We start from the raw sequence: 264409 nt of genomic DNA on the forward strand, positions 1-264409 counted from the left end.
CCTTCCTTCATGCTTCATGCCACAATGCGGACATCCCTTGACAAAGCGAGTCAAACAATGCCTTTCGATGCAAGACTCTGAGATCTAGTAACGTCAGTGAAGGTAACTCCGAGTCATCAAGTCAGTGAATCAATCAATAGATACTAGTTGTATCCCAACCTGAATACCATATGCAGAAAAGCACAGATAATAATACGTTGCAGCCTATACGGATTTTTTTTTCTTCCTGAAGTCGACCAATATCAGAAAGATTTTCTCTTTTGAATTGTATATCATAAAAGTGAGTATTTAAAAATGTCATGTTCCAATGATATAAACTAAAATATGTTTCGTGCTCTGTAACTGCCTATTTCATCAAAAATGAGCAATAAAGGTTCGTAACATTAAATTATGTAGTTGTATTTGGTTATGATCAAGATCACGCGGGGCTGAACTGGACGATTGTGTTGTTGTTGTTGTTTAGAACTGTGGATAATACTCAGCGTTGGAAAATAAACTCCTTTCTTCGCTGGCTTGTGGATGAGGGTTTCAGAAAAAAAAACATTTTATTGATTAGATATAGCATAAAAAATATAATTCAGTTTGGAAGTGAATGACTTGTGTTAAAAGGAAACTGTTAAGGTGAAGGTGAGCAGGTTCATGTGGCTTGATCCCACACAGATAAGCTGGTTTTGGCACTGAGGTGGGCGTTTCTCCTCAATGAACCTATATTCCCTTTTGCATGTAAAAAGGTTACTAGAAGGTATGCACAGTAGTTGCTAGAACTCCATAAAAATCCCATAATTTCTGCATCCAGTTAGATTGTAACATAGTTTGTACAGTGATGTTACTGCCCTGAAACAATTCCAGTGATGGGCTGACAACTTAATGCAATTTTAGTTCACATTACTGTACGCTTTCACAACAAAACCAATCAGGAATGAAGGGACTGAGGGGTGTCAAATGTCAAAAAAGTCAAAAATATAAAAGCACCTGTAGACTGTGGAACTATTGTCCAAATTCATTGGTTTCACCCATGAAGCTTTTCAACTGTGCCACACCACATCAGATGTCATAATGCTTAGCATCTAACCCAGTCCTCAAGAAAGTGCAAATCAATAGATTAGATGATTTTGAACATGGATACAACTACAGGAAGTGACATCACACGAGGCTAATGGATAGATTATAGAGTCCCTCCCTACTTCCTCCTTTCTAACGCCCTCCTTCCACCTCATTTCCCCTTCCGGCCTGCCTGAAATCCTTGTCTTCCTTCTCTCCGCCCCCTCCCTCTCCTGCTGCCACTGTCCAGTCCTGATCCCTGATTACAATCTCTCTGTCCCTCCGTCGCTTCCTCATTCTCTCTAATGCTAATCACTTCACAGCAGGCTGAACCAAATTGCCTGGATCTGCTGCAGAAGGACTGAGGACAGAGGATAGCCACGTTATCAATGGCGTATTAACTTTGCCCCCATCCCCGCTGCCCCTGCCCACGCCCGCGCACGCCCACACGCAGATCCATCCTGAATCAGGCCCTCCGGGTGTCCTGGCGTGGGAGATTGGGGGGGGGGGGGCGGGGGGTGCCAGGCCTCTGAGCAGTGTGGGCTATTTTTACCCAGCTCAGTCTGATCTGATCTGCACTAATTGACAGGATAACACACGGTGGAGCGTCCCGACGGAAGGACAGGGACACGGTCAGGGCAGCAGGGTTCGCTTACAAACCCAGGGTGACAGTGGGGCTTTAACCCCTAACCCCCCAACCCCCAACCAATCCCTGTCCCAGTCCCCAAAAACTCCCGCTCCCAGTCCAGCAGAAGCCCATTGTGATTTCTTCTGGTTGGTCACATCTCATCCATCAGATATCGGTATCTGTATATACCATGAAGTTAACACAGAAGGCAAGAGTAGCGTGTTCTAATACAGTACATAAAATAAATTTATTCCAAATTAATATCTCTGCTGAATACAGGTGTTCTTAAGAGGTCATACATACATTCCAGCCAACACACAAATTAACACACATAAAAGCCACCACCATTAATTTCTCAGTATAAACAGAAGATGGAGTAAGACAGAGAAAACACGGCACTTAGGAAAAACAGGACTGTGTGGCAGAGTGAGAGAGAGAGAAAGAGAGAGAGAGGGAGAGAGAAAGGCTAGCAGATATGTGTTCCCTGTCTCTTTAAAACCAGGGAGGGGGAGGGGACGCTGGCTGTGTTGGAACAGTCCTCCTCTAATGAGCAGGTCTGGGAGACACCACAGGGAGAGAGAGAGAGAGAGAGAGAGAGAGAGAGAGAGACCCTAGTGCAAAGAGGGCTGGGGAAATATTATGAGGACCAAAAAAAGGACAGAGCGTGACAAATTAAAATAAAGATAGCGAAGCCTCGAAGAGGACAAAAACGGGAAATTAAAACCCATTTTTTTTTCCCGACAGCAAGCTACGGGGCTTCAGCATTACGCTGCGCGGCGGAGAAGGAGCGAGAGCGAGAGAGACAGAGATAATCTAAATCAGATCAGTTGTTTGTTGTTTCGGGTATGTGCGTGTGAACGCGTTTTCCGCGCGGAGACGAACGGCGTCGCTGTCACCGGGGGAAGCGGATAGAGGCTCTTCGGCCGCGCTCAGCCTCCTTCCTGCGCGGCGGCATGCCCGGCGACCGAGGCGGAGGGAACGAGAAGCGGAGCCCTGACGCGGACGGGTCTGTGACGGCGCCTCTCTAGAGCGGATCCCGCTCCTATTCCCCGCTCGGAGAATCACCGGAGGAGAGCAGCAGCGGAGGCGCCGACCGGGCCTAGCAAAAAGGGGGAGGGGGGGGGGGCGCACTGCGTTCCTGCGTGTGCGCGCGCTTTGGGGGGGGAGGGCGGGAGGGGGGGGGCTAGGGGTTGGGACGCCGTGTTTTTGCGTGTCGGCGGGAGTACGCATGGCCGCTAAAGGCCTCCCGTTCCCCAGCCAAGGCCGCGAGAGGTCCGGGCAGGAGTGATCTCTCCGGGAGGATGGTCTGAGGAGGTCTGACGGGGGCGCCCTCCAGACTATTTTGTTTCGGGTGTCCCCCTCCACCACCACCGCCACCACCACCACCGCCGCCACCGCCACTGCCACCGCCGGCCCCGAATCGGTTCGGGTCTATTTCTGTTTCCTGTTCTCTTTGCTTGTTCATTTTGTTTGTTTGGCTTCTATTTATTTTTTTTTTTTCTATTTTTTTTTTTTTTTTGAGGTTTCAGGCGGGATTTGCCAAAACCTGTTTCATGCATGTCCACTGGGGGCAGGTTCGACTTTGATGATGGGGGGTCATACTGTGGAGAGTGGGAGGATGGGAAGGCCCACGGACGGGGCATCTGCACGGGCCCCAAGGGCCAGGGCGAGTACTCGGGCTCCTGGAGCCACGGCTTCGAACTGCTGGGCGTGTACACCTGGCCCAGCGGGAACAACTTCCAGGGCACGTGGGCCCAGGGCAAGCGGCACGGCATCGGCGTGGAGAACAAGGGCAAGTGGGTCTACAAGGGCGAGTGGACGCACGGCTCCCGGGGGCGCTACGGCCTGCGGGAGAGCATGGGCAGCGGCGCCAGGTACGAGGGCACCTGGGGCAACGGCCTGCAGGACGGCTACGGCACTGAGACCTACTCCGATGGCGGTAAGACCCACCTACCGCCGCCCTCCCTAAATCCCGCACCTGTGCTGCCTAGCAAGAAATAGACAGAGAGAGGGAATGAAAGAAAGAGAGAGAGAGAGTTTGAGAAAGAGAGAGATATTGAGAGATTGAGAGAGAGAGAGAGAGAGAGAGAGAGACAGAACAGGTGGGTTCCCCTGAGGTCATTCTCCTCCATTTCACCACCTTCAGGGTCTCTTTGTCCTCTCTCCATTACCTCGTCCAGCACCACCCCCCTGTTTTTCTCTCTCTCTCTTCCTGCCTACATCTTGCAATGTCCTCCTCCTTCTGCAAAGGGAGATAAATCTGGAGGCCCAAATTAAGGCCACCCAGACTCCATATTCCCAGAGAGAAATTCCAGGTCACTTGAAACTCCTTACCAAGCACTGACCTGAACCAGATTCAACCTGAGCCAAAATCAGGTCTGTACTAGATTCAAGCTGAACAAAAATCCAGACTTGAATCAAAACAGGACAAACATTCAACCTGAGCTCAAACCAGGCTCAAACCTGGCCTTTGCTATTTTCTCCGTACAAGACCTGAACCAGATGCTCATCCCAAACCAGAAAGGTACCAAACTCAACCTGAGTATGAACCAGACCTGAATCAGACGCAAATAGAGATGATACCAAGACCTTAAACTCACTTGGCTAGTATACAGACTCGTACTTGAATGCACAGACATACGTATCAGTGATTTAGTCCTTCACAAACTCACACTTCATAACATGTAATAGAGTGATGCTGTGTTGCAGTACTTGTAATGCTGGTTTAGAATGAGACCACATTTTGGATTGTGTGAGTGTCTGTGTGCATTTTTTAATTTGTTTATTCCTGTTGAAATGATATCCGCCACCAGCTTGAAAGAAACAAATGAAAATATCAAAGTTTCCAGGTATGTCTCTTTCTGAGTCACGGCAGAACTTTTCGCTGTACGGCACGTTGTCCTAGGAAGGCGCATGCATTAGTCACGAGTGACAGATTTGTGTGTGACATTGTGTTGCGCTCTGATTGGCCGCCTATCACAGCTAATGCCGTTTAGATGCTTGGGTGTTAATCCAGGCTGCTAAACCACCGGCTGGGAAAGTGAATGCCGTAAAAGAGGACGAGAGCAGAGGGAAGCAATAAGAGGAAGAGGAAGAGTCCACAGCAGACAGGTCACGGCAGTGGTGTAGCTTCCCCTAACTGGACTGTTCAATCAAGGGTTCAATGAGCTGTTATTGGTCTCCAAAATCATATGACTTCACATAGCCACCAGGCCTCTTGTAAGAGACCGGAGGACAATACATTTATTCCCCTAGCAAATATATATGCTACTGCTGTGTCCACGCTCAGTAAGGAGCTTCACATTAATGAAAAGCTATAATGGCACATCACCTCACTGGACAGCACAACAGCTTCATCCTGTTCATTTGACTCACACGCTAGCATAGAAAGTCTTACATATAACCCAAATGCAAATAATGAAATCAAGTGCTGACTTAGTGAAAACTGAATTATTCATATTTAATGAAGAAACTTGTCCGGACACACGTCCTAGCTGCTGAACTCGCAGTCTTATCCTTACACGAATTTAACCCTGCCTTTGGCAATCGGTTAGCGAGACGGAACACACAAGAGGCAGCCTTTTCGAATTAGAGGCAGAAAGGAGCACATGCTTAGAGATTCGATGATTCATTCGGCCCAGAGGACAGCGCTTGATGAAATCTGAGCGTCGTGACACACCTGCGTCTTGGCACATGCCTCTCCGAGCGCATATTTTACAATATTCTCCAGCCCCCCTCCCCCCAATATTCATCTGTGCTACGATATTATCATTCGCTGTGACACGCGGCATCAGTGGCAACTTTTACTTCATCGATGAAACATAGACGGTAGACGAAAGCAGCTTCGTGGCAGGAAAATCGAGTCTAACGAACAGTGACTGAGCAAAGGCTGCAGAAATATCGTCAAACGTTTACGCAGAACTGACGCGTGGGAAATACGCCGTGGTCCCCAGTCAGTTTCGGGCCGGTGGCGGGACGCTGAGGTTTCACGGACACCGTAATGGGCGGGGCTACACTGAGCTGCCAATCACGTGCGTGAATCAATCAAGATCAGATTGCTCCAGTGAAAAACACACTGACTGAAGCACTGATGGCCCGTGGTCGCTCTGTCCGTTTTTTGATTTAATGGAGTCTCATTAATACTTTCGCTAGTTTCATCTCCCTATGAAGAGATGCTGAACAGAGGAAGGAGAAGAGGCACACAAACAGGGTTAGAACAGACAGGTGAACAGGAGTAACGTCCGTTTCGACCGCTCAGGATTCAGAGGAGGAAGGACGTATACGTTAATATATGAGAGTGCATGTGAGATTGAAAAGGATTAACGAGGAAGGCTACACGCACACACATGCACACACTGACAAACAGAAAATAGACATGTACCCTAATACTGTACATATTCAGGGGATTTAATATCCTTACTGTTAGATGTACTGTATATCTTATGACCCGGCAAGTCATTTTTGTCCCTAGTTTGCTGAATGGGCTTAATCTCAAGAACCATATATTTATTCTACTACGTACACTACAAGGGACATTCGATAAATATAAAATATATCATATTTCTGAAAATAATTTTACTGCAACATGTTTTTGTCATCCAAGACACTTGCATTATGTCAAGAAATTTAAATGCTTAAAACTTTTTTTTCAGTAGAATTTAGACATCAAGCTTTTGAATTTTAATGACCTCTGTCAGATGTGTTTTATTGTAAGGTTTTGTATAGTAATTGATAATAACAATGTTAGCTAGAACCCTACAATGCTATACTGAGTAGATAATGTCAAGGGAAATTTACATCTTGGAGTAGATTTTACTATCAGTTGAAGTTTATAACAGGGAAAGATGCTTAACTATTTATACATGAAAAGAAACAAAAAAAAATGTCAGTGAATTCCAGGAAGGATTTTTAAAGATTGTCCTTTGTAAATTCTGAGAAGCAGATATTATTCTGACTGGTGACACAAATTTTTAATTTTTTCAACAAAATTAGCATTCCTGTGTGTCGCCCACTCTCTGAAACCTCCCCTCTGTCCCCCTGTAGGGACTTACCAGGGTCAGTGGGTGGGTGGAATGCGGCACGGGTACGGCGTGCGCCAGAGCGTGCCGTACGGCATGGCGGCCGTCATCCGCTCGCCGCTGCGGACGTCCATAAACTCCCTGCGCTCGGAGCACACCAACGGCGCCGCGCTGCACCCGGACGGGGCCGCGGCGGCCGGGGGCGGGGCCGGGGGCGGGGCCGGAGCCGGGGGCGCGGCGGCGGGCAGCCCGGCGGTGTCGCGGGGCGGCTTCGTCCTCATGGCGCACAGCGAGGCGGAGCTCCTGCGCAGGAAGAGGCGGGGCCTGTTCCGCCGCTCCATCCTGAGCGGCCTGAAGCTGCGCAAGTCCGAGTCGCGGAGCTCCATCACCAGCCAGCACAGCAAGCAGAGCTCCTTCCGCAGCGAGGCCGGCGCCTCCACCTCCGACGCCAACTCCACCGTCAGCCTGGGCGAGGCCGAGGCCGACCTGTCGGTCGCCGAGGACGACCTGGACGCCACCACCACCGAGGTCTACGCCGGCGAGTGGCGCAACGACAAGCGGGCCGGCTGCGGCGTGAGCCGGCGCTCCGACGGGCTCTGCTACGAGGGCGAGTGGGCTTCCAACAAGCGCCACGGCTACGGCTGCACCACCTTCCCTGACGGCACCAAGGAGGAGGGCAAGTACAAGCTCAACGTGCTGGTGAGCGGCAAGCGCAAGAACCTCATCCCGCTGCGCGCCAGCAAGATCCGCGAGAAGGTGGACGCCGCCGTGGACGCCGCCGAGAAGGCGGCCAACGTCGCCAAACAGAAGGCCGAAATCGCCCTGTCCAGGTGAGGTCTAACCTGCTGCGAGCCCCTCGCCGTTTAGCCTCAGTCGTCAGGCTCAAAACCTTATTGCGCTCGGAGCCTGACCAAGTTGCCTCTCTGTGACATTAGACTGCCCAGCTGTTAGGTTCGGTCGGCGGACCGGCGAAAACACAGAACATAACTCCACACTACTGAAATGTCAATCATAAAAAGTAGAAGGGAGTCATTTTAAAAAAGAAAATAATGGCTAAAATGTCCACCTGCTACCCAGCCGCTATCGTATTGCACCTCCAGGGTCATCAGTGTTGATAAGGCAGTTGCCATTTAACGAGGATTAACAATGAAGTTCACACACCGTCACACTCTGCTTCATAATTTGTAATTGATACTTGATCATTTGTAATTTGAAATAATAGCTGATGTCAAATCCTAGAATTGGGTCCATAAAGGTAGCTTGGTCAGGTCAACTGGCAGACTTGATTGATCCTGATCGTTTCAAAGAATTTGAGCACTGGTTGAAAGACAAATTCTTTCTTGTGAGTGTATCTCCACAAATTTCTAGAATGTTTAGGATCAATGGCTGTTTATTTTGACTGGGCTGTGCATCTACTGATCCAGCGTTAAGTGTTCATTTTTGAGATGTTTGATCTGATTTCTCTACTCTGAAACCAGTGGGCCATTTAAATTCTGCTTTTTTTCATTTCCTGTGATTAATATGAGCCGTGTCCCAAAACCCTTATTGCACAACAACCCACTATACATGGCATTGGCTGCATATTTAATCCACTAGCAATGTAGGTACTGCAGCTTTACCTAAGACTCAGACACTGAGATACTTAGTATGCAGTAAGAAGCTAGAATACAGCATATCTAATATAATATTGAATGTAATGGGGAAACTAATTTGTGAATGAAAAAGGCAGTGAACTAGTTATTGTTCTCTCTGTAGAGAGTGCAGACTGTTTATGTAAACACTATGACTTATATTCAATCAACATAGCACACATAATCCTCACAAACTATACATAGGCTGATTCAATCATTTGTCCATTACTTGTTTATAAAAGCAAGCATTACACTATTTCTTCACAAACTCAGTTTGACAAGTTAGTTTAAGTGATCACCAAGCTATGTTTTTAAAGAAAAAATAATAATAATTCTTGCTTTTAATTGTAAGTCAAATTTAAGGATAAATGATGACTGAATCTCAGCCTATGTGCATTCTGTGTGGATTGTGTGTGCATATTGTGCATAAAATATGGTACTGAGCAGCACTCTGTGTGGATTGTGTCTAGATTTTTTAGTGTGCAGACTGTGTAGATTGTGCATTCTGCAGACAGGATATGTGGACTATATTTTGACCATGCAGTGTGCATAATCAGTTTAGGCATTGACCCCCACTTCTATCCTTACAAGACCCCTGAACAAGTGAGGGAGAGAGAAGAATATCAATCATTAGTTGAAATGTGTTTGAAAATCTATAAATAACAAATAAATTCCCTGTAATGTATATTACCAGTGCTATTTGAAGGTTGTTTGTTTAATGTATTTAAGCGATGTAAAATCAGAGGGATTTTCATTTTTCTAGTGCTTGTGTGAAACCTCACACCATTGCATAATGTTAATGTTACCCATAATCCAGCAGAGACCTACTGCTCCTGTGTAACTGTGAAAACACATGCCCACATAAGCCCAAGACAATACTAGCCTATGTGGGAACAAAATAAAATGTGAACATTGCAAATACTGTTTTCATTGTTCTTAAATGCGACATTGCCTTTAAATTAACGTATTTGAAAAGCTGCATATTAGGAATATCCGAGCGGTTTGTGCCTAAGGAGAGCAGTGAAACAGTGCGGTAACGCGCGAAGAGGGAACATGAATATGGAGTAATTTTTCGCTGCAGTGCTACACGTGCGTGCGCTGCGTGGGACTGACTCACGTGGGACCCGTGTGGGTCCTGGTGAGCTCCTGGCTGTTGCCTTCTGCCTGCCAATAAGGCCTCCTCTCTCCTCAGGATGGCCCACGCCCAGGGGAAGGCGGAGGCAGCCATGGGCGTGGCCCTGAAGGCCCAGGAGGAGTCTCGGCTGGCCAGGGTCACTGCCAAACAGTTCTCCCCCTCCGTCCATCGCTGCAAAAACGGTTGGTGCGCGGCTGCCATGGCAACCAGCAGAGCCACACTACTGCATGCGGTACACGGCGCGCGCGCACGCCACAGACCTGCTGCGGCGTCTTACCCATGATGCCGTGTGGTAGTGTGAACTACAGCAGTGCTGAGAGGAACTTGGAAGGAGACCAGTGATGACCTTTACAACATAGACACATAGTCTCACACACATTAGCATAGTACTCTGCTCCAATGTACATACAGCTTTGTTAGCGCTGTGCTCTTTCACGCCGTGTGTCAGTTCTGTGCTGCATTTCAAGTGCTTTCAGTGATAAACTGTCAAATGTCAGTAGTGTATTCTCATTCCAGTGAGCAAAATCCAGAATCATGACATCAAGAAGAGTTGACAGACATTTTGACATAAACAGACAAGGAAACCCCAAAAAAACTAGCAGATATAGCCTCGTTACATTGAACGACAGCATTTCACCGACTTTTCACAACAAAAATGTTCACCGGAATGTGTTTTGTCATATGGAGTGTCTTTCATTGCTGTATTTTTACTCTCCTGCTGTGTGTCAGTACTGCATTCTCATCGCTGTCTGTGCTGTATTGTAACTCTCCCTTCTGTCTGTCAGGAGTGGAGTGCCAAAGGCCAAAGCATCAGATCTCGAGTGAGAACAACATGGAAGCAGCGTCCAGTGGCCACAGCCCCGACCTGTACATGGAGAGCACGGCAACCCCCAAACTCACCCCAGACCTGAGCCCGTCGAAACACCCCCGCGGCCAACCCAAAGCGCCCCGCGCGACCAAGAGCACCCGCTTTCGGCGGCAGAGCGCCGTGGACGACGAGAGGGGCGCCGCCGAGATCCAGGTGCTGATGGAGAGGTGCGGGCGTGGCCGCGGGGCGGGCCACCAGCAGGACAAGCGCCCCCCGGGGGGCGGGAGCGGAGCCAGCAGCCTCTCCAGCACCTCCTCGCTGCAGGACGAGGTGGGGGGCGGGCACACCAACGGCTACAGCCACTCTTCTTCCAGCCACGAGTCTCGGGACCACGCCTCGTCCAATCACAAGCACCGGGAGCATGCCTCTTCCAATCACAAGTCCCGGGAGCACGTCTCATCCAATCACAAGGCCAGAGAGCACGCCTCCTCCGCCCACAAGGCCCGGTGCGCGGACTGGACCGCGCGGCGGGCGCACAGCGAGAGCCTGGCGCACTCGCAGCTGCTGGAGCAGGACGAGGACAAGCTGGCCAGCTGCGAGGCCCCGCCCCTGCTTCCGCCCACCGACCCCGCCTCCCACACCAAGCCCTGCCCCCTGCAGAGACGGAGGCCCCGGAGCCAGGATGGCAGGGCAGGGGCGTGGCCCCCAGGGGCCCCTGGTCCGTCACAGAAGTCAGATCTTCGTCTCGCGCTCCCGCGTGCAACTCTCAGATCAAATCAACTCACCAAATCGACCCACAAATCAAACTTGGTATGTAGCCAGGGACGGGGTAGGGGTGGGCGGGGTGAGTGAGTGCGTGGGGTGGCAGTACAGGGGAGTAATGGCGATGCTGGGATAGGAGAATTAAGGAAGAAAAGAGAGGCCGTCCTTCATTCATAGTATGAAAAACGCATGTAGTTTTGGAAGGTCACTAGAAGGCACTGTGTGCAGACATATGTATTTGTTCATATTCATATCTGTACTACATTAACCCAAACAGATCTGTCATTACCACAACATACACATAGACACGGGATGTATACAACCACTTTCGTTGTCCCTGTGTAGCCCCTGAGATGGCCTACTGTTCACTGAATGCCTTAGTAACAAGAAAAAGGCAAAGCGTCTCCTTCTGCAGCAAAGCCCCCCATTGGCTGTCTGGTGCTCTGTTGCCAGGGAACGGCTCATGCCCCCCTCCAGCAAGAGCCAATCAGCGGATAAATGTAGCATGAGGAGGGGGTTTGTTTGCAAAACAGAGGCAAGCAATGGAGAAAGATAGATCCACACACAGAATCACGTACGACACAGCCTTATTCAGCCTTTTCAAACCCTGGCTGAAATATTGCTAACCATGCCTGCCTTTTATTAAGCTCTCTATGAGGAATTGCCTTTAATTTGCTGCATTTATTCTTAAATTCCCCGTTCTGCTGCAGAACAGGAATACCGACGGCAATGAGAATCATAGTACTTCTGCATAAAATAATCCTACGGCAGACTAGTCTGTCCACAGACCACAAAGATATACCTTTAAATAATGAACAGATGCAACATAAGCGGACAGAGCACTGCACCACAGTACATCTTGCAGAAAACGACGATGCGTTGCATCACTCTGTGGAAGAAACTGTTAATTCACAAGGAAATTTTGCATGCGGTCAAAATTCATGTGCCTCCTCTGACAGAAAAAAAAAACCTTAGTGACAATTCATTTCTTGACATTTATAATCATCGTCATGGCTAGCAAATTCAGCCGATCAGTATTGTTTCAGCAAGCTAATTATAAGTCTTGTAGCATAAGTAAAGCAAAAATAAAGCATACTCAAAACATAAATTTATAGAGAATCACATTTCTGGTGATTCTTCATTAGATTCTTTATGAATTCCAAATGGCTAGATTCACTGTAAATTTGCTTATCATTATACACACACAAACACAGAACGATCATACACTGTCACACACACACACACACACACACACACACACTCATAAACACACGCAAAGAGATCATGCACAGTCATACACAGTGGTAGATTTCACAGCTAAAGATCATGATTCAACATTCTGTGTAGGTGTAGCGTTGGCTGAGAGAGCCTTGGGTCTTTTAGCTCTGCAAGCTGATTACAAGGGAGCGCTGCGATGGTGAGACAATGCTGCCAGGGAGAAATACAATGTCTGTAGATCAGTGCAAATCTTTCCAAATGGTGGGCAATTCTGGGCCTCGAGTGGGTGTGGGTAAGTGTGTATTAACTCTTCCTCAACATCTCTTTCTCTCTCTCTCTCTTTCTCTCTCTCTCCCCTCCTCTCCCTCCTACACAGGGCTCCAGCTGTACTCTGGTTGTCATGGTGATTTTGCTCAACATTGGAGTTGCCATTTTGTTCATTCATTTTTTTATTTAAATGTAATGCTGGTTATCTATATTATTATAAATATATTGCTGTGACTGTTCACCTCTTGCCAGTTTCACCAAAAACAGAAAAGAAGGTGAATTAAAGAACACACCCAAAGCTCTGCTTTCTCCAGAGCTCCCTTTGCTTCCACACGCATTTTCATAGCAAAGTCTGGTTTTAAAAGATCCTGTAAAACATATTTATTGATATTACAATAACTACTTTTCTTGAATTTGTATTCTTGACTTGCCTTTTTGATAGTGGTGGTGATGCTGGTGATAATTGGTTTTCTTAATGGGATTGTGAGTTTAACTCTGGGGTGAACAGTAGTTACGGGAAAGTGAGGCTACACTGACCCCAGAAAGGGTGGAGCTACCGTATGATGTCATCTTATGATCCAATTAGATTACTTTGCTCTTCTTACCAACACTTTCATCGGTTTACGTCATTATGACACATCACGGTTCCACCCATTTTGGGGTTCGTAAAGTCTAGGGCCATGTTCCAAAATGCATACTGCCTGCACCACAAAGATGCATGAAAGTTTGTGGCTAACATATCATATGCTATTCCAAAGCTCAAATACAGAAGATTAAGTATAAACATTCCCCAATGCATTTTCATATACTTGAGATAGAAAGTCATAGTATGAACCAACAAATATTCTACCCATACGTGTCTTTCCCAGATGCCCTTTCTATGTGCTGTGAACTATACAAATTCCAAGAAAAAAAAGCAATGTTTGAGGGAATTGTGGACAAATGTTCACAAATACACTGTTTTCTCAACATACTTGAAAAGAAGCATTACTAGATATTGCTTTTGAAACACTTAAAAGGCATAGTTCACTGCTGGAGTTTTTCCAAAATGTTTTTTAGTGCATGTTTCGATTGGTTCAGATAGTTTTTGTGTGCAATGAAGTTTTAGATACTTACAGATGTTTCCCTGAAATCTGCTGGCTTTACTGTGGTTAGTGTAGGGCATTGATGGGTTCATGGTTTAAAGCAAGAAAACACACTTCAAGTAACTCTATGCAGCCTGTATCGTGCATCGCACCCAATAACTGTCTCGGCCAATTGAAAACAAAACCAAAATATTTCTTTTTTAAACCCAGAAAGTAGAACTGTCCCTTTATGGAAAATGTGTACATGTACTTGTATGCAACATACATACAAGTCATGGGCTATAGCAAGGTGATGATGTGAAACTGCACAGTTTTGCAGACTCTATTGTACGTGCACACCAGTGCCATGGCATACAAACTAATGGCCTGGTTCAATAAGAGTTTTAGAATGTGCAAAACCTTTTAGCACACACAAAAATAACAACACAATCAATGACTGGTGCAAAATACCAAGACCAATCTTTGGTCGTGTTTTTGGTTTTGTGTGTGCTAAAAGGTTTTGCACATGATAAAGGTCTTAGTAAATCGGCCCTGAACTACAAGTGAATAATATGCATACTAACATTTTGGAGCACAGGCCCAGTTCCCCAACTCTACAGAAGAGTGACACGTCTCACCAGCGTTGCGGCTCCCATGGTGCCCGCTGCTGGCACTGCCCAATCCCCTGAAGACAGGAAGGCCCAATGGGAGGCTCATGCCCATGTCTGGCTCCTCCCCAAACAGAGCCCCGAAGGACGCTAACCAGAGCAGCATTCTGAACACCGAAACAAACAGGTGTCTGAAGAGGCTCCATTACTGCAGTCATGGTCAGCATCCATTGTCAGCACGGAGACAGTGCGGTCATGAATGCAGTCATGGAGCCATCTCCTCACGATAAGGAACATACGAAGGCCTCTTCTCTCGTCCAACGGGAGAAAATGATTTTTTCAGCCACGCAAAGGTTTTGAAATCCTGTGAAAATGAGTTTAATTTCCACTTATATTTGCTTAAAATTGTGTCCTACTTTCGCTGAGAACTGACCGACATGAAGGTAACCTTACGAGTGCTACGACTCATCCGTTCCTGTAGTTTTCATACTGTACAACTGACAGTGGAAAACTCCTCCACCTGTGACATAACTGCATGTCCCAGCATGCCCTGCTCCTCCCTCTCTCCTTTACGTCTTTATTTCAGGGGAGGGGAGGGGGTGGGTGTTTGTTTTGAGTTGTGTGGAGAAAATAATGAAAGTGTTTGAAATTATACTTCTGTTGCGTAGTTATTCTGCTTTCTCCACCACGGGGCTTCTTGCCTCTCTGTACAACCCTCCTCTCTTCTGTCTACATCTCTTCCTTTCTGTCTACTCCACTCCCTCTCTTCGGTCACAGCCTTTTGCATACTCTTTCTCCTGTTACTCTTCTCCTTCTGTTCACTCCCCCCCCCCCTTTAAACTTGCTGACAGACCCAATAAGTGTATTTCATGGAATAATATGGCTGAAGTTCATAGTATCAGTCTGAAGGAGGAGGTGCTTTTCCTGCCTGGTTTCTGTTAGTCAGTGCTCTCCACTGAGTAGCTCCAGCTGGCTGTGAGGTTGGCTTTTACCATTAGCAACAGAAGTGTGGTGGTGGTGTTGTAGGCTTATATAACATCGGAAAGGCCAATTCACGCCTGCAAGTATGTGATACATGCAAAATAAGGAAAAAAACAGGAACATTTCCGAGCAGAGCTGTGAAACAAACTGCAAAATGGTCCACTTATATAGCAAGCCCTACGTCAATCTAACCTGAATCCAGATTAGAACTACAAATTACTCAATAGAACTGTAATCCGTTTCCACTTCTACTGATATCACTATCACTGTCGATTTAAAAATTCAACTTCATCTCACCAAAGCAGAGGTAGAAGTAGATGTGAAAACAAGCAGTAACAGCAAGCTGGAGTCAAAGAATGAACTGAATCAAATATTTTAAAATGACTGCAACACAGATTTGAACAGAGTAGTGACACCCAGGCATGCTCTCTCTCTCTCAGACACACACACACACATAAACTCGCACATGCATGTACACACAACTTTTTGGCATGTTTAACAACTATGGTAGTCAGTCATATCTAATAAGTCATTTTATGAAGATATTTAATAAAGCACATGAGTGAGAAGGGAGTGAACGACATGACAGTGAGTTCAATCACTGCAACCCTGTCCATCTCCTGCAGTTTAACCTCTATAGCAGGGGTGGCCAACCCTGGTCCTGGAGAGCCGCAGGGTCTGCTGGCTTTTGTTTTTACTCAGCGCTTAATTGATTAATTAAAGCAGTTGATTACACAGTTAACTCACCTCACCTGGTTTCCTTTGTCTAAGTGGTCGTTGTATTTAAGGTGAAAACAAAAACCAGCAGACCCTGCGGCTCCCCAGGACCAGGGTTGGCCACCCCTGCTCTATAGGATCTTCTGCTCATCTGAACACCACCACTACTGATTTCCGCTCGGCCTCCACACAGGACAGTCTTGCAAGAGACAGATTTCAACTGGAAAAACCGATGGCACTTGAGCACCCACACTCTCACACACCCACACATACACACACGCGCGCGCGCACACACACTCTCACACACCCACACATACACACACGCGCGCGCACACACACTCTCACACACCCACACACACACACACGCGAGCACACACGCACGCAGGCACGCACGCACACACACACACACTCCCCATCTCTGGGCACTGGGAGAGGGCAGCCTCACGCCTGTTCCTCGTAGAACACCTTGGCCATGGCTGAGCCCACTTTAGCGACTTTCTTATCCTTGGCGTCTGGGCCCATGTTGGCCCGAGCCAGGCTGACCCAGTACTGCTCAGTCCGGCTTTGAAAGTCCGCCAGATTCTCGCCTGGCTTCACAGGGGGGTGTTCGGCTACAAGACAAAAACAAAAATGCAATGCTGATAACGTCCGCAGCATGCCATCCATACAGCATCATACAGAGGTCATGTTTGGTAATGAATGTGTCACTGTATTCACAAGTTAGTTATTTTAATAATATTCTAGAATTTATTTTAATATCGTTTTTTTTTGAAGCACAAACATGGAACATGAGCGAAGCACCAATAAATGTGACTGTACTAAATGCAATTACACAAACGTGCATTACATACATTACATGACGTGCAACCAAGCATTGGTACAGCAGGTGCCACACATGGTAAATCAGATCACACAGCTGGCCATGCAGGATTTGATTAAACGCTGGAATTCAAAACGTCATGCTGGTGCACTCAGCCTTGGTGTACCTGGAACCTCTACCACATTGGAGCCTGCACGCCAAAGAGCTCCTACCTTCATCTTCGTCGTCTTCGGTATCGTCGCCGTCTTCCTCAGACTCCCCGTCGCCGCCCCCGGCAGCCTTCTCGTCCTCCCCTTCCTCCTCTTCCTCCTCCGATTCGGACTCCTCCAGCCACTCCTGGGACTCTGAGGGCAAAAATTCAAAGGAATCCTTCAGTTCCTCTCGGCTGTGGCCTTTAGACTCGTCACAAGTTTAGACACGATAGTAAAACGCAAAATTAAATCTCCTAAACTACTCCTTTCCTTTTCTATAACACTGTCGTTCACACACAGGAACTCCCTGAAGATCAGTTAAGCAGACCAAGGCCTGACATCACCATTTACCTCCAGGAAACAAAGCCCTATTCCCATATAGGTAAATAGCTAAACAATTTGTTTACAATAAATAAGCCACAGGACAGCTGGGTGGTCACTCACTTGGGTCCATCTCCACCAGCACCTCCCACAGGTCCATCTTGTGCAAGTCGAGGGCATACAGGTCGTTGAGCGTGACCTGCCGGTCCCCCACCTCAAACATCCCCCCGTATAAGTACAGCTTTCCGTTCTTCACAGTGGCCATGGCGTTGGAGCGAGGGCAGGGCTCCACCAGCGCTGCCGCAGCCGCGCCCTCTTCCCCGGGCTCCTCATCCTCATCCTCCTCCTCCTCCTCCTCCTCGCTCTCCTCCTTCGCCGTTCCGGGGATGACTTCCTTGATGGTCATCACCGTCCCGTCCTCCGCCACGATCTCCTTCACGATCTCCACCGGACCCTCCTCTTGCGCCGGCCCCTCCTCCTGCCCCGCCCCTTCTGCACCCCCCTCCCCTTTGACGCCCCTGCGTCGTTTTTTTTTACCTGACCTGTGACCCTGAAAGGGAGGGGGAGAATTCACCAATGACAAACAGACAAAATATACCCAGATAACACTACAATTTATAAGCACACATCTTCACACACGTGCAACGACACAGACACACAAATACACATAGATACTCACGAAAGTAAATCTGCATACATATACACGTATACTGTACAAACAGACACTTAAACGTAATTCAGGTCATGTGTACCTTCAGCTGGGCAGGGAACCAGCGGTTCTTGGTCGTGTCATAAAGGTAGAGGTCGTTGAAGAAGTCTCCCTCCAGAGTCTCCTCGTCTTCCTCGTCGCACACCCCGCCGAAGAGCAGGGCGCGGCCCCCCGGCCCCACCGCCAGGGAGAAGCCCGACCGCGGGGTGGGCTTCACCCCCGAGGGGCTAACCCGCGACCACACCCACTTCGCTGGAGCAGCGGAGAGAGGACAGAGGATATAAATCCCACAGCATTCCCACAACCATCAGCAAAACAACCAAAGTGAGTTACACAACAGATGGCTTTCACATGTCCTGTACGTACACTGAACAAACACATGTGCAGGCACATGCCATGCATATTCTCATGTGAACACGCACATACACACTCATGCACATGCAGGAACGTGCGCACGCACTCACACACATACACACACACACACACACACCCTCACACCGAACTCACCCTGTTCATCTTTGCCTTCTCGTTTCAGTAAGCACATGTCGGAATGGATTGTGCCTTTGTCCACATCCTTCTTTGCTTTCTGCAAATGAGAAACATCACTCACAATACAGCATTGGCAGGGTCGCCACTGTCCAACGTCCCAGACGTAGAGATGAAACACTCACCACCTACGCAATCTGTTTCAGGTTAAACAAACAAACTGCATTGCCCACCAACCACAAACCCAACGTTAGTCTGCAAGCTGATGTTATTTGTCTATATACAAATTTCAACTCAAAACATCCCGTTTCGAAGCTAATCCATCTTTTGAATTACAAACCGACAGCGCCCCCCCCTCCCCCCCACATCACACACACACAGACAAAGTCAAAGTACAGTAGAACCTCAGAGACATGCTGCATCCTGTTACAATTTTCAGACTCTTGACAAGCTTGTGTTTTGATTGATTAGCCCATTCCCTATTAAATTATACACAGATGTAGTTACAAAGGAAGTGCCTGTAAAGGCTAGAGTAACCACTCCAGAAAATTATGCAAATCAAAATTGGTGCAGTTAAACCTCCTTCAAGATTTGAGTACTCCAGAGTCCCAAACAACCACTAGTGTTTGCATCTCTGAGATTCTACTGTAGACGGCCCTTGCCGTTTGTCGAAAAGGATTTTGTAAAACGCAGCAACAAAACCATTCGTCAGTGACTTTCAAAAAAGACACCGCAAGATTTGGTTAATTACGGCAGGTGTCACCAAACGGAGCGCGGCAGAACTCGGGCGACTTACACGGCGATATTCCGCTAGGCCTTGCGGCCCGAGTCAACCGGGTCTGGCGAAAACGGATTCAGAACACAGCCACGCTCACCACTTTGGAGTAGCCTCCGTAGATGAGAACGCCGCTGCCGTCGGGCACCGGGGTCATCTGGCAGGCGGAGCGGGGGCAGGGGGCGGAGCCGGACGCAGCCAGACGGCTCCAGGTGAAGGTGTCCAGGTTGAAGGCGTGGACGTCGTTGTAGTAGACGTAATCCCTGAGTCGGCAGAGGAGACGGTCTCTCATTTACAAACGGCGACACGCTAAGACTAAGCCCTCCAAGCCTCGAGCCTCGTTGATCATCTTCGCCTTCATACCGGGAATTTATAGAGGCGTCCTGTTACCTAGAACAGACGGACTCTCTCCGAAGTAGCCTTTGATCGCGCTGCCCTGCAACAGCCTGAATGTAGGCTACCTTTGGCTCCCTTGCTCTACTAGACACATATTTCACTAATACCGTGGAATTCAACTGACCAATAGACGTCATCGATCTTGGCAAAATATGGCTATGATTAAGATCAAAGCGGTTTCTGATATGTTCGTGTGTAAGATAAGAAATACCGCGAATGCACAATCTATTGTACATATTAAACTGACATGTGTTAATGGTTTAGGATTTGAAGGAACATATTTCTGTAAAAAATAACCCATGAAGTGAAGCACTATTCATATATACAGTGTTTACTGTTATCAATTGAAACTTGCACACCCAGCATCAAACACTCTTTCCTGCTGCCACAGAATGGAACTGTATTTAAAACAGCCATCTCACACAGATTTTTATTATTTTAGAATTCCCATTCTATCTTGCATCTGCTCAGCAGAAAGGATACATTCTTCTGCACGGTCTGGAGAGCATATAATTTCATAAATGCTTTGCGCAATGTGTATGCTAATATCTTTGCAGCCAATTAACTAAGGAACGTACGCACGCTTTTTCTTTTGGCTCTGACACTCACCTAGCACTCTCGTGGAAGCCTCCGAAAACCATCAGCTGTCTCTTGCACAGGACCATACGATGCCCGCTGCGGCCAGAGGGGGCGCCAGACACCCTGCAGACGCAACAACATTGCACGATATACAGAAGGTTGACAAATTAAAAATAAACCCAACATAAAGTGTCTTAGTAATGTGTTGGACCTCCATAACAGCTTTAATGCACCTTAGCACATTTTCTGGAACTCTCTGGACGGATAGAACACTATTCTTACAAAAGATATTCCCTCCTTTGGTGTTTGGATGATGGGGTGGAGAGTGCTGTCCTACACGACTGTCCATGGTGTATGATTCACATATCATACTCATCAAAGCATTCACCTCATGCCCTGTGGATGGGGGCACTGTCATCCTGCAAGAGGCCACTCCCTTCAGGATAAAAATGTTTCATCACAGGATAAGGGTGATCACTCAGAATAACTTCGTATTGATATGCAGTGGCCCTTCCCACTAAGGGGACAAGTGTGCCCAAACCATGCCAGGAAAATGCCCCCCACGGCATAAAAGCATGTCCTGACAAAGCGGCCTGGCTTTCAGTGGCCTGACAAATATGTGTATCTGCTTGAGAAACCAAGCATGTATCTTAAAGTAAAACAAAGCATATCAGTCACTAGAAGCCCATGCACATTTGGCTACATTTGAGGCCACAGACAGAATATTAAACGTCCATGATCTTGTTGATGATTTCTGTGCACTGAGCTGCTGCCCAGACAGCAACGAGGATCTAAGACTGAGTCGTGCAAGACATGAACTGTTATGAACAAGACTAGCAACTATATCCTGAAACCAGCCCATGCCATTTTTCTATATGCTTTTGTAGTTTTATGTCAGTTTGTGTCCCGCAATGTAAAAACAATCAGTCTACTGTTTTACAAACTGGTCAAGATGCGGTAATCTGCTGAAGTAGAACGGACTGGAGGGATGTCACTGAAAATCAGATAAGAGTGAAATTACAGCATGAACCCCATACCTGTTCATGCTGTAATTTCAGCATTAATGTCAAGGAGACCTTTCTTTAATAACAGATGTTCTAGTAACCCATTTGAGCCGATTAGGCATGTAGCTAGCTAAGACAGTCGCTCCAACTGTGTTAGCGAGATAACCAGGGGCCTGTATCCTGAAGCAGGATTACTGAGTTAGCTGGATACCACACTGTGTAAAACCTGGAACCCAGCCGAATCTGAAACATGAACTGAAATAAAAAAGCTGTTCCAGGTGTTATTCAGTGCAGTTATTCAGCTAACTCAGCAATCTTACTTAGTGTTACAGGCCCCAGGCTGCCTTGTTAAAAAGTAGGCTAGCAAGCTACTTCACCATGACAGGTACGGCAGGGTTTGGAGCTTTCAGTCCGCACTCATAACAAGTGAACGCAACCCATTGACGGCAAGTACATTAGCTAGCCATCTAAGCCAATCAGGCTTTAGAGGATGCAAGAGAAACACAGTGATGTACGCACATGCATATACTCACATAAAAATCCATTAACATGCATGGAACATGGATGCTCACCTGATCTGTTCCCAAGTGAGAGTACTGAGGTGAAGAACCCACAGATCTTTGTAGTGATAGAACTGCTCGCCATCAGGTGAGGCAAACTCCCCTCCAAACACCCACAGCTGTCCTCCGCCCTGAGGAACCACCACTGCCTGTGTGAGAGGGGGGGGCGGTGGGGGGTGAGCACAAGTTATGTTCGCGGTAAAGCAGAACCAGAAATCTACACTCGAGAATTTGGGGGATTAAAGGGGAGTACAGTCTGAAGCTCACCGATTCATCCATTGTATTCTCACAGTTCAACAAAAAGGTTTTATCACACTCCCCAGATATTGCAAAGTTCATCTGAGACACAAAGTGAATGAAAAACCCAAAGCCTCTGTCATAACATTTAACTTAGCAGCTAATGTTCCAGAGTACCAACTAGCCAGCTAGCTAGATTAACAAAGTTATTTTTTTTAGCATAGCAGAGTAACCTACAACCATTATACAAACATTAACCACGTTGATGGAGTGAGAAAAAAGTGACAAATGTTGATTAACATGAAAAACAATTTAAATGAAAAGCATTAACATTGCCTGTGCTACATGGCAGCATACTACGCTTTATTAGTCTAGGTAGACCCTTAAAAGTGAGATGATGACACACAAACTGACATGAGATGCTTTTATATTCGTACTGCTTGTCTCCAGTCTGTTATTGCTAAGCACGTTACAATGTCAATGATGCTACATTTTCATGGCATGTTTACTGCACCAGAAAGGCCAACTACTGTTTCTGTACCAATGCTCGGACTCTATGATTGGTCATGAGTGGTCTCAGTGGGCTCACAGCACAAGAAAAATGTCCCCCTTGGGAACAATAAAGTATATCGTGTATCTTGATAAAAGGGGAAAAAAATGTTTTTACTTCAAACATAATTTGTTATTCTGGCAACTTGAAATGTACTGTGGGTTCCAAAAGAACATTGAGTGAGTTCAGTTCAGTTTTGGTCCACTGAAAATTGCAGTTTAATTGACAGTTTGTTATATGTGCCCTCTGTGTACATGTTAGCCAAAAAGAAATAAAAAACAGATTTCTATTTACATTTCATTTTGGGATAGCGAGACCTTAAAATACAGCTATAAATGATAACCCTTAATATGTGACATAAATTTGGCCTGTATCTCAATCTACTTGTAGAATAAAATTCCAAATTTTTCATAAGTATGTTTAAGAAATATCCTCTTATAGTGAAACTGAGACCCAGGGACATGCAAGATTGGTAGATCAGTGAAAAAGTGGCCCTAGATGTAAATTATTGTTAGTGAACGTATGCTTCTCTTCTTGCTCATTCAGTGAGTGAACCACTACACGCGTAGTTGCATACTCTATCAGCATAGGTTAATCTGCATGGTGACTAATTAAACAGATCAGTGGTTACTGAGGAGCTCATACCTCTTTGTGGGTTAATGCTAAAATACGCCATTGAAAGGATTTAGTGACTCAGATGAGCAGGGATTACCTGGTGAGCACAACGTCGTGGAGGGGGGTTGGGGATGTCCGACTTCACCCAGGTGTTTTTCTTGATATTGTAGAAGAACAGGTCGTTGTACAGGTATGTCTGGAAAACACACAATGTACCCCGCTGCACTTCAAAATGAACGTTCACATCAATGTTCCTCGCTGTAACTGAACAGAAACGTATCACATCACACACAAAACAGACCAATTCCCTGACGAACACCAGCTATCCCCAGCAAAGTCCTACCTTTTTCCCGTTAAAATATTCTCCTCCAAAAAGGATCAGTTCATCCTTTTCTGGGTGAGCCGAGAGTGTTGCGTTTAACCTGGGGGACAAAAAAGGCCATCATTTGTCTGTTTTCCTGTTGCGTACAACACAACGGATTTGCAATGGAATAGTGGGCATAGCGCACAGTGGTAACGTAGAGGGAACAGCTGAAATATTCCAATCTCACCCTCAAGGCAAGTAGTATTGGGCCTATTTTCTGTCTGATAATTTATTGACTGATTCATTAATATCACGTTAATATAACTGACAGGCCAAAGATTCCACTTGACTGGTGCCCTAGGTCTAAATCAGTCCCTTATTAGAAGGAAAGAATCACTACAGAAATACCACTGGTCACCAGTCCTTGTGGTACAGGTTACCTGGGTGGGGGCGGTGTTACAGACTTTCCCAGTGTGGGGGGAAGGGTGCAGGTTGAATGGGTGAGGGTAGCGGGGACAGGGCATACCTAGCGGAAGGGGGCGTGCACGCGGTTTCCACCACCTGTGTCTTCTTTGCGTCCAAAGACTGAAACTCGGCGATCAGTGCCTCTAAATCCTCCTGTCAATGCATGCGATTACGATTGAATATTTTATTATTCAAATACTTGTTCGCCTTCCAGCAATCAAATGTAAATTACACGTGACGGCTCGTTATCAAGGTACCCAATCTCAACTGAGCATGATAGCTACATAGTGTAATTTAGAACATGCGCGAAATGTAAAGAATTATAGATCTGCATGTATACGTGTCGCAAATATGCGTACATTAAATCTGACCTAAGTCAGTCAGTCAACGTGAAATATAATGTAGCTTTAGCCTAGCTCACCTAGCAACCATGCTGGCTGGTTAGCTAGGTAAACAGCTGCAAAGAAAGTTACCTCTTCTCTCTTGGACCTTTTGGAAACTTTTTTCTCCATTTTGGCAGCTGTCTTCTCCGCTCCTTTCACTTTCTTGTCTTTTTTACTTTTTTTGCCCATTTTCGCAGTTCTCTGCTCTATTTAGTACTGTAAAACTTACCCACATGGGCACAGTCCACGGCAAAACACGCAACACTTCCGCGCCTGCGTATTGTGCACAAGCCATTTCCGAGGAGAACCGTCTTTTCAGTAAAACTGTTCCACCTTCTGGCAAGGATGGTGTACTTGCCTTTTTCGCAGGGATTACATGCAGCGTGCTATTCCAGTCCTAATATAAATGCATAAAAAGAGCGCTAGGAATTGGGAATGGGAGGATGCAAATGGATTAATGAATTCCAAGCATAGCAGTACAATAAAATTATTTCCACTAAATAATATTTACAATTCTGATATAAAACATTTGCAGTTGTGTGTATCTACAGTTTGTGGTTTATTAATGCCGCATTATCATTATATGACACAAGGCCCAATCTGTTTCAGCCCAGAAAATTCTGAAACCTTAGACTTGACACATATTCTCAAATACATAATGTAAATATGAATCATGACATTCTTCTGACATCAACAGATGTATTGTTCCAGATCATTCTGCGATGGATGATGCAGTACACATTTGGAAGGCGAACATTTAAAAAGACAAATAGACTGTGTATGCAATACTATCACAATTATGTTTAATTTATGTTCAATTGGTAACTGTTTTGCTAAGTACAGTTAATCGTTAATGACCGAAGTATTGGAGCATTTTGTTAGAATAAATAACATCTATGTTAGAATATTTAGTTTTTCAATATGAAAGATGTTATTTAATTTGATCCTATAATTTATTTATATGCATATAGTCTTCATTTTCATGTATAGTCTGTATTTTATGCTTATATTGACTCCCCTAGCCTATGTAATAACTGCTTCGGGTGTACATGTTACTGGGCATGAACTTAAAGTTAAAAATAGGCAGGAATTTATGAAGTTTCAGTGTCTGTGGATTGAAAGCCATTGAAGTAGCCATGAGTATTTTTTATTTACAAGAACAAATTCTTGATTGTTTGCTAGGAAGAATGTTTGATGAAACGTTCAATACAAAGGTTTGGAAGGTTTCTTTTAAACAATGATGAAAGTCATTGATTCGTGGTTGAATCGATAGTTGAAAGATAAGCTATGAAGTAACAGGAAACTTTTCTCATGAAAAAAAAGAAGTAGTACAAGTTCAATGGCACCCACAAAGGGAAGTCGTTCACATGAGAAAGTAACGAGATCAATCTGATGCTGGCGATAGTAAGGACAACGTGCAAATTCATGTTAAGATGTTCAATGCCACACTGTCAGAATTTATGGAGTACTTAAGTGTCTGTTCAAAGCATGTTGCCTGAAGAGGAAAAATAGGCTGATCAAATTGACTGGTACGAGCCAAAATGAATACGCTTCAGGGGGGTCTTAAATTTAGTGGGAATTTTGTAGCATGACAGTGCAGGAGAGCTTAAGAATGAGGAGCCACTAGAGGGAGCCACTGAGCATCAGAACAATGCCTCCGTTGTGGTCAAGAGTACCAGTGCAACCAGCAGGTGTTGAAGTGCATCCAGTGCATTATGAAGGCTGCAGCAGTGCAGCCTGTCCTAAAAGCCAAGGTTGTGGCTTTAGAGAGGAAACACCTCGACAGCTCTTGATATGTAAGAGGCCCGAGAGAGAGCAACGAGATGAAAGCTAGTACTGGACGCGGTGCTGGCAGCATCAGACGTGTCTCTGCCACGTTTGTGTCAAAACAGGAACAAGTGAATTAAACAGACCAGTTTGTCTTAATACAGCATGGAGCTATCTTATCTGCTGTTATTAGCCATTTCTCATAGACGTTATACACAAACGCAGTACTGGCTCTACCTGAATATACCGGCTTACACTGGTTTATTTTCTTAAATCCATTTTGCCCTAATTTACACCAGGCCCGCAAGTGGAGGATGGGCTCTCCCTCTGTAGCCAGGTTCCTCCTGAGATTTCTTCCCTTTGGGGAGTTCTTTCTCACCACTTTTCAAGTGCTTTTCTCCCCACTGGGGAGTTTTTACCTTGTTTGCTTTTTGGGGGTTCAGGCCAGGCTTCTGCCAAATTTTCCTTCTGCTCTCTGTAAAGCATCTTTGTGACAGTTCTCTGTATAAAGCACTATACAAAAATAGATTTGATTTGATATACAAGGCACATACTATATATGCGGTCTGAGGAGAACATGATGAAGAGTTTTTGTACTTACGACATCTAAGTAACTGAGTAAGTTAACGGCTACTGCTGGGTTCGACCCTAATGACTTCGCATCAGTTCTTGCCAAACCTTAGTCCTATGCAATTGTGTTACTCAGTCTAGATAAGTGTCTACAAATTGCTTGAATGTAATTTAAAGTTTTTAAATTTCATTTCCATTCCAAATTAATTTCCATTATATTAAAGATGAATTCAGTGATCTTGTTAAGTTCAAAAATGTCGACCCATTAGTAACTGAAACCAAAGTTGAAAAAATTGGACTTCTCATGGTGAAGAAAACTGACCAGTATATTAAAGCATTTCCGTATGTTCCATTCTGATGCTGGACACATCAATATTGTCGAGTGAACTCAAAAAAGCCTGCCATTAATTAGCACTAGTGCTCCAGTATTGACAAAATGCCGGTGTGTCAACATTAATTGCTCTAATCGGTCTGAATCAACGGGCAAAAATTTTTTTTTGCTGGTGCTTTTTGGCACTCTACAGGGAGGAAGAGAGAGGCGCAACTCAAAGCTAACATTGCACTCTATGTTTTGTTGGATATATTCAGGTAATGTGTCCACTACAAGTCCATCCAAACTGTAAAAATCAAGGAATCAGCACAGCTCCCGCTATTAACCAATGCTTTTGAACAAGCAGCTAGGCTCACCCAGATGAGAAAGCAACAGATGCTAGGATACCATAGTGAACAGAGTAAAGGAGCACTGAGTACATCTAGTTACTGCCACCTGCAGGAAGGAAGGAGTAAAGCTTTTTCAACTGAACCATTTTTGAAAAATTGCTATGAATGGACATAAATACACACTGAAAATTATCATGATTCTGCTTCTTTTGGGATGTATGCAATAAAAAATTGTGTTGTTATATAACGTTGTAAAGGACACCTGCACTTTAAAATGATTCACTTACCCCCAATGTTGCTTGTATAGAATACTTCATGTCTTTATAAAGGAATACATGTATGTGTTGTTCCTCATCTTTACTAAGGTACGAATCCAAACCAAAGGACCCTTATTTCATTTTATTTAACAATAAAACAAGCATCCAAAATGTTTTTGTGATTCTGTAATGAAATCTACAGCAACAAGTCTCCTACAAATCCCAGAATGCATTTTCATCTCTCTGCTACTCATACGGCCCCAGATTAACTTTATACATAAAACCAAATAATGTCCAAGGTTTATTCATGAAATAAATCCTCACTCACCCATAGGAAATAAACTTTTAATAAGAGCTGCTATGGATCCACTGTTTGGGGAAGTGTGTAGATGAGGAAGTATTCTGAAGGTCATATGAAATGAAAGGCGTATCAGGTGATGGGAGGGTACCGGGAGATAGGGTACCATGTGATAGGGTGTTTCAATTGTGAAGTTGCAGTGTGTCTGGTTTTGGGTCTGTGCAGTGTGGATATCTTCAAAGAAACCTGGCCAGTCTTGGGTCTTGTCTCAGTGTCTGGTCCAGGAGCTGGTACTTCTGTGGGGCTTCCTCCTTTTGCCTGGAACACAGGGATTATGATGATGATGATGTTTCTGGTGCCACAGGGTTTTAAGGGCATGACAACCCAATTGAGCACACCCTCCCTGTACCAGTATCCAATCATTCCCCACAATTAAGGCTCAGAGACAGATTACAGTACAATATCAATACACTGACCAATTACGGTGGCCAGATGTCCCATTTCCCATTGAGCAAAAGTCAGATTAGAGACCTCTAGAGCGGTGGAATTCTATGTTGAGGGATGCTTTGACATAAACGTACAAGGCTAACACCAACATGGCTCAGGTTTTATCTGGATATAGCTTGGCTACGTCCTAGTCGGCTAGAAAACTTTCACTTTTCAACCAAGTGTAGCAGAGTTTTCACCCGAAAGCCTAGACGGCGTTTCACCAACTGTTAACCAACTTTTCACCAAAAAATGTCTGCTGGTTTTCCTGGGACAGTTCTGTATTTCAGCCTCTTTTCACAAGTCCCGACTTATTCTAAGAAAATCTCAATCTGTCCCATATTTCAGTCATACCATATTTCAGTGGGTTTTCTGACAGTAGTTGCCATTATAGTAGGTTCTCATTGCATGATGTACACAGTACTCCAGGGAGCCTGGTCACCCTACACCAGATGTCACCAGATGTTACAGAGCACCCAGTGAAACGGTGAAATGGAGTGAACCCGAAGAGTTTCGTGGTACCTGCTGAGGCGCAGTTTTAGGGTGTGGATTTGGAACATGGCCTTGGAGCAGAAGGACAGGTACTCCTCCTCGTCCTGCTTGGTCATGGACAGCCGGTTCTTCTGGTACCACTGCTGCTTCTCCTCCAGCTGCTGGGTTTCCTGTACCGTGTGACAGGTCACAGGTGACATCATTACGTAGTAACCCTCCACATAAACTACAGTACGATTAGAGCCACCAGTTTGTCTCCCCGTGTTTTCTCACATGGTTCAGTCCTCCACCAGCTTTAGGTCACGATAGCCTCTTTGTCAAACCACTTCTCAAACAATTACCCCATTTGCAGCACCTCAATATTCTAAGTCGATGAAGTAATTGCCACTACGTAAGCACAGACAATGATTGACAGCCTGGTTTGCAAGTAACACTGACATGTTAAATTTAGTTTGATTACTTACTAGTGCAGTCCACCAGCTGAACTGCACAGTCATTGCGATGAAGTACATTTCATTCACAGCTGGTAGACTGAAGACAAGCAATCGGACAGCTGCTCAATGAGGCGGGGACAAAAACGTTCCCTATCTGTTTTAGCACTGGTCAGACAGGTGCTGTCACTCACCTTCTCAAAATGAGCCTGGAACAGGTGCTGTGACTCACCTTCTCAAACCGGGTCTGGGACGGGCACTAAGACTCACCTTCTCGAAACGAGCCTGGATCAAGTTGGTCTTGTCAATGATCTGTTGCTTCAAGGCAGCCAGGCAGTCGTTCCGCAGCTGCAGCGCTAGCTGTCGGGACTGAATCTCTGGGGTGTCCAGACGATTCAGGAACGGCACCAGGAAGTCCAGCTCTTTCTCCTCCTGGCGCAAACGCTCCTCATTCGCCATGCGCTCCTGAGGGGGAGGAAGAGGAAGGGTGGAGAGGAGCCGGGGGCTTGCAATTAGTTTTAATTGTTGAATCTGTTGCATAATTAAGAGAAGGTTGTTCAAGGCAGAGTCAGCAAACTGTGAAGTGGTAATCTGAGGCTCACCAGCGCCTCCCGGTGGAGACGTGCTTTCTCGTTCCTTGCTGTGTTGTAGATGGAGATCAGCAGCTCCATGTTGCTCTCCTCCTGAACCCGCGTAGCCAGGATCTCCCACACCTACGCAAACGCACACACATACACATGCAAACACACATGTACACACACACACACACACACACACACATACGTGCACAAACACACACACACACACACACACACACACGCGCACATGTCAGAACAACGGCCGCTGCAGCTGTCTCATGCACACACACGAATGTGTCTCACTGTAATGCCTCCAGCTTATACCTCTGCTTCAGACTCCATCACGCGGTGGACCACCGTCTCCTCCTCCTTCGTCAGAGCAACCAGCAGCTCATACATACAGAGGTGCTTACTGGGCTTTTCAAATGGGTCCACCTGTAAACACACACACACAAAGCACGCAGACTATGACGCAATATAAATGTAACAAATGTACGAACAGTATCATGCTACAATATCTGATACACACACTGCAGCTCTCTTGCCATGTGTCTGATGCAAATACATGAGACGCTCACATAGTATCTGACAAGCACACAGACAGTATTTCTAACTGTATTATATTTAGCCCACATTACAGATTTACACCCTTACAGCAGTGTCTGACACACAGGACAACACAGGAAGCTGCTGCTCTTCTATAGCCTCAGCAGCAGCAGCCTCACACACTGGTATGCTCCCCAGAGGCTGATCCACATTCAGCTCGGGTGTTTCAACTCAATTTTCGTGAGTTACAACCTTTGGGAGATCTGGTGGAGCACAGCCACAGTGTGGGTTGCACTAGCAAGAGCTTTCCCTCTCTGCCTCTGCTAGAGAATTTCCTGTTTCTGTAGCTCCCAGACTTTGGGGGATGTTTTGTTTGTTAACCGTTTTGCTTCATTGCAAAAGAAATTGGGTTAAGACCACTGCTTGCATTCAGTTAGAAGTTTCTAGCTCAGTCGCCCTGCACAGTTGCTGCCTCCTCCTGGCACCGTGCCATACAATCTCTGAATAAAATGTCTGACACATACGGTGCATGCACATTGGTACATCTCTAATGCAGTCCCACGCACAGGCCTGATTGCGCTGTCATGCTGTAATGCCTGACGAACACACGCATCAGCCTGTAATTCGTGCCGCGGAAGCCATTTGAAGCCCCTCGCCTTAGCGCAGGAACGGAAGAAAAACCTTCGAGGACGACAGATTGTGAAGACTGACATGCTCGTTTTTACCTGGTAGATGGAGACCATTTCGGGGGTGAAGGGCTGCTGGTTCTTGGTGTCGCCCAGGTTGCTGGGCTTGACGAAGCTGCGCCAGGCGGCGGTGATGCGGTCGTCCTCGCGGTGGTACGTCAGCTCGATGCGGTTCTCCGACACCAGGAAGACGCGCTCCGCCACGTCCTCGTTGGCGGGCTTGGAGCGGTCCCTGTGGAACCTCTCCACGATCTTCTGCTCGAAACCAGGACACACCACAAGTATGCATTATCCCTCAAACCGGCAAGACTTTATAACATCTCTTCCTGCTACAGATGACAAGAACCAGTGTTAGTGTTGCACGTGTAAGTGATGGTGTTCGCTGGGCTTGAAAACAACTTTTTTTCTATTTTTTTTTTCTGTTTTCTATTTATTTGTTTGTCCGTCAACATAACTCCTGAACCAGTTAAAATGAAATTTAAAAAAAGATTAATTTTGTTCCTTTTCTCCCACCTCCCGAACATTGGGCCTCATTCAAAAAACATGCATACGCTCAGATTTGATCGTTGACTGATCGGTAACAAACGTTTCTTGTAACCTAAAGGTCACAAGTTTGATTACCAGGCAGCACACTGCCGTTGTACCCTTGAGCAAGGTACTTAACCTGCATTGCTTCAGTATCTATCCAGCTGTATAAATGGATGCAATGTAAATGCTATGTAAAAGTTATGTAAGTCGCTCTGGATAAGAGTGCCTGCTAAATGCTTTTAAAAAAATGCCTGAGGAGGTGACGGAATTAGTAATGTTACCTGCACAGACAATGAGACTAGTATTAGCGTTACCTTTATGGGCAATGGTAGTAATGTTACCTGCACAGACAATGAGACTAGTATTAGCGTTACCTTTATGGGCAATGGTAGTAATGTTACCTGCACAAACAATGAGACTAGTATTAACGTTACCTTTATGGGCGATGGTAGTAATGTTACCTGTACAGGTAAAGTGTTTAGTGTTAATAGTGATGGCGACATGGTTACCTTTACATGACGGTGCTCCTGATCCTGGAGCTCTTTAGCCACGGCTTTTTCCAGGCGCTCGTGGAAGATCACGTGACGGTAGTAGAGGAAGTCCGACCGCTCCTGAAAGCTCTCCGTCATCTCGGAGGGGAGCTCCTGCCTCTCGGCCAGCCCGTCCGCACGGGCGTGGCTGTGGAATTCCATCTGCCGCTCCGTCTCCAGTTCCATCGTCACATACCTGTGGGCTGGGGGTGGGGGGGGGGGTTGCGGTGCATTAATTGTGTCCCTCACTTTCATGTTCTTGAAATTAAATGCGACCTGTATGCCTATCAATGATAGCAATCACCAATATTAACCGACATTTATCCAGAGCCTTTCCTTGAAGAATTTAAAAGTGCTTTGGGGTGAAGTGAGGACCCCACTTACCACCGAATGTGCAGAAATTCACACAGCCAGTCAATGCGAATGCCCCCCAAGCACCACAATTTAATGGTTGAGAACTAACCAGGACAGCAGGAATAATAATAATACTTTTTGGAATAAGTGGCGCAAGATGGCCGCTACTAACAATACATCTGTGATACAATGTCTGTTGTGTCTAGTGCTCTGGGTCCCTCTGGTGCCTGCTGACAAAGGTGGGGGGAGGGGCACGTGAGTTTCAGTTATCAGGAGCATGTGTCATAACTATGTACCGAATCATCTGGGAATCACATATTTATGGGGGGGGGGGCAGGTGTATACAGAAACAAGGTAGCACGAATGTACACGATCAGCTCTAATATAACTGAGCTTAATTAGAGCTGTGTTCTTTATTGCGTTAATTAGGCTGGACCACTGCAGTAATCAGGCTGGACACAGTAATGGAGGTGCCTCCGAGGATACGCTGATATGCTAATATTTTGGAGGTTCCCACTGCTTTATCTCCTTGTTCTTTTCATATAGAGTGGAGTACACATAAGCACTCTTCAGCATGTAAATGCGTAACGCAACACAGTGAAATGCAGCAGTGACGCAGCGGTGTAAGTTCGGAGTGCGGGCGTGGTTACTCTTGAGGGCGTGGCTCCGCCCTGGCCGAAACCGCTCCAGAGTCATGTTGGTGACCACGTCCAGCTCACGCTCCTCCAGACGGTCCTGTCTGTTCTGGAACCACTGACGCATGGCGTTGGGATACTTGCCTGGCATTCACAAAGCACAACAAGGACAGAGAGTGGAGGAGGGAACAAGAGAAAGAGAGAGAGATAAAGAGGAGGCCTAATGCCTCTCAGTGTACAGGCTGAGATATGAAGACTCATCTTCTATGGGGATGAAGTGGAAGAACATCCCATTATATAGGGGCTGCTCTCTCTCTCTCTCACACTCTGTGTTGCCATGGTAACTGCGGTGGCCATGGTAACAGGAGAACCCCTTACATTCCAGGTCAGTGAAGGTGGTTAGGCATGTGACCATTCCATCATGCAGCAGGTAGGGAGCAAACTTCTCCAGCTTGGCCTTCCGGTACATAATCACCTTCTTCCCTCCTGGACAACGCGTCTCCATGTCTGCAGAGACAGCGAGAGCATCCAAAAGGAAGTCGCATCACTGGTCAGGTTCATAAACTTACAGTACGAGCCTGCCCTCCTTTCATACATTTAGTTTATTTTGGGGCTAAGCAGAGACGGTAACAGATAAAGATCGCAGCACCGAAGATGCCACAGCAGAGGATTTGTGTATGTAGAGTTGGCCACCCTGGCTGTGCGAACCCACTGCCATGAGGTAAGCCCTGTCAAATACCAGGGCTGTGTTTTTCTGCTAAACCAATGGTCTTCTGAGGAGTCATGACCTTGCCAATGTGAGGATTTGTTTTTTGTTTTTTTTTTAATTAAATAAAAAATCAAGCCTACTAAATTGCTGACCTATAACATAACGCTAGCTAAAACTTTGTAGAACCAATCCCACTGCAGAAAAAAAATCTCACAAACATTAACTTCCCTTTCCAAGTCCTTTACAGCCAGAATGGAGAGAAACAAGGTCAAAGGGGAAGAGACAGGCTCAGATAGGGAGAGACCGATAAGGAAAGACATGATCAGACAGGTTATAGCAGTGGTATTCACTCTTGACCTTGGAGAGCCACAGGTTTTCATTGCTGCTAAGCTCTTAATTGATCTAGGAAATTTTATCATGTGAATACCACTAGGTTAGATGGCCAGACTTGGACAATAGGATCAGACAGGGAAAGAAAGCGTCAGGTTATCGCTGATGTCATAAACTGACAAAGAGACCTCTCTGTGAGATCGCGATTGGCTTCACCCAGGTTGGAGGCATCTCAAAGACCTTGGGCTCGTCCTCCTCCTCCTCTTCCTGCAGGAAAAACACAGCACTGGTCAGCAGATAGTGAAACACAGTGTATTGGCCAATCTAACCGAGTTCAAGGGAACCACATGTATAGCCTCGAACGTCACTAACTTGCATTGTGTCTGAAGTGTGCCTACGCTGAGAGAGTGACTGATACGCAAGCAGACCCACCTCTTCCAGATCCTCAGACTCTTGCTGTATCTTCATGGCAGATATGAGAAGCGCAATGTCCCCTGGTAACAGGAACTCCCACCTCGTCGCATCACTCAGATCAAAGGTCATCTCCTGCAGACACGCCCAACACCAGCTACATGATGACTTGAATAGAGTGTTACAGTTTGTAGTCCTAAAACCCAGAAGTAAGTTTGTTTTTTTTGGGCCATGGGTTCCCTCGTTAGATTTCTAATGAATTTTTCCCATAGGGACGTTGTTTTTTGCCAAAAAATAAGGTCTGTGGCGAACGTAAGCCTAAGAGAGCTCCACGTTTTATTCTACGAGATAAATTACACCCATTAATATCACCACCATGGATTTCAAAGCTGTGTGCTTTTAAAAAGTATGTTTATAACAAGTTGCTATATTGAAACTACAACGGTCGTCCCATGCAGGCGGGCTAGTATGGAAACTTGAGTGGCGGTTCATACTTAGGAGAAGGTTTTTCAAGGAAGACCGCCACTCAAGTTTCCATACTAGCCCACCTGCACGCGACAACCGTTTTAGTTTCAACATAGCAACTTGTTAGCAACTTACTTTTTTACAGTACATAATGGCTTCTAAATTCACGTTTGAGATATTAATGGGTGTAATTTATCACAACATGAAACTCTCTTCGACATATGTTGACCACAGACCTTATTTTTGACAGAAAACAAAATGCCTATAGGAAAAATTAATTGGCAATTTGCAGAGGGAACTGATAGGGGAAGTAACTCCCGAGTTGGCCAACAAAAAGACGTAATCACTGTAAGTAACACTCTGTTCATACACACCCGTAGTAACTCACATGCATGTGTAAACAAAACAACAGGCTGCCAAACACACTCTCCGGCTCCGCACCTCTCCAAAACACACAGACACACACACACACACTAACCGCACAGCCATTATGGCAGCTTTGCATGTTGACCCAGTAGTTCTGGTGGTTCCACACGCTCTCAATCCCCAGGAAGGAAGGGTCACCGGTGGAGAAGCTCTTCCCGGTTAACGGGTCGACGAAGAAGTTTTCCGGAACTTCCCGGCTGCCCGCAAGAATCAGAACCCAGCAGTGCACCCGCTGGCCCAGCAGCGGGTCTGGAGGGGGGCGCTCACGCTCCTGTAAGATAGCATCACATGCTAAGCATCTCACACACACACTCATAGCCCCATAGCCCTTTACAGCACAATATAGGGGCTACCCCACCTCTTACTCACCTCTCTGAGTCGCTCCTCTTCCTCCTTTTTCTGCGCCATCATGGCCTCAACTTCGGCCTGCCGTCGGGCCTCCTGTTGCTTCTGGAACCCACTGCGTAGGTCTCTCGGCGGCTTCACAGAGTACTTCTTAGACTGCTTCTTCTCCTCCTCCACCCACTCCTGATCAACACAGAAAATGCACCATCTTGCACGCAACCGCTTACGCGCTGGTCATAGACGCAAGGCCAAGTGCACACACGCAAATACTCAAAAGCAAGACACACAGCCACGCACAAATGGTATAAGTCAGGGTAAAAAATCGTCCCGCACCTTCTCCTGTCTGACTTTCAGGGGGCAGTCTTGGCGGGACTGGTCGAGCAGGCACATCTCTTTAACCGCGTAGCCACTGACACAGTAGGCATTATACCCAGCTCCCAGCAGGAAGGAACACAGAAGGGTGGAGAAATCGAAGCTGCTTCCCCTCTGATTTTGCAGCACCCAGGTGGGGGAAAAGAGCTGCCTGGGCTGGACATTATTATTATTATTATTATTATTATTATTATTATTATTACTACTAATTAAGTAAGAGACGTAGAAGGGTCAGAAAGTAAAAGTCCTGCCATGTGTTTCTTCCTCCCATGATCTCAGCCAGCTGATTTCACCAATGAGTTCCACCTCCTGGCTGAAGAATTGTGCCAATTAGCAGCAAATCCAGTTGATTTGAACAAAATACTGGGGAGGATTTTTACTTTCTGAACCTGGATTTTCCTCCTCTGTTATGCACTACCACAAAGATAAACACTAACCAGGCTGCTGGGAGGGTCAAGTGGGTCCAGACAAAGGTGGTCACACACAAAGCTGGCACACCCATGCCAGTTGTACAGCTCAGGGTACGAGAGAAGAGTGGGTTGCAGAGTTGTGCTCACAAATTTCTGTGCCATCAGAGAGACAAAGAGGGAGAAAGAAAAGCATATTATTAGTTTGAGCCATGTGGGCCATGTGAAAATGCTCACTGCTGTAATGTCAGCATCCTTCAGTGATCACTTTGAAATAAATATTGCAAGGTGCTTTTTGCTTGCACGTGTATGAGTACCTTGGTCCCACACTCGTTGAGTGGACAGAGCAATAGGGGTTTGCGTTCCGGGTGCAGGTGGACGTACTGGCAGCGGAAGTTCTCTGCCATTTCCAGCAGCTGGTTCTCATGTGGTGAGTTTTCCTTGTATGATGTGGGGAACTCCTCCTCTGTACCCATCTCGGGCCTGCTGGGGAAGGGGAGGGGGCATGAGCACTGCAAAACTAGTTGTCTGACAGTCTTGGGTTGACAGGTATTCAAGTTTAGCCGCACAGCCTAGCTTGGCGCTACATCTGAGCAATCAGTGTCCGTCAGGTGTTGTGGGGGTACCATTAAGTCAAGGATTATTAATAATGGTATGGTGGCGGCTGCTTATCTCACAGTGAACAAACTGAGGGGATTATGTCGTTGTTTGACATGGCATCCTCAGACTCCTGTAGGTCTCCATCTCTATATCCCTCCCCTCCTTCTTCTTCCCTCTTCATCTCTTTCTGATTATCTGTCTCCTCCACATCCATCTGGAGAAACGAGAGAGAGAGCATCGCTAGAAATCACGAGGCTTCAGAAAAAGCTGACGTTTGCTGCGGTTTTAAGAGCCATTGTATGACGCTTTAGGCAAACCCTTGTGAATAAAGTGTAGGCTGGCTGTTCTAAAATCGCTGGACTAGCTATGAGTGAAAGTGACTGTAATGTCAAGTTTAACAAGGGATGTCTATCTTGCTAGTTCGTGTAAATCCACACCAATCTTGCAAACAATGTCAACGAACGTTAAATTATACTAAGCTACGTGAGTTCTCGTAGTATTTATTAGTCTATCAAAGTATCATCCATGTTCGGTAGTTAGCTAGCTAACGTTAAATTATTACTTACATTAATATCATCAGATTATCCGGTCTACTATGAAGTCTAGTTCAGTGGCATTACGATACCAATCCAGCTACCTAACAAGACAAGTGTTTTTTGTATTATTGTTTTTATTTAGCTAGCTAAAATTGGCTTACATTAGCAGCTATCCACGCTTCCACGGTTGTGTATTGCGATCTGTTTCTATGGGTACGCGAGGTGTATAATCACGTGATGAGCCCACGGTTTCCAATGTACCCTACCTTTTTTGACGGTTTATGGTTTCCCTACCTAGACATGAGCACTTTTTTATTTTATTACAGAAAGAAGTTGTAACACTGAAAAGGACTGATGACAGGCAAAAAAAATTTTTTTTGAATTATACCCTACTATAACTAGTTCAGTGAATACAATTACTTTCCATAGCAAACGTAGTACTAGTATAATTTATGTTGGAATTCTGTGGTAATATTCATCTTATATTATTTGGTTGCCCTGAGTTATCTGTTCCTCAGAGTAGTTCTTGACAAAATGGTCCAAGTGCATATACAGGGAAATCCCACTTTAGACGCACATGGGAACTGCAGCTCTGATTCCACAGAAAATATACATAATAGAAAAATAAGGTTTTCTACTGCTAACGTTTTAATCTCATGCAGTTGAATACACTACTCAGGCATGTTCTTAATATTTCTCATTTTTGGTGTGTTTTATAAACTGACCTTACAGTGACAAACAATGACTATACATTTTAAAAAATTCTTACCAACAACCTAATTTGATTTGTGACATTACTCAACTGAGATTAAATTATAGACTTTTCTCCCTTCCTTGCCTGTCACTTGAGGCAACGATTTTAGTGGCTTGTGCTCATTTGATTGCGTATGATCTCTCAGTGCAGTTGAGAGGGCAGTGTGTCTGTGGGAGTATGATGTGTGTGCGTAATGATAATATTTGAACCAAAGTTTTATGCGTATGCATTTATGGACGTTTTCAATAGTAAACAGAGCAGATGGTACTGTGCATTAGTGTGCATATCAACGCAACGTGTATATTTCACTGAGCTATTCTGAACATTCTCGTCAGCTAAAATTCTTGAATCAGCGGGCAGCTAGTTGACTGATAAACAGGGTCATGTCTCAAAATGGCAAGCGGTACTTAAAAGAAATGATGACGGAAATGTATGCGAACTCTCTAAATGAGGCAAACTATTCGACTAGCACTCGTCTTCACTCCGATGCAAAAACCTTTAACCCACAGTTTTTTGAACACACTATTGCAAACACGTTTTGGTTGTATGTCTATTGCATAGCATTTGCTAACTAACCAAATAGCTGCATAATTTGCAACGTCGTTCAATTAACATTAAATGATAATTCTAGTTTTTTTTTGTTTTTGAACGCCCCGCCTGTGATGTGTGCGCTCACTAGCGCTACAGCTAGGGTGTTACAGCCTAGTTAGGTTTCCGGTTGTATTCAGGTTCCCGTGTACTGTGCCCTATTGTGAATATTTTCCTGCAAAAGTCGGGCCCCTGAACCGGGAGAGAAAAGAATAGGCACGGGCCTCTGGAGGGAGGGGGAGTTGAAGCTATCAAAGGGACCGCTGGAGAAATCGGCGGAAAAAACTCATATTAGGCTAGCTGCGTGTTTTATGTAGGAAATAATACACAAAGCCGCTCTTCCAACTGGGTCCGGCCTGCAACGGAGTGGTCGAAAGTACAGACGAGAGCAAGCTCAACCGGCCGAGTGTCCACGGATCCAGAGTGCTGGGCCTCCATTCTCCTCTGTGCAAGACAACCGATATAATCTCACATTTGTCGCAGAAATCAAGATTCATCTTGTGTGGCTTGGAGGAGTACATCAAACGCCTTCTGAGGTATTAAGTCAGTAATACTAATGATACAGCGTCAATGTATATGTGCCTTTGTAGCTTTGACCGAATTATAAACGGCTATGTTGCATTCTAGCTAGTTAGCAAACGTTAGCTAAGTAGCTAGCTACGTGACGTGTGTTGGGATATGCCCTAAAACCGACGCAAGCGAGTTGGTAAGCAAGCTAGCTGCCTGGTTAGGTGCTTTGCGGTGTTCGCTAAGTTAGATTGAATTTCGAAGTGTAGCAAAACGTGTGATCAAGAGTGCGCACAACAAGCGGATTTAATGAAAACTAGTTTGATAGTTTGTCAATGCAATGCTAATTACGTTAGATAACTCACTAGCCAAGGTACTCTTAAGGTATGGCAAAGAATGGTTCCCGAAAAAGGAAAAAGATCTTTAGTGCTACTGTGGTTAGCTTGATAACTGGCTAAGCTAGGTTGCTGAGTGCTTTCTGTTTAAAACGAATCTATCGAGACAATATTTGTCAAGGAAGTTCCTTATAAAGTGATATAGCGAGATTGCTAACAAGCTAGATACCCAACTATGCTCTATTAACGATCTCACGACATTTCAGATTTTGTCTTCGCTTCTAGCTAGCTAGCAGTGTTTTTTTTTGTTCGGTTTCCCTCCATTATTTAGCACTGGCTTCATAACCAACGTTACAGGAAGCGCATTTATGTACCGTAAACAATGCCTGGCTATTGTGTCCAGCGAGGCTTCCAGTCTGAATTAACAAGGTTTCACGCTTTGGTGCTTACACTAGCTACTGCCTACAATGCATTTAGCATATAATTAAGACTGTTTCTGCACAGTTGTGTCAAAACAGCAGGCCCACCTTAGAACCCTCCCTTTCAGTTTCTTGAATCGAGCGGAATTGACTGTGACTTTTTCCCTGGCCCGTTAGCTACCGGGAAATGTAATGGACATCTGTTTCAAAAAGTTTGTCACAACTAACAATTGTATGTTGTGAATATTAGATTTTTGCAGTTAATATAACCATCATTAGACAATTATTAGTGCATTAACACCCTTCCTGAAGTTATTTGAAATGAAATGTGCATTGCTCAGTCAAGCGGATGTTTTTAAAAACTGAAGTCATTATTAACATTAAATGTATGCACATCCCTCAGAATATTAATTTACATGAGTGGTTTGTGAGTGTTTTGTTTTTTGGCGGAGTGCCTTCAATAGAGAATGCCTCTGATTGTCAGTTGAACTCCAGAAATCTCCAGTTGCGGTGTTCTGCGTGTGGAAAATAGTGCGAGTAAAACAAAAGGAGCTTCACAGTGAAGGCCTCACACCAACATTGCAACAGAATCAGTTTGTTATTGTGTGCTGGAAATAAAACATTGTCTCTGCCACATGGAATTGAAATATTGCATAAGCTGTGCATTGTGCAGTACTGGGGTGGTGGGTTAATCATTAGAGATATGTGTACCCATATTTATAAGATATCACAAGATAAGAAGTATGGATCAGATTTGCATTTTAGATCCTAATGAATATGGTTGGGTATATTGACATGGCAAACCTGATCCTCAGTCAACACTCAGCACTATTAATCTGAAGTTCTTTATGCATGTGAAGCACAACTTTTAGCTACATGTAGTGACTCTAAGCTTAAAATGTGAGTTTGAACATTTTTCCCTTGTCAGACTGCATTATGCATATAGCTAGCTTTATACTATGTCATTTTTAGGGCAAGGCCAGTTTGGCCTTGATGAAGCTAAAATTTCATGGGACACCAAGGCCAGATCAGAAGGGCAGTAAAGCATCAAGGCCAAAAAGCACATTATAAAAGCACTTTTCAATTTGTACAGTCAAAAGTCACCAGAGAATGGAGCATAAAATGTAAAATTCTTAAAAACAGAACTGTTTATACCCAAAAACAAAAATGTGGCAGGTAATGGCAGGTACCGATACATGGTCAGATTGTACTAAGAATGCTGTATATTTATAGATGTCTATATATGCATTACATATAGTACACAGTAAACATGTAGTATGTACTGTATATTTATGTATTATTCTTCTTGCTATATGATTGTCATAAGATAATTTTAACAAACAAAAAGTATGGCAGGTACCTGTGAGTTCAAATTGAAAGTTTGATTATGGCGAGCAGCATCACAAATTTCTGTCCTTTTCAAACCATTTCATACCTTCAGTAAACTGCAAAAGTCCTTGTATAGGATGGAAATGATCTTAAATTCAAAATTGTGCATTTGCTGAATCACTGCTTCACTGGATACTGTCAAGGATACTAGGGCAGCTGAGTGTACAATTGCTGTGTAAATTGTCAACATGTTCCCGCATTGCTACATGCTAGCTCAGTTACGCCTTCCATGCCATAATTAACATGCATGGCACCTTATATGTCCATCTTCAGAAACAGTTTGAATTACTAACCAGTAATTTGAGACTTAAGTTATAAGGTGGGATTTTTAAAGTGTCCAGCAAAAGAAAAATAGCTGATAATACTTAAAGTTTGAGCTTGAGCCAATTGGCGAAGAAATTGGTGTGTAAAATTATTCAAGAAGAGCCAGTTACGTTCAGATTAATGTTCCAGTAAATCTAAATTACTTCTTGGTCAACACTTTGTTTTTTGGTGCTGATAAGGTCCTGCTAATTTGAGTTTTAAAGTCACTAAACTAGTATATTACATAAACATTTCACATAGGGACAATGTTTGTCCACAGCATGTTAAGTTTAATTGGTTCTCAGATTATATGTGGATAGCAGTATATTTCTAGGTGTACTCCATATGCTTCTATTTCTGCTGTCATTAGTTAGCCGAGATAATGCTTATCGATAGTGAAATTGATTTAATTGAATAAGCAGTAAACTTCTCTGAGCAAATTTTGTTTAGTCGTCAGCTAATGAATAACACTTAATTTTATTTCGCAACAGGACTTGGAAACACTTTCAGGAGAACTACCCAGCTGTGTCACTGGAGTACTATTTCCACAAGCAGTGATGGCCGACTTTTTTTCTTTCTCCTTCAGAGGGAACCATGGCCATGTAGATTGTAAGGCAAAGCACAAATGACTGCAAAAGTACTTGTATAAAAGAGAATTGCTGCCAAAATGCAGTGAATCCACGGCAACAGTTGCATGGCTACCGTGTAATTCATGTCTCGATAATGATGGCGTATGTGATGCCGGGTTTTTTTTTGGGGGGGGGGGGGGGGGGAAGGACACACTTCCCACTTTTTTTCTCTTGAATTTTCAACTAAGAAGCATTGCAACTTATGTGCATGCATTCAAGCTAGCAGCTATTTTCCAGATCACACAGTACTACAGGAGAGCTGTCACAGATCACAGCAGAGCTGTAGTTCTCACTGATGGCTGTTGGTGTTGTGCTGACACCTGGCACGTTGTTCGGGGGGGGGGGGTTATTTTGTGAAACATGAATAACTGATTATCTTATAATCTTGATTAATCACACCCTGACCCTGGTTAGATGAAGTCAGGGTGTCTAGGCTGTAGAGCCCTGCCTGATTTTGTGGTGAGCGCATATTTTATAGATCAAAATATGCTGTTATAACAAGGATCAGTTATATAATATTAACAAAACCTTATAAGCATACTTGTCATAAAAACATCACCAAGATGAAGAGGAATCTATATGGATTTCTGGATTCCTCTCAATCTTTGTGATGATGTTTTTTTTAATAACAGTTATGCTTATTAAACTTTGTTAATATTATACAATTTATCCTTGTTATAACTCCATATTTTGATCTAAAAAATATGGACAATATTGTGTAAAAAGATGATGCATTTGTAACGTAAGACTTGTTTTATTTTATGAAGTCTGATGTATTTATATTTATTTAGTGTACAAACATTGGTGGACACCATGTATATTGCCTGTCTGCTATCATTAGTGGATATAATGCGTCATCAGAAGGAATCAATCAGAGTGTTGTATAAATACGGGTATGAGTCAGCCATCCCTGAAAAGGGTTTCGGCTGAAATGATGGGTGTTTTGTTGTACTGCTCTATTTGTAGCCTACTGAATAAAGAATAGAGAAAATGTTTAAAAGAGGAGGAAAAATGCCTCCACCTTAATTTATACCAGTGTGTTCTCAAGCTCGGTCCTGGGGGACCCCTGTGCATGCTGGTTTTCATTCCAACCTCAACAGCAATCCCAGAATTTTAACAAGCTGTTAATTTTTCTTAATTAGGTGCTTTTCATGTTTTAGAGATGGGGTTCCAGAAAGGGCCAGTGTGGGTGCACACACCTGGTTCTACTAATAAATCACTGCTAAGTCATTGCTAAGCACCTTGATTAGTAGAATCAGGATCAGGTGTGTGCACCCACACTGGCCCTTTCTGAATAAGACTGGGGACCCCAGCTCTAAAACATGAAAAGGACCTAATTAAGATAAAATAACAGCTTGTTAAAATTCTGGGATTGCTGTTGAGGTTGCAATGAAAACCAGCATACACAGGGGTCCCCCAGGAGTGAGTTTGAGACCCACTGATTTATGCAATATTAATACTGCCCTTTCCATTGGCCTGAAGAAGGGTGGAGGTCAGAGGTCATCACTAGATTGAGATTTTCATTTTTTTTTTCCCCCTCTAACTTCACTTTTTCAAAACGGTTCCAACTCTCCCATGACTTGCAAGATTTGTGGTTTTCACATCGTTAAGCAACGGTGGTCTTGTTCTTGTCTGAATTACTGTCATTAATTTTTGGAATAAAACCACTTCAGCCCCCTACGGTTACCGTAAACACTCGGCACCGTGAGTTTCAAGTGCGTTTACAACGCGTGCCCTGGATAATGACCTCTGCCGGAGAGGCTGAGCACCATAACACGTAACGTTCCGGGTCCTCTCTCCGGCCGTAAGTCAGCCTCTTCCAGCATGTCCGTGCGACGGCCCCACAAAGTCCGCTCTGTTACAGTGAAGTCTTCCGGAACCGCAGGGGGCGGGTTTCCGCTCCCGGAGACCATTCTGCTCGGCCCAGAGCGAGGAGCCCTGGGATCCCTGCCAAAGGCAACACACGCATCACTGAACTTAAAACGGAGCGCTAGCACTGAACACCCTGCAATCCCAGCCAGGAGTTCTTAGCCAGACACCCCCCCCCCACCCCCAGTTTCCTGCAGTGGTGCTAAATACAAGGGAAAGAACATTTGTTGTCGGTCATCTTGAGCCATGAATTTAAAATCTGGAATCGTTTATGGAAAATCATTACAAAACCATCGACAGTTTTTTTCTTTAAAACTGCCTGCCAGTGACATTGTATGGAAAGGCACTGCATATTAACACATTTCTCCTCTGCTTGCAGGGAATATTGGGGAAGCCAGGAGGACGTTGTCAATGCCAGCAGAACATCTCTTCTGGGCTGTTGTTGAAACTTTACAAGTTGTCCTGTTTTTCTGTGGACTTTGCTTACCATCAGTGCTCCACCATCACTGGACATCACTGGGTTCATGAACTTTTTAAAAATCAGGGATCCTAGGTAGACTTGTCTGTAGACTAGACAGGTCATATCTTGTTTGAAACCATCAAATGCCCTCATTTGTCTTTGAAATCGTAGCATAGCTGTACCGCACACACGTACAAGAGACCAGCGCACTGTGCTTGTGCCAGAGCGGTCTGCCACCCCCGATGACCCACAGACCCCCTACACAATTTGAAAGCTGAATCCATTCGCGAGAGCCAGGATGACGGAGGCGTGGCAGCAGCATGCCGTGGGCCCGCCCCCCGTGGTCCACGCCATCCCGCCGGGGTCGGAGAACGCCCTGGGCTGCGCCGTGTACGGGATCGTCCTGCAGCCCGACCCCGCCCTCCAGCAGCAGCACGGCCAGCAGCACGCCGCCCAGCCGCAGCAGCCCTCCCTGCAGGTAGGGGGCGAGGGCGGGCACAAGTGCGGGGCCTGCGGCCACGACATCTCCCACCTGGCCAACCCGCACGAGCACCAGTGCATGGTGAGCCAGGACCGCTCCTTCCAGTGCACCCAGTGCCTGAAGATCTTCCACCAGGCCACCGACCTGCTGGAGCACCAGTGCGTGCAGGTGGAGCAGAAGCCCTTCGTCTGCGGCGTCTGCAAGATGGGCTTCTCGCTGCTCACCTCGCTGGCCCAGCACCACAACGCGCACAGCAGCGGCAACCCCATGAAGTGCTCCATCTGCGAGAAGACCTACCGGCCGGGCTCCTCGGGGAACGCCACGCCCACCACCTCGGCGGCCAACCCCCAGCAGCCGTCGGCGGACGGCGCGGCCTCCAGCGGGGCGGCGGTGGGCATGCCGGCGCCCGCCGGCTTCGTGGCCTCCACGCCCGACAGGCCCTACAAGTGCTCGGTGTGCCAGAAGGGCTTCCGCCACCTGTCGGAGCTCTCGCGGCACGAGCGCGTGCACACGGGCGAGAAGCCCTACAAGTGCGACACGTGCGACAAGAGCTTCAGCCAGTCCTCGCACCTGGCGCACCACCAGCGCACGCACAGCTCGGAGCGGCCGTACAAGTGCGCCGTCTGCGAGAAGAGCTTCAAGCACCGCTCGCACCTGGTGCGCCACATGTACGCGCACTCGGGCGAGCACCTGTTCAAGTGCAACCTGTGCGAGCTCCACTTCAAGGAGTCGTCGGAGCTGCTGCACCACCAGTGCCAGCCGCAGGGCGAGCGGCCCTTCCGCTGCACCACCTGCGGCAAGGGCTTCAAGCGGCCCTCGGACCTGCGGCAGCACACGCGCACCCACTCGGAGGAGCGGCCCTTCCAGTGCGAGGAGTGCCAGATGAGCTTCAAGCAGCAGTACGCGCTGGTGCGCCACCGCCGGACGCACAAGAGCTCCGCCGACCGGCCCTTCAAGTGCAACCTGTGCGACAAGGGCTTCCTGCAGGCGTCCCACCTGCTCTACCACCAGCACGTCCACGGCATGGAGAGCCTGTTCAAGTGCGCCTCGTGCCAGAAGGGCTTCAGCCACTCGGCCGAGCTGCTCCGGCACAAGTGCGGCGCGGCCACCTCGTCGCCCGACCGCCCCTACAAGTGCGACATCTGCGGCAAGGGCTACAAGAAGTCGTCGACGCTCCAGCGCCACCAGAACGCGCACTGCTCGGAGAAGCCGCTCAAGTGCTCGCTCTGCGACCGCCGCTTCCTCTCCTCGTCCGAGTTCGTGCAGCACCGCTGCGACCCGGCGCGCGAGAAGCCGCTCAAGTGCCCCGACTGCGAGAAGCGCTTCAAGTACTCGTCGGACCTGCAGCGCCACCGCCGCGTCCACACGGGCGAGAAGCCCTTCAAGTGCCCCACGTGCGACAAGGGCTTCAAGCAGCGCGAGCACCTGGCCAAGCACCAGAGCGTGCACGCCCGCGAGGCCCAGTTCAAGTGCGTCTGGTGCGGGGAGCGCTTCGGGGACTTGGGCGCCCTGCAGGAGCACACCGTCCAGCACACTGCCGAGGGAGGGGGCTACCCCGTGCCCCCCTGCATCCAGTAACCCACTTCCTTCCCGCCCCCCCCCCCTACCCTTTACACTAACTAGTGTCCCGCCCCTCGTTTCTGCGTTCAATAACCAGCACTCACCCCCCCGCCCTTGTTAGAACAGAGTATAATACAACCTCCAGCCCGATCCTTAGCATCCAGTAACAATCGCCCTTTTGCTTACAGTAACCGGTGCCCCACCCCCCTCTTTTTGTTACAGCGGCTAGTTCCCTGCCCCTTTCAGTATATAGTAGCTAGTGCTTCTCAACAAAGGACAGCAAGGCCCTCCACTGCCTTAAGTCAAAAATGGGAAACTTCAAATGAGGAGCGCTCCCCGCCCCCGCTGGTGCGTCGGCCTCCCAGCAGCTATACGGTACAGTGCAGCGTCACATGCGGAGCCCGCCCACGCCTGCGCCGTGGAACACCCGTGTCACGTGACTTTTCTCTGCCCCACTCTTGCCTGGTGTGGATTCATCTCTTCGAATATCGAGTCGCCCGGCGGTTCGACTGAAGCCCGTGCCCTTTTGTTGCCAAAATACCCCAACGCCACGCCCACAAACTTCCCTCACCTGCTGGAGCGCTGGGTAGGGTGGGGGTGTCTGTGGCCTGCTTTTTGGGGAGTTAGAAAAGTTATGTTAACTCAAAAACAAGACGATGAAACAAAAAAAAAAATGGACCTCTAGACCTCGACAAGAGGAAGTTTCCATGACTTCATCCAATCCACTGCCCACCCCCTCCCCAAAAAGAAATCACATTGGCCTAGCAACCCTGTACGCATATATATGTAATGCATACAGTATTCCTATGTGTTTCTTGGCCTCACAGGTACAGTAGCCTGTAAAGCTATTTTAAATGAGAAAAGATAGTTGTGAGTCCAGTTGTGAGATATTGAGATTACAATTGTGCGTATGTGCCCGTCACTGTGGCTATTGCAGTATGTACAAAATCCAATATGTACCAGATCCCAAATATTTCAGGAACCAGTGAACACCTAAGATGACTTGGGCTTCCCCGAGCCCTCCACATTCTTCCATAATACATAAATGAGCATAGATATATACACACACACACACACTCATGTCATTATATACAGTTTACACATGTATAGATATTCATCCAGTCTCCTGCAAACTGTCTTGGTATTGCTGTATGTACATAAAAAAAAGTATGTATGCTAATGTTAACTGGTCATGTAGTAGAAATTGCATTGTGTGTTTAATGAATCTGCTGTTTTCTCTAACTTTTTATTCAGTGTATCTGTGTTTACTGTAGGCTTTTTTTTAACCTTTTTTTCTTTCAAAAGTTGCAAGGAAGGGATACATTTTGTTGCCCCTTGCGCCCCCCCCCCCCCTCCCCCCCAAATATATGTGAGTTGGTGGAGTTGTATAATGCAGTTTATTTTTGGTGTGGAGGTCTTTACTGTGGAAAGGACCATATCAGTCCTCTGAATTTTTCAGTTAAATTGCAGAATTAGTCATTGGTCCAGGACTGACCCAGGGTCAGTATGAGGACAAAGTGTAAAGGCTAACACTTGGAAAAAGTGTCGCTAGACAAAAATGAAGGTGTTGCACAATGTTTGGCATTTATACATTGGCAAAGGCCTGCAGGGAGGGTTCTGCTGTCTCTATGGTAATGAGATGCCAAACTCCTGACCCATTTGTTTACATTTGTAAACTGTCCAATTGCACAGAGACAAATCAAAGCTACGAAGTATAATGGCGTCCGCAACGTAACAGAATTCTAGAGGTGCATGACATTGAGTAAAAATGTCTTACAACACTTTTTAAAAAATAAATTTGGTGCCCAGTTTGGGGCTGAACATCTCTACGTCCCACCCAAATTTGAAATGGCCGACGGTCTACCAAAGCAGCTGCGTTCTAACCCCACTGCCGATTTGGGAGAGTGTGGGCAACTACGGTTCTCCTCCAAAACGTGTGACATCGCCAGCCGTTTTTTTCTTTTTTCTTTTTTCTTTTGTCCTCCACATCACAGACTACAGCAAAGGTTGCATGGAGTGGAGTTGGAGGAAAACCTTTCGTATGCGGCTTTAACGTTCAGTCTACAGGTGCCCGATCGACCAGCGGGGTCACTAGATGGTGATGAAACGCAGACCGCTAACCAACTGAAGCCTCCCATGCGTCTCTCTATGGAGCTACTGGCAGTCGGCGCTGTCGTGGTCTGTGGGGCTTAGCCCTGGGGCCTTACCTGAATGAGCCACCGAGCAGTCCCCCTGTAACAAGTTCTTCAGCTGAAAATGTGTCATTTTTGTCTGGCAACACTAGTCAAAAGTGTTGTGCCAGAAAGTTAAAAATGGGTTTAAAAGCCCCTTCTGCCTCTGATGTTCAGGGCTATGTATTGAGGTGGTGCCAGAGCAGATTTGGTATTATTCAAATATTTTTTGGGAACCCAAAGGGGCCTACTGGACCAGTAGCTTCTCTGACTCCTGCCAGCAGTGTTGTTAAAAGTTTCCAGCCAAACTGCAGTATAGACTATCAGTTTTCTTAATGACACTTCAGCCTTAAGCGTGGGAAAAAGATGCTGTGCGAAGTTCAGTGGGTCCCCAGATCTAACTTGACTGCCATTGTCCGTCCTTCCCTGTGGAGTCAGTCTCGTCGTCCTCCACTAAAGGTCAGTAAAGATTGTGTGCCGTTTCATTTTTTTTTTTTTTTAATTCCCAATAATTGACGAAACACTGAGTCAAAAATTAATTTGGTTCAAAAGAAAAGGGTATGTTTTGTATTTGCGGAAGTTTAAGTGTTGTATATTTTTCTTTTTTTATTAATATCTTTATCAAATATAAATATATAAAATATATATACATACATATATATATATTCACAGTAGGGGATTTGAATGGCGTTTGGGTGAGAGTGAGTGAGGGTTATTTGCTGTGGAAATGACCTTTGACCTGCTCTGCGCATGCTCACAGTGGTAGTCTATGTATTTGGGAGCACATGTCCCTCATATCTTTTTTCATTTGTAGTTTGTGGAAGAGTCTGTAAAATCCATGTGTGTAGCAATGGATGTGGATATTCAAGCTAAAAAATATCTGTATGTAGCATTTAATACACAGCACTAACAAATAAACGTTTTTCATGAATACTGGAATGTTGCATATTTTGTACTTCATTATCGTTGAATGAGATCACTTTTTCAAGGGTATACCACATGGTGATTTACCCATCACACTCTGAGGAAGAAATATTCTGCAGTTTGAGTACTTTCGTAACTTACATTTTGGCTTGATCTATAGTAACATTACTTGTGTACTCTGATGAAAGAGGTTCCAGTGTGCTTTGTTGCTTTGCTGACTGAGTGTCTCTTTGACCATACCTCTCATTAATATTCATTAAAAAGTCAGTGAATCAGAATGCCCTTCAGCAAAAAAATACATTTCTAATATAAGTGCACATGTACAGGTTAATATTTACTCGGCAAAGAGTATTTGAGGTGCCATGCACAAACAGAAAATGGAGCTTATCTCTCCCAGCATGTGCACCACATACAGTCACTCAGCTCCTCAATTTTTGGGAACTTGTGCATGCGCATCCTGTTTGGGGAAGTGCAGAGCCTGTGTGCAAGCCGTCCATGTGTCCTGCAGCCTACTGCCAAATTTCAGGACTGCGTAAATAAACCATGCGCCTGTCTCGAAACCCACTGAACTGCACAAAAGTGGAAGGCGTGACTAATTTGCCATTTGATACTAATGTGGACATGTTCTTTATAGGAACAGTCTGATAAAGTGACATTTTGGATATTTAAAAATTTAAATAAAAAATCCCCCATATATATATATTTTTTTCCCATCAGTGCATAACAGCATTTTGTCGATTACAACACGTTTGTTTTAGCTTCATCTCGACTGAAATATACAAATGCAGCGTTTCTGGTGGGGAAAGGATCGTTTAGGAGAGAACCAGCATTGCCATAGCCATCCAGGGCATTAGGTGGCGCCATATATTCAAGTAATACAACTGAAGCACTTCTATTCCTGTCTTACACGCTTTGTTTCCCGTTCCATCAGTCAATAGTCCCCTGATAGTTTCCGGGGTTTCTGCTGCAATCCTGTTCCCTGCGGTCGGTAATTGCTACGGAACGGGGTTCCTGAGCTCCCGAATCCGGAGCCCGAGCGCATTCTGCCTGCCAGGGCTCGCGCCACCGAGTTCTGCGCAGAGGTGGGATTTTGCACACTGATCACTAAGGCTTAAACCTCGCCAACATCCATTCCCTCTAACCGGTTGCAGTTCTTAGTATTTCCTACGGCAGGGGAATGGTTAAATCATCTCGGCTATCTGTTTATTCGCTAACATTCAGATAATCAGTGCCATTCTTCCCGCTGGGAAGTCAGTCCAGCCGGCCCAAAGTCTGTCCCCTGGACTCCCTCTGTCCCGGTCTAATTTTCGGATCAGGGACTCAGGGCCCACTGGGAATGGGGGGGTTAAAGTTTGCCTGCAATCTTTCAACTCCACAGCCTCCCTTATAGCTATCTCACCCCCGTTTTTATTTTACACAGAGTTTGCTTGCTGGCCAACGTTGGGTGTTTGTGATTTAACCACAAGCGTTTTCTGTAAACGTTCAACTCATCCTATTTTTTCCGCCACCCCGCCGCTTCGCTGAAACGAAGCCCCTTTCGTCCCCCATATTCCCGAATTGTCGGTGCTGATGCCCCGGTCGGCTGAGGTCTGACGATCAGAGTGGCAAGAGATATTCTGCAGCCACTTCCCGCAACGCATCGTGGTCATCTCTCTTTGGATAAGGTGACTGACCTTAGATAGCGAACTTCTCTTGTCTAAGAGAAACTCAGCAGACGGCTTGAGACCCTGGGCTCTAACAGAAATCCGGTGGTCCGCTCTCTTTGATCGAGATTTAAATAGCACTGCAATAAGGCAGTCGTACCCAACCCAGGCTCCTGTGGTCGCCATGCCCGGCCCGGCGGCCGGTAGCAGATCCCGGGTCTACGCCGATGTGAACACTTTGAAGAGCCGGGAGTACTGGGACTATGAAGCTCACGTGCCCAGCTGGAGGTGAGGACCTGGTTGTAACTTGAAAATCAGCATAGGTATTAATTTCCATTAGAGCTATGTATGTAGCTAGTAAACAGCGTATGAATACGAGCCATGCTATTTTGAGCATGTCTTATTTTAACTGTTGGTGCTTGTAATTAACGTTATTGTCTGAATCATTTACAGTTAAGCCGGCATTTCAGCAAATAGTGAACGACCTAGCTAACATCTGCAAGTAGTTCTGGGTGTCGGTTTTGGTAAATATGTGGTTGTAGCTAGTTGTGTAGAATTGTGCAGTGGTATTTTTAGCATTTTTTTGGTAGCTTGCTAACAGAGTGTTTCAAGTGCCTCGCATTGCTGAGAACACAAGCTTACATCGTGATTGCTAGCTTGCCAAGATAATTGAGTTGGGTTTCAACACAGTTCTGCATCTGTGAGGTGTTTATTGAAGGCCTTCACGTATCGTATTGTAATTTATTGGACAGGAACAGAAATCTAAAAATCTCAACATCCTTCCTTTTCATGAACAAAGAAGTTGTATTTTCAAATATAGCACAACACAGTGAATTGGCTCAATGGCGGTGTTGTCAAAATCTGTCTCCCTCTCTCTCTCCCCTCCAGTAACCAAGAGGACTACCAGCTGGTTCGGAAGCTGGGGAGGGGGAAGTACAGTGAGGTCTTTGAAGCCATCAACATCAACAACAATGAGAAAGTTGTGGTCAAAATCCTCAAGGTGAGCTGGTAACTGACCAGGGACCTGTGACCTCCACTGTGTAGTAGCTATTTCACTGGTTGTGTGTGCAGGTACTACTTCTTCTGATTGGCTGACAGTTCTGAGAGCTGGGTTGTTTATTGGTTATTGTAGTTCAGCGGGAGTCACAGAGAGTATCTACCACATGAACATCTGCTACAGATACTGATACCACACCTAGAGCATCAGTAAGACTGCAATTAGTTTCTTTTGTGCAGATTCATTATCTCAGCCAGCTAATTGTGCCTTGTGTTGTGCAATGCAATTGTGATGGGACCTACCTCTTTACACAGGCACACAGGTGGATGAATAGCATTGTTACAATGAAGGTGTATGAGTGGCATCTGTCAGTCTTTATGTAAACTCAGGTACTCATTCCAGCTGCTTGCTTACTGCACCTCTACCACAAAGATTCCAGTTCTCATGTCTAAAATAGGGTCCCAGTACTAAGGAGCCTTGGTGGGCTATTTAGACAACTAGCCAAATGCAGTTGACCTCAATCCTTGTTAGGCATTATATGTTGTTACACAGAGATCACATCTGGTCCTATCTTATTTTAAAAAATATTTAGCTTATTTTTAATCTAATGTTAGACTCAGACTCCACAGACCCACCAGATAATGAGCTCTGAATTTTCAATATTGAAAGTTCTGTCTTCCTATCATTGAAATTGAAACATTCCAATTTCATACATCTTACTAATATTCATTTATGGACATATTGGCCAGGACTGTGGCAGTGGATGTTCTGTACTATCACGTAACACAGGAAAAATCCTGTCATTAGGAAGAAGAGTGGATAGATGAACTATCTGGAATCTGTGCTGGGTGTCTTTGACATCATGACCTCTGACCCCTGCAGCCTGTCAAAAAGAAGAAGATCAAGCGGGAAATAAAGATTCTGGAGAACCTGCGGGGGGGAACCAACATTATTCGGCTGGTGGACACAGTGAAGGACCCTGTGGTATAACTCGCACACTCCCAACCTCTCTGTTGTTGGCTGGTTTATAGTCATGTGACAGTGCCTAACCAATCACATGGTCCTGCTAGGTCATCACCTAGTCACCCAAACTGCTGGGCAGCACCATGTGAGCATGAAACTAGTGAGATTTCAGTAGTTTCGGTGGTTGATGCATTTTTGTAGAATTATTTCTATTGAGAAGACCCCGGGTTTAATGGTGAGGTAACTGGAATTCTTCAGATTGTGGAAATCGCCTTTGTACATCTTACATCTTGGACCAAAGAATTAACCAATGATTAACTGAAAGAGATGCAATGGTGACTTTTGCTGATAATAGGCTACATGTAGTATTGAAATTACTATGAAATTAGAATTAGAATTGCTTTAGAAGGACATGGAGCTGGTGTGCTCTGTCCCTCATACACCATTTTGAATGGATATTGTTATAGTATATATACTTTTAGCAATGACTCTGTTGCTGTAAATAACCATCATTTGGCAAAAAAAATTCTCATGCAGTTACTTTCCTAATTATAGTTTCAAAAATTCAGAGCAGCACATGAACTTAAATTTGGTTTGAATGCAAGTTCATTTTGAAACGGTTTTTCTGTGTTATCTAATTGTGCGGATTTGTGTTTCCTGTAATGTTTTTGTTTTACTTCATTGACTACCCGTGCTTTTGGTTATGATAAGTTATTGTTCTGTCTTTATTTTTCCGCAGTCCCGAACACCAGCACTCGTCTTTGAATTCATCAATAATACAGACTTTAAGGTAGACTTGCCTGCTCATAACACTGTTTTTTAAATGTTTTTTCACATGCGTGGAGTGCTGATTGAAACATGAAAGTGGCTCCAAGCAGGAATTGTCCAGTCTGATTGGTCACTAACGGAGCTGTGCAACTGATCGCTAGCAACACTCTGATGAATACTGTTCAGAACAGAGAGTAGAGGATGTGGCATTGGTGCAGAGCTATGTGTAGATGGTGTATGTTCAGTGCAGAGAGGTTGTGAATAGTGCTGGATGCATGTAGTGCATCTGTATAGGAAATGTTTGTATGTGCATAGGAATTTAAGTATTATGTATGTGTATAGGAAATTTGCAGTTTTTTAAATTTATTTTTTATCAGTGTTTTTAATTAGTACTGTGACTCATGTTGTTTTTCTGTGTTCAGGAGCTGTACCAGAAGTTAACAGATTTTGATATTCGTTTCTACATGTACGAGTTACTGAAGGTGAGAGCATAACGAGCGCGTGTCAGCCGTGATTCAGCCTCGTTTCCTCTCGTATCATGTCCTCCATGTATTGACGTGTCCCTCGCCTGTATTCCCCGTGTACCCCAGGCTCTGGACTACTGCCACAGCATGGGCATCATGCACCGAGATGTCAAACCCCACAATGTGATGATCGATCACCAGATGAGGAAGGTAGGGGGCGCTGTACACTTCTGCAGTCATTCAGTTCCACTGACCCTGAGCTATTTACCACAAGGGGGCAGTGAGGTAACAATCCTGGAAGGGAAACAGGTTTTTATTTCTTGATTAAGAAATGCCATGGAAATTATGGACATGGCTATTTGCTGGGAAAAGTAATATCATAACACTGGGACTGTTTAATTAGGGGGGTGGGGGAGAAAACAGGTTTATGTGTTATATATAACGGGTGATTCAAAGAAAAGAAAAATGCTCCAAAGCGTGCTTAAAACTTTCTTGGGACACAACGTTCAGTTTATAAAACCCGTTTTATAAAATTGTTTTGTAAAATATCTTTAAGAAGACCCTTTAACCATGGGGAAAATTTCGGTGGATGGTGCTGAAATTATGCATTTGAGCTTTACAAAACTTTGAAATACAAATGCATAAATTTTACATAAAATGCTAAAAAATACATTGAAACAAATAGCCTGAATGTTATTTCTAAACATCACCATCACAGTACATCCATTTCTTTCCTGTGAAAGTAGTAGAAACCACAGAAATATGAAGGCTTATGTCACAGGCAATGACATCCCTAGTAAGAACAGGATAGAGGGATGCAGTGAGACACAGTTAACCTTGATTGGACTGGCATATTCATTAGTAGAATTAATCCTTTGAAGAGTATATTTTTTGGAATGTTTTAAAAAGAATTCTAAGTCTGTATTCAACTCCATTGCTTTCAAGTACCACTAGTGATTGTTACATCAGCATTAGAATGTTCACTTAAGAACATTCTAATCACATATTTATAAAAGGTTGTATTAGATCACACGAGGAGGTAATATGAAGAACAGATACTGTGCTTTGATCAGTGTTGAAAATGGTCCTTTCAGCTACGCTTAATAGACTGGGGCCTGGCCGAATTCTACCACCCCGCACAGGAGTACAATGTCAGGGTGGCATCGCGCTACTTCAAGGGTCCAGAGCTCCTGGTGGATTACCAGGTGAGTCTGAAGAGGAGACATTCAATATACTATGTTCATACCCACTTTGTATAATGCTGACTTCCAGTGCAAGTGTGTTTCATTCTGGTGACTGATGGACCGTTTGTGTGAATAATGTTGTTGTGATGTCGTTTTAATAACGCTGTGTGCTGCATTAAAGCCTGATATTTTCTTTGTAAAGTTCATTATGTATAAAATTGCTTCTGTTTTGTTATAAAACAATGTGTGTGATCTTTAGTAATCAGCGTGTTGCAGTAAACAACATGTTTGTTGCTTTGCTGGGGTATAGATGTATGACTATAGCCTGGACATGTGGAGTCTGGGTTGCATGCTGGCTAGTATGATCTTCCAGAAGGAACCATTCTTCCATGGTCAAGACAACTACGACCAGGTAACTAACCAGTCAGCAAACTCGTCTATCACAAATAACCAATCAGCAAATGGCACGTGTACACCTGTGCGTATGCACTCACACACTGGTACGCAGACATTATACACAAAAAACATTCACTCAAGTACACACAGATGGGACCTTGCCCTGATACTGGTGTTGTCCTACTTCCAGCTGGTCCGAATTGCCAAGGTATTGGGGACAGATGAGCTCTTTGGATACCTACAGAAATACCACATCGAACTGGACCCAAGTTTCAAGGACCTGCTGGGCCAGTGAGTACCACCTGGAGGTGCTTGAGGTGGTGTTAATTGGCCACTGGCATACTAATTAGACTCAATAGTATGCACTATTTTCCTTTCTTGATAAATCCTTAGTTTAGGGGTTCTCAACCATGATTGTGGAAGGCCTCCTCGTATGCTGTTTTTTTTTTTCACCTTAAAATCAGTAACCAGGTCAGACCCAATAACCCAGTTGTGGTGAGTTCATTTCTCACGATCAGCTGCTGAGTAGTGACGTAAACCAGCGAACCCTGCAGCTCTCCACGATCATGGGTTGAGAATCTGCCTTAGATTAAATGGTTTTGATGTGCAAACTCTGACGATAAAAGCACTTGAAGTCATTGTTTAATTTAAAATCCAAGGTGCTGCAGCGCGGAGCCAAAACATCAAAAATCAGTATGCACTTATCGTATGTTGCTTTGGATAAAAGCGTCTGCCAAATAAATGTAATGTAAGGTGATATAGTGCAAAGCAGAGACACGGTTATGGTGTCTTGCAGTCATTTTGAACCTGACTAATAACTGACTGCTGTAATACTGTGGGTAATACTGCTCTCCGACGCCCCCTCCAGACAGACACGGAAACGCTGGGAGCAGTTTGTCCAGTCGGAGAACCAGCACCTGGTCAGCCCCGAGGCCCTGGACCTGCTGGACAAGTTGTTGCGCTACGACCATCAGCAGAGGCTGACTGCTTCAGAAGCCATGGCACACCCTTACTTTTGTGAGTCTGTCTGTCTGTCTGTCCGTCCCTCCCAGCACCCTCATGTGGGAGTATTTGAGTGCACATATACATATAAATGCAAAAGTACTGGGAAAGTGGCATAATTTTTTGTTATTTTGTCTCTGTACTCCAGCACATTGCATATAAGGTTAATGTGCTATCAGACTGTCAGCTTTAATTTGAGGGTGTTTACAACCATATCAGGTGATATGTGTATGAATTACAGCCGTTTTTGTACATAGTCCCCCATTTTAGGGGGGAGAAAAAGCAATTAGCCGATTGGCTGCTCAGCTGTATGTTGTTGCATTATTAGTTCATGCACAAAGCAGCTAACAAAAGGTTTAGAGTTGATTCTAGGTGTGAGATTTGTATCTGGAGTCTCACTGTTTACCTAGAGGCAGCAGCAGCACAGTGCCACTGCAGAATTTCTATCACAATTTTGCTTTGGTTTTTTTGTTTGTTTTTTTTGTTTTTGTTTTTGTTTTTTGAAGCTATGCTTCAACACAAATTGGTCTACTGGCTCAGAATAACTTTGTTGAAAACTTCTTTTTCCTCGACGCTACTACCTGCAGAACATGAATCTTTTGCCATATTGCTCATATTTAGACATTAAAAACCTGGGTAGATTGTAGCTCATTTACTTTCGCTTTTAAGTCAGTTTGTAATATGTAACGTCTTAAGTCGTTGTTAGTTGTTTCAGGGAGCGTTATGGAAGTCTCTTGCAGTGTTGTTCGCTACCAACTTATCCAAACCCAGCAATAAGAGCGTATGAGTGGTGGATGATCCCCTTTATGGTGCGCATGAATGAGATGCTGATACGAACATCGGCTAATCTGCTGAGGCACGAATCAGCCTTAGTAAAGTTCCAAGAATCAGCTGTGTGAGAGTGTGCACGCATGCAACATTGAGTTGCACCGTAAACCTGAGAACCCTTGCAAAACCCATGCACCACTGCTGGAAAAAAGATTCTAGGGGAATCAATGCTAGTAAAAACAGGCCATCACAAGGCTGAAAATCGGAATAAATCGATCAGGGACATGGCCAAAACTTTGGGTGTGTCAAAATCAACCGTTAGATACATTGTTAGGAAGCAAGAACGCACTGGTGAGCTCAGCAGTAGCAAACAACCTAGTAGACCACAGAAGCCCACTGTACCGAATGAACAAAAAATACTTTCAGTTCTGAAGAGGAACCACTTTTCAACCACCAAACAGATCAATCTCCAGGATGTAGGCAGATATGTGTCAAAAAAGAAAACCACACCAGCTAAACCAAAGAGTGTTTGTCTAAAGATGCAACGCCTCAAGAGCAGAACAGCTAGTTTAAAGTTTGCTAAAACTGTAGAGTTCTGCAACATAGTCTTATGGAAAGCTGAGAGTATTACCCTGTAGCAAATTAAATCAAAGAGAAAAGTGTGGTGAAAGAAAGGATCTGTTTTTGGTACAAAGCATACCACCTCATCTGTGAAACGTAGTGTAGGTCGTGTTATGGCTTGGGCATGTATGGCTGCCACTAGAACTGGCTCACTTGTCTTCACTGATGATGTGACTGCTGATGGCAGCAGCATGATGAATTCTGAAGTTGACAGAAACATCTCTTCTGCTCAGATCAAACCAAATGCCTTAAAACTCATTGGAAGACGCTTTACCTTGCAGCAGGACAATGACCCCAAACGTACTGCTGAAGCAATCAAGGAGTTTTTCAGGGTCAGAAAATGAAATGTTCTCGACTGGCTTAATCGGTCACCCAACATTAATCAAGCTGAACATGAGTTTCATTTTCTGAAGACAAGACTGGAGGCAAAACACCCCAGAAACAAACAGGAACTGAAGAAGATGGCTGTATTACAGGTCTAGTAAATCATGATAGGAAAAAAAAGAGAAAATACCTGGCATCTGGTGATGTCCATGGGTTGCAGACTTTAGTCAGTCATCAAATGCAAAGGATTTGCAATCAAGTACTAAATTTGACACCTCCATTTCAAATTATGTTAATTCGTCCTATTTATTTTACTCTCCTAAAATGGGGGGGGGGGGGTGCTGTGTATAAAAAGCAATGTGATTCCGACCCAGATCACCCGATATGGATGTACATACCCTCAACTTAAAGCTGACACTCTACACTTTAGCCTCATATGCATTGTTTTATTTTAAATCCAATGTGCTGGAGTACAGAGCCAAAACAACAAAAATTGTGTCACTGTCCTAATACTTTTGCATTTAACTGTATGTTTGACACGTTTGACATGTGTGTTTTTCCTCAGACCCCGTGGTGAAAGAACAGTCTCTCTCCCACACTGACAGCAGTGGCTCTACTACAACACGATGAGAGACTAGGTATGCCCTCCTGATATATCTGTATCAATTATAAGGGCAGATACCTATATCAGTCTCTGGTATTGTGTGCACTACATAGTCTGAGAATCCTCCTTCTGCCCTCCTTTTCTTTCAGGAAAACTTTGTTACCTCAGCTATTACCCCAGAAACCTCTTCAAGTGTACACCGGAACAAGGCACCGCCAGCCAATTACACATGCACATAGATATAAACTATCCCTCCCTCTCTCTGTCTCTCTCTCTTTCCCTCTCTCCCTCTCTTTCTCTGTTCTTAAACTGTTGGCTTGATCCAGTCAGATGTCCAATTCAAGACCAGTCAGTTTCAAGTTCTAATCCACACCCCTAAGGTTCAGGTAACAAAGTAATAAGGAATATTCAAAGACTTCTCCAATTGATTCCCCTCCCCCCACATTCACAAGCATGGAGAATGAAGAGGAAAATATTCCCCCTCCCCTCCCAGTCTGCTGTTCTGTGTTCAGCTTGGGAAAGACTCAGGGGACACCTGCCACAATATCCCATGATTCCAGTAGAAGCTGAAGTCCAAGAGGTCTTTAACATCAAACCAGACGCATATTACCCAACCCTTTTTGTCTTGTTTATATGCGACGTGCTGCAGGTTTTTGTGGTTTTTTTCCCCCCATTTCTCCGTGGACTTTGCTAATTCCGGTTAGTATCAAGGTTAGGTCATGTCGTTTTCTACCTCAACAATCACTGATATGCGTATTTCTTTGTTGCCAACTGGCTTAAGCTAACTAGTCCCTCTCAAATTAGCTAGCATATGTGTCATATAGTCATCAGGTGTCTTTCTGTTCAGACTCTGCACTGCAGTTCAGAAGTGGCATGGTGACCTCTGCTATAGGTATTATAATGATCATAATAATATTAATAATAAATGATTTTTATTTAGATTTATGTGTGTGGGATCATTGTGTCCGGGCAGTGGTGATATTGGTGATATTTTTGTGGCATTAAAAAGTTTTATTTTGTCTCCAGACTGACCTTAGTGAGGGTGTTTTTTTTTTACACACACATACACCAGTTTGACTCCTAAAACAGGCTAAACCCAAATGACCAGTTTGGGATTGGTATAGCTTCTACAGATACCAGACCACTTTAACATTGGTAAAGATGACACACATGGAGATCAAACTGACCAGTTTGAAGTGGTGCAGATGGTGCACAAAGAGACCAGCAACTACACTGCTCATGGATTACGGTGATTTCAAATATATCATCAAATGACACGATAAAGATGGAGCAGCTAATATAAAAACAAAGAGCTCTTTTGAGGAAGTTGATTGACAAGCAAATTCTGTAGCAAACATATGGAGCATAAGGTCACCCCTGTACTTCTGCATGCTGCAGGTTCAAAAATGTCTAGGGGAATAAGCAAATTTAATCACAAAGAACATACACTATATGGCCAAAAGTATGTGGACCCCTGACTTCCAAATTCCAAAGTTATGAGCATTAATATGCAGTTGGTCCACCCTTTGCTGCTATAACGACCTCCACTCTTCTGGGAAGGCTTTATACTAAATGTTGGAGCATTGCTGCTGGGATTCGCTTCCATTCAGCCAGAAGAGCAGTAGTGAGGTTGACACTGATTGGGCGATTAGACCTGGCTCTCAGTTGGCTTGCCAATTGATCCCAAATTGTTCCAAGCCTTTCTTGACAATTCCATTACTATATGGACCTCACTGTGTGCCCAAGGGCATTGCCATGCTGAAACAAAAAAAGGCCCTTCCCCAAACTGTTGGGGAAGCACAGAATTGTCAAGAATGTGATTATACGCTGTAGTTTAAGAGTTGCCTTCACTGGAACTAAAAGGCCTAGCCCAAACCATGAAAAACTGCCCTAGAACAAGGGGTGTCCAGAGACTATTGATCATATAGTGTTTATGACACCCAGATTGGTTGAAACCACACCCACATTGGCACCACATTATGCATTAGTTGGCTTGCTTCCGGCCAGCCCACTAATGCATCGGGTGATCTTGATATCTTTCATATTTATTATCTGCACTTTCTGCCCATTTTTCTAGCCCTAACTAGTCCTACAGTTTTTGCACTACATTCAAACTTTTTACACCAAAATGACCGGCTAGTTCCAGACATTGTTGCTTGTATTCAGATTTTAGAGATATTCAAAATTCTTTTGAAATATTGAACTTTTTTTGTGGCCACTCCATAGAGGGTCACTCATGGACGTTTAGTGAAACACTTTAGTAGGACGCATGCGCAGGTGGTTACTCACAGACGTTTAGTAGGACGCATGCGCAGGAGGTCACTCACTCATGGACGTTTAGTAGGACGCACTTCCAATGGCACGAGATTTTTAAGCACAGCTTTATCACCTAATGTTACTTTAGCTAACCCTAAAAAAAAAAGACACACGGAGCTTGTAAGCAGGCATGAGCAACATATAAGCAGGCACATGCAAATCTAGCCGAAGCCAAATAAAATGTAATGTAATATTACACTGTTATACATTCCTGAGGTACAGAGTTAGAAAAAAATTATTGAAGTATTTCAATATTTCAAGTTGAGCTGCCACTAATTTAACGGAAGTGAGGTAATCACAAAAAGACCTATGGGATATCTGTTCTGGTGAAGATCTATCAGATGTTGCCATTAAAATTTAGCCAAAATAAGCCACCTTAGATGGACACATTATTTGATAACTTCAGTTTAGGACATGCCTACGAAGGACAAGTGTGTAAAATAGTGTAAATTCTGCCTTCGAATGCTGCTGACTTTATATTGGGATACATTGTGCAAACAAGGTTTCTCGTATCTCGAATTACTTTAACTTATTTCTAATTTTGTTCTTTTACCTTCAACAACAACAAGGTTCTCTATTGTGTGAATGTTTATGCTATTATTAGCATGTAGCTTACATATGTAGGCTATCAATTTCAGCACCTGTAACTTGGCTACCAGCTGTTGGGTAACATTGCCTGCAATTACGTGAATGCTTTATAGATTATTATAATATTCAGTCAGTAAGCTGTATTCCTAGTTATATTGCATGAACAACCTAAAGTAATGTTGTAGATTGTAACATAAGTAATAAAAGTTATCCAGACAGACCGAATATTGGCTGGGGCTCCTCTGCCTGACTTGCTCAATTTTGTCGTGATCAAACAGAGAGCCTGAACATGCAAAAAATAAACTTCTGCTTAATATGGAAATTAACAAGATAAACAGTTCATTTGAATGTGGTATCAAGTTCATTTTATTGTAATATGCCTTCAGTTTTTTGTTACTTTTCAACTGCACCTTAAGATGTTTAATTATTAGCTATAGTGTCTAGCTAACGGTCCCGGATGGCCTCAAGATGTTAAGCATTAGTATTAAGTCTTTGTCATTGTGAGATAACTTTGATGAATAAACTATATTTTCACATTAAATTTTCTTGTTTTTGTGTTTATTATCTGTAATTAGTTTAAGTAACATATTTGTATGTATCACTGTAGAGGGACATTGAAATATAACAATCACCCAGCTATGAGATTAAATTTAACCAATATTATAATCAGTATAAACCATCATTTTGGTTGAATGATCAACCCACTGTGCTGGGCAAAATGCCTAACCCATATTGCTGGGTCAACTCAGAATGTGTGCTGTCGAATATTTAGCAGCAGAGTTAAAAAATAATTAAATTTGGGTTATTTTCAACACAGTATTTTTTGTGTTTTTTGATGATATGGCAATAGGTGATGCAAAATCAGAGATGGGCGAGTTAAGCAGGTTGAAGCAGCTGATGGGAGTGCACTGGTAAACGAGATATTCTGCATTCCCAGCAAGTGATGTAAATAAGGAGGGTTATTTTTAAATTCCGCAATGAAAAGCCATTCAGAATCCCCAGGAGTAGGATGATGATTCAAGATTTGCTAATTTTTACCCTGAACTTTGTGTTTGAAAACATGGGCAAGGCGCCAGTGTTCATACACACACACACACACACACACATTCTTTGAAAATAATATGAGTTGGCAAACAACACTTACTCACTTAGCTTATGGTTGCTGGTAGGGAAATCTTCATTCTGCAACAAACCAGAAAAATGTGCACCTCTAGACGGTTTTAAATATATATGAGTTTAAAGTACAAAACTTTATGGCGCAGCCCCAACACAAACTCACATTTACACACAAAACTCAATGGAGGATCTGCTGCAGATTCACCAACCTCTAAACTAGATTTCTATTTCCAACTTGCACAAGAACAGTCAGCAACAATAGTCAGCAATAAAGAGGTGTATTTTCAGTGGTTTCACTGACAGTGCAACACATCTCAATGTATCAACTCCAGAGTGTCATTTACCTCCGCATGTAATTTATCCACTTAAAACTGGTACAATACGCATGCAATTTCCAACTATGCTCCTCCATGCAAAAAATAAACTATGACAGAATATTCTAAGACAAGTACATGTATGCAGAAAAATCGTAAGAAATAGACCATAATAGCCTAATTCTGTAAAACTGCGACAGGAAGTGAAAGGCTTCCTGAAAGAACCTCTCAAATGAAACGATGAATTCTCGATATCGGTGTTAAACAACAAACTCGCTGTCAGTTTAACACCAACGATGCATTCTGTAGCAACAGGAATGCGGCGGAGTTAGATATGAAGAATCATCCACCCAAAACTTCACAAAAACACCTTTTGCTGGGATACAATTGCAGGGACTGAGCGCATCATGTTTTCTTATGAAATGCCGGTGGTCGTGCGAAGATGAGTGTGTTCACGTTGCAGCCCGACAAATGCTGAAGAAATGGGTTGGGTCAAGTTTCGTCAGGAGTTTCTGATTAATTCATGGCATGTAAATGAGCTGACCAGGTGTTTAGGTCGGCGCAAAGAAACGAGGAAACTGCATATGGTATATCCTACAGCGCAGATCACACACTTTTAACTTTGTATTCCTCTAAAACCCATATAGCCTACGCCAACATCATGACTCCCTCGACGTCCCCTCGCTCGTTCTCACAGAAGGAGCTAGCCCAGCAATGCACCAAAGATTCGTGTTGGATAATGTTAGGGACTCGGGTCTATGATGTGACGGAATTCCTTCGATTGCACCCGGGCGGAGAGGCTTTGATTTTAAGTCACTCTGGGACGGACGTAAGCCGGTTGATGGATGGACCCCCGCATCGACATTCTGAGAACGCCCGACGGTGGATGGAGCAATATTACATAGGTGACTTGGACAGAAACAGTGCTGCAGAAACAGAGGTAGCCTATCACCTAACAAACCTGAATTTGAACTAATTTCCCAGAGCGGGGCCAGATAAACGCACATGCTTCGGTGAAACTGAGTTTATATTAGCTGTGGTGCCTCCGAATGCATAGCTAATATGTTTCGTCAGATAACTCGCATTATATTTAATGGTACTGTTCTGTTCATTTTACTGTCAAAGTAGGCTACTGTAGTTTGCATTTTAAAGTTTATCAGTTGTTCAAAAACCTCTTCTTCGTAGAATCTGTAAAAACAGTATTCTCATTGAATGTAATGTAATGTAAGTAATTGCTACAGATATGTTGTTTAAATGTGTGCTGGATGACGGCAGTGCACCTGTTCGTCACATGCAACTGATCATCAATTGCATAGGCCAACCATACGATTGACAATCAGATATTTTTGTTCTGATTTATGTTTGCATGTATTTATTTACTTGAGCAGAATATCACAGGAGTACGGAAGAGGATTAGGGCCACGTGCAATTTTTTTTTTAGTTCTGACTTTAAAGTCAGAATTCTGAGAATAAAGTCAGAATTCTGAGATTAAAGTCAGAATTCTGACTTTATTCTCAGAATTCTGACTTTAATCTCAGAATTCTGACTTTATTCTCAGAACTCAAAATTTTTTTTTCACATGTGACCCTAATCCTCTTCCATACAGGAGCCATGCATTGGTCTCACGTGATGTTACTTCAGAATCAACTTTGTATGTGTGAATAGATTCTTTGTGAGTCATTCCTCAGGAAATGGACTAGGCTGTCTGGCCTGTTCTTCTGAATCCCTTCATTTTACATAAACACATTCTTTACTTATCTGTAAAGACTGAAACTGAGGCTAGAGCTTCAGATACAAAATAGTTATTGAGAAATAAATGCTCAATGATCATCCAAAATGGCTGCCTTTTACTGAGGAATCATTTTCAGATGTCTGAATCTCTAGGGAAAATTTGGATAGGACTCTCATTATTTTCGTAAGTTTAAAAGGGCAATCAAAATAAGTTATTCACACATTAAATGAGTCGTCTATGCAAAATAATGGCTATAAATGTATATTGGTAATATGTCTTCAACAGAAAAAAAATCACATGTGGACATACAGTATTTTTTAGCCTCATATGCTCATTTCATGGAGATATGTACATACAGTCAGGTCCATAAGTATTTGGACAGTGACACAATTTTCATCATTTTGGCTCTGTACGCCACTACAATGGATTTGAAATGAAACAATCAAGATGTGATTTAAGTGTAGACTTTCAGCTTTAATTTAAGGGTACTGTCAAATATTGTATGAACAATGTTGGAATTACAACCATTTTTATACATAGCCCCCCCCCCCCCCCCCCCCCCCCCCCCCCCCCCCCCCCTCAAAAGTAATTGGACAAACTAACAATCATAAATTAAATTTTAATTTTTAATACTTGGTTGCAAATCCTTTGCATTCAATGACTGCCTGAAGTGTTGAACCCATAGACATCACCAGACGCTGGGTTTCTTCCCTGGTGATGCTCTGCCAGGCCTCTAATGCAGCTGTCTTCAGTTCCTGCTTGCTCTTGGGGCGTTTTGCCTTAAGTTTTGCCTTCAGCAAGCGAAATGCACACTCAATTGGATTCAGGTCAGGTGACTGACTTGGCCATTGCAGAACATTCCACTTCTTTGCCTTAAAAAAGTCTTGGGTTGCTTTCGCAGTATGCTTTGAGTCATTGTCCATCTGCACAGTGAAGCTCCATCCAATGAGTTTTGAAGCATTTGGCTGAATCTGAGTATATAATATAGCCCTATACACTTCAGAATTCATCCTGCTGCTTTTGTCAGCAGTCACATCATCAATAAATAGAAGGGAAACAGTTCCAGTGGCAGCCATACATGCCCACGCCATAACACTACCTCCACCGTGCTTCACAGATGAGGTGGCATGCTTTGGATAATGAGCAGTTCCTTCCCTTCTCCATACTCTTCTCTTCCTATCATTCTGGTACAAGTTTACCTTTGTCTCATCTGTCCATAGGATGTTGTTCCAGAACTGTACAGGCTTTTTTAGATGTTTTTTGGCAAACTCTACTCTGGTCTTCCTGTTTTTGAGGCTTACCAATGGTTTACATCTTGTGGTAAACCCTCTGTATTTACTCTGGTGAAGTGGAGGGTGTTCTTGGTCTGGCCAACTGTTGTGAAGGGGTTTTTCTTCACCAGGGAAAGTATTCTTCTGTCATCTACCACTGTTGTTTTCTGTGGTCTTCCGGGCCTTTTGGTGCTCCTGAGCTCACCAGTACATTCTTTCTTTTTAAGAATGTGTCAAATAGTTGATTTGCCCACACCTAATGTTTTTGCTATCTCTCTGATGGGTTTTTTGTTTTTTTTTTTCAGCCTAATGATGGCTTGCTTCCCCGGCCGTGACAGCTCTTTTGACTTCATATTAAGAGTTAACAGCAACAGATTCCAAATGCAAATTCCACACTTGAAATCAATTCTAAACCTTTTATCTGCTTACTTGTAAATGAAATAATGAGGGAATAACACACACCTGGCCATGGAACAGCTGAGCAGCCAATTGTCCAGTTACCTTTGGTCCCTTAAAAAGGGGGGGACCACATATAAAAAGTGCTGTAACTCCTACACCGTTCACCCAATTTGGATGTAAATAACCTTCAAATTAAAGCTGAAGGTCTGCATTTTGAGCTCATATTCAGTATTTAATTTCAACTCAAATATGCTGTAGTAGACGGATAAAATAACAATAACTTTGTCAGTGTCCAAAGATTTATGGACTTGACTGTAGCTGCTTTCTGGAAATGCATATTACCCGTACATAACTTCTTCATGTTAAAATGATAAATTAACCTCTTTGCACAGATGCCAAATCTGGCCAATTCACATCCATTTACTGGATGTTCGTCTCCTCACAGCATTACAACTGGCAGAAAGCAATATGCGAACCATAGCAGCACAGAGAAATGCTCTCTGCAAGTTCCATGCTACACAGGTTTGAATCAGCAAGTGGCACTGCTGTTGTAGCCTTGTGGAAGATGCTTACCTTAAATTGGTTTAGTGCAGTTTTACAAATGGGTAATATGACCTGTACAAGTTTCCCTGGAGTGACTGTCCACCAATTGACAAATGTCCCATTGAGTGTGTAGTTGCCAGTGGTGGAAAAAAAGAGAAGATTGGTGGCCTGAGCAGGTGAGCACAGAGAAGAGCAAAAGGGCAGAGTAGTTTGGGATGAGTGATTTTGTAAGCTTTTTCTGTTAGTACAGAGGAATGCAGATTGTCGTCAAGATTGTTCAGATTGTATTATTGGAAGTTGTTTTATCAGTTCAATTCTTTCAACGGTCATCTATTTTTGGAATGCAGCGATACCAAAACTACTTTGCCAGATCCAGAATGGGATATTTGTGTGCATGTGTGCTCGCGTGCACGTGTGCACGCCCCCATTCTTTGTATTACATGCCTCTGCTACATGCTTGTAGTTGTCACATGTCTGCTAGCTAGTGTCGTGTTGAGTGTTTATGACAGAGGAGGGTTCCACACTGGAATGGTGTGTGGTGTGGGAGAGATGCAGGTGATGTGCTGTAAACTGTGAATTTACTGCCTTTTATGGATCAGTCACTGGAGAGCTGCTGAATTAAGTAAAGCTGTCTTGACCTCTGCATTGCAGACCCTGAGGAAGAGGAAGACATCCAAGAATGATGAGGAGAAAGAGCAGCCGTCAGCTATCAGCTACAGTAGAGTTGACCCTGAGACGGTAAGAAAGACCATGACAATGTGCCTGACTTTGGAGAAGCAGCAGACACCATTTGAGTGAGTGGGAGCGCGAGGTGTGAAGGTGTTTGTACATGCTCGTGTATCGTGCTCTGTGTAAGTATTTGGAGAGTGATACTTTTTTGTTGCTTTGGCTGTGTACTCCAGTGCAACTGTTTGGTACATTGTTAAGAAGCAAGAACACACTGGTGAGCTCAGCAATAGCAAACAACCTGGTAGGCCATGGAAAACCACTGTAATGGATGACTTTCAGTTGTAAAGATAAACCCCTTTTAACTGTCACACAGATCAAGAACTGTCTTCAGGAAGTCAGCATAGATCAAAGAGAACCATAAAGGAAAGTTTACACCAGCCATAACCTCAGAGGGTTTCCCTGAAGGTTCAAACCACTGCTACACCTCAAAGAACAGCCAGTTTAGAATTTGATTTAAAAAAAAAGTTTTTAAAAAACCTAGAGTTCTGCAACAAAGACTTATGGACAAATAAGACTAGTATGAACCTGTACCAAATTTCGGAAAATTAAAATGTTGATTAATAAACTGCTCATGATCCAAAGCATACCGCATCATGAAACATGGTGCAGCTAGTTATAGCTTGGGCATGTATGGCTGCCTCTGGAACTGGCTCACTATTGACAATGTGACTGCTGCAGCAGCAGGATGAATTCTGAAGTATAGTATGTGCTCAGGTCCAGCTAAATGCCTCAAAACACTTTGGATGTTACCTCACCTTGCAACAGGTCAATGAACCCAAAAATATTGCTAAAGCGACTAAAGGGCCAAAAGGTGGATTCTTCTTGACTGGCCAATTCAATCACCTGACTTGAATCCAACTGAACGTGTGCTTCACTTGCTGGAGACAAGACTGAAGGCAAAAAGCCCCTGAAACAAACAGGGACTGAAGATGGCTACAGTACAGGCCTGATGGCGTATCGCCAGAATACCTAGCATCTGGTGATGTCTATGGTTTGCAGACTTCAGACAGTCATCGAATGCTAAGGATTTGCTACCAAGTACTGAATATAACGTCTTTATTTAAAGCATGCAAATAGGAATGTTTTTACTGCGGTGAGACAGTTCCAAGTGATACACTCATCTCTTGGTACTTGATCCAGGTGAATTAGAGTGCATGAATGTGGCATAACAGCAGGGGCTCTGTCAGCTGTGCTCAGGTTATGGCTGCTTTTGTACTTGATTGATGCCCTTTATTTAAATGGCATTCCTACTGGAAAAACAGACTGAACCTGTGTCCTTTACCGTTTTGTGAGCATGGTTCTCCGTCACACAGCATGGGAAAGAAACTGTAAAATTCATATTTGACTGCTGCCTGTTTGGCCGTTTATTCCACGCATATACCCGCACTAACAGTGAACTGGAGATAAGGTCAAAAAATACATTTTAGTGGAGGAATTTTGACTTGACACAGAAATATGGGGGAAGGCTTCCCCTGCTGACTAAAGTTGGGGGTTGGCACAACGAATTTGGCAGAACCCAGTGTGAGTCACCCCTTCCTTATGACTGCCCCTTAGGACTGCCCCCCTCTCTCTCTCTCTCTCACACACACAACTGCTTCTGCTCTGTCTTGTGCACAGTTGTATGGTGTAATAGAAATGGGCAGAGTTAAGTTGAATCCTTGCGGAGCTTCTGCAGTTGACACCTTGAGGAGAATGCCAAATTCAATTAGTCAGATAGTGATAAACTTTCCCTCAACTTATCTGATAACATACAGATTTGTGCTTGTGCAGTTTATTATGTATACATTTAAATCAATGTTCCAAAATTGAAGATTGAGAATATTTAAGAGCCAGTCATTAACAATTGTAGTTGATAGCTATTAGCAAAAAATAATACTATACACTCTCAGAAACAAAAACATTATGAACTGTAAGTTTGAATGTCAAACAATGAATTAATGTGTGTCCATTTCAGAGAACCTGAAAGATATTGAACAAGAAATTGTGAGTTAGGGTCCTTGGGACAGGCTGTGATCTTAAAGTGTAGCGACAGACACTTTTATAGCACTGTAATAGCTCTTACAGTGTCATGAAAGACACAGCATCAGCATGGGTACAATGAAAGAGAGCTGCAGGCAGCTTCTGACTGATTATAGAATTCAGTGATATGTCAAACAATGCAAAGGCAACAAGTTGTTTCTGTTGTTCTTGCTTAATTATGCAGCCTCCTCAGGCACTCACAACCCCTCATGATCCTGGTAATAATTGATGGCTCTGATATGCCCAAGTTATCAAGGTTTTTGGGGGGGGGGGGGATTCAGTCAGTTTCTGTAGTGTAATTTGCCTTGTATGTCGGTGTGGTGTGGGGATGGCTGGTTTAAGCAGCCACACCTGCCCTGGGTCAAGCTAATTAGACCTGGCCAATTGGATAATTGGTGAAGAATTAGATAATTGGCCAGGCTAATTGGACCCAGGAACAGGAGTGGCTGCACCTGTGCGTAGTGAGGTAATCACTGCGCACAGGTTAAATCTGCCATCCCCACCCACACCAGGAGCTTCGGTCATGACTGCATTAACATCTGCTCACTTTGGCTATACCATCTTGCCAAACCCTCGTGGAATAAATGTGGACTGTTTGAACATCTTCTCCCTGTGTCTCTGTGCTGGAGGGCCCCAAAGAAAGCCACTTCGGTGGCCTGTGGCAGGCGTGTTTGCCACAGTCGGTTAATGTGGAAGGTAAATAATAGTGATGTTCTGTCACCTCACTCTGCTACCCCCTGTTGGTGGCCGCAGGACTTGGTGGACTGGCAGAAGCCTCTGGCGTGGCAGGTGGGGCACCTGGGCGAGAAGTACGATGCTTGGGTTCACCAACCTGTGGACCAACCCTTACGCTTCTTTCAGTCTTCACTGTTGGAGGCCACCACCAAGACATCCTGGTAAGACGTGAAACTTACTGTATTCTGTTGTTTTATCAATGTCTCAGAATGTGCCTGTTTGCTGGCTGTGACTTCACGTATTTTGTCTTAAAATATTTTCCTGTATCCCCTCTTAATGTTTCCCATTCTTTGCCTTGTGCTGTCCCTCTGTGTTCCACTGTGTCGGTCCTCTGTGTTCCACTGTGTCGGTCCTCTGTGTTCCACTGTGTCGGTCCTCTGTGTTCCACTGTGTCGGTCCTCTGTGTTTCACTGTGTCGGTTCTCTGTGTTTCACTGTGTTGGTCCTCTGTGTTTCACTGTGTCGGTCCTCTGTGTTTCACTGTGTCGGTCCTCTGTGTTCCACTGTGTCGGTCCTCTGTGTTTCACTGTGTCGGTTCTCTGTGTTTCACTGTGTTGGTCCTCTGTGTTTCACTGTGTTGGTCCTCTGTGTTCCACTGTGTCGGTCCTCTGTGTTCCACTGTGTCGGTCCTCTGTGTTTCACTGTGTCGGTCCTCTGTGTTTCACTGTGTTGGTTCTCTGTGTTCCACTGTGTCGGTCCTCTGTGTTTCACTGTGTCGGTTCTCTGTGTTTCACTGTGTTGGTCCTCTGTGTTTCACTGTGTCGGTCCTCTGTGTTGGTCCTCTGTGTTTCACTGTGTTGGTCCTCTGTGTTTCACTGTGTCGGTCCTCTGTGTTTCATTGTTGTAGGTACATGGTGCCTTTGGTGTGGATTCCAGTGGTGTTATATCTCAGCTGGTATTGCTGCACCTCCTTGGCAGAAGAAAAGACCAGAATTTTCCTCACCAGAGGTAACACACACACACACACACACACACACACACACACACACACACTTTCTCTCACATACACACATGCTGCTTATGATAGTCCTTCCTTTGTCCTGTACTTCTGTATGAATTGGTGAGTAGTCTTATGGGTACGTTATCCAGTCCATGAGACTCATTGTCTTTTGCAGATAGGGTATGTGCAATGGCCATGTTTCTCCTGTGACGTTTTCGCTGTTTTAAGCACCCCTCATTTTTTCCGACTACAACATTCCTTCTTCGCAGTATGCCACCATGTGCAAACACACACACACTAACACACAAACACACACACAAACATATTTGACATACACACATTACTGCAGTAGATGTATATGGATCTAGGCTGTGTTGGTGGTGTAATTTCTCCCCTCTGTGATACTAGAGCTATTGCTAATGTGACTGCCATTATTACACCAGTGTCTTTACCTCTCTCCCCCCCATCTCGTTCTCCAGAATACTCCATCATGGTCCATCAGTACAGTTTCCCCTTCCTGTTCCTCATGGGCATGTTTCTGTGGACCTTCATGGAGTACTGCATCCACCGCTTTGTGTTCCACATGCGACCGCCCGCCCACAGCTATTATCTCATCACCCTGCACTTCCTGCTGCATGGCCAGCACCACAAGGTGGGGGGAGTATTACATTACATTATAATCCTATCGAGAGGAACGTGCAGAAATGGGAAGCATTAGCGTTACTATACTAAGAATACAAAAATCACCAAGAAGACACAGAGACTCATAAGTGCAATGTTAATCCTACAAACAACAATTGGTATTTTTGACTAACGAAAGTACCACTAGACCGATAACATATCTTTATATGGCCACAACTATATTTTTCCAAATGGAAATCCAAAGAAAATATGAAAATAAGAAAGGTTACCTGAAGGGGGGTCAGGGTGCAAGGGTGCTTTCTAAGAAGCAAGTCTTTGGTCTACATTAGAATATGGATTGGGTTTCTGCTGTTTCAACAGTGAGATGGCCACCAGGGGGCCAGAACAGACCAGAGATCTAACCGTAAGCAAGAGGGGAACATTCACATGTGCACATACAGTAGCTTACTGGAGCTAAAGTAAAAAAATAAACAAGAATATCAGAGGCATTCAGGTTCTAGCCATCTCTCAGAGAGCAAATCCTTTAGACATGCATGTCCAGCAGGTAGTAAGGTCATCTAAACCTTGCTGGTACGCCTATGCTGGTGGTGAGTGACAAGCATACAAATGTTTTAAGATGGCCACTTTGTCAAAAGATTTTTACAGATAAATCTGTTGAAAATATAATGGCTGGTTTAGGACTGCCTGTAGCTTTAGGTATATTTCTGGCATTAATTTTCCCGCCTTGTTTGACAACCGTATGGTATTTGAGTGGGCTGGAATTTGACTGGTAAACGTGAAACTGATGTGAAAAGATCAACATTGGAAAACCTGTTCTCTAAGCTTCCTTACTTCGGATGTAAAATAAATATATTTTCTGCATTCACCTCATAGTTGGGCCACATCAGGTTTCTGAATTCAAATCTAGTTCAGAAGAATCTTCGTCTGACACGCATGTCTGAACCTTTGTCTCTCTCTCTCTCTCTTTACTCCCACAGTCTCCATTTGACCGCTCGCGGTTGGTCTTCCCCCCTGGGTTGGCCTCCCCGCTCATTGGGGGTTGCTATCTGCTCTTTTCCGCAATATTCCCCGAGGGGGTGAGTCTGTGCCTCTTCGCCGGGGGGCTGGGCGGCTACGTGGTATATGACCTCACCCACTACTACCTCCACTACGGCTGCCCCCAAAAGGGCTCTTACATGTACAAGCTGAAGGCGTACCACGTCAAGCACCACTTCAAACACCAGAGAGCAGGTGAGCAAGAGTGCTATGCTACAGAATACGACCACGATTCATAACCCTGTTCCTGAAGATCTACTGTCTTTAGCAACTGTAACTTTTCACATCAACCCTTGCAAAGCAGGCCTCATTCAACAGTTCTCGTTGAGCTGCTTATTAGTAGAATTAGTTGTGCCAAATTATGGTGGGAATGAAAGACAGTAGGTCTCCAGGAAAGGGGTTGGGAAGCACTGGTCTATGATCATTTCTGTGATTATGTGTATAGTGAAGATTCAGTACGGTAGCAAATAGCCGTTTGCTGGATTCGATCTCTTGAGCTATGGTTGAGCACTCTCCATGGTAACCGGTCGATAGCAAGACAATTTTTTGGGGTACATTTTTGAAAAACTTGCCATCGGTTTTTTTAAAATGTGCCATCAGCAGCAAACAGATGAAACATCAGTAATTGTCATTTGTTTCTTTGGCGGGTGGAACGTTGTTTTGCTTCTTTTGACTGTTATTCTGTCTGAATGTTTGTCTGCCCTGTGCCTGTTTTTTTGTCTGTTGTGTGTCCGTATCTCTCGTTGCTTCTGTGTGAATGACAACCGAGTGGTCTTCCGCTGCAGGTTTTGGCATCACCACTTCATTGTGGGACCACCCTTTCAACACTGCCTTCCCAGAAGAGCCTTCAGAACAGGGGACTCAGCACTCTCCGCCCTCGTCTTGGTTCCGCTTCCTGTTCTCCCTCCAGATCAGACCCTTTCCTGCCAGGCACGTTGTCTGGTAGAAGGGCTAATTTATGGAAATGTATTTAGAAGAAAGTGAACAAGGATAACGACAGATATTAATATCTGTAGATGTTCAACTCTGTAAGGGGAATGCTTCTGTAGTGTAGAGAACCAACATGTAGATCAGAAGTAAGCCCCTTCCTCTCACTGTGCAATGAGCCGGATCATTGGAAGAAGTGGGTGGAGTGTATTTGAATTAGCTTCATATGCGGAGCTGTCTTGTTGGCATTCAAAAAAGCGGTGGTAATAACCCAATATATGCAAAGACTGCTCTTTACCTACTCAAAGAATATTTTTTCTGGACACACTCCACCCATTTTTCCTCACCAATTTGCCAAGTGTGCCTTTTAAATTATTTTGGTGTGGTACCCACACCCCATGTATAGAATGCAGCACCTGAATTTACACTTTCCAAAACTCTCACTTGCAAACCATTGACTATTTTACACACCGCATAAAAGCCTCAGAGTACTGCAAGAGAGTGCTGGCACTGAATGGAGAAGAGGCCTATCTCTCACCGATTTGGAGAACTGATACTGTGTTAACCCAAGGAAACCTCCCCAAATCAAACCCACCCTATCCATGTCAGGCTATTGGGGCCCAACTCCACAAACTTCTTTGTATACTGTAATCTGTAAATGTCATAGTTGAGCCTCACTCAAGTGACCTGTCTTGGCTGTAGGCAGCAGCATATTCACGATAGGCCCCTTTACTGACCGATTCACTAGGGAACCCCCTTTTCAATAGGATATGATTCTAATGCTCTAAGATTCGTATTTTCCCTGTCTAGTTTGTGGGTAGGAACACTGACGAGGCTCTGCCAAGTTTGATCAAACATGTGATCCCTCCCACTCCTTGCTGGCCATCATCCCTATGCCCTCTGTTAGGCCCAAATTGTTTGGCTGGGCTGAGAAATCAAGAAGTCAAATCAAGTTTGTGTTTATTCAAAAAAATAAAATAAAAAAATTCTCTTTATTGTGGAAGAATTCTGACAAATTCCTTCTTTGTACAAAATTAAGACTGTGAATTTTCTAAACCTGTTTACTGCTCAATATTTTTTTTTGAAAGTATTTGTTGTAGTTCTTTGTAAGTAAATGTATATTTCTGAGAACTGTTTGTATTTTTTGCTTTCTAAGACCATGCTGTGACATGGTCGTAAATTCTGTTTATTAATCTTTAATCTTGTGCATTGTACACAGAACAATGCAATGTAAGATGTAAAACTAAGGAATAAATTAATTTTCCTAAAAACATATCGTGAATTTTGGTTCTAATACTCTTGTCAATGTACAAAGTCTCACCTCACTCGGCTAGTTTTTGAATACATTTTGTGGTACAATCGACAGATGATAGAAAACCAGTAAAAAGCAGTAATTGGGGTTTTTTAATTTTGGATTACCACAAATAGAAACATGGTCAGTATGAACAGGGAGAACATTAAATGGGAGTGTTTCCTGTAATCCTAGGCTTCAATATTGGCAATAGAGGGTGGCATATTTTCCCTGTTAACTAAAGAAATGATGTAATTTCCATTTGGGCTGAAGCATCAGAGTTGGCCGAACATCAGCCTGTGACAAAATAAGGGCTGGTGTGCTTCTCCAAAAAGAGGGAAAATAAATAAATAAATACATGTGTGTGTGTGTGCATTATATATACATATATATATATATATATATATATATATATACACACACACAGATGGGTGACAAATTAAAGGAAAAACCTGAATAAATGAGTGGAGAAACATACATGCAGATGCTTCCATACAGATATACTGCATGGTACAACTAAGCAATTAACATCAGATCATGTTCTGTGGCATGTATGAAAATGCTGAGCAGGCCCAGTTGACCTCAGTTTTGGATCAAGATGGCAAGAGAAAAATATCAAAGTAACTTTGACAGAGGATTGGAGCATGGATGGCAGGAGCTTCAGTCACAAAGATTGCTCAACTGGCTAGTGTTTCAATAGCAACAGTGACTAGAGTGACACCTGAATTTAGATCTATGGGAAAGACTTCAGTAAATAGGATCGGAAATTGTTGTCAAAAGTGCCCATTCAATGACTGCGATGCTTGTATATCATTGTGAAATGTAAGGAAAAACAGAAGAGCAACTCTTCCTCTGGTGACTGAGAATGTCAATGCAGGTTTGATCAGACTGTGTCAGCAAGAGCATTCTGTCGACAACTACATAGAGAGGGATATTATTGTAGGGTTGCATTGCATAAACCCCGCATTGCAAAGATGAATGTGCATTTGAGATTTCAGTTACGCAAATACCATAGGCACTGGTCTACAGAGATGTGGATAAAGACCAAGAGAACGGTGCAAGCCTGAATGCTTGACCCCTACAATGAGGCTGTGTTATACAGTGGGGGGAATTTTCCTGGCATGATTTTGGTCCACTTATCCCTTTAGAGGGAGGAGTCACTGCAAATCAATACAGTTATTTTGCATGAACATTTCTATCCCGATGGGATAATGAGAGAAAATAAGAGAAAATCTTTTGGAAGAATGGTGTTCCATCCGTCCTGTATTGTTACAGACATTTGTAGAATCTATGCCAAAGGGCATTGAAGCAGTTTATGCTAGTTTTTTCTTTAAGTTGTCACCTGTCTCTCTCTCTCTCTATATATATATATATATGAGCTATGTATATCCTGAGCTATGTATATATATACATAGCTCAGGAGGTAAGAGCGGTTGTCTGGCAGTCGGAGGGTTGTCGGTTCCCCACCCTGGGCGTGTCAAAGTGTCCCTGAGCAAGACACCTAAACCCTAATTGCTTCCAACGAGCTGATTGGTACCTTGCATGGCAGCCTTTCACCGTTGGTGTGTGAGTGTGTGTGCGAATGGGTGAATGAGAGGCATCAATTGTAAAGCGCTTGCTATAAAAGCGCTATATAAATGCAGTCCATTTTCCATATATATATGATATTGCTTTAAAATAATTTTATGAAGGAGGAATGCTGTATTGTATGATTTTGATTGGCTGTTATGCTCATGATTAATGTGTGTATGCTGGCCTGTTTTATTCTCCAGGCAAAGGAAAGAGTGGAGAGAGGACTGGTCTTATATGGTAATGTGGTGAGTGCAGTTGCAACACTGGATAGCTCCTGGCATTTTAATAAAGGCAGTTTGGGTCCATGAATCTACAGAGACAAAGAGAAAGCGCGTCAGGCTTTTGGACCCAGGGCAGACGAGAGGCCTGGTTTGGCAGGAGAGGGTGGGGCAGAGCAGGAAAAACAAAACGCTCTCCCACACCCCAGGCAGAGGGTGAGGTCTCTGCATTCCTGCAGCGCTGGAGCAATTTCACGTTCGCGGGACAGGCCGCCATCACAGGGACCCTCGCGGGACACCCCAGCTGTTCTCTCTGGGGGAGGAGTGCTCGGAAACCACTGGATACTAGTATCACAGCGGAGCTCAGAGTTGGGACGGTAAGGTCCATGCGCACTTTCACTTTAGCGCTGATCACTAGATCACTCTCTCCTGCACCACTCTGTCACTTGCTTTCTCTCTCCATCTCTCTCTCTCTCTCTCTCTCTCTCTCCTACTGCTGCCCTTGTCTCCCTCTCTGGTGTTTTTATGTCCATTCAGCAGGATATTTTCCCCCCCAGGTGTCAGCAGTTAAATATAAAAACGTTCGGTGAATACAAGCTGCTCATACAGGAAGCTAGACCTCAGGGATCTGATAAACAGACTCCTCCCCCAAGCCATAAAAACTGCTCTGCACAGTCCTGTTTGTGCTGGGACACAGAGAAGCTGAAGGGTTGAATGTGATGCAGATATGGGATAATAGCAGACGGTTGCTGGGGAAAGAGTGTTTTAAAGGTGCTGCAGTTTCATTAGTGTCAGTGTTGTGCTAGCCTGTCATAGCTGTCCTTCTCTGGAGTGTGGTTGGTGCATTAGTTGTCTGCATTGCTCTGTGTTTCGTTTGTGGGCTGTGGGTATTTGCAATGATGTTTGCATGTTAGTTTAGTGGACTTTGGCTTGGGTGTCAATTTCAAGTGCAATTTCATGTCTCTTCTGTCTTTAACGTGCCTTTGCATTGCATTGAATTAGCATTGTGTACAATGTTTGTTGTGTGTCTTCATGTAAATTTATTCCTGGGTTACAGGCTGTTTCCTGGAGCTGGTATCAAGTACAGTGTATGTTTGCTATGTGGTTCTATGTGTCCTTTGTTTCCGAGATTTACAGGTTGTTTCCTGGAGCTGGTATTATGTACAGAGAGCTGCAATGTGGGAGTGGCTTAGATGAGCGCTCCAGGGAAGGCCTGTGTTAGTGTAGGCAGTCACCATCTTTACATTACATCACATTTATTGGCACACACTTTTATCCAAAGCGATATACAATAAGTGCATACCGAAGGTCATTGGAACAATTACAAAACACACGTCTGATAAGGTACAACATTCATTTTGTAACAGTTATTCATAGCCAGGAACACATTAAGTCCAGTTCACACAATAAACGTTAGTCTGACCTAACCTATGCTAAGTCAAACTAGGAGGCATGACAAGCTACAACATCAAGATAATAATACAAAGCACAATATAATTGCTGTACAGTATAACCATCTCCATGTTATGGCTCTCTATCTGCACTATCCGCATCTATATAAATATATGACTCAGTCACCTTTGAGTGAAGGAGGTGGGGTATGAGAGCGACAGAGTGAGTGACAGGGTGATTGAGAAGGTGAGTCACAGATGAGTGGTGTAAGTCAGAGAGGCTTTCATAAAATGGGGAGATATGTCAACAGGAGCAAATACAGTGGATGACAACATAACGCCATTCAGTAGTGCTAGCTTAGCATTTTACGAGGTCTGTTGCGCTTTGCAACTCAGGTCCTATGTTGATAAAAATGAGATGCTGTATGTTGTGGTTTTCTTTTGTAAAAATGTTTCAGTGACAACAAGTGAAACATCACGTCAAAACTGTTTTTTAAGTTGGGCGTATAAAAAATAGGAATAGAAGATTGCTAATTGTTGTTATTCGGGTTTAAGGTGTACCCTAAGTGAAGTTCCCAAATGAGTTCCATTTATTGGCCGGTCACAGGCCGAGCACACGTTTGTAGCCAAACCCACAGCCATTCACAGTGAATGTAAGATTTGCTAATTGTCACTACCAATAATATCTATGAGCATTACAGGCAATGCTAGTACTTGACCCATCTCTGCTAAAGCTGTCTCTGTATCAATCTGAAACTCCTCCCGTACACCATTTTCCAGAGTAATGATGGCGTCAGCAGGTGAGCTGGAGCACAAGGGGTCGGACCTGATGTCACTGAAGCCAGAGTCCTGGACTCAGGTTAGCTGTCCCTGTTGCCATAGTGACCAGGTGGAGCCCCTGGTTCTGATCAAGCTGGGTCCAAAAATCACGCCTGCCACTAAGAAGTGGATAATCTCCCGGATCGAGGCCCGAGAGACAGAAGGAGGTGAGGGACATGCACGGAGCATGAAGTTGTGTGACCTGCTTCCTGGTGCTGATGCTACCTGCCTTGGTTCCTGTCAACAATTTCTGGTGTTCTCACCATTGCTATTGAACCCATATGCTGTGTTCTTAGCAATGCTGAAGAAGTTCTGAAGCTGGTGAGACTATGCTTTGTATTGTGACCCGCTGCAGGGGCACATCTGCTCGCCCACCCTGGGGAAGACAGCGATGGGGACATTATCTTGGTTGCAGCTCCACGCTGCACTCTCCTGCGCGTCACGGAGGAACTGGGCCTCTGCAAGCCCTACGAGGATGGCAGCATGGCTGCCTTTTCCTGCCACGACCGTGACAGCTTCAAGAATGTTGGTAAGAATACTTCACATGGCTTCAGCATTATTTATTGGAAAACAGATCTCAGCTTCAGCATCATTCATAGGAACATAGGGCACTGCTACTGCTTCAGCTCTGGAAAAGGTTCAAAGAAGAGCAACCAAATTGATTCCTGGTATGAAGGATAAAAGCTATGAGGAAAGATTTAAGATGCTTAACCTCTTCAAGCTTAGTAAAAGGAGACTCAGTTGTGATTTGATTGAGGCTTTTAAATTCATAAAGGGGATCAACAAAGTGAACTACAAGAGATTCTTCAGGCTCAGTTCTGTTAGTAGAACGAGGGGACATAAATGGAAATTAACAAAAGGTAAATTCCGTACAGGCATTAGGGAGACTTTCTTTCTCGCAGAGAGTAGTCAATGTGTGTACTAGCCTGTCAGGTCATGTAGTAGAGGCAGAAACTCTGGGGATTTTCAAGACTAGTCTTGATATGGTGTTAGATACTATCTAGTCTGTAGGTAATCAGAGCACTAATTTAGTCAGGAAAATGGCGAGCATTGTTGGGCCGAAAGGCCTGTTCTCGTCATTATGTTTTGCTATGTTATGTTATTCACAATGATAGAGAACAGAGCTTTGGCACCATTCACAGGAACACAGAACTCATTTTTAGCGACAATGGAAAGAGCACACACAGCTTCATCTTGCATAGGAGCACATTATCAGCTTCAGCAACGATCACAGGGATGCATGACAGTGCATCTATAGCATGAGAAACTACACAATGTGTGGGCTCATGTGACTACTGGATGGGAGAATTAGCCCAGTGTGCAGCATGGGGAAGGTAATATTGATGGATAGCTGTCTCTTCTGTACAGATAACATGCAGGAGTTCTTGACAGCGGCAGAGCGGCAGTACATTGTGAAGTATGAACTGGATTCTCTGCACGTTCGGAAAGACCAGCACGTTCCAGGAATGCCACTGTCCAAGGGACTTCTACGGGCCAGAGAGAGCATCTGTAAGCATGTGTATGTGTGTGTTTGTGCATTGTTTGTGTGTGTGTTTGTGTGTATCTGATGGTCAGATACATGAAATTGAGTTTGAAGGTTGATTTGAATGGATTTGATTTGAATTTAACAGTTATACTGACACATTGTCACTGAAATCTTGAATAAATCCTGAACTCCTACTTCTTCTGATGAGGTGGATTTCTGGAACAAGTTGGCAGAGTTTTTCCAGCTTAAACTTTTATAACGCAAGCATGAGAGCAACAGCAGCTGGAGCAATGTGTGTATGACCCCTTCCTCTCTGCTGCAGTTCAGAAGTTGCAGAAGATGGGGGTAGTGCGGTCCATCTTCCCTCTCCATGAAAAAAGGAGCCTGGATGACTTAGCAAAGAACTGGTACACCAAGAAGCAACTCTGGGGCCAGCCTCTAGGTAGATGGACTACTTAATGTTGTCTCTCTCTCTCTCTCTCCCTCTCTCTCACACACACACACGCACACACACACTCATTCAAATTCAAAGTTCTTATATCCAAAGCACAGGTAAATTTAAAGATATTAATAAAAATATCAATACTGAATAACCTTACTGAACAAACAAATAAAAAGTAACCGTAATTAATGACATGGTAGCAAGCAAAAAAAAAAAAGTGAATTGATGATGTAATGTAGAACCAACTACTGTCCCTAAATTTGTGGCATGAAGTCACATATTGCACTGCCAATGCTACACAGTTACACTTTGACGTGTTGGTGATTTTAAATATGTGCATTTCTCAAATGTGTAAGAAAGCTGTGTCATCTGCTCCTTTACTGCAGAAGGAGGACAGTCTGTCCTCTGCGACAGCCAGGTATGCCTGTGCCTGCCTTTCTCAATGGCCAGCCTGTGCTCACTGAGTCAAAGTTTTTCTTACTCTTTCATCCAGCACTATGATCTGGTAGTTTGCTATGGCATACTGTCTTTTTAGGATCAAATAACATTTATTGCTTTCGTTGTGCTTGTGTCTCCCAATGGTTTTATTTGGATTCTGTTGTAATTTGGTTACTTTAATTTATTCAGTATTGATGCTATGGGCCTAAGGTTATATGGTGTTGGAGGATGAAGTGATCCTTGCAACCAGCTGGCTGAGGAGACTCTCTTTGTTGCTCAGCTCATGGCAGTGCAGGGCTTTAAAATGTGTGGGTCTCACTCTTTTATATGGAAATCCATGAATGCATTGGTTTTTTTTTCTTTGCACATGTAAGATACACTTACATAATTCTGCATACAGGGTGCATGCAGGGTTTCAATGAGATATTTGTCCAAATTAGCAAAATCTTGTTTGGTAGGTAGACCATACACAACAGAAATATAGGATATATCCTAATTGGTTCAGTGATAGATTCAATTAGTTTAAGCCACATTTTGATTGGTTATTCAATTGGATTTTGTCTCTATGGCATTGGATGCTTGTGCACATTCTCTCTTGGTTCATTCACTGTAATGCAGAAATTTACATTACTCATTTACAAAAGTATTCACCCCCCAGAGTCAATGCTTTTGCATTTGCCCCTGGCAGGATTTTCAACTCTGAGTCTTGTTGTGTATGTCTGTGTGAGCTTTGCTCATTTCAATTTTAGAATTTTAATCTGTTCCTCCATGCAAATTTGCTCCAGCTCTGCCAAGTTAGCATTTGGACAGAAATGGGTCTGGCCTTTGGCTGGGCCATTCTGTAATACTGACTTTTTCGTTTTTAGCCGTTCATGTGTAGATTTTTGCCATGTGCTTTGGGTTATTGTGTTGTTTGAACACGAATCGTCAAGCTAAATGTAGATTCCTTGCGGACTGAAACAGGATTTGACTGTATTTGGCTGTTCTTGTTAGAAAAAGCTTCCCTTCTCCTGAAAATCAACCCTACAGATGACTATGCTTACAGTAAGAATGATGTTACCTGGATGTTAATAGGCCGAGTTTGGTTTGCCTCAAGCATGGCACTTGACTTTCAGGTCAAACAGTTCAACTTTAGCCTCATTCAAGATCTCAGGGTCTGTCGCATGCCTTCTGACTAACTTAATGCCTTTCTCAGAAGTGGTTTCCATCTAGCCACTCTTCTGAAAAGGCCAAATCTGTGAAGTGCTGAAAATATTATTGATCTCTGCTCAGTATCTCCCATTTCAGACTAAGACAACACAATGATGCCCGTGTTGTAGCTTTCGGTCACCATTCTGACAATCGCACTTCTCATCCAGGTGCCCAATTGTTCAGTCTGGTAGGAAGGCTCGACCTTACTACCAGACTTCTGACCATTTTTTCACAATCGACTTAATAGTACTCCTAGTTCTAAGCTTTGCCACAGTTTTTATAGCCTTCTCCCGGTTTTTGCTTATTAAATATCTCTAAGTTCCACATGCAGTTAAACTGGTCTGCTGTTTTGGTTTTGAGACCTTACAAAGCAGGTGAATTATTTTTATTTTTTTTGCGCAATCATACCATTGTACACAGGTAGATTTTAAAGCAACATAGATAGATCCTTCTCTCTCTCTCTCTCTCTCTCTCTCTATCTCTCTGTCTCTCTCTTTGTTTTTCATTAGTGTTGATTCACTATTTTTAATCCTCCTGTAATCATGAGATTTTTTGTATAGGAGGAGGTGAATTGGTGAATTTCTGAATGCATTCTTCAGATTTTTGAATAGATTTGTCCCATATTGTTCTATTTTGACAAGAATAGCAGGACGTACTTGGTATCTTGGTATCTTGGAAAACTGTAATTTTGTTTTTTAGTGAGTGTTGCTTTAGCTGGTTAAAACAACACCTGGATGAATAGAGGTAGGGCACCTCCTTTCTGACCTGTGACCTATTTTCTGTTACCCTCTCTGCTTTCTCATTCGCTGAATAAAGAAATAAAAAATTAACTTTGTTTAACACAAACAATGGTGGACTGTCCACTGTCCTTTAAAAAATATGGCACCTGAACAGTTGCTCTTTTTCTAATGTGTGTTGTTTGGTAGGCATTGGCTGGTGCATTTCAGTGAAACTGGAAGATGTTTTCGGAAAGAAGTATTTTCAAAAAACTTCTGCCTCTACCTGAACCAAAAAGCCCCTATCCTTAAATCCCATGAAATAATTTAGTTAACTAAACAAAACTTAAATCTCAAAGGAAAAAAGATGTAATGTACAATGTTATTGAAACCTGCTTGAAAACACTTTTTAAAGTCAAATAACATTAATTAAAGTGAATTACAAGTGGGAAATAACGTGATTTATGATGTCAATGAAAAAGGTGTCCTTATGATGACTCCCAGGACAAGAAATGGAATATGATTTTGATCTGGTTTATGTTTGTTTCTTTGTTAAAAACATTATAGCTTATATTTGTTTAAATGTGTACAATTCCATATTTTTTTCTGTGCAATGTCGATTACAAAAAGAACTGATTTTGTAGGTCTTCTCTGCTCTCTTTCTCTGTCTTTGTCATTCTCTCTCTCAATTTCAACTTCATGCATATTGGCGATAAGTATTAACAGAGAATAATAATAATAATAATAATAATAATAATAAAACAAATACAACAACAAAGAAAATAAAACTGTAACAGTAAAAAAAAAACATGTTTATTTACATAGTTTGTAAAACATGCTTCCTCTCTGAGAAGCATTTGTGTTTGCTTTGTTTCAGGCAGGTTTGGGTGTCGTATTTTGAATTGTGAGAGAACTGCTCTCTAATTTGTTTATATTTTGCACATGTACTGAGGAAGCACAGGTCTGTCTCAATCTACAGCCTATCTTCCTTCTGCAGCCAGATCTGCCAGTGTTGTCTGGTCTCTTGGTCTCTATAGACATTACATTACCTTTATTTAGCAAATGCTTTTATCCAAAGCGACATACAAAAGTGCATATCATGGTCATTGGAACAACTATAAAACATAGGTTTGATAAGGTACAATACTCATTTTTTACAGTTATTTATAGCCAAGAACACAGTTCAGTTCATGCAGTGAACATTATTCCAACCTAACTTATGCCAAGTTAAACTTAGGGGGAAAAACAACCTATGATATTAGGACAAAAACACAAATTATAAAAAATACTGGAATATAGCTAGGCTGTGCTCACTGAGTCTGTACTTTGTCAGTGTTTTTCTGGTTTCAACCATTTTTCACTGTCGATCAGATAATCTGTCATGATGTATTTTCATTTTGGGGCCAAATAGCATCTCAGGGCCTTGTAATGGCATGAGTCATTGGAACCTCACTGATTCTTTTTTCACTGTTTTTTACATTTCCCCAGAATTGAATGGCTCTGTTTGGGATGTTGGATAGTGTCCTAATTCTGCCCTGCATGCATTGTTAGGCATTTTTCTCTGTACATGAAGGATATTTTTACAGAACTTTCAGGTGTGTGTTTGCCCTAGTTTGCTAAATTTTGCTTTGTAAGCAGACCCCAGACTTCATTGCCATACAGTACAGTTGGTTCCATTTCTGAATAAAATATTTTGAATATTTTGAGCTTAATCCTAACTGGTGTATCTATTTTTATGTTCCTCTTAGTGCCATAGAATGCCTTGTAAGCTATTTCTTTGAGTTCACGGCCAGGCCATAGCTCCCTGTGCAGCTATTTTTTAACCCTATGTATGTGTAATCTATAGTGTTTTTTGTGGGCATTTTTTTGCCCCTATTGTAAAGTTAAGGCTGCTTTTCTCAGAGCTGAATCTTTTATACAAACATATTCTTGTTTTATAAAGTGACTGCAAGGGCCCAGGTCTGGGAGGATTGCTCCAATAAGTAAAGATTCTGCTGTTTCCCCTGTTTTGTGTGCAACAGTAGAACCAGATAAGCTATATACAACATAAAATTAATCAAGTAAAGTGAGACCAGGGGCAGCTAATTGTTCCAGCTTTGTAGCCGATTAATTAATATACATGCTCTCTGGTAGATGGTCTCTCTCTCTCTCTCTCTCGCTCTCTCTAAATATAATAACTGCTTTCTCTGTACATACATTTATGATGCCTGGTCATTTTATGGGACTGTATAAAGACAGAAAAACATTTATCAGATTAATATGAATGAAAAACATTCAGCAGTATTGCACCAGCGGACAGTATTGACCTTCTTATTACAACTGCTGTGGCCATTTACTTTTATAAACCACACCTGCTCTGCTATTCATAGTTGTACTACGCATATTCCTCAACTGCGTGTGTGTGTGTGCGGGCATGTATGTGTGCTCTCAGTTACAATCCAGGGTATATTCCATGCCCATGCAACAGTTATATTTCCTGTCTTTCTGTGTCTGGCTGTTTCTCTGCGTCGCTACCTGTGTCTTTCTGTACCTGTACACAGATTCTATCAATGCATACTTCGGTGGTCCAGTGGCATTCTACTTCAGCTTCCTGGACTTCTACACCTGGTCCCTGGTGCTTCCTGCCTTCCTGGGCTTGGTCCTGGCATTTCTGCCTGGAGGCGAGCCTGTGGGCGGGGCTGAGGCGAAGCAGGAGGCGGAGGAGGACGAGGAGGGGCCCTCGGTTCGAGGCCTCGCGGTGCAGGCGGTGTTCAGCATGCTCTGGTCCACGGTGGTCATGGAGCTGTGGAAACGGCGGAGCTCCTCCCTCTCCTACTACTGGGGGACCCTGCAACTGACAGAGCGCTTCGCCGAGCCCCGGCCCGGTTTCCACGGCACCATGGGCTACAGCCCAATCACGGGCCGGCTGGAGCCCCTCTTCTCGGAGTGGCACCGGAAGCTAAGAATAGGGCTGGTCTCCGTCCCTGTGGTGGGTCTCTTTCTGGGGATGGTGGTTCTGGGCATTGCCGGGTTCTACTCCGGTGAGGCGCTGGTGCAGGGCTTCCACGCCGAACGCGGCTCCATACTGACGGCCGGCCTCCTCTACGTGCCCTCCCTCGTTCACATCCTGTACGTCAACGTGCTGGGAAGCGTCTACAGCAAAGTGGCGCTGCTGCTGACCGAGTATGGTGAGTAGGTGGAGGAGGAGGCCTGGGCGGGGCCATGTTTGAGTGACAGTTTGAAGGGGGGAGCTCCAGTGACGTTCTCTCCGCTTGTCTCCCACAGAGAACCACAGAGAGGAGTCCGCCTTCCAGAATCACCACACCGCCAAGACCCTTTTGGTGGGTGCTTCTCGTGCTCTTCCTCGTCTTCTTCCTCTCTGTTTATCGGTGTCCTCTGGAGTGACTGTGACCTTGTGTTTCTCTCCCCTCTCCCGTTCAGTTCACTTTCTTCAACTACTTTGCCATATTGTTCCACATCGCCTTCTTCAAGCAGGACTTGCCACTATTGCGCAAGGTATGATAAGAAGCGGTTCTTCCTGCCGGTGATGAAATAATTCATGTTCTGTGCTGTGTTTTGTACCTGTGATATATGATCAGCTGTGTTTTTGTACCTGTGATATAAGAACAGCTGTGTTTCTGTACCTGTGGTACAATAACAGTTGCGTTTCTGTACCCGTGATATAACAATGGCTGTGTTTCTGTACCTGTGGTATAAGAGCAGCTGTGTTTCTGTACCTGTGGTATATCTATTCTGTATCTGCGGTATAAGAACAGCTGTTTCTGTACCTGTGATATAACTACAGCTGTACTTCTGTATCTGTGATATAAGAACAGCTGTTTCTGTACCTGTGATATAACTACAGCTGTGCTTCTGTACTTGTGGTATAAGAACAGCTGTTTCTGTACCTGTGATATAACTACAGCTGTGCTTCTGTACTTGTGGTATAAGAACAGCTGTTTCTGTACCTGTGATATAACTACAGCTGTGCTTCTGTATCTGTGATATAAGAGCAGCTGTGTTTCTCTACCTGTGATATAAGAACAGCAGTTTATGTACCTGTGATATAACTACAGCTGTGCTTCTGTATCTGTGATATAAGAGCAGCTGTGTTTCTGTACCTGTGATATAAGAACAGCAGTTTCTGTACTCATGAAATTCACCATGTACAGTGAATTTCAGAGTGAGATGCATCTCAGGCTTTATATCCTCTTCATGCATTCTTATGTACTGTTTGTCTTTGTCTGTAGAGGCTGTCCTCTCTGCTGATTGTGACCCAGGTGATTGGCCAGTGCACAGAGGTTCTGGTTCCGTACCTGGTAGACCGCTTCTTCAGCTCTTCAGATAAGAACCTGCAGGAAGATGACCCAGAGGTGGACCGCATAAGAGTGCAGATCGGTCTGCCTCCATTCCCTGTGGGTCTCTCGTCCTTCATGCTACATGGACCGGAGTATAGTGTTTACCTCACTGGCTAAATGTATACCTGTAGCTACTTAGCATACTAGCTTCATGCCAGGCGTGGTTTATATTGTAACTTACTAAATACATACTAAATCCCAGCCAAGCACCTGCCTTCAGACACTGGCAAAGTAATAATGCTAGAACTAGGAGGCTTGAGAAAATAATAGTTTATTGCACTGACAACAGTTAAACTTTAAAGTGAAATGGAATATTAACCATGTCTATTAGAATGAAAGTATTTTATGGTAAAGATACTGCATGTGTGTGTGTATGCGTGAGCTTGTACATGTGCGTGTGTGCATGTGTGCGTGTGTGCAGGAGCGTGTGCGTGTATGTGTGTGTGTGTGTGTGTGCACATTTTTCAGTGCTATATGTATTTCAAGGTCATGTGTACTTGTGTTTCAGGGCCTGTTTTCTGAGTACATTGAGCTCCTGGTGCAGTATGGGTACCTGAGTCTTTTTTCGTGCGTGTACCCCCTCACTGCCGTCTTCCTGCTCATCAACAATGTTACTGAGATCCGCACTGATGCCTTCAAGATCTGCAGACTCTTCCAGAAGCCCTTCTATGCCCCTGTCTCCAGCATGGGGGTGTGGCAGGTCAGGAGCCCTTTGGTGGTGCTGCATGTGCTTGGAGAGTGTAATCAAGGAGTTTATGGGGATGTGTAGGGTGTTGATTTTTGGAATCTGAGGTAACACTCTTACGTGTAGCTAGATTGTGTTAGATATAAATGCAGTGTCTATCAAAAGACTAAAAATGATCAATTATGATGTGTGAATGAACATCGAGTCTCTTAATGTCTATTTTCCCTGTATGTCTGCCTGTTTGTGCATGTACATCTGTGTGTGTGTGTGTGTGTGCGTGTGTGTGTGCACTTGTGTGTTTGTGTGTCTTCCAGGCTGCATTTGAGATTCTGGGCTTTGTCTCAGTCATGTCCAATTGCTGGCTACTTCTGCTATCTCCACGAGTCAAACACTTCTGCCTTGAGGGTGGCTTCAGCAGTCGAAATGCCCTGCTCTTTGCCATCCTGGTGGAGGTATGTGGGAACAGGCTCAGTGGGTAATGGATAGGGGATATGTTAGGTGCAGCATCATGGGGGTGCATGGTTGTGGTGTGAGAATATGGCAATCAAACTGAATGCAGATAATAAAGGAATATGATGTATCTGATAGTGGGGAATATGCACTAGTGAGTGACTAGTGAGTTTGGGGTTGGGGTATAGACTACTGGGTTCAAGGTTGAAAGTATGTTATGAGGATCTGGGATAACGCATACTAGGTAAGTACTGCAACAGCCTATTATTTTATGTGTCATGTGTGCCATTTACATATGAAACCAGTAGGTGGAGCTCCTACCTTGTCTTCATTTTTTTTACTTTGTTGCCTACTAGCAATGCAATGAGCCAGACTGTTAAAATTATCATTATTTATTAGGTGTTATTTAAGCTACTTCCACTGTTTCTTAAGGAAAAAGAAATCTATTGAATTTGCAAAGAAGACACAGCCTACCACAGAGTATTAGCAGATACACTACATGGCCAAAAGTATGTGGACACCTGAACCCCACAGGCCATTTGTGCTTGTTGAACATCACATAGCAGAACCATGCACATTACTATGGAGTCGGCCCTCTCATTGCTGGTATAACAGCCTCCACTATGCTAGGAAGTCTTTCCACCACATTTTGTAGCATGGCTGCTTGAATTCACTTCCATTCAGCCACAAGAGCATTAGTGAGGTCCGCAAAACTTTTTTTTCTTACACGCTTGCATTTGATGTGTGTGTCTCCCAGCACGTCCTGATCCTGATAAAGATGATTCTGGCCTTTGTGATCCCGGACGAGCCAGACTGGGTCAGAAGAAAAAGGGATGAGATTGAGTTCCGCTCCCTGCATGCCCTCAATGAACTGGTGAGAGAACAGTCGGGAATGCAAAACACACAGCATGCACAACAGCCAACATGAAGTGCATTCATTGTGAGGACATTTTATTTCTATACATTTTTTATGACAAATCAAATGACTAACGTCAGGACTGCCCAACTCTCTTCCTGGAAAACTATTTCAACCCTAATTTGCCACACCTGATTTGCCACACCTGATTCTAAGTAGCAGCTCAACAGAATCTTTTGCAGTTGAATAAAGTGTGCTTTGTTAGGGTTGGAGTGGAAAACTACAGGATGGTAGATCTCCCGGAACAAGTTTGGGCAGCCCTGGTCTAAACACTGAACTTCTTAAAGTACCAATGAAAGAGCTGCCCAACCCTGTTCCTGGAAAGCTACCGGAACATTTCAACCCTAATTTGGCACACCTGATTCTAATTTGCAGCTCAGCAAGATCTAGCTGTTGAATGAGGTGTGCTTCGTTAGACCCGACACATACCCTACATAAGTGCGCAAAAGCTGTTTCAATCGTCACAGCGAGGGGCAATATAGCAGGTAACAACAGGATGAAGCCGACTTTGATTTGTGCTTCTTTCCGCTTAGTCTTTCACAACTGTCCTGGATCGCCCCCTTGAGGCCTCGGGTTTATTACCTCCACTTTGACATAAGAACGCACGTGGAGTATTTACAACCGGGACGTGCGTTTGCAGTGCGTCGGCCTGGTGTTTTCATTTGCGTTCACGTACATGCGTAGGGTATGTTGCCAGCCTTAGGGTTGGAGTGGAAAACTACAGGATGGTAGATTGCCCGGAACAAGTTTGGGCAGCCCTGGTCTAAACACTGAACTTCTACCAATGAATGAGGTGTGGTTTCTGGTTTCAAATGAACCCTAAAAACTACAAGGCAAATATTTTAATGGGTCAGGAGTTGTAGTGATTCTGCGATTCTGTTGTATGGCAACTTCTTTGTCTCCATCAGAAGCCGTGATGGCAGCAAGATCGGATGTGCCCTCGGGAATGCACCCTGACCCAGCACCAAAATGAATCGGGTAGGCGCAGGGAGGAGTAGAAGGGAAGGTTGAAGTTATACAGGCAACGCCAGTCGAGGCTCTGCAACCTGGATTCCAACACATCGCCCTCTGGAGGACACATTATGTCACTGCCTGGGAGGACCAGAATTTCCAAATGAGAGAAAACATTCCTGAAGCAAGACGTCCTGCTCAGAGGAACCTCTGATAGGAGAAATAAATAATTTATTCCGTTTTATCTTCAGTTTCTTTCAGCTGAAATTCTAAAATTGCACACAAATTTTAGACTTACACAAATGGTGTATAAATGCGTAGAATAAGAAGCAAGTACAATCTAACTGTATATGCATCGAATATGGTATTTATTGCTTCAGGAAATGCCACTGCTGTGACCTGATCCTGTCAGTACAGCACAGATCAGGGCACCATTTAAGGCAGCGTGTTTACAGCTGAAAGTATTGTCACCGCAAATGTCTGTCACTAGGGCTGAACCACAGGTACTAAGACATCCAGGGCCAGTTTCACAGACACAGATTGAGCCTAGTTCTAGATTAAATTCAACTTTGAATTGGGATTCTCCATACAAAACTCAATTTAGTCCGGGACTAAGCTTAATCTGTGTCTGTGAAACCGACCCCAAATGTTTTTTGCCAAGCGCACTTATTTGAGATGACCGATTAAACCATGTGGTTGAATCTTGTACTTTTTTTTGTATGGTACTCCTGTAGGCCTGTAGTCATGGGTCCATATACGTAAGAGCTGAAAACTTACATAAATGTGCTGAACTACTGGATTTGGTATATTCTCTCTGTCTGTATTCTCTCTACATGGCACTGTCTCTCTAAAACAGCCCCATGCACACATACATACACTTTATGGTTGAAACAATTAAATAAATGTTAAAGTAAGATACTTTCTTATTGAGTCCTGATTTCAGTCACGACTGTTTGGTACTGAGATGCCTTTATGAGTGAACAGAGGGGTGGATTAAGAAGACAGGGAGAAGACAAGAGTAAGAAGAATGTGTCTGGACTGCAGTTCAGTGCTCTAGACAGGGCATCACAACCCCTGGTACACTGACCCTTACCATATCCCATCTAACTATGAAATGGGCAAGACATCACCCTGATGTAAAGGCGTTGATGTTCTGAATAGGATTCAGAATAGGGGGAATACACATGTGAACGTACAGTATGAGAGACATGGTGTGTGTGTGTGTGTGTGTGTGTGCGTGCACGTGCGCGTGTGTGTGTGTGTGTGGGTGTGTGAGTGATTCTTCCAGGTCTGGTTCCAGACATCCACATCACAGACTGACTTCATTTTCTTTCTTTGTTTTTTTTACATAAAATATCAGGGTGGAAACAGGTTAGGCAAGATGATTCACTCACTGCTTGGGGGCCTCATTTGTTAGGCAGAGAGGAGGGGACTGTGTCGGAGATGCTTGTAGGAATATGCATTCTTGTTATTTTCATTCAGCTGTGCCTTTTGACAGTTAAACTGAACAGATAAGCTTGTTTGCTCACCTCGGTTTCAGCAGCCAATCTTGTCTGACTAGTTGTGCTTAACTTCCATTTAAAACTGCGCTCCCAAGTGGCCAATTCACGGTAAGAACACAAATTTTCGACATAAGGTTTAACCGGAGTTAGTTGCTAGTCTGTGATACATAAATGGAAGAATATGTATTGAACGCATTCTGTTATCTATACATAGCTATTTTACATTTCCACCATCCATTGTAATCTGTAAGAATGAGTAGCATAACACAATGTTTCAATTTGTTTATTCTAATGCAATATTGTTAATGTTCCACCCACAGATTGCACATAATATATCATGGCTTGTCTCACCCATAGGTGTCTATTCACTTTTGAGAAAAAAATAAAAATACAGCAGATATTAAAATGACGTTAAAGTAAAAAGTGAAGACAGGGTCTCCCTAGCTGTAGGTAGGCTATGCGAGAGAGCAGGTGGTTCTGGATAATTTATTGAATTGATCATTTTCAGACCATTTCCCACTTTGATGAGTCAAGTGCCTTCATTTGCAATGAATGCTGACTGTGGGCTATTTCACCCTGAAGGCCCTGACACTCACTTCAAATGAACAATTATGCCATCCTGAACAACACCTACACATACAGACAGCTCTCAAGCTCCCTCAGATTCATACATACACATGTTATAAGCACAGAGAGTAGAGTCGTATCTCACATTTAATTACAGAATTACCCAGAAGGACATGGAAGGCGAGAGAGAAAATAGTGCTTGTCAATTTGCTTTTAATTTCAATGAATTGTAAACATCAGCGCAAAAAAAAAGAAATACTCAAAAATACACAAACGTACGCACACATACATACATACATACATACACACACATACAGGGAAAGGACAAAACATATCTGTAAACATTTCAAAAACAGACCACCAGACAGCAGTGCCCCCAGACTGACTTCTGACCTTTGACCTCTAATTGCTTCACAGCATTGCATGCGTTTAATATTCACGTAGTCAGAGAAAATGAGAGATCTCCCCGTCCCTCCCAGCACAGGCCCATTTAGACACGCACACACACACACACACAGACACACACACACACACGCACGCACAAGCATGGACCACCACTTCAACCCCTACCCCCAATCTATATACAAGTAACTCCATCTTATGTGACGTGCTTCCATGATCAGGAAGTCGCAGCTTCAGACAGGAAATGGAACCTGCTGCCAACTCTCAGCCAACCGCGAAGGCTCCTGCAGTCCCACCTCTTCATCCTCTTCCTCTGTATGATGGCTCTCGGTGCAGGGAGGGGGTGGACCATGGGGGGTAAAGTCTAGGTTCTGGAGAGAGCAGGAGGGCGGGGATGGGGAATCAGCAGAAAGCAGTCTGGAACAGGTTGGGAGGGGTTGCCCTGGATCCTGCTGAGGTGTCAGTGTGTTTTGATGCTAATTCATTTGGTTCATTTTGCTCTGTATCTGTTTTTATTGATTGATCGGTTAATTGGTTTGTTGGACAATTTTTGGTTATTTCAGTGTCTGGATGTCCAAGATAGGTCCATTAAGTGCCCTGATAGAAGGGGAAGAGAAAGGAAGAGAGAGGGGGAAGTAAGGGTCAGATATATTGTAGTACACTGTAGCATCCAGTCCGTAAGTTTATTCCTGATCATTCCATTGCCGCCAGCAGCTCCACAGGACAGCACATCATTGTGTGGCTGGGTTCCAGTCAGCAGAATATTGCCACCATTTCAAACATCTCACTAGCTGATAGAAATATAGAAGATAAAATAAAAAATATGGACGATACGTGTGCACGCATTTATGTGTATGTATAAGTGAATGTGTGTGCGTGAGTTCGTGTGTGCGTGCACGTGGGTGCACCTGTGTGCGCGTGTGATTTTGTATGTGTGTTTGTGTATCTGTGTGTTTGTGTGTGTGTGTTTCTGTATGCGTGTGTGTGTGTGCACGTACGGCTCTCTGTATGTGTGCATGTGCGTTTCCCTCTGTGTGAGCATGTGTGCACATTTCTCTGTGTGTGTGTGCGTTTCTCTGTGTGTGCATGTGTGCACATTTCTCTGTGTGTGTGTGTGCATGTGCGTTTCTCTGTGTGTGCATGTGCGCACATTTCTCTGTATGTGTGTGTGCATGTGCGTTTCTCTGTGTGTGCATGTGTGCACATTTCTCTGTATGTGTGTGTGCATGTGCGTTTCTGTGTGTGTGCATGTGCGCACATTTCTCTGTATGTGTGTGTGCATGTGCGTTTCTCTGTGTGTGCATGTGTGCACATTTCTCTGTATGTGTGTGTGCATGTGCGTTTCCCTGTGTGTGCATGTGCGCACATTTCTCTGTATGTGTGTGTGCATGTGCGCACATTTCTCTGTATGTGTGTGTGCATGTGCATTTCTCTGTGTGAGCATCTGCGCACATTTCTCTGTATGTGTGTGTGCATGTGCGTTTCCCTGTGTGTGCATGTGCGCACATTTCTCTGTATGTGTGTGTGCATGTGCGTTTCTCTGCGTGTGGATGTGTGCACATTTCTGTGTGTGTGTGTGCGCATGTGCGTTTCTCTGTGTGTGCATGTGCGCACATTTCTCTGTATGTGTGTGTGCATGTGCGTTTCTGTGTGTGCATGTGCACACATTTCTCTGTATGTGTGTGTGCATGTGCGTTTCTCTGCGTGTGCATGTGCGCACATTTCTCTGTATGTGCGTGCATGTGCGTTTCTGTGTGTGCATGTGTGCACATTTCTCTGTATGTGTGTGTGCATGTGCGTTTCTGTGTGTGCATGTGCGCACATTTCTCTGTATGTGTGTGTGCATGTGCGTTTCTCTGTGTGTGCATGTGTGCACATTTCTCTGTATGTGTGTGTACATGTGCGCTAGGGCTGGGCAATACATCGATATTATATCGATATCGTGATATGAGACTACATATCGTCTGGGTGTTTGTATATCGTAATATCGTGATATGGCATAAGTGTTGTCTTTTCCTGGTTTTAAAGGCAGCATTACAGTAAAGTGAAGTAATTTTCTGAACTTACCTGACTGTTCTAGCTGTCGAGGTACCTCTCGAGGTATTTGGTCAAAAATATTGTGATATTTGATTTTGTCCATATTGCCCAGCCCTAATGTGCGCATGCTTCTCTGTATGTGTGCGTGTGCGCGTGTTTCTCTGTATGTGTGCGTGTGCATGTGTTTCTCTGTATGTGTGCGTGTGCGTGTGCGTGAGTGTGTACATGCCTGCAGAGAGCTATCCATGGTTCAGTCAGAGGGGTGTTCAGGACAGGATCGATTGATCTCAAACCAGGAGTCTATACAGCTGCAGAGACAAAAATACTTCACTCCTCTGGAACACGCATTATACAACATATTCACATACTATATGAACTGTATACCTTACTCCACCTTTAGAGAACATTAATTCTGGTCCACATGCAAAGTCACTATGGCACATGAATGCCATTTTGAAGAATATAACTGTGCCTCACAGAAGACATATGATGGAATCCTAATCTAGGCTATTAGGTCTATTATGAACTTAGCAATACTCAATAAGACATTCTAGAAATAACTGTCTGGTCTAGTTATGCATAATATAAAAATATAATTTTTATTCCTTAATTAAACCAGACAATTAAGGGGGACTTCTTTTCTTTCACTGCTGGCAAAACATTTTGTAAAGACGTTTGGTCCCATTTCAAGTATCATGCACTTAAATTCCCCTCATTTTAGCACTGAGTGTACTATTAAACAATATTCCTATTGTTTTACATGACCACTCATCAGTTAACCAGTTAAAACAGATCACATCCCTAGGTCACGTACTACACATCTTACTCCAGCTTTGCTCTTCCTGTACATTTATTCAGTCAGAGTGAGATTTATTAGTTCACTATATAGCTCAAGTGCACTGGGGGAAAAAAGAAACAAATTAAAACATTAGAAAAACCAATCAATCCAGAGCAAAAGAAGAAGCAGTAAATCCTGGTGGATCCACAGTCCTGAATTAATCAAGAACAGCTGGTCTCGTTCTCTGAAAAATAGCTGCTATTCCTACAGCATGTACAGATTACATATCAACTAAACCTAACATATTATTTTTATAATTCGGAAGGTAGAATTATCTGTGTTCATGTGTTAACCCCTCAACCGATTCAGGAGAGCGTTCACATCCATAGTTCACCTCCGAAACACATGGTGTCACCCGCTGCTTCTTTTCACACCGCAGACTACAGTTAAGCTTGCATAGTAAGGAGTCAGAGGAAGACCTTTCATAGTTGGCATTAACACATGTAGTCTGCAGGCACCTGACCAAGCAGCAGGGGTCACAAGATAATGAGGAAACACAGATTCTATCCAATGGAACCCTCCATTACCCAGTACAAAGATTACATGTCACCAATGGAGCCACTGGCCACAGTTGGCACTGGCACAGTCCGGATTCGATCCAAGACCATGGAGCTCATCCATGCACCACAGCCTGATGCTGTAACCGAATGAGCCACCCAGCAGCTAATTCACCTAGCTAAGTCTCTCTCTTACAGATATACTGCATGTGGCCGCACACAAAGGTAGACTGCGTGAAAGGGAAGCATCCAGGGCCAGAGCCCGGGTTCCAGGGCTGGCGGGAGAGGCGGCCGCTCTCTTGCCTTTTGTGGTAGATGCAGAGGCAGGGCAGTCTGGCGATGGTGTCTCCCTGCTGCAGGTCCTCCAGACAGATCACGCACTCACCGGCGTCCCTCGCCAGCACGTCGTCTACGGGAACCAGCGAGAGAGCTTGAGCAGGACGGCGCGCGGCGTGGGAACGCGAGCGCCACTACACACAGCGACACAGCGCGCCACGTCAACACAGCGTAAGCGCGCATCAGGGTTTTCACTCAGCGGTTTCTGCGGTGCATTTTCTGCGTTGTGACACGGTCAATGTGACTAAAAGCAGATGGAGCTGTACTGAGCAGAACCGTCCCTGGGGTCTTCTGCAGCGCTCAGCATCCAGGGCACTGTGCACTTGCAATGCAATGCTTTTGTGATTTGCTCGTTTTAAAACTGATGCCATTAAAGTAAGAAGTACAAAACGACTCAATGTAATGCAAAAGAGAGTGTATTAGTACAACACTACAGAGCAGGGATCTCAACCTCAAATGGTAAATGGACTGAATTTATATAGCGCTTTTATCCAAAGCGCTTTACAATTGATGCCTCTCATTCGCCAGAGCAGTTAGGGGTTAGGGGTTAGGTGTCTTGCTCAAGGACACTTCGACACGCCCAGGGTGGGGTTTGAACCGCCAACCCTCCGACTGCCAGACAATCGGTCTTACCTCCTGAGCTATGTCGCCCCATATCCTGCAGGGCCTCTGTGTCTGCTGGTTTTGAATGTGCTCCTGCACTTAAGTGCTTAATTTAAGTCACTGATTGGTTAAGGAGTCCGGGAACCTAATTTGGCTGCTGATTAAAAGCAAGCCACAAAACCAGCAGTAACTACGGTACTCCAGGACAGGAGTTTGAGACCCCTGCTATAGAGCAGTACAACTAAACACAGCATAAATAAACAAATAAATAAAAATCAGTGATAAGACGTGGCACAGATATTCAACTCAGCAACAGAACATGAGTTTTACACAACAACACAAAAGCAGAGAGCGGTCACCTTGGAACGGTGATCTCAAATGCACAAACAAACTTGTGGTGCGTTTCGGTACTCAAGAGCTTAATTTGTCACTGACGGGAAAAACAAGGAGTCCACACCTTGTTTCCAAGGCCTAAATTAGCTGTTGACTGAAAGAAAGCCACGGGACCATTTGTCCTCCAGGACCGGAGTTTGAAATCCCAGCTTTAGAAACAGCACTCTAAGCACAGTCACCAGGGATGATACCCTGGGAAGCAGAAAATATTGAACCAAACACAAACATTTCCTCCTGATGGAAGTGCTCTCAACTGTGCGTACCTTATTTGGTGTGGAATGAAGATCAAAGTGAACACAGACACATGTTTGGATGCTCACCATTGTAGGAGAGGCGGGGCTTGCTCAGACACATGATGAAGTGAACCTCCATCTCATTGGACGCCACGGATTTGGAACAGAGAGGACACTTAAACCCTGCAATGAGAGGAGAGAGGCTGCCTAACCACCAGTGGATTTTCTGTATGTGTGAGAAAGAGAACAGAGAAGAGAGTATACTTGCATGTATGTAAGTTTTTTTCTGAATGCTAAGGCAGGTGTGTAAGGAGTCTATTCATTGAATTTCAAAGACTGGTATATCGATTGTACTGTCTATACCTTCTGCTGTATCACATTTCCTTAACTACACCCTCCACAGTAACACAAGCATCAGTCACACCTTCAGCAGCAAAAGCATCTCCAACTAAACCTCCACTGTACCACAGTCCCCAACTACAACCATAATTTTTGATTGGCAAGTTCATTTTGGTGACTTCTAGACTTGCAAATCTGCGCTGGCGGAGAGAAAACTAGCACTTTATTGGCAGTCAAAGGCCACCTGTTGTTTGAATCCAGACGACTGTGTGGTATAGTAGGTGTGGAGGATGTGGGCAGGCTTAGCTGGCTGACAAACTGCCTGCAGAAAATTAGTTTGCAAATTATGAGAACAAAGACAGATCAGAACATGTCTATAATGTCTACAATGCATGTTTATGGGACAGGTACATTTCATAACAGAAAGTAATTCCAATATGGGATGTTGTGATCAAGTGAGAACTGGATGAACTGTTTTAGGCTGAAAGTGTCCTCCACAAGGGGCAGTCCACTATTCATTAACAATCAGTTATTTCCTTTATACTCTATGTCTGAAGAAGTCACTGGCTACACGGCACAAGGCTGATCAGGTACTCTGCACTGTGTCATTGACCTGATTTCTTTATTTTAGAGCTTCCTTCACCCCTTTTAGCATTGTTACTTAATGGATACAAAATTTTAAACCATAGTTTAAATGTTAAGCGTTAAATAATATCTAGAACTGGACACATATTAAACCTACTGGCTTCACTGAACTCTGTTAGACATGACTTTTGATACAGTACGCACTATGACACAGTCGCACAGCACAAACCGGGATCATCAAGCTTCGGGCAAAGTCACAGCCAGTCTTGTGAAACAGGGCATGACCACAGAGAAACATTTAGCCTAATTCCTCAAAGCTCAGTTCCCTTACATCCAAAACATTAGCTTTATTTGCTACTATTCAAATTAAATTAAAATGACCACCTTTAAGAGGAGAGGGGGAGAGAGGAAGAGAGAAAGACGGAGAAGGAAAGAAAGGCGAGTGACAAACAGTGAGGGAGAGAGAATCAGAGAGAAAAGAGAGTGAGGGAAAGACTGAACACGGCAATCCCCCCTCCACCACCACCACCACAGTGCCTGACCCAGTTCTCCCATGACTGCTATTTCCAGCTGTTCCTCAGGGAGACAGAGAGGGAGAGAGGGAGGGAAGAGCGAGGGCAAAACAGGGGTGGGTGTGGAGAGAAGGTGAGAGAGCTTTGCATGGACGTGTGTCACGCGAGAGGGTTTGACTCCATGGCCCTGGAAGTGAACCCAGAGAGACGATGTGCGATGTACAGGTTAGATATCAAACATTCTGATATCAAACAACATACCACGATGCTCTGGCTCAGCAGACTGAACCAGCAAGAAGCAGCGGTGAGTCGGCAGTGGACGGAGAACAGTGTGAAGCACATCAGAGACACTGCGAGCACATCAGAGACATTGCGAGGACACTGTGCCTGAGGTCTCCCAGGCCGATGTGAGAAACATCTTTCAGTCTGAAAGCTTGTAAAGCAGCCGGCCTGGACGGAGTCCCATGCAACGTCCACAGGGTTCCCTCAGATCAACTACAACCTGGCTCAACCGACATTTTTAATATATCACAAGACGTGCTCCCACACATTTTAAAGGGACTACTGTCCTACCGCTGCCAACGACATCTAAGGAAGTGTTTCAAATGCTGCCCAGAGGCAGTTCAACAAATAGGACACGTGGCGAAAATTGGAAGCTTTTCTTCTTCTTTGGTTCTTAATACCAGGGTGCCCCACAGTTTTGTGCTTTGTCCGATTTCATACTCTTTCTTTACCCATGACCGTGAAGCTAAATATACCAACAACCCTACTGGTATGTTAACACTGGCAAATTGATTTTAGACTTTTTAACAAATAGGACACAAGTGGTTAAAATTGGAAACACTGCTTCTTCTTCTTTGGTTCTAAACAGCAGTGCTGCCCATGGCTTCGTGCTTAGTCCACTTTTAAACTCTCTTTTTACCCATGACTGTGAAGCTAAATATACCAACAGCCATATTATTAAATTTTCAGATGGTACCAGCGTGACTGGTTTAATAAGCTTACGGCATGATGAAGAGACTGAGTATCGGAAAGGCGTGAGTGGCTTGATGGGGTGGAGTGCTGATAATCTTACTTTTAATGTCAGCAAGACCAAAGAAATGACTGTAAGCTTTACAAGGCACGGAGCCAGCCGCCATCCTGTTAGCATCGATCGTGTAGCTGGTGAGGTAGTACCCTTTCAAATTTGGGAGTGTTTATATTTCAACCAATTTTAGGTGCTCACATAGCACCGAGGCCACTGTAATGAAGACACAGAAGCCTTCGGTTTCTATGGTGCCTAAAAAGATTTGGTAGGAGCTGCGAGATGCTTGTGACGCACAACAGAGTTTATTAACTAGATGCATCATCCTATGGGTACAGTAATTTGGCAAAGGGGGACCTTAAGGCAATTTGGAAGATTGTAGGGACGGCTCGGAGGATAGCTGGCGCAGATCTGTCATCAGTAGGCAATGCGTGTGCCACAGCGGGGCCCTTAAAATGATCAGAGTCCCCGGTCACCCATCCTTTCTGTCTGGCAGACCACACCAGACACCACACATAAAACAGTTTTTTTTTCCCAAATGCCGTGCACCTTTCAAACAGCGCACCGTCTAAATAGTTGAATGCAATCAAAAGGCTTGTTTCTTTTTAGTTCCATCCATTTAATCCTGACCAAAATCTCTCCATATAGATCGCCAGCTACATAAACTTCTCAGTTAACTACTTATTGTTATTTCTCAATTGAAGTAAATTGCATATTGCAGCTGCTGTTTAGCATGGTTTCCACTGAAACACCTTCTAGCATGGCAAGGGGTGTGTCAGTGGCCCTATGCATATCAAATTATTCACATAGATATGAATGCTTATTGTACAAAAAATGACAATTACGTGGTTATATTTTTATTTCAAACTGTGTATCAGTGAATGATGCAGGATAAAAGGTCAAGGACTTACTATGGGAACACCCTAAGTGTCAAAGGAACAAACAATGAAACTCATAAACTTGCTTTACTTGCTTTATTGACAAACTATACATTTATTTTGGTGTTGTGCAGAAAGCATGATAAACATGGAAATCTGCGTTATGATTTGAAATGACGCCTTCCTTTGCCTTTACCAAAGTCAGCTAATTATGCCATATTTAAAATGTAGGCATTCTTTCATAATGTGACACAATGCCAATGTGCTGCCTGCCACATACTGCTATTGCATTTTTGGGAAGCTAAATCTTAGGCTACCATCTTGATCTCAGAACATTGCTTGGGCTGTTGTCATGTTTGTAAACAGCAGCCATGCTTACATGCACTCTAAAATTGTGTACGGTTTGGATAGAATTGAAAAATAACACAGAAGTTGCTTTATATACTATGGAATATGGTATTACTGGATATCCTTTCCCTATTGTTTATATTTTATTATTTATTATTTCCAACAACAGACTTCTACTTTAACTATATTACCCATAATTCTGTACACACAGCTCTATCACCCACACAAAAGTGTCCACACTGCATTGCCTACAATGCAAAAGCGACACCGCCTCACTAACACATCATCCACACTCCATTACCCACAGTGCATCGAACATTGCCTCACCTAATAACACTGAATCACACAATAACATTGCACTGCAGAAGTTTTCCATTAAGTCCTGTCAAAGCTGCTCACCAACCAAGAAGACTGCTCTCGACCACACACAGCTACACACTGACCAACTGTGCACACTGACCACATACTAGCCAACACACAGAATACACACCAAGCAGCAAACACTTCCTCCACTATGGTGTCTTCAAAGGCAAGATATGTGGTGTTCTGCATAGGATGTTGAATATTTTCATTTTGTTGTAGTTCTCCAGCTGAATGGGTCTCAGTGAGCTCCTTCATATGACCGACACACTTCCTTCGGGAAGACTACTGGTTCTCCCGTCTGTGTTCTATACATTATTCATCACAGCTGTAGTCTGCCCCAATTCCCCAAGGCACATAATACACAATTTAAAGCAGACAAACGGCTCGCACACGCACAGTTCAGAATGGAAGGGCCTGTTTCTCAGCCTTCCATGAAACAGAATAAGTGGATTTTCTGAAGTGTGGCAGAATAATCTGATATTAGGTTTGGACAATATAGCCTAATAAAAAACACAATACAGCCCCATAAACCAGTTTGTCCAATATTATTATTATGTTGGGAACTACTATGGAAATTTTTTTGAATATAATTTGCTTTTATCAATTTTGCACCAAAAAACCCCAAATGAACCTGCTCTTCAATGTTTCTAGAGCTGACAAGAACTAGCAGACCAGTGAAGCGCTATTCTTTACCGTAATTTAACTGTAATATTATTACTATACTGTACTGTGATCTAGGTGCACATTATCTATCAGTTTCAAACACCAGTTTAGCTAAATTGAGAAATTTTACGTGCTACAATATACTCATTTGCATGTCGATATAAATTAGGACACTTAGCAGGTTTAAACCCTGCTAAGAAATTAGTGAAAAATTGCATTCTGTAGTATGGCCATTGAAGCCTTTCAAAACTTTAAACATAATTTGAAAAATATTTTTGGTAGAACCATACTTGACTTGTGATTGACCCCCAGTTTTCACACTAATGAATGTATGGATTTGTGGGCCTCAGTACACACAACCATACATATGTTTTTGTTAATTCTATTAACACATTTCTGTTACTAGTTCTCCTAGCTTTCATCCATTAGATTAGTTTGTAGTTTGTAAACCACACCCTGGCTACACGCATGAATAGGCTGCTCCACAAACAGCATTCAGGACCAAACTAAAGAACAGATCAGCACTGCAGCGCAGAGACCCTACAGCAGAGTTTCTACAGAGAACTAGTGCTGTAGCATTGATATGCTTTGCTAAACCCCTCCACTTTTTCCGAGATCCTCCATCGAAGCAAATGGCCTTTATTTTCAAGGCTCACAACATGAAACCCAATGCAACTTCTAATCTCGCCAGAATTCAAATCTTTCGTCTGACATGTGCCGCCTCTTTTCGCCTGAAGGACCTCATTTTCATAACCTCCCTCCTGCACTCACTGTTCCAGCAGAGTTTCCAGCCAACTTACTTTTCCAGTGTACTAAGTGACACTCCCTCACTGTAGTATTTAGTTAGAGTCTAGCACATATCGTAGATGTTGTCACTGATATATGAGTTTAGTAATTGTAGCATGCTACGATGCTACAATAAGCAATAGTCTTTTGCTTCTTTCTGCACTTACTGTATTGGCTGTTTCCATTAGCGTGCTCTGGATAGGAGCGTCTGCCACAGAAAGAAATAACACGAGACAGCAGCCCTGCCCTCTCTCTTGGCCTGTCAGAGTGCCCGCATAACCAAGGCAATGAATTTAAATCCAGCCATTCCAGGTTGACAAGTCAATGACATTCCTGCTTACTGTCTCCATTTTCAATTAGACTGCTAACAGCAGCATTAGCTCTGATCTGACTCCGTGTGTGTGTGAGTGTGTGCGAGCCTGCCTGTGTGTGTGAGTCTGTACCTGCCCTTTCCTTTGGAGACTACACGAGAACGCTGAGCCGAGTTCTGGTTGTTCCACTTCTTGGAAGAAGCTCAAGGCAAGTGTCTCAATGACATCACGCCAATCTTTACGGGAAAGAGCAGCCATTCCCATGGAAACAACGGAACAAGAAAGAGAGGATAGAGCTTTCATAACAGCAACTATATGTTCCCCAGAAGTGCAAGCTAGTGCTGCATTTGTGAGCCAGGTACATTCCTTGGCAAAGGCAGGGAGCGTAGTGCGGTACACTGTAGTCAGTTCTAGTGGAGTATGACAGTCTACCGTGCTGGGGCCTAGCTTCCTGTTCTGAGGAGTAATGTGCACTGGGACGCAGTGTGGTACAGTGGGGAGCCTTGGGAAACTGTGGGAAAGTGAGCGGTATGATGTTCTCTCGGCTCACTGCCTCCTTGCTCACAGAGATTAAACAGTCGGCTCTACTAAATCACAGAGAGCTCTGCAGTCAGACTCGCTCAATCTGTCCCCTGGAACACAAACAACCCAGATAAAGAGGGGCATGGTGGGAGCCGCCATCAAGGGCTCTGCACTTTTTTCTGGAAAGTCAGACAGCTGTCAATCACCGTGGAAGGTGGCGGGAACACTGTCGTGTCTTATCTCTTATCCTTCCTCTCACCTTGCTCTCATGGTCTCTCTCTCTCTGTTTATTGACAAGGTGGGGAGGGAGAGAGAGACAGAGAAAGAATCAACAAGGAGATGTCTGGCACAATGTTTCACACAAGTGAGCACAGGGCTTCATTTAAACAGCTGGAGGAGGAGTTAACTGGACTGAGAGAGAGAGCCCAGCATACAGCAAGAAACATCACAGACCACTCCCACTGTCCCCGCCCCCTACAGCCCACTCCCACTCCCTCCATCACAGACCATTCCCACTTCATCTGCCTCACCCCCACCCCCGATAGCCCACTTTCCAGATATGAACTGTCACCTTAGGCAGCCCTACCATCACTGATAGTGGAACGAACCTCAAAAACCATCCTCTCCACCCGGCTTCCACACTCGCACCATCAACACCATCCATGGCCAGCTCACCATGGTCTGTTCTCAGTTGTTAAACACACACCTCATCCCACATCTCACCCAGCGGGAACACCTCTGTGACTCTGAGCACCAGAATGAGGAAGAAGTCATCGTTTTCTGTGAAATGCCCCACAGAGAGAACCTTGGGTTGCCAGCCATCCACCAAGCCAAGCACGCCCTGCCCCAAACACACAAATCCAATCACAGTCTGCTATTCTGAACCTCCACAGAGCCCAGCTGGCCCTGGGCTAAATTAAATCCAACAGGTTTCATTTGCTTCAAAAATAATGGTAAATGGTAAATGGATTGCATTTATATAGCGCTTTTATCCAAAGCGCTTTACAATTGATGCCTTGCATTCACCAGAGCAATTAAGGATTAGGTGTTTTGCTCAGGGACACTTCGACACGCTCAGGGCGGGGGATTGAACCGGCAACCCTCCGACTACCAGACAACCGCTCTTACCTCCTGAGCTATGTCGCCCCCAACATCAAATAAGGGCCAAGAAGGAATAACTAAATAGACAACACACTGAATATGACACATATGATGCTCTTATGCAAAAAGTAATCATAAAAAATGATCACGATTTACAATAAGGGATGATTTCCATCGCAGAATTCGGTTAAATCATCTTTGTGGTTTATTTCATTCATCACTAGACTGGAGATCTTAATGTGGAGCATGAAAACTCTGAAATGTAAAGTTGGAATATTCAGTGCCTATGCTCACCAGCATCCAGCCAGCCTGAAGAACGGGGATCCTAAATCTGTAAATAATTTTTAATTAGAAAACATTTACATAGTGCTACTGCACGAAACCTCGGTGCCGTGCAGAGCTGTGCTTTGAATGACATCATACTCTAAAGAAATCATTATCCCTGACAAAGACTGAGAATGCTGTGTGTTTACAGAGAGGAATATGCCGAGTTTAAAGGAGAGGTTGAAGTTCAGCAGAAAATTACTGAAAAAATACTTTCAACGATATATACCTTTACACACATGATATCAGTATATTCCAAGATCTCTGAACAAAGATCTGCCACTTGCAGGCCCTGGGAATCGTGCTGCAGAAGCTTAACTGCCAGGAGTGAGCTTCACAAAAACAGTCAAATGCTATCAGAAAGTACACCGTCCGGGGCTGATTATTTGGCCCCAGTATCTGTTTAAAGAAGCACTTGCAAGGCATAGACCCTGTGAGCACAGAGCCCAGCCACTGAGACCAGTCGATACGGGCAAGTCCCTCGAGGGAGAACAGGCTGTCCTCACGCCGTGATCAAAAAGATGTGAAGAAAGAACGGCATGTCAATAAAAAAATGTGCAAAATACACGCCTATGAAGGTCATCTAGTTTGACAAAAATTCTATTATACACCCACAGGTCTTTGCGCCGCTGGACTTTCAAACACTGCCCACTCTGTTGATTTCTGCTGTAAAAAACTATTTTAGTTTAATTCCCCAGGTGGCATTCAGAACACGTGTAATACAAGCAAAATCACAGCTGATATTCTATTATCTGGGGATAAAAAACCAGGGTATAGAATCCATTGTCCTCTGTGTGTTTGTATTAGTCTACCATCTACAGACAGTAGCAAAAGTACTTTTTATATTTTTGGGGAAATTTAACAAACCTGTTTTATATATACATTTTTTTTTAATTGACTGGATTGAAAATGAAGCTGACCCTTACCCTGACATCCTGGCCGAGTCATTAGTCAGTGTAAGAGATGCTGACCCACAATAATGGAGTCCAGACTCGGTGATGGCAGATCTGCGATAGAAAGCTGTTGGCATAGGAGGACATGCCTACCCAGGAAACAGGCAATGTAACTGCTGCAAGCTGGGGAAGGCTAAGTCCCAGAAGCACTTGCTGCTTTCCTGCCCTAGTTACTGTACCTCACTGTTAAAAACCTGCATGCCTCCAACATTGATGATCAGGCAGATATTCGGTACAGTCTGGCCCATTACACACAGTGCCAGTTATACATAGACTGTTCAGTATACAAGGAGGTCGATCACATCAACAGCCGTGGTAGAACTGATTCCAATACACGGTAAGCCCTACATATCAATTGTGGCAGGTGCGACAAGAGGGAACTACCTGTCCCTGCAGACTTTCCTTTCCTTTTCCATTCTCTCCCCAAGGTAGAGATCATACAAAAACAATGACTGGGCAAAAACAAGGACTTCCAATATTAAAATGGCCAACGACCAATGACCAGTTTTTGAAGCTGACACAAGAACATCTTGTAAGGTAGATAATACCAACATTAACTACCTTGCAACAAAACCGATATTAAGCTAATATACCATAAGATTATCTTGTTGCTTTACTTTTCTGTTAGCCTACCTTTTATTTATATTTGCCGATGAAGTTATACCCCAGCTCGCAGTTACACACTGACCTTCACTCAGCTGAACTAGCATTAGCATCACTCTCGAAATGACGTCAGCAGAAAATACAATGCAAAACAAGAAGCAGTACATTCTAGTCTTTCCCCGATGAGTCTCCATGGGCTGGATTCACTGAGGACCGTCACAGCAAGGAAATGTACAGTGGTAGTGTAAAACACTAATGCAAAAGGAAAATACAAAAGTCTGAAACACGTGACACTGAGGTGCACATGCAGCACAAGCTTAATTAAAAAAAAAAAAAAAGGACAAGATTAGAATATTAACTCCAACTTTAAATAGCAGTAGTTGGAATATAAAGATTAATGGTACCTTTAGTTGCACGGTTCAACAGTTTAAGTACCTTTTCGATAATGTATTTGAAACTACTTGCACAAACAATAATAATCCAATAATGCAAAAGAAACACCTTACAGGAAGTTAAATCCACTTAAATTCATATTCTGCATAAAATTTTACAACCTTGGAAAGACTGCACAGTGAATGCTACTCTTGTGTTTACAAAACTTGGTCCATTTATGGATAACAAAAATACATAACGATCCCCTGCTTTTCATTCCTAATAAGGTGTATTTTAATTTGGAGACTTTACTTTTAAAGCAGAAACGCTTCACAGAAAACTGGAGAATGTTCATTTGAAGTGGTTTTGCAGTACATTATTATTTGTATTGTTTTTATAAATGTGCTTACATATCATGGAGCATTTAAATTAATTTGCATTGTATATGATATAATATTACTATATTAACATCAATAATAATTTTCCAAGCAAGCAATGCAATATTTATATATTTAATATTTATGGAGGCTCAATTAAAATTAAGCACCCATGCTTAATTTAAAATTCTTGATGATGATTGTGAATATTACTTATGAATGATAATATAAATATGATTTTGCTCATTTTAATGGAGTGTATCTTTTTCCCCCTCTATAGTCTTGAAACGAACCAGCAAGCTAAAAATCACCTTGGGACTCCTTTCTGTGTTCTGTTTTTAATGCGGTGTACGTTATATACTCAGTGAAAGCTATAACTACATTTCCTCAAGTCATTTAGTTTGCCCTTGCCTACAGAACACAACCAGACAAGGGAACATGGCACTGCGTTTCCTGTCTGAACTTTTTCTTACAGTATGTGAGTCATATTTAAATTTATTGCCTTATTTCATATGACATTTTACTGCAGGTACAAGACTTCATCTTTCACCCAAGAGTGACTTTTCTTAGGAGCAGTCTTACTGCAATGTTAGTTAACTTAAGTTGAGACTCTGTCTACAAATGACTGTCACCAATTCATTCACTAGTAATACCGTACACTGTAAGTTGTTGTACATATTCAGTAGCAATACACTAACCAATAATAATTACTGGAGGGTGTATGCACGCTTGGTTTGTGTTTTAACTTGCTCTGTTGCCTTATCTAGATTAATTCCACTCAGAAGAAATTCTGTCATGTCACTCAGATACATAGCACAGCAAACTTTCAAATGGATGTTGTGACCCATAGTTTGACTCATACATAGCAATATGGCAACATCTATTTGCATCACCGTAGTATCACGATGATTACACAGAAATTAGCTCCACCGCAAGTGAAACTACGCACTTCACCCCCCAGACAATTTGAAGACCTGCGTCACAACTAAAAGGCTTATCAACACTGAGGCATGACGTGACCACTTTTCTACCTACGATCAATCAGTGTTTTTTACTCATAGAATTACCAACATCAAAAAAACGTAAACTTCTGCCACACTAATCAACATCATATTGACCTCCATGACCAATGTTGATTAGATGTCTAACCGGCGTCAAAATGGTTGGTGGGGCACTGCAGTTTCAATGACCAGATTGAAACGAGCTTCCCCAATTGAAGAAAGAAGTATTATAAAATTCAATGTCCTCCTCAATGTCAGAAGAGGAAAAAAGCTAAAATTGCTATATTTGAATGATAAATATGGTTGAACATTCAAAAAGTGGCACTCTTCCTTTCAGTTCAAGAAATTAGAAATTTTAGTGTCATCTTCAGTCAGTGCTTACACATAATCAAATGATTGCCAGTCACTAAAATAATTGGCTAATAGTTTTTAACTTACTGAAAAAAATGAACTCCTGCTTGAAGTTGTCACCCAATGTGAAAAAGCACTATAATGGTTTGATGGAATACCCCGTCCACAATAAAAATTCTAACTTTGAACAACTTTGACCCTCCACTAAGTGTTACAGATGAGTGGATAGTATTATGATATCCATGTTGATTTCAGAGTTGTGAAAGGGCATCAATGTGCAATGTGGATATCAATATGTCATATTTAACCTTTAATTCAAACACTTTAGAGGTTAGTCATGAAAGCTGATGTTGTCATTTTGTAATATGAAAGAAACATTTCAGGTTGTCTATAAGGGAAGAACATGCAAGAATAATGAGTGAGGCATAGGTTGCAGTCTTGTAACTACTCTGGTTTTGTCTGAGCTGGACTGTGACATAAAGGAATCTCTCAGAGTCATGTACGCAAGGGAGCAGTCACTTTTCATGGACACAATGAAAACTGCCACAACTGCACCTGTCCCACCCAATTAGAGCTCTGCTGCAACTGTCCCCACCCAATCAGAGCCCTGCTGCACCTGTCCCACCCAATCAGAGCCCTGCTGCACCTGTCCCACCCAATCAGAGCCCTGCTGCAACTGTCCACACCCAATCAGAGCTCTGCTGCAACTGTCCCACCCAATCAGAGCGCTGCTGCAACTGTCCACACCCAATCAGAGCTCTGCTGCAACTGTCCCACCCAATCAGAGCGCTGCTGCAACTGTCCACACCCAATCAGAGCCCTGCTGCAACTGTCCCCACCCAATCAGAGCTCTGCTGCAACCGTCCCCACCCAATCAGAGCTCTGCTGCAACTGTCCCACCCAATTAGAGCTCTGCTGCAACTGTCCCACCCAATCAGAGCTCTGCTGCAACTGTCCCACCCAATCAGAGCGCTGCTGCAACTGTCCACACCCAATCAGAGCTCTGCTGCAACTGTCCCACCCAATCAGAGCCCTTCAGTTAGGCCACATAACAATTTATCCACTAGCAAATGTAAGATGAGAACCTAGGAACATGGAATAATAAGAACAACTGTTTCTCACTAGTTACTGACTGAAGGAAGAGAGGCCTCTAAACATGAGTAATCAGTTACCAATACAGAAAGGCCAAAAATTGTTACACAATGTTGTACCTCCTGGCAGTCCTCCACAATAACCAAAGAACAACATAATAACAGTTTTCATATACAACAGATCACATTGCCAAAGAAAATGTTGTAACTAGGGATGTAGGGGAGAGTTGGTATAAATGAAACAGATGTTGGATTTTGCTCATTTACTCAGAAAATATTTAGCCTAGCAGTATGAAATTTTCAAACAGCTTCAGTTACGTTCATAAATTAATCGAGCCAGATACAATTTAAACCAAAGTACACACAGTCTGATGTTACATTCATACAACCTATAGTCAGTAAAATTGTAACAGAGGGGCATATTAATTGTAACAGTAAATGAAAACACCATATAATGCATATATGGAGTTTTTTTTCCTGCACATACTAATGTTAATCAAGGAACACAATTCCAATAGTAACATGAGGCCAGACACATCCTCAGATTATGAAGCATGGGGCTTTATTTATGAAAAAAAGATTTCTAATATAATAATACGTTATCTACCTTACTTCTTGTATTAGCTTAACAATAAAGTGACTTGTGGTAACATCCAAATCAATGCTTTTGTTTGTTTCTTAACACCCTGGTAAGCTTATCAAAAGCAAACAGTCTACCATACTGACCAATCTGGTGTGCGCTTATTATAAATTCCTGTGGCCAGGTGGCTGTTTCTTTTCCATTAATAACTTGGAGCAACTAGAAGATGATGCTATGTCAACACAGCAAGCAAATTAGCTGAACACACTTAACATTAAACACTGAACGAATGTCTCATGTCTCCAGCGCATACTGAATGTTACATCATCGTATCGGTCCCTCATATAGGACATATTCCTTCCTAGCATGAGGCCGATGGCGATAAATTATCATTGTGGGTTTTTTTTTTTTTTTTAAACTGTCATGGGCTTAAATATAGCTTATAAATTAGTTTCTAAGCTGGTATACAAACACACTGTAATATTATCGTGCCTCGGTAGTTGCAATCTTTGGATCTTTACTCATACCACTCTACAGCCTAAAATTGTTCAATGTAATCTGCCGTCAGTAATCTACCTAAATTACTATGTTTCTATACGAGTGCTTCCGTGGATATTGTGCCTCAGCAGTGTCCACTAGTTAAAGAGAGGAGATCGGTTTTAGACCATAGGGGGCTGAATATAAGTTGTAGGCTACCCGCTTTCACGCTGTGTTAAAAAGGGCTTCTAGACTAGGCTTGGGCCAGCCAAAATCAGTCCCATGAGACGCCTTGTGCTGTGGTCTGAGGTCAATGGATAACAATGACGCCATTGCTCACTAATCACCAGCTAATTGCCTCAGCCAGATTTGGCAACACAGTTTCTTCGATTCACGACTTCTTCCAGACAACACACTTCAAAGGGCACGAGGACTGTACACTATGATACCGTTAACCCTGCATGATGAGTGAGGGTGTAGTTTATCATCACTCATGGTTCTTTATGAACTTCAAGAAGACCTGCACACCTTCACGCTCCGAGTGTCTGCACCTATGTCTCGCCCGTCTAGAGTTGACAACAAAATTCAGTCTATAGCCTAAGTTCGCATTCCGTTTTTAAACACATGTACAATTTAAAGTCATGATCTTGTGCTGTGCCGAAGGTGGTTCTGTTTTTTGCAGTCGGAAAGCTGCACTTACCGCTATGAGCGCTGAACCACCGGGGCGCTATGTGCAGGGGCAAGGTATCAGCCAGTGACCCCCGAGATCCTAGATAAAGCATGCCGTCCGTCGGGTGACCGCCGCCCGGTTCTTGGTAGCCGTTTCCATGAGCAGCATTCGACCCCGAACCCCCGCCAGCTCTGTCTGAGTCCCCAGTTCCTCGGTCATTGTAAAATCCAAACGGCACTGCAGCGCTGTGATCTATGCCCATCCCAGCAACGGAGCTGACAGAGCGGCTCCGTAGACCCATAGTGCCGCCCGACCGGTAGTGCCCGAAATGGGCCGTGGGAGGCACTGCGCTATCATCCGTTGACACGCCAGGAAAAGCTCCCCGGGGCCGCCCCGCTGTGCTCTGCTTGCCCCCCATCCAGCACTCGAGGAAGGGGGCGGTCGCTGAATCGGGGTTCTATGGTCAATCGAGAGCCGTCAGATAAATCGGCCCCCGATACGTTTTCTGCTGCAGTCTACAAGCCGAAGATCCGCTTCTGCCAGCGACAAATGCCAGCTAAAAAAAACCTGGGTTGTCAAGTCTGACTAAACCAGCTGTGCCTAACAGACGCAACAGCGCATTTCCCTAACCGGAACATGAGCAAGCTGAATGACCCCCACAAAGTAACAACCTGGGACAGATTAATAAACGTTGTTGAATTAAACAGTGACACCGTTCCCTTGCTTAGATGGCTAAATAAGGAAAAAGCAACACGTTCTTCCCGTTTAGCGAATGACAAGACAGCTTGCTCAAATCACAACAGAGGTTGACAAGCGCACGGAGAAACCATGGATCCAAGAGCCGCGCTCATCCGCAATATATTCCACTTAATATGTTTTTCTTCCCTGGAGTGCAATTGTAGGATCACAACATGGCAACGGTCGCTGCTGCTTATCTGTCTGTCATCCAGTCGACGTTGTGTGCCCGCTGTATTCTCCGTGTGGCCGCAGATTCGGGTCAGTGTATGCCGCTCCCCTGTTTTCCCATATCCGCGCTCGTTTTTTTTGCCCTGCCGCCGCTAGACAATAGAGGCGCTCAGTGCGCATACGCGGATTACCATCGTGAGGATGTGGGAAGAGGAAAACAATATTTACAACGAATCAATTTATGCAGAAAGTATGAGGCTTAAATGTATCTTTGACTGAAGTGCTGCATTTTCATTCCAGAGCGCGATGTTCGTCTGTCTCCCTCTGTTTCTAGTGTTCACGTAGTTACAGAACAGATATGTGACCTAATATTGTTGTAATTAGGAATGAAACATGTTTAAGGTGACAGAACTAGAAAACATCAATTCTACCTATCTTTAATATTCGCAGTAAATATGATAATATGCTCATACAAAGCCTTTGGAACTAGTAAATAGATTAATTGGAGACACGGCGACTTGTAACCTGTTGGTTCATTGGAAGTTGTCACATGAAAGATACATTTTATGTACAATCCTTAAAATCTCATATGGAGATATGTAATTTTGTAATGAAATGTTCAGTGCAGAGAAACAAGTATGGGTATATGGTGGTACTTTTTTGTGACCTTATGATCAGCCTGTGTCAAGAAACGCGACCAAATGTTTTATTTATTTTAATGTTTTAATCATGCCATTAACGTAGTCGTTTTTTCAGAGTCTATGATAAGATAAGAAAGTAGCAGCGGTGGTTGGAAAAGGGCTGAAAACAGGTGGAGACCAATAGCCAGTTTAAAAGAAAGTTTTCCGGCCCACCAATTTTAAGTTTACCAACCGCCGCTGGAAATGAAGGACTGGCCTTTTAACACATTGAAAACTCGGCTGGGCTAATACCGAATGACAGAACTTATATTACAATAGTGGTCGAAGTGGTCTTCCCAGCCTCAGATGTTTACACGGCCATACTAGCCACAAGTCGCCTCTGTAGTTTAATAACGACCAACGTCATATAACGTCATCTGCAGGAAATTTATATTACTTGCAGTGACTTTATATAAAAGTAATGCACTGACTGATGAAAAATGCGGCCTTAAATTAAGTGGACTTGATGCATGAATACGAACTTATCCATTTGTTTATAAATTAGATTGTATCTCTCTATTAATTTTTTGGACTACTTCCTGTATTGCAAAATGACTGATTTACCATGATTTAATTTACTGTTCCCTTGATGAAACAAGCATTTGTCCTTAATTTTGAGTCAGTATAATGGGTCAGTCAGTATTGAGTATGTGAGTCAGTATTTTTCACAAACAAGTTTGGCAAGTTGAGTAACCACCAAAATTAAGAAGTAGAATAAAATAAACGGAACACTTGCTTTTATTTGATTGCTTCATTGTTGTCTTCCTGACATTCAGGGGAAATCGGCAGGTTGTCTGAAAGAACTGGGGGGCAGCATTTAAATGAGTTTTATTTACTCATTACAATGGTCTCGTACAATTTCATGCTTCCGAGAACAATGTGAAAGACTTGCAAATACAATACATATGACTCGTACTCATGACACAGTTGAAAATCATGAAAATATATTTGAAAATATTTTAAATTCTAATGAATACCTGTTAACATTAACATTAGGTCAATAAGCATACCATACGCATTTACGTGCAGTATGCGTGCAGCAATGGGGAGCAGGTTGCGGATGCGCTTCATCCGAAGATGAGCTGGTACGTGAGAACGTGTGCGTCGCTGAACACGTAGAGCTGCCGGTCGCGGGGGTTGTAGTTGAGCGAGTGGATGTTGTCGGACATCTTCTTGATGCGCAGCCCCAGGCCGTACCTCTCCTGCCCGGAGACCGTGTCCATGGCGTAGAAGATCTCCTCGTTCTGCTTGTCCACGTAGCGCGTGGCGTACAGGACGCCGCAGGCCACGAAGGTGTTGGTGACGGTCCGCTTGTGTAGCGAGGTGCGCCAGGTGCGGCCCAGGGTGGGAGGACTGCCGAGCTCCACCTCGCTCAGGACCACGTTCCCGTAATTTTCGAGGGTGGCGTAGACCACCCAGACGCCCGACTCGTCGGTGGACACGTCCATATCGGTGTAGCCGTAGCAGGTGGCCAGGTGGCAGAAGGGGAACTTGTTGTTGTGTCCGGCGTTGGGCAGGGGAGCGGCGGTGATGGTACGGTCGGTCATGTTGAAGCGACAGAGGGAGGGTGAGTTGTAGCAGCCGTAGTACAGGGCGCCGCCGTACATGGCCACGTTGGGACCCTGCACCGTGTTGGTGGTGGGGTTCCCAGAGGCAATGGAGACATCCTCGGCATTCACGCCCAAGACGATGGCACTGTGGCTGCTGTACCAGCGAACGTAGTTGGCATAGATGTTGCTGCTGGTCAGGGCCACCAGCCAGTACCAGTCTTCCTTCCCTTTGACAGGCATGGGGTCGCGACCCCAGGCGCCAAACGCGTATGACGTCCCGTATTGAGTGATGGTGTAGGTACTGGGACCCGTCACATTTAGCAGGTGTCCATGGATGCAGTTTCCTACAGAGCGGCAGAGTAAGTAAGAGGAACATGACAAAGAACTGAGTGTGAGTGTGTGCTAACTTTTAAATATGCAGAGAAAGGGTACTTAACTCTGATAACTTTGTTGGAAAAAGTTATTTAATTCTGAAAGCTTAGTTGAAAAAAGTTACTTAAGTCTGACAACTTAGTTGAATTAAGGTACTTGACTCTGACATGTACGTGGTGTCAAGTTGTTATTCAATATTTCACAGGTATCCAAGCAGGCGAGTCTTACCAGGCACAGGTATAATGGGTGGGGCCACTGTCACCTGCAGTTCAGCCTGGCATTGTTCTAGGGTCTTCATCAGCTGCTGATTCTTCTTCTGTTTCTCTACAATGTTTGTGTGGTCAAACTTCTCCAGAGACTCCATCTCCATTCTCATGTTCTTCAACTGAGGGTGGCATAGATCTGTATTAACGTAGACCCCTTTCACATGCACAAACACACTTATGCACATACAAAGACCCTCTCTCTCTGTCTCACACAAACACACACACACACACACAGAAAACCTCTTTCACACATACCAGTGGTGACTGTGCAGGGGAGCTAAGGTAAGCCTAGCCTCCTCTATAAAATCATCTGTTTTTTATGTTCCATTTGACTCTTGTTTCAGAATTTTAAAAAAGAGTAAATGTAAACAGCAATTTACAATACAGTGGGTTACTTCATTTCCATTTTGACAAAAATATTTTGCAAAGTAGTGCCATCTATTGACCATTTTTTTAAATACCCTCTTGTTAAGTTCAAGTCCAACCTATGTCCCAAAGTTTACCCTTGAGACTGAAGGGCAAGCATGCTTTTTATCCATCCTTTGGTTGTATTTTTAGAGGCTGTACGTTGTGTTCTACTCTGTTATATTCAAGTAGCTCATAATGTTCTGTCTGACGGGAGCTGGATGAGCAGCTATGTGAGCCAGATGTCCAGGCAGTATGGGGTAAGCTGGCATTTATTTCAGGGAAGCAATGTGTACCTGCAAGAACAGTGAAAATGTCAACTATTGGATAAAATTGTTCTATACAACGTGTTGTATTGTAGATTAACATCCAGAACACCCAGACATCAGGCTCTCTGACTGTCCTGAAGGTTGGGGACAGTGGTGGCTGCACAGTGTCTTTGTTATGATATAGAGAAAATTGAGCGGTGTTGACTTACTTAAAATTGAGCTTACTACAGAAATAAAACACCCCGAAAATTGTGTCTGGAGTGACACGTGCTGACTGTATTGCTTAACTATCACAAGACTGTGGAGGGGTGGCATGGTAAGGGCGCCATCTGCAGGTGGAGAAGGGGCTATTCATCCGGCATGCAACTGCAACTTCAGACAATTTGGTAATCATCGGTATAACTTTATCTGTTCTGCCCTCGGTAAGATCTGGGGCAGGAATGAAAGATGCATGCTGGGGCTGAACTAAATGGCCTGGACTAATAAGGATCTTCCCTGCTCCTTTTGTGTCTGTTTGTTGTACAATGAATGAAACCTGTGTGTGTCGAACATCTACGGACTGTGTAGTTTGTGGGGAGATCAACATCCAAAACTGTTGCAAAGACAAAGGTGGATTTTTTCTCCTCAAACCAACAACCCCTCACACCCACAAATTGTACGTTCTCACTCAAGCGAGCAAGGGTTCAGGTTCTCCCATATGAGAAGTTTCTGTGTTGGCAGGCTTGACAATGCTCTTAATGAGTTCTTCTCTGAAGTCTGCATCTTCGGACACTTTGATGAATAAAATTACCCATAATTCTCTGCAGCATTGTGACGTTCCAGTCAAAAAACAATTACAACAGCAATGAGGTCATGTTTTTCGCTAATACTCAAGCCACACATATACACACACACACCACTCCGTTCAACCACCGTCATACTTTTGTGGTCGTTACCTATATTACTCATTTTTGTTCCCCCCAGATGCAATGTGTTCTTTGGCACTTGTACACAGGGATCCTCACCTTTGTGCTAATGTCTGCGGTTAGGCCCTGGTGATCAGTAGTAGTGGTGTTGAGTTTTGTAATGAGGTCCAGGATTTCAGCCAGCTCAATCTCAATGATGCGCAAGGCTACTGCCATGAAAAGGTCCCCTTCTTGGGCAGACCCATCATTGTCACTCTCGTCCTCCAGTTCTAACACATCGACCTCCAGCTGCCGGAGGCGGTAGTGCAGTTTGTCCAGGAGAATGTTCACTTCTGACATCTAAAAGAAAAGGTATATTCAAAACTTGTGTATGTTCTTACTGAAAATGAAAGAGCAGAAACACCCTTCCAGGATTATAATGAAATGCACAGTTTGCCAGACCCTAACATGAACTGCCCACCATATTATTGGTTGATAAGATACACTCCTACTGCGGCTAATGCAGAAACAAATGTTGTTCCCTTACTGAGTGAGCAGTGATTGCCAGGACAGGGCAAAGCCTTATCTGGAGCCATATCCATATATTTGGATCTTGATAAAGCTTTCCATATGTACAAAATTATACAGTTTCCAATTTATTTTAATTATTACAGTATATAAGGGCTGTTCTGAAGTGTAAGCTGTTAGCAGTGACAAAAACAGTTGAACTTGTTAGTGTTTCACAAGCAGCAGTGTCTGTGGAGATGTCAGCACAGTACACCGAGGGAAAGATATCATCAGCAAAGGACTGGTATCTCCATTTTGTCAATTCACTACCTGTAGACTACCTGTAAAAAAGTACCTCTTGCACTCTGTACAAAAAAATCTAATAGATTTTATTGACTAGTCTAATGCAGACTAATTTTATGAGTGGAATTCAAACTGACCGTCCTTCATTTTAGCCCACATGATACATCCTGGTTGGGACGTGTGGATCATTTTGTTCAAAGGGTCGACCACCATTTCCCTCATGACTAGAGAGCAACTGTGTGCTGTTCCTTTCATAATGACATACTTTGCTTGGGCAACATTTCTGTCACTGACAGCACATGATAGCTCCACCCATTTTGGGGCTATTGAAGCCCCTCCCTTCCATCACTCTACTGGTTACTGTGTTGCAGCCACTTGCAAATCCATACTTTGTTACACTGGGTGGCGTTGTGGTTAAAACTGTTCTGTGGGCGCACGGCTTGTTGGTACCTTCTGTGAGGTGATCCTGCGGGTGCAGTCAGTGGCACCAGACAGGACGTTCTGCAGTCGAACCGTGGGGAAGGTGAGCCCGGAATTATTCAGCTCACAGGTGCATTCCTGAGATTTCTCAGCCCCCTTTGTCACCTGCAGGATCAGAAGGGCAATCCCAGTGGAACAGATATATATATATATATATATATACACAGATATAACAGATATATATATATATATACACACAGATGTAACAGATATATATATATATACATACATACACATACACACACACACACACACACACACACACACATATATATATATATATATATATATATATATAGTAAGATATGTAGTGCTTAGATTATGGTCTTAGAGAGGGAAACATAGTAAATTTGATATAATAATATATTGTTTCTAAGAAAGTGGCCTGCCCTCCCCTTGATCAAACCAAATGTTATTGTGGCAATTCAAAATCCCCTGATACCCTAATCTAGGCTGACCAGAAGACACAGGACACCATATTGGGGGTCAGAGACCCCGCATGGCTACATGCCTAATATTTCCTTTCTCCATTTCCTCTTTAAGTTTGAATGCAATGTTTTTGGTAGGTCAGACCTTGTCATAAATTAAGTCTGATCCCCCTTCCCTTCTCTCCTACACTTTAACTCAGTATCACCCAATCAGGACAAACATCCTCAAACCATGCTGAGTATTGTCTTTAAGACTGCCACAGGAAAAAAGGTTGTTGAGTTGTGTTTGTGTTTGTATTTCAGAGCCTTGGAGAATAAGAATTTTCCTGTTTTTATTTTGGTGGTGGTTCCTTGGTTGTGTGTTCTTAGCTGGTTTCCTTTCATCCTGTGGTGCTTGAACTGGAAGTGGGTGATACTTTGGCAAGGTCTGGCTTATCCGTCCCTCTCTCTTTTCTGGTATTTCATAATCACTTGTTTAATGTTTTGTATAATGTCTTCTGTTTTGTAATTTGAAGTAGTGGGTTCAAATCTGCATTCAATAAAGAGTGTATGATTTCAATTTGTTAATGTAATTGACTGCTTCATATTGAATTCAATTATTTAATCTTAAAACCTGGTATAGAGCTTGCTTTGCCTTGTTGGTTGATTCCACCAGTTTTCTGTAGACTGACCTATCAATGAATTCAGAGATTTAATTTATAATTCTAATTTTAAACATAATTATTAAATTAAATTAAATTAAATATATTTTACACGTAGGTAAAATTGAGGGGTCCTGGCACGTAATATCGCTTGTGTTCAATATTCAGAGTGCTGAACATTTTAACAAAGGCATTGACTGTTGGAACTGCTGGATTCAGAAAATAAGAATATTTTTAGTTAATCCTTGCTTGTCCCACAATATGTATAGTGGAAGTCTTGTCAAAAGCTCTTGCCATGCAATGTATGCTTGGTGCTTGTTGCAAAAAGACTGATCTAATTGAATCAACTGCAAGTCCCTAAGAAGAACGTATGTTGTGAAAAAAACATAAGGAAAATAATAAAATTGTCATTAATAAAAAAAAAAGAATTAATTCCTTGGGTATGTGGCACCCATTTTTCTGGGTGCCGCCATTGAAATGTATAAATATCGTACCTTCCCTGTGTCAGACAGAGTAGACTCATATCACTGCGTGTATGTTTGTGCGGTCCACGCTGCATGAACAAAGCTAATTATTCACATCCAAACGCCGAAACAGAGCACGGTGATTTTTCTACCACAATATATATCAACAAGAGTTTCGATTTTATGTGCGCAATCATTTTATGAAGAGCAGGTGTCACTGTTTTAAATGGTGGATATCCCCTTTGGAACCAAACTTGTGTGGCTTGTGACTTTGAAATAGAGGAGGATAAAATCTTGCTTTCATCTGAACATTAGTCTCAATCTGTTTTTTAACACATTTTTTCCTATTGTTACCTCATCAGCAAGAGACCACAGCATGACATGGTTGATATCTGACAATGTTTTAAGCGACACTTTAATTACAATGACACTTAAATTATTAGCATGCAAATTCTGTGTGCAAAGTATATTCCAAAATGAAATCAACTGTATTTAAAAGTGCATTTTAGTAATTTTGTAATGAATAAAATTAACATCCAGTGAGCTTATCCATCATTGACCTGTATACACATATACATCCTGTATATTATATTATTATATACAATATAACCAGAATTCCCATTAGTAACATATTCTTATAAAGTTGATTTATATATAAAGAGAAAATATATTCTTCGGATACCCTGACCTTATTCTGTCTGTTCTGACAACTACTCTATTTTGTCCACAGTGCTCCCTTGACAACAATCTACATACCTGACCACTGCTTCACACTGCTGCCCTGACCATTGCTCCTGAAGGACTTTTATTCCCCTTAGTTAATTACCAATCCTTACCTGTGCCAAGACAGAGAGGATCACAGTGGTCATCACTGTGTAAACAAGCAAGGTCTTCATGGTTGGTGAGAGGAGAAAGCAACTGATTCTGAAGTAGGGAACTTGTTATCAGTATATTCGCACATGGCAGCGTTATCATGTGACCATCAGGAAGTAGTATGAGCCTACAGCTAAGGAAAGTTTTGAGATAAGGTGGGGAAGAGGAACTGAAAGGGGGTTGTGGTAAGAAGTGTTGAGTGAGCAGGACATTACAAGTGGAAGTGGTCAGTGGATTGCTAAACTGAGATAGTACAGTTAGGAGAAACCCATAAAGCTTGGGAAATCTTTTTGAAATTTGAAACTCAGCAAATCAGAACTTTGTTGCTGACCATGTGCATCTTTTTATGGCCACAGTTCACCATTTTAAAACAGATACATCCAGCAGGATAATGCACCATGTCAGAAAGCACACATCAAGCTGGTTCTACAATAACGTCTGTTTGCTCCAATCCAATTGCCTGCACCAGTCACCAGCTCTAACCTTTGGGAGGAGGTTTGCAGCATGAATGTGTAGCCGAAGCATGATGCTATCGAGTCAGCTTTGACCAGAATGTAAAGGACTGTCTCCAGTTCTTTGTTGAATCCATGCCATGAAGAATTCAGGCTGTTCTGGATGCAAAATGTGGTGCTACCCAGTGCTGATAAAGGTGTGCTTAATAAAGTGACTACTGAGTGCATATATTATACTTTGTATAACACACATTGCGCATCAGTAGAATATAAAACATTTTCAACTGCAAAGAGCGTGTGGTCTACACTTTGAACATGATGCATGTATAGTATAAGTTTTTTTTTTTTTTACCTTTATAAGTCAGAATCCTGAAGTGTATCTATATCTCTGATATTTACTGTACCTTCAGAAAAATTTCACCCCCATTGGTTATTTCTTTTTACTGTGATACAAAATCAAAAATGTTATTTTTTCCACTCCTATATGTTTAACTTATTACTTTCTATAATATGAAAATGAAAGATGTCTTTATAATTATATTACAAGTAAAACCTGAAAATTACTTTATTGATAAGTATTCCCTTTGTGTATACAACCTAAATAGGGCCGGGTGTATTTACTTTTCTGGAGTGATCACACAAATTAAGTTAAGGTCCAACTCTTTTAATTTAGAATTTACCTGTTCTACTGCATGATTCTGTAATAAATATCACTGAGCTTAGTCTAACAACTGAAACAGCAGATCAGACAGCCATGAAGGTCAAGGAACTGCCTTTGGAACTTTGAGATGAATTTGGTAGAAGACAAAGAGCTTGGAACCTTCCTAGGATAAAGCACAACCCAGAAGGGTACTCGTCAGAGAAGTAACCAGAAGGTCAGCTACAATTCTAACGATGTCACAGAGCTGAAATGGGAGAAACTGTCCAGAGATCAGCAGTCCTCAATTCTTAATAGATTAGGCCTCTTTCTGAGAGTAGCTGGACAGAAGACTGGCTTGGCAAAAGTCACTTCTGAAAAGTCATGCCAGACATGTGACAAACCCAGATACTGTGTGGAAGAATGTGTTGCGGTCTGACGAGACTAATGTTGAGCTCTTTGCCTTGGAAACAAAGTGCTATTTGTGGCACCAACCAAACACAGCAAATCACCCTGGAAACATCATCACTACCATCAAGCGTGGTGGTGGCAGTGTCATGCTATGGCAGTATCATGCTTGTTTCCATCAGGAACAAAATGGAAGGAGCTAAATATTGGCAAATCCTTGAGTACAACCTGTTTTAGTCCACAGGAAATCTGCATTTAGGGAGAAAAGTCATGTACCAACAGGGCAATGACCCAAAGCACATAAAAACTACAAAATAATAGCTCGAAATGGCCCAGCCCAGTTTTAAATACCATTGAAAATCAGTGGTATGACCTTAAAATTGCTATCTACTGACATTCTCCATCTAACTTGGCAAAGTTGGAACAAAACTGCACGAATGAAAAAAGAAAATATTCCAGGTTTAGAAAGTTAGAAAGTTTATATATATACACCCATTGGCCACTTCATTAGGTGACAGGAGTGGCACCCGGTGTGGTCTTCTGCTGCTGTAGCGCATCTGCTTCAAGGTTTGACGTGGTGTGCATTCAGAGATGCTCTTCTGCATACCTCGGTTGTAACGAGTGGTTATTTGAGTTACTGTTGCCTTTCTATCAGCTCAAACCAGTCTGGCCATTCTCCTCTGACCTCTGCCATCAACAAGGCATTTTCGCCCAGAGAACGGCCGCTCACTGGATATTTTCTCTTCTTCGGACCATTCTCTGTAAACACTAGAGATCGTTGTGCGTGAAAATCCCAGTAGATCAGCAGTTACTGAAATACTCAAACCAGCCCGTCTGGCACCAACAACCATGCCACATTCAAAGTCACTTAAATAACCTTTCTTCCCCATTCTGATGCTTGGTTTGAACTTCGGCAGATTGTCTTGACCATGTCTACATGCCTAAATGCATTGAGTTGCTGCCACGTGATTGGCTGAGTAGATATTTGCATTACGGGTGCAGTTTGCAGTTGAACAGGTGTACCTAATGAAGTGGCCGGTGAGTGTATATATATATTTGTATGTATGCATGTGTGTATGTATATACAGTGAGCACCATAATTCATTGGACAGTGAGACATTTTTTGTTATTTTGGTTCGGTACTCTAGCACTTTGAGTTTGAAAGGATACAATGACAATGAGGTTGAAGTGCAGACTGTCAGCTTTAATTTGAAGGTATTTTCATCCATATCAGATGAACCGTTTAGAAATCACATGGTCCCTTTTTAAGGTACTACAAGTATTTGTTGAACTGGCTTCACAGATGTGTTTCGTTAGGCAGGTGTATTCATTTGTGGCGTTAGTGAATGCAGAAGAGATCTGTTGATGTCTAGTCTTGATTCTAGACTTTGCAATTGCCTTTGGAGATTGTTGTTGGGGTGTGACAACATGAGGAAGACAGCAGTGTCGATGCAAATTAAGCTGGCCGTCATAAGGCTCAGAAATGAAAATCAATCAATTAGGAACATTGCAGAAACCCTGGGCATGCCCAAGTCAACAGTTGGGTTCATCATTAACAAGAGAAAAACAACTGGTGAACTCAATTATGTCAAAAAACCTGGTAGACTGAGGAAGACCACTGTAGTGGATGACTGGAGAATACTCTCTATGGTGAAAAAAACCCCCCTGACAATAGCCCAACTGATCAAAAACACTCTCCTGGATGCAGGTGTAGATGTGTCAAAGTCTACCATATGTAGAAGACTACACCAGCAGGACTACAGAGGGTACACTACAAGATGCAAACCACTGATAAGCCTGAAGAACAGAAAGGCGAGATTACAGTTTGCTAAAAAGCACCTAAAAAGCCCCAAGAGTTCTGGAACAAAGTCTTGTGGACAGATGAGACAAAGATTAACATGTACCAGAGTGATAGAAAGAGGAAAGTGTGGAGAAAAAAAGGAAATGCCCACGATCCAAAGCATACCACCTCATTCGTGAAACATGGTGGAGGGGGTGTTATGGCTTGGGCCTGTATGGCTGCCAGTGGAACGGGCCCACTTGTCTTCATCGATGATGTGACTGCAGACAGAAGTAGAACAATGAATTCTGAAGTCTACAGAAATATTTTATCTGCTCAGATAAAACCAAATGCCGAAACATACTGCTAGAACAACTAAGGGGTTTTTGACGGCCAAAAAGTGGAAAATCCTTGACTGGCCGAGTCAATCACCGGATCTGAATCCAGTTGAACATCTATTTTACATGCTGAAGAGGAGACTGAAGGCAAAAAGTCCCCGAAACAAGCAGGAACTGAAGATGGCTGCAGTACAGGCCTGGCACAGCATCACCAGGGAAGATACCAGCGTCTGATGATGTCTATGCGTCGCAGACTTCAAGCAGTCATTGCATGCAAAGGATATGCGACCAAATATTTAAAATGATTACTTTATTCTACATTATGTTAAACTGTCCAATATATTTTGATGCCCGAAAATGGGGGGAATATGTACAAAAGCTGAGTACTGTCATCATTTCTAAACGGTTCATCCGATATGTATGACAATACCCTCAAATTAAAGCTGACAGTCTGCACTTTGTCATTGTATCCTTTCAAACTCAAAGTGCTGGAGTACAGAACCAAAATAACAAAAAATGTGTCACTGTCCAATGAATTATGGTGCTCACTGTATATATATATATATATATATATATATATACTGTAATTTATATTAAATTAACAACAAAAATACTTCCAAAGTAAAAAAGCAAAGCTATTCACAAACAAAAAGTATATATTCCATAAACTGTATCTTTAAAACATAATTCCTAAAATCTTTCTTTACACCAAATACAATAATTGATGCAAAGTTATAATTAGACGTAAGAAGTAAATGTTCATTAAACGTATAATGTTTCACGAAAACTAAAAATGCCATTTTCCAAAAGAATGCTGACTATGATTTATTAAATATTACAGCAACTTGACCCTGTATTTTGACATCTTCCCATGTCAAAAGAATGTGCATTACCAATATGTGCAATATCTTTGCTTGAGTCAGCAGAGGTTTGTGAAAATATAAAGAAAGTTTTGAAGTTACACAATATTAATGTCAATATGCAAAAATTTCATATTTCCTCCACATGAAGGACATGCAGTATGTTCGTGATTTTATGAAAAGAGGAAGCAAGTGCACTTCCCGAACCACCAATATACTGGAAATTTAAATATAATCACTACTATTTTGGTGAAAAGTCAGGCTGTCAGAATTATTAATAGCAGATGCAGTTATACAATGTTAAATGTTTTAGTGTAAATGCCAGTACATTCTCCATAAATACACCAAAAAGCTTTGCTTCATCCTGCACATAATAATATACAGCACTCCTCTCTTTCTGCATTATGAATTAGTGCCAACATTCCTGCTTTGATCAGATTAGATTAGTATTACAGAACTTTTCCCCTTCAACAGATTCTGTCTCTAAAAATCATATTAACACATTGCCCAGCTCCTGTTTGTGTTTGTGCATGTGTGTATTACTGAAAGTGGCATGTGTGAGGAGGCCAGGGAGGAATATTTTGCACCGGCAAGCATGTTTTGTCAGAGTAGGAAGTTGCACAATTTGGGCAGCACAATTTGAGAGAGTGAGGGAAGGAGAGAGGAAGAGAGTGAGGAAGAGAGAGAGAGAGAGAGAGAGAGAGAGAGAGTGAGCGTGCGTGTTGTTTGTTTAAACGGTGTCCTTGCCTCATTCAGCCTCAGTATCAACATGTCTCCGATGGTGCGGTTCCTCTCGCTGCTGCCGCTGCTACTGTTTCTGGTCACTGTGAGTAACTAGCTGCTGCACACATGTATTATAGATGTGTGTGTATTCCACATGTACTGTATGTGTATGAGCATCTCCAGGCATTTGTATGCCTTTTCTCCTGTATGAAATCAAATATTGTGATTACTGTTAAAGGACTCTACTTGCTGGTTCATTTTTACTGTTATTTATATAAATACATGTATAATAATAATAATAATAATAATAATAATAATAATAGTAGTAGTAGTAGTAGTAGTAGTAGTAAGTAGTAGTAGTAGTAGTAAGTAGTAGTAGCAGTAGCAGTAGTAGTACCCGTCATAGTTTAATAATTGGTCTGCAAATCTAAGCCCAGTTACTGTGTGGTAGTCTCATGATAATATAATATGAATTATGAGTGAATATGTCTATTTGCGAAAATGTCAATGTGTATGAATGTCTGCTTGTGAGTGAATTAGTATAATATTAATATTTGTGTTTGCGTGAATTAATGCCTGTGTAGGGAAATGTGTTTTTGAGAGAGTTTTTGTTTCTGTTTTGCTCCTATTGCAATTTTAGTGTGTGGTAGAAAATTTTAGGAAAAGAAAGTGTGCAAGTATATTTATGAGTATGTGATTGCATACATTCATAGGTCTTTGTGAGTATATTAATGTATATTTTGAGTATAACCCACATATGTGTGAGTACATTAGGGTTGTCAATCGAATAAAAACATTTTTTTCTAATCATTCATCTAGAGGGCACTCTTGCAGAACTATGTAATTAGAATAGTTATGGTGCATTAAACTGAGGTTTATGTTTTTCCAGTGTTCATCTGGTGTTTGTTCTTATTAATTATTTAAATTCCAGACCTAGTGGCATTGAACCTAGAGATTCATTAGACCCTCTAAACAATTAATTGGACTTAATTGAACATACAAATATTACATTCTAAAATCTATTGCATTGGATGACCTGATTCGAGGTTGAACACTTTTTAGTCAAGAGCACTTTAATAAGTACACCTAACAGCTGAAAGCCAAACTTTTGGACAACTTCCTGTAGGTGGAACATTGTGGAGGAACTCATTCTTAGCACAATGCTTTTCATGCGGTAAAAGTTACCCAGAGGTTAATTGAACCCCTTTTTACACTGTTCATTGTTCACCTATGGCTAAATCTAAACCCAGGGTTAAGGATTACCATTGCATCTTGTTAGGCTTGGGTTAGGGTTAGGGTTAGTTGCGTGTTATTCACACACGCAACTTTAGCCAGCAGCAACATCACCTCTTGGGCCCTATATAAAAACAGTGTTAAAACACTGGATAGAGAGAGTAAAGATTACACCAGAAATGTGTTTGGCTTTTAGGCTTGAGCACATTTTTGATTATGTCTGTGGAGTACAGACCATGCTCATTGTTTCTAACCTCTATTCTAACTTTAAACTGTTCTAACCTCGATTCACACTGGCAACAGTTAGCCCCTGTTCAATGTGTGTGTGCGTGTGGGTGTGTGTGTGTGTGGTCCAGCAGGAGGGTGACAGTACTCAGCAAGTAAAAGGCCAGAGGAAGGCAGACGCATGCGTGTGCACTGTTAACGCCACGCAGTGGGACTTTCCGGCACAGAAGTACGAGGGAGTGTCCCAGCAGGTGGAGTCTTGCGGAGACTTCCTTGGGAAGATGCAGACACAGGTAATGCTTTCTGGACTTTGCATTGGTGTTTACATGATATTTGTGTTGTCCTGACTAAATCTGATTAATCATTGATTATCGAATTTTCCTGGATCGGTTGGATCTTCTTGGCGACTAATCCACCGTCTTGCACTAGTTGGTGTTTCAGTGATCATTGTGTCGTCCTAGTCTGGTTTGGTTTCTCGGTAATCGCCGTGTTGTCCTGGACTCGCTGACCTGTTCGGTGCTCACTGACTTTCCCGTGCAGGTGTTGCAAACAGAGAAGAAGATGCCTCAGATCAACGCCACTGTGGCGAACATAACGGAGCGCCTGCTCGCGTTCGAGTACCTGAAAACCAGCGGCTTGTATAAGAGCCTGCACCTGCGGCAGCTCAACCAGGAGCTGCAGAAGCTCGAGAGGGACATCAGCTCCGCTCACCGCTCCAACCCCAGCGCCAAAACACAGAGCCTGACCCAAGAGGTGAGCCGCCATTCACCCCTGACAGCCCGGCTCTCACCCACACCTACTGCAGGGTTCTGAAGGCACCTGCGGGGTTTCTCTGTGTGTTGTATGTTTCAGGCAGCAACGTAGCCAGGCAGTAGCGTAGCCAGAAATATTCATATAGCTGGGCCTGTATAGAACTAGGTGGGCCAGAGCTACTTAGATAGGCATTCACAACTGGGCGTGGTGATTCAGCCAAGGTAAATGGGCGGGTCAGGATACTATTTAGGTGTCTATGGCCCACCCTGGCCCACCCGTGCCTGAGGGGTTGGTTTCCGGAGATGTTTTAGGACTGATACGGCAGCTGTGGGGTTTCTCTGTGCGTTAGATGAGTGATGTTTCAGGAGATGTTTTAGGACTGATACGGCAGCTGTGGGGTTTCTCTGTACGTTAGCTGAGTGATGTTTTAGCCAGGAGATGTTTAAAGACTGATAAGGCAGCTGCGGTTAGCTGAGTGATGTTTCAGGAGATATTTTAGGACTAATAAGGCAGCTTTAGGGTTTCTCTGTGCATTAGATGAGTGATGTTTTAGGACTGATAAGGCAGCTGTGGGGTTTCTCTGTGTGCTATCTGAATGATGTTTCAGGAGATGTTTTAGGACTGATAAGGCAGCTGTGGGGTTTCTCTGTGCGTTAGATGAGTGATGTTTCAGGAGATGTTTTAGGACTGATAAGGCAGCTGTGGGGTTTCTCTGTGTGCTATCTGAGTGATGTTTCAGGAGATGTTTTAGGACTGATAAGGCAGCTGTGGGGTTTCTCTGTGCGTTAGATGAGTGACGTTTCAGGAGATGTTTTAGGACCAACAAGGCAACTGCGGGGTTTCTCTGTGCGTTAGCTGAGTGACGTTTCAGGAGATGTTTTAGGACCAACAAGGCAACTGCGGGGTTTCTCCGTGTCCCAGATAAGCAAAGCGCTCGAGGACGTTACGACGATGCAGGACAGCAACATCTTCAACCTGGAGGCGGTGAGAGAGAACCTGCGGTCCCTGAGAAACAGCCTGGAGACGTGCAGGACCATCCGTCCCGGCTTCACCAGTGAGTGAGGGGAGGACAGAGAAGGGCAGGAGGGGAGTTACTAGGGGATTTGGAGTGTACTTTTATGCCAGGAGGGTAGGCGGTCATGGTTTTTTAAAATTACTCACTATTCAAAAATCAAAAGGCTGGCTTTTTTTCTTTTTTTACTTTGACAGAATTAGAACCCCATTTCTTTGAAAAAACATCTGCAAGCTTTTCATAAAGACACACTATTTTTTATCTCAAAAAACAATTATGTGAACAGTAATTACAAGCAGATGAGGTTTTACATTTATAAAGCAGTAACTGCTGGCAGCAAACAAACTTTTCAGGACTCTTCAATCCTGGGGATTTAGTCAAGTGGTACCATCGCAAGTAGGTTGATGAGTTCAGATCTGTGATACGTGACTGTCCATGATCGGACCCCCATCATAACTTCAAAAGGGTTACATTTTTAAAATGTGATATTTTGCTATATTTTCCCAAATCCATATGTAGTCATTGTATATCAAGTCTGGCCAGGGACCCAATACACTACCTTCAAGCACCCCCTGTTGAAAACCTAAGATATAAACAGGTGCTTAGTAATGGTTTGGCACCAACCTGTGGATATGCTGTCCAATTCCAGTTTAATTAACCCCGGACTCCTTCCCCGCAGGTACCTGCTCTCAGCGGCTAATGAAGAACATCAGCTCCCCTCTGGTGACCAAGCTCAGCCCCTACGGGAAGTCCTACCCGGCCGGCTCCTGGGGCCGCGAGACCAAGCCGGGCAGCCCGGAGACCTACTGGATCCAGCCGCTGGTCAGCGGCAACAGGCACGGCAACGTGGTGCGCCGCTACCTCACCTACGAGGACTTCATGGCCTCCAGGAACCCCCAGGACGTGGCGGTGGCCGCCTCCCACGCCGTGCCCAACGCCATCCAGGGCCCGGGCAGCCTGCTGTACGGCGAGGCCTTCTTCTACCAGTGCCACAACGCGGGCGAGCTGTGCCGCTACGACCTGCGGACCCAGGCCACCGTGCGCCGGCCGCTGCCCGGCGTCGGCTACAACAACCAGTTCCCCTACTGCTACTACAGCTGCCGCGACTGGACCGACGTGGACTTCTCGGCCGACGAGACGGGCCTGTGGGTCATCTACGGCACGCAGGAGAGCCGCGGCAACATGGTGCTGAGCCGCCTGGACGCCGAGTCGCTCAACGTCACGCACACCTGGAGCACGCGCCTGTTCAAGAAGTCGGTCACCAACGCCTTCGTGGTGTGCGGCGTGCTCTACGCCACGCGCTACGACGACCGCTACCGCGAGGAGGTGTTCTACGCCTTCGACACGGCCACCGGGCGGGAGGACAACACCCTCGCCCTGCCCCTGGAGAAGGTGGCGGACGGCGTGGCCAACCTGCACTATAACCCGGCCGACCACCGCCTGTACATGTACAACGACAACTACCTGCTAGCCTACGAGCCCTACTTCTAGAGCCGAATCATTTTTTACCTTCAAATAAAGAAATTATTGTGTGTCACGTGTCTGTAATGTGGCTGTGTGGATTTTGTTTTAGTAATAAAGTCACTGAGTGGAATCTTGTTGGTGTGGGGTGGTAGTGACCACAACAAACTTATTGTCAGTAGAAATAAATATTCACTTTTATTTTCTAAGTTGTTGGTAACACATACCCAAAAGGTCAGACATGACGTGTGCACATTTGTGTGTGTGTGTGTGTGTGTGTGTGCGTGCGTGCGTGTTCTGTGTTTCTCTCTGTCTGTCTGTCTGTCCATGTTTCCCTCTTTACTGGTGGTTTTGTTGCCTGAAAGAGGAACAGAATGTCCGGTTAGAAAGCTCTGAGTGCCATAAATCACAGTTTAATTGCTTTTTTCCCAGGACTTCTATTATCACAGCTGTACCTGCCTGATCTCTGGCCACTCCTCTGTCCTGCATGGCCCCTCCTCTGTAGTGTCCACTGACTCCGCCCCCGAATCTTCAGCCACTCTGAAGTCCTGTTCATCTAAAGAAGAAAGAACATAAGAACAGGAGCAAACTACTACCAGGCCTTCTCTGTACCACAGAACTGCACCCTGAGATAAAACTGAAAGGTCTCTGTCTTTCCACCCCCAAAACAGATCCAGGACCAGCTCACCAGCCTTTATTCCTAATCCCAACTATGTTGCAACTGACCCTGAATCAGTTACGAGTTGAGAGCCTGGGGCAATATAACAGAGTAAGCACAGTCTACTCCTGCAGTGCATTCCTCTGGCCACCAGAGAGAGCCCTCACACACATGCAATACACACAGCGTAACATACAGACCTGTGCCAGTGTTGGGTCGCTCTACGAGCTGCTGCGATGTCATTAGCCTGTACTCCAGGAACTGTTGTTCTACAAACACACACACACAAGCAGTTACACACCTCTACATCACGTTGTGTCAGTGTTCAATGTGACGGCACACACACACCTGTCCTGCTACGTCGCTTTCTCTCCAGTTCCAGCTCCATCTTCAGAGCCTTCATTTCTCGCACCTGCAGTGATAACTGAAGCACATGCAATTCATGCCAATTTAGTTTTATCAGAACAGGGCGCGATTTATGTATTTCTGTGCAAATTTGCCTTCAACCAGGGTGAACTGCACAGCTTATATTGGTCATAGAATCCATTTTTATAGCAGGGAATTACAGCAAGGGCCTTGTTTTTACGCGTGTGTGTGTGTGTGTGCGCGTATGAGTACGTGTTTGCATGCGTTCGTGTGCTTGCAGTACTTCTGCGTGGCGCGCAGGAGAGGCGTTTGCGTGGTGTTAGATATGTACAAGTGAGAGTACGTGACGCCTGATACATTTCTCATTTGTCACTCATCCCCCTTTTTATCCCATTTTAAATCACCAACCGTACTTCTCGCACCACATCGCCACCTACAGTCACACTGGGAGAACTGCGGACGTATGCGCGCGCTCCCACAGGACACTCGAGCCCTCGAGCCACGGACCACCTTCCGCGCCGCGAGCCCCCGCGACGCGCGACGGGTGAACGAGCGACGCTCCGCGCGCGTCTCACCTGCTCCCTCAGGGCGCTCACTTCCTGGACGAGGCGCGTCACGCACACCGCCTGCTGCTGGTACGCCAGCAGAGCCTTCTTCCTCCTGCCGGCGGCAACACAGCCAATCAGAGGGGTCAGAGAGAGAGAGAGGGAGGGGCTGGCGCGAGAACCGCCACCGAAGACCGGGTTTGAGAAGCAGCAGAGGGGGAGCCATAAAGGCTGTAAAGGTCACAGACGGGTCTGCGGTGTGAGTGTGCGTAGCAGGAAGGGAGCGGCGTGAGAAAGCTCACATCAGATCCACCTCCAGCTCCACTTCCCACAGGTTCAGCGAGGGCCCAGGGGCGCTGATACCCGAGTCCGCATGGGGAACAGGGCTGTGATACGGACTGCCTTCAAAAAGCATGATAGAACAACATAGATGAGGCATATTATAATGTTAAATTAATATAAAAAATAGTAATAATAAAAAGACAAAGAAATACATCGCTTTTCTTTCAATAAAACAAAGAAATTTAATTTAAAAAAGAGAACAAGAGAAGAGAGGATTCAAAAATACTACTTACCCATACTAAAGGGGGTCAGGTAGCTCATTTATGCTAAAGGAGGACAGGTAGCTCACCTATGCTAAAGGGGCCAGGTAGCTCACCTATGCTAAAGGGGATCAGGTAGCTCACCTGCGCTAAAGAGGGTCAGGTAGCTCATTTATGCTAAAGGAGGACAGGTAGCTCACCTATGCTATGGGGGGTCAGGTAGCTCACCTATGCTAAAGAGGGTCAGGTAGCTCACCTATGCTAAAGGGGGTCAGGTAGCTCATTTATGCTAAATGAGGACAGGTAGCTCACCTGTGCTAAAGAGGGTCAGGTAGCTCACCTATGCTAAAGGGGGTCAGGTAGCTCACCTATGCTAAAGGGGGTCAGGTAGCTCACCTATGCTAAAGGAGGTCAGGTAGCTCACCTATGCTAAAGGGGATCAGGTAGCTCACCTATGCTAAAGGAGGACAGGTAGCTCATGAGGGTGGTGTTGGTCCACTCATCTCTCACTTCCCTGTGAGGTGACAACAATTAAAATATTTCAGCTGATCAATAACACTGACCATACATACAAAACTAATTGTTTCACACTGACCAGTTTTTTGGTCTGATCAATCAATAAGGTGTATGTACGTGTGTGTGTGTGTGTGTGTCTGAGCGAGAGAGAGAGATTGTGTGTGTGTATGGGACAGGGGCTCAGTACCTGAACTTATCGTTCAGCAGGGGATCATCAGTCAGGCCACATTTAGTGAAGAAGTCGACTGCATTGCTCTCAGCGTGAGCCAGAAGCACGTCGTAAGGCCCACACACTGCAGGCGACTTCAGGAGCTGAGAACACACACACACACACACACATAACATATTACATACTCACACAGGCAGACATGAAGATGTGATGTCAAATGTTCTTTGGCCACGATGCCGCTATGAAAGTTTTAGAAAATTTCTGCCCATTCTCCCTCTACCAAGTGCAACTGATAACAAGACTCAGCGAGAGACAGAATCACACTTTGTGTGCAGGATTGTAGACTGTCGTTCTGCTGAATGGTCAGCAGGGGGCAACCTGCTCACACAGCTGGTGAGACTTTCAGCTGCTAAATTACTGGTCTGATTTCAGTCCCCAAACTACATGAAAGCAATTGTCACTCTGCATGTACATGTAAAACACTTCCTAAAGACAGTTTTTACAGTTACAGGGAATTTATTCTACTGCATGCCCACAATTCTACCCTCACTCGCACAACACTGAACCACAGTGCCCTGTTTCATACCTCCACAATGTAGCTGCCCACGCCGCACTTACGGTAGCGCCGCCTGGTCGTCAGCAGAGATAGCTCCAGCACCTTTTCGCCTATTTCCCTGCAATACAGAGAATTCATTATCCCTGTTGTTACCGACTGCCGTAGTCCCCATTACAGCTCTAATCTCAGTCACTGCTGCTATTGACTGCTGTAAAGTCTGATTTATACTTCGTCATACATCCCCTTACACAATATTCGCACGACAAAAATGAAAGTGTCGCACAAAGTTTTGCACTTATACTTCGGCAAAGGTCTGTGGATAGGGTTCTGGTGTCTGTGGTAACGAGATGCCAAACTGCAGATGTTTACATCTGTGAAAATTTTGCGGTGCCTGGTGAAATTACAGAGAAATAGGGGAGGAATATATCGTATATCTACTTTTTTTTTTTTTTTTAATGCAAACAGAAAAAAGAAGATGGTCCGCAACTCAGATAAACCAAAACTAATGACGTATCCATAGCAATGAATTTCTGCATTCCATTTGGCTGTTCCAATCAACATGACAGTGTGTGACACAGTATGAAGTTCTGCGACATAACAAAATTCTAGAAGTCGGACTACGCTTTTTTCAGTTGAAAATACGTCATTTTTGTCATGCGACACTTGTCGGAAGTCATGTGATGAAGTATAAATCAGGCTTAATCCCCATCACTGCTGTTACTGACTGCTGTAATCCCATCACTGTTGTTACTGACTTCTGTAATCCCATCACTGTTGTTACTGACTGCTGTAATCCCCATCACTGTTGTTACTGACTGCAGTAATCCCAATCACAGCTGTAACTGACTGCTGTAATGCCAGTGACTGCTGCAATCCCCTTAAATTCATCAATGTCCAGTGCTCAGCCATTCCCCGTGGTCAGGATTTCTGCCCGACTGCACTGCCACAGCTGCTGCCTCCCACTCCGTGCAGAGCTGGAAGGAGGGAGGCTGGCCGTGACCGAGCGCTCCAGCGCCCAAGCTCTCCAAGGCTCCCGGCTCCGCAGAGGCGGGGTCGACCGCAGGGCCACAGGAAGGCGGCGCCACGTGGACCCCGGGGCCAGAGGGGAGGGGCCCGGCCCGCCGGCCTGCCCTGTAATTCGGAGCTAATTACAGGCCGCGGCCGGCAGGGCGTCGCCCTCGCGGGCCGACTCCGCTCTCTAAATAGAAGCTGGCCGCAGACCCTGGACTCGGGGGGCGGGCCCGCTGGGAGGGAGGGAACAATGGGCCCTGTGTCATTTTCGACGGTAAAAATAGAAACCCGGGAAGACCGTGCCCCACCCAGACGTGATTTCTGGCAGGCCGTTTCAGAAGGAGCTGCGCTGCTGGCATGGCATTTTTATGGGAGCTGTTTTCTGCACCCTGACCCTCAAGAGAGAAAGAGCCTTATTAACCTGTGCGTGGGAGAGAGAGAAAGGGAGAAAGACAAATAAAAAAACATAAAGAAAAAAAGAGAGAGAGAGAGAGAGACGGAGAGAGAAGACTGAATGGAAAGAGGTTATGTATTCTGTTATTATCATCTGATGTTTCACATGTTCCTTGCCATGCTTTGGCAATACAAATGCTAATTTTGTCATGCCGATAAAGCACTTTGAATTTGAGTGAACAGAGGGAAAAAAATAGATAGAAAGATGGGGATAGGGGGTCAGTGTACTCAAAAAGGGCTAGAGGAGAAATTTAGTACTGACTCATGATATGTTTGGGTCTTTGCAGGTGTGAATGCAAGTTTATATACCTGTGTGCTCGTGCTTGTATGTGTCTGTGTGTGTATGTAAAGAAACTTCAGAGTATTTTTTTATTTTAATTTGGAAGTTCCACAGAATACTCAATTCCATGAAAAACACACTGATTGACTCTTGTCTGCTTGCAGAGACCTACAGTCACTCCCCACTTGAACCTAACTAAGGCCCTGGTACCAGCCACCTTATCTGAACTGTACTTACAGTCTCCTCAGCTTGTATGTGGCAGCTGCCACAATGAGCGACTCCGCTCCCACAGCACTGGGCGGGATCTCCTGCTCCCAATTCAATCTGTTCCGCGTCGCTCGTCGCTCACCCACATTCACCAGGAACTCCGTCACCCCGCTACTGAACTTCTCCCACTCAGACCTGAATGGGGACAGAGCAGAGTCACACACACTGATGTGTCCTGAGACACACTGACATACACTGAGACAAACAAAAATACGCTGAGACAGACTGACATACACTGAGACACACTAAGATACACAGAGACATGGTGAGATACACTGAGACACACTAAGACGCACTGAGACATAATGAGATACACTAAGACACACTGATACATGGTGAGATACACTGAGGCACACTAAGACACACTGAGACGTGGTGAGATACCCTGAGGCACACTAAGACTCACTGAGACATGGTGAGATACACTGAGGCACACTAAGACACACTGAGACATAATGAGATACACTGAGGCAAACAGAGATACACTGAGACATAATGAGATACACTGAGGCACACTAAGACTCACTGAGACATAATGAGATACACCGAGGCACACAGAGATACACTGAGATACAGTGAAATATTCCATGTTTTTCAGTGAGACAGCGATGAACAACTCGCCCACTAGCAGGGCTAAACGCCGCACACCGGCAACCCCTCAAGGAACCTTCCATCTTTAGCTCAATTATCCCGGCTTTTGCCATCATTCTGTAGCGGAGGGACAAACCAGACCCCAATTTCTTAAAAAGCAACATGACAGGATGAACCCACATATGCTTCCGTTGTCACTTTCCTCATCCATGCTTGTATAGGACCAAGCACTGTTCCAAAATAATAAAACTATCCCGCCAAATAACCATAGCAACGATTAAATGATGTTTACTGTGTTGTTGCGTAGTTTACCACCGCTACGGTCGTCACCAGCTCCTCGCTAATGCACGGCATACCTTTTTTTACCATCAAAATGTGAACACTGCACAACACACAGTCAGCACCTGTGACTACTGTGGGTGCGTGCAGGAGTGTCTGTACCTGTCCTGTGCAGGCTCAGCTGAATCCCCTGCCTCGTCTGAGCTGTCGTCTGATTCGCTGAACACTTCACAGAACCTCCCCTTCTCTGACTCTCCGTCTCTGCTCTCAGCTGGGGGGGGCGTGATGCCTGGGGGTTCAGTGGGTTCTCTGCCTCTGTACTCCTCCAGGACATCTGCAGTCGGATGGGTGGGGTTAATGCGTGTGACATAACTGAAATTAAACTGTAATTACTGGGTGGGGCCAGGAGGTTTAGGGGCGTACCTGTATGACTGCGCAGGAGAACGATGGTTTGACTGTCAGGGCTACTCACGATGTCATAGATTTCATCTGTGCCCAACTCTGGAAACGACACGTCGAATAGCGCCACTACTGCACTCAGGATATCCCTGTTCTCCACCTGGACACGCACACGCACGCACATACAAACAGCTACACGACTGTACGCATAAACAGATATCCATACGCACAGTAAGTTCCGCTCCCAGCAACCTGCGCTACATGTTTACAGAGGTCTAGCACAGAATAGCTGTATATCACTGTCATATTTCATCACTGTGAAAGTGGATGCATCCAGGATGCTTCATACTCATGCTAGGAATTCCCTGAGCAGGACACATGGACCGGACATGGCTCATCTTCTATTGATATGTTGAATGGGGCGGGGGGGTGCCATGTGTGGAGTAGCCTATCAGTAGGAAACAGATGTGTCTGTTTCAGTGCTCGACAGAGTTCACAATTTAAGAAAACGGATGTGCGCTAACTGGAAAATAATTTGGGAGCACATGTACTAAATGGAAGCATGAGTGTGCTATCAAATTCTTTCGAAACAGGAGCACGTGTACTCCTTGGAAAAAATGTTTGCTTCGAGCCTTCGTCTGTGACTGGAGGGAGAGCACTTACCTCTGGAACCATCGCCGGGGAATCGCTGAGCTGCACCAGCTCGTGGAAGTTAACTCTGCTCGGCCGCGCATTGAAGTCACTCCTGTTGCCAGTTTTTCTGGGCTTGAAGGCCACCGTATTAAGGTTCGTCACACTACCCTCCATCACCACACACTGCCTGCAAACCCACGGCTTGGGGTCTATGCTGCAAAAACAAGAAAAACTAAACCCATGATAGGATTGCATTACAATGGTCTAGACATAATATGCACTACTGCTACACCAATACAGTAAAACCCTGGGTATCGTGATCATGAGCAGAACAAATTACGGTTACCTAGCTACGTAGCTAGTACACTAAATCGCCAACACAGACGACTAGACAAAAGTAGGCTAAAACTTTGGCTTTGGGAGAATATCTGCGTTGCTGTCTCTCTGTGGTCGGGAATTTCACATCGGTAATAGCTAAATTTCTTTGCAATCAACCACGGGTGTAATGATAGAACGCTGAAGCCAATGTAGATAGTTTCCAACAACAAGGCAAGCTTTTAACTAGCTAGCCAAAATTAGTAGATCAGGCACCCGCAACCTGTGAGTTAGCTTAACCAGCTAGTTACCTAAATCGCTTCCTCTGTGCTACTGTGTTTGCGTTGGACGATTTTTCCCGCAGCTGCATCTCATGATTTCGACAGAATAGCTTATTATTTTTCTAATATTTGTGAAAATTTGAGGAACTGTGAATTACCTGAGTGATGTTCTAGTCCTCTGTTAGACAACTTCATTAATGGTAACCATGGACACGGAGTCCTGGTTCCTTCGTCAGTAGGGAAATGTAGTACAAACTATTGGATAGAGGGAGTGTCGGTAAAGTGGTGACAACAGGCGACACGCACTAATGGCGGTAGGCATAACGTATTCCCCTCACGAAGTTCCAGTCAAGAGGTGCGCAAAATCGGTGGTTGATGGCAAGTTTTTGCCCGTTGACCAGATTAGAACAGTCCAATAGGCTACTATTCTGTGACTAGGTACTGGCGTAAACCTTACCACAACGCCAGAACGTGTAGGTCTGGAACAGTATGACATCAAAGGAGAATTCTACCGTAAAATGAACTTTTTTGCCCTCCAGAATAGCTCTGAGTCAGTTGTCTATCTGTAGCGAGTGCATTGATATAGCCCCAAACAACTGCGCATTCATGCTTCAGGTACCTGCTTTACGAAAAACTACAACGGTCAGGTGCAAACAGTCCATGGGCGGGCGTCAGACTGACAACGCCAGTTACAAGTTTTCACGCCTACTATACAAACGAAGGGCTGGGCGATTCTAGTTGGCCGAAGAAAGCAAAACGTTACTCGCTCGCAAGCCAGCCACTAAAGAAAGAAAATCTTTCCGGTGGTGAGAGGAGACGAAGGTGTTAAGACAGGCATACATAGCTGGTAGGCTACGGATTCTCCAAAACTTAGCATTTCAATAAATTGTCTGAAAAAAATATCATGCTTGTCTCTTGTTCATCTTGTTCGTTGTCGGTTATCGTTGCTTTTCTAAACGACGCACAACAGCGAAACGACCTGCTTGACTTAGTGGAAGTAGCCTGTAAAAATCAATTTACAGTATTGCCAGCTATAGCCTACTGCCAGTTAATATATATATATATATTTTTTTTTTTTCAACCGTAGGGTTTAATTCACTTACACGTGTAGTTAAACTATCCACAAGGTTTGGGTCGCTATCTCATTCTGCCGCAAGCCTGGACTTAAATGTTTTCTGTAAACCGTGTTGCGCGGCAGCAGTAGTTGGATAGCAGCAACTCCAAATCTCTCTCTGACGTGAGTTCGGTCAAAGCACCCCTCGCCTCTGTCGGGCGTACCTCCATATTCACCCACCCATCATATACTGATCCTATAGGTTTTACTCGGTGCAGTTATCCGGCTATCTCAGAAGCCTCCTGCTTCTTGAAACAGGCCCCGGATGTGTTTGACCGATAAACAAATATCATATGCGCATTGTGAGATATTCTGAAAATGCAACTTTTGAAATAGAACAAATCGTTTGTGCATTAATTGTGCTTTTAACATGCCAAATCATAATTTGCTATAGCCTATAGATTAATAGTCCCTAATGTGTTAGCCTACCTGAACCTCTAGAACCTCTAGTTCTACCTCTAGAACTTTTTTTTCCCCCGACTATGTTTAATTATTCTTGTGCAGCATCTATTTTTGGCGTCACTTTGACATCCGTTTTTTATTGAACAGATATGGCTGTGGTTTTGGTCAAATCCAGAAACTAAAGGAATGGTTGGCATATGGAATTAAGATTGGAGTCAGGAGGGTCAGGATTCTTGTTTGTCTATCGCTTCGCGATTGGCAGAGGCAACGAAAGGGGCGTCGCGTCGTGGCTTGGAAGGGTGACGTCAATGGAGCTGTTCAAAGTGTGGAGTGCTGGAAAAGAGATTCAAGCAGTCTGGCGGCGGAAGGCAGGCAACTCATACGCACTAGAAGTTCACACCTTCAGAAAGGAGAAAAATACGGTACAAGTGCTCCATCTGTTTGCAACCAACCTCTGTGAACCTGTAAGTATACCATTCTGTTTCTTTCTCTTATGCGCGTCACTTATTTTCTATAGCAGCCAAGAAAGCAACGATGAAAAAAAAGATAACTTGAAAATGTGAGCCAAAGAACGTAGCTGAGGAAAGATTTGGGATGGCTGTTTCTTTGCAAGTGCAACAGAAACTGTCTGCTATCTGTATGTTCCTAAAACGTTTTATTTGGAACTGTGCGACCTAATGTTCGCAACGTGATTTGTGATTTTGTGTTTATGAAAGAGAAGGAGAATGCTTGGATTTTTAGAAAAATAACTGGTTGCGGATCCACGCCTCCACTAAGGAATCAAGAAAGGAAAGCTGAAACAAGGGAAGGGTGCCACCGGGTAGCCTGTTCTTTTAATGTCTGGTTCTCGCACAAATAACGATTGTGCTTTGGCTACCAATTTCTATAGCCGTTTTCTCTGTTTATCTGATAGCGCTGTCGTGTTGGGTAGCCTAAGCTTGGTCTCGCAGGAGAGGGACTAGTAAAGTCTCCCACTCGCTCACTGGCATGGGCGCTACTTTGTCGCGATATCCAACATTGTAGAGAAAGCTCTATTTTGTGAGTACTGGTCGGAAACATTTATTTAAACATTTATATCTATTTCTAGCATGCTCCTTAAATAACATGTTATTTTAGGAATCTGAAAATGACGTATCTAATTTACGAATTGAACTATCTTTATCGTGAGAAATTAAATGGTCTGGTTTAAAGCTCACCGTTGAGGTGCAGTCAACGGGAAAGTATGGTGAATAGCCTATATTTCACGTTTGTCGACTTCAGTTTATCGGGTGAAACGATTCGGTTTGTTTTTGTTGGTGATTCTAGTGTTAATCTGGCTAAAATGAACACAGGGTTTCTGTTTCACGTTGGCAAGGTGTGGTTCCGATTTTACAGGCGTTTGCGTCTGACCCACTGCCTCCTTCCGCTGGTGTGTGTAAATAGAGCAACGCGGAGCACAGACATTTCCATGTATGTTTAGTGAAAGCTACGTTTTTCTGCCAGTATCGACGGAAAAGCATCACATTTGCCTAAAAGCAGCAATAAGCAAAACGTGGCACTGTTCTGGAAGGACAACAATGGCTTAGCAAACCACCCAGAGCACGGCGAAGCAGTTGAAGACGTAGCCTGCAGTGTTTGAAGCAATGTAGAAATAATTATCACTGATTAAAAACAAATATTGTATCTGATTCTGAAACTACAAAGTAGCCATAGTCCAAGTGTAACAATAGCACAGCCATTGGCTGCCCGACATTTTTAACAGGCTAAATTAATTGTGCAAAGGAGTAGGCTATTTCCTATTTAGTTACCTGGAAATAGCTGATCTCAAGTAAAGATTCGGTGATTACTCGTCGTTACATCTGCACTTCAAACCCCTGTCATGGTTCTGTGGTTTGTCTGTGTTTCCCTTTTTTGACCGCTAGATGGCGGCACTTCAGTTTTTAGTTCTGTCCTTCTACCCCGTTTAATTGTATTATTGTTTTCAATTGTTCTATTATTGTTTTTGGGTTGTCTCGTTTTCCCTTCCCTCTCTGTGGCCTGATTGTTCATTGTGCCCTCCTGTGTCTCGTCAGTGTCGTGTCTTTTTAAGTTCCCTTCTTCCATGACTCAGGTGCTGGCTCCTTTTGTGTGTGCGTTTAGGATTGTGTTTCGATTTGTGCTCCTTCGTGTTCTTGTGACTCTGTGTTTTGCCCTCAGTGTTCTTTACCCTGCCCGTGCTCTGTTTCTACATCGTTTTTGGATTTCTGGATTTTCTTTGTTTTTGTGTTTTACGAACTTCGCTTTGACTTTTTGAATCATGCCCTGCACGGCTTTGTTTTTGTTCTCTTTTGTTTTTTGTACTCATTAAAAGTAACGTCCTCGGTTTGCGTTTACCCCTTGGATTTTGAGTGTTTTTTAGACTCTGCGTTTGGGTCCATTCCCTCGCCTTCCCTGACACCTGCCTCTCTGCCACTGCTTCTACACCCCACCCACCAACACCACATCATCCCATACCGATTTTACTCATCACCTGAGCATGCTATTTGTAATCCGTTATTCAAACTAAACTGGATGGTTAAAAAACATGCAGCCTGTAGTGATGAACTAGTGAAAGGGACCGACTGCCTGAAGAAACTGAAAAAATCTCTTTTTTAATCTTTGATTCCACGGCATTGAATTGACAATGATGTTCTAATAAAGGGACATCAGAGTCTATCTCTCCATGTATATGTCTCTCTCTCTCTCTCTCCCCCTCACACACACACACACACCACACACACACAGTCCTGTATGAGCGTCAGCCCCTCCCGCACCGCAGGCCCAAATGAGAGATCAGGAAAATAGCTGCAGTTAGTGATTAGACAGTCGCTACTTTTCTCTGCGGGTGCTCAGGGTAGTACTGTGGGGGAGAGAGAGGGACAAGATGATTGGGTGGGACACAGATTGGATGGAACTTGCATGTGAAGTGGTCTGGTTTCAAGGTGTAGGCCTAAGTTGCAGTCTAATTACAGATGAAAAGGCAACCACGAGGCCAGGAGCGGGTGCCACCCACTGCTGCAGCTCCATCTGGAAGCAGTCTGTAGATGCAGGATCTCTCTGCTCAAAACCATGTGATTTCCTATTCATGCCGTACTGATCCTAGGCATGTGTGTCACTGACCCACTGCTCAGATATGGAGGGGCTGCGGGAGGTGAAGGTTAGGAGAGGGTTCCGGGAGTGAGGGTATGGAGGAGTGGTGAGAGGCGAGGGTACGGAAGAGCTCCGGGAGCGCAGGTTTTGAATGAGCCGCAAGAGGTGGAGGACGGGGGATGAGGGTTTGAAGGTTTCATGTGGGTGAGGGTTTGAAGCTTTTGTGTGTGACAAGTAGTAGCACACCAGCCTGTGCTCTGTTTGTCCTTTGCACACCATAAACGCTTGGTCGTTTCTGTGATACCTATTAAAAAGGGCACCTGTAATGGCGCTGCCTCCCTACTAGCCCCTTATACCTGATGTGTGTGTGTGTGTGTGTGTGTGTGTGTGTGTGTGTGTGTGTGTGTGTGCATGCACGTGGGCACACAGTGTAAGTGCGAGATAGCATATGTAGTTAGTGCTGGGTGATAAGATAACAGTTGACAATACAAGAATAAAACCGCAATGTTGATCTGCTCTGATTTGGACTTCAGAGTATATCTGTAATAACTCTGAATCATCATAATAATTCAATTTTCGCACCGGCATAAGATCAGATCATAAAAAACTATTCAGCATTAATATTTAATTTGAATTCATTCAGCATTATCTTTTCTGCCAGCATTTATGATGTAACACAAACACTTAAACACTTAGCTTTTAACTGTGAGATAACCCGAGAGTAAAAATGGCACATCCAATTACATTTCAGAACCAGGTCACATGATATGGGCTCCTGAGTCTGGAAAGGGGAAAGATACTCTGATGTCTATCCTCAGTGATCAGCTAATTCACACTTAAATTACACAGTACAGAGCATTGTCACCCTAAAGGGAGCTCCCCCAATAGATAAATGCAAAAGCAAACATTGGAGCAGCGTTGTTACTTTTGCATTTCAGCCAGTTGTATCATTTTTCTTCTGAATGTGCTGCCCTCTGTAAGGGAGAGGCCACACATTAAATGTTCAGTGTTAATTCAACTCTAACTCTGGCCATTGTGGACTCACATAAACTCTGTAAGAGTTGATTTAACACTGAACATTTTACTGTGCACAAGAAGCAGAGTACCTCTGACTGCAGAAGATCAATTATTCTTTGGACAAATTATCTGTTTTTCATGTCCTATAATCAAGAGAATTTATAGATTTAAAAAAAAATGTTCCTCCTGACTTAGTGCCATTGTACTAATTTCTCCCCCTCGCTCTTCTCTGCAGGTTCAGGTTGGAATTGTGGATCATAAGGTTCCATGGGTCGGTGGTCAGTTTGTCTCCTCTCCATGACGACCTCCAGCAGCAGATTGTAGTGCCTCGCATCTTCGTCTCAGAGGGTGCGGGAACCCAGACCCTGGGAAGCACAGTCCCCCACAGGGAGCGGCGGGAGAATCATGTGACAGAGGCTTCTCCATCAAGGGGGGGCGGGGCCTATTTTTCAGTTCTTTTGCGTTCGCGTTCGGGTTAGGTTTCTCGGGGCCGAACATGGTCCTCCACACGCGCCTTTTCCCCAGCGCCTCGCTGCGCTTCCTGAACGACCTGTCCTGGGCGCTCATCCACCCCTGCTATTGGCTGCTGGACCACCTGGTGGCGTCCTTCCTGACCACCACGCAGGAGCAGCGGCAGTGCACGCAGGACCCCTGCGCCTCCCTGACGCCGTGCGTGCTGCTCGTCACCCCGCTCTACCTCCTGCTGGCGGTCGTCTGGCTCCCCGTCGCCCTGCTGGGCTTCCTGGTGTGGGCGCCGCTGCAGGCCGTGCGCCGGCCCTACGCCTACGGCCACCGGAGGACGGGCCGGGCGGAAAAGGGCTGGGGCGAGTGGAAGGCGCCGGGGCGGAGGAGCTTCGGCTTCGCCAGCGCCAACGTGTGCCTGCTGCCGGACTCGCTGGCGCGCTTCAACAACCTGGCCGACACCCAGGGCCGCGCCTGCGAGCTGGGCCGGCGCATTTTCTGCGGCGTCAGCCGGCCCCGGATCAGGATCTACGTCGACTCGCCCACCAGCTCCTCCGTCTGCACCACTTCCTCCCAGACCTTCTCCTTAGATAACAAACCCGATGTGAATGGGAGGGAGGATGAACTGGAAGGTGGGGTTGAGCCTGGGCTGCAGAACAAGGAATGCGTACCCCTGACGGGGCAACACGCCGTTCATGGCTGCCCTTTACACTCCACGGGGCCACCAGTCTCTGACTGCCGCCTGCACTCTACGGGGCATCACACCTTCCCTGACTGCCCCTTATACTCCACCAGGCAACCCAACTTTGACTGTCCCTTACACTCCACAGGGCACCCCAACTTTTACTGTCCCTTACACTCCACAGGGCACCCCAACTTTGACTGCCCCTTACACTACAAAGGGCAACCCATCCCCGATTGCCCCTTACACTCCACAGGGCAACCCATCTCTGATTGCCCCTTACACTCCACAGGGCAACCCATTCCAGATTGCCTCTTACACTCCACAGGGCAACCCATCCCAGATTGCCCCTTGCACTCCACAGGGCAACCCATCCTTGATTGCCCCTTACACTCCACAGGGCAACCCATCACCGATTGCTCCTTACACTCCACAGGGCAACCCATCCCAGATTGCCCCTTGCACTCCACAGGGCAACCCATACCTGATTGTCTCTTACACTTGACAGAGCAACACACTCTCCCTGATTGCCCTTTACACTCCAGAAGGCAACATGCCGTCCCTTTTTGCCCCCTACACTCCATAGCGCAACCTCCCCACCCAGATTGTCCTGTGCATTCCACAGAACAGCCGACCACTCCTGATTGTGCTCTACATCCTTCAGGTGAACAGACCCTTCCTGACTGCCACTTACACTCACTTATAGGGCAACAGACTCTCCCCGACTGTACTCTACATTCTCCCATAGGGCAGCAGACGCCCCCCGATTGTCCCCTGCAGTCGGCTGGGGTCCAGATTAGTATCAGTGATCCAGGGTCTGCACCCAAGGGGGTAAATTCAGTGCCGTGTGACAGTTGCGTCACACCTCAAGAATCCCTGACAGGCCTCCACAGAGGCAACAAGGACAAGTCTAACGGCTCCCCGTCCGACCACGCCCCGGAGCTTAAAAAGTGCGCCAGACCCAGGAAACGCTCAGTCGGCGACGGCTTGGACCACGAGGTCTCCGCCTTCTTCCCCGCCAACCTGGACTTCCTGTGCCTGCAGGAAGTGTTCGACAGGCAGGCGGCGGTCAAGCTGAAGCAGCAGCTGCACCACTACTTCCCGTTCATTTTGAGCGACGTGGGGCGCTACGCCTGGAAGGGGTGCTGCTCCCAGTTTAAGTTCCTCAACAGCGGCCTCATGCTGGCCAGCCAGTACCCCATCCTGGACGCGGACTATCACTGTTTCCCCAACGGCCGCGGCGAGGACGCTCTGGCTGCCAAGGGAGTCCTCTTTGCCAAGGCGAGTCCCTCTCTCTCTCTCTCTCTCTCTCTCTTTTGAATTCAAACTGAAATTTAAATTTGAATGCTTCATTTGCATGCGTTGCACTTGTGCGTTGCCAAAGGGTACGAAAAGCTCGCTTCGTAAGCGCACTCGCACATTGTCAGCGATTGTATATGGCGGTTGGTTGGAACATGTATCTGAGTGTCCTGTACCAAATTTTAATAGAGTATTTCAGTATGTTTTGTTTTGTTTGATCTCTCTAATTTTCTGCCCTAAGTACATGCATAGTGCTTGTACTGTTTATATGATATGATTTTTGTCCAAGGTAACGGTGCCTTTATTTTTCTCTGTCTTTCTCACATTCTGGCTGCCCATGCAAGACAGTACTGTTACAGTCATTTTCTGGGTTCTGTATAAAGAACAAGTGTTAATAATGAAATGTTGACAAGGGGTTTTGGAACTCAATTAAGCAAGGCAATTTGTGCTGAATTTATTGTCTGTCTGTCATGGCACACAGGGGGTAAATATGGTCAGTTACATCTTTATTTATATGCCTATTACCAAATATTTTAAAGGGAAAAAATGACTTTGCACATGAGATGTGTGCTCATTAAAGAAGTAATTCAGACATCAGCCCTCTAACAACCCTGCTTAGTTCTGAGAAAGAGTGAAAGAGAGAAACCACATTAATGTGTGTGTGTGTGTGCATCATGCACTAATTACCCTACAAACATTAAAGTTGATTAAAGATGTGCCCCTGAAAAGCCTCATAATTAACGAATGTCTCGTCTTGCTTTGATCTCTCACCCTAATGTAGAGCCCTGACTGTCTTTTAAATGTGGGTTTTTATGCGTGTGGGCGTGTGTACAGTGCACATATGTGCACACACACACACACACACTCCAGAAATGAGGTGACAGTCAAGGCTAGCTAATCCGCTGTAAAGGCCAATAGCTTCCAGCTGCAGGGTTGTACAGGGAGGGAGGGAGGGAGAGTGAGAGGCGGGAAGCCGTTAAAGAGTGAAGGTTATAGTTGTGCAGCCTGGCTGAGAGAGACGGGGGAGAAGGTCTGAATCATTCTTCCTTTTTCCGTCGCAGGTACAGGTGGGCAAATCCTCTCAAGGTAAAAGCATTGTGGGATACATCGCCTGCACTCATCTACACTCCATTGAAGGTATGATATCACCATGGATTGGGTTGAGGTACCACATGCTCACACAAAACATACATGCAGAACATATACGTGTTCATATGCATACATACATGAATACACACATACAAGAGAGAGAGATACATAAATAGAGATTTTGCTATACTAAAATCCATGTCTTGTTTTCATTTAATCATCTGAGCCTGGTGTTTACATTTTTTTCTTTTCTGATAGTATTTTGCCATTTGGATTGGATAGAATCTTAAAATAGAGTTTAAAAAAACATAACAGAAAAAAGAGATGAAGATCTTTCTCATCTGTATCCATCATTGGCGATCGAACCAATATTGTGCTGCCACGCTGGAGTGGAGCCTCCCTCTAGCAGCAGCTAAGCTAATATATCTTTACATATATCTAATTTATTCTGTACGCAGAAGCTAGTAAAAATCAGATTCCATGACTCCTCCCACTGAGGATACTCACGTCCAGCCCTCTGACATGACACTGCTCTCTGCTGCACACAAAGCATGTTTGTACCTCGAACTGCAGATGCTCAACTGTTGCCATGGTAATTGGCTCTGTTTGATGCCCCAGACTCATTTTTCTCATTTACTTCAAGAGCCTCCCACACAGTCAGCTGTTCCTCCAAGAGCCATATTTCTAGACGATGGCGGAGAAGAAATTTACTTCTAGATTGACTCACTTTTAGTTTGACTTCACTGATTTTCTTTCCTAAGAAGAAACTGTAGTCCAGCCCACAACAGGAGCCTAGAACTGCTTTCAAAATGTGAAAATTGATCTTAGGAAACCAAGGGGGTTTTAATATGTTTGATAGTTGTTTTTAAAAAAATCATATTCAGCTTTCTTTTATATTCTCCAGATTTGGGATTATATGTGCGATAAACATTTTTGGAGGGATTTTTAAAGTTTTTTTCAAATAATTTTGCCATTAAAAAGTTGTATTCATGAATGTGTTTCATAAATCCCAGTGGTCAATGGTCTCTTCTATTTAGTGTAATGATTTATGTATTGATATTCTTTCTTGATATTGGTTCACGGTCAGTGAATATTTGGTTTGGTGTATCTCTTGACTGGCAGGTTCTTTTGTGTTACTGGGTTTTTTCTCTCTCTTATATTCTTGGTCAAAGCATTTCTCAATAATTTTGTTTCTTTTTGAAATTGATTTATTGTTTTTTTAACCTTGATATATTTATTTAAACCAAGCCATTGCTTCAAATATGTCATTTTCATGGTTATAGTAACAGAATGCATTCAGTTTCTATAAATTGTGGTAATTTTCTAAAAGGGTTAATGGTTTTTATTCTCGGCCTGCTTGTTTTATCATTTTTGTTGTTTTCTGTCTATTTCGCTATGATTTTCTCAGGAGACTCTGTGGTTCGCTGTGAGCAACTAAATATGCTGCTGGAGTATGGGGCATATTTCAGAAAAGCAACCAAACGTCAGAAGGACCAGGTTGCTTTTGAAGTCCTTCTGGGGGACTTGAATTTCGACAACTGCTCCTCAGGTATCAGATGGACGAGAGGAAGCAAGTAAATGGGGGGGGGGGGGGGGGGGGGGGGGATGTGCCGGGAATGTGCCAGAAACGTGCTCCTGGGGCCAATAGCCTTCTCCTCACACCTGGTCACCACTCAGGACAACATTAGACAGAAATAGCCAGAATATATTAATTCATTGCTTGCCACATTTTTGTCAGTTCACTATGGCTTAGACTGTAGTGTTCTCTATTTCCTGTTTCTGCTCAGCATTACAGGACATAGTACTGCTGTGAGTTGGTGTCATTATTCTTTAAATGTTTCCGTAATTTGCTGCCCCTTGTGCAAATTTTGCTTAATAATGGATATTGGCTTAATTCTGCCCCACACACAATATTTGCAGTGTTTCTGTGTGCCAGTAACTTATTCTTACCAAATTCAGTTTTAATGATTGAAATAGGATATTTGATTGACTGAGCAAAATGAGATATCTGATAACTTACACAGCAAGGCGACTGGCAAATTTGCAGATAATCAAATGATCTCAGCCAAATTTCACCCGAAGAAACGTTCTCTGAACGACGTTTTCTCCGTCTCTCTGTCCTTCGCTTCTTTTTTAGAGGATAAGCTGGAGCAGCAACACATTCTGTTCTCTCACTATAAAGACCCGTGTCGCGTGGGACCTGGGGAGGATCAGCCGTGGGCCCTGGGTGAGTGAAGGGGCTGTGGCCGGGGCACGCGGAGGGTAACAAGTTACTGTTAGATTCCGTCCCGCACCCCTGATCTTCTCCCTCTGGTGTGCATGCCAACAGGTACGCTGCTAGAGATCAATGGGCTCTACGATGAGGAGGTCTGCACACCAGAAAGAATGCAGAAGTGAGTCACGCACTCACAAGCGCGTACAAACATACACACACGCACGCACACACACACACACACACACATTCACATGCACACACACACACACACACACACACAAGAATGTATTGCTATACTTGTGAGGACTTCCCATTGACCACATTCGTTCCGTAACCTCTAACCCTAACCCTAACCCCAACCACTACATGCTTAACCCTAACCCTAACCTTAACCGAATTGTAACCCTAATTGTCCTAACTTGTTACCCTAAAAGTCCTAACCCTAAAACAGCCTCTTGAATTTGTGGGGACCAGCAAAAGGTCCCCACCTTGTGTAATTTTCCTCATCTTTCTGTCCTTGTGGGGACATTTGGTTCTCACAAAGATAGTAATACATGTGCCACCCGCCCACACACACGCACACACACACATAGGCACGCACAGATCTGTACACCTGTGCATTGTTCAGATTGTGGTCTATACTCTTTGTTTTTCCATTTTTCCCTCAGGGTGATGGAGAATGAGGAGGGGAGGAATGAGTACCTGGCTTACCCCCCTGGTAAGAAACACTGCTTCGATCAGGAGGGCCAGGCGATACCACTCAAGGGCAATGGGAGGAGGATCGACTACATCCTTTACAGTGAGGAGGGGCTGCAGCAAGACTGGAAAGTGGTACGTTCTGCCCGAGGACATATCTATGGGCTGGGACTGCAAGCTTTGAAACCGAATTCACACAGTAGTGTCTCCGGCTGCCAAATAAACCCACATCCACTACTAAGAAACTAACCTTACAGGATACTTTCAATGTTAGCTACTGATACTTTTCCCTTCCCTCCTTAGTTTATACTATTGTAATGACTATGGGCCTTTTTCAGGCTTAGAGATTTTACAGACCTTCTTTGCTAAATTGACATGTGCGCTTTCTAAGCAGGTATTCAGACTCACATTGCGCATGTGAATTTCTTTTGCATGCGCTTGAAAATATAAATTTGCTCAAGTAAAGCACATAGCCAAGGATGTACAAAATACTGGCCCTGGAATTCCACTTATGCTGTATCCTAGTGACTCCTATAAACACAGATGAGACTTTGATTATGAAAGATTATGAAATTAGAGAACTTGTCTATTCAACAGGTGCTTTCTGTACATTCACAGTAAAATATCCCAATGTGTCATCACCCCAAACCTGGAGAACATTTGACAGAACTAAAGCCTTTACAATAAACCAATGGTGGCTAATAGCACGTGGGAGTCTTATTTATTGGAATGCCTTCAGAGGGGAGCATTAGATGCGATTACGTCCTATGCCCCCACACTCTGCCCCATGCTCTCAGACTCCGCCCCATGCCCTCAGACTCCGCCTCATGCTCTCAGACTCCGCCCCATGCCCTCAGACTCCGCCCCATTCTCTCAGACTCCGCCCCATGCTCTCAGACTCCGCCCCATGCTCTGACTCCGCCCTATGCCCTCAGACTTTGCTCCATGCCCTTAGACTCTGCCCCATGCCCTTAGACTCTGCCCCATGCCCTCAGACTCTGCCCCATGCCCTCAGACTCTGCCCCATGCCCTCAGACTCCGCCCCATGCCCTCAGACTCCGCCCCATGCTTTCAGACTCCACCCCATGCTTTCAGACTCCACCCCATGCTCTCAGACTCCGCCCCACGCTCTCAGACTCTGCCCCATGCCCTCAGACTCCGCCCCATGCTCTCAGACTCCACCCCATGCCCTCAGACTCCACCCCATGCCCTCAGACTCCACCCCATGCCCTCACTCTGCCCCATGCCCTCAGACTCCGCCCCATGCCCTCAGACTCCGCCCCATGCCCTCAGACTCCGCCCCATGCCCTCAGACTCCGCCCCATGCTCTCAGACTCCGCCCCACGCTCTCAGACTCCGCCCCATGCCCTCAGACTCTGCCCCATGCCCTCAGACTCTGCCCCATGCTCTCAGACTCCGCCCCATGCTCTCAGACTCCGCCCTATGCCCTCAGACTTCACAGTATGCCTGTATTTAGATCCCCTTCGCTTGTGTACAGTTTATGTTCCCAGCTCTGAATGCACAAGTTTAGAATGAAATCAAATTTGAATATCTCAAGTAAGAATAGGCCGCTATGAGAGTAAAAAATGTACTTTGTATTTTTTCTTTATTAAAGCATAAAAAATTGTTTTACCAATTTTCATCATACTTCATTGCTCATTCAAGGTTGGATAATAATGTCTGTCTGGAAATGTCATGCATTTTTACTAGTATATTGTTTAACAAAACATGCAGTCATAGCAATAGGAATAGTACATTATATTTAAACATTGAAGATTTGCCATTTTAAACACAAGACATACTGTTTGTTTACTGTATTGAAGTATACTATGCATATTATGAATGTGGATGAACAGAGCATAGCCTATTACGTGCCTTGCCTTGCTGGGAGTGGAGACAGCTTACCCAGCTGGTGGTTTCTTTCCTTTTGTCGCCCCCTGCAGGGTGTAGAGGAGTACAGCTTTATCACACAGCTGGCAGGACTCACTGACCACCTGGCCGTTGCCATGCGACTTGCTGTCTCCATGGGGGAGGAGGAGCTGTAGGCTGAGGGGAACAGAAAGACGAGGATGTGAAGGGAGAAAGAGTACTTCCTGGCCATAAAACTGCTGCACTGCATCCAAGAAGAGGACATCTTATGTCTTTAGATCATCTTTCTTTCCCTTATGTTTTGTAAGGGGCACAAGGAAATTCTTAACCAAAGCTTTCTGGCTCGTTTTGTTTTTGGATTTACCCAAATCAGCAGGAATGGAATTTTTTCTACCATGATAAAGGCTAAGGGAGAAAACAGGGCTGGGTAGAATCAGAAGAGATCTCCCAGAATACCCTGGTGTTTCCTCCTCTCTGTTCCACCCTGCTCTCACATCTGAGCCCGCCCTGTGCCTCCACTTTCGCCACAGTGTCTATCTCCACAGGATTAAATGTTTTTACAGGTGTAGTAGCTACAGAACCTTTTGGAGTTAATATGCTTGCCTTACAAACACATGCTAAAATATTTAATTTTACACGTGTTTGGAACATACACCATGTGTGGATACTCACAGATGATGTCTGAAGAGGACCATTTTGCTTTGAGCGGTTTCCATGGTGGGGAAGCACACCATGAGGTGTGTCAGCCCAAGTGAGGACAGCTTAGAATATTATTGGACTGCCAGGGGAGGTCTTATTTACTCTACAATTCCCGTTGTTCATGGTCATGGTTTTTGAAGAGAGTAAATTTCAGGCAGTCCCTTTTCATGCCTGTAGGGGGAGTTGTGGTGTAGTATTTACTCACTGAAGCAAAAGTTTACACTTACAGATGTTTGCTTCACAGGCATCCTGAATACAGACTCACCCTCGACCTTTCCGTTTTTACACTATTATAATTATTTTTATTTTTATCTGTCTTCTTATTATTATTATTATTATTATTATTTGTTGCAAATGATGTTTTAAGAATTATTTTCAATTGTCCATTATGTTCATGTAGTGGCAGAGAGAGTATGCCATGATGCCAGTATCACAGAGAATTATGACACAAAGTCTTTGCTTTTAGAGTGACACATCCTCCTATTGATGAACAAGGGAGATTAAGATCTTTTTGTATTTGATCTCCATACATCCTGACTATTGAGGTATACAAGAACTGGAGAAAGTTTTAGCTTGCCGGTTCCATGGATTCCTATGGGAGCTGCTCAAAGGCACATGAAGCCAGTTCATGGAGGCTGCCATGTTTGACTATGGGGATTTATTGGTGCCAGAGCATGCACACTGGAAACCTAAATGGGAAGGGACGAATAGGAATTTAAAAAAATTACTATTGAATATCTACTTCCGCGTGGCTCAGAAAAAAATGGTCCCTGGAGAGTAATTAGTTCATTATGAAGAAATTTTAGAATTTAAAAGTACTGTCCAAAACAGTATAATTTCACCTAGGTAAATTCACAGTTTTGAATGGACTTCAACAGGGAAATTAAACTGCAATACCTATAGTAACCACTGGAGTTTGCGAGCTTCAGTGGGAATATCAATCCCTGGTCCCCTGATACTGACAGCCACAGGTAAAACCAAAGATGGTGGAGGGCATGACACAGTGGAAAGTTTTAGTTTAAGTGTATGTTTTTGATTGGCCCAGTGCAATGAAGAGAGTTTTTGACACATACGTTTCTGACAATCAGCCAAGTTTAAAAATGGCAGGTATGTGGGCATTTGGGCATTATAGTTTGAAGTAAGAAAGTTAATCTCAATCAATTCCAAAAAGTAGCTTGTTACAGCAATTTTATGTTCCAGAAGTGGCATATTTGAACAGATTTTTTTTTTCATCATTTATTTTTAATTTTCGTCTGCCTTTTTCTGGCACTCTATTGAAGTTTATGAATATTTATGAAGAAGTGTGCCTATGGTTAGAACATGCATTGCCAACAGTTTTGTTCTTGGTCATATTTTTTCATGAGAATTAAAGACCTTGAGCAATCTTTTAAATACAAAAAAGTATTATTTTTGAACAGAAGTGCTGAAAGGCTAAGGGGGTATGCCCCTTCTGTAATGAATACTCACATGATCAGGTTTCCTATACAGCAGCTAAAAGAACTTGCATTATTGTTTAGTTTGCTGGGTTTCAGAACATAGAGATCTATTACTGGAAAACATGGAGATCTACAATTGTTACATCAATAACACTGAAACCAACCCGATCTATGGTAGGATTGGAGCCCTACTGCCATAAACAAGCGGATACTAGTTAATCACAGAGCTAGGATCACTGCTGCTTCCAGAGTGGGATCTGAAGCTGTCATTTGGGTGGATCAACATGTGTTAGAATGGTGACTGTCTGGGTAGCTAGCTTTCTAGGTTAGCAAGATTTTGATAAATAGTAATTCTGTCAGATTTCCAGAAAAGTTTCCACTATCAAAAAACAAGCTCAGTAGTGTGCAAGTTAGCTAATGTAATTTATTCTGATAATGAATCTGGTTGAATCATACCATACCGTCTTTTCGAATCTTGGTGGCATTGCTTTGTTGCTCACCGTGTACACAGCATAGGACTAGCTTGCTAACTTAGCTTGTTATGCCATCTGAATAATGACAGCTATTTTAAAATGACACTTACATATTGACATTCCCACACAGCCATTTATACATGCAATCATGTACTGGTACAAGTTAGTACTGGTCAAGTGTCAAGCAGGCGCATATTTGTATAATAGGCAAGTTTTTCCATCACTGGTGACTGGTGAAAGAAAATGTTTACGCAATTCAACTTCGTGATGACATCATTAATAATATCTTCAAAGACCTATACCAGATCCTCCCGCAGTGGGCAGTATAGAACCTTTTTTTTTTGCTTCCAAGATAAATAAAGCTTTCAAAATCTTGACATAATAACAAATTCTTAATATATTATTTTTTATTTATAATATAGCTATTAAATAGGTATTTTCTGGTTTCACAGGGTCTTTCAAGAGGCATAATACTGGAGTATTTATAAAAAGGCAGAACTTTTTATTTTATAATATGCTGATCATGTGGTCTTTTATTTTTCAATATTATCTCGTTTTAATTTATATTATTATCTCGTTTTATAGCTATTGGAATCATCTCAGTTGACATTTGTCATATTTTCAAAGAAAGCCATTGCCACCCTCTCAGCATTTGCCTCCATTAATGATGTGCAAAAGCTCTCCATTGTACATTTTATTATAAAGTTTATTATATAATTATTATATTATATTAAAAACATATTATTTTCAATCACTGGGCTGTTGTGTTTATTTGTTTACTAACATCTCAAGATAATAGAGTTGTCATTCTCGCACTGTGTGCAAATTGTCCCCACACATACTCTTCTACTTCCTATTCTAAATCATACAGCAATGGCCATTCACATGCATATTTGAGCAGTATGGATGAAAAACATTATTTAAAAAATGGTGACTGTGTGTGTTTATAATTTAGACCAGTAAGTTCTTATAGTCAGTCTTATATCAGGTGTTCTCCAAAATGTTAAATCCCCTTGATAAATATGAACAAAAAAGGCCATGTATCTGTTCACAGAAGTCTGCCTCTTACCAGAGCCTCAAAAGAAAACACGGTTTACTGTGCAGACAGGGAGTCAGCAAGCATGATAAAGAGACAGTGCTCAGCTGTAAAACATCCAATGGAATCAGCATCACTTAAAACTTAGTTTCTCTATAATATAGTGTAATCATGTTTCGTAATGCTGGAAAGCCGATGATATGGGGAAGTTGGTGTCTCAGCTACAAAGGTTAAATCAGTGTCATATGCTTACAGAGATGGGGCAAGCAAGATTCATTGTTGTACTGTTCTGTCCGGATTGTGTCTTTATTTGATGACTTGTGGTTTTTCTTTGTACACGAGGAGAAGTGAATGGTTTGGGGACACTCATCAACACGGTCTTCTACGCATCACATATGTATAGCCATTTCACCACTCACTTTTTGCATATTACTACTTTTTGTACATTGACTTTTTTGCTGAAAACACTGAACAATAATCTGCATTCATTTTAACTTGGCATTCCTTTGAGTCTCACCCCTGCACACCTAGCAGTTTAGGGTCCTAACATACACATAGAACTCAGGATATCTGCACCCCGTTGTCACTCACCTATACACTAGTGTTGTAGCAGGAAACACAACTGTATTTTCGCAGGCTACACAAGCCAGAGACATGTCCACATCTACCAAGATAAATAGCAATCCATATAGAGCCACACTACTGACAGACAGCAGTCTCCTCTGTCTATGCAATCCTGTTAGCACAGAGGAAATGTTAAAACACCATTTTGGTGTCATAACTGAGATAATGTTAAATTGACCCCATTCCAGTAGCTCCGGATAAGACTACACACTTTCCTTTGCCACTCAGATACTTTCGTTTTTTGGTTTGCGGATGGGTTTCTTGCAGTTGGTGACCTGGACGTGACAAGGTTTGGTTTCTTGCTGTTGGTGACCTCAATGCACTGTTTGATGTATCTGTGGGGGTTTTTACATATCTTCCTGAGATGTTTTTGTGTGCATTTTTTATTTCTTCTTGCTATTTAACTAGTGGCCCCTGATAACTATGGAAACAAAGCAATGTATTTGGCCAGGAAGGAGTTTTTGTCCTAGTTTGAGGACAATGGGTGTGAGGGTGGGGAAGTGTTAACAACCACATGCAACTACAGTGAATTCAAAAGGAGGTTTCTTTAAGTTAACCACCGAAGTGGAAACCACTAGGTCTCAGTAAGAGACTTGAGGAAGCTGTAACGAAAAGAAAAGACTCAACTCCTAAGGGAGAATATCCCAACAAAGTAATAGTCTCTGCGGGAGAACGAACTAAGGCGTAAGGAGTGAGTAGAATTTTAGTAAGACTGCAGTGCAGTCGGGAGAAAAGCAAAGAAAAGTGCCTCGTAACGCGGAAGGCAAAAACAGCGTTTAAAGAAAAATAAAGAATGCAGCCAAGTGATTAGTAGGACCAAAGTTTTACTACCAATCAAAACAAAAAGCTATATTCAAAAATCCTAAACCTTTTTCCTTACCACACTTTTCTCTGTACCCGGCTATCGTGTACATAAGTAGACACTAAAGCGAAGACAGACCTCACGTGAGCGTATATAAGCTCTCAAACAATCAGTAGTTATCAAAGGGAATTTCGGAGCGCCCTCAGGCGGTTCTGAAGATTACCACACACAGTTCCCTGAATAAGCACTCAGTTTCCTCAACAGGGATACTGAGTAGCCGATTAGCACGAAAAGGCGTCAATTACCACAAACCACGACGCCGAGTAGCAAACGGAATATGGAACCATGACAATGGGTTTATGTTCACATATAATTATATAATGGAGATATAAAATAAATTATATGAATTATTATATTATTCATCCAATTAAATTATTCCAATTATTCCTTCTACTGAAAAACACAAGAAAATCACCAATGTGTATAAAACAGCTCATGTCAACACAGGCTCTGCGGGGGGGGGGGGGGGGGTTTACCTACCCAAAACTTTCCTCTCTTCCCCCCCCCCCCCAAATGTGGCAGATAACTGGCACTACATCAGGAAGGTGTGATCATACACAAGCCCTTGAATTTGAGACACACATTACACATCAGAAGACACTTTTATTTTTCTAGTGCCATTTATTTAGTATATTGTTCAATAAGCAAACTCAACTCGATCATGATTAATGTGCTTCCTTTGTGCAATAGTCTATGATCATGTCAAACTCAGTGTATATATCCATTCTACAGAAACCATACTGTTTAAACTATGCATTTAAATAATTTGTGGCCATTTCTTTGGAAACAATGCTATTTTCTGATATGCAAATGTTGCTGGGAAATAGGCCTGTGTATGCTGTTGTCCAATGTAAAATGTCTATTTGTCATATCTGTTAGCAAGCTAGTTTTGGCAGTGAAATGTTATGGTCAGCTAGGCTAGCTAGCTGAGGAAGAGAGCAAAGGGGAGTCCCAGTTACAACTAAGCATATTACAATGCTTTACAGAGTTGTATGGGTTTTTTAAATTTTTTTATTTTTAAAGCAATTGCCAAACTAACAACTCAACCGTGTCAAAAAAGTCTGTCTGACTGATCTATAAACTACATCCAGTAACCTTTGATGAGGTGTATAGATTATTATGGTTATGATGACAGTGTCTGTCACGAGTTTTTTTTTTTCATTAAAATTAATCAAGAACTACTTGAGACAGGACCAGGCAGGAGAGACTGAATGGGCTAGCTATAGGATACTTTCTGTCAAGAGAGTCTGAGTGGAATCTCAAGGAGATTGCTCATGGTTTTGTAAATGTAAGTATTAATAAGCTGCTTTTTCACTGGTCATCTCAATCTTGTGGAACTGCATTGCTGCCTCAAGGGTATGAATAATTTTGGAGGCCATTGTATCTATCAATGCATTTTTGCTTAAACCTACTGTGGCTAGCTAACAACTTGACCAACATACCATTATTTTGTGAAATAACTAACTACCTATTTTCTGTGATAGCTTGTCAACAGAGCGTGTACAATAAGCGATCTCTCACTAAAGGCATGAATTTAATTTGCTGCAATGATCATGTCTATTTGCATCTATGAAAGGTGGATGGTTTAGCATGCACAGATGGTCAATATGTGCAACTGAAAAGAAGTTTAGGCCTACAATAACAGTAGCCTCACATGTCACACTCATTATTTATTGAGTATTTGGAATCAAAACCACAATTACAGCGATACTGTACACATCAGCTAAAATACCTAACTGGTGAAACACACTGTTCACCCAACACAAGTGAACTTGCATTTGCTGATGTAGTGGGTGCTCATTCAGAATACTTAAATTAGACGTCAGCATTTCCAAAGACACTGGAGGGGGTTTTGGAGGATGGGGCCAGAGGATGTCGAATCAAAATAGCGAGCCATTGTAAGTGAGTATTTGTTCTCGCTTCACAGGTTTCAGCAAAGTACTTCTGCATTCCAGTGCAAAATTGCGAAAATAAACTGCCATTGACTGATGATTCTGTGTACAAGTTCTGCCGGAACAAAGACGAGGAACTGATATAAAGAAATGGAAAGTAACAAGAAAAGCTCTTCCACGGTGTAGAGACCACTTTCTGTGAAAACGCATTTCCTCACATCGCAGAAATATCCGGGGATGTACAAAGAGTTTTTAAACAATACCAAGATTTAAAATTAAAATGGGAAGTTTTGTCAGAGTTGTCACACAGAATGAAGTTGTGCTAGCATTTAAAAAATCATGCAAAAAACAATCCATCCATAGATTATCTATACCCGCTTATCCTCACAAGGGGTGCTGGAGGCTATCCCAACATGCATTTGGCGAGAAGCAGGAATACACCCTGGACAGGCCGCCAATCTACCAGGCACACACACCATTCACTCACCATTCACTCACACACTTACACCTGTGGGCAATTTAGAGTCTTCAGTTCACCTACCTGCATGTCTTTGGACTGTGGGAGGAAACTGGAGTACCTGGAGGAAACCCACATGGACACAGGGAGAACACACAGCTCCACACAGAAAGGTACAGGCCAGGATTCGAACCCAGGACCTTCTTGCTGTGAGGCGACAGTGCTACGACATGCACAAATCAAGTTTGGATGAAGTATACAAGTGAATACTTGTTGTAGGGTGAAATTCACATAACTAACATATTCATAAAGGTTTGTTAAAACTATAGTTTAATGCATTATATCAGCTTTAAAGAAACCAGTGTTATTGACCTAACGTTGTAGTAAGCTTTACAGAGAGTTTCTGAAATTAACTTCGCAGAAACAGCGTCATAACACGCTATTTGGGGTTTGCAGTAGCCGCCTCACTGCTTGTTTAATCAACTGACCGGTCACCCATCAGAGCAATGGGAAGAGTTATGGCTGATTTGCTGTAGCAGTGTGAGCTCCAAGCCTCTAGCTCCGCAAGCTTGTTTTCCATCTGCGTTAATGAATGCAACACCGGACAATGTACAAGCATAATGAAACAAATTACATATTTCAGCTTAATGTTTTCATTGTGACTACAGCGAGTCTGGCATTCCTCCCCTAAAGATTTGGTGGTCTGTGAATGCAGCAGTGGTGAAATATATACACTACCAGTCAAATGTTTTAGAACACCCCCATTTTTCCAGTTTTATTGAAATTTAAGCAGTTGAAGTCCAGTGAATGACCTGAAATGGTACAAAGTTAAGTGGTAAACTGCCAGAGATTTAAAAAAAAAAAAAAAGTTTAAAAACAAAAAATTCTGTATATTTCAGTATATTTTCTTGTTCCCTGAAAAAGGCCTTTTTCAGGGAACAAGTAATGGGTTAACAACTTACAGCTTTTCTGCAGCGATGGAAGCAAATTAAGCCTTGAAAGTTGATGAAAACAATTCCTACAGGTGTCCCAACTTTTGTTGATTACTTACAAACCCTTTGTCTGTATAAAATCAGTGTTGGAACAGGCTGCATTACTACACCCTCTGAAAATATTGCACTGCAGGAAGTAGTATATTGTTATCATAATGGCAAGAAAAAGGCAATTAACAAAAGAAGATAGACGGACCATTATAACCCTTAAAAGTGTAGGTCTTTCCTTTAGAGAAATTGCAAAGAAAGCCAAGGTGTCAGTGAGTACAGTTTCCTATACCATCGAAAGGCAGTTGGAAACTGGAGGAAACACTGACAGGAAGAGGTCCGGCAGACCCAAAGCCACAACAGAATGTGTCCTATCACTGCTATGCTGACGACACACAACTCTTTCTCTCCTTCTCCCCATCGGACACACAGGTCCCTGCCCGCACCTCCGCTCGCCTGAGGGACATCCAGAGCTGGATGGACAATCACCACCTGAAGCACAACCCGGGAAAGACGGAGCTAATCTTTATTCCTGCTCTAAACTCTCCCCTCCTCGATTTTTCCATTTCCCTAGGGGACATCTTAGTGACATCATCACCCTGTGCCAAGAATCTCGGGAGTGGTGATGGACAACAGGTTGTCCCTCTCCAAGAACATCGCAGCAGTAAGCCGGGCATGCAGATTTTTCCTGTATAACATCCGGAGAATCCGACCCTTTCTCACCACCTACTCAACCCAGCTCCTGGTCCAAGCAATGGTACTATCCCGCCTAGACTACTGCAACTCTCTTCTGGCTGGACTACCGGCATCTGCCATCAGACCCCTGCAACTCATTCAGAATGCTGCAGCTCGTCTGGTCTTCAACCTCCTCAGACACTCCCACGTCACTCCCCTGCTCACTACCCTCCACTGGCTGCCTGTTATAGCTTGCATCAAATTTAAAACATTGGTCCTAGCATACCAGGCAGTCAAGGGATCAGCCCCAGCATACCTCCACAAGATATTCAAACCCTACATGCCAGCCAGCCAGCCAGCCATGCCCTCCGTTCTGCTACCTCAGGATGCCTGGCACCTCCCCCTCTTCGCACCTGCGCTTCCCGAACACGTCTCCTTTCTGTTCTGGCCCCACGATGGTGGAATGACCTCCCCGTGGAGGTCAGAACAGCTGGAACACTGACCCACTTCAAGCGACGACTGAAGACTCACCTCTTCAGGCTGCACCTCTCCCAATCCCTCCCTACCTCCCTGTAAATAACTGTAAGCTTAGGGTTGTAACTAGGTAGCTGTTTTGTAGGTGACTTAGTTAATGCACCTCTCTTAACTACTGCTTGTATTTTTGCATAGACTGCGTTGTTGCTGTTCTCGTTTGTGTTAGTGTTAAACAGTTTAACCTTCAGGATCCAAGTTGAACTATGCGGTTGTTCCCTGCACTTGGACCGGTACTTCTCTGTAGGGTTTTCGTCATACTTGTTCCTGGTTATGGTTATACACTTTGTTGTACGTCGCTCTGGATAAGAGCATCCGCCAAATGCCTGTAATGTAATGTAATGTAAGAAGACAAGTTTCTGAGAGTCAACAGCTTGCGTGATATTCAGATCACAGGACAACAGCTTCAAGCACAGCTTAACATTGGTCGAAGTAAGCAAGTCTCAACAAGAAAAGAAGACTTTGACCTGCAGGCTTGACAGGTTGAGTGGCAGTACGAAAGCCATTGCTAAAATGGCTAAATAAGAAAAAGAGGCTTGCCTGGGCCATGATGCACCAGCAGTGGACTACTGAAGACTGTAAGGTCTTATGGACCCATGAATCAAAATTTGAAATCTTCGGTTCATCACGTAGGGTTTTTATACACCCTCAAGTAGGTGAAAGGATGGTTCCTCAGTGTGTGACACCAACTGTCAAACATGGAGGAGGAAGCGTGATGGTCTGGGGCTCATTTGCTGGATTCAGAGTTGGCGACTTGCTGTTGGCGAGTTGGCAAGTGACTGGCACCCTGAACCAAAAGGGCTACCACAGCATTTTGCAGCTCCATGCAATACCCTCTCGTCAACACCTAGTCGGCCAGGAGTTCATCATACAGCTAGACAATGACCCTGAACATACCTCCAGGCTATGTCAGAACTATCTTAGAAGAAAAGAATAAGATGGTAGGCTTCATGGAATGGCCAGCACACTCTCCACACTTAAACCCCATCGAGCTGGTTTAGGTTGAACTGAACAGAAGGGTGAAAGCAAAGCAACCTACAAGTGCAACACATTTGTGGGAACTTCTGCAACAGTGCTGGGAAGATCTTTCGGACCAATATTTGATTTCCATTGTAGTACGAATGCCACGAGTGTGTTCAGCTGTTATATCTGCAAAAGGCTACTTCGGTGAGTCAAAAGATTTGAATAATTGTGTTAAACAGAACGATTCCATGATTTCTTTTTAAATCTCCAATTGTTTATTTGTTCTGTACTTTAATTTCAGAGTACACTGAGACAACTGCGTAAATTTCAATAAAACTGGAAAAATGGAGGTGTTCTAAAACTTTTGACTGGTAGTGTATTTCTGAAAAGTCACTAAATAAATGCTATAATATATCCCAATGAATATGTGTGGATGAGCAGGTGTATGCCTGTGCCTCAATAGAGAAATTCATGGAAAAGGAGTATTGTCATTTCTGATACACAGAATGTACACCCTGTTCACAGTGATTGACAGCAAGAGAGAGATTCCAGCAGCTTAAGCTCTCTGAAATCAAAGAGGAACTTTCTCTGTGACACTTCCTTCTGCTTTCTGCGAATGCCTCCACCACAGGGGCAATGAGGGCGACGGCACACGCATGTACCTCTGTCATTTTAATCGTGTGAGCACAGCTTGTACGTCTGTGTTTGTGATTGAAATGATGTTTTAAAACGGAAGTCTATTAACAAAAACAGCAAATCAAGGTTTATCAAAGTGCAATTATTTTTCACCTCTCAGGATCTTCACATTACGAACAGCACTGTTTTCATAATGGCTTCTTAGCCCAGACTGTTTAAGTGCAGGTCTCTGTGGGATGATAATCTTAATGCAGACACTGGCTGTCAGATGGACTACGTGAGCTCAGATTTAAAAATCTACTTGTTCGGAGACACGGCTCCTAATCACACATGGATGGAGTGAAATTTGTTATTTTGCCGTATAGCCTATTTAAGGTATTTGGATTCGAGATCGAAAGAAGAATATTAGACAAAAGTACGGACAATCAGTTTTTATTTAATGGTATTTTCATGCATATATGTTTTTGCCATTTTACAAAAATGGTTTGTGTTACGTCCCCCCATTTTCAGCCGTAAAAATTTAAAGTCTAATATTTGGTTGAATAGCTCTTGAATGTGCAGCCCTCCCACCATAATGCCCATTTACATAATATACATAGGTAATACTGAAACCTATGAAACTTCCACTAATACACTAAAATGCATGGGAGGAGCTGTGATGGGATGCACCAGTTTACTCTATGTCTAGGGATCTCACCTGGGAGATCCCTGAGACTGGGAGGCCTCAGGTAGCTTTAAAGATGTTAGCATGTAGCTATACTGCTTGTGAACAATGACTCCCATGCATAAACACTTTGACTCACGAGCCCCCACTTTGAGCACTCACACTCAAAGAACCAGTTATTTTACTAACCTAAAATGGTGCTCTACTTGTGCGTAACATTTGACTCCATGTATAAGGAGTAAAACCACAATACACCAAATTATAATGGGCTTAATCAATTTCAAGAGAAAAATATGCAATAACACTATACACAGTCCAGAATATATCTTTAACTACAATACTGGCATTTATTTAAAAAAACACCAAAGTGCCATCAACTTGACGCCATTCAAACTTAGGCAGCCCATACACACTGCATGGCCACTTTAACTGTCACAGTATTAAATGAAAGAAATGAACACGAAAACAAAATAACAAACTAAAGAAAATAACCCGGGGTTTTAGGCTGTTCGTGCACAGTTTGTCTTTATACGTTGGCGCGCATGTTGGAGCTAATATGAATCCACACAAGAATAATGTTGAGGTTTACTCACACACACAGGAAAACAAGTCACTGGCGATCCGAATGCAGGTGCGAAACAAACACACTCGTCCAGCCGCGTGCTGTCCTCTTCGTGTGGCTAGCTGCAGGTTAGCTAGCCCGATACAGTAGAGAAAACACTTCGTCGACAAAAAAAATGAAAAACTGGAATTTACACCAAAACTTCCGCACCTTCCAATCCCGTACCGCGACTTAACTTAACCAATGACGACGGCAAAAACCGATAATCAATTCCAAAACGTGCATTCAACTCAATTTCACTAAACAGTTTAACGATCTCTCCTGCACCGTGTACCATCTGCTTCTCTCTTCAGTTCGAGTCATCTCCTGCAACCCCAACTCGTTCCCACTTGACCTCTTGTCGAACCAACCATCACGCAGCGTGATTGGACAACATATCTTTTAATCAGCACAGCAATAGGCGCCAGAGAGTTCACTAAAAGTTTAACTAGACCGTCACTCTCCGTGAACCTTCTAAAGTAGTTCTCGTTTTATCAGCTTCTATCACGTGAACCAATTATCTAAATCACACAGTTGCATAGGATAAACTGCAGCTAGCCCCACACGAATGGCACAGAAAAAAACACTGGCCTCTCTGAACAACATTACCCCACCCAAATCCAAGAATTAATGAATTAATTAAATTACATTGCAAATATCAGATCAAATTGGCAAACATCTTCCAAGGGCACTACAAGTGCAATAGCTGCATCAGGTCTTCAACCCTTTGACATCACCAATCTGTCTTTCCAGGCGTTCACTGCTGCTACCTTCAGCTGATCTTTGTTTAGGGGGAGTTCTGTCTTCGGTCTCCTCTTCAGTAAGTGAAATGCATGCTCATTTGGATTTATATCAGGTGACTGACTTGGCCATTCCAAACCTTTCCACTTTTTCCCAATGATGAATGCTTTGGTTGCGTAAGCAGTGTGTTGGGGGTCATTTTCTTGTTGCAGAATGAAGCGCTAGCTGATGAGGTTGAAGGAATTTCATTATACACAGCCAGACCTAAAAAAGCTGCCTGTACACTTCCAAATTCTTCCTTGTGCTCCCATCCTCCATTACATCGTCAATAAAGATGATTGAGCCTGTTCCAGAAGCAGCCACGAATGGCCAACCCAAGACACTATCTTTTCCATATTTCGCTGATGGGGGGGGGGGGGGGGGGGGGGGCAGGGGGTTGAATCATGAGTTGTTCTCCTTTCAGCATATATTAGGCTTTCCATCACTTTGGTTTTATTTTGGTCTCATCTGTCCATGAACATTTGTTCCGGAACTCTTCTGTCTTGTCTGCATTTGACAGTCATCAACTGCAGTCGTCTTCCTTGGCCAACCCACATCTGAGTCCAACAGTGGTTTATTTCTTTTTCACGTTTTTCCAAACTGCTGTAAATGATAGATTGAATACTGTGCTATCCTTCTTGATGAATTGTTCTGTCAGTACTTTTTAAACCATAGATAGTCATCTGGTTTTCATGATGGTGTATGTCTCTGACTCCAGTCGCAATCTTCATAGATGCTCTTTTATGTATGAACCCATTTAAAAGGAAACACCAGAGCAACAGACCTGCCGGTCATCCTTTAACTTAATTTAGCTGAAGTTTTAGCTGAAAATGGGGGGACCCAACACAAAAAAACAACTGTTTCTGTAAAATGGTAAAATATACACACGTGTAAATACCATGAAAAAAAGCGGATTGTCTGAACTTTTGTCTCGTATTCATCTTTTTAAATCCAAATTCCTTAAACCAGTGGTTCCCAACCCTCTTCCTAGGGATTAACCGTCCTGCAAGTTTTCACTCCAACCCTAACAAAGCACACCTCATTCAACAGCTACAGATTTAGCTGAGATGCTAATTCGTAGAATCAGTGTGCCGAATTAGAGGTGAAATTAAAACCTACAGGACGGTAGGTCTCCAGGAACAAGGTTCGGATCCACTGCCTTAAGTATATGGCAATGGAAAAAATAACTTAACAAATTTCACTCTACTGGTCTCATCCTTTTGGAGTGCACTGTATGTTCACATTGTGTTCCGTCAATATAATTCTGACTAATGATGTTGAATTGTCAAGGAAAAAATCAATTAAGTAATTCAGTCATTCATTCACTTGTTCATTTATTAAAAATGGAGCATCAAGTTGTTCTGGCAGGCCACGAGAGTCAAGCGCTCCGGCTGAATCAGCTGATGGCTCAGCTGAGTGATGTTCGCCTATCACAGTACATTCACTAACAGGGCAGTCTACCTAAACAGCCTCCCTCTACTCATTCAGCTGCTCCTCTTGCATGCAAGCTGCTGCACGTTGCTTCGTAAATCCCCTCCACCACCCCAGCTCCGTCCCTATGCGTCAAGAATTTGCATTTCTCCATTCCTGTGTGTTAAGAATTTGTATTGCTCCATCCCTATGTGTTAAGAACTTGCTGCTGGATCTGTTCTGTGTGTACCCCTCTAGGGGGGTTTGGCTGCTGGCCTCCCGGCCTTATCCACGCGGGCTGCGTGGTTGGCAGGAGAGCTCCAGAACAGAGCCATACCGCCAAACATAACTGGATTGCCTTTATTGTCAATAAAGTTCTACTTTGATGACAGTGGTCCTTACAGAAATGGCTTTGATTTGAACCCTGCAGTAGTCCATAAACCAGGCTGTCTGTGTAGTCTCAAGTCTGCTTGCTCAAGACCTGCTCGTGCGCGCTATCGGCAAGCATTACAGATGACACATTAGCGTACTGAAATTTGGCTAAAATAACCGCTTTCGTTTTCACTTCCTTACTCACCGCATTTTTACAACACACTAAATTAAAGTGCACTTTAAGAGCCCAGGGTAACGAGGAAGGCTATGAAAGAAATCTATCACCCTCATTCTTAGAAAGAGAATTCATGTGGACTTCCTCATGAATTAGGAGAAGGTCTGAGGAGGAATCCCCCCCTCCCCGACTCCTACCTCTCTGTCCAGTATATATAACGAGAGATTCTGTCATCTCACCCAGCACAGCTCCTCTCTCTGATCCAGAGTCCAGCAGCTCCTCTCTCTGCTTGCAGTCTCCAGTCAAAATGAACACAGCGTTGAAATTGAGTGCTCTGCTGATCCTCGTGCTGCTCGGCTCTCTGGAGCGTGTCTCTTCTGGTGAGTCTCTCCAACCTGCTGGAGTGGGGTGTGTGTGTGTGTGTGTGTGTGCTTGTGTGTGTGTGTGCCTGTTTTTGTGTGTGTGTGAGTTGCAGTAATATTCAATCTTAGTAACTTAGTCTCTTTATCTTCAAAGCTGCGGGCTCTGGCACAGGGGCGGACTGCTGCATAAGCTATGACAAAAAGAAGATCCCACTAGCAAGGGTGGTCTCCTGGCATAAAACCAGCAGCAGCTGTGCCAAAAAAGCCTATGTGTGAGTATCCATGCCTCCATTAAACTGTACTTTCACAGCAGTGCTGACGCTAACTTGCGGACCGCATTGCATTCATGTTTTATGTGTGTTTGTGCCTTGGTGCTAAAGGTGCTCTGTGTTGTTTATTGCAGGTTTGTTACCAAACGCGGAAGGAGCATATGTGTGGATCCTACTGATGCTTGGGTGAAGAGGCACGCAGCTCAGGTGGACAGCAGGTCAGCCACCACTGTAGTGCCAGGAACCAGCGAGATAAACACTAAAGCCTAAGGCCAGCCCTAACACCCCAGCGGGCTGTCAATCTGTACGAAGACTTCCTTTTGGACACTGCGATAGGACACACAAGAACATAAGAGAGGAATGTATCTAATCTGATATCCCTGGATTTCATTCATGCAATATTGTCTGTTCCTTTCCTGTTCATAATGCATTGTTCCTTTTCCTATATTAATTTTTGTGTGTTATAAGTTGTACATAACATTTTTCCAGGTAACTTATTAAATGCTTTTGTAACAAACATTGTTTCTTGTTTAATGATTCTTGGTTATTCCTGCTTAAATTCACAAAGCAGGGAAAAAATTCTTACAGTACAGCAACTTCACTAAACATTGCAACATGATCTAAGATGAAGTGTACTTACAGCAAACATTGCTAGTTAAGTGTTCAGCTCAAATTGCTGATTTTTTTTAGATTTTGTTCAAATAAGGATGTGACTTATACCTGGAGAAAACAATCATAAGTCACATGCATTTTAGCAATGAAATGTAGCACTTTTTGGCAATTTGCTATAAAAGGTGACTGCTGCACCACCCAGTAACAATTTTGTATCAGTTTAATATCATAATTTTTTAACATCACAATAAAAGTAAATGCCAGTATTCATATGATTTGTATTTTTGGGCCAGCTTCATATCATTTTGAATTTTTCAACAATAATTCATTGTTCAAAATATCAAAGAGTGCTCATACATAAACCTCTCACATCGGAATAACTTATCAACAGTAAAAATGAAAAACTGATTCATGGTGTTACACATTCAGCTTTCCATGACAATTGCAGTCATTTGTCTTTGGTTTTTAATGACAGTGGCCACATGTTCACATTTTCTACAACCACAAGAGGACATGCATAGTTTTTGTATTTAAAGAGACCAGTGCACAGTTCATTTTCTATTGTTAAGCATTGAGTTGCGAGGTAAAAAGCTTAAACATTTTGCTTCTTATTGACTCACAAAGAAAATTCAGCCATTGAAAAAGAGATTAAATGAAAATAAAAATGAGTTGAGCCTTGCTGGGCAGAAGCATAAATGAAAACATTTATATATCTGTAACTTTAAAGTTTTATTGTAACCATCTAGAAGCAGCATACAGCATGATGGAAACAGGAACAGTTATATGTTGAATAAAGAACACACTTATCCAAAAAACAAATTAAATTGCATGAATGCAATAAAAACAGATGTGTGAGGGACAAAAAATAATTTCATTGTCAGTACAGGTTCTAGCTACATCAACTTGGGCCTACTCGTTAGTGCACTATGGAGTCTCAGCATAGTTCTAAGTGCATAAAATAAGCATAGAGGGGGTTCCTTGCCATGTGCCGCTCGATTTGGCAAAATCAGATTGGCAATAAAAATCTTAAGACATTAACAAAGATTTTCTATAAATTTTCGAATGCAGTGTTAACCTCAATCCCGTACATGGCACAAACTGATGGCCCCATAAAACCCTAGTTTTTAGACCAAACAGTTAAAGCATACAAACTAGAATTACTACGAAGTAAACTCCTTATATTGTGCAAATGCACATTCGGCATTACTGAAATGGAAAGATTGGCTTTTCGCATCCAAATCCAAAAAATAAAAGGTTGATTTCTGGACAATTAAAATTAGGCAGACCTTAATTAATCAGGGCCTTAATCATTATCTTAACCCTTGTGTAATCTTCATATCATGCAAACCCCTTGTTCACAGGGTAAAAAATGACCCACCCTCACTGGGCCTCTATGATAAATCCTCTACCATTAATTTTAAACCCCAAATCTATTTTGCATGTCAGAACAACCTGTTGCACAAATAGGTGAATAACTGTGTTTTCCGACTTCACAGACCAGAGAAACTATTGACACCACTGTTTTTTCCTACAAACACACATCATTATTTATTTATTCATTTTTAATTGCTGTAAGGGATGTGTGTTGCTTAATGTTGATTAAGGTTCTCTCTATTTGTATGTGTGAACTACCTAATTAAAAAAAAACATTCTTATAATTTTGACGAAAGGTACTACATAGGCATAAAAAAAATTGTTTGCATTCTCTTTTCCGTAGAAGATAGCACATCAATAGCCTAAGAAATTGACATGACAATAATGAAGAATTCAATGCATTTTAATGAAACACAGCAATACTGTCAGGTTCCGAGGTAGGACTCAGAAGCAGATCAAAAATCCGATAAAAACTTGGCGATTTATTATCACAAACAGGGAAACAGAAACAGCAACAGTCTCGTAATCACAATACAGGCGGAGGTCGAAAATCCAAAAAATCCAAAATCCAATCAGGCAAAGGTACAAAACAGGAGCAGAGACCAGGTCAAGGGAACAGGCAAGAGTCGAAAACCAGAAGCTAGAACAACAGAGCAGGCAGGCTAATTTCGTAGTCGGATTTAACAGGCAAAAATTCGAAAACCAGGAAATTCAGACACACTAAGTAAAAGGCTAGAACGGCACTGAGAAAAACAGAGGCCCGATCTGGCACAGGCTAATGGGGCTAACAGAAATATATAGCAAAGGAAACTGAGTGGAAGATGAGTTGTAGGTGGAGACGGCGGCCGAGGCTTGATGGAATAATATGGCTTAGGCAGACAGGCAGGACTGGGGGCGGAGCGTGGGCGGAAACCAGGAACCTGAAAACCAAGGCACACCCCATGCGCTCACACACAAAAAAAGCATACATACAAAAAAATTTTAAAAAATAAATAAATAAAAACAGATAAAAAATAAATGAAAAATAAATAAAGAGAAACAGGAACAGAATGGAAACTCAGGCAGACCTCCTGACAAATACTATTCTCAAATGTTTTTGTTTAATTTTATTAAGCATTTGAGCTCCAAGCACACATTTGTCAAACTGGTACAAACGTAATTTAGGAATTAATATAAGAACAGCCAATTGTAACATTTTAACACAGGCTATAGCATATCCAAAATGTCCACTGTGAAATGTTGCAGCTTATTCCGTGGTTGTCATTATACCTGAAGCTGGTATAGTTAGTGGCTACTTTGTCATAAGCTGGGGGCTATATCTAAACTTCAATGTTAAAAAGGCCACCGTGTGTTTTATCCGATGTTTTTATCTTTGAACGCATAATACTGACTGAGCATCGAAAAGATGGAGGTCTATTACTGAACGTATATATACACAGTTGCAAGCAGTTGTGAACCCTTTGGAATTATCTGAATTTCTGCATTAATTACTCATTAAATGTGGTCTGATCTTCATTTAAGTCATAATAATAGACAAACACATTTTGCTTAAACTAATATCACACAGTTCCACATTGGTTTCCTCTGTGGTGTCCTCCCATGAATACCATTATTGTTTAGTGTTTTTCCTATAGAGGATACATGAACAGAGACTTTAGCAAGTTCAAGAGATTTCTGCAGGTCCTTTTCTGGTACCCTATTTCTTTTTGACCTCCCTCAGCGCTACATTATGTGCAGTTGCAGTGATCTTTGCAGGATGCTCCCCCCCCCCCCCCCCTTGGAGAGAGAAGCAAAAGTACAGAATGTCCTCCTTTTGTAGACAACTTGGCTTATTGTGGATTTATGAACACCCAGGCCTTTAGAAATGCTTTGTGGCCCTTTCCAGTTTTATGCATCTCTACAATTATTCTTCTAAGGACCTCTGAAAATGGTTTTGATCAACAAGTTTATACATACACTACATTTCCAAAAGTATGTGGACAGCAGGCTTGGCAATCAAAATTATTTGTAGTAAAGTTCTCACAAACATGTCAAATGGATTCATTTATTCATTCATTTCTTATTCAGTATAATAGAAATATGTCAGCTTCAGATCCAACAGTGGTCCAGTAGACCCAGTGGTCTATTAACTGAAATCACTTGTGCTCTGTATGAGCACCTTAGATGCTTGAAGAAGAAGATAGAAGAAAATGCCATAGTAAGGCTAAATCTTAGAAAAGGAACGCAGGAACAGCATGATGCGTTTTCTTAGACATTTGACACCCCTTACTGCAGAAGCTGTATTCTCTGTAACAGAACAGAAGCACTACTTAGAACCCAGAAAAAGAGGAAGAGAAATGAAAGATGTTCTCCTTGTAAAGCTGGTTCGTATGAAGAAAGGGGGCTCCAGGGGAGTTCTGAGGAGGAATTCCCCATCCCTGATTTCCATCTCTTTATACAGTATATATAACGAGAGATTCTGTCATCTCACCCAGCACAGCTCCTCTCTCTGATCCAGAGTCCAGCAGCTCCTCTCTCTCTGCTTGCAGTCTCCAGTCAAAATGAACACAGCGATGAAATTGAGCGCTCTGCTGATCCTCGTGCTGCTCTGCTCTCTGGAGCTTGTCTCTTCTGGTGAGTCTCTCAAACCTGCTGGAGTGGGGTGTGTGTGTGTGTGTGTGTGTGTGCATTTGTGTGTATGTGTACGTGTGTGTGTGTGTGTGTGTGTGTGTGTGTGTGTGCTTGTGTGTATGTGTGCCTGTGAGTGTGTGTGTGAGTTGCAGTAATATTCAATCTTAGTAACTTAGTCTCTTTATCTCCAAAGATAAGGCCTCTGACGTAGGGGCGAACTGCTGCCCACGCTATGATAAAACGAAGAAGATCCCACTAGCAATGGTGGTCTCCTGGCATAAAACCAGCAGCAGCTGTGCCAAAGCAGCCTATGTGTGAGTATCCATGCCTCCATTAAACTGTACTTTCACAGCAGTGCTGACGCTAACTTGCGGACCGCATTGCATTCATGTTTTATGTGTGTTTGTGCCTTGGTGCTAAAGGTGCTCTGTGTTGTTTATTGCAGGTTTGTTACCAAACGCGGAAGGCGCATATGTGTGGATCCTACTCATAGTTGGGTGAAGAGCCACGCAGCTCAGGTGCCAGTTACCAGCAAGAAGAACACTAAAGCCTAAGGCCAGCCCTAACACCCCAGCGGGCTGTCAATCTGTACGAAGACTTCCTTTTGGACACTGCGATGGGACACACAAGAACATAAGAGAGGAATGTGTCTAATTACATCTGATATTCCTGGATTTCATTCATGCAATATTGTCTGTTCCTTTCCTGTTCATAATGCCTTGTTCCTTTTCCTACATTCATTTTTCTGTTTTATAAGTTGTACATAAAATCTTTCTAGGTAATTTATTAAATGCTTTTGTAACAAACTTTGTTTCTTGTTCAATGGTTCTTGATTATTCCTGCTTAAATTCACAAAACAGGGAAAAAATCCTTACAGTACAGCAACTTTACTGAACATTGCAACATGTGCATGTTTGTTGCATGTCACAAACAAAGATGAAGTGTACTTACAGCAAACATTGCTAGTTAAGTGTTCAGCTAAAATTTCTGATTTTTTAAAAAGATTTTGTTCAAATAAGGATGTGACTTATACCTGGAGAAAACAATCATAAGTCACATGAATTTTAGCAATGAAATTTAGCACTTTTTGGCAATTTGCAGTAAAAGGTGACTGCTGCACCATCCAGTAACAATTTTGTATCAGTTTAATATCATAATTTTTTAACATCACAATAAAAGTAAATGCCAGTATTCATATGATTTGTATTATTGGGCTAGCTTCATATCATTTTGAATTTTTCAACAATAATTCATTGTTCAAAATATCAAAGAGTGCTCATACTTAAACCTCTCGCATCGGAATAACTGTTATCAACAGTAAAAATGAAAAACTGATTCATGGTGTTACACATTCAGCTTTCCATGACAATTGCAGTCATTTGTCTTTGGCTTTTATTGACAGTGGCCACATGTTCACATTTTCTGCAACCACAAGAGGACATGCATAGTTTTTGTATTTAAAGAGACCAGTGAACAGTTAATTTTCTATTGTTAAGCATTGAGTTACGAGGCAAAAAGCAAAAACATTTTGCTTCTTATTGACTCACAGAGAAAATGCAGCCATTGAAAAAGAGATTAAATAAAAATAAAAATGAGTTGAGCCTTGCTGGACAGAAGCATAAATTAAAACATTTATATATCTGTAGCTTTAAAGTTTTATTGTAACCATCTAGAAGCAGCATACAGCATGATGGAAACAGGAACAGTTAGATGTTGAAAAAAGAATACACTTATCCAAAAACCAAAATAAATTGCATGAATGCAATAAAAACAGATGTGTGCAGGACAAAAAATAATTTAATGGTCAGTACAGGTTCTAGCTACATCAACTTGTGCCTACTCGTTAGTGCACTATGGAGTCTCAGCATAGTTCTAAGTGCATAAAATAAGCATAGAGGGGGTTCCTTGCCATGTGCCGCTCGATTTGGCAAAATCAGACTGGCAATAAAAATCATAAGACATTAACAAAGATTTTCTATAAATTTTCAAATGCAGTGTTAACCTCAATCCCGTACATGGCATAAACTGATGGCCCCATAAAACCCTAGTTTTTAGACCAAACAGCTAAAGCATACAAACTAGAATTACTACGAAGTAAACTCCTTATATTGTGCAAATGCACATTCGGCATTACTGAAATGGAAAGACTGGCTTTTCGCATCCAAATCCAAAAAATAAAAGGTTGATTTCTGGACAATTACAATTAGGCAGGCCTTAATTAATCAGGGCCTTAATCATTATCTTAACCCTTGTGTAATCTTCATATCATGCAAATCCCTTGTTCACAGGGTAAAAAATGACCCACTCTCACTGGGCCCCTATGATAAATCCTCTACCATTAATTTAAAACCCCAAATCTATTTTGCATGTCAAAACAACCTGTTGCACAAATAGGTGAATAACTGTGTTTTCCAATTTCACAGACCAGAGAAACTATTGACACCACTGGTTTTTCCTACAAACACACATCATTATTTATTTATTTATTCATTTTTATTTGCTGTAAGGGATGTGTGTTGCTTAATGTTGATTAAGGTTCTCTCTATTTGTATGTGTGAACTACCTAATTAAAAAAAACATTCTTATTATTTTGACGAAAGGTACTACATAGGCATAAAAAAATTGTTTGCATTCTCTTTTCCATAGAAGATAGCACATCAATAGCCTAAGAAATTGACATGACAATAATGAAGAATTCAATGCATTTTAATGAAACACAGCAATACTATTCTCAAATGCTTTTGTTTTATTTTAGGAAGCATTTGAGCTCCAAGCACACATTTGTGTATTTCTCTGTTAGGCACAAGTATGACAGTATGCAAGTCTACACGCATGGGCTCGCACTTGTAGCACATTGTGCTTGTTTTACAGTCCTTCTTAGAGGAGCAGAAATGGCCCTTTTCCTGAAATGGTTTCTGGCTGGAAAACATAACTGAGTCAGGGGTAGGGTGAGATGCTTCTAGAAAGACAAACTGGTACAAACGTAATTGTAACATTTTAACACAGGCTATAGCATATCCAAAATGTCCACCGTGAAATATTGCAGCTTATTCCTTGGTTGTCATTATACCTGAAGCTGGTATAGTTAGTGACTACTTTGCCATAAGCTGGGGCTATATCTAAACTTCAATGTTAAAAAGGCCACCGTGTGTTTTATCCGATGTTTTTATCTTTGAACGCATAATACTGACTGAGCATCGAAAAGATGGAGGTCTATTACTGAACGTATATATACACAGTTGCAAGCAGTTGTGAACCCTTTGGAATTATCTGAATTTCTGCATTAATTACTCATTAAATGTGGTCTGATCTTCATTTAAGTCACAATAATAGACAAACACATTTTGCTTAAACTAATATCACACAGTTCCACACTGGTTTCCTCTGTGGTGTCCTCACATGAATACCATTATTGTTTAGTGTTTCTCTTATAGAGGATACATGAACAGAGACTTTAGCAAGTTCAAGAGATTTCTGCAGGTCCTTTGCTGGTACCCTATTTCTTTTTGACCTCCCTCAGCACCACATTATGTCAAGTTGCAGTGATCTTTGCAGGATGCCCCCTCCTGGAGGCAGTAGCAAAAGTACAGAATTTCCTCCATTTGTAGACAACTTGGCTTATTGTGGATTTATGAACACCCAGGCCTTTAGAAATACTTTTGTGGCCCTTTCCAGTTTTATGCATCTCTACAATTATTCTTCTAAGGTCCTCTGAAAATTGTTTTGATCAACAAGTTTATACATACACTACATTTCCAAAAGTATGTGGACAGCAGGCTTGGCAATCATTTGTAGTAAAGTTCTCACAGACATGTCAAATGGATTCATTTATTCATTCATCTCTTATTCAGTACAATAGAAATATGTCAGCTTCAGATCCAACAGTAATCCAGTAGACCCAGTGGTCTATTAACTGAAATCACTTGTGCTCTGTTTGATCACCTTAGATGCTTGAAGAAAATGATAGAAGAAAATTCCATAGTAAGGCTAAATTTTAGGAAAGGAAACGCAGGAACAACAAGATGCGTTTTCTTAGACATTTGACACCTCTTACTGCAGAAGCTGTATTCTCTGTAACAGAACAGAAGCGCTACTTAGAACCCAGAAAAAGAGGAAGAAGGGGGCTCCAGGGAAGTTCTGAGGAGGAATTCCCCATCCCTGATGTTACGACCCCAGAGTGTATAGGGGTATATAGGGAGGTAACATAAGGTCTGAGTGTGGGTTGGTTGAAAGAGGACATAACAAAACAACAAAATATAGTGCAAAACTGGTGTGCGTTTAATTACAGGTGAAGGTGAGCTATTTACAATTTTTTCAAGTAAAGGCACAGACGTAACACATACGGGGGAGAAGGAACGAGAGCGGTGCCAAAGAAAAGAACAGAGTAAAAATCAAAACTCTCAAGTCTGCCTAACCTAATCCGATAGTGACCCTCTAACCTAAACTACTAAAAATAAATACGAAAAACAAAACCTAACTGGCCGTTCTACGCTATTTATATCAAACAAAGTACAGGGAGTGGCACCCGCCCCTAACCTAGTGTGTCTATACAGTGATCTACCTACGTGCGAGCAGACGTGTCAGTGAATATAACATAAACCGTATCTTACCTGTTCACTTCTCCCCAGACAATACACAGTATAACAAATAATAACAAGGGGTAGAAGACACTTGGAAACAATTAAGTGGCAAACACACACGCAGGAATACACAAGCACAACAAATGACATGCGGATAATTACAGAATACAGTGGAAATGAGCAAGTATGGCATGAAGCCCGGCGACGGAGAACGGAAGGGTTTTTGAATTGTCGCGCTGTTTCGGATTGGGTGCTGGAGCGGGGCTCGAATGATGAGTGACGTGCCGGGAACCAATAGCAGATGGACACCTAGATGAAGGAGATGCGTGGAGAGGAGAATGGAAAAACACAGAGGAGAAAGAAAACAACAAAACAAACACATACACACGCGTGGGGACGTAACACCTGATTTCCATCTCTTTATAGAGTATATATAACCGAGCGATTCTGTCATCTCACCCAGCACAGCTCCACACTCTGATCCAGAGTCCAGCAGCTCCTCTCTCTGATCCAGAGTCCTGCACCTCCTCTCTCTCTGCTTGCAGTCTCCAGTCAAAATGAACCCAGCGATGAAACTGAGCGCTCTGCTGATCGTCGTGCTGCTCGGCTCTCTAGAGCTTGTCTCTTCTGGTGAGTCTCTCAAACCTGCTGGAGTGGGGTATGTGTGTGTGTGTGAGTAATATTCAATCTTAATAACTTAGTCTCTTTATCTCCAAAGATAAGGACTCTGGGGTAGGGGCGGACTGCTGCACACGCTATGAAAGAAAGAGGATCCCACTATCAATGGTGGTCTCCTGGCATGAAACCAGCAGCAGCTGTGCCAAAGCAGCAGTAGTGTGAGTATCCATACCTCCGTCCTCAGCGTGCATCTAGGATTACAGCACTCACAATATTCTCACATGGTCGGACCTCACTCTGGGGCTCAGCACTCATTTCTACTTGCAAGACTCCTCCCACAACAGGACCTTTTACTGGAGTGTTGACTGACTTATTGCATTGCTGACTGGCTGTGCTCGAAGCACAGAGTACGATGATGTCTGTTTTGCTTTGATGCTGTGAGAGCACTGATGCTCAGCTGAGTTTACATCGCTATACACTATATTATATGTTATTAATATTATTTCATTCCCCACTGCTGTTTGGTGTGCTTGTTCATTAGTTGCTAATGGAGCTCTGTGTTGTTTGTTGCAGATTTGTAACCAAGCGCGGAAAGCACATATGTGTGAATCCCTCCGAGGGCTGGGTGCGCAGTCACATGACTCAGGTGGACAGCAGGTCAAGGAAAGCCACAACCGTGTCACTCAAAACCACATCCTGAGGCCCTCCCAACTGAACTCACAGGCTGACACTCAACACACTGACTTCCTGTTGGACTCTGAATTTGAACTGAAAAACAGAAGAGGAGTGTCAATAAATTATCTGTTCTTTCCCTATTTGTTATTTATTGATTACACTGTAAATTAAATATTCTGTTAAATAAAGCCTTTTTGTCACAGTTTTGTCTTGCTGTTAATTGAATCTTATTTTACTTTTTTTGATGTTTCTTCTTGCAGCAAACAAACAAACTTCAAGTTATTTTGAATTGAGATATTTACGATATTGATGACAATGCAGTTTGTTATGTGGACAATAAGATCAGTTTACAACAAATACTTTGTTGGGCATATAGTCAGCTGCATATCATATCCCCCATTTAATACCAATTGTTTTAAAATTGTGCTCTTATCGTCACAGAAGCGTCCTAATGACACATGGTAAATGGACTGCATTTATATAGCGCTTTTATCCAAAACAAATTTCTTAATTGTTTTTTGAATGCCATGATTCTCCCTCATATCACTTACTGTCAAACTAGTTGGACACAGACATGTAAGACAACTCTCAAACCCATTGAGACAGTATACAAACAAGTTCTAATGGTCCTGGACAACAGGTCAAACTGACATCCTCACTGTGACATCTTAGCCAAGTATGACCTCCAAAATGGGGAAAATCTGGTCAAATTTGCAGACGCACGTTTAGTTTTTTAAATCCTTAATGGTCTCGCTCCTCCTGTGCTGAAAGAGTTTGTGAAAAAACTACAAGCAGGTCTACTAGGGCATCCATAAGGGGGGATTGCATAATACCATTAAGGAAAAGCGCTTTTAGCCAATCAGCCTTTTATTTTAAAGCATCACATATTTTAACACCCTGCCCGCAGACCTGAGAGACCTGACAAACATTGGCACATTCACCCTAATTTAAAATTTTGGTAATTGGTTAATCAACAATGTCAACATGATAGTTAAATATTAAATTTTTTTATATATATGTATACTGTGTGTATATGTATGTATGTATACAATCAGGATTCAGCTGTGCAGGACCCGCAGAAGTTCTCCTAGAGCGGGCTAAGTATCTGTTTTTTTGCCATTAGTGTAGCTAGATTAGACTTCTACCTGTTTTGTAGTTTGCCCAGCATTAGTTTTGGTGTTTGTTTGTGAAGTGTAGTTTGAAGTGTAGTATCTTATTAGCCTCATTTGCTCTTAACTGACTGCATCAAGCAGGCATTGTGTGGAGCTAGTTAGCTGCTGGTTTGTGGGACAATTGCTTAGTCACCAGCTGCTTTTCATTTGCTAATTAGGGCTTGTAGTCTGGCTTGGAGCGACGCTATATTAGAACTGTTTGGAGTTAGTTGGTCAGAAAGTGCAATCAGGATTCAGCTGTGCAGGACCCGCAGAAGTTCTCCTAGAGCGGGCTAAGTATCTGTTTTTTGCCATTAGTGTAGCTAGATTAGACTTCTACCTGTTTTGTAGTTTGCCCAGCATTAGTTTTGGTGTTTGTTTGTGAAGTGTAGTTTGAAGTGTAGTATCTTATTAGCCTCATTTGCTCTTAACTGACTGCATCAAGCAGGCATTGTGTGGAGCTAGTTAGCTGCTGGTTTGTGGGACAATTGCTTAGTCACCAGCTGCTTTTCATTTGCTAATTGGGGCTTGTAGTCTGGCTTGGAGCGACGCTATATTAGAACTGTTTGGAGTTAGTTGGTCAGAAAGTGCAATCAGGATTCAGCTGTGCAGGACCCGCAGAAGTTCTCCTAGAGCGGGCTAAGTATCTGTTTTTTGCCATTAGTGTAGCTAGATTAGACTTCTACCTGTTTTGTAGTTTGCCCAGCATTAGTTTTGGTGTTTGTTTGTGAAGTGTAGTTTGAAGTGTAGTATCTTATTAGCCTCATTTGCTCTTAACTGACTGCATCAAGCAGGCATTGTGTGGAGCTAGTTAGCTGCTGGCTTGTGGGGCAATTGCTTAGTCATCAGCTGCTTTTCATTTGCTAATTAGGGCTTGTGGCGACGCTAGAGTCGCTCCCTCCCAGTTTGTGTTATTGCATCTCTATCCTTCTACCATCACCCTTCCTCTCTCTACTCCCTGTCCTCACTGCTATGCTATGTGCCCATCCCATCCCAACCTGTTCTCTCCCCTTCAGAACTCGCTTCTGCAGGCGAGGCCCCCCGCGGCGACGGAACCCCTCCAACCTTCGCTATCCCTCATTGACCCCCTGTGACAACTTCACGGTCGCAGGAGGGCTATGGAACTGCCAGTCTGCTACGCGGAAGGCTGACTTCATTTCAGCCTACGCGTCCCTCCTCTCTTTACATTTCCTTGCCCTCACTGAGACCTGGATCACACCAGGCAACACTGCAACCCCTGCAGCCCTCTCCTCCTCCTTCTCCTTCTCTCACACCCCCCGCCCGTCTGGCCGTGGTGGGGGCACAGGTTTGCTGATCTCTCCCTCCTGGAAATTCTCTGTTCTCCCCCTCTCTCACCTCTCCATCTCTACCTTTGAATACCACTCTGTCTCAATCACCTATCCTGTTAACTTGTATATTGTAGTTATCTATCGCCCTCCAGGGCCCCTGGGAAGCTTCCTTGATGAGCTCGACACCCTGCTGAGCTCCTTCCCAGAGGATGGCACCCCACTGATCCTCCTGGGAGACTTCAACATCCACCTTGATGCCTCCCACTCTGCAGCCTTCCTGCCTCTACTTCACTCATTCGATCTCTCCCTAATGCACTCCCCACCAACACACAAAGCTGGCAATCTCCTAGACCTGGTTATCCTGAGGAATTGCTCTTCCAATCCCACAGTGACCCCTCTGCACCAGTCTGACCACCACTTCATTTCCTTCTCCCTCCCTCTTACTCCCCTCCCTCCCCTCCATCCACTCCTACTGTCATGGTCCGCCGTAATCTCCGCTCCCTCTCTCCCTCCTCTCTCGCTTCCAGTGTCACTGCTTCACTCCCCACTCTTGAATCCTTCTCCAACCTTCCCACTGACTCTGCATCCTCCACTCTGTCTTCCTCGCTCTCCTCAGCACTTGACTCTCTCTGTCCTCTAGTCTCCAGGCAGGCACGCTCGTCCCCTCCCAGTCCGTGGATGTCTGACCCCCTCCGAACCAACCGGGCCAGCCTACGTGCAGCGGAGAGGAAGTGGAGGAAATCCATGGCTCAATCCGACCTGTCTGCCTACCAGTCTATGCTAGCTACATTTTCTACCGCTATAACCTCTGCCAAAATTAATTATTATCAAACAAAAATTCATAAATCTGCCTCTAACCCTCATCAGCTGTTCTCCATTTTCTCCTCTCTCCTCAGCACTCCTTCCCCACCTCAGTCCTCCCTCGCTGCAGATGACTTTGCAGTTTTCTTCGATGAGAAAATTGCAGACATCCGCAGCTCCTTCACGTCCACCACCCTTCCCCACTCCCCCAGCTCTGTTCCCTCCCCTTGTTTCTCCACTTTCTCTCCCCTCACTGACTCTGATGTTTCCCAGCTCCTACTCTCCCACCGCCCTACCACCTGTGCTCTTGACCCCATCCCTTCCTCTCTCCTCCAGACCATCACACCTGACATCCTCCCATATGTCACCTCCCTCGTGAACTCCTCCTTGTCTTCTGGATGTTTCCCCTCTTCTTTCAAGCTGGCCCACGTCACCCCACTGCTGAAAAAGCCCACTCTGGATCCCTCTGTCATCCAGAACTACCGTCCTGTCTCCCTTCTCCCTTTCCTATCCAAAACAATTGAACGAGCTGCTTCTAATCAACTCTCCTCTTTTCTCTCCCTGAACAACCTCCTAGACCCCTACCAGTCTGGCTTCAGACCTGGCCACTCGACAGAGACCGCACTCCTCTCGGTCAATGAGTCGCTTCACGCCGCACAAGCAGCCTCCCATTCATCTGTCCTGATCCTCCTAGACCTTTCTGCTGCCTTTGACACCGTCAACCATCCCATCCTCCTGTCCTCCCTGGCAGCTATGGGGATCTGTGGCACAGCACTTGACTGGATTGAGTCCTACCTCTCCGGTCGCTCCTTCCAAGTCGCCTGGGCTGGTGCAGTATCAGCACCTCGCCCCCTTGCCACAGGAGTTCCCCAGGGCTCTGTCCTTGGTCCCCTCCTATTCTCCCTGTACACCCAATCTCTTGGTCCTGTAATCTCTGCCCATGGGTTGTCCTATCATTGTTATGCCGATGACACCCAACTCTTTCTCTCCTTCCCGCCCTCTGACACTCGGGTCTCTGCTCGCATCTCTGCTTGCCTGAGGGACATCCAGAGCTGGATGGATAACCACCATCTTAAGCTGAACCCAGGCAAGACGGAGATGATCTTCATCCCTGCTCCATCCTCTAACCTTCTCGACTTTTCTATTTCCCTGGGGGACACTGTGGTGTCATCATCACCCACCGCAAAAAACCTTGGAGTGGTGATGGACAACAGACTGTCCCTCTCCCAGAACATCACGGCGGTGAGTCGAACGTGCAGGTTCTTCCTGTACAACATCCGGAGAATCCGCCCCTTCCTCACCACCTACGCAACCCAGCTCCTGGTTCAAGCGATGGTCCTGTCCCGCTTGGACAACTGCAACTCGCTACTGGCTGGTCTGCCAGCATCCGCCATCAGACCCCTGCAGCTCATCCAGAATGCTGCAGCGCGTCTGGTCTACAACCTCCCCAGACATTCCCATGTCACCCCCCTGCTCACTGACCTCCACTGGCTGCCTGTTATGGCTCGCATCAAATTTAAGTCCTTGGTGCTTGCATACCAGGCAGCTAAGGGGTCAGCACCAGGGTACATTCAGAGGATCATCAGACCCTACACGCCAGCCAGACCTCTCCGTTCGGCCACCTCTGGACGCTTGGCACCTCCCCCTCTTCGCGTCTGCACTTCCCGCTCCCATCTGCTGTCTGTCCTGGCCCCTCGCTGGTGGAATGACCTCCCCGTGACGGTCAGAACAGCAGAGAATCTCACCACTTTCAAACGCAGACTGAAGACTCATCTCTTCAGGCTGCACCTCTCCCCACCCCTCTCTAGCCTATAGTTCAGCTCACTGTATCTAGCTAGGATAATTTGATTATGTTAGTGTATCTGGCAGGATTGTTTTTGTATGATTAGGTGTGATTCAAGTCTTAGTTTGTACTTGGTAGGATTCTTGCTTGCTGAACAAGCTTACTCTACAGGGTTGGAGTCCTGATCGATGTGGTCACTTCTGGCACTACGATCCTTACTTCACTCTAGTGTTTCTTTTGCGCCTCTACATCATGAAACCTATGCACTTGTTGTACGTCGCTCTGGATAAGAGCGTCTGCTAAATGCCTATAATGTAATAATAATGTAATATATTATGGCTGTTAAGTAAGTACTAAACTGCATGTGCGTTGTGTAATATTGTGGAGTCTTGCATGTCATCATGTGATGCATCGTTTTGTGCGTTTTTATGCTTTAATACTTTCTCTAGTATGAGCTTGTTTTGTGCTGTATATGCTTGCCTTATGTGCCCCATTGATCCTTTGCATGTGCCTGCTTCTATGTTGCTCATGCGCATACAAGCTCTGTGTGTCTGCTTTTGTGCTTTTAATGCTGTACTATGGCTTCTAGTCTGGTCTGTTTGTTATTAATGTGTTAATTTCAGCCTGCCCAGGGACAACAGATAGAATTTAGGGATCTGGCTAAATCTGGGCACATTTACATCACAAAATAATGATGTTGATCAATGTGTATTGTACCTGTCAATTAAATAAATAAGTAAATACATAAAATAAAAGTAAAATGGTAAAACATATATGCATTTAAATACCATGAAAAAAAGCTGATTGTCTGAACTTTTGTCTCATTCATCTTTGATCTTAAATTCAAATTCCTTAAATCAGTGGTTCCCTACCCTCTTCCTGGAGATCTACCATCCCTCAGGTTTTCACTCCAACCCTAACAAAGCACCCCTCATTCAACAGCTACAGATCTCGTTGAGATGCTAATTCGTAGAATCGGTGTGCCGAATTAAGAGTTGAAATGAAAACCTACAGGATGGTAGGTCTCCAGGAACAGGTCTGAGAACCACTGCATTAAGTATATGGCAAAAATAACAACTTTCACTCTAATGTTCTCATACTTTTGGAGTGTACTGTATGTTCGCATTGTGTTCTGTAAATATAATTCTGACTAATGATGTTGAATTGTCAAGGAAAAAATCAATTAAGTCATTCAGTCATTCATTCACTTGTTCATTCATTAAAAATGGCTTTGATTTGAACCCTGCAGTAGTCCATAAACCAGGCTGTCTGTGTAGTCTCAATTCTGCTTGCTCAAGACCTCCTTGTGCCCCCTTCTGCAAGCATTACAGATGACACAATAGCGTACTGAAATTTGGCTAAAATAACCGCTTTCGTTTTCACTTCCTTACTCACAGCATTTTTGCAACACACTAAATTAACGTGCACTTTAAGAGCCCAGGGTAACGAGGAAGGCTATAAAAGAAATCTATCACCCTCATTCTTAGAAAAAGAATTCATGTGGACTTCCTCATGAATTAGGAGAAGGTCTGAGGAGGAATCCCCCCTCCCCCCCTCCTACCTCTCTGTACAGTATATATAACTGAGAGATTCTGTCATCTCACCCAGCACAACTCCTCTCTCTGATCCAGAGTCCAGCAGATCCTCTCTCTGATCCAGAGTCCAGCAGCTCCTCTCTCTGATCCAGAGTCCAGCAGCTCCTCTCTCTGATCCAGAGACCAGCACCTCCTCTCTCTCTGCTTGCAGTCTCCAGTCAAAATGAACACAGCGATGAAACTGATCCTCGTGCTGCTCGGCTCTCTTGAGCTCGACTCTTCTAGTGAGTCTCTCTAACCTGCTGGAGTGGGGTGTGTGTGTGCATTTGTGTGTATGTGTACGTGTGTGTGTGTGTGTGTGTGTGTGTGTGCCTGTGATTGTGTGTGTGTGAGTTGCAGTAATATTCAATCTTAGTAACTTAGTCTCTTTATCTCCAAAGCTGCGGGCTCTGGCACAGGGGCGGACTGCTGCACAAAATATGAAAAAAGGAAGATCCCACTAGCAATGGTGGTCTCCTGGCATGAAACCAGCAGCAGCTGTCCCAAAGCAGCCTATGTGTGAGTATCCATGCCTCCTTTAAACTGCACTTTCACAGCAGTGCTGACGCTAACTTGCGGACCGCATTGCATTCATGTTTTATGTGTGTTTGTGCCTTGGTGCTAAAGGTGCTCTGTGTTGTTTATTGCAGGTTTGTTACCAAACGCGGAAAGCGCATATGTGTGGATCCTACTCATGGTTGGGTGAAGAGCCACGCAGCTCAGGTGGACAGCAGGTCAGCCACCACTGTAGTGCCAGGAACCAGCAAGATGAACACTAAAGCCTAAGGACAGCCCTAACACCCCAGCGGGCTGTCAATCTGTACGAAGACTTCCTGTTGGACACTGCGATGGGACACACAAGAACATAAGACTGGAATGTGTCTAATTACATCTGATATTCCTGGATTTCATTCATGCAATACTGTCTGTTCCTTTCCTGTTCATAATGCATTGTTCCTTTTCCTATATTCATTTTTGTGTGTTATAAGTTGTACATAACATTTTTCCAGGTAACTTATTAAATGCTTTTGTAACAAACTTTGTTTCTTGTTTAATGATTCTTGATTATTCCTGCTTAAATTCATAAAGCAGGGAAAAAATTCTTACAGTACAGCAACTTTACTAAACATTGCAACATGATCTAAGATGAAGTGTACTTACAGCAAACATTGCTAGTTAAGTGTTCAGCTCAAATTGCTGATTTTTTAAAAAGATTTTGTTCAAATAAGGATGTGACTTATACCTGGAGAAAACAATCGTAAGTCACATGAATTTTAGCAATGAAATTTAGCACTTTTTGGCATATCATAATTTTTTTTCACAATAAAACTAAATGCCAGTATTCATATGGTTTGTATTATTGGGCCAGCTTCAAATCATTTTGAATTTTTCAACAATAACTCATTGTTCAAAATATCAAAGAGTGGTCATACTTAAACCTCTCGCATCGGAATAACTGTTATCAACAGTAAAAATGAAAAAACTGATTCATGGTGTTTCCTATTCAGCTTTCAATAACAATTGCAGTCATTTGTCTTTGGTTTTTAATGACAGTGGCCACATGTTCACATTTTCTGCAACCACAAGAGGACATGCATAGTTTTTTGTATTTAAAGAGATCAGTTAATTTTCTATTGTTAAGAATTGACTTGCGAGGTAAAAAGATAAAACATTTTGCTTCTTATTGACTCACAGAGAAAATACAGCCATTTAAAAAGAGATTAAATGAAAATAAAAATGAGTTGAGCCTTGCTGGGCAGAAGCATAAATGAAAACATTTATATATCTGTAGCTTTAAAGTTTTATTGTATCCATCTAGAAGTAGCATACAGCATGATGGAAACAGGAACAGTTAGATGTTGAAAAAAGAATACACTTATCCAAAAACCAAAATTAATTGCATGAATGCAATAAAAACAGATGTGTGCGGGACAAAAAATAATTTCATTGTCAGTACAGATTCTACCTACAGCAACTTGGGCCTACTCGTTAGTGCATTATGGAGTCTCAGCATAGTTCTAAGTGCGTAAAATAAGCATAGAGGGGGTTCCTTGCCATGTGCCGCTCGATTTGGCAAAATCAGACTGGCAATAAAAATCTTAAGACATTAACAAAGATTTTCTATAAATTTTCAAATGCAGTGTTAACCCCAATCCCGTACATGGCACAAACTGATGGCCCCATAAAACCCTAATTTTTAGACCAAACAGCTAAAGCATACAAACTAGAATTACAACAAAGTAAACTCCTTATATTGTGCAAATGCCCATTCGGCATTACTGAAAATGAAAAGATTTGCTTTTCGCATCCAAATCCAAAAAATAAAAGGTTGATTTCTGGACAATTAAAATTAGGCAAACCTTAATTAATCATGGCCTTAATCATTATCTTAACCCTTGTGTAATCTTCATATCATGCAAATCCCTTGTTCACAGGGTAAAAAATGACCCACCCTCACTGGGCCCCTATGATAAATCCTCTACCATTAATTTAAAACCCCAAATCTATTTTGCATGTCAAAACAACCTGTTGCACAAATAGGTGAATAACTGTGTTTTCCGACTATACAGACCAGAGAGACTATTGACACCACTGTTTTTTCCTACATACATCATTATTTATCTATTTATTCATTTTTATTTGCTGTAAGGGATGTGTGTTGCTTAATGTTGATTAAGGATCTCTATATTTGTATGTGTGAACTACCTAATTAAAAAAAAAAATTCTTATTATTTTGACTAAAGGTACTACATAGGCATAAACAAAATTGTTTGCATTCTCTTTTCCGTAGAAGATAGCACATCAATAGCCTAAGAAATTGACATGACAATAATGAAGATTTCAATGCATTTTAATGAAACACAGCAATACTGTCAGGTTCCGAGGTAGAACTCAGAAGCAGACCAAAAATCCGATAAAAACTTGGCGATTTATTATCACAAACAGGGAAACAAAAACAGCAACAGTCTCGTAATCACAATACAGGCGGAGGTCGAAAATCCAAAAAATCCTAAATCCAATCAGGCAAAGGTACAAAACAGGAGCAGAGACCAGGTCCATGGAACAGGCAAGAGTCGAAAACCAGAAGCTAGAATAACAGAGCAGGCAGACTAATTTCGTAGTCGGATTTAACAGGCAAAAATTCGAAAACCAGGAAATTCAGACACACAAAGTAGAAAGCTCGAACGGCACTGAGAAAAACAGAGGCCCGATCTGGCACAGGCTAATGGGGCTAACAGAAATATATAGCAAAGGAAACTGGGTGGAAAATGAGTTGCAGGTGGAGACGGCAGACAAGGCTTGATGGAATAATATGGCTGAGGCAGACAGGCAAGACTGGGGGCGGAGCGTGGGCGGAAACCAGGAACCTGAAAACCAAGGCACACCCCATGCGCTCACACACACACACAAAAAGCATACATACAAAAAATTTAAAAAATAAAATGAATAAAAACAGATTTAAAAAATAAATGAAAAATAAATAAAGAGAAACAGGAACAGAACGGAAACTCAGGCAGACCTCCTGACAAATACTATTCTCAAATGTTTTTTTTTTATTTTAGGAAGCATTTGAGCTCCAAGCACACATTTGTCAAACTGGTACAAACGTAATTTAGGAATTAATATAAGAACAGCCAATTGTAACATTTTAACACAGGCTATAGCATATCCAAAATGTCCACTGTGAAATGTTGCAGCTTATTCCGTGGTTGTCATTATACCTGAAGCTGGTATAGTTAGTGGCTACTTTGTCATAAGCTGGGGGCTACATCTAAACTTCAATGTTAAAAAGGCCACCGTGTGTTTTATCCGATGTTTTTATCTTTGAACGCATAATACTGACTGAGCATCGAAAAGATGGAGGTCTATTACTGAACGTATATATACACATTTGCAAGCAGTTGTGAACCCTTTGGAATAATCTGAATTTCTGCATTAATTACTCATTAAATGTGGTCTGATCTTCATTTAAGTGATAATAATAGACAAACACATTTTGCTTAAACTAATATCACACAGTTCCACACTGGTTTCCTCTGTGGTGTCCTCACATGAATACCATTATTGTTTAGTGTTTTTCTTATAGAGGATACATGAACAGAGACTTTAGCAAGTTCAAGAGATTTCTGCAGGTCCTTTTCTGGTACCCTATTTCTTTTTGACCTCCCTCAGCGCTACATTATGTGCAGTTGCAGTGATCTTTGCAGGATGCCCCCCCCCCCCCCCCCCCCCCCCCCCCCCCCCACCCCCTTGGAGAGAGTAGCAAAAGTACAGAATGTCCTCCATTTGTAGACAACTTGGCTTATTGTGGATTTATGAACACCCAGGCCTTTAGAAATACTTTGTGGCCCTTTCCAGTTTTATGCATCTCTACAATTATTCTTCTAAGGACCTCTGAAAATTGTTTTGATCAACACGTTTATACATACACTACATTTCCAAAAGTATGTGGACAGCAGGCTTGGCAATCAAAATTATTTGTAGTAAAGTTCTCACAGGCATGTCAAATGGATTCATTTATTCGTTCATTTCTTATTCAGTACAATAGAAATATGTCAGCTTCAGATCCAACAGTGGTCCAGTAGACCCAGTGGTCTATTAACTGAAATCACTTGTGCTCTGTATGAGCACCTTAGATGCTTGAAGAAAATGATAGAATAAAATGCTATAGTAAAGCTAAATCTTAGGAAAGGAAACGCAGGAACAACATGATGCGTTTTCTTAGACATTTGACACCCCTTACTGCAGAAGCTGTATTCTCTGTAACAGAACAGAAGCACTACTTAGAACCCAGAAAAAGAGGAAGAAGAGAAATGAAAGATGTTCTCCTTGTAAAGCTGGTTCGTATGAAGAAAGGGGGCTCCAGGGGAGTTCTGAGGAGGAATTCCCCATCCCTGATTTCCATCTCTTTATACAGTATATATAACCGAGAGATTCTGTCATCTCACCCAGCACAGCTCCTCTCTCTGATCCAGAGTCCAGCAGCTCCTCTCTCTCTGCTTGCAGTCTCCAGTCAAAATGAACACAGTGATGAAATTGAGCGCTCTGCTGATCCTCGTGCTGCTCTGCTCTCTGGAGCTTGTCTCTTCTGGTGAGTCTCTCAAACCTGCTGGAGTGGGGTGTGTGTTTGTGTGTGTGTGTTTGTATGTATGTGTATGTGTGTGTGTGTGTGTGTGTGTGTGTGTGCCTGTGATTGTGTGTGTGTGAGTTGCAGTAATAGTCAATCTTAGTAACTTAGTCTCTTTATCTCCAAAGCTATGGGCCCTAGCACAGGGGCGAACTGCTGCCCAAAATATGAAACAAAGAAGATCCCACTAGCAATGGTGGTCTCCTGGCATAAAACCAGCAGCAGCTGTGCCAAAGCAGCAGTAGTGTGAGTATCATGCCTCGGTCCTTAGCGTGCATCTAGGATTACAGCACTCACAATATTCTCACACGGTCGGACCTCACTCTGGGGCTCAGCACTCATTTCTACTTGCAAGACTCCTCCCACAACAGGACTTTTTACTGGAGTGCTGACTGACTTATTGCATTGCTGACTGGCTGTGATCGAAGCACAGAGTACGATGATGTCTGTTTTGCTTTGATGCTGTGAGAGCACTGATGCTCAGCTGAGTTTACATCGCTATACACTAAATTATATGTTATTAATATTATTTCATTCCCCACTGCAGTTTGGTGTGCTTGTTCATTAGTTGCTAATGGAGCTCTGTGTTGCTTGTTGCAGATTTGTAACTAAGCGTGGAAGGCGCATATGTGTGAATCCCTCCAAGGGCTGGGTGCGCAGTCACATGACTCTTGTGGACAGCAGGTCAAGGAAAGCCACAACCGTGTCAATCAAAACCACATCCTGAGGCCCTCCCAACTGAACTCACAGGCTGTCACTCACCACACTGACTTCCTGTTGGACTCTGAATTTGAACTGAAAAACAGAAGAGGAGTGTCGATAAATTATCTGTTCTTTCCCTATTTGTTATTTATTGATTACACTGTAAATTAAATATTCTGTTAAATAAAGCCTTTTTGTCACAGTTTTGTCTTGCTGATAATTGAATCTTATTTTACTTTTTTTGATGTTTCTTCTTGCAGCAAACAAACAAACTTAAAATTATATTGAATTGAGATATTTACAATATTGATGACAATGCAGTTTGTTATGTGGACAATAAGATCAGTACAACAAATACTTTGTTGGGCATATAGTCAGCTGCATATCATACCCCCCATTTAATACCAATTGTTTTAAAACTGTGCTCTTATCGTCACAGAAGCGTCCTAAAGTAACATGGTAAATGGACTGCATTTATATAGCGCTTTTATCCAAAACAAATTTCTTTTAATTGTTTATGAATGCCATGATTCTCCCTCATATCACTAACTGTCAAACTAGTTGGACACAGACATGTAAGACAACTCTCAAACCCATTGAGACAGTATACAAACAAGCTCTAATGGTCCTGGACAACAGGTCAAACCGACATCCACACTGTGACATCTTAGCCAAGTATGACCTCCTAAATTGGGAAAATCTGGTCAAATTTGCAGACGCACGTTTAGTTTTTTAAATCCTTAATGGTCTCGCTCCTCCTGTGCTGAAAGAGTTTGTGAAAAAAATACAAGTAGGTCTACTAGGGCATCCATAAGAGGGGATTGCATAATACCATTAAGGAAAAGCGCTTTTAGCCAATCAGCCTTTTATTTTAAAGCATCACATATTTTAACACCCTGCCCGCAGACCTGAGAGACCTGACCAACATTGGCACATTCACCCTAATTTAAAATTTTGGTAATTGGTTAATCAACAATGTCAACATGATAGTTAAATATTAAATTTTTTTTATATATGTATAATGTGTGTATATGTATGTATGTATATTATGGCTGTTAAGTAAGTACTAAACTGCATGTGCGTTGTGTAATATTGTGGAGTCTTGCATGTCATCATGTGATGCATCGTTTTGTGCGTTTTTATGCTTTAATACTTTCTCTAGTATGAGCTTGTTTTGTGCAGTATATGCTTGCCTTATGTGCCCCATTGATCCTTTGCATGTGCCTGCTTCTATGTTGCTCATGCGCATACAAGCTCTGTGTGTCTGCTTTTATGTGCTTTTAATGCTGTACTATGGCTTCTAGTCTGGTCTGTTTGTTATTAATGTGTAAATTTCAGCCTTCCCAGGGACAACAGATAGAATTTAGGGATCTGGCTAAATCTGGGCACATTTACATCACAAAATAATGATGTTGATCAATGTGTATTGTACCTGTCAATTAAATAAATAAGTAAATACATAAAATAAAAGTAAAATGGTAAAACATATATGCATTTAAATACCATGAAAAAAAGCTGATTGTCTGAACTTTTGTCTCATTCATCTTTGATCTTAAATTCAAATTCCTTAAATCAGTGGTTCCCTACCGTCTTCCTGGAGATCTACCATCCCTCAGGTTTTCACTCCAACCCTAACAAAGCACCCCTCATTCAACAGCTACAGATCTCGTTGAGATGCTAATTCGTAGAATCGGTGTGCCGAATTAAGAGTTGAAATGAAAACCTACAGGATGGTAGGTCTCCAGGAACAGGTCTGAGAACCACTGCATTAAGTATATGGCAAAAATAACAACTTTCACTCTAATGTTCTCATACTTTTGGAGTGTACTGTATGTTCGCATTGTGTTCTGTAAATATAATTCTGACTAATGATGTTGAATTGTCAAGGAAAAAATCAATTAAGTCATTCAGTCATTCATTCACTTGTTCATTCATTAAAAATGGCTTTGATTTGAACCCTGCAGTAGTCCATAAACCAGGCTGTCTGTGTAGTCTCAATTCTGCTTGCTCAAGACCTCCTTGTGCCCCCTTCTGCAAGCATTACAGATGACACAATAGCGTACTGAAATTTGGCTAAAATAACCGCTTTCGTTTTCACTTCCTTACTCACAGCATTTTTGCAACACACTAAATTAACGTGCACTTTAAGAGCCCAGGGTAACGAGGAAGGCTATAAAAGAAATCTATCACCCTCATTCTTAGAAAAAGAATTCATGTGGACTTCCTCATGAATTAGGAGAAGGTCTGAGGAGGAATCCCCCCTCCCCCCCTCCTACCTCTCTGTACAGTATATATAACTGAGAGATTCTGTCATCTCAACCAGCACAACTCCTCTCTCTGATCCAGAGTCCAGCAGATCCTCTCTCTGATCCAGAGTCCAGCAGCTCCTCTCTCTGCTTGCAGTCTCCAGTCAAAATGAACACAGCGATGAAAATGAGCGCTCTGCTGATCCTCGTGCTGCTCGGCTCTCTGGAGCGTGTCTCTTCTGGTGAGTCTCTCAAACCTGCTAGAGTGGGGTATGTGTGTGTGTGTGCATTTGTGTGTGTGTGTGTGTGTGTATGTGTGTGTGTGTGTGTGCCTGTTTTTGTGTGTGTGTGAGTTGCAGTAATATTCAATCTTAGTAACTTAGTCTCTTTATGTCCAAAGCTGAGGGCGCTAACGCAGGGGCGAACTGCTGCACAAGCTATGCAACAAAGAAGATCCCACTAGCAATGGTGGTCTCCTGGCATAAAACCAGCAGCAGCTGTGCCAAAGCAGCCTATGTGTGAGTATCCATGTCTCCATTAAACTGCACTTTCACAGCAGTGCTGACGCTAACTTGCGGATCGCATTGCATTCATGTTTTATGTGTGTTTGTGCCTTGGTGCTAAAGGTGCTCTGTGTTGTTTATTGCAGGTTTGTTACCAAACGCGGAAAGCGCATATGTGTGGATCCTACTCATGGTTGGGTGAAGAGCCACGCAGCTCAGGTGGACAGCAGGTCAGCCACCACTGTAGCACCAGGAACCAGCAAGATGAACACTAAAGCCTAAGGCCAGCCCTAACACCCCAGCGGGCTGTCAATCTGTACGAAGACTTCCTGTTGGACACTGCGATGGGACACACAAGAACATAAGAGAAGAATGTGTTTAATTGCATCTGATATTCCTGGATTTCATTCATGCAATATTTTCTGTTCCTTTCCTGTTCATAATGCATTGTTTCTTTTCCTACATTCATTTTTCTATTTTATAAGTTGTACATAAAATTTTTCCAGGTAACTTATTAAATGCTTTTGTAACAAACTTTTTTTCTTGTTTAATGTTTCTTGATTATTCCTGCTAAAATTCACAAAGCAGGGAAAAAATCCTTACAGTACAGCAACTTTACTAAACATTGAAACATGTGCATGTTTGTTGAATGTCACAAACTAAGATCTAAGATGAAGTGTACTTACAGCAAATATCGCTAGTTAAGTGTTCAGCTCAAATTGCTGATTTTTTTTTGATTTTGTTCAAATAAGGATGTGATGTATGCCAGGAAAAAACAGTCATAAGTCACATGAATTTTAGCAATGAAATTTACCACTTTTTGGCAATTTGCTGTAAAAGGTGACTGCTGCACCATCCAGTAACAATTTTGTATCAGTTTAATATCATAATTTTTTAACATCACAATACAATTAAATGCCCGTATTCATACAATTTGTATGATCAGGCCAGCTTCATATCATCTTGAATTTTTCAACAGTAATTAAGTGTTCAATATATCAAAGAGTGCTCATACTTAAACCTCTTGCATTGGAAAAACTGTTATCAACAGTAAAAATGAAAAATTGATTCATGGTGTTATGCATTCAGCTTTCCATGACAATTGCAGTCATTTGTCTTTGGTTTTTAATGAAAGTGGCCACATGTTCACATTTTCTACAACCACAAGAGGACATGCATAGTTTTTTTAAAGAGACCAGTGCACAGTTAATTTTCTATTGTTAAGCATTGAGTTGCGAGGTAAAAAGCTAAAACATTATGCTTCTTATTGACTCACAGAGAAAATGCAGCCATTGAAAAAGAGATTAAATAAAAATAAAAATGAGTTGAGCCTTGCTGGGCAGAAGCATAAATGAAAACATTTATATATCTGTAGCTTTAAAGTTTTATTGTAACCATCTAGAAGTAGCATACAGCATGATAGAAACAGGAACAGTTAGATGTTGAAAAAAGAATACACTTATCCAAAAACCAAAATAAATTGCATGAATGCAATAAAAACAGATGTGTGCAGGACAACAAATAATTTCATTGTCAGTACAGGTTCTAGCTACATCAACTTGGGCCTACTCGTTAGTGCACTATGGAGTCTCAGCATAGTTCTAAGTGCATAAAATAAGCATAGAGGGGGTTCCTTGCCATGTGCCGCTCGATTTGGCAAAATCAGATTGTTAATGTCTTATGATTTTTATTGCCAAAGGATTTTCTATAAATTTTTGTAAAATTAGGCAGACCTTAATTAATCAGGGCTTTAATCATTATCTTAACCCTTGTGTAATCTTCATATCATGCAAATCCCTTGTTCACAGGGTAAAACATGACCCACCCTCACTGGGCCCTATGATAAAGCCTCTCCCATTAATTTTAAACCCCAAATCTATTTTGCATGTCTAAACAACCTGTTGCACAAATAGGTGAATAACTGTGTTTTCCGACTTCACAGACCAGAGAAACTATTGACACCACTGTTTTTTCCTACAAACACACATCATTATTTATCTATTTATTTATTTATTCATTTTATTTGCTGAAAGGGATGTGTGTTGCTTAATGCTGATTAAGAATCTCTATATTTGTATGTGTGAAGTTGCAAGCTGTTGTGAACCCTTTGGAATTTTCTGAATATCTGCATTAATTACTCATTAAATGTGGTCTGATCTTCATTTAAGTCACAATAATAGACAAACACACTTTGCTTAAATTCATATCACAGTTCCGCACTGTGGTGTCCTCCCATGAATACCATCATTGTTTAGTGTTTTTCTTATAGAGGATACATGAACAGAGACTTTAGCAAGTTCGAGAGATTTATGCAGGTCCCTATTTCTTTTTGGCTTCCCTTAGCACTACATTATGTGCAGTTGCAGTGATCTTTGCAGGATGCCCCCTCCTGGAGAGAGTAGCAAAAGTACAGAATGTCCTCCATTTGTAGACAACTTGGCTTATTGTGGATTTATGAACACCCAGGCCTTTAGAAATACTTTGTGGCCCTTTCCAGTTTTATGCATCTCTACAGTTATTCTTCTAAGGACCTCTGAAAATTGTTTTGATCAACAAGTTTATACATACACTACATTTCCAAAAGTATGTGGACAGCAGGCTTGGCAATCAAAATTATTTGTAGAAAAGTTCTCACAGACAAGTCAAATGGATTCATTTATTCATTCATTTCTTATTCAGTACAATAGAAATATGTCAGCTTCAGATCCAACAGTGGTCCAGTAGACCCAGTGGTCTATTAACTGGAATCACTTGTGCTCTGTATGAGCACCTTAGATGCTTGAAGAAAATGATAGAATAAAATGCCATAGTAAGGCTAAATCTTAGAAAAGGAACGCAGGAACAACATGATGCGTTTTCTTAGACATTTGACACCCCTTACTGCAGAAGCTGTATTCTATAACAGAACAGAAGCGCTACTTAGAACCCAGAAAAAGAGGCAGAAGAGGGCTCCAGGGAAGTTCTGAGGAGGAATTCCCCATCCCTGATGTTACGACCCCAGAGTGTATAGGGGTATATAGGGAGGTAACAAAAGGTCTGGGTGTGGGTTGGTTGATGGTTGGTTGAAAGGGGACAGAACAAAATAACAAAATATAGTGCAAAACTGTGCAAAAACAACATGCGCGCCAACGTATAAAGACAAACTGTGCACGAACAGCCTAAAATCCCGAGTTATTTTCTTTAGTTTGTTATTTTGGTTTCGTGTTCATTTCTTTCATTTAATACTGTGACAGTTACAGGGGCCATGCAGTGTGTATGGGCTGCCTAAGTTTGAATGGCGTCAAGTTGATGGCACTTTGGTGTTTTTTAAAAATAAATGCCACTATTGTAGTTAAAGATATATTCTGGACTGTGTATAGTGTTATTGCATATTTTTCTCTTGAAATTGATTAAGCTCATTATAATGTGGCGTATTTTGGTATTGTGGTTTTACTCCTTATACGTGGAGTCAAATGTTACGCACAGGTAGAGCACCATTTTAGGTTAATAAAATAACTGGTTCTTTGAGTGTGAGTGCTCAAAGTGGGGGCTCGTGAGTCAAAGTGTTTATGCATGGGAGTCATTGTTCACAAGCAGTATAGCTACATACTAACATCTTTAAAGCTACCTGAAGCCTCCCAGTCTTCCAAGTGAGATCCCTAGACATAGAGTAAACTGGTGCATCCCATCACAGCTCCTCCCATGCATTTTAGTGTATTAGTGGAAGTGTCATAGGTTTCAGTATTACCTATGTATATTATGTAAATGAGCATTGTGGTGGGAGGGCTACATAGATATGCATTACAATTAGGAACATCTGCCAAAACGAAATTAACTAATCGTTGAAACGTTGCGGGAGCATTTCTCAAACCAAAAGCCATAACAGAATACTGCAGAAAAGCATCTGGGGTCACAAAAGCGGAAATTTCAGACGCACGCTGTGTTAAGGGAACTTGCCAGTATCCCTTCGGTAAATCTAATTTAGTAATGTATGCAGCTGATCCAAGGTTGTCTATACAATCCTCCATACGAGGCAACGGATAAGAGTCTGGAACTGTGACAGCGTTTACTTTTCTGTAATCTGTACAAAATCGAGATGTACCATCTGGTTTTGGAACCAAGAGACACAGAGAGCTCCAGGGACTTAAACTGGGCTCAGCTAAACCATTATCGAGCAGGTATTCAACCTCCCTTTTCATAATTTTTCTTTTGGTGGAATTAACACGATACGGATGCTGACGGATAGGTGCAGCACCGCCCACGTCTATATCATGTTGTAACACTGTAGTTCGGGAGGGTACATCATTAAAAAGGCATGGGTAACCATGTATCAATAACATAACGTCTTTCTTTTGACCTTCGGACAAATACAACAAGTGAGAGGGGAGATCGCTCAAAATCTCCGCATTGGCCAACCGAACACACGGCTGAGGTGCGTTCCACAAGATGAGGCCATCCTCATCATCGCCATCAATATGAACAACCCTAGAGGCCGAGGCAACAGATGAGACCGCACCCTCTGCAGTCTGTTCTGAGTACCGTAACAGCAAGTTCTCTGTATCTTGGGAATGGTACTTTCAACATGTTTATGTGACAAATGCGAGATTGTCGTTTGCGGTCAGGTGTACGAATAATAAAATCTCTGTCATTTAATTTCTTGTCGATTACATATGGGCCAAAGAAATGGGCTGAGAGGGCAGAACCAGCAATAGGCAAGAGAAACATAGCCTTATCACCAGGTTTAAATATGCGGGAAACCGCTTTCTTGTCATAAACTGGTGCAAACGCTCTCTTAATTGACTAACGTAATCAAGCACATTCAATTTTGGTTTCGAGTCTGTGTACAAAAACTGTTCTTTGAGAATCTTTAGGGGTCCACGAACATTGTGACCAAAGACTAACTCTGCTGGACTGAAACCTAAGGATTCTTGAATGGTTTCCCGTCCACTGTCAAGGCAATATTTGCGCAGCATGGACTTCAACGTCTGGTGGAAACGTTCCAGGGAACCCTGAGACTCTGGATGGTAGGCACTGGTGACCTTATGTTTAATGGATAGAGACTGCATGACTCGGGAGAAAAGTTTGGACATGAAATTTGTTCCCTGATCTGATTGTATCACTTTTGGCAAACCGAATGTTGAGAAAAACTTAAGCAAAGCTTTCACTACTGCAGGGGCGGTAATCTTACGTAGAGGTATCACTTCGGGATACCTGGTAGCCAAACACATAATGGTCAGCAGGAACTGATTGCCTGACTTGGATTTTGGTAACGGACCAACGCAATCAATAATCACGTACTCGAATGGTTCACCAATCACTGGAATCGGACACAGGAGAGCAGGTGGAATAACCTGATTAGGCTTTCCGGTAACTTGACAAATATGACAAGTTCGGCAAAACTGAGCTACATCTGCTTTCAAGCCTGGCCAGAAAAAATGCATGAGAATGCGGTTGTAGGTTTTTGTGACACCGAGATGTCCCGACCAGGAGTGATCGTGTGCCAAGTTCAACACATGTTGGCGATACACCTGAGGTACGACAATCTGATACACAGCACTCCACTCCATTTTTCCAGTGCCATGTAAATTCCATTTCCGCAACAAAATGCCATTATCAATGAAGTAGCCTACTTCTTTCTCTTTTGCCTCCTCCAGGCTACACACGGAAGAAAAACACTTAACAAGACTGGGGTCCCCCTTTTGTGCGGTAATTAACTGTGTACTGTTAACCGGCAATTTCAACATCTCAGAACTCGTCACCTTGTCAGACGACTGATCAACCTGCTCCTCCGAACTCACTGACAGTTTGAGAACAGGCATAGGACTTTCGTCATAAGCAAATATTGGAGCAAGAACAGTGTCGGACAGGTCCACTAGGTCACCTAATTTGCGTGACTGGGCCCTAGTAACCGCGCAGGCAGGGAAAAACTCAAGGACAGGACTCGGACAGAGTGTCGGTCACAGGGCTTGTCACCGGGCCATTCAACACCTCTAACACAGGCATTACTTCTCCTGCAATATCATTTCCCATAATAAATGTAACACCTTTCACGGGAAGTGTAGGTCGTGCTCCCACTCTAAAACAGCCGCTAACCAAATCAGACTGTATGTGCACACGATGTAAAGGTACGGTCATAAAACCCACTTCGATGCCTTGTGCCAAAACACTGGAACCACAGGAAGACTTGTCAGACAGGGGAAGCACCTCAATGAGGATGAAAGACTGGGCAGCACCAGTATCTCTCATTGTGGCAATAAAAGCATTCCCGATCCTCTGTAAATCGAGTAGCGAGTGGTCTAGTACGATTGGGCTGTGACTGGGAGCTAGTGACAACTGTGTCGGTGCTCCTCTCACTACGAGCGGCCAGAAAAACATTTTTGTGAGTGAGCACGTACTCGTCCGCAAGAACAGCTGCTTCCGACAGGGAAGTGACTTTCCGTTCATTCAAATAGACCATGATACGATCTGGCAAGCAATTTTTAAATTCCTCCAGCAACACAAGCTCACTCAATGACTTTGCTCGCTGCACACCACTTATCAAACAGTGTACCCTTTTCTTGGGCGAACTCAACGTAGGTATGAGATTGAGGTTTCTTATGGTTTCTAAACCTCTGCCTGTATGCCTCTGGAACAAGCTCGTATGCATGCAGAACAGCAGCTTTTACGATGTCATAATTTAAGCTATCCTGGAGAGGCAGAGCTGAACATACCTCTTGTGCTTTGCCAACTAATTTACATTGGAGCAGCAGTGGCCACACATCCTTAGGCCATCGCAACAAAACAGCGATGCGCTCAAACGCACTAAAATACGTGTCCACCTCGGACTCACGAAAAGGAGGGAGAATATTTTTACTGACATCAAAGGTGTCCCTGGAACCGACTGGTGAAGGAGCCATACTGCGAGGAGCTATAGGAGGCGACTGCGCAACCTTCATTGCTTCCAATTCAAGCTGTCGCAGTTTAATCTCCTTCTCTGCCTCTAGCTCCAATTTACAGATTTCAAGACGCAACTGCATCTCTGCCTGCCGTGCCTCTGCCTTTTCTTGCGCCTCCATTTGGAGTCGTGCCAATCGAATTTTCACAAGGGCCCCCACTTTGGAACCTGAGGATTCCGGCGAGTACGGATCAAAGCGAGGCGAGGTAGCTGGAGCTTTCGCCTCTACCTCCGTTGTAGCGGTGGCACCCAGGCTAGCCGGCGCCATCAGCGGTCTTGTTCTAGGCACCGCAGGAAATGCTTCAGCACCTGGCGCCTCATCGGCATTGGCCTCGGAATCTGACAAGGCAGACAGCACAACCAGCTCCAACTCCACCAACCTCTCAAGGTCAACAGACTTAATTTCCTTTTTTAACAGTTGCCCTGACACGGATATGTTGAAATGCTCCGCTATTAATAATCAACCTGCTCCAGAGTCGGTCTTTCCAAAAACTTTTCCAAGTCAAACGGGGCCATGCTGAATACTGGTAGCACACCCTACTAAAACGCTACACCACCAAAAGTCCCACGTTGCACAGACGCACAGAAGCGTAAGGCACCACACACCAACTACACCCAGGGAATTCTTTTTTTTTTTTTTTTTTTTTAATACGGGAATGAATTGATCAATATCCCGGACGAGCCCCCATTTATGTTACGACTCCAGAGTGTATAGGGGTATATAGGGAGGCAACATAAGGTCGGGGTGTGGGTTGGTTGAAAGGGGACAGAACAAAACAACAAAATATAGTGCAAAACTGGTGTGCGTTTAATTACAGGTGAAGGTGAGCTATTTACAATTTTTTCAAGTAAAGGCACAGACGTAACACATAAGGGGGAGAAGGAACGAGAGCGGTGCCAAAGAAAAGAACAGAGTAAAAATCAAAACTCTCAAGTCTGCCTAACCTAATCCGATAGTGACCCTCTAACCTAAACTACTAAAAATAAATACGAAGAACAAAACCTAACTGACCATTCTACGCTATTTATATCAAACAAAGTACAGGGAGTGGCACCCGCCCCTAACCTAGTGTATCTGTACAGTGATCTACCTACGTGCGAGCAGACGTGTCAGTGGATATAACATAAACCGTATCTTACCTGTTCACTTCTCCCCAGACAATACACAGTATAACAAATAATAACAAGGGGTAGAAGACACTTGGAAACAATTAAGTGGCAAACACACACGCTGGAATATACAAGCACAACAAATGACATGCGGATAATTACAGAATACAGTGGAAATGAGCAAGCATGGCATGAAGCCCGGCGACGGAGAACGGAAGGGTTTTTGAATTGTCGCGCTGTTTCGGATTGGGTGCTGGAGCGGGGCTCGAATGATGAGTGACGTGCCGGGAACCAATAGCAGATGGACATCTAGAAGAAGGATATGCATGGACACGCGAATGGGAAAACACAGAGGAGGAAGAAAACAACAAAACAAACACGTACACACGCGTGGGGAAGTAATACCTGATTTCCATCTCTTTATACAGTATATATAACCGAGCGATTCTGTCATCTCACCCAGCACAGCTCCACTCTCTGATCCAGAGTCCAGCAGCTCCTCTCTCTCTGCTTGCAGTCTCCAGTCAAAATGAACACAGCGATGAAAATGAGCGCTCTGCTGATCCTCGTGCTGCTCGGCTCTCTGGAGCTTGTCTCTTCTGGTGAGTCTCTCAAACCTGCTGGAGTCGGGTGTGTGTGTGTGTGTGTGTGAGTTACAGTAATATTCAATCTTAGTAACTTAGTCTCTTTATCTCCAAAGCTGAGAGCGCTAACGAAGGGGCGGTCTGCTGCACAAGCTATGCAACAAAGAAGATCCCACTAGCAATGGTGGTCTCCTGGCATAAAACCAGCAGCAGCTGTGCCAAAGCAGCCTATGTGTGAGTATCCATGCCTCCATTAAACTGCACTTTCACAGCAGTGCTGACGCTAACTTGCGGACCGCATTGCATTCATGTTTTATGTGTGTTTGTGCCTTGGTGCTAAAGGTGCTCTGTGTTGTTTTTTGCAGGTTTGTTACCAAACGCGGAAAGCGCATATGTGTGGATCCTACTGATGGTTGGGTGAGGAGCCACGCAGCTCGGGTGGACAGCAGGTCAGCCACCACTGTAGCGCCAGGAACCAGCGAGATGAACACTAAAGCCTAAGGACAGCCCTAACACCCCAGCGGGCTGTCAATCTGTACGAAGACTTCCTGTTGGACACTGCGATGGGACACACAAGAACATAAGAGAGGAATGTGTCTAATCTGATATCCCTGGATTTCATTCATGCAATATTGTCTGTTCTTTTCCTGTTCATAATGCATTGTTTCTTTTCCTACATTCATTTTTCTGTTTTATAAGTACATCATTTTTTTCCAGGAAACTTATTAAATGCTTTTGTAACAAACTTTGTTTCTTGTTTAAAGTTTTTTAATTATTCCTGCTAAAATTCACAAAGCAGGAAAAAAATCCTTACAGTACAGCAACTTTACTAAACATTGCAACATGTGCATGTTTGTTGCACGTCACAAACTAAGATCTAAGATAAAGTGTACTTACAGCAAACATTTGCCAGTTCAATGTTCAGCTCAAATTGCTGATTTGTTTTAGATTGTGTTCAAACAAGGATGTGACTTATGCCTGGAGAAAAGTCATAAGTCACATGAATTTTAGCAATGAAATTTAGCACTTTTTGGTAATTTGCTATAAAAGGTGACTGCTGCACCATCCAGTAACAATTTTGTATCAGTTTAATATCATCATTTTTAAATATTACAATAAAACTAAATGCCAGTATTCATATGATTTGTATGATCAGGCCAGCTTCATATCATTTTGAATTTTTCAACAGTAATTAAGTAATATCAAAGAGTGTTCATACTTAAACCTCTCGCATTGGAATAACTGTTATCAACAGTAAAAATGAAAAACTGATTCATGGTGTTACGCATTCAGCTTTCCATGACAATTGCAGGCATTTGTCTTTGGTTTTTAATGACAGTGGCCACATGTTCACATTTTCTGCAACCACAAGAGGACATGCATAGTTTTTGTATTTAAAGAGTCCAGTGAACAGTTAATTTTCTATTGTTAAGCATTGAGCTGCAAGGTCAAAAGAGCCATTAAACATTGTAATGCAGCCAAAACATTTTGCTTCTTGATAACAAACAGAAGAAAAGCAGCCATTGAAAGAGATAAAAAGAAAAATCAATTAGTTGAGCCTTGCTGGATAAAAGAATCAATTAAAAAATGTATAGATCTGTAGCTGTAAGGTTTTATTGTAGCCATCTAGAAGCAGTATACAGCATGATGGAAACAGGAACAGTTAGATGTTGAATAAAGAATAAAATTATCCAAAAACCAAAATAAATTGCATGAATGCAATAAAAACAGATGTGTGCAGGACAAAAAATAATTTAATGGTAAGTACAGGTTCTAGCTACATCAACTTGGGCCTACTCGTTAGTGAACTATGGAGTCTCAGTATAATTCTAAGTGCATAAAATAAGCATAGAGGGGGTTCCTTACCATGTGCCGCTCGATTTGGCAAAATCAGATTGGCACTAAAAATCATAAGACATTAACAAAGATTTTCTATAAATTTTCAAATGCAGCGTTAACCCCAATCCCATACATGGCACAAACTGATGGCCCCATAAAACCTTAGTTTTTAGACCAAACAGCTAAAGCATACAAACTAGAATTACAACAAAGTAAACTCCTTATATTGTGCAAATGCACATTCGGCATTACTGAAATGGAAAGATTGGCTTTTCGCATCCAAATCCAAAAAATAAAAGGTTGATTTCTGGACAATTACAATTAGGCAGACCTTAATTAATCAGGGCCGTAATCATTATCTTAACCCTTGTGTAATCTTCATATCATGCAAATCCCTTGTTCACAGGGTAAAAAATGACCCACCCTCACTGGGCCCCTATGATAAAGCCTCTCCCATTAATTTTAAACCCCAAATCTATTTTGCATGTCAAAACAACCTGTTGCACAAATAGGTGAATAACTGTGTTTTCCGACTATACAGACCAGAGAGACTATTGACACCACTGGTTTTTCCTACAAACACACATCATTATTTATTTATTTATTAATTTTTATTTGCTGAAAGGGATGTGTGGTGCTTAATGCTGATTAAGAATCTCTATATTTGTATGTGTGAAGTTGCAAGCAGTTGTGAACCCTTTGGAATTTTCTGGATTTCTGCATTAATTACTCATTAAATGTGGTCTGATCTTCATTTAAGTCACAGTAATAGACAAACACAATCTGCTTAAACTAATATCACACAGTTTTGCACTGGTTTCCTCTGTGGTGTCCTCTCATGAATACCATCATTGTTTAGTGTTTTTCTTATAGAGGATACATGAACAGAGACTTTAGCAAGTTCAAGAGATTTCTGCAGGTCCTTTGCTAGTACCCTATTTCTTTTTGGCTTCCCTTAGGACTGCATGATGTGCTGTTGTGATCTTTGCCCCCTCCTGGAGAGAGTAGCAAAAGTACAGAATTTCCTCCATTTGTAGACAACTTGGCTTATTGCGGATTTATGAACACCCTGGCCTTTAGAAATACTTTTGTGGCCCTTTCCAGTGTTATGCATCTCTAAAGTTATTCTTCTAAGGTCCTCTGAAAATTGTTTTGATCAACAAGTTTATACATACACTACATTTCCAAACGTATGTGGACAGCAGGCTTGGCAATCAAAATTATATGTAGTAAAGTTATCACAGACATGTCAAATGGATTCATTTATACATTAATGTCTTATTCAGTACAATAGAAATATGTCAGCTTCAGATCCAACAGTAGTCCAGTAGACCCAGTGGTCTATTAATTGAAATCACTTGTGCTCTGTATGAGCACCTCAGATGCTTGAAGAAGAAGATAGAATAAAATGCCATAGTAAGGCCAAATCTTAGGAAAGGAAACACAGGAACAACATGATGCGTTTTCTTTGACATCTGACACCCCTTACTGCAGAAGCTGTATTCTCTGTAACAGAACAGAAGCGCTACTTAGAACCCAAAAAAAGAGGAAGAAGAGAAATTAAAGATGTTCTCCTGGTAAAGCTGGTTCGTATGAAGAAAGGGGGCTCCAGGGGAGTTTTGAGGAGGAATTCCCCATCCCTGATTTCCATCTCTTTATACAGTATATATAACGAGAGATTCTGTCATCTCACCCAGCACAACTCCTCTCTCTGATCCAGAGTCCAGCAGCTCCTCTCTCTCTGCTTGCAGTCTCCAGTCAAAATGAACACAGCGATGAAACTGAGCACTCTGCTGATCCTCGTGCTGCTCGGCTCTCTGGAGCTTGTCTCTTCTGGTGAGTCTCTCAGATCTGCTGGAGTGGGGTGTGTGTGTGTGTGTGTGCATTTGTGTGTTTGTGTGTACGTGTGTGTGTGCGAGTGAGTGAGCGGGATAAAGTATTGTGAAATCTTATTTTATTGTTTTTTGTTTCATACAGGCCCTCTAGGAATAAACACAGGCAGCAACTGCTGCCCGGATATAAAAAAGGGACCAAAGATCCCGCTGGCGATGGTGGTCTCCTATCATAAAACCAGCAGCAGCTGTGCCAAAGCAGCAGTAGTGTGAGTATCATGCCTCCGTCCTTAGCGTGCATCTAGGATTACAGCACTCACAATATTCTCACACGGTCGGACCTCACTCTGGGGCTCAGCACTCATTTCTACTTGCAAGACTCCTCCCACAACAGGACCTTTTACTGGAGTGCAGACTGACTTATTGCATTGCTGACTGGCTGTGATCGAAGCACAGAGTACGATGATGTCTGTTTTGCTTTGATGCTGTGAGAGCACTGATGCTCAGCTGAGTTTACATCGCTATACACTATATTATATGTTATTAATATTATTTCATTCCCCACTGCAGTTTGGTGTGCTTGTTCATTAGTTGCTAATGGAGCTCTGTGTTGCTTGTTGCAGATTTGTAACCAAGCGCAAAAGGCGCATATGTGTGAATCCCTCCGAGGAATGGGTGCGCAGTCACATGACTCATGTGGACAGCAGGTCAAGGAAAGCCACAACCGTGTCACTCAAAACCACATCCTGAGGCCCTCCCAACTGAACTCACAGGCTGACACTCAACACACTGACTTCCTGTTGGACTCTGAATTTGAACTGAAAAACAGAAGAGGAGTGTCAATAAATTATCTGTTCTTTCCCTATTTGTTATTTATTGATTACACTGTAAATTAAATATTCTGTTAAATAAAGCCTTTTTGTCACAGTTTTGTCTTGCTGTTAATTGAATCTTATTTTACTTTTTTTGATTGTTCTTCTTGCAGCAAACAAACAAACTTAAAATTATATTGAATTGAGATATTTACGATATTGATGACAATGCAGTTTGTTATGTGGACAATAAGATCAGCACAACAAATACTTTGTTGGGCACATAGTCAGTTGAACATCATACCCCCCATTTAATACCAATTGTTTTAAAACTGTGCTCTTATCGTCACAGAAGCGTCCTAATGACACATGGTAAATGGACTGCATTTATATGGCGCTTTTATCCAAAAAAAATTTTTTTTAATTGTTTTTGAATGCCATGATTCTCCCTCATATCATTTACTGTCAAACTAGTTGGACACAGACATGTAAGACAACTCTCAAACCCAGTATACAAACAGTATACAAACAAGCTCTAAAGGTCCTGGACAAAAGGTCAAACCGACATCCTCACTGTGACATCTTAGCCAAGTATGACCCCCTAAATTGGGAAATTCTGGTCAAATTTGCAGACGCACGTTTAGTTTTTTATATCCTTAATCGTCTCGCTCTTCCTGTGCTGACAGAGTTTGTGAAAAAAACTAAAAGTAGGTCTACGAGGGCATCCACAAGAGGGAATTGCATAATGCCATTAAGGAAAAGTGCTTTTAGCCAATCAGCTTTTTCTTTTAAAGCATCAGCTATTGTAACACCCTGCCTGCGGACCTGAGAGACCTGACAAACATTGGCACATTCACTCAAAATTTAAAAATTTGGTTATTGGGTAATCAACAATGTTAACACGAAATTTAAATATTCTGTCAGTAATTAAAATTTTGTTTGCTTGCTCTGCTTGCTCAAGACCTGCTTGTGTATGCTATCTGCAAGCATTACAGATGACACATTAGCGTACTGAAATTTGGCAAAAATAACCGCTTTCGTTTTCACTTCCTTACTCACTGCATTTTTCAACACACTAAATTAACGTGCACTTTAAGAGCCCAGGGTAACGAGGAAGGCTATAAAAGAAATCTATCACCCTCATTCTTAAAAAAGAATTCATGTGGACTTCCTCATGAATTAGGAGAAGGTCTGAGAAGGAATCGCCCCTCCCCAACTGCTACCTCTCTGTCCAGTATATATAACCGAGAGATTCTGTCATCTCACCCAGCACAGCTCCTCTCTCTGATCCAGAGTCCAGCAGCTCCTCTCTCTGATCCAGAGTCCAGCAGCTCCTCTCTCTGCTTGCAGTCTCCAGTCAAAATGAACACAGCGATGAAACTGAGCGCTCTGCTGATCCTCGTGCTGCTCGGCTCTCTGGAGCGTGTCTCTTCTGGTGAGTCTCTCAAACCTGCTGGAGTGGGGTGTGTGTGTGTGTGTGTGTGTGTGAGTTGCAGTAATATTCAATCTTAGTAACTTAGTCTCTTTATCTCCAAAGATAATAAATCTGACACAGGGGTGGACTGCTGCCCAAGCTATGATAAAAGGAAGATCCCACTAGCAATGGTGGTCTCCTGGCATGAAACCAGCAGCAGCTGTCCCAAAGCAGCCTATGTGTGAGTATCCATGCCTCCATTAAACTGCGCTTTCACAGCAGTGCTGACGCTAACTTGCAGACCGCATTGCATTCATGTTTTATGTGTGTTTGTGCCTTGGTGCTAAAGGTGCTCTGTGTTGTTTATTGCAGGTTTGTTACCAAACGCGGAAAGCGCATATGTGTGGATCCTACTCATGATTGGGTGAGGAGCCACGCAGCTAAGGTGGACAGCAGGTCAGCCACCACTGTAGCACCAGGAACCAGCAAGATGAACACTAAAGCCTAAGGCCAGCCCTTCTGCATCTGTGAATGTTGAACTGATGCACTTGTTGTACGTTGCTCTGGATAAGAGCGTCTGCTAAATGCCTGTAATGTAATGTAATGTAACACCCCAGTGGGCTGTCAATCTGTACGAAGACTTCCTGTTGGACACTGCGATGGGACACACAAGAACATAAGAGAGGAATGTGTCTAATTACATCTGATATTCCTGGATTTCATTCATGCAATATTGTCTGTTCTTTTCCTGTTCATAATGCATTGTTCCTTTTCCTACATTCATTTTTCTGTTTTATAAGTTGTACATAAAATTTTTCCAGGTAACTTATTAAATGCTTTTGTAACAAACTTTGTTTCTTGTTTAATGATTCTTGATTATTCCCGCTTAAATTCACAAAGCAGGGAAAAGATCCTTACAGTACAGCAACTTTACTAAACATTGCAACATGTGCATGTTTGTTCCATGTCACAAACTAAGATCTAAGATGAAGTGTACTTACAGCAAACATTGCTAGTTAAGTGTTCAGCTCAAATTGCCGATTTTTTTTAAAGATTTTGTTCAAATAAGGATGTGACTTATACCTGGAGAAAACAGTCATAAGTCACATGAATTTTAGCAATGAAATTTAGCACTTTTTGGCATATCATCATTTTTTAACATAACAATAAAACTAAATGCCAGTATTCATATGATTTGTATTATTGGGCCAGCTTCATATCATGCAAATCCCTTGTTCAAAGAGTAAAAAATGACCCACCCTCACTGGGCCCCTATGATTAATTTTAAACCCCAAATCTATTTTGCATGTCAAAACAACCTGTTGCACAAATAGGTGAATAACTGTGTTTTCTGACTATACAGACCAGAGAGACTATTGGCACCACTGGTTTTTCCTACAAACACACATCATTATTTATTAATTTATTCATTTGTATTTGCTGTAAGGGATGTGTGGTGCTTAATGCTGATTAAGAATCTCTATATTTGTATGTGTGAAGTTGCAGGAAATTATGAACCCTTTGGAATTTTCTGAATTTCTGCATTAATTACTCATTAAATGTGGTCTGATCTTCATTTAAGTCACAATAATAGACAAACACATTCTGCTTAAACTAATATCACACAGTTTCGCACTGGTTTCCCCTGTGGTGTCCTCCCATGAATACCATCATTGTTTAGTGTTTTTCTTATAGAGGATACATGAACAGAGACTTTAGCAAGTTCAAGGGATTTCTGCAGGTCCTTTGCTGGTACCCTATTTCTTTTTGGCTTCCCTTAGCACTGCATTATGTGCTGTTGTGATCTTTGCAGGATGCCCCCTCCTGGAGAGAGTAGCAAAAGTACAGAATGTCCTCCATTTGTAGACAACTTGGCTTATTGTGGATTTATGAACACCCTGGCCTTTAGAAATACTTTTGTGGCCCTTTCCATTTTTATGCATCTCTACTGATATTCTTCTAAGGTCCTCTGAAAATTGTTTTGATCAACAAGTTTATACATACACTACATTTCCAAATGTATGTGGACAGCAGGCTTGGCAATCAAAATTATTTGTAGTAAAGTTCTCACAGACATGTCAAATGGATTCATTTATACATTCATTTCTTATTCAGTACAATAGAAATATGTCAGCTTCAGATCCAACAGTAGTCCAGTAGACCCAGTGGTCTATTAACTTAAATCACTTGTGATCTGTTTGAGCACCTTAGATGCTTGAAAAAAATGATAGAAGAAAATGCCATAGTAAGGCTAAATCGCAGGAACAACAAGATGCGTTTTCTTAGACATTTGACACCTCTTACTGCAGAAGCTGTATTCTCTGTAACAGAACAGAAGCGCTACTTAGAACCCAGAAAAAGAGGAAGAAGGGGGCTCCAGGGAAGTTCTGAGGAGGAATTCCCCATCCCTGATGTTACGACCCCAGAGTGTATAGGGGTATATAGGGAGGTAACATAAGGTCGGGGTGTGGGTTGGTTGAAAGTGGACAGAACAAAACAACAAAATATAGTGCAAAACTGGTGTGCGTGAAGGTGAGCTATTTACAATTTTTTCAAGTAAAGGCACAGACGTAACACATACGGGGGAGAAGGAACGAGAGCGGTGCCAAAGAAAAGAACAGAGTAAAAATCAAAACTCTCAAGTTTGCCTAACCTAATCCGATAGTGACCCTCTAACCTAAACTACTAAAAATAAATACCTAACCTAGGTATTTGGAAACACTTGGAAACAATTAAGTGGCAAACACACACGCAGGATTATACAAGCACAACAAATGACATGCGGATAATTACAGAATACAGTGGAAATGAGCAAGTATGGCATGAAGCCAGGCGACGGAGAACGGAAGGGTTTTTGAATTGTCGCGCTGTTTCGGATTGGGTGCTGGAGCGGGGCTCGAATGATGAGTGACGTGCCGGGAACCAATAGCAGACGGACACCTAAATGAAGGAGATGCGTGGAGAGGAGAATGGAAAAACACAGAGGAGGAAGAAAACAACAAAACAAACACATACACACGCGTGGGGACGTAACACCTGATTTCCATCTCTTTATACAGTATATATAACCGAGCGATTCTGTCATCTCACACAGCACAGCTCCACTCTCTGATCCAGAGTCCAGCAGCTCCTCTCTCTGATCCAGAGTCCAGCACCTCCTCTCTCTCTGCTTGCAGACTCCAGTCAAAATGAACACAGCGATGAAAATGAGCGCTCTGCTGATCGTCATGCTGCTCGGCTCTCTAGAGCTTGTCTCTTCTGGTGAGTCTCTCAAACCTGCTGGAGTCGGGTGTGTGTGTGTGAGTGTGTGTGTGAGTTACAGTAATATTCAATCTTAATAACTTAGTCTCTTTATCTCCAAAGATAAGGACTCTTGGGTAGGGGCGGACTGCTGCACACGCTATGAAAGAAAGAGGATCCCACTACCAATGGTGGTCTCCTGGCATGAAACCAGCAGCAGCTGTGCCAAAGCAGCAGTAGTGTGAGTATCATGCCTCCGTCCTTAGCGTACATCTAGGATTACAGCACAATATTCTCGCATGGTCTGACCTCACTCTGGGGCTCAGCACTCATTTCTACTTGCAAGACTCCTCCCACAACAGGAACTTTTACTGGAGTGCTGACTGACTTATTGCATTGCTGACTGGCTGTGATCGAAGCACAGAGTACGATGTCTGTTTTGCTTTGATGCTGTGAGAGCACTGATGCTCAGCTGAGTTTACATCGCTATACACTATATTATATGTTATTAATATTATTTCATTACCCACTGCTGTTTGGTGTGCTTGTTCATTAGTTGCTAATGGAGCTCTGTGTTGCTTGTTGCAGATTTGTAACCGAGCTCGGAAGGCGCCTATGTCTAAATCCCTCCGAGGGCTGGGTGCGCAGTCACATGACTCAGGTGGACAGCGGGTCAAGGAAAGTCACAACCGTGTCAATCAAAACCATATCCCGAGGCCCTCCCCACTAAACTCACAGGCTGTCACTCACCACAATGACTTCCTGTTGGACTCTGAATTTGAACTGAAAAACAGAAGAGGAGTGTCAATAAATTAACTGTTCTTTCCCTATTTGTTATTTATTGATTACACTGTAAATTAAATATTCTGTTAAATAAAGCCTTTTTTCACAGTTTTGTCTTGCTCTTAATTGAATCTTATTTGACTATTTTTGATGTTTCTTCTTGCAGCAAACAAACAAACTTCAAATTATTTTGGATTGAGATATTTACGATATTGATGACAATGCAGTGTCATGCCCCCGTGTTTCGGTTGTTTTATGGTTTCCCTGGTGTTCCAGTTATTTCTGTTCCGCGTGCCTTATTCCTCACCACGTCTTTGCTTTTCCCCACAGGGTGGGCGTGATCTTTCCCTATGCACTCCCTAATCACTTCCAGCCCTCAGCAATTTTCACACTCGTTTCAGGTCACATTCCTCACACCCTCCCTGATTAATTCCAATCAGCACCAGGCTTTAAAGCCACACTTTTTGTTTCTGTCTTTGCCAGATCGTTGATTTGTTGCCCAGCGTCACTCTTGCAATTGTGTTATAGCTTAGCCTTGCACTATTTTCTATACCCCATTTCCTCTGCACCTTTCTCGGTTTCCTCACCTCGCACTGTTTCCTTGGCCACAGATTGTTTGTTTGTTTGTTTGTTCATGTACCTTGTTCAGTGTTTCCCTGTCTGTCGTGTCTACGTGTTGTCTGCGTTGCGTCTAGTTCCATGTTCCCTGTTCTTCCCAATTGCCTCCTGATCCAGCCCGTCCTTCGCCGGCCTCCCAGTCTCCAGCCCAGCTCCGCCACTGACACTGGAGGTATTTCCATTCAGCACCAAGCCGGATCCCGGACCTCTGCACCTACCCTCACTGTTCCTGTCCCAAGTCTGCCCTGGTTCCTACAGTCTCTGTCTGTACTCAAACCCCTTTTTATTATAACTTCTGCTGAGTCCTGTGTTTGGGTCCAGCTCGAGACCGGTTCTCAACATGCAATTTGTGGACAATAAGATCAATTTACAACAAATACTTTGTTGGGCATATAGTCAGCTGCACATCATATCCCCCATTTAATACCAATTGTTTTAAAACTGTGCTCTTATCGTCACAGAAGCGTCCTAATGACACATGGTAAATGGACTGCATTTATATAGCGCTTTTATCCAAAACAAATTTCTTTTAATTGTTTATGAATGCCATGATTCTCCCTCATATCACTAACTGTCAAACTAGTTGGACACAGACATGTAAGACAACTCTCAAACCCATTGAGACAGTATAGAAACAAGTTCTAATGGTCCTGGACAACGGGTCAAACCGACATCCTCACTGTGACATCTTAGCCAAGTATGACCTCCTAAATTGGGAAAATCTGGTCAAATTTGCAGACGCACATTTAGTTTTTTAAATCATTAATGGTCTCGCTCCTCCTGTGCTGAAAGAGTTTGTGAAAAAACTACAAGTAGGTCTACTAGGGCATCCATAAGAGGGGATTGCATAATACCATTAAGGAAAAGCACTTTTAGCCAATCAGCCTTTTATTTTAAAGCATCACATATTTTAACACCCTGCCCGCAGACCTGAGAGACCTGACTAACATTGGCACATTCACCCGAAATTAAAAATTTTGGTAATTGGGTAATCAACAATGTCAACAGGATATTTAAATATTACAATGTTGTTTATATATGTATACTGTGTGTATATGTATGTATGTATATGGCTGTTAAGTAAGTACTAAACTGCATGTGCGTTGTGTAATATTGTGGAGTCTTTGCATGTCATCATGTGATGCATCGTTTTGTGCGTTTTTATGCTTTAATACTTTCTCTAGTATGAGCTTGTTTTGTGCTGTATATGCTTGCCTTATGTGCCCCATTGATCCTTTGCATGTGCCTGCTTCTATGTTGCTCATGCGCATACAAGCTCTGTGTGTCTGCTTTTATGTGCTTTTAATGCTGTACTATGGCTTCTAGTCTGGTCTGTTTGTTATTAATGTGTAAATTTCAGCCTGCCCAGGGACAACAGATAGAATTTAGGGATCTGGCTAAATCTGGCACATTTACATCACAGAATAGTGATGTTGATCAATGTGTATTGTACCTGTCAATTAAATAAATAAGTAAATACATAAAATAAAATAAAAATGGTAAAACATATATGCATTTAAATACCATGAAAAAAAGCTGATTGTCTGAACTTTTGTCTCGTATTCACCTTTGATCTTAAATTCAAATTCCTTAAATCAGTGGTTCCCTACCCTCTTCCTGGAGATCTACCATTCTGCAGGGTTTCACTCCAACCCTAACAAAGCACCCCTCATTCAACAGCTACAGATCTCGTTGAGATGCTAATTTGTAGAATCTGTCTGCCGAATTGAGTTGAAATTAAAACCTACAGGATGGTAGGTCTCCAGGAACAGGTCTGGGATCCACTGACTTAAGTATATGGAAAAAATAACAAATTTCACTCTAATGCTCTCATACTTTTGGAGTGCACTGTATGTTCACATTGTGTTCTGTAAATATAATTCTGACTAATGATGTTGAATTGTCAAGGAAAAAATCAATTAAGTCATTCAGTCATTCATTCACTTGTTCATTCATTAAAAATGGCTTTGATTTGAACCCTGCAGTAGTCCATAAAACAGGTTGTGTAGTCTCAAGTCTGCTTGCTCAAGACCTGCTCGTGCGCGCTATCTGCAAGCATTACAGATGACGCATTAGCATACTGAAATTTGGCTAAAATAACCACTTTTGTTTTCACTTCCTTACTCAGGGTTCCTGCCCAGGGTAACGAGGAAGGCTACAAAAGAAATCTATCACCCTCATTCTTAGAAAGAGAATTCATGTGGACTTCCTCATGAATTAGGAGAAGGTCTGAGGAGGAATCCCCCCCTCCCCGACTCCTACCTCTTTATACAGTATATATAACTGAGAGATTCTGTCATCTCACCAGCACAGCTCCTCTCTCTGATCCAGAGTCCAGCAGCTCCTCTCTCTGCTTGCAGTCTCCAGTCAAAATGAACACAGCGATGAAACTGAGCGCTCTGCTGATCCTCGCGCTGCTCGGCTCTCTTGAGCTCGTCTCTTCTGGTGAGTCTCTCAAACCTGCTGGAGTGGGGTGTGTGTGTGTGTGTGTGTGTGTGCATTTGTGTGTGTGTGTATGTATGTGTGTGTGCTTGTGTGTGTGTGCTTGTGTGTATGTGTGCCTGTGAGTGTGTGTGTGAGTTGCAGTAATATTCAATCTTAGTAACTTAGTCTCTTTATCTCCAAAGAAAAGGCCTCTGGCGTAGGGGTGGACTGCTGCCCAAGCTATGATAAAAGGAAGATCCCACTAGCAATGGTGGTCTCCTGGCATAAAACCAGCAGCAGCTGTGCCAAAGCAGCCTATGTGTGAGTATCCATGCCTCCATTAAACTGCACTTTCACAGCAGTGCTGACGCTAACTTGCGGACCGCATTGCATTCATGTTTTATGTGTGTTTGTGCCTTGATGCTAAAGGTGCTCTGTGTTGTTTATTGCAGGTTTGTTACCAAACTCGGAAAGCGCATATGTGTGGATCCTACTCATGGTTGGGTGAAGAGCCACGCAGCTAAGGTGGACAGCAGGTCAGCCACCACTGTAGCGCCAGGAACCAGCAAGAAGAACACTAAAGCCTAAGGCCAGCCCTAACACCCCAGCGGGCTGTCAATCTGTACAAAGACTTCCTTTTGGACACTGCGATGGGACACACAAGAACATAAGAGAGGAATGTGTCTAATCTGAAATCCCTGGATTTCATTCATGCAATATTGTCTGTTCTTTTCCTGTTCATAATGCATTGTTCCTTTTCCTACATTCATTTTTCTGTTTTATAAGTTGTACATAAAATTTTTCTAGGTAACTTATTAAATGCTTTTGTAACAAACTTTGTTTCTTGTTCAATGGTTCTTGATTATTCCTGCTGAAATTCACAAAGCAGGGAAAAAATCCTTACAGTACAGCAACTTTACTAAACATTGCAACATGTGCATGTTTGTTGCATGTCACAAACTAAGATCTAAGATGAAGTGTACTTACAGCAAACATTTGCCAGTTCAATGTTCAGCTCAAATTGCTGATTTTTTCAGATTTTGTTCAAATAAGGATGTGACTTATGCCTGGAGAAAACAGTCATAACTCGCATGAATTTTAGCAATGAAATTTAGCACTTTTTGGCAATTTTCAGTAAAAGGTGACTGCTGCACCATCCAGTAACTATTTTGTATCAGTTTAATATCATCATTTTTTAACATCACAATAAAACTAAATGCCAGTATTCATATGATTTGTATTACTGGGCCAGCTTCATATTTTGAATTTTTCAACAATAATTAATTGTTCAAAATATGAAAGAGTGCTCATACTTAAGCCTCTCGTATCGGAATAACTGTTATCAACAGTAAAAATGAAAACTGATTCATGGTGTTACACGTTCGGCTTTCCATGACAATTGCAGTCATTTGTCTTTGGTTTTTAATGGCAGTGGCCACATGTGGTTGCAGAAAATGTGAACAAGAGGACATGCATAGTTTTTGTATTTAAAGAGACCAGTGCTATATTCTGAGATGCAGGGCTCTTTTAAATCAATGACTCCGATACCGATTAACTTTTTAAAGCAACTCACTTTATTGTCTCTTCTCCGTGCACACATATGTCTCTTTCTCTTTTGGCTGCCTCATTAAGACAGAACTCGCCTTGACCTTAGCAGCAGACTATCATTTACATTTTTAACCAATAAAAAGAGAGTAACCAACCAAACGGCCCCTTCAACTCATAATGACCCCAAACTTCAATGTGTTTTTAAACACAAATACACCACACTCCTCCCAGGTAACTTGAAATCTAGTTTCACAATATGCATAATGGGCCTCAGCCATTAACCATATTACCAGCACTTACTTTAGAACAACATAACAAAAAAAATGGTTACAGCCTAAGTATATAACCATCACATAAGTGCTCTCTATTCTTAGTGTATCGTCTTAGGGTTTACAAGATAACATCCCTGTTACAGAACATATCTGTCCGGAGGCTTTCGTTTTCTCTGTGGCCTCACTCTGAGCTCAGTGTTTTCAGTCTCCAGTCCATGTTTCTCAGGTTGTATATTTTCAACATGCTCAGTGTCCAAGTCCCATTCTGAAATGTTCCACTCCGACCTGTCAGGCTGTGCACTGCCCATTGTGTGATTTTCCATCATCTGGTTCACATGTTTCTTACACAGATTCTCATTAATCTCAACAAGGTAAGTTACAGGGCTCAGTACCTTTTTCACCTTCCCTGATGCCCATTTCTCCCTCTCTCCTCCCCGGTAATCTCTGACCAGCACAGCTTGTCCTAACTGAAAGGAGCGCAGGGGCTTCCCTGTACCCTTGTTCACTTCACCGGCCTGTCTCTCCTGCATCTCTGTTGAGAAGCTGCGCTTCACCAGTGACAACCTTGTGCGCACCTATCGTTTTAAAAACAACTCTGCAGGGGTTTTACCTGTAGTTGCATGTGGTGTGTTTCTATACACAAACAGAAAGTTGTCCACCACGTGCTGTAATGACCTTCCCCACCCTGAATGTTTTTCTAAAGACTGTTTTAGATTCTGCACCAGACTCTTTGCTGCCCCATTTGAAGCTGCATGGTAGGGAGCTGACTTAATGTGTTTTACAACATTCTGTTGCAAGAATGTCTCAAATTCTTTTGAGACCAGCTGTGGTCCGTTGTCCGAAACGAACTCCTCTACTAACCCGTAGGCTGCAAACATCCCCCTGACTGCTTCTACAGTAGCTGTAGCTGAAGTGTTCGCCATACACTTTATCTCAGGCCAGCGAGGGTATGCATCAGTGACTACTAGGAAGTTGTTTTTACCCTTTTGGGCGAAGTCTATGTGAATGCGCTGCCAGGGTCTCTCAGGCCATTTCCAGGGGTGCACAGGTGCTGTAGGTGGCATATGTTTATTAGACTGACACATCTGGGAACCTTTAACCAGGTCTTCTATCTCTGAGTCTAACTTAGGCCACCAAAAGTGACTTCTTGCCAGAGCTTTCATTTTAACCATCCCCCAGTGATTTTCATGCAGCTCTTTCAGCAGTTTGCTCTGTAATGGAGCTGGTATAACAGCTCACAGACCCCACAACACACAATCCCCTTCTACTGTGAGCTCATCTCTCCTAACCCAGTATGGCTTTAGTGCTGTGTCTGTGACATGGTTTGGCCACCCTGTAAGGATGAAGTGCTTCACTTTGGCCAGGATCTGATCGCTGGCTGTCTCTCTAGCTATATATTTAGCTGTGATGGGCATGACATCAATGAATGATACCCTGAAATCCAAGCTACTCTCTGGACCTTTCTCTTGTAGAGGGAGCCTAGATAAGGCATCTGCATTGCCATGCTGCTGGGAGGATTTGTACTTTATGTCATACTGGTAAGCTGCTAGTATCAAGGACCACCTCTGTAGTCTAGCTGCTGCTAGTGCTGGTACACCTGTTTTGGGCCCTAATATTTTTACCAGAGGCTTATGGTCTGTGACCAGCAAAAACTTGCGACCATATAGGTAATCATGGAACTTCATTACCCCAAAAATGAGTCCTAGCGCTTCCTCTTTGATTTGTGCGTAATTCACCTCTGTTTTGGTGAGTGTGTGTGAAGCATAGGCTATGGGCCTCTCACTACCATCAGGCAGTATATGAGAAATGACCGCCCCCACCCCATAAGGAAACGTGTCACACGTCAAGATCACTGGCAGGTGTGGGTCATAGTGCACTAAAACTGAGGATGAAGACAACCGAGTCTTTGTTTTTTCAAATGCCTGTTGGCACTGTTCTGACCACACCCACTGTTTTTCTTTCTGCAGGAGTTCTGTCATAGGTTTAATGAGTGTGGAGAGGTTCTCAATGAACTTGCCATAGTAAGTCAGTAAAGCTAAGTATGCCCTGAGTTCAGTTACATTTTTGGGCACTGGCGCATTTGCTATGGCATCTGTCTTGTCCTGCACTGGATGAATGCCCTGCTCATCTATCTTGTGACCTAGGTAAGTGACACTGGATTGGAAGAACGCACATTTGTCTCTGTTCAACTTGAAACCTCTCTCTTTTAGTCTCTGCAGCACCGCTTCCACATTATGCAAGTGGTCCTCTGTCTTTCCCACTGATAAGTATATCATCCAAAAAACAGACAGTGCCCTGGAGACCTTGTAGGACCTGGTCCATAATACGATGGAAAATAGCTGGTGCACTGGACACTCCATGAGGCAACCTGTTCATCTGGTAAAGGCCTCTCTGCGTATTTATAGTCAGATACTTCTTAGACTCAGACTCTATCTCTACCTGCTGATAGGCCTGCGTAAGGTCTAGTTTTGTGAACCGTTTACCACCTGCTAGTGTTGCAAACAGGTCCTGTGTCTTAGGTAAGGGATACTGATCCACTACTACCCACTCATTCACACCCACTTTGTAATCCCCACATATTCTGACCTTTCCTGTTTTCTTTGGCAGACATACTATAGGGGGTGCCCACTCACTGTACTCAATGGGAGTAATAACCCCCTGCTCCTCGAGCTCTACCAGGTGCTTGTCTACTGCCTCTCTGAGTGCGTACGGTACCGGCCTAGCCTTACAGAACTTTGGCACTGCATTGTCTGCTACCCGGACTTTTGCTTGGACCCCTTTTACCAGGCCCAACCCTTCACTGAACACCTCCGCATACTTTTCACAAAGTTTCTCCACCAGACATGACACATGGTTTACCCTGAACCAATTCCAGTGTTAGGTACCGGATCCAGTTTCTCCCCATAAGAGTAGGACTGCCCCCCCTTGACACCAGTAACACAGACTTTAGGACTTGGTCCCCACATTTCAGTTCAGATGGCTGCCTCGGTGTGTTGACCAAAACAAATTCCTCGTATGTGTAAACGTACATGGCAATAAAATACGATTCTGATTCTGATTCCCCGCAAGGAAGTGTAATTAGCCCAGTCCGATTTCACCTAGCACTTGAATGCTTTTACCAGAGTAATCCCTCAACATCACTTTGGAGGGATGTAGTTTTAACTTTTTGAACCTTTTGTTATACATCCTCTGTGAGATAATGGACATAGCTGCCCCGCTGTCTACCTCCATCTTCAGCTTTACCCCGTTTACTCTGACCATTACCATATAGGGTTTTACATACTCACAGTCATCCCTAGATATAGAGAACAGTTCAAAGTCTTTTGCTGACCGTTCCTGCTCCCCTGGCTGTGGTGGCTGTTCGCTGGTCGCTGTAGACTGCAGCCTTATTGTGTCGTCTTGGTCCGATGCAAGACAACGCGTCCCCCTGTCTTGTGTAGCGTGCGCTGGTTGGGAGCGTTGCTTTCCACTGGTGACGTGTGTCCCCGCAGCTGGTGGTGGTCTCATCGGGAGGCCCGCTCCAGATGGTCCATCCGCTGGCAGCCCCGGCACTGAAACTCCTTGTACCGACATGTCTGTGGTGTATGCCCGGACCCCAAACAGCGGTAGCAGGGCTTGGTCTCCCCTTTCTGGCAGTCCGTCGTCCTCTGCTGTTGTCTGCTCCTCGATGGCCCCAGTCGCTGCACCTCAGCTTTTGCAGTCACTCGATCTGTTCTCAGTTGTGTCTGTGGCTGCTGAAATTGGGATGGCAGGTATGCCATCCCGCCAAGTTACGCCTTGGCGGGGCATGCCCCATACCTATACAGCACCGAGAGTTTGGCACTTTTCAGGGTTCCCCACAGAAACAACAACAACAGCCACACTCAGCCCTTAAAAACATTAAATTCTGTACATTCTGACCCCATTTCAACAGACAGATTTCATAAACAACTTCACATGTCCACACAATAAAGCCCCGAACTAAGGGGATTTTGCGTTTTCTCCTTCTTCTTCTTCTCATTCTTATTTTTCCTGCCGCCTATCCCACTAACATGTCTCCCCATTGGACATTTGACCGACATCAACCAAATCCTCACCCTCACGACCCAATCAAAAACTCCCATACACACGCAAAATACCCATACCTTTTTACTCTGAAACATTTCCAGTTTAAACAGCTAATCTGCCTATGGCCTAGCGGGTAAGGTTAGTCTTTGGAACACGGGGTCTTAGGTTCAAGCCCAGCTAGGGACACGTTTCTTTAATTGTCTACTACTTCTCAATTATTGCCTTTGCAATATCTGCCATATCTACCCGCCGTTCACCGAACGTATACACTGCATTATGACGTACCGTCTGCATGTTCAGTTATTAACCGGCTACAATATTGAAAAGCTATATGGATTCAACGGGAGCTCTTCTGTGCTTACTGGTCTGTGTTCTTCTTTAAAACCACGGACAGGCTTGCCAATGATATTTCACCCATTGCACAGCTATGTCATGGTGCTGCACTAACAAAGTCACAGACTGGTAAACCTCCGGTTAAACGATTGAATCCCGCCTCGCCCTCAGGCTGATAATTTCCTCTTTTACACTAACGTTTTCTTACGCTTTTATATTTGCTTTACCAAAACTCACTCACGGCCACCCATATGCATTTCATGACGGCAAATGTATTCCTTTTATTCAAAAGTAACACCAGTTCACCACTGTGCCATTTCTACTAACTATATTTCTTCACTTGGCTACCGTACAAAACCTTATCAGCAAACTCCACGTTTCTACATTCATGTTACCTCGCCCTGTTCTCTATATAGCCACATACAAACAATCACTAAGTAGGTACGTTCCGCAACTCCCCGTTAAAACATTAAATTTAAAATCATGACTCATTCATAAGTATAACCACTAGTACTGAACATGACAAAGGCACATCAGTGTAATAGACTTCACACACTCCACTTTAACGGCTAATGCGTTATAGCGACTGTTACGTTCCACAAGGAAACTAAGCTCGCTCATGGTCACTTCATTTACTTCGCACTGTAGTCTGTGATCATGTCAACCTTCACCTACATGCCCATTCTGCTAAAAACATATTGTTTTAACTACGCAATTTCATCATTTCATCCAAATTTCTCTCACACTGTTGTTATTTTCTCATAAGCAAAGCCTGCTGGGACATATGCGTCTGCACCTATTCTCCACTATAAAGTTCACCGGTTCTAGCTTAGCAAAACAGCGAAGAGGATTCCCACCTGCAGATAAGCCTATCAAAATGCCTTATAAACCTTACAAACACTAAAAGTGCATCTCCAAGAAATAACAGACAACGGAGCAGGACAGCAGGGCACACAAGTTGCGACCTAGGGAGCTCTAATTCTACGGGCTTGCTGATTCTTTTCTCAATCAAGGCTCGTTGGATGGCCGTCAAATCCTTGAGTACATACTTTCCATGTAAGTCTACGGTACAAACGCGATCAAAATACAAAGTCAATCATTTTTTCTCATGAGTACAAATAGTCACAATATGTGTATTTTATTCGTCTTATTACTGTCCATGGGTCGATTTCATGATTTATTGTGTCATTTGGGCACTGTTATAATATTTGTTGTGGACCAATGAGGTACAGTTTGCGTCACTTCCTGATTACTGCAAAGGACTAAGCTACAGTAGGGGCTACAGTCTATGGTCACAGCCAAGTGACTTGAAAGAATCGAGGAAATACTGGGTAGCATTGCTTTGGAATACATCTTATTTAATTTCGGTGAGGCAAGATAGCCTATATTGTTTGCAATACCGTAACTTGGCGTCATTTTGATATCAATACTTTTAATGGCAGGCCTGGACTGGTCTTGTATGTGTGAGTAACTTGGCATTTTTGTACGTTGAAAACGTGTTTTTTTAATGAGATCTTAACATACTCCGCGAAGTGCACTCGAAGTTGTTGACAATGTCTAATACCTTAGCCCATGCTAACGGTTCACCATATGCGGCAATCAAAAGTTTTCCTCGTAGATCCTTGTTAGCAACAACATAAACGAGTTGGTCCCGCAGCTGCTCTTTTAACGTAGCCCCAAACTCGCATGTAGCTGCCAGTCCTTTCAGTGTAGTAATATAGGCCTACTCGGCTAACGACTCTCCTGCTTATAGGAAATTAAGGAAACATCCAATGCTGTGTTATGCAGTGGAATATAAGAGATTAAGGGCAGTAACAAGAAGAGTAATTAAAAATGCAAAAAGAAATAGTTGGAGAAGATATTGTGGAACACTAGGCCCTGAGACTCCTGTAAGCCACCTGTAGGCAGCGGTACACAGAATGTCAGGATTGTATAAAAGAAAACCAATTCCGGTTTTACAGAATGGTGAGGTGGAAGCAGTATCCGACAAAGGAAAAGCTGACATGTTTGTTGATGTCTTTCAAGCAGTGCATAGATCTGGGAATTTGGGAGTTGAGAGAGGTATGAAGAGGAGCAAGCTGATGTTAGCGAATCAGTGGAAGCTGGATAGGAGTTCAGAAAATGACAATCCAATAAATTTGTTTTTTACTATGAAAGTGAGGGATGCCATTTATTCTGGTGCAAACACTACTCCTGGGAGAGACGGGCTGTCTTATGAATTATTTAAACATTTGGATGAGTTAGTTCTTGAAGAAATTCTAGCTTTGTTTAACTCGGTGTGGGCAGAGGGTTGTCTACCTAAGGAATGGAAACATGCAGTCGTAGTCCCTATCTTGAAACCAGGTAAAGATGCATCTGACCCCAGTTCATATCGGCCTATAGCATTAACTTCAGTGCTTTGTAAAATCATGGAAAGGATGATTACCAATAGGCTTGTTTATTTTTTAGAAAGTAAGGGACTTTTTGCCAATTTCCAAAACGGCTTCAGAAATGGTAGGTCAACAATGGAGTCAGTCACAGTTCTAGACCAAGATATTAAAAAGGCATTTGATAGTAAAGAAATAGTGGTAAGTGTATTTTTGGATATTGAGAAAGCTTATGATTCCTTGTGGAAGGAGGGACTAATGATTAAAATATATGATTTAGGAGTTAGAGGTAGAACGTTCAATTGGATCAAAGATTTTCTAATGAGAAGAACAATACAAGTACAAGTGGGTGGGAAAAGCTCAAAAATCGTTGAAATAGGAAATGGTACCCCGCAAGGAACTGTAATTAGCCCAGTCCTATTTAATATAATGATAAATTATATATTTAGTAACATTGGAAGAGGGTTTGGACAGTCTTTATTTGCAGATGATGGTGCCATTTGGAGAAGAGGAAGAAATGCAGAGTTTATTTTAAAACAAGTCCAAAAGGCTCTAGTTTCTGTAGAAGAATGGGCAGACAAATGGGGCTTTAAAATCTCAGCCACAAAGTCTAAATTTATGATATTTGGTTTTAGAAGAAAGTTACCTAACCTAGGACTGCACATGTATGGATCTTCACTGGAGAGAGTGAAAGACTTCAAATTTCTGGGAATTTGGTTTGAAGAGCGAATGACTTGGGCTGTTCATACAGCAAGAGCACTAGCAAAAGGGGAAAAAGTGTTAAATGTCATGAGAAGTCTGGCTGGATGTGACTGGGGGGCAGAGAGAGAGACTATGCATTTAATATACCAGGCAATGATAAGATCTGTACTTGACTATGGGTGTTTTGTTTATGGCTCAGCTGCCAAGTCGGTGCTCGGGAAATTAGACATTCTACAGAGCAAGGCATTGAGACTCTGCTGTGGGGCTTTTAAAACTTCCCCAATTCCTGCACTGCTTATTGAAATGGGAGAAATGCCCTTATACTTAAGGCGTATTAAGTTGGGGCTGCAGTACTGGGTAAAACTAAGTGCAGCTAATCAAACACTCCCAGCCAGGTGTCTTTTACAAGGGTCATGGGATCCGGGTGGCAAGATTAAAAGGAAACCATTTTTTGACAGTGTAAATCAGTGGGCCAGTAAATTGAGAATGGAGCAGGAAAGCATAGCAAATCATACGGGCTGGTTACCTGTACCTTTTTGGGTAATGCAAGAGCTGGACATTGACCTCACTTTTTTACAAGAAAAGGACAGTAGTGTGATAATGTTCTGTTTTTGAAACTATCTCAACAGAGAGATGGAATCTTATTTGAAAGTTTTTACGGATGGTTCTAGGGACCCAGAGAGTGGGAAAGCAGGATTTGGACTGTATTTGGCTCAGTTTGGTTTTAGGATTGAGCGGCGTGTCACTGATGAAAGTTCTGTCTTCACAACAGAACTACTGGAAATTCTTTGGGCTTTGTGGTGGATAGAGGACGTAAGACCAAAGAAAGTCCTCATTTGTTCTGACTCAGCAGCTGCTCTGATGGCTATAAGAGGACTTAAATCAAAAGCACGGCCTGACCTTATTAATGAGATTGTATCTGGTTTGTTCAGAATTGAGAAATCTGGTTGCGAAGTCAAGTTCTGCTGGGTTCCTGGGCATACTGGAGTTGAGATTGAGAAATGAAATAGCTGACGCTATAGCAAAGGCAAGTCTTAAGAAAGGAGACATATATGTAAATATACCCCTGGGAAGGGTGGAACTTAGAGGAAAAATCAAGGAGGGTGTTGAAAGAGAATGGCAGGGATTATGGGAAAAGGAGACTAAAGGAAGACACTATTTTTATTTTCATCCTCAGATTAAAAAACCCAGTTGTTGGTCTGGAACCCGAAGAGATTCAGTTAAAATTAGCAGACCGAGGCTTGGACACTGTGGGTTAAATCATTACTTGCACATTGTAGGAAAACATCCAACAGGACTATGTGAGTGTGGAAACCCAGAGACAGTCAAGCATGCTCTCCTGAAGTGTGGCAAGTATAAAGCAGAGAGGGAAACTTTCAATAAGAGATTGTCAGACCTAGGAGTAGTTGCATTCTCCATTAAATCTTTTTTTGGCCAAAGCGAGAACCACCAGCTGATCACCAATACAGTTTTACAGTTCCTGCATGAGTCAGGGCTGTATATGAGAGTATGAGCTGCAATTGTTAAATTTCTATCCTGTCGAGGGCAGTAATACGCCTAGTTGCGTCTACACTGCCGAAAACTGACAAGAAGAAGAAGACTCTCCTGCTGGCTGATTTCTGTTACGAAAGGCATACCTCTCACTAAGCACATTGCGCTTTGGAGCATGAAAGTCTCGTAGTGCTTTCATCAGCTCTTCAAGTGTAGCCTCACCTGGTTTCTTTGGTGCTAGCAGGTCTTTCAGCAAGGTAAACGTTTTCGGACCCACGACTGCCAGAAAAACCGCTCTCTTTCGGTCACTGTGTATTTCGTTGGCCTCCAAAAACTGTGTAAACCGCTCCATGCGCTGAAACTCTCAATAGCTTTGTCAAAGCATAAGCTGGTCTCTGTGCCGAACACTGGCATGCTATCTCTCGTCGTAACGTTAGCTCTTTTTAGCTCCGCACCGAAAAGGAAAAAAACACAGCTCTTACTAACTAGCTAACTCGTTCGGTTGGTCATCGATGTAATTTGGGGAATTAACCCAAAAAATGATTGTCCCATCCTCGTCGCCACTTTATGTTCTGAGATGCAGAGTTCTTTTAAATCAATGACTCCGATACCGATTAACTTTTTAAAGCAACTCACTTTATTGTCTCTTCTCCGTGCACACATATGTCTCTTTCTCTTTTGGCTGCCTCATTAAGACAGAACTCGCCTTGACCTTAGCAGCAGACTATCATTTACATTTTTAACCAATAAAAAGAGAGTAACCAACCAAACGGCCCCTTCAACTCATAATGACCCCAAACTTCAATGTGTTTTTAAACACAAATACACCACAACCAGTGCACAGTTATTTTTCTGTTGTTAAGCATTGAGTTGCAAGGTAAAAAGCGAAAACATTATGCTTCTTATTGACTCACAGAGAAAATGCAGCCATTGAAAAAGAGATTGAATGAAAATAAAAATGAGTTGAGCCTTGCTGGGCAGAAGCAAAAATTAAAACATTTATATATCTGTAGCTTTAAAGTTTTATTGTAACCATCTAGAACCAGCATACAGCATGATGGAAACAGGAACAGTTAGATGTTGAAAAAAGAATACACTTATCCAAAAACCTAAATAAATTGCATGAATGCAATAAAAACAGATGTGTGCAGGACAACAAATAATATCATGGTCAGTGCAGGTTCTAGCTACATCAACTTGGGCCTACTCGTTAGTGCACTATGGAGTCTCAGCATAGTTCTAAGTGCATAAAATAAGCATAGAGGGCGTACCTTGCCATGTACCGCTCGATTTGGCAAAATCAGATTGGCAATAAAAATCTTAAGACATTAACAAAGATTTTCTATAAATTTTCCAATGCAGCGTTAACCTCAATCCCGTACATGGCACAAACTGATGGCCCCGTGAAACCCTAGTTTTTAGACCAAACAGCTAAAGCATACAAACTAGAATTACAACAAAGTAATTTATATTGTGCGAATGCACATTTGGCATTACTGAAATGGAAGGATTGGCTTTTCTCATCCAAATCCAAAAAATAAAAGGTTGATTTTTGGACAATTAAAATTAGGCACACCTTAATTAATCAGGGCCTTAATCATTATCTTAACCCTTGTGTAATCTTCATATCAGGCAAATCCCTTGTTCACAGGGTAAAAAATGACCCACCCTCACTGGGCCCCTATGATAAAGCCTCTCCCATTAATTTTAAACCCCAAATCTATTTTGCATGTCAAAACAACCTGTCGCACAAATAGGTGAATAACTGTGTTTTCCGACTATACAGACCAAAGAGACTATTGGCACCACTGGTTTTTCCTACAAACACACATCGTTATTTATTTATTTATTCATTTTTATTTGCTGACAAGGATGTGTGGTGCTTAATGCTGATTAAGAATCTCTATATTTGTATGTGTGAAGTTGCAAGCTGTTGTGAACCCTTTGGAATTTTCAGAATTTCTGCATTAATTAGGCTACTCATTAAATGTGGTCTGATCTTCATTTAAGTCACAATAATAGACAAACATATTCTGCTTAAACTAATATCACACAGTTTCGCACTGGTTTCCCCTGGGGTGTCCTCCCATGAATACCATCATTGTTTAGTGTTTTTCTTATAGAGGATACATGAACAGAGACTTTAGCAAGTTCAAGAGATTTCTGCAGGTCCTTTGCTGGTACCCTATTTCTTCTTGGCTTCCCTTAGCACTGCATTATGTGCTGTTGTGATCTTTGCAGGATGCCCCCTCCTAGAGAGAGTAGCAAAAGTACAGAATGTCCTCTATTTGTAGACAACTTGGCTTATTGTGGATTTATGAACACCCAGGCCTTTAGAAATACTTTTGTGGCCCTTTCCAGTGTTATGCATCTCTACAGTTATTCTTCTAAGGTCCTCTGAAAATTGTTTTGATCAACAAGTTTATACATAGACTACATTTCCAAAAGTATGTGGACAGCAGGCTTGGCAATCAAAATTATTTGTAGTGAAGTTCTCACTGACATGTCAAATGGATTCATTTATTCATTCATTTCTTATTCAGTACAATAGAAATATGTCAGCTTCAGATCCAACAGTGGTCCAAATCACTTGTGCTCTGTTTGAGCACCTCAGATGCTTGAAGAAAATGATAGAATAAAATGCCATAGTAAGGCTAAATCTTAGAAAAGGAACGCAGGAACAACATGATGCGTTTTCTTAGACATTTGACACCCCTTACTGCAGAAGCTGTATTCTCTGTAACAGAACAGAAGCGCTACTTAGAACCCAGAAAAAGAGGAAGAAGGGGGCTCCAGGGAAGTTCTGAGGAGGAATTCCCCATCCCTGATGTTACGACCCCAGAGTGTATAGGGGTATATAGGGAGGCAACATAAGGTCTGGGTGTGGGTTGGTTGAAAGGGGACAGAACAAAACAACAAAATATAGTGCAAAACTGGTGTGCGTTTAATTACAGGTGAAGGTGAGCTATTTACAATTTTTACAAGTAAAGGCACAGACGTAACACACAAGGGGGAGAAGGAACGAGAGCGGTGCCAAAGAAAAGAACAGAGTAAAAATCAAAACTCTCAAGTCTGCCTAACCTAATCCGATAGTGACCCTCTAACCTAACTACTAAAAATAAATACGAAGAACAAAACCTAACTGACCATTCTACGCTATTTATATCAAACAAAGTACAGGGAGTGGCACCCGCCCCTAACCTAGTGTATCTATACAGTGATCTACCTACGTGCGAGCAGACGTGTCAGTGGATAAAACATAAACCGTATCTTACCTGTTCACTTCTCCCCAGACAATACACAGTATAACAAATAATAACAAGGGGTAGAAGACACTTGGAAACAATTAAGTGGCAAGCACACACGCAGGAATATACAAGCACAACAAATGACATGCGGATAATTACAGAATACAGTGGAAATTAGCAAGTATGGCATGAAGCCCGGCGACGGAGAACGGAAGGGTTTTTGAATTGTCGCGCTGTTTCGGATTGGGTGCTGGAGCGGGGCTCGAATGATGAGTGACGTGCCGGGAACCAATAGCAGACGGACACCTTGATGAAGGATATGCGTGGAGACGCGAATGGGAAAACACAGAGGAGGAAGAAAACAACAAAACAAACACGTACACACGCGTGGGGACATAACACCTGATTTCCATCTCTTTATACAGTATATATAACCGAGCGATTCTGTCATCTCACCCAGCACAGCTCCACTCTCTGATCCAGAGTCCAGCAGCTCCTCTCTCTGATCCAGAGTCCAGCACCTCCTCTCTCTCTGCTTGCAGTCTCCAGTCAAAATGAACACAGCGATGAAAATGAGCGCTCTGCTGATCCTCGTGCTGTTCGGCTCTCTAGAGCTTGTCTCTTCTGGTGAGTCTCTCAGATCTGCTGGAGTGGGGTGTGTGTGTGTGTGTGTATGTGTGTGTGCATTTGTGTGTATGTGTACGTGTGTGTGTGTGTGTGTGTGTGTGTGCTTGTGTGTGTGTGTGCCTGTTTTTGTGTGTGTGTATGAGTTGCAGTAATATTCAATCTTAGTAACTTAGTCTCTTTATCTCCAAAGATAAGGGCTCTGGCGCAGGGGTGGACTGCTGCCCAAGCTATGATAAAAGGAAGATCCCAGTAGCAATGGTGGTCTCCTGGCATAAAACCAGCGGGAGCTGTGCCAAAGCAGCCTATGTGTGAGTATCCATGCCTCCATTAAACTGCACTTTCACAGCAGTGCTGACGCTAACTTGCGGACCGCATTGCATTCATGTTTTATGTGTGTTTGTGCCTTGGTGCTAAAGGTGCTCTGTGTTGTTTATTGCAGGTTTGTTGACAAACGCGGAAAGCGCATATGTGTGGATCCTACTCATGGTTGGGTGAGGAGCTACGCAGCTCGGGTGAACAGCAGGTCAGCCACCACTGTAGTGCCAGGAACCAGCGAGATGAACATTCCAGAGCGTGTCCCTTCTGGTGAGTCTCTCAAACCTGCTGGAGTGGGGTGTGTGTGTGTGTGTGTGTGTGTGTGCATTTGTGTGTATGTGTGTGTGTGTGTGTGTGTGTGTGTGTACTTGTGTGTATGTGTGCCTGTGAGTGTGTGTGTGAGTTGCAGTAATATTCAATCTTAGTAACTTAGTCTCTTTATCTTCAAAGCTCCGGGCTCTGGCGCAGGGGCGGACTGCTGCACAAGCTATGAAACAAAGAATATCCCAGTAGCAATGGTGGTCTCCTGGCATAAAACCAGCAGCAGCTGTGCCAAAGCAGCCTATGTGTGAGTATCCATGCCTCCATTAAACTGCACTTTCACAGCAGTGCTGACGCTAACTTGCGGACCGCATTGCATTCATGTTTTATGTGTGTTTGTGCCTTGGTGCTAAAGGTGCTCTGTGTTGTTTATTGCAGGTTTGTTACCAAACTCGGAAAGCGCATATGTGTGGATCCTACTGATGGTTGGGTGAGGAGCCACGCAGCTCAGGTGGACAGCAGGTCAGCCACCACTGTAGTGCCAGGAACCAGCAAGATGAACACTCCAAAGCGTGTCCCTTCTGGTGAGTCTCTCAAACCTGCAGGAGTGGGGTCTGTGTGTGTGTGTGTGTGCATTTGTGTGTATGTGTACGTGTGTGTGCGAGTGAGTGATCAGTATAAAGTATTGTGAAATCTTATTTTATTGTTTTTTGTTTCATACAGGCCCTCTAGGACCAAACACAGGCAGCAACTGCTGCCCGGATATAAAAAAGGGACCAAAGATCCCGCTGGCGATGGTGGCCTCCTATCATAAAACCAGCAGCAGCTGTGCCAAAGCAGCAGTAGTGTGAGTATCCATGCCTCCGTCCTTAGCGTGTATCTAGGATTACAGCACTCACAATATTCTCACACGGTCGGACCTCACTCTGGGGCTCAGCACTCATTTCTACTTGCAAGACTCCTCCCACAACAGGACCTTTTACTGGAGTGCAGACTGATTTATTGCATTGCTGACTGGCTGTGATCGAAGCACAGAGTACGATGATGTCTGTTTTGCTTTGATGCTGTGAGAGCACTGATGCTCAGCTGAGTTTACATCGCTATACACTATATTATATGTTATTAATATTATTTCATTCCCCACTGCTGTTTGGTGTGCTTGTTCATTAGTTGCTAATGGAGCTCTGTGTTGCTTGTTGCAGATTTGTAACCAAGCGCAGAAGGCGCATATGTCTAAATCCCTCCGAGGGCTGGGTGCGCAGTCACATGACTCGTGTGGACAGCAGGTCAAGGAAAGTCACAACCGTGTGAATCAAAACAACATCCGCAGCCGCGTTTCCACCGCAGGAACTTTCCCCTGGCTTTACTTTACCCCCCAAAAAGTTTGCTCGGGGAGTAGTACTTTCCAAAAGTACCGGAACCTTTCGGGTGGGGCGCCATTTCAACCGCCATGTTTAAAAATATGCAGCCGCAAACCAATTTATTTTCATAATAACTTCAAATCAAACTTGTATGTTATGCGGCGCAGTAGCCTAGTTTTGGTTATAGTGTAGGAAAATTGAGATTCCCCATGATTGTGATGACGTCACATGTCAAAGTTAGGGTATTCCCATCAATGTTGATCAAACTGGTTCCTCCAAACTCTCGATGCTCCATGGTAAAAGTACATCACATGTATGACTGTTCACTCATATAATCAATATGTAATCCAATAAACCTGTATCATTAGTTGCAGCTAAGCTTATGGAAACGCAAGAAACCACAGTATCAACTGTAGAAAAAGAGCAAGAGAACGCAGAAGGCTTAATAAAAATCACACTTACTCACTCAGCAGAAAACACTAATCAAATACTAATCATACACTACTGTCAATAACTTCAGCAGATAACACTAACCAAAAACGAATCATACACTACTGCCAAAATACAGCAGAGAACAATAATCCAAAACTAGCAAAACGCTACTGCCAAATAAAAGTGCTAGAAGACTAATATTTTACAGTGACCCCTATGTAACCTGAATACAATGGAAAATTACAGGAGGCTATAACTCTGTAACTTGTATGCTTAATGGAAAATTACAGGAGGCTGTGACTTGTATGCATAATGGAAAATTACAGAATAAAGACTAATATTTTTTAAGGGAAAGTTGGGGTAACTTTCCACAATGATGTTATCACCTAAGAACAGAAAATCATTGTGGTGCCAAGAAGGCCAGGTAGACCCAAGAGCAGTAAATCATTGTGGTGCCAAGAAGGACAGATGGCTGGTATTTTAAGAAATGTGTTAGGGGGAGTTGTGGGGTACACAGTGTATAAAATGAATGTAAAACTGACAATCGAGGTTCAATTCTGCAGAATTGATCCGGCTTTGTGCACCTGTGCAAAAAGTTTTCTGAAGAGCCTACTGCTGTGGTATCTTTTTCCTCGTGAAGTTGTTTTATACAAATTAATGATTGGACTTTGAATTCTGTCGGTTCCTAGACACGACAATAGCCTGCCAGCGTCTTGGAATTATAACGTGTGCTCTTCTGTTCTTTTCTTACTTTAGTATTCGTTTTATAAAATGCTAAGCATTCGTGCTGGGACAGCATATTACGTACCAAAACATTCAAACGGATTAATTCGGTTGCTGAATATTTTATTCCGGATTTTCTTTGTTAGCCCGTTGTAATTGACTCAAAACGTTTGATACAGTTATGTGAGGTATGCGGTAGTTCTGCGTAATTCACATTGGTGATACAGTAAAAGCAAACTGGAAATCACCTTCCGCACTTTTTGTCAGGGTAAAATAACAGGTTAATTCTAGTAAACGTCCCTTTAGCTTTTCGGTACTGCCGTAATTTTACTCTGCCATTCTTCAATTCCACAAAAAGACCAGGAAGACTATGGACTAATTTATGGTGCATGGTTCGCATCTGGATGGCACACTTCGCTGCTCGGCTAGCAGTAACTTCGAAGGAAAGCAAATGGTGGCTGTACCACTGCTAATTTAAATTTTCACGCAAATCCGAGTTTTCGTTCTATTCTTGTCATTTTGCGATTAGCCTATATGGAATTGACGATGAGAAAGTAATCAAACAGCAAATTGTTTACAACGTGTGCATGTTTTCTGCTGTTGTTGCCAGTTATATTGGAAATGTGAATGCATTCTGTCGCCTGGGATGTCAAGAGATGAAAGAGAATGTTCGCATAAAAACATAATGAATGTGTTTGAGAGGATATATAAAACAGTTACAATCTGACTATTGGCCTGTTATATCCTATTTGTTGCATAACAACGGTCCAAATTCAACTACCAACGACAGTTTTGCTTGACAACGGTAAAATATGCCCAAACGGCTGCAGAAGAATATTTCAATTCCAGGTGATTAAGTCGATAAAAATCAATAAATACAAAAGTAACCATATATAGTCATTGTTGGTAACCCGTTGTATATAAGTGGAATAAACCCCTCCGGGCTGTCCCGGTTATTAGAAAATAATGTAGGCTACTTCGGTGGTAGTATGGGGTTACAGAAGAAATCATAGGATAGATGGACCGACGACAACGTCGCTTTTTCATACGTCAGTGGGCTAATTTGCCTAATCTTCGCGGGACTTTAGACCGCGGTGGAAACGCAGACAACAATGGGCTGAAGGAACCTTTTAGTTCCTTGAAAAGTAGTTCCTGGGACTAAAAGTTCCGGGTACTTTTGGTGGAAACGCGGCTTAAGGTGTGTAACACACTGCTTGTAACCAAGCGCAAAAGGCACATATGTGTGAATCCCTCCGAGGAATGGGTGCGCAGTCACATGACTGATGTGGACAGCAGGTCAAGGAAAGCCACAGCCGCGTCAATCAAAACCACATCCTGAGGCCCTCCTGGCTAAACTCACAGGCTGACACTCAACACACTGACTTCCTGTTGGACTCTGAATTTGAATACAAAAACAGAAGAGAAGTGCTGATAAATTATCTTTTCTTTCCCTATTCACTATTTATTGATTACACTGTAAATAAAATATTCTGTTAGGCCTAAATGAAGCCTTTTTGTCACAGTTTTGTCTTGCTATTTATTGGATTTTATTTTACTTTTTTGTATGTTTCTTCTTGCAGCAAACAAATAAATTTTCAAATTATATTGAATTGAGACATTTACGATATGCAGTTTGTTATATGGAAAATAAGATCAGTTTACAACAAATACTTTGTTGACAATGCAGTTTGTTATATGGAATATAAGATCAGTTTACAACAAATACTTTGTCAGCTGGATATCATATTCCCCCATTTAATAGGCCTACCAGTTGTTTCCAAACCGTGTTCTTATTGTCACAGAGGTGTCCTAATGAAACACCTTACATTGAAATGTGTGACCTCACTTTCAGCACTTATTAAATAAAACTACAAAGGAATCCTGTTTTTTTTAAATGTATTTTTATGTATTTTTATTTAATATTTGATACCTCAAAAAACTCATACATCAGCTGATCAACATACATTTTTCCCTTGATGGTTTCTGTGAAATTTTTTGAAAGGGCATATGCATAGTGACCGCATCCAGAAAAAAATGTTGAATGCATGCAAATACTTTATAGGAATGAAAGAAAGTTGCAAAAACACAAAACGCGACATTGTTACGTCTGTCTGGAGTTTATAGTCCAGCGACAGTGTCGCTGTGACTGACGACGTGCGCTAGATGTCGCTGGTCGCAATGACATTTATTTCATACTTCGGGCAACTGTCGCTCTGTGGTCGCTTCAATAGTCTCCGAGGATGTCGCTCGGACAAATTCTGCTGATCAAGGTGCTTTGCAAAGACTCTAGTGGTTGATTAGTAGAACCAGGAGCGTTGCTGTACTGCTTAGTTGAAACCAGAGACTGTAAAAAAACAGGTTGAAACAAAAGCCGACACCCACACTGCCCATTTGCTGGATATGATTGACAGCACCTAAATTAATCTAGAAAAATTAACAGCTTGTTAAAATTATGTGATTGCAATTTGCGGTTGGAAAGAAAACCAGCATTCACAGGGGGCCCCAGGACCGAGTTTGACTTAGGACTGCCGTCTTCGATAGAAGAAGAGGCCGGTTTAAAAAAGCAGTAGATCAATCACTGAACCAGCGTAATACCAGTGGCTCGTGCAAGCGCGAAGGAATAGGCCTAGTGGTGTGAACTTTTTTGCAGCAGCAGCGGCAGCAGTTGCAGCACTGGATTTTTTAATGGCCTCATAACACCTCCCCCACTGAACGCAAAGGCATTTCGTGGATCTCATTATCGCTTTAACGGCAGCATTTTCTGAGACCAATTACTTAATAACAACACCAGAAGAGGGCGCACACAGCCTATGTTTTTTTCCCAATTCCCTGGTTCTTATTATTTTGCCCTTCTTTCTAGGCTACATAATACCTTAACGACTCAAGATTCCTCCAGACAGATTATGATATAGCTCATTGACATATCCTGGCGATCACGCTGTGTTGTGATTGATTCCTGAGCGTTATGAAAAGCCAGCATGTCGCTGTATTATCAAAGAGAATACAATCTATGCATTTGGTATTGGTTGGTATAGTGTTCTTGTAGGCTAATATTACTTCCCAAAACGACTCTCTCGACCAGATAACGGTACTTACCCCATTTGCGCAGTCTATCTATTGCGTTTTAATGGCCAGAACACCTAATATGACAACACCTCCCCTTTAGGTTTGGCGTTTAAAATTTAAATTATTATTTTTATTAAATATGCCTACTAAAGGCACGAATTCGATTGTCATATAGGGTAACAGGAACATCTGCATGGCAGTGAGAATGACAGCGCTCTATACTACTAAAGAAGCTGGGTTATCAGCAACTCAGCTTCGTGTCTCCACATTTTCGTACTATTACATCTTTGATACTAGCTCAAAGACAGACTGCGAATTGACCAGAGACTGTACAAATGCAATTGACACATAGCATGCCGTGACAATCACGTGATATTGCAGTGAAACTTCAAGTACCACAATGCTGTTGTCGATATGTTTCCCCCCCTTTTTTTCTCTCGATAATCCAGTCTGACATCACAGCCGCCAGGCTGTCCTTAGCCAATCGCTGTGTGGGTCTGAGGGCGGGGACGATCGCCTTTTAAGATTGCTGCTCTAAAACATTTCATCCCTAAAGCTGCGGTTCCTTAGTGATTGTGTTATATGCGGATCTATTATAGCAATCCATTCATTTTAGCCTTCTCATTGATGTTTCAGGGGTTTTAGTACAACGTTTACAAAACCAGTGCGTCGCGAAGATAAAGCAGGGCTCTAAAGAAACAGCCACTTTTACCCTTATTTCCGTCGTTTTTTTCTTTCATTTTTTATGCCTGATCTATTCGGTTTTTGGGTGGGTGTCGTTACACTAAAATGATCGAGAGACCAGATTCTGCAGTTTCCACCATAGCAGTAAGTATCTGTTAATTTTTTTTACGATCGTGTATCCATGTTTGGCTTCTTGTGAACTGATTTCTATGCTGCCGTTTGGTTTAATATCGCATTCCTTCGCAAAGTATTTAGTGGAGAATTCGTTTTGTAGTAGGCTGCCGTACCGTGTTCGGTTTCCTGGAGAGTGCTACGAGGATCCATTCTTTTGCAGGGTTGAGCCTCTGCTCTGGCCCTTGGCCGCCCGTATTGTATTCCAGGAAATTTCATACCCCGATTTGAGCCCTCCTGTCCCCAGACCCTCAGCGGGGAGACGCCACGGACGGGAGTCCAAACGAAGGGCCTTGGATAACGGGGTGCAGATCTCTCGTCTAGTATACTACGCTGGCTGCGAAAGCACCAAAAGTTAACTGTGCCTGCCTTGAAATTTCGATCTTTCTAAATAACATGTGCTATTAAGCATTGTCTTGGACAATTCATTAATACTTCAACGTTTTATGTAGGTATTGTAAATGTTAAGAGCGTTATTTATTATTATCATTACCCTATTATTATCATTACCCTAATCATTTTAAATTACTCAGTATGCCAAACGTATAAAAATGTTCTATGAAACTATATTTCTTGTGAATTGCAATTTTTTTGCGCGGACCATGCAGTGACTACAGTGAAGGAGCGTGGACACCGCTGGAGATTAGTGGACGTGCATGTTAATTTGTGCTTGGAAAGATGCAGGCAAAATAGGAGCGCGCCTGTCCGCGCGTGTCAGCATAGCAATGAAAATAGTGAAGATGAAAAATGGAGAATGTGTAAGGGAATGCCATTGTTGTTTATTCATGTATATTCCCTTTCTTATATTTATAGTCAGAATAATTTATTTTAATATAAATCGTGTGATCAAAGATGACAGTAACATGATGTAACGTTATATCAGGCCTTGGTTCATGGCTGTTCGTGACCCATGACTGTTGTAGTTAATGTGTGGATCATAATTTGAAAAAATGGCAACATTATCAGTTAGAGTGCGGGTACACATTGACATCTCACATGAGCTGGCTTCCCTCAGTTAAAGATGTCTCTCATTCCTTATCTCCAGCTGGGCAGGTCAGCTGTCATATCTGTCTGATCAAAGAGAGAGGTATCAGTTAAAGCATTACTGTGGTCTCCTTCCAGCTCCTGAGGGGCCTGATTTCAGCTCTGGTCCGGAGCAACGGTCCCTCGGCCTAATTTGCCACTTTTCCAAAGTTACAACATGTTTCAGTTGATGATGGAAATGAGAAATGGCTGATCTTGCCTCTTCCATGCTCAGTGACACCCTTCCACTCCCTTCCTCCCCCCCCCACCTCTGCATCCGTACATTCATGCACACACATTGACGCGCACGCTCGTTCATGCCTACGCCCACACACACGCACGCACACACGTGGCGGTGACGGACGGCTCCGCTGGAGCGCGATCGATGGAGTCGGATGCCGTCTGCAGTATGTGAAACCGCGTCAGATGAGCTGCACGCCGAACACAGAAACGGCGTCAGGAGAACGTTACGCAACCCGCACTGAGAGCGGCGTCATGGAAACTGCCTCAGGAGGACCGCGCAAAATCACACGACCCCAGTGAGGTCACATGACCTTTACTGTGTGCTCCGTGTCTACCACTGCCAAGTGCAGTTATAGATATTTTTTGCCTTCATGTTTGTGGAGGTGTGTGCAAGTGCTTTCTGGTGCGAGTGTGCTCCCCTGCTGTAGTGGGTGTGTGACCCACGATTTCAGTTTAACACTGGGAGTCCCAGAACTGGACTGGGGAGACGTGGGGTGGGGGTGGGCGGGTGGGGGGGGGAGTGGTTGGTTGCTGTGGCGGGTGGTGGTTAGATTTTGATTCAGTCACTATCAGGGTTGGTGGGGTGGAGGGGGTGCTGTTGAAGCCTGTTTTTGTCCAGCACCCCCACCCACAGCCGGAGGGGCCCTGTGGGTGCGTGTGATTGGGTCTCGATGGATACGTGGCATTTGCTTCAGCCATGAGTTTTCCATTGGGCTCCGCATGAGAGAACGGGCCGGGGTTGGGGGGGGTGGGGGGGCGGGGAGGGGATCGATTGTGTTTGACTGCTGTAGCGTGTGCACCACTGTGTGGAGAGAGATGGAGAGAGAGCAAGAGAGAGAGAGAGTGATGGAGAGAGGCAGACTGGGAGAGGAGGACAACGACTCGCAGCTCGGGAAGGCATTGGCCGTCACCTCGTCGGAGCTGCGGCGTCTCCATGACGATGTCAGCCCGATGATGGAGATTATACGAGATGTGCGGAGCCTTCTTTCATGCCCTCCTTCCACACGCCCCTTTCCCTTACCCTTCGTGCGGTTCTTTAGCCCCTGAGCCCCTCCCGTTGTTTTATCTGCTTGGTTTGCGGTAGCTCTCAAAAGGAAATCAACTGGGAGGCTCTGAACCTTCTATCTGGTTCCAGGCGCATTTTCTTTATGCGTGTGTGACTGTAGTATGCGTAAGAGGTGTTTCTGTTTGAGGGGTGCCTTTGAATGAAGTGTCGTTGGATTGTGTGTGTGTGTGTGTGTGTGTGTTGTAAGTTTGTATTAGAGTCTGAGGAGTACTGTTTGGGGCTGTACGACTAGTGAGGAGCTTGGTTCAGGGCATGTGATTGAAGGCCTGAAAGAGGAAAGTTATTGTGTACAGATGTATTGCACCTTTTGGTTTCTTAAAAAGCTGTCGGTTTGCACTTTGTTACAGGAAATATAGCCTACCTCAAAGCGGTTTGGTCAAAGTATTGATTTTCTTACTTTAAAACGGTCCTGCTAGTGGCCTGCCACACCAACCCTACCCTTTGATGAGAACCTCTCCCCCTCCCATCTCCCCTCAGGCTGCAGAGCTGGCCCTTGTGTTTGTGGAAGCACCTTGATTTTTTTTCCGTCAGTACCAGACTTAATGGCATTTTATCGGCCAATGACAGAGTAACAGCAGGTTTCCTCGACAAACGGCATTCTAACAATGTGTTTTCGTGGCGATGGACGGAGTAATGATGCATTGCTCTCTCTCGCAGCAGAGGAACCTGGAGGGCTATGTCGGTTTCGCCAACTTGCCCAACCAGGTGTACAGGAAGTCTGTGAAGAGGGGGTTCGAGTTCACGCTGATGGTGGTTGGTGAGTCACTTCCCTCTCTTCAAAGTGTGTGGGTGTGCATGAGCGTGCTCTCTCGTGTGTGAATTTGTATGTACTGTATATATGGTGTGTATGCCCCCCCCCCCCCCCCCCCCCCAATGGGTTGGGAGAGACCATCTGCTTCTCATGCAGTCCTGCCAATGACTGTGGGAAGCGCGGGGCTGATGCATGATGGGAAATGTGGGCTGCATTCCTTGGTATGAGCGGTGCCTTCTGCGTACGAGAGTTGTGATCTGCTGGTTGTGCCGGCTTGCTTGTCTGCAGTAACCCATGGTAACCTGTCCGCATTGGTAGTGGAGAACGGAGAGCGAGCAGGAGCATTGGGCAGGGTGCGTTCGTGTGTGAGCACGGACGCGTTTGCGCTCGGGCACTGAAAGCGAAAGAGGCGGTTGACTGAGAGATGATTTGGAGTGGAGTTTGTGGGCAAAATGGAAAGCAGCTGCAACTGCAACCCCGTGGGGCTCCGTTTGGCTTTGAATCTGACAGTACTGAGAAGAGCTGTTCTGTGTGTGTGTGTGTGTGTGTCAGTCACTCGCTGAAACAGACACCACAGGATTTTGGCTTCCTTCTATTCCCTGAGCTTGGGGAGGAAAGAATCGGTTTCCTGCCTTTTTACAAGCCTTCCTTCTCTTTCAATCTCTTTCTTTCTCACTTTCTCATAATTTTCCTCACCCCCTCATCTCTAGATCAACAAACACTCATAGCAATCTAGTGATGACTTGAGAAAATTGGAACGTGAGAGTTTAAAAAGAAGAACGAGCCACTCAGCCCAGTTAGACTGAATGTAAATTTGTCCTCTTGTTTTGTTGACAGAGCTGAACTTTATTAGCTTTTGTTATAGTATTAAAATCAATAAAAATCATTCAAAACCTCAGTGCCTCAGTCTCCTTTTCCTAAGACGATAAACATCAACCTTTGGAAGGCTGTCCTTATAGCAAGTTTGATATGTTGTAGGCTGGTACGTTGGCTGCAATGTGAGCATAGAAATGGCGTCAAGAGTCAGTGTTTCCCGCGCATAGGCTTCACTTGGGCAGACCGCCCAAGTAAATTAACAGCTGCGCAAGTATATTTGGAGACTAGTGCTGAGCAAATAACCAACATTGTGGTGTTTTCTGCAGGCTCGGTGTGCTCATTTAAGTTGTAGTTTTTAAAAGGTAGCTACTCAACACAGTTAGCGCCGAAATAAGCATCGCAATAACTACAATGACCAAAGTCCATTGCGCCTACTGACACATGAGTGACGTGAGCAGTGAGCAGACAGGAGCCGTTGGTCAGAGGATCTAAGAGGCCTGGAGGTGGAATAGGGGCAAAGGACGTCAGAAATATAATGTGGCGCCAAATCATATAGTGCTTTAAAAACAAATAATAAAACCTTAAACTCGATTCTGTATTTCACAGGCAGCCAGAAGCCAGAATAGGGGAGATATGGTCCCTGTTCTTGGTGCCAGTCAGGAGCCCAGCAGCTGCATTTTGCACTAACTGCAGCCGAGATAGGGATGACTGATTGACTCCCATGTATAGGGAATTACAATAATCGATACGGGAGGAAATGAAAGTGTGTAGGACAATCTCCAGATTCTTAAATGAGAGGAATGATTTTAGCTTTGCAATGGCTCTAAGCTGGAAGAAGCTACCACTCACAACAGAGTTGATTTGTTTGTCAAACTTTAGGGCCGAATCAAAGGTGACACCAAGATTTTTTAGCATGTGCATGTACATTTGAGGACAAGGGTCCTAGGTTGGTGCCTAAACCTCTGGTGGAGTCAGGTGGACATGAACAACATTGGTGCTTGTCCAAAGAGGTAGTCTATATGTACTGAACCCAACACCCCATTAAAACACTTCTGAAAAAAACTGGTAGCCTAGTTTTAACTCTGCCTGAAATTGGTCTGAAAATCTTTTTCAAAGTTACTAGTTAACTTGCTAACGTGTCTCGTGAGGAAAACTGAAAACAGTCGGCTGTTAATGTTCAATGGTGATGCCTGGCTGGCTGGCTGGCTGGCTGCCAGAGAGAAAATCTCTTTACTTCCAGAGTTAGTAGTGTATGATAAGGGAGATCAATTATAAAGTAAAAATAATAATAATATATATTTTTTAATTCATATACACACCTGAAATTCATGTACAGTTTTTTAGACATGTATATATATTTTTTTATATCATGCATATTTTTATATTTTGAAGTGATAATTAATGCAAGTGATTTGCTGTAATGTGCAGTCACAACACTGGAGCCTTTGAAATAAAAAAAATAAAAAAACGTTTTGTATCTCTTTTTTGAAAGTTTGTATTTAACATTTCTATAAAAAAAATATATTAGGAAAGAATTTCATTTGTCTTAATGTCATGTACATTCATATTTCAAAAAATAAAAATCGAAAACCGTGATTATTTTCCAAAACCAAATCAAAATCAAACCAAACTCAAAAAACACTAATTGCTCAGTGCTACTGGAGACCCATTTTTCACAATTTTCTTTTTTTAAATTAATAATAATAATAATAATAATAATAATTTAAAATCCGTCCCAGAAAACGGTAAAATTTCCAATCCGTTTACTAACGGACAATTTGCCATCACGTTCTCATCCCTGTTCATTCTGCTTGCGCAAAGTGGATGTACGGAATCTCGCATATTCGGCAGAGTTCCCACTTCCACATAGTTTACGTGACTTTGGGCTAGTCTTTTAATGTGCTTTAGCTATGAATTTATTTAATTTAGCAGTTCATTTATCTTGGCGGTTGGAGTTGTAAAGTGTTACAATGTAAAATTAAGGAAACCTGCGTCAACTGATGGACCATTTGTTATTTGTCATATCTGTTTAATATATGTAAAGTATTTAATGTTAGATTTATATATTTATTTGCAGTATTGGAAATTAAATATTTATTATTGATTAAATTCAATCTTGAATTATTTCTGAAAATGCAAATACTAATATTGGCATTTTAAGAAATAATTAAAGATTGGGTTTAATCAATAATCAACACATATCTTAAGTTACTGGTTTTAGTTGATTCCAGGCTTGGTGTGTTCAGGTTTTGGCTGATAAATTGGATTTGTCTAAGGCTTGGGGTGATGGGTCATTTCAGGTCACAGCTGGATTTCAGTTCACAGGACAGATGTTTCTACTAAACGTTTAAACAGACAAGAAAGCAAAAAAAAAGAAAGAAAACTTTAATTCACATTACTGTATTCGTCCACAAGAAGTCATGAGGGAAAACCCAGTTTTAAAAAATGATGTAATATTCACAGTGCTGAGCAGAGATTTTCATTCATCTTAAAAGCTGGGGGTTTTTGGTCTGTGTTAAGAGTTCAAATATTTGCCGAAACTTAAGGAATTTAACATCCCAAGACAAGACTACATGAGAGGTCAGAGGTCACAGGCTGTTTACAGAATGTCTGGCCACTGAAGAAGGCTGGTTGAGTCTTTAGTTCACAGCATCTGTCAATAATCGGGGTGCAAACAACATTGTTTTGGTGAACTTCTGTGCCATGACGGGTGCTTGAGAGCCTTTTGAATGTACACGCACCAACAGAACACCCATCCTTCATTGTTGAAAGCTTGTCACTTTTGCACTCAAACTAAGAAAAGTCTATGCGCAAAGATGACATTCAAGCAAATCTGCGCCATTCGGTTTTTAGCCCTTTAGGAAAACATGAAAAACTTGAACAGCGCATGGACATACCTGTCTGAGGTAGCTTTATTGGGACAGTGTAGGGGGATTGTTGGCTGACCCAGCTGCTACCCTGGGGCCATTATGTTAATTTAAGGGCTATTAGAGTGTTGACAGATCAAGTTTGCGGAACGCCAAGGATGGTTGGGGGGGAGAAGTGTCCGGAATTCTCGGCATCTGTCCTGGGGGACAAGTGTCTGTCTGTCTGTCTGACTGACTGTCTGACTGAGTCCTGCTGAACGAGCGGAAAGGAATTGTGTGTGTGTCTGCGAGTCTGTGTGTGAGAGAATGTGTTTTTGTTTATATGAGTGCAGGTGTTTGAGAGAGAAGGTATGGCTGAGTTTGTGTGCAGGCATGCTTCAGACTGTTTATGTGTGTGAGTGCAGGTGGTTTAGAGGGATGGTAAGAATGTCTGTCTGTCTGTCTGTTTGTGTTTATGAGAAAGATGGAGAGTTAGGGAGAGGGAATGTCTGCATTTTTGTGTTACTGTGCTGTACCCTTCACCCGCGTAGCTGTCGTTTTGGTGTCTACTGAGGGTGGTCAGAGTGACTGGCCACGGAAAGTTCCGGAGTCAGGCTTCTGAGCCTCTGTAATGTTGGAGATTGTAACATAAGGCTTGTGTTCTGAGTCTGAGGATGTTCTGACACCGTTACCCAACCAGCATTTTGTGTTTTCACTTCCCAGGTGAGTCCGGTTTGGGCAAATCCACCCTCATCAACTCCCTCTTCCTGACTGACCTGTACTCCAAGGACTACCCCGGCCCCTCCCAGCGCATCAAGAAGACTGTGCAGGTGAGCCAAGAAACCCTCGCTCCAGTCCCGGCCCCTGTACAAACACAACCAAATGCACACACAGCTGTGAGTCAGTCACACGCAGGGTTTGAGGCAAAACGTTTGCGTAGCACAGACCGAGCAGTTATATTTTGTTATTGCTAATTCGTTTAGTTAACAATTTAGCGGACTGTTGTCCTGAGCGACTCGCAAACTAAAACCAAAAGACGTGCGTGGCTCAGACGAAACCGAACGGACGTAGAGATGAGCATTTGGCGCTAATTGGCTGCACTGAACGTACGCGTCCAGCTCAGACTACACCAAGTCAACACGCTCCAGATTATGCAAAATAGAAATCCTAGACTGTTCCGAGCGCACGCGGAGCCGCAGAACCGCGCGCGGGGCTACGTCCTTATAAGGCCATGATAAACAAAGGCAGGAGGGATTTCGGGGCAGTATCTGGGAGATCAGAAAAGGGGTGAGAGGGGGGGAAAGGGGGGTGGGGGCTGCCTCAAATTCCTCCAGAGGCCGAGAGGGGTCAGTGGCAGGGCCAAGAATGTTCTCACGAAACTCAACACCCCGACGCGACTTTCCCACCAAAAACCCCCCAAAACTCGGCAAGCTGGAACCTGGCTCGAACATAACAGCCCGATGATGCTGAATCGCACGCCCACGCCTCGGTCCTCACGTTCAGCGAAGTCGTTTTCACGCTTCACTGTTTACGCACGCCGATTGTACGACCCTTGCACACCTACACACTCTCAGCTGTAGCTGAGGCTGCCGGTGGGTTTTTGCGGGAGATGCCACTGGGACACTAGGGAAGGGGGTGTGGGGGGGGTATGGTAGGGCCTTCCAGGCCGCAGGGTAAATTGGGCGGTAAGGCCTGGGGGGGGGGGGGGGGGCTTGCCTCGTGTGGCTGTCTGCTGCGGCCGGCCTGGGGGACGGGCGGATCTGCCGGCAGAGTATTTATACACAGGTCCAAAAAATGCTTATGTACGAAACTTCTGCTCCTCCTGACTGTGGTGGGGGTTTTTCCCCCCAAAGCAGCCAGAGATGGTTTATAAACATGGAGCGTTCTTGCATTTTATGACCAGATGTAAAGTGTCAGTAAGATATGTTGTTATGTGTGTGCGCGCACGCAGAGTTTCACTGCGGGGACAGTCTTGCCCAGTACTCTGTTTGTGTGAAGCTCAGTGCTCTACTGAGTTCATTTTTTAACATGAAAGCCATCCTTCGCCCCTGTGTTAAAGGTGGAACAGTCCAAAGTGCTGGTGAAGGAGGGCGGGGTCCAGCTCACTCTCACCATCGTGGACACGCCAGGGTTTGGGGATGCAGTGGACAACAGCAATTGGTGAGCGAGTGAATTTATGCACAAGCGGGTGTAATTGAGTGCAGGATTCCTAACAATTTTTCATGGTTTGCATTCCTTTAAGTTGCTAAAAATGAACAGCTTTTGGAGCATTGTATTTATGTGCTTTGAATGTAAAATAGGGCAGCATGTAATGTGTCTCCCTCCATTTCCTCCCCCTCTCTCCTTTTATGTCTCCTGCTCCCCCTTTTTCTTCCCCCCCCCCCTTTTCCGGTTCTCCCCCTCCCTTCCCTCTACAGCTGGCAGCCTGTCATTAACTATATTGACAGTAAGTGTGAGGACTTCCTGAATGCAGAGTCCAGGGTGAACCGCAGATTGATGCCAGACAACAGGGTGCACTGTTGCCTGTACTTCATCGCCCCCTCTGGTCATGGGTGAGTATTGCACCGGAGCTAGATGTGTGCCAAGATGTGGCCAAGACACTGAAGACCAGTCATGTCTTTAAACTCACACACACAAACGTATACTAACAGATAAACAAATACACACACAAAAGCATATAATTGGATTTACACACAAGCTCTGTGTCTATTACACACACATGCTAGTGCAATATAAGTATGCCTGGCATTATTCTGTATGTATTGGCAAACATTAAGAAATATTGCTCTGAAGTAATTCCATTAGCCGAACGAAACAACAGACACCCCTAAAAATAAAAGTGGAGTGATCACCTGGACACCTGGGTTTAATATTTTGATAAATTGCAAAAACTCAAAATGTATTCTGTTTTAGAATTCTCTAGCTCTTGGTCTGCTGGTGTGGGAGCTTGGCTTGGGAGTGCTGACAAAATTTAGAGTGAGGAGGGAGCTGGGAAAGTATTTTTCTCGTTTCACAAATCCAGGTCCTCTTTTTTTTTTTTTTTTTACAGCTATGGTGATTTAAGTTTCTAGCTTAACACTGACAAATTTCAAATATTCTAAGCATTAAAATGGCTGCTTTGGTGACAATCTACCAATAGGACTAGTATTGCTTTGTATGAAGGCTCTGTTTGGTTTGGCTATAGTTTTTTTTTTTAATTTTTTTTTTTACATCAACATTTTGATATTGAAATTTGTTCATCGAATGTGATGTATTTTTATTAGTTCTGTTTTTGTGAACACAGCTGACAGCATTGCATGCAGAAGTCTTGCCTTTTTAAATATATCCCCCCTCCCTTTCTTTTGTGGCATCTAGGGCCTGAATTCAGAAAGCTTCAGAGTATGTGTGCTGATCCAAGATTAGCTTTGCCTTCAAGCTCATAATGCAGTTTGGGAGGATATGCAGTGGAAAACTGTTCCAGGATCAGTACTGTTCCACTTTCAGACGCTGAGTGAATACGGGCCCGCGGTTTGTTCTGTGAGCCTTTTTTGCCTAATTTTTTTTTTGCCTTTTTTTTGTCCATTGGTGGTACCTGGTTTCATGCCTTCACGCAAATATACTTTCATACTTTTTCATGAATCAAATATGAATACAAAAATGAGAGCAAAGTAAGGCACTATGTTCCTGAGCTGAAGTGTTCATTTTTGGATGTTATGTAAATCATGGGTTGGCTGTGGTTTGGTGATGGCAGCGTGTGTGTGTGTGTGTGTGAGAGAGCGTGTGGTGTGTGTGTGTGAGAGAGCGAGAGGGTGTGTGGTGAGTGTGTGTGTGTGTGAGAGAGAGAGAGAGGGTGTGTGTGTGTATGTGTGTGTTAACGAGAGCAAGAGGGTGTGTGTATTTGTGTGTGTGAGAGAGCGTGTGGTGTATGTGTGTGGTGAGTGAGAGAGAGATTGTGTGTGTGTGTGTGTGTGTGTGTGTGTGTGAGTGAAAGAGAGCAAGAGGGTGTGTGTTGTGTGGTGTGAGAGAGCGAGAGGGTGTGTGGTGAGTGTGTGTGAGAGAGAGAGACTGTGTGTGTGTATGTGTGAAAGAGAGCAAGAGGGTGTGTGTTGTGTGGTGTGGTGTGTGCGCGCGCGTGGGGGGGTGCAGCCATGATGAAGGCTGCCAGCGGCCCACATTGTTATATAACGCACTAGTGAGCGCGCTCCCTACTGTGCCATGTGGAGACTGTGATGAGTCCGTCCATCTCCTGCTAGCTTCCACTATGGACCCAGCCAATCACTGCCCGGTCTCTGCAGTGCGCCATTACCCACAGTCCTTTGAGGACTGAGTGCTGGTTACTTGCAGCTGAACAGCTTGGCAGACTGCGTGGTTGTTTTGTGTCAAAGAAACCCAGAGCTCACCGCAGCCCAATTCAGATTTAAACGAGAAGTTATTTTAAGCAACCGCATAAAATATCTAAGTTTTCTTCTGTGTTGTTCCTTTAGAATGTCTTGGCTGTTTTCAGGCAGACTCCAAAAATCCAAAGCCGTTCTTGTGCAGCGTTTTTGTGCATATATTGCTGAAAAAGCGTTTGCTTCTTCGCTTTTGACACATTTGAAGAAAATATGAACGTGTTCAACTGCGAAACACCCCTCCCGTACCTCTAGTCCCTACCTCAGATGAATGGCAGAAAGAGCATTTGCTTCTTCGCTTTTGACACATTTACACTTCTTGTACGTCGCTTTGGATAAAAGCGTCTGCCAATGTAATGTAATGTTAATGTAATGAAGAAAATATGAATGTGTTCAATTGCGGAACCTCTAATCCCCTACGTCAGCCACGCTCTTGACCCCGCCCTTGTTTTTGACCACCGTCTCTTAACCGTCTGTTGCGATCTTTCACGTGTAGCGCTGATGTGCTTTCCTCCGTCCGATCCTCCCAAACCCCCCACCGCTGCTGCCCCGCTTGCACCACACCCCGTCTGTTTCGCGACGCGTTAGAAGAACGACTGTTGGTTTGTCTAACAGAACGGGAGTAAGGATACGTCACTCTTAGGCAAACACAAGCTCCCCTCCCCTCTCTGTTTCTCAGCGGAGCGAACGAGCAAAAGAGCAGAAAGCGTCTTTGTCTCCCTTTCCGTGGTCGGCTCAGCTGAGATCAGCTGGGCCTTTGTGCAGTGTGGGGTAGAGTCCCCGCTCGCGTGTGTGCGATTACGTGCGTCTGTCCGTCTGTGTCAGGGGGTGTCCTGCGTCTGGGGGTGGGTGTATAATCACTGGGCTAGGTGTGTGTGTGTGTGTGTGTGTGTGTGTGTGTGTGTGAGAGAGAAAAGCTGTGTAGTTTTCTGGTATTTGTCCCCGCTATTCTCAGATAGCTGATAGAAAAATGCTTCCTGAGGACCTGTGTAACGCGTAGCCGCTCTCCCACAGGCTAAAGCCTCTAGACATCGAGTTCATGAAGCGACTCCACGACAAGGTCAACGTAATCCCCCTCATCGCCAAGGCCGACACCCTCACACCCGAGGAGTGCCAGCTGTTCAAAAAGCAGGTGCGTGCGCATTTATATTTAAATATGTGACTGCGCGTAAGCGTCTGTGTACTCACTGGCATCTCCGTGGGTGTGTTTGGATTTACGTGTTTGTTCCCCCCTCGTGTTCTTCCTCTTCCTCAGATTATGAAGGAGATCCAAGAACACAAGATCAAGATCTACGAGTTTCCCGACACGGAGGACGACGAGGACAGCAAGTTGATCCGGAAAATCAAGGTAGTGCTGTGACATTCCCTCCACGTCTGTGCAGGGTACTGAATGGGTTAACTTCTCAGCCCCTCCTGCACCTTGGCGGGTGAAAAATGTAAACGAATCTGACCAAAATCATTTTCACAGAAAAGTACGACGAAAATTGGCATTGAGGGTATCATAATTATGATGACATCTCATCGTCTCTTACCCACCCATTTCCCCACCCCCCCCTTGCAGGAGAGAATGCCCCTCGCTGTGGTTGGAAGCAATGTGGTGATCGAGGTGAACGGCCGGAAGGTCAGAGGTCGTCAGTACCCATGGGGTGTGGCAGAAGGTAGGTGAGGCATTGGTGGGTGGTGCCTGTTTGGGAGGAATTATTGTGGCTGTCCGTGGAGTCTGTGAAAGTAGATTGTGGTGGTACTTTGTACTGTCCCTGAATGGCTTTCATCTTTCATAGTTTCTGACAGGGATTCTGGAAAAGGGGACAAGGGTGCATCATGGGTGTTGTAGTTCTTCTCTGTGTCTTCCTCCGTCTCACTGTATGACTCATTCTTCTCACCTTACTTTAGTTTCTTTTATTTCTCTCGGTGGAAGGGGGGGGATGTTTTATAATTTTCAGTTGTTGTTCTGGTGTGTAAACACACATTTATATCAGTCTCGGTTTTCATTCTTTCTTTCTTTTTTCTCTTTTTTTTTCCTTTCTGTCTCTGCTTTTCCATGACTGACAGAGGGCATTTTTGGTAAACAAACCCATCTCTGCTCCTTTCCTCCCTCAGGCCTCCCTCCCCTTCTCACCTTTTTGTTGCCATGACCTTAGGTCAGAGGTCACAGTTCAGCGCTAATTTGTCATGGAGACACACCTGTGTTGCAGCTCCCCTCTGATTGCACTCCTGCAGTACAGCATCGACACTAACTCATATTTCACTACCTCTGCTGCATGTATCGGTCCCCAGCCTGCTAGACGCTCTCTCTCTCTCTCTCTCTCCCCTTCCCACCCTCTCACTCTCTCTCTCACTGGCTCTCTCACTCTTTCTCGTGCTCTGTCTCCCTCTCACACACGCACAGTCACTCACCCACACACACCCCTGCACTGGCCTCAAATTCCTGATGATGGAATGTCTGGACTGCTGCGCTTTTCTTCCGAATTTTTTTTTTTTTTTTTTCTGAAGTCGATCGGATGTCTGAGCCCGCGAGCTTTGCTCCGCTCCGGCCCGCCCCGCCCCATGCACTGCGGCTGAGGCTGCGAGGCATCCAGACCACAGGCCGTCAGAACCGCTGTCGTCCCCGTAGTACTGCAGACCCCGCCCACCCCTGACTGTCTGACCCCACCCACCCCGAACCTCTGACCCTTCCCTCCCCCGAATCTCTGACCCCACCCACCCTGACTCTTTGAACCCTCCCCCCCCCCCCCCCCTCCCCCGAGCTCCATTTCACGAGTCCCAGTCAACGGCAGTCATCACCATGCCATGTAACCGCCATTCTGAATCGCAATAGGCAGGCAGGCAGTCAGTCAAGCCAGGTTCTGAGGCTTCCCCCGGGCCAGACCTGGGCGTGGCCTGGGGCTGGCATGCTCACGGAAGCCCCGCCCCTCCTGCCCCTCAGGAGACGCTTCGCACAGGTATGTGACAGCAGAGGGAGGGGGGGCGACGCCCACCGCTGGCCTGGCTTGGCGCCCCTGCTCCGTGGTGCGAGGAGTGTAAGTCGTGCCTGTAGCCTCCGGGAGGGGAGGTGGGGTGGGGGGGGGGGCGGTTGGAGGTGGTCCTTTTCCAGAATCCCGGGTGGCCGGTTGACTAACCGACCGTGGGTGTGGTCTGTGTCTCGCCCGCCTGCCACGTGGCCCCGCCCTGACGGTCCTCCTCTTCCTCTTGCAGTGGAGAACGGGGAGCACTGCGACTTCACTGTCCTGAGGAACATGCTGATCAGGTGAGGAGGGAGAGTCTCTATGTCGACGACGCCTCTGGAATCCGCTGGCGGGAGGGGTCGCCGCGGGTAAAAGCGGCTGAAGAGGAGGCGTGCTCACCCCTCCCTTCTCTCCTCCCTCCGTCCCTCTCCTCCGCAGGACTCACATGCAGGACCTGAAGGACGTGACCAATAACGTCCACTATGAGAACTACCGCAGCAAGAAGCTGGCAGCCGTCACCTGCAATGGGGTGGACTCCACCAAAGCCAAGGGCCAGCTGACTAAGTACGCGACAGACAGACAGATTGTTTGTGTGGATGCACGGCTGTGTCTGTTGAAAGCGAACAGTCAGTGATGACTCCTGCCCCTCTCTCTTTCTCTGCCCGCCCCCCCCCCACCCCCGGCCTGCCCGACAGGAGCCCCCTGGCACAGATGGAGGAGGAGAGGCGAGAGCATGTGATGAAGATGAAGAAGATGGAGACTGAGATGGAGCAGGTGTTCGAGATGAAGGTCAAAGAGAAGAAACAAAAATTGAAGGACTCGGAGGCTGAGGTATGTGTCTGTGTGTCTGTCTGTGGCAGAGCCGGTCCTATATGGGGGCAAGGGGGGAGCAATACCCCCCAGGTCCATCGCTATACTTATTACTGGTCTAAGTAGCAAAGACGTTTTGCTTGAGCTGTTTCTTCTGAGCAGTTGTATGTACTGTAAATATACGTGCTTGGCCAGAGGTGCAGTATATGCAAAAGTCAGAGACCAGCCTTCTCTTCATTCAGTTTTCAATTTCAACCGCATAAGAATGGAGAAAGCCAAAGAAAAATAAAGTTTCCAAAACTGGAGTGAAAGATTATTGCAAGATTACAGAGAAAACGGGGCTCCTAACAACCATGCAAGCACTGGTAGACCGCTGAAGCTATCACTGTTACCAAGATGGTACTTAAGCTTAATCTTTATAAGAAAAAAAATCGAGCTCCACTCTCGCTTCAGATCTGAAGAAATCCACAGGTGTGTCTGTCGGTCCTTCCACTGTGAGAAGACTGCTCAATGCTGTGGGTCTGAAAGGATGCGTAGGTATCAAAAAGCCACTACTGAGAAAAGGAAATGAACAAAAGAGGAGAAAATGTGCGCTAGTACGCGGAAACTGGACACCTGAGACGTCGAGCGAAGTTTTTTTTGGACCGATGGGTTTAAATTTGAGATTTTCTAAAGGAAGAGAAGACCAGCCACTGAAGCAATGAAGTGTGTACAACCATCAGTTTACTTTTGCACAGTACTGTGTTTCTTTTTGTCAGTGCTCCTCCCCCCTCCCCCCTCCTTAATGTGATTGTTGGTTAAAGTGACTGTCGGACGGATCGCAAAATAAGTGACAAATTAGACTGACACGCTAAGACGAAAAACTAAATATAGAAGCTAGGAGGGAAGTGAGTGACTGGAGGAAAGGCAGCACAGTATCTAGTTTTTAAAATTTTTTCGAAGTGTGTGGCCCGCTCCATGTTAGTCTGCAGGTGTGCTGAGGATAAATATTTCTGACTCTGATTTTGCTCATCAGAGTCAGTTGTTTCAAAAGCCAGCTATTGCAGTTTGCCATCTCCCTAAAGTATGGCTAAATTTAGCCGGGTTTGAAAGCTGCAGTCCCTGGGACACCTGCTGTGTTCAAATTCCAATATGCCGCGTTCTCAGTGCCATACAAGTTGAAGCGCAGATCCTAGCTTTATCAAATATAGCTAGTTGAAGCCGAATTTGCGGTCGCACACCTGTTCCTCCAAACAAGCCTCGAGTCTGGTGCTGGTCAGAAGAATTTTTCATTTTTCATTTAGGACGGCATTGAAGCCCGTGCCAAGTGTTCTTATGGCATTGGAACATGCGTGAATGTGGAGTGCATCTATGTTAATGTGCAATCATTTTTATCAACACTGAAAAGTGTTTGCATTGATTTAAAGGATCAGCGTGTTGCGTCAGAGAAAAGCACATTTTGTGCAGGTGGCGTTTGAGAGGGATTTTAACAAAGGCTTTGTTGACGAATGGAAAGATGGTGATGACGACGTCACTGTCAGCTCAGCTGTCAAGAAACGAGTCAAGAAACGAATTGCTGTGTGCTTAACTGAGGATAGGAGTCTTTTAGCTACATTCTAACTATGGTTGTGCAAACAATGAAATATGACGTTCTTTTACTGGTTGTTGCTTAGTATTGTCTTATACCACCAGCCTTTTACCACAATCCCCAACTTTTATTTGAGTTGCTAGGAAGTCATGTGACTGTTATTGCTGTGAACTGTGTAGCGTTGCCCACCCCCCGCCCCATTATGATTTGGTTCTGGCACGACCCAGGCTTACTTCATTCAAAGATTAAATATTCAAAGATTAAATTATACGACTCAGCAATAGTGTTCATTTAATGGAGAGGGTCTCTCAGTGTTGGGAGTTGTGGTCGACTCCAAAAATCCTGGAGTCGTAGATCCATCGCTACTAAAGACACTCTTTTGTGACTATAGTTACAATATAGTGAATATAGCGACGTTGGGGGGGGGGGTGTTTGAAGTTTCCCCCTGGTTGCTGTTATAGCTGGGGCAGCTAGGGCTGACTCTGGTCTGTGTGTAAGTGATTCTGTGTGTGTCTGCCTCCATGTGATTGAGCGAGTATCTCCTCCCTCCCTCCTCAGCTGGAGCGTCGTCACGAGCAGATGAAGAAGAACCTGGAGGCCCAGTACAAGGAGCTGGAGGAGAAGAGACGCCAGTTTGAGGAGGAGAAGAACAACTGGGAGGCACAGCAGCGCGTGGAGCAGCAGAGACTGGACGCCTCAAAGTGAGATTCACACACACACACACATACATTCTCACACATGCGCTCACACATGCACACACACACACACACACTCACACTCACTCTTACACACAGACACACACACATACATTCTCATTCTCACACGCACACACACACACACATCCTCACGCTTGCGGTCACACACATACTCGCACACATTCTCTCTCTCTCTCTCACACACACACTCTTGTAACTGAAGCTGAAATCAATAACACTTTCCCCCTCTCTCTCTCTTTATCTCTGCAGGACCATGGAAAAGAATAAGAAGAAGGGGAAAATCTTTTGAAAGATTTAAGACACACTACCTTTGCATCCATTTCCCACTCCGTCTTATTTCACCGGCCACCAGACATGATCCCCACCCTGTACCTCAGACACACACAGACACACACACACACACACGCACTCCTGGGACAGGCAAAGCACACTCCCTGCAATTCAGTGTGAGCATAGTATAGCATTCTGACCAGCTAAATGTCATTCAAATATGTTTCATATGGATGTTTAGTGTAAGAAGCGCAAATAACATTAACTGCCAGATTCATGAATTTTAAAATGAGTTTTCCATTGATTGCCAATACTTTCATGATTATGCTGTATGTTGGACCAACACTGTATGTGTTTCCATGGAGACCACACAGGACTTGCTGTGTCAGTGATGTTCCGAAGGTCGTTTTCCATCTGTCTGTGTCTGTCTGTGTGTGTGCACTTGATGCATTCCTCCTGAACCATGAAACACAACCTTACTAATGAGCAACATTAATCCAAAATTAACCAGAATGTTGCAGCCTGTAACTGGTGATTCATGAAAATATTTTTATAGAAAACATTTGAATAGATGTCAAACGAAATGCATGCCTGTCCAGAACAGTATTAATGTTATGATGAAGATGATGATGACGACGATGATGATGCCCCCCTTTCCTGACCATTCCCCACATTCCCCAGTCAAGCTACCCTTTTTTATTGGTAGACAAGTATTGTCTTTTTTAATGGGTTTTTTTGTATGTATACCATTTTCAACTCTTACTCTTTCAGTCTCACCCCACCACATAACTGTACATTAATATGAAAAATGGAAACGAAGAGGTCTCTTGTGTCCTTTTTGGCAGTTGTGGGGTCATTAAGGGTCAGGTTACAGAATGACAAAAAGAGAAAGATCTCTCTCTCAAACGCACGTCTGTATGAATTTGCAGACGTACTTGCCCCTGCCTCCAGATGGTCTTTCCGTGAAGTCTGAGCCCTCAGGCTTTGTCACAGTGCCCGCACCTGTCCCCCTCTCTGTTACAGGGTCTCTGTGAAGGACACCGAGGCAGATTGGGGTGTTCCTTTTGTCAGATCCTAATTTACATTCCACTACCTTTTAACCATACAGCAGATGCTCCTGTCCAGACTGAACTGAGTAACTTGCATTCAAGCCACGCTGTTCCACACAGCCTGTTAGCCTGTTAGCCACAACACACAGCTCCACTCTGTAGCATCGCAGACAGACTGCAAAGCCTTCTAAAACAGTTGCTGTAAATGTTCTGTGTTATGCGGCTGAGACAGCATATTAAATGCAGGCAAGTTTGCATCGTGATGGCCTGGCTGTGTCTCTCCGGCGCCCTCTGCTGTCAGTATTGCTGAACAGGGGGCTTGAGTTAATCCAGAGGGGGGGATGAAATGTGTTAAGGAAGGGGCTAGTGCAAAACTGCAATTTTATGGTTTGTGATGTAAATAGGCTGGCCACGCGCATGATTTCAACATTCCAGACCACGTCATCTGCGCCTAAAACCACATCCTCCTCTTGTCTGTAATGTACGACAAGTCTTTCCCTGCCAGAGCTTTCAGTATGAAAAACAAGGTTTGCCCTTTCTGCATTGAAAGGATTTGAGGATCTTTTTTTTTTTTTGGCCTTGGATTTAATTGAATTTTTTTATGACAGCAATGTCATGTTAAGGTCACAAAAGTCATGTGAGTACTGCTACTTATGTTATAAAATAATACATTTTTAACTAAAAGATTTACTCTCTACACTTCAGCTAGTCTGATTGACAGGGACTTGGATGCAGTTTATGTTACCGGTCAGTGTTACCAGTGAGATTACCAGCAACTCGGAATAAACAACAATAAATGGAAAGACGATAATGCTTCTCGTGGTCTTACCTGTGAATGTTGGCCCCATTAGTGGCTGTTACACCTCATAACATCTTGGACTAGCCATATTGAAAGAATATTAATGCTGGGTCCCCCTTTAACACTTTAAATTTTCCCAAGTTTCATTTTTGGGGTCACTGTGGTGAAAAAATGGATAGCACACTATCCCCAAGAAGGAAAAAAATTCTGATGTGTGGTTAATAATAGACAGTGGTTCTGTGCACTGTTACTGATATACTGTTTTATGCCTGTGATTTAGCTGACTATGAATTCCATTCATAAGCTAGGTTTGCTTTACTGACACAATGCAGTCGTATGCCATATTGTATACAAATGTGTTTTTCTTCTGAAATAAATCTTTTTATCCCAGTGGTGAGCATAGCTATAAATAGTATTATATTTACAGTTTGTAAGGATTTTATTTTTGAGAACTGGAGCCTCAATATCCATCTGCACTAAAGTTATTCCTGACTTTTTGAGGAAAGTGAAGCATTTGCAACTATGAAGTAGACACCTGCAAATTTAGACATGCAGTCAGTACATGCACCTTGAAGCTATATACATGCCTCCCCAAACAATTGTTTTTCCCTTTTACAAATACCTGGGGGTGTCTCAGACATTTCCCCTCCCTCTTAACATTCCAGAATTCTGGAAATATGAGTTTGAGAATGAAAGAGCAGATGCAGTTTGGACTGATGAGACTGCAGTTCCTGTATCCGGTTTGTCCGTTTCTCATCTGTAGAAGCCTTCTGGGCCCTGAAGCTCTGAGGCTCATTTGTACCCCTTTCCCAAAATGGAATTGTGACTACACAGTCACAGAATATTCTTTTCTAATTGATCACTGCTAAATGAAAATAATAAATAGCAGAGTACGCTACAAAACGCTTATGGCTAGCTTTATTGTAACAGTCTTGCTTGTCGATTTCATTCAGCTAGCAGACAGTGCTTATGATAAACACAGACGCGTAGCAGTCCAAAGCAAATGGTGGTACATTCATTTCGGTTGCACACGGATAATTAATTCTTATCAAATCGCAGAGTAGGCTACTAAAGAAATACATGGTATCGTATCGTGGATTCAGGCACTGCCTGAAGATCACCTGGTCATAACGCTTCAATGCTCTTATAGCTGCAGTGTTTCGGCTCACTTTGAGTGGCATTTCTTTTTCTGTTGGGCACTCATTGTTACACACATTATTGCAAATTTACACTGTCTCTAACTCTCAATACATATTTTCGTGCATTTATACTACTTTTTGAGCACTGCTTGATTCCTTGTCATTTTTGTGGTTTGTTCTCCAAAATCAGATGTGTAACATTTACTTGCATAATAATCATCTAATATAACTTGTTTTGAAAAGCTTATTCATATTATCTCCGGCTGCACGACAAGGACTTGATGAGGCGTTGGTCGACATGGTTATGTTTAATTGCCTACCTTTTTCTCTGGTTGAGAATAAGGGCTTCAAAGCTTTTGTAAATAAGCTGGACCCTAATTACATCCTCCCCACCAGACAGGCCCATAAGAGCATGGTGGCATGTATTGCATAGTGTAGCATATGCTCTTTTTTTTTTAAGCTTTTTTACATTACATTACATTACAGGCATTTGGCAGACGCTCTTATCCAGAGCTTGTAAAGGTTAGCTGCTGACCTTCTAGTTGAAACACCACTGTGCTTCATGTTGCCACATTACTTTTAATGTTTTGGCCTGATAGGGGCAGTTCTCCATTTAGACAGGGAATGTAACGGACAAGGACTTAAGTATTTGAGTGCAGGCTCTCCATGGAAGACCTAGTTTATTTCAGTGTTAAATAATATACCAATTGAATTATAATATATTGCAAGCCTTCGTAAGCTGTAATTGAGTTATAATAAATGTTGTTGTCCATGCTATTTGTACTGTTTTTCAACGGGTTATAAATCTAAGTTAATTGTTTGTTTTTATTTATTTGTTTTATTTATTTTTGGTTACCCATACAGTTGTCAAATATATAAAACCGTAGGTACAACGTGTTGTTTAAAAAATACTACGTAGTAATAGTAGATTTTTTTTTCTATTTTTTTTTTTACAATTACCCATGTCTGCGCCCTGAATGGAACGTAGTACTCGTGTCACGTGATGGGTGAGGTTGACGATGGAAAATGGCTGCTCCCATAGGCTCAATGCTGTTTTAAGCCTTTCGTATGATTCATGTCATTTGAAGAAATATACCCAAGAAAGGCGAAGGAATTCAGAATTAAGTCGAAGCAATGAAGACATTCTGCGCTCGTGCGAACCCGACCACGGGTGCGCTGGACTGGGTAGAAGAGGGTGAAGAGTATGACTACCACCAAGAAATAGCCCGGTAGGAAATGTGCAATATGGTCCACCTCACACACCGCATAACGGACGACATAGAAAATGGCAAATGAACTGTCTACGTTGGCAATCTGCTATTAGAAATATCGCAGTTCTGTAAGAAGCTCTATTGCTAGTAACCTACTTGTCTGCCAATATGATTTAGTTTAAAAAAGGAGAACCATGACTTATCGATATAAGTTTACTTTGTCGATATAGCAACAGTAGCCTACGTAACTCCGTATTATTTTATTGTATAAAACTGGTCTACAGTTGATTTCACAAGTTAATTTATAGGCTACGTGGGAATAACGGTCTTCTGTTAAATGTTTTAATTCACTCGAGTTCTGTCTCTTTCAGTGAATTGATAATTTTCATACAGTACCATGCCGCTAGCGTGTGTTTGTCGTCTCTAACAGTTTACTTCGTGAAGTTTCTGAAAGCTTTGTCAATTTTGGAGACCTTCATCATACGATGTTTACCATTGCATGATGAATTATTGCGATGCACGTACCGCACGTTTTAAACGGAACCGAGATATTATCGATATGTTTTTTGGCACACGTATCCACCGGGGGGCGCAGCTTCCCCACATTACTTTTCGCTCTACATAGATTCGATGCAGCAGGTGTTACGAGAGCTTGTTTTTTAATGTTAACTTTCTTGTGAATTTATTGTAGGTCTTGCTACGCGGACATGCTACACGACAAAGATAGAGTGAGTATCCAGTGCGGATAACACCATAATGCTGGATAGCGGAACATACCATGAGCCAGAGGTGCACAAGGAGGGCCCATCTGTTTTGCAGTTTCAACTCTTGTTATTCAGTCCTTTATTTGAGATGATTTTTTTGGCGAGTCAGTTACATAAATACTGCACGTATATGCTTGGTGATTAAAAAAAAAAAAAATGAACCAGCATTTAAGACGGTTTAGAAAATAAGCCAGAATAATTGGTTGGAACAAAAGCCAGCACTGGTCCTCTATGAATTGGGTTGTGCAGCTCTGCCAAAAATGATCTTATATACATTTTTTAAAGCACTTTTTGCATATATTCCCAACAGCTATTTGTACTCAATGAAAATATGAAATTTCAAAATCCACAGACCTTGCATTGGATAAGCTAATTTAGTGATGTAGTGTTTTGTGTTCTTTGATCACCACTAAGATAATGTAGCTGCCATGGTATGAATAAATGGCGCTTCATTGTGAATAAAGTAAAATTTGTATAGGAAAGCTGCCCAAATGAAAATATAGCATGGTTTTCCAATTGACATTTGACATTTGAACTGACTGTGGGTCTAATATGCCTGTCTAGAATAATAGCAAATACCTGGGTCTGTTCACCTCATCTTAGATTCTTCCTCCTCATCAGAGGCTGGTGGGGTTGAGTTCCATTATTTTACTTCCAGTGTATTCCAGCTGTTTTAGTTCTTCAGTGTCTGCAGGGAACCGTAGTGGTTTTGTGTGGGTGATCACCCTCTTGGTCTGTCTCTGTCTCTCTGTCTGTCAATGAGTCAGTCAGTCAGTCTGTCTGTCTGTCTGTCTGCGAGTCAGTCAGTCTGTGAATCAGTCAATCAGTCTATCTGTCAATGAGACAGTCAGTCAGTCAGTTTGTCAATGAGTCAGTTAGTTTGTGGGTCAGTCAGTCAGTAAATCAGTCTGTGAGTCAGTCAATCAGTCAGCCAGTCAGTCAGTCAGGCACAGTGCCTCTCTGTTGCCATGCCTCAGTATCACCCAGGCTGTGTCTGTCGCCCCCGTGTCGCCCCCAGAATGTGAAGTACTACCAGGGCATCCGGGCGGCCGTGGGGCGCGTGAAGGCGAGGGGTGAGCGGGCCGTGGTTCTGGACATCGGCACCGGAACCGGACTGCTGTCCATGATGGCCGCGAGCGCCGGAGCGGATTACTGCTACGCCGTGGAGGTGAGCCGGGGGCCGGGAGGCGGGGGAGGAGGGGAGGAGACGCAGGTTCGGGGGGGAAACGGGAGAGTTGGGAAGAGAACAGGGGGGGAAAAGGGAAAGAGGCGTTTCCCTTTGATGAAAGCCGTTTTCCCTTCCTTCATCCGTGACCCCGCAGGTCTTTAAGCCCATGGCGGACGCCGCCGTTCGCATCGTGGAGAGAAACGGCTTCGGCGACAAAATCAAGATCATCAACAAGCACTCCACCGAGGTCACCGTGGGGCCAGGTTAGAGAGACGCGCCGACGCGCGGGCGTCCTCGCACGCGCTCGCAGACAAGAGCAATGGCAGTCGCTCAAGTTTCCTGTTCACTGCGTTATCCGTGATTCCCCGTTCTTCTGATGCTCCTCTTGGACAGATGGAGACATGCAGACTCGCGCCAACATCCTGATCACAGAGCTGTTTGACACCGAGCTGATCGGAGAGGGGGCCCTGCCCAGCTACGAGCACGCCCATGCGCACCTTGTACAGGTACAGGCTCGCCACACACACTCACTTAGTACGCATACAGGAAAGGTGAGTCTTAACTTAGAACAGATACAGAGACATACTCACCTAATGCAAGTATAAATGGACTCACTCACTCCCTCACTTAACATGGATACAAACGGAAGATGACGGTCACTTAGCATAGCTACAGACACATGATAGCAGTCACTTAGCACAGGTACAAGGGTAGTGGTCCCTTAGCACAGATACAGAAATAAGATAGCAGTTGCTTAGCACAAATACAGGATAGTGGTCAGTTAGCACAGATACAAGAGACCTGTCGTTGAGCACAGACACAAACACACTCAAAGTCCACCTGCGGACACATGAGCATACACTTAGTACAGATGCAGACGAACCCACATGTGCACGGGTAGATGCATGTCTGCTTAGTCTTACAGGTACAAGCATAGCTGACGCAGTTATATTTGCGCACGCCCGTGACTGTGGCCCCTGTGGCCCCTCTGTCCTCTCAGGAGGGCTGCGAAGCCGTGCCCCACCGCGCCACCGTGTACGCGCAGCTGGTGCAGTCGGAGCAGCTGTGGAGCTGGGCGCAGCTGCTGCCCGTGGACGCGGAGGGCCGCGAACTCAGGCCGCCCCCTGCGGTGGGCCGCTGCGCGGGCGCGCCCTCCGTCTGCGACGTCCAGCTCAGCCAGGTGTCCCCCGACGCCTTCGCCCCCCTGGGGCCGCTCTGCACCATGTTCAGGTGAGGGAGGGGCGCCAGCGTGCGATCCTGCGCCGTCCGGCACGTTCTCTCTCTGTCACACACGCGGACTCACAGGTCTCTCTCTCCCTCTCCCCATCCCTCTCCTTCTTTCTCTCTCCCTCTCTCTCTCTCTCTCCTTCTCCCCATCCCCCTCCCCCTCCCTCTCCTCCTTTCTCTCTCCCTCTCTCTCTCTCTCTCAATTTCAATTTCAATTTCAAGGCGCATATTGGCATGTCATGCACAGTGTTGCCAAAGCAAGCGTTAACAGTAATAACAACAGGAATAACAAAAATAGATAAATAAAAATGATAATAATAAAAATACTAATAATAAAATAAAAATCAACTATACAACTTTTGAACTAATGTACACACATAATACACGCATATGACATTAACTGCATACTGCCATATTTGTGCCATATAATATACACTATATAAAGAATTAAATGCTGGTGTCGACAGTCTGTCGCGCTTCTGTGTTGATGTCACATACAGTGCA

The 264409-nt window shown here is 43.5% G+C and overlaps 22 protein-coding genes across 40 annotated transcripts in view; 17 read left to right on the plus strand and 5 right to left on the minus strand.

Annotated features, from left to right (window-relative positions):
- Positions 1 to 2850: 2850 nt before the first annotated feature.
- LOC118228010 (junctophilin-3-like) lies at positions 2851 to 14832 on the plus strand. The gene is made up of 5 exons (XM_035419177.1): positions 2851 to 3608; positions 6713 to 7517; positions 9511 to 9635; positions 10239 to 11071; positions 12618 to 14832. Exons 1-5 carry the CDS (start codon positions 3227 to 3229, stop codon positions 12696 to 12698), a joined length of 2226 nt encoding a protein of 741 aa, XP_035275068.1. The 5' UTR covers positions 2851 to 3226; the 3' UTR covers positions 12699 to 14832.
- Positions 14833 to 16015: 1183 nt separating this feature from the next.
- klhdc4 (kelch domain containing 4) lies at positions 16016 to 24563 on the minus strand. The gene is made up of 12 exons (XM_035419178.1): positions 24364 to 24563; positions 23952 to 24043; positions 23465 to 23543; positions 23219 to 23317; positions 21732 to 21868; positions 20186 to 20278; positions 19281 to 19443; positions 18427 to 18505; positions 17963 to 18171; positions 17334 to 17760; positions 16911 to 17042; positions 16016 to 16489 (listed from the first exon to the last, which is right to left on the minus strand). Exons 1-12 carry the CDS (start codon positions 24460 to 24462, stop codon positions 16320 to 16322), a joined length of 1779 nt encoding a protein of 592 aa, XP_035275069.1. The 5' UTR covers positions 24463 to 24563; the 3' UTR covers positions 16016 to 16319.
- Positions 24564 to 27654: 3091 nt separating this feature from the next.
- ccdc135 (coiled-coil domain containing 135) lies at positions 27655 to 37920 on the minus strand. 3 transcript variants are annotated; one of them, XM_035418461.1, is made up of 18 exons: positions 37854 to 37920; positions 37234 to 37370; positions 36874 to 37042; positions 36587 to 36712; positions 36111 to 36305; positions 35802 to 35960; positions 35485 to 35703; positions 34563 to 34676; positions 34319 to 34397; positions 33470 to 33598; positions 33107 to 33235; positions 32082 to 32305; positions 31084 to 31299; positions 30137 to 30247; positions 29837 to 29947; positions 29505 to 29699; positions 28834 to 28973; positions 27655 to 28143 (listed from the first exon to the last, which is right to left on the minus strand). In XM_035418461.1, the coding sequence occupies exons 2-18, from the start codon at positions 37368 to 37370 to the stop codon at positions 28062 to 28064; spliced, it is 2535 nt and encodes an 844-aa protein (XP_035274352.1). In that variant the 5' UTR covers positions 37854 to 37920; the 3' UTR covers positions 27655 to 28061. The 3 variants fall into 3 exon arrangements, with proteins under 3 accessions (XP_035274352.1, XP_035274353.1, XP_035274351.1); XM_035418462.1 differs by having other exon boundaries at positions 36874 to 37039; positions 37723 to 37917; XM_035418460.1 differs by having other exon boundaries at positions 37723 to 37917.
- Positions 37921 to 39052: 1132 nt separating this feature from the next.
- Positions 39053 to 50096, plus strand: LOC118227690 (zinc finger protein 319-like). Of its 3 annotated transcripts, none has more exons than XM_035418464.1 (3): positions 39053 to 39570; positions 42479 to 42596; positions 44865 to 50096. In XM_035418464.1, the coding sequence occupies exon 3, from the start codon at positions 45244 to 45246 to the stop codon at positions 47002 to 47004; it is 1761 nt and encodes a 586-aa protein (XP_035274355.1). In that variant the 5' UTR covers positions 39053 to 39570; positions 42479 to 42596; positions 44865 to 45243; the 3' UTR covers positions 47005 to 50096. The 3 variants fall into 3 exon arrangements, with proteins under 3 accessions (XP_035274355.1, XP_035274354.1, XP_035274356.1); XM_035418465.1 differs by lacking the exon at positions 39053 to 39570 and adding an exon at positions 39750 to 39925; XM_035418463.1 differs by lacking the exon at positions 42479 to 42596 and having other exon boundaries at positions 39083 to 39570.
- A 906-nt stretch (positions 50097 to 51002) lies between these two features.
- Positions 51003 to 60842, plus strand: LOC118226700 (casein kinase II subunit alpha'). 3 transcript variants are annotated; one of them, XM_035416499.1, is made up of 13 exons: positions 51003 to 51745; positions 51853 to 52012; positions 52613 to 52724; positions 53604 to 53705; positions 54424 to 54474; positions 54875 to 54934; positions 55043 to 55126; positions 56011 to 56121; positions 56411 to 56512; positions 56687 to 56787; positions 57365 to 57513; positions 59777 to 59849; positions 59965 to 60842. In XM_035416499.1, the coding sequence occupies exons 2-12, from the start codon at positions 51909 to 51911 to the stop codon at positions 59839 to 59841; spliced, it is 1041 nt and encodes a 346-aa protein (XP_035272390.1). In that variant the 5' UTR covers positions 51003 to 51745; positions 51853 to 51908; the 3' UTR covers positions 59842 to 59849; positions 59965 to 60842. The 3 variants fall into 3 exon arrangements, with proteins under 3 accessions (XP_035272390.1, XP_035272388.1, XP_035272389.1); XM_035416498.1 differs by having other exon boundaries at positions 51005 to 51163; positions 51613 to 52012; XM_035416497.1 differs by having other exon boundaries at positions 51004 to 52012.
- A 3350-nt stretch (positions 60843 to 64192) lies between these two features.
- On the plus strand, positions 64193 to 76392 carry LOC118227032 (fatty acid 2-hydroxylase-like). Its single transcript, XM_035417112.1, has 7 exons — positions 64193 to 65089; positions 68747 to 68833; positions 71597 to 71739; positions 72425 to 72525; positions 72997 to 73169; positions 74137 to 74389; positions 74980 to 76392. Exons 1-7 carry the CDS (start codon positions 64811 to 64813, stop codon positions 75138 to 75140), a joined length of 1197 nt encoding a protein of 398 aa, XP_035273003.1. The 5' UTR covers positions 64193 to 64810; the 3' UTR covers positions 75141 to 76392.
- A 1912-nt stretch (positions 76393 to 78304) lies between these two features.
- On the plus strand, positions 78305 to 92942 carry ano10b (anoctamin 10b). Of its 2 annotated transcripts, none has more exons than XM_035419053.1 (13): positions 78305 to 78579; positions 80374 to 80579; positions 80768 to 80941; positions 81781 to 81921; positions 82221 to 82340; positions 87226 to 87852; positions 87950 to 88005; positions 88106 to 88180; positions 88915 to 89079; positions 89531 to 89722; positions 90022 to 90159; positions 90915 to 91031; positions 91982 to 92942. In XM_035419053.1, exons 2-13 carry the CDS (start codon positions 80378 to 80380, stop codon positions 91988 to 91990), a joined length of 2016 nt encoding a protein of 671 aa, XP_035274944.1. In that variant the 5' UTR covers positions 78305 to 78579; positions 80374 to 80377; the 3' UTR covers positions 91991 to 92942. The 2 variants fall into 2 exon arrangements, with proteins under 2 accessions (XP_035274944.1, XP_035274943.1); XM_035419052.1 differs by lacking the exon at positions 78305 to 78579 and adding an exon at positions 78643 to 78973.
- An 851-nt stretch (positions 92943 to 93793) lies between these two features.
- Positions 93794 to 114314, minus strand: LOC118228007 (E3 ubiquitin-protein ligase znrf1-like). Its single transcript, XM_035419170.1, has 5 exons — positions 113694 to 114314; positions 99520 to 99615; positions 98171 to 98276; positions 96762 to 96840; positions 93794 to 95092 (listed from the first exon to the last, which is right to left on the minus strand). Exons 1-4 carry the CDS (start codon positions 114079 to 114081, stop codon positions 96783 to 96785), a joined length of 648 nt encoding a protein of 215 aa, XP_035275061.1. The 5' UTR covers positions 114082 to 114314; the 3' UTR covers positions 93794 to 95092; positions 96762 to 96782.
- Positions 114315 to 115969: 1655 nt separating this feature from the next.
- Positions 115970 to 122798, minus strand: LOC118228006 (olfactomedin-4-like). Its single transcript, XM_035419169.1, has 5 exons — positions 122655 to 122798; positions 120256 to 120390; positions 119116 to 119355; positions 117400 to 117556; positions 115970 to 117143 (listed from the first exon to the last, which is right to left on the minus strand). Exons 1-5 carry the CDS (start codon positions 122712 to 122714, stop codon positions 116317 to 116319), a joined length of 1419 nt encoding a protein of 472 aa, XP_035275060.1. The 5' UTR covers positions 122715 to 122798; the 3' UTR covers positions 115970 to 116316.
- A 5061-nt stretch (positions 122799 to 127859) lies between these two features.
- LOC118228027 (olfactomedin-4-like) lies at positions 127860 to 132710 on the plus strand. Of its 2 annotated transcripts, none has more exons than XM_035419214.1 (5): positions 127860 to 127992; positions 129479 to 129640; positions 129888 to 130100; positions 131022 to 131154; positions 131792 to 132710. In XM_035419214.1, the coding sequence occupies exons 1-5, from the start codon at positions 127936 to 127938 to the stop codon at positions 132601 to 132603; spliced, it is 1377 nt and encodes a 458-aa protein (XP_035275105.1). In that variant the 5' UTR covers positions 127860 to 127935; the 3' UTR covers positions 132604 to 132710. The 2 variants fall into 2 exon arrangements, with proteins under 2 accessions (XP_035275105.1, XP_035275106.1); XM_035419215.1 differs by having other exon boundaries at positions 127886 to 127992; positions 129482 to 129640.
- On the minus strand, positions 132621 to 154478 carry si:dkeyp-50b9.1. 6 transcript variants are annotated; one of them, XM_035419211.1, is made up of 14 exons: positions 154403 to 154478; positions 139869 to 140025; positions 139230 to 139365; positions 138969 to 139140; positions 137907 to 138071; positions 135956 to 136043; positions 135388 to 135512; positions 135137 to 135198; positions 134445 to 134544; positions 134173 to 134257; positions 133580 to 133655; positions 133432 to 133500; positions 133029 to 133129; positions 132621 to 132931 (listed from the first exon to the last, which is right to left on the minus strand). In XM_035419211.1, the coding sequence occupies exons 2-14, from the start codon at positions 140010 to 140012 to the stop codon at positions 132809 to 132811; spliced, it is 1446 nt and encodes a 481-aa protein (XP_035275102.1). In that variant the 5' UTR covers positions 140013 to 140025; positions 154403 to 154478; the 3' UTR covers positions 132621 to 132808. The 6 variants fall into 6 exon arrangements, with proteins under 6 accessions (XP_035275102.1, XP_035275101.1, XP_035275100.1 ...); XM_035419210.1 differs by lacking the exon at positions 154403 to 154478 and adding an exon at positions 140593 to 141322; XM_035419209.1 differs by lacking the exon at positions 154403 to 154478 and adding an exon at positions 140593 to 141321 and having other exon boundaries at positions 139869 to 140052.
- LOC118228025 (sphingomyelin phosphodiesterase 3-like) lies at positions 141899 to 157378 on the plus strand. The gene is made up of 8 exons (XM_035419206.1): positions 141899 to 142414; positions 146290 to 148479; positions 149559 to 149634; positions 150995 to 151135; positions 151724 to 151813; positions 151916 to 151979; positions 152470 to 152632; positions 154441 to 157378. The coding sequence occupies exons 2-8, from the start codon at positions 146551 to 146553 to the stop codon at positions 154540 to 154542; spliced, it is 2565 nt and encodes an 854-aa protein (XP_035275097.1). The 5' UTR covers positions 141899 to 142414; positions 146290 to 146550; the 3' UTR covers positions 154543 to 157378.
- Positions 157379 to 169679: 12301 nt separating this feature from the next.
- LOC118227296 (C-C motif chemokine 17-like) lies at positions 169680 to 171135 on the plus strand. The gene is made up of 3 exons (XM_035417549.1): positions 169680 to 170012; positions 170149 to 170266; positions 170398 to 171135. The coding sequence occupies exons 1-3, from the start codon at positions 169940 to 169942 to the stop codon at positions 170531 to 170533; spliced, it is 327 nt and encodes a 108-aa protein (XP_035273440.1). The 5' UTR covers positions 169680 to 169939; the 3' UTR covers positions 170534 to 171135.
- A 2893-nt stretch (positions 171136 to 174028) lies between these two features.
- On the plus strand, positions 174029 to 175668 carry LOC118227298 (C-C motif chemokine 3-like 1). Its single transcript, XM_035417551.1, has 3 exons — positions 174029 to 174862; positions 175053 to 175173; positions 175305 to 175668. The coding sequence occupies exons 1-3, from the start codon at positions 174790 to 174792 to the stop codon at positions 175411 to 175413; spliced, it is 303 nt and encodes a 100-aa protein (XP_035273442.1). The 5' UTR covers positions 174029 to 174789; the 3' UTR covers positions 175414 to 175668.
- A 3497-nt stretch (positions 175669 to 179165) lies between these two features.
- LOC118227295 (C-C motif chemokine 3-like 1) lies at positions 179166 to 188368 on the plus strand. Of its 3 annotated transcripts, none has more exons than XM_035417546.1 (3): positions 179166 to 180069; positions 180158 to 180275; positions 180631 to 180934. In XM_035417546.1, exons 1-3 carry the CDS (start codon positions 179997 to 179999, stop codon positions 180755 to 180757), a joined length of 318 nt encoding a protein of 105 aa, XP_035273437.1. In that variant the 5' UTR covers positions 179166 to 179996; the 3' UTR covers positions 180758 to 180934. The 3 variants fall into 3 exon arrangements, with proteins under 3 accessions (XP_035273437.1, XP_035273436.1, XP_035273438.1); XM_035417545.1 differs by lacking the exons at positions 180158 to 180275; positions 180631 to 180934 and adding exons at positions 187732 to 187849; positions 187981 to 188368 and having other exon boundaries at positions 179189 to 180069; XM_035417547.1 differs by lacking the exons at positions 179166 to 180069; positions 180158 to 180275; positions 180631 to 180934 and adding exons at positions 187378 to 187575; positions 187732 to 187849; positions 187981 to 188368.
- Positions 188369 to 192349: 3981 nt separating this feature from the next.
- LOC118228166 lies at positions 192350 to 196254 on the plus strand. The gene is made up of 6 exons (XM_035419502.1): positions 192350 to 192422; positions 192587 to 192704; positions 193931 to 193950; positions 195484 to 195648; positions 195807 to 195924; positions 196056 to 196254. Exons 1-6 carry the CDS (start codon positions 192350 to 192352, stop codon positions 196189 to 196191), a joined length of 630 nt encoding a protein of 209 aa, XP_035275393.1. The 3' UTR covers positions 196192 to 196254.
- An 8026-nt stretch (positions 196255 to 204280) lies between these two features.
- On the plus strand, positions 204281 to 205665 carry LOC118227293 (C-C motif chemokine 4-like). The gene is made up of 3 exons (XM_035417544.1): positions 204281 to 204534; positions 204633 to 204750; positions 204882 to 205665. Exons 1-3 carry the CDS (start codon positions 204462 to 204464, stop codon positions 205015 to 205017), a joined length of 327 nt encoding a protein of 108 aa, XP_035273435.1. The 5' UTR covers positions 204281 to 204461; the 3' UTR covers positions 205018 to 205665.
- LOC118227291 lies at positions 204359 to 234928 on the plus strand. 2 transcript variants are annotated; one of them, XM_035417542.1, is made up of 8 exons: positions 204359 to 204431; positions 217371 to 217499; positions 232303 to 232420; positions 232552 to 232697; positions 232878 to 232995; positions 233127 to 233272; positions 233412 to 233535; positions 233891 to 234928. In XM_035417542.1, exons 2-8 carry the CDS (start codon positions 217427 to 217429, stop codon positions 233997 to 233999), a joined length of 834 nt encoding a protein of 277 aa, XP_035273433.1. In that variant the 5' UTR covers positions 204359 to 204431; positions 217371 to 217426; the 3' UTR covers positions 234000 to 234928. The 2 variants fall into 2 exon arrangements, with proteins under 2 accessions (XP_035273433.1, XP_035273432.1); XM_035417541.1 differs by lacking the exons at positions 204359 to 204431; positions 217371 to 217499 and adding an exon at positions 230739 to 232112.
- Positions 208033 to 209114, plus strand: LOC118227297 (C-C motif chemokine 3-like). Its single transcript, XM_035417550.1, has 3 exons — positions 208033 to 208191; positions 208333 to 208456; positions 208811 to 209114. The coding sequence occupies exons 1-3, from the start codon at positions 208119 to 208121 to the stop codon at positions 208935 to 208937; spliced, it is 324 nt and encodes a 107-aa protein (XP_035273441.1). The 5' UTR covers positions 208033 to 208118; the 3' UTR covers positions 208938 to 209114.
- On the plus strand, positions 212954 to 214538 carry LOC118227292 (C-C motif chemokine 17-like). The gene is made up of 3 exons (XM_035417543.1): positions 212954 to 213674; positions 213777 to 213894; positions 214242 to 214538. Exons 1-3 carry the CDS (start codon positions 213602 to 213604, stop codon positions 214381 to 214383), a joined length of 333 nt encoding a protein of 110 aa, XP_035273434.1. The 5' UTR covers positions 212954 to 213601; the 3' UTR covers positions 214384 to 214538.
- A 3838-nt stretch (positions 234929 to 238766) lies between the features above and the next one.
- Positions 238767 to 258403, plus strand: LOC118227887 (septin-7-like). 2 transcript variants are annotated; one of them, XM_035418899.1, is made up of 14 exons: positions 238767 to 239098; positions 242115 to 242214; positions 246594 to 246700; positions 247930 to 248030; positions 248288 to 248422; positions 251255 to 251372; positions 251496 to 251588; positions 251802 to 251898; positions 252293 to 252304; positions 253436 to 253487; positions 253624 to 253749; positions 253881 to 254016; positions 256121 to 256263; positions 256528 to 258403. In XM_035418899.1, the coding sequence occupies exons 1-14, from the start codon at positions 239060 to 239062 to the stop codon at positions 256565 to 256567; spliced, it is 1299 nt and encodes a 432-aa protein (XP_035274790.1). In that variant the 5' UTR covers positions 238767 to 239059; the 3' UTR covers positions 256568 to 258403. The 2 variants fall into 2 exon arrangements, with proteins under 2 accessions (XP_035274790.1, XP_035274791.1); XM_035418900.1 differs by lacking the exon at positions 252293 to 252304 and having other exon boundaries at positions 238768 to 239098.
- Positions 258404 to 260517: 2114 nt separating this feature from the next.
- The window catches only part of prmt7 (protein arginine methyltransferase 7), a 10545-nt gene continuing 6653 nt past the window's right edge, over positions 260518 to 264409 (plus strand). The window contains exons 1-6 of one of the 2 annotated variants that reach the window (XM_035416601.1): positions 260518 to 260764; positions 261438 to 261474; positions 262529 to 262678; positions 262833 to 262941; positions 263072 to 263184; positions 263679 to 263908. In XM_035416601.1, the coding sequence (XP_035272492.1) occupies positions 260670 to 260764; positions 261438 to 261474; positions 262529 to 262678; positions 262833 to 262941; positions 263072 to 263184; positions 263679 to 263908 (734 nt within the window). In that variant the 5' untranslated portion in view covers positions 260518 to 260669. The remainder of the gene's footprint in view (positions 260765 to 261437; positions 261475 to 262528; positions 262679 to 262832; positions 262942 to 263071; positions 263185 to 263678; positions 263909 to 264409) is intronic. The other variant, XM_035416600.1, reaches the window with a different exon arrangement.

Source organism: Anguilla anguilla, chromosome 5 (assembly GCF_013347855.1).
Source record: "Anguilla anguilla isolate fAngAng1 chromosome 5, fAngAng1.pri, whole genome shotgun sequence".
Classification (NCBI taxonomy): domain Eukaryota; kingdom Metazoa; phylum Chordata; class Actinopteri; order Anguilliformes; family Anguillidae; genus Anguilla; species Anguilla anguilla.

What these genes read in the sequence shown, in the direction of transcription:
- LOC118228010 (XM_035419177.1), top strand. Translation starts at nt 3,227, where the DNA reads ATGTCCACTGGGGGCAGGTTCGACTTTGATGATGGGGGGTCATACTGT. An exon ending in GCCGAAATCGCCCTGTCCAG is followed by an intron (nt 7,518 to 9,510) that starts GTGAGGTCTAAC and finishes CTCTCTCCTCAG; the next exon opens with GATGGCCCACGCCCAGGGGA. An exon ending in CGTCCATCGCTGCAAAAACG is followed by an intron (nt 9,636 to 10,238) that starts GTTGGTGCGCGG and finishes TCTGTCTGTCAG; the next exon opens with GAGTGGAGTGCCAAAGGCCA.
- klhdc4 (XM_035419178.1), bottom strand. Translation starts at nt 24,462, where the DNA reads ATGGGCAAAAAAAGTAAAAAAGACAAGAAAGTGAAAGGAGCGGAGAAG. An exon ending in AAAGGTCCAAGAGAGAAGAG is followed by an intron (nt 24,044 to 24,363) that starts GTAACTTTCTTT and finishes ATGCATTGACAG; the next exon opens with GAGGATTTAGAGGCACTGAT. An exon ending in GGTTCCCTGCCCAGCTGAAG is followed by an intron (nt 17,761 to 17,962) that starts GTACACATGACC and finishes CCTCCCTTTCAG; the next exon opens with GGTCACAGGTCAGGTAAAAA.
- ccdc135 (XM_035418461.1), bottom strand. Translation starts at nt 37,370, where the DNA reads ATGGATGTGGAGGAGACAGATAATCAGAAAGAGATGAAGAGGGAAGAA. An exon ending in TCAACGAGTGTGGGACCAAG is followed by an intron (nt 36,713 to 36,873) that starts GTACTCATACAC and finishes CTGATGGCACAG; the next exon opens with AAATTTGTGAGCACAACTCT. An exon ending in TTGACCCTCCCAGCAGCCTG is followed by an intron (nt 36,306 to 36,586) that starts GTTAGTGTTTAT and finishes AATAATGTCCAG; the next exon opens with CCCAGGCAGCTCTTTTCCCC.
- LOC118227690 (XM_035418464.1), top strand. Translation starts at nt 45,244, where the DNA reads ATGACGGAGGCGTGGCAGCAGCATGCCGTGGGCCCGCCCCCCGTGGTC.
- LOC118226700 (XM_035416499.1), top strand. Translation starts at nt 51,909, where the DNA reads ATGCCCGGCCCGGCGGCCGGTAGCAGATCCCGGGTCTACGCCGATGTG. An exon ending in ACACAGTGAAGGACCCTGTG is followed by an intron (nt 53,706 to 54,423) that starts GTATAACTCGCA and finishes ATTTTTCCGCAG; the next exon opens with TCCCGAACACCAGCACTCGT. An exon ending in CATGGCACACCCTTACTTTT is followed by an intron (nt 57,514 to 59,776) that starts GTGAGTCTGTCT and finishes GTTTTTCCTCAG; the next exon opens with ACCCCGTGGTGAAAGAACAG.
- LOC118227032 (XM_035417112.1), top strand. Translation starts at nt 64,811, where the DNA reads ATGACTCCCTCGACGTCCCCTCGCTCGTTCTCACAGAAGGAGCTAGCC. An exon ending in GTAGAGTTGACCCTGAGACG is followed by an intron (nt 68,834 to 71,596) that starts GTAAGAAAGACC and finishes TGGTGGCCGCAG; the next exon opens with GACTTGGTGGACTGGCAGAA. An exon ending in GCCACCACCAAGACATCCTG is followed by an intron (nt 71,740 to 72,424) that starts GTAAGACGTGAA and finishes TCATTGTTGTAG; the next exon opens with GTACATGGTGCCTTTGGTGT.
- ano10b (XM_035419053.1), top strand. Translation starts at nt 80,378, where the DNA reads ATGATGGCGTCAGCAGGTGAGCTGGAGCACAAGGGGTCGGACCTGATG. An exon ending in TGACAGCTTCAAGAATGTTG is followed by an intron (nt 80,942 to 81,780) that starts GTAAGAATACTT and finishes TCTTCTGTACAG; the next exon opens with ATAACATGCAGGAGTTCTTG. An exon ending in ACGGGCCAGAGAGAGCATCT is followed by an intron (nt 81,922 to 82,220) that starts GTAAGCATGTGT and finishes TCTCTGCTGCAG; the next exon opens with TTCAGAAGTTGCAGAAGATG.
- LOC118228007 (XM_035419170.1), bottom strand. Translation starts at nt 114,081, where the DNA reads ATGGGGGGCAAGCAGAGCACAGCGGGGCGGCCCCGGGGAGCTTTTCCT. An exon ending in GCCCCGCCTCTCCTACAATG is followed by an intron (nt 98,277 to 99,519) that starts GTGAGCATCCAA and finishes TGGTTCCCGTAG; the next exon opens with ACGACGTGCTGGCGAGGGAC. An exon ending in CTCTGCATCTACCACAAAAG is followed by an intron (nt 96,841 to 98,170) that starts GCAAGAGAGCGG and finishes TTGTCTCTGCAG; the next exon opens with CTGTATAGACTCCTGGTTTG.
- LOC118228006 (XM_035419169.1), bottom strand. Translation starts at nt 122,714, where the DNA reads ATGAAGACCTTGCTTGTTTACACAGTGATGACCACTGTGATCCTCTCT. An exon ending in GCAGGATCACCTCACAGAAG is followed by an intron (nt 119,356 to 120,255) that starts GTACCAACAAGC and finishes CTTTTCTTTTAG; the next exon opens with ATGTCAGAAGTGAACATTCT. An exon ending in ACCCATTATACCTGTGCCTG is followed by an intron (nt 117,144 to 117,399) that starts GTAAGACTCGCC and finishes GCCGCTCTGTAG; the next exon opens with GAAACTGCATCCATGGACAC.
- LOC118228027 (XM_035419214.1), top strand. Translation starts at nt 127,936, where the DNA reads ATGTCTCCGATGGTGCGGTTCCTCTCGCTGCTGCCGCTGCTACTGTTT. An exon ending in TTGGGAAGATGCAGACACAG is followed by an intron (nt 129,641 to 129,887) that starts GTAATGCTTTCT and finishes TTTCCCGTGCAG; the next exon opens with GTGTTGCAAACAGAGAAGAA. An exon ending in CACAGAGCCTGACCCAAGAG is followed by an intron (nt 130,101 to 131,021) that starts GTGAGCCGCCAT and finishes TCCGTGTCCCAG; the next exon opens with ATAAGCAAAGCGCTCGAGGA.
- si:dkeyp-50b9.1 (XM_035419207.1), bottom strand. Translation starts at nt 140,523, where the DNA reads ATGCAGCTGCGGGAAAAATCGTCCAACGCAAACACAGTAGCACAGAGG. An exon ending in CTGCTGAACGATAAGTTCAG is followed by an intron (nt 135,199 to 135,387) that starts GTACTGAGCCCC and finishes GTCACCTCACAG; the next exon opens with GGAAGTGAGAGATGAGTGGA. An exon ending in AAAGCGACGTAGCAGGACAG is followed by an intron (nt 133,501 to 133,579) that starts GTGTGTGTGTGC and finishes GTGTGTTTGTAG; the next exon opens with AACAACAGTTCCTGGAGTAC.
- LOC118228025 (XM_035419206.1), top strand. Translation starts at nt 146,551, where the DNA reads ATGGTCCTCCACACGCGCCTTTTCCCCAGCGCCTCGCTGCGCTTCCTG. An exon ending in AGGGAGTCCTCTTTGCCAAG is followed by an intron (nt 148,480 to 149,558) that starts GCGAGTCCCTCT and finishes TTTCCGTCGCAG; the next exon opens with GTACAGGTGGGCAAATCCTC. An exon ending in GGATCAGCCGTGGGCCCTGG is followed by an intron (nt 151,814 to 151,915) that starts GTGAGTGAAGGG and finishes GCATGCCAACAG; the next exon opens with GTACGCTGCTAGAGATCAAT.
- LOC118227296 (XM_035417549.1), top strand. Translation starts at nt 169,940, where the DNA reads ATGAACACAGCGTTGAAATTGAGTGCTCTGCTGATCCTCGTGCTGCTC. An exon ending in TCTGGAGCGTGTCTCTTCTG is followed by an intron (nt 170,013 to 170,148) that starts GTGAGTCTCTCC and finishes TTATCTTCAAAG; the next exon opens with CTGCGGGCTCTGGCACAGGG. An exon ending in TGTGCCAAAAAAGCCTATGT is followed by an intron (nt 170,267 to 170,397) that starts GTGAGTATCCAT and finishes TGTTTATTGCAG; the next exon opens with GTTTGTTACCAAACGCGGAA.
- LOC118227298 (XM_035417551.1), top strand. Translation starts at nt 174,790, where the DNA reads ATGAACACAGCGATGAAATTGAGCGCTCTGCTGATCCTCGTGCTGCTC. An exon ending in TCTGGAGCTTGTCTCTTCTG is followed by an intron (nt 174,863 to 175,052) that starts GTGAGTCTCTCA and finishes TTATCTCCAAAG; the next exon opens with ATAAGGCCTCTGACGTAGGG. An exon ending in TGTGCCAAAGCAGCCTATGT is followed by an intron (nt 175,174 to 175,304) that starts GTGAGTATCCAT and finishes TGTTTATTGCAG; the next exon opens with GTTTGTTACCAAACGCGGAA.
- LOC118227295 (XM_035417545.1), top strand. Translation starts at nt 179,997, where the DNA reads ATGAACCCAGCGATGAAACTGAGCGCTCTGCTGATCGTCGTGCTGCTC. An exon ending in TCTAGAGCTTGTCTCTTCTG is followed by an intron (nt 180,070 to 187,731) that starts GTGAGTCTCTCA and finishes TTATCTCCAAAG; the next exon opens with CTGCGGGCTCTGGCACAGGG. An exon ending in TGTCCCAAAGCAGCCTATGT is followed by an intron (nt 187,850 to 187,980) that starts GTGAGTATCCAT and finishes TGTTTATTGCAG; the next exon opens with GTTTGTTACCAAACGCGGAA.
- LOC118228166 (XM_035419502.1), top strand. Translation starts at nt 192,350, where the DNA reads ATGAACACAGTGATGAAATTGAGCGCTCTGCTGATCCTCGTGCTGCTC. An exon ending in TCTGGAGCTTGTCTCTTCTG is followed by an intron (nt 192,423 to 192,586) that starts GTGAGTCTCTCA and finishes TTATCTCCAAAG; the next exon opens with CTATGGGCCCTAGCACAGGG. An exon ending in AGTTTGTGAAAAAAATACAA is followed by an intron (nt 193,951 to 195,483) that starts GTAGGTCTACTA and finishes CATCTCAACCAG; the next exon opens with CACAACTCCTCTCTCTGATC.
- LOC118227293 (XM_035417544.1), top strand. Translation starts at nt 204,462, where the DNA reads ATGAACACAGCGATGAAAATGAGCGCTCTGCTGATCCTCGTGCTGCTC. An exon ending in TCTGGAGCTTGTCTCTTCTG is followed by an intron (nt 204,535 to 204,632) that starts GTGAGTCTCTCA and finishes TTATCTCCAAAG; the next exon opens with CTGAGAGCGCTAACGAAGGG. An exon ending in TGTGCCAAAGCAGCCTATGT is followed by an intron (nt 204,751 to 204,881) that starts GTGAGTATCCAT and finishes TGTTTTTTGCAG; the next exon opens with GTTTGTTACCAAACGCGGAA.
- LOC118227297 (XM_035417550.1), top strand. Translation starts at nt 208,119, where the DNA reads ATGAACACAGCGATGAAACTGAGCACTCTGCTGATCCTCGTGCTGCTC. An exon ending in TCTGGAGCTTGTCTCTTCTG is followed by an intron (nt 208,192 to 208,332) that starts GTGAGTCTCTCA and finishes TGTTTCATACAG; the next exon opens with GCCCTCTAGGAATAAACACA. An exon ending in TGTGCCAAAGCAGCAGTAGT is followed by an intron (nt 208,457 to 208,810) that starts GTGAGTATCATG and finishes TGCTTGTTGCAG; the next exon opens with ATTTGTAACCAAGCGCAAAA.
- LOC118227292 (XM_035417543.1), top strand. Translation starts at nt 213,602, where the DNA reads ATGAACACAGCGATGAAAATGAGCGCTCTGCTGATCGTCATGCTGCTC. An exon ending in TCTAGAGCTTGTCTCTTCTG is followed by an intron (nt 213,675 to 213,776) that starts GTGAGTCTCTCA and finishes TTATCTCCAAAG; the next exon opens with ATAAGGACTCTTGGGTAGGG. An exon ending in TGTGCCAAAGCAGCAGTAGT is followed by an intron (nt 213,895 to 214,241) that starts GTGAGTATCATG and finishes TGCTTGTTGCAG; the next exon opens with ATTTGTAACCGAGCTCGGAA.
- LOC118227291 (XM_035417542.1), top strand. Translation starts at nt 217,427, where the DNA reads ATGAACACAGCGATGAAACTGAGCGCTCTGCTGATCCTCGCGCTGCTC. An exon ending in TGTGCCAAAGCAGCCTATGT is followed by an intron (nt 232,421 to 232,551) that starts GTGAGTATCCAT and finishes TGTTTATTGCAG; the next exon opens with GTTTGTTGACAAACGCGGAA. An exon ending in TCCAGAGCGTGTCCCTTCTG is followed by an intron (nt 232,698 to 232,877) that starts GTGAGTCTCTCA and finishes TTATCTTCAAAG; the next exon opens with CTCCGGGCTCTGGCGCAGGG.
- LOC118227887 (XM_035418899.1), top strand. Translation starts at nt 239,060, where the DNA reads ATGATCGAGAGACCAGATTCTGCAGTTTCCACCATAGCA. An exon ending in GCAGTGGACAACAGCAATTG is followed by an intron (nt 248,031 to 248,287) that starts GTGAGCGAGTGA and finishes TTCCCTCTACAG; the next exon opens with CTGGCAGCCTGTCATTAACT. An exon ending in GCCAAGGGCCAGCTGACTAA is followed by an intron (nt 253,750 to 253,880) that starts GTACGCGACAGA and finishes CCTGCCCGACAG; the next exon opens with GAGCCCCCTGGCACAGATGG.